Source organism: Manis javanica, chromosome 4 (assembly GCF_040802235.1).
Source record: "Manis javanica isolate MJ-LG chromosome 4, MJ_LKY, whole genome shotgun sequence".
In the NCBI taxonomy this organism is placed as follows: domain Eukaryota; kingdom Metazoa; phylum Chordata; class Mammalia; order Pholidota; family Manidae; genus Manis; species Manis javanica.
In genome coordinates, this window is record NC_133159.1 from 163,554,221 (window position 1) to 163,830,395 (window position 276,175).

At 38.9% G+C, this 276,175-nt stretch overlaps 3 protein-coding genes, 4 long non-coding RNA genes and 1 other non-coding gene across 17 annotated transcripts; 2 read left to right on the forward strand and 6 right to left on the reverse strand.

Moving 5' to 3' along the window:
* Positions 1 to 4,528: 4,528 nt before the first annotated feature.
* Positions 4,529 to 11,347, reverse strand: LOC108400204 (uncharacterized). The gene is given in 9 exon segments (XM_073236267.1): positions 4,529 to 7,179; positions 7,182 to 7,232; positions 7,235 to 7,603; positions 7,606 to 7,709; positions 7,711 to 7,977; positions 7,979 to 8,369; positions 8,372 to 8,437; positions 9,087 to 9,200; positions 11,059 to 11,347. Coding segments are annotated over 9 exon segments (1,794 nt in total). The 3' UTR covers positions 4,529 to 7,036.
* A 26,580-nt stretch (positions 11,348 to 37,927) lies between these two features.
* On the reverse strand, positions 37,928 to 45,737 carry LOC140849301 (uncharacterized). The gene is made up of 2 exons (XR_012131044.1): positions 45,635 to 45,737; positions 37,928 to 41,601 (listed from the first exon to the last, which is right to left on the reverse strand). It is a non-coding gene; the product is annotated as an uncharacterized lncRNA (long non-coding RNA).
* A 25,744-nt stretch (positions 45,738 to 71,481) lies between these two features.
* Positions 71,482 to 78,044, reverse strand: LOC140849302 (uncharacterized). The gene is made up of 3 exons (XR_012131045.1): positions 77,959 to 78,044; positions 73,070 to 73,163; positions 71,482 to 71,525 (listed from the first exon to the last, which is right to left on the reverse strand). It is a non-coding gene; the product is annotated as an uncharacterized lncRNA (long non-coding RNA).
* Positions 78,045 to 78,048: 4 nt separating this feature from the next.
* LOC140849278 (serine/threonine-protein kinase TAO1-like) lies at positions 78,049 to 213,736 on the reverse strand. Of its 7 annotated transcripts, XM_073236276.1 has the most exons (9): positions 181,400 to 182,232; positions 178,175 to 178,293; positions 112,079 to 112,158; positions 88,359 to 88,541; positions 86,755 to 86,826; positions 84,088 to 84,189; positions 82,775 to 82,820; positions 82,125 to 82,221; positions 78,049 to 80,610 (listed from the first exon to the last, which is right to left on the reverse strand). In XM_073236276.1, exons 4-9 carry the CDS (start codon positions 88,488 to 88,490, stop codon positions 80,493 to 80,495), a joined length of 567 nt encoding a protein of 188 aa, XP_073092377.1. In that variant the 5' UTR covers positions 88,491 to 88,541; positions 112,079 to 112,158; positions 178,175 to 178,293; positions 181,400 to 182,232; the 3' UTR covers positions 78,049 to 80,492. The 7 variants fall into 7 exon arrangements, with proteins under 7 accessions (XP_073092377.1, XP_073092380.1, XP_073092379.1 ...); XM_073236279.1 differs by lacking the exons at positions 112,079 to 112,158; positions 178,175 to 178,293; positions 181,400 to 182,232 and adding exons at positions 182,815 to 182,928; positions 213,567 to 213,736; XM_073236278.1 differs by lacking the exon at positions 112,079 to 112,158 and having other exon boundaries at positions 181,400 to 182,231.
* On the forward strand, positions 104,271 to 130,429 carry LOC140849308 (uncharacterized). The gene is made up of 3 exons (XR_012131052.1): positions 104,271 to 107,104; positions 112,092 to 112,176; positions 129,306 to 130,429. It is a non-coding gene; the product is annotated as an uncharacterized lncRNA (long non-coding RNA).
* LOC140849260 (transcription intermediary factor 1-alpha-like) lies at positions 138,516 to 141,611 on the reverse strand. Its single transcript, XM_073236250.1, is given in 8 exon segments — positions 138,516 to 138,655; positions 138,658 to 138,872; positions 138,874 to 139,086; positions 139,088 to 140,121; positions 140,224 to 140,747; positions 140,750 to 140,839; positions 140,842 to 141,575; positions 141,577 to 141,611. Coding segments are annotated over 8 exon segments (2,985 nt in total).
* An 8,586-nt stretch (positions 213,737 to 222,322) lies between the features above and the next one.
* On the reverse strand, positions 222,323 to 261,966 carry LOC140849288 (uncharacterized). 4 transcript variants are annotated; one of them, XR_012131017.1, is made up of 5 exons: positions 261,810 to 261,966; positions 239,018 to 248,114; positions 235,257 to 235,370; positions 226,448 to 232,256; positions 222,326 to 226,299 (listed from the first exon to the last, which is right to left on the reverse strand). It is a non-coding gene; the product is annotated as an uncharacterized lncRNA (long non-coding RNA). The 4 variants fall into 4 exon arrangements; XR_012131016.1 differs by having other exon boundaries at positions 222,323 to 226,299; positions 226,448 to 235,370; positions 261,810 to 261,947; XR_012131018.1 differs by lacking the exons at positions 222,326 to 226,299; positions 226,448 to 232,256; positions 235,257 to 235,370 and adding an exon at positions 235,407 to 235,595 and having other exon boundaries at positions 238,119 to 248,114; positions 261,810 to 261,965.
* LOC118969884 (U11 spliceosomal RNA) lies at positions 246,997 to 247,130 on the forward strand. Its single transcript, XR_005057713.2, has one exon. It is a non-coding gene; the product is annotated as a U11 spliceosomal RNA (small nuclear RNA).
* Positions 261,967 to 276,175: the final 14,209 nt, after the last annotated feature.

Below are 276,175 nucleotides of genomic sequence, written 5' to 3' on the forward strand. Positions count from 1 at the left end.
CTCCGCATACAAATATCGTACCTTAAAACAAACAAAAAAGCCCATGTGCTCTTTTCACTACATTGCTTAACTGCTTGTCATCTCTTTTGACATAATTTGGCATGCCAGGCCTCAACTGTGTCTCTTGAAGTGCCATTCTCAAGGCAGGAAGAAGCCTTGCCCTCCTTTCTTCAACTATCCGTTCTCTAAAATCCACATTAATCATCATCTCTTTCTTTTCAAGTTTTCATAACTCCACCTCTTTGTCATACCAGTCACCAATTCTTAATTAGCAATTTACATATAACTTTTTCAAGAGATTCAACTTCTTAAGGGAACGACTGTCTTATTCATAGGTGGATTCTCAGCACTTAGTATATGGTAAGCATTTTTCAATGTATTAAATGCAACCTTTCCTTTCTTCATTTTATCCCTTTTTGTTGTTGTTTTGATACCAAACTGAGCAATTTCTTTTTCACTCTTTTTATTTGTTGCACATTAGAAACACATACACTGAAACCCTCAAAACTTTCTTCCTATTGTGTTGTCCAAAAAGACTTTTAAGACCAGTTATTTGTTCTAGATCCCCCTCAGTACTTATGTAATCTTTTGCAAATTCTAGTTGCAAGTGGAGACAATTACATTAATTTTGAACTTTCATTTTCTTTCTCCCCTTCAGTTCTACTTGTAAAGCCATAATTAGCATATACATCAAAGCAATTCAATGTAATAATATGTAACAACTGTCCACTTTGTAACAGGCATTATGCTTAGAGTTGGGAGTAAAGCAGTGAACAGAGCAGACAGTACCTCTCATTTGAGAGTTAGTTTAATGGAGAAAACAGCAGCAATCAGGTCAAGATGACATTGTCCAAAAAAGAGCAAGTACACATTGCTCTGGAGGGTAAGGGCAGATAAACTAACCGTGGGGTCAAGGACGGCCACCCAGAGGAAATTATCCTTACACTGAGGTTTGAGAATTCATAGGAGTAACCAGGTGTATAACCTCTGACATGGCAGTGACCACACCTGACATATTTTTTCCCTTTCCCAAGTGTTTGTGTCTGTGGATGTTTGTTTCCTTTACCAAAACTCTAAAGCCTGCAGCCAACAATACAAGTTTTTTATTGAATTGTTGATGACAGTAGGATAGGAAAGATGAGGATTCTAATCATCTAAGCAGTCTAACCTGATAAGCCTCCTTCCAGCTTTTCCCTCAACATAAGTTGTAGAAACATTTGCCAAACCTGAATTTACTTTAGTCATTTGGTGTGCCCTTCATTTTCTGACTCAGATGACAGTAGGTATTGCACTAGCTAGACAGCCCTTCCTCTTAGCACTTCCCAGGCTTTGGGCCTCTCTGCATTTCCCCAGCTCCTTAGAACAGCTTCCAGCACCACCTACTGCAATTGTGCCCAAGGCCGCACAAGGAAAAGCCCAAATAGTTCTTAAAATCAATGATTCAACCCAAGTGACTCTCAGCGGATCCTAACCCAAGACAGGGGGAAGGAAGGCTTAAAAAAACAGGAAAAAAAATAACCAAACAAGCTACCTTAAAAGAGATTTTCATCATTTAAATGTATGGGCCTCAAATCACCTTTTTTCCCCTAGCCCCTCTGAAAGGAAAGGTGTTTAACAAAATTATTTCACTGAGGTAATTTAAATTGATAACTATCTTAGGAAAGTGATTAAGCAATATGCCTTTAAAAACATTTTTGCCCTTTCACTCAATATATCACTTCCCTGAACTCACTCTAAGGAAATAATTTGAGATATCCAATAAGACTTGTGTACCAACAAAAATCAAAAAAGCAAAACCAAACAATCAGAAGCACAATATCAAAACATAAGCATAACAACCAAAAACACATTGATCACAGTAATGTTATTTTAAATAGCAAAAAATTAGAAACAATATAAACATCCAACATCAGAACAATTAAATGATTATCATACACCATTCAGTGTATTATTATGAAGATATTAAAAACCTCCTAATTTAAAACAGATGAATGGACAAATGATGTAAGATTGGGAAAAATCAAAACACAATACTATATATTTATGCCATACGATCCAATTTTTAAAAAATATTCAGATAAATCCTTAGAAAAGAGGTTATAGGGGAGGATCTGCAAACTTTCTGGTGAGTGAGCTGTGGAAAAAATAGTCACAGTTCATTTTTATTTTAGTCTTCATACTTTTATGTATTTCCTACTTTATACTTCTCTATATTTCACAGTTATCAAGCATTACTTGAATGATCGGAAAGTAAGCTATTTGCAAAGGAAAATCTTTCGCCTGTGTTTGTCAGTATAATTAACTGATATTTTCTTTAATCTGCCCGTTTGTCCATATGACCCAGCGTGGCTCAAAATTAATCATGATCCTTTTTCAACCAAAGCTCCCACTTCATCCCTCACTGTGTCAAATCCTAGAAGATCTAATGATTTGACCAGTCAAGCAATATTGTATCAGCAACCTAGCTATCTTAGCACCAACAAGCTACCTGTTTCTCAGTGGCTATGTGCCCATGGAGTCATGATTGCCAGGCATCCTGTTTCCATCTATATCTTTGTAAACAAGCATTTGGACCAGCCTTAGCCCTGACTTGATTCCTACTTCATTGGGCAGGGAAGGAGGGAGGACAAAGGAAGGGAACAAAATAAAAGGTAGAAGAAGAAAGCCTAAGTTTAGGTTAGAATATGGATGGACAAGGCAGAAGAGGTTAGGGCCAGACAGAGTTATGAGAACAAAAATGAAATAAAATACATAGGGGAGTGAAAGGAAGGGTAATTTTTGATCAGAAAAGGCAACTATTTGCCATATTATAATAACAATGTGCTACATTATTAGCCTACACACTCCTGGTCATACCTCTTCATGTTAATGGAATAAACGATAACAAAAGGATTGCACCATTTTAGTGGCCACAGAGGACACCCAGGTCTCTGAGGCAAAGATCCATGGTTGTCTAGAGCCTTCAAAGATGATGCAAAGATCCATGGTTGTCTAGAGCCACTGTGTGATGGTGATAATAGCTAACATTGAGTGATTACTAGGTACCAACAATACTAAGCACACGGCACACATTATCTCACAACAAACCCATCAGCTAAATGTAATTAATATCTTTATTTTAGAAACCTAGAAATAATTGACCAAGAAATAACCAAACATTTCTGTACCTAGAGTGTATCCTTAGCAAAATTATGAGCAAATAAGGGTGGACAGGTAAGAAAAATAGTATTTCCTTAATGCCTATGATATGATGGGTACCTCACCTCACTCACCACTTACCAAATCTTACAAAGTACAGAGTCCAAAAACAGTGACTGAAACATGAATTCGAACACAGGTTTTGAACCTGTCCTAGATAGTCTGGATCAAAAGCCCAGGGTCTTGCCTCCATCCATAAGACTGAACAACTGGGACATTGTAGGAGTCCTCTAGGGTTAGTGTGAGGATAGACCTAGCATCCTAGGGCAGTGACTTCCACTTCCAACCAGCCCAGCCTCTGTGGACTGGACAAGTAATGGCGTTAAAGAGTCCTGCGGGGACACTGAGGCTATGTAGCCTAATCCAGTAGGCTTCATCCATTGGTGAATACCCCTCAACCAAAACCAATAAACACTTCACACACCAGGCTTTGTGTTGGGATTACAAAAATGGAATCCATTCTCTGCACTCAAGGAAATGACTATCTACTAGGAATGCACATCCTGTAAGGACATACTCTTGGACGTTAGTGTAAATCATGTAAAGCATATTTCACCCATTCAATAACTATTGAGCACCACTGTGTGCAAAGTATTGTGTCAAACCTCACCAAGCTTGCATTTTCAGAAAGCAAACCTAACCACTTTAATCCTTGGTGAATTCTAGCTCCTTGGATTATCAAACTATTAAAATTTGAAGATGGAAGGTTAGCATGTTAGTATAGTTCAAGAACTGGCAAGGAGGAAGTAGTCATCTGAAAAGCTGCACATTTCCCTACTACCAGTCCATCCTTTCCTTAGCCCTTCTTACTGTCACTGGACCTCTGCTAAACACAGATTAGGCATCACGTAAACTGTTGTTGAATGAATGGATGACTGTATTGTTTGAAAGGAGTTATATAAACCCAAATACAGAATAAAGAAGAAAAGATAATTTTCCCATGGCCATGATTTCAGAAAGTGAGAGACTGGCGAAGATCGTGGAGTAATGTATTAGGGGCAGAAGTCACAGACCACACTCCCTACCTCTCACCATTAATGAGGGAACTTCTACAGCACTGAGAAGAATGTCCATTTGGTAGATCCAACTTGGATGACTTGCAATGATGGGAGTACCTTTACCTCAGATACTATTATACATTTGTTTGTATGTCTTCCGGCAAGCTATACAGCAGCTAGGGAGTGAGTTCCCTGCTATATTGTGAGTATATGCATCGACATGGATTTCCCTACTCCACTGTAGGAAAAAAACATATAAGCCCCTTCTTTGAGTAGTAAAAAATGAACATAGGAGTCTTTCCTTTAGTTAAAAAGAAACTGAAACAAATCACTTGTAAGTAAGAATGCTTTATTTATTCAGTTGCTGAATCCTTTGTGACGGCAAGAGAAATAGAGAATACAAAAATACTTCTTGGGGAGCTAAACAAGGAATGTATTTGCTGATCAATGAAATAGAGGCAAAGGCATCAAATATGGTTAAATTTCACTATGTTATGCTCTCCACCATAAACAACAAATGTCTTTTGTTTTCCTAGTTTTCAATCCCAAGAGACAATGAATCTTGACAAATTGTTTTACTAATGAAGCCCATCTTAACACACCTAAAATTTGAATGTCTATATTCCCATACACATCAATGTCTATGAAATAGGTTTTATGTAATTGTGGGCAATAGTGTAGTTGATGATGACAGGACATAAACTACCTGTTGTTAAGCTTTTCAGTTACAAATTAACTTAAACTAAACTTGCTATTTTGCTCTTACCTGACTTAAAACTGAGTCTTTTGTTTCATGAACAATAAAAATTTTCAACACTCTGAATCAAATAAAAGTGTTTTAACAATCTGCCAATGTGACACACAACACAGTCTTGTGCTTTTACATAACTTATTCCTCAGTGTTACTGAGGTTGGTCATAAAAAATCTGCAATAGAACAAGTTGCGGCTGTATTGCTACTTAGAAAATACGTGGAGGACGTTTTTCAATTTGTTTCAATTAATAAGGATCAATGACAACTTATGTAGACCCTTTTACGTTTTAAGCACTGTGCTAGCTGCTTTGCAAACATCTATCTAATCCTTACAGAAGCCCTGCGAGGTCCTCATTATCTCTGCTTTACAGATGAGAAAACAGGGACAGAGTAGTTACTTGCCACACTTAATGTGGCTCATATTGGGCACCCCCCCACCCCAACAGCAATTACTGCCTTGAAATTGAATATCAGCCCCAACAGCAAACACCCAAATTTAATTTTCAAGCATCAAACTCTTAGTTCTGAACACTTGTCCTCAGGTATTATAGGTTAAGACAATTTGGGCAATGCTACATAATATACAAAGGTAAAAAGATGCTTAGGTGAGGGTCACATAAAAGCCAGTGATGCCCAATAAAGTTCTCCCAGTGTTTGAAAGCAGAAAATCACCCCAAATACTACTTAAATACCTTTATCGGTTAGCTTTTGCATTACTTTAAAATTTTGTAACAGTAAAAAAAGACACGATTACCTCGCCAATATCAGGCACACTACAATCATGAAAGAAGAAATAATCCCATGCAGTTCAGTTACTGGCCAGATCTCAGCCTTTGCAGCAGCTCCGCATTCCTAATTTGTAACTACATGTTCTGCATATGATACACTTAGAATTGTAAAATGAAAAAAAATCCTCAACAACTCAGGAGTCTTGACCTTCCTACACATCTACCTTTTGCACTGGCAGAAAAAAATAGAGGCTGGGAGTATAGGAAATATCTTAACATTTTACAAACATATTGGACAGACGGGCAGGGAGAACAGGTCTGAGTTATCAGATCTATACACCACATGAAAGAGACAAAAGAAAACTGCAGAGACTAGAACTAAGGAATCTCAGTTTCCAATGCCAAACTGTCCCTGCACACTGGCTCAGACTCAGTGGGTGGATTATTAGAAAAATAACCCAGTTTCTGATCTGACAAGAAAACATGTAATAGAAAAACTGAGGGGAATGGACAATTTATCAACAATTTAAAAACAAAATTTACGAATCCTACCTCCTAATCTGGCTTTGGCCAAGACAATGAACGGTGTATCACTAGATAACCAAGATGGGTTGAACATAAAACATACAATCATTAGAATAGCCAATCTCTAGACCCAGTGCCTTCAAAACTCTAGCCTATTTCTACACTATATTGCAATTCCTCTTAGAAACCAGAAACACCATAGCACATTTCATACAGTCTTATAGGAAATTTTTATGAATCTGCCAAGAACGATGACCTTGGAAGAAAAACTTTTTTGTGATATCCAATAAAGCAGCCACTAGTCATATGTGACTAGTATAAATAAGGAAGTGGATTTTAAGTTTCTTTTGATCTTAATGTAAATTTAAATTTAAATAACTATCATTGGACAATGCAGTTCTAGATATTAATTTTCAGCAAATAAAAATGCATTTTTAAAAAAAGACTCATTTCTTTAAGACACAACAAAACAGCCAGGAAATCACATTATTTGTTCAAAAAGAATCTTTCTCTGAGTAAATCCCTGAGTAGTAATTATTTATTGCCACCAAATCAGGCATGAGGAAATAAGGGAATTCAATGGCAATCTCAGCTTCAACCTCTCAGGTGTCTGCATTCCCAGGATTTCTCATGTATTCCTTTGAAGCTATTCCTATCTTTCTTAAAAATAAAAAAATAAAATCTTCTCCATCTGTGGCAGTACTCTCCCTGGGCAGATCCAATGACCTGGTGATCTGGGCCTTCCCATCCTCTAAACTTCATAGCACCATGATCAGAGAACACCTTAATTGTCATGGTTCAATAAAAAAAAGGGAAAGAAAACAGGCTTTGGCACTAAGAAGAAGAAAAATCAGGAACTGAAAAAGAAGAAATGAGGGCCATTCCCCCTAAACAGTTTTTCCAAGTCCATTTATGAGGAAAATCTTCAACTTCAGGAGACTCAAAAAGCTTTTCTATATGAATTTTCCGATGCTGGGATAGGCACTTCTGTTGAAACATTTCTCACAGTCAGTACATTTTTAAGGTTTTCTCCTAGGTGGGTCCTCTGGTGCCTGATAAGGTTAAAGCTTTGACTGAAGCATTCACCACAATCAGGACATTTATAAGGTTTCTCTCCTGTGTGAGTCCTTTGATGAATCACCAACGTGGAACTCTGACTAAAAGTTTTCCAACACTCAGAACATCTGTAAGGTTTGTCTCCTGTATGTGTTCTCTGATGTCTAATGAGATGGGAGCTGAGGCCAAAGCTCTTTCCACATTCCCAACATTTATATGGCTTCTCTCCTGGTTGGATTCTGCATTCTCCTATCATACTGCCATTTTGACTCAAATTTTCTTCAAATTCAGAACTTTCATAGAGTTTCACTCCTATATGCATTTTCTGGTGTGTAATAAGGCTTAACTTCAACTGAATTTCTTTCCGCATTCTGTACATTGATAGGGTTTTTCTCCTATATGTATTCTCTCATGCTTTATTAGAGTAGAATTACAACCAAAGCTTTTTCCACTCAAGACATTTGTAGGGCTTCTCACCTGTGTGTGTCCGCTGGTGGCAAATCAGGCTGGAACTCTGACTAAAACTTTTCCCACAGTTGGGGCACTTATAAGGCTTTTCTCCAGTGTGAATCCTCTGATGTTCTATTAGGACATAACTATGGCTGAAGCATTTCCCACAAACAGGACATTCATATGGTTTTTCACCTGTATGTGACCTATGATGCTGAATGAGGTGAGAGCTGCTACTGAAACTCTTCCCACAGTCAGGACACTTACAGTTTCTCTCCTGTGTGAGTTCTTTCATGAATAATAAGATGTGAGGTATTGCTGAAGCTTTTCCCACATTCTCCACACCGGTAGGGCTTTTCTCCTGTGTGTGTTCTCAGATGCTGAATCAGGTGAGAGCTGTTACTAAAGCATTTCCCACACTCAGAGCATTTATAAGGTTTTTCTGAGTGGGTCCTCTGGTGTGTACACAAATGAGAACTATTATTGAAACTTTTCCAACATTTGGAACATTTGTAGGGTTTGTCTCTGAAAGAGGAGATCTGCTGGACAGAGGCAATGCAGTGTTCTGGATCCCATCCCCAGTGACTGGGTTTCTCCTCCTCTTTTCCTGTTGAATTTCCTTGATTCTGTGGGTTGCCATTGTTCTCATAGGAATCATCACCTCTTTAAGTTGATCTCCTTTACAGTTATTGTGTTGAATGGTTTCCAAATTATCCTTCCTTTCATTTCCTGCAAGAATAAACAAATATTCTAACATATTCCCTAATCTCTGCCAGGGGAAGGAAATTCTAAGTTGCAACAGAGGAGAGGAAATAACAAAGTAGAGCTTCATAAATTATTTTATGTTCATTATTTTAAAGCTAGTTTTTACTTCTTTTACTCTGTGTTCATCAGAAGCAGGTGAATTTTTTATACTTAGTAACAATACTAATGAAGTTTTGTATGATTGTCAGCAATTGCCAAGGGGGATACCAATCTAAAAATAGTTTCCTTAAACTTTATTAGAAGACTGAAAAGAAAAAAAGGGATCTGAACTAGGGGAGAAACTGAATAAGCTACATTCTGAGATGAAAAAAGACAATACCTTAGTTAAAATCTGAGCAAATATAGGAATAACAATCATGCCCATTATTCATTAAGAAATAAATAAATTTGTACATGGTATCTCATTAATCCTGAAAAATATGTGAGACAGATATTAACATTCACTTAAACATGAAAAAAGTGAGGTTGTAAGAGTTACTCTAGCTTGTAAGTGACATAGCAGGGACTCAGATTAAAGTTTCTCTCATTCTAATGTCCTAGTCTTTCTATGTACTCTGTAGCACATCTTAAGATGAATCTCCAAAGGATTCATATCATCTTCTTGACCCCTCACCTGTAAAAGGGCTTTTCAAATTCTCCCTTTCCATGAAGCCATTAGAATCTGAGACCAATAGCTTTTGTTCTTTCTCCATCACAGTGATCACAGCCAGGTTAGGGATCACAAATCCTGTGGAGGGAAAGAGGTTAGGTTTGCAAGCATTTGTTAAAATTTATTCTTCCTTCCTTCCTTCCCAACCATTGTAACATAACAATTGTAGGCACACAATGGTTTGTGAACCATCCTCAAAATAAGAAACACAGTCTTTAGAAGTCCTTTTAGAAAATCTTATCTCAGATGCCAAGTGTTTAGAATTAAGGGTTAATCCAATTTACCTTTTCTAAGGAAATAACAATAAAAAATTCAATCTTCACATTAAAGTCTGAGGATCAAGCTTCAAAACTAGAATGCTAATATTCACTGTCCACTCAGAGATCAAAAATATTTATAATTGACGAAACAAATCTGTTTTGTGGATAAAGCACCAAGAAGACTTTAAAGAATCAATATGCCGCTATGAGCAGCAGCTACAGAGAAAGCACACTGTATAGAAAGAATAACTTCATCCTTGATGGAGAACAAAAACTTTGTCAATTTCAAAACTTAAGATTTATATAACAAGAAATTAGGACAAAAGAGGGCTGGAATAATCACAGCCAATAACCCCTAAATACAAAAGGGAGGCTAATGAAGGATCTTTTCCTTGTCTCTGACTCTCTTTAAGTTCATAATCACAATGTGTCTTTCAGCCTAAACTTTAGCTTTTGTAGGTAACTACAATCCCTGACCTACTTTAAGAGACGGAAAAATGTGATCTATTACTGAAAGGCAATATCATTGGCCTTGACATCCATTTCAGGATATAGAGACTAATATAATACAGGAAAAATGAGAGTCTAAAAGGATATATAAAGGCACACATATGGAAAACAAACAAACAAAGGTATATTTATCATTTTCACCCTACTACTGCTTCTCATTTGCCAGGCACCGAACTAAATATGTGTATTTCTCATTTAATTCTCACAACAGCCCTCAGAGGTATATGAACAATAACCAGCATTAGGTGAGCAAAAAAGGCATTAGGAACCTTCCCACGGGCAAACGGCCACAAAGTGGGAGAGTAGTACTCAGTCCCAGGCCTGTTTGGACATCGTCTTTCACACTTTGATCTATTACAGTCAACTTAGAGCAGGAAACAGAGCGGGGAATAAACCCAAACTGCAAATGATCCTTAAGGAGGACCCTTACTTTGGAATATATTGACTGGATTTCTAAAAAAACAGATTTACATTCCAAGACGTTAGGTCAAAGGGAGCTAGCATTCCCTAAGCACCGTCAGCAATTAGGGATTTGTTATCGGAAAAGGTGAAACTAGTCTAAATCACAAATATCCCCAGGGTTTGAGTAGGATAAAAAAAAAAAGAACTATACATATTAATTTTTCAAAGTGTTCGAATGGAATAGTGTTCCGCCGCCCGAGTTACACGTTTCCATGGAAGTCTTTACAAAGGAAGCCGCCGCCATCATTTTCCCCTAAGAAACCATTAATTTTGGTAGTAGATGAACCCCCAGGAACAGTGGCTCAGCAAAGCGGTAGCCTACTCAAGGCCATTAACAGTATTAAAAGGCTGTCATTCCACAGAGAAGGGCTGCTTTCAGTGTCTTCAAGCAGAGTGAATAGGATGGGGCCATGCTTGGGATGAGAATGTCTTCCAAAGATGCGCTGCCTGAAACTTAGCTTTAAGAACCATTGACAGGAAGCACAACTGGGGTACACTGCGGGGTAAGTTCCAAGAGACCAGATCCAGCCGACAAGATCCTTTAGGGACCCCGCAGGCGCGGCGGCCTCGCGACGGGTGAGTCTGGGCCCGCGCCCCTCGCAGCAGGGGGTCCCCCTCCGGGCGGACACCGCAGCCTGGGCGCTGCGGCTTCCACTCCTCCTGCCCGCAGCCCTCGACCCGCTTCCCCCCGAGATGGAACTCACTGTTCTGGGCGCTACCCAAAAGGCGCCCTGCACCCCCAGCACGCCCAGCGCTCCGGGAGGAAGGAGCCTCGGCTCCCTCTGACCCCACCACCCGAGGGTCCCACACTCCCAAACCCGGCGCACGGAGATGGGAAATTTCCCCACCTCCCCGGCTTGGCCCGAGCCTCTCTAGGAAACGGTGCAGGCTCGCTCTCGTTGATCTTAACCCGCAGGGTCCTGGACCTGAAGGAGCGCGCTGGTGGATCGCCGTGCCTTGCGCCCTCTGATGTTGGCGCGCGGTGATTCTCATTCCTCACCCAGAGTCCTTACAGTAGGGGCCCGACTGGAGCTTGTACTTTCCCTTGCCATCAGAGCATCATCGGATTTATCATCACCGTCAGAATAAAAATGAATTATTTCCTAAGCGCCTGTTGTTTCTGTTCCCACCGCTGTGAACCGAGATACACACACACACACACACACACACACACACACACACACACCTGTCTGTGAAACAGGCATCCTTCCATATATAAAGCAATTAGTTCACAAGACACCCTTATTAGTAACACCCGGAGAAGCAAACTCTCCTCTTTCATTACAGAGAAAATAGAAGCCAATCCCTTCATCTCCCCCACATCAAATATGCAAATCTTAAGACTGCTGCCCCGCCACCCTCTTTCTTCCCTTCTGTTCAAAAGAGGATTGGTCCTTCCTATTTAAAACAAGCCCTTCTCTGGTATTCACTTTCCTTCCCACCTTCTTGGAATTCCTACACTATCAACTAACTGCACAATTCTCTCACGCCCATCTCAAAATAGTCCTTCAGCTTTTCTTTTTTTTTAAATCTCACAAGGTTTCCATTTTATCTCTTCCCACCTGCCTTTTAATCCATGTCTCCTGCAGCAAAAACAATAAATCACCAGGATCACCAATGACCTCTGTGTAGTTAGTGCAGTTGGTATTTTTCAGTTCCCTAGTCCTTTTCCAGGAGTTTTGACACTGCTGAGAACTCCTTTCTTCTAGAAACACTCTTTTGAAGTGACACCACACTCTTCATTCCCCTCTGATATCTCTAGTCAGTCCTGTTAGTTTCTTACAAGCTTGATCTTCGCTAAATACTGAGGCTCCTCAAGGCCATTCTAGACCCTCTCTATCCTGGAATGTTCTCTAGGAACCTCTTTCATTCCCACATTTTACAATATCAGCTACACAGACAACTTGCAAGTGTTTATCTCCAGCCCAGGCTACCTATCCAAGTTCTTCACCATATAACCAATGGTCTACTTGACATCTCATATCAAAGGTCTCAACAACACCTCAAAAACAAAATGTCAAAATTCAAAATCTACTCTTACTTCTCCCAAATATACATTAAACACAAAATAAAATAAACCTGTTTCTCTTCCAATATTCTCTCTCAACCATCCATCGTTACACAAAAGTCCCTCCTTTTTCCTTACCTCCTGCATACAATCCATAGCTAAGCTTCATCTATCGTGTACTCGTACACAATTCTCAAATCCAGGCCCTTCTCCCAACCACCAGGGCCATCCTGAATTCAAGCAACTATCACCCCTCATCTGCAGGATTTCTGTAGCATCCTAACAATCCTACAGCTGTCCATCTTTGCCCCTTCTCATCCAGTCTCCTCAATGAATCCAAAGTGTTCTTTTCAAAAGATAATGTGATTCTGCCAGCTCCCTTTACCAAGTTAAAGCCCATTCATCCTTCAGACTTCAGCTCAGACATCACTTCTTCATGTATGTCTCCTCTCCTTGAACCTGCATAACCTTGTGTAACTGCCTCAAACAACAGAGTGTGGAGGAAGGGAAGAAATAGAACTTACTCTTCTGCCTGCTCTTAGAACCAGCCACCGGGCTGCAAGGAAGCCCAGGCACTCGCAGAAGCCATGTGAGGCGCTCTGGCTTGCGTGAGAAAGGCTTCAGAGGACTTCAGACCCCAACCATCATCAGACTGCAACCACGTGGAGTCCAGAGTGAGAACCACCTAGAAGAGTCAGTCTACCCCCAGAACTATGAGAGAAAATGCTAAAATGATTATTTTATGTTCCAAGCTACTAGGTTTTGGAATGAATTTGTTATACAACCACAGACATATTTAGTACATTGATGTGTGGTGCTGCCTTAACAAAAACCTAAAGAAAGTGTGGTATTGCCTATGGGAACAGGAGGCAGGCAGGAAAGAGAAATTCCTCGAGTAGTGTTAGTGGAAGACTAAGGACCTTAAGGAGCTTGTGAGTGACACCATTCTGTAAAGGTGTAGAAAGTGATCATTTCATGCTTGTAAGCTATACCAACTACTCAACTCTGCCGTAATTGCACAAAAGCAGCCATCTGCAAAACTAGCAAATAGGGGCTGGCTTGTTGCAATAATACTCTATTCACAAAAAATTGGGCAGCAAGCCCACCAGAAGTATTTTGCTGACCCTTGTTCTAGCTAAAGAGGTTTCAAGATAGAATAATAAAAGTGCCACATTGCTTCTTCTCACTGCCTAAGATTAAATGCAAGAGAAGAGAGACAAGCTAAAACAACAACCCTTGAATATATGAGCTAGAACCTGCTCCTTTGAAAACAAATTTTTTTCTCTCATCCCAGCCTCTCCAGATAGAAAACAATGTTAAAATTAAGAAATGGGAAAAGATAAAATATCAGGCACTTCTAGGAAATTTTGGTTTAAATAAGGGTCAGCAAATTACCAAAGTCCTTTTACAGGTCCTAAGGATGTGTCTTGATGAATTTCTATGTTAAACAATAGGCAACTAAAAACTCCAAAGGATCTTGTCCCATAACAACCGCACAAAGAGGCCAAGGCAGAGAAGGGTTATAACATGAAGATGTGTAGGCGTCACTTCTATCTAATAGAGTGTCAAGATTTCTGAAAGTATTGTATCAGCTGGGACTGAGAGAGACAGACACTACAACATGATAAGACGTCTTTGGAGTCCCCAGATTTTATTGGCAGGAAACAGGTGTTGAAAGCTACTCAGTCACAAACATGGGTCACTGTTGAAGAAAACCAGAATGTGTCATCTCAAGATATGCCTCTGGAACAGAAAAATTATTTTAACCTGAAAGTAATTACGAAGCAACAAATGAAGGAAAGCTCTCTCTACCCTCCTGCTTCCCTGCTTAAAAGCAGGATATAATTTCTCCTTAACTGGAGATGATTCTAGACTATTCCTATCAATACGACAGGAACCTGCAAACAAATATCACTATATGAGTTTCTTTCCATATATTTATTTTCTATGGTTTGCTGCCTTTGGAAACCTAAAACTGCTTTATTTTGTCTTCACATTTCTCTACAGATTTATTGTTTGTCAAAGATGCAATATAAACCAGACTTCTAAGACACCTCTTTGAGTTACTCTTTCCCTGAGTCTCTTGCATATAAAACTGAGTTATACATGTTAATAATCTTGCTTGTTTTTCTTTTGTCAGTCTGCTGTTTGTTACAGAGGCCCCAGCTGAGAACTTCAAAAGGCAGAAGGCAAAGAATTTTTTTCCTTTCCTACACTAGCAAAAGGCTACCTAAATTTCCAGACCTTTCTGTTCAGCCTTGTTTTGAGCCACCATGCTCTTCCCACTGGATGCCAAGCTGTTTCGCTTCTCTGAACACAGCTTGTTCTTTCCTATGCCTGTGCCTTTAGTTTCTCCTACAGTGTCATAGCTTCAGGCACCCCTACCCTTCTCCCTCTCCCCTACCTTCCCTCTGTCTGTATAGAACTCACCCACTCCTCATTTCAGCTTAAGTATTATTATCTCCCTGGTTTAGTCTCCCATGACTCTCCCAGGAAGACTTAGGCTGTTTTCCTTCCCAACTTGCACCACGCTCATCATACTGTATTCTACACCCCCATAGGCCCTGACCGATTAAGAAATGGATACGGGTATTAGATAAGGTTCAAAATCACCAGCTTGTCGCAGGCAAAGCTGGAGTGGAGAGCTGGTTTTGTGTCCAGGGCTTCCTATGCCTTCTCATGCATTAGACAGGCTTTGCTCTCCTGGTTGCAGAGCAGAAAAAATTTGCCCCAGAAATTCTAATGGCCACATTCACAAGAAGCAGAGAGCAGCTGAGAAATGTTCTATGGACAAGAAGACCTTACAGAGCCCAAGGGGGGCTGAACTACACACATGCGTTCAGCATTGTCTACCCCATCTCACCTACCAAATAAGTTGCTTTTCTTCACCCCATAAATGAGTATGGGGTAAGGACTGAGGCAGAGGGGTGAAGGATAGAAAGTGCCTTCCACCAGTTACATAAAAATAGAAGTCCTTATTTTATGGGGTTTCAGGAACATGAGGAGCAGGAAAGAACGGCTTTCCTTTACATCTAAAAGCTTCCTGAGGATGGCATTCAATAAACATCTTCGACTGGACTAGAAAATGAAGCCATGAGTGAACTTGTTCACCATATTGTCTTCTATTATAGTGGCTATGTAGACATGTAATCCAGGTTAGCAGGAGAGCTCTCTGAACGCAGGAACCTCATCTTATTCGTACAGTCCAAGTACATAGAACATAGCAGCAAACAATGTGTAAGTCCTGGGAGAGGAAATCCCAGAGCAAAATACCTCTGAAACTGAAATAGCTCAAAGGGAGAAATAAAGTTTAAAATCCGTTTATTGCCTTCAAACTGCAGTCTGGGGCCATCTCTCTTTCTTGCTCAGGCAGAAGCAAAACCAGCCGTCCCCCTCACCTCTGAGGTTCAGATAAGCCCTCCAGTTGCCCAGGTAATTACCCATGGATATGGAGATGAACAACTCTCCTCCCCCAGGAATGCCTATTGATATGCAGATGCACTAAAGCCAGGTCACATCTTCTGGAAATATTACAGTTTTACTTACACAGTGAATATTGCATAGTTAAATAAACTCCTAGGATAAAAGATCTAGTATGCTTTGGGGACATATTCAATTGTGCAGCTTGGAAAATTTACCAAATACTATTATTTTTCCTTTTATTTCCTTGTCTCCTTTGTTCTTTAACTCACTTATTCAACAAACATTTAGTGTCACCTGCTATTGACTTCCTGAACAGGTCAACCTGAGCAGGAGTTTGGATGGTGTGGGTAAAATTGCAGTATTTCCAGAATCTCTTGCCTGGCCTTAGTGCATCTCCATATCAATAGCGTTTCCAAGGGGTGGAGAGAAGTAGTCCATCTCCATATCAATGGTAACTACAAGGGTCAGCAGAGAGCATCTCTGGACCAGAGAGATTGGGTGGGCCCCCAGGCCCCCCAGGCCCCCTCTCTGGCAGCCAGTTGGGAGAGACAGGGGAAAGCAGAAGTGGACGACTGCTTGTAAGCAATAAATGCGTTTCTCCCACTTTATTTCTCCTTTTGACTGATTTTGGTTTCAAGGGTATTTTGCCCCGGAATTTTCCCCCTGAGTTACAGATAGATTGGCCTGGCCCCTGGCTAGCTGGTACAGGGTACTGATAGACTGAGCTTCTGCCTTTCTCCAGCCATGACTGCTTCCAGACATCAGTGCCAATGAGAGAAACAGCAGAAACTGTCTGCATGTGGGATCCTCCGCGAGTGTTTTTAGCTTCACATTACAGAAGACCTGACATACGGTGCTTTAAACCATAAGGACTTACTATTGACTTAAGAAATGTCTAAGGCAAGCAGTCCTGGGACGGTGGACTGAGCAGCCCAGGAATTCTGGGTCTCAGAGATAGTGGGTCTCTGAACCGACCTACCCCAACAATAGTACTTGCTATGGACTGAATTGTGTGCACCCCTGCTCCCCCCTACTCCCCTTCCTGTTCATATGTTAAAGTCCTATCTCCAATGTGATGGAATTTGGAGGTGAGGCCCTTGGAAAATAATGAGGTTTAGAGGAAGTCATGAAGGTGTGGCTCCATGATGGGATTAGTGGCCTTAATAGGAAGAGCCACGGAGGACTTGGCTTGCTTGCTCACTCCCTCTCTTTCTCTCCCATGTGGTGACTCAGGTCAGAAGGCGGCTGTCTGCAAGCCAGGAAGAGAGCTTCTCACCAGAAGCCAGCAGTGCTGTCACCCTCATTTCAGACATGCAGACTCCAGCCAGAACTGTGAGAAAATTAATTTCTGTTGTTTAAGCCACCCACAAGTCCATAGTATTTTGATATGGTATTTTGCTACTCAAGTTTACTAATAGAGTTCTGGTCTGACGACATGATCAGAACACCTTGCACTTGGTTGTCAGTTGTCAGGTTTTATCCTTTGCAGGGATGCTTGTGTTTTGCAACAAAGGTGATTAAAGTGGCAGGCATTTCTCCAAGCCTCAGGAATGTGGGCACAGTGATGCCCATCTCCCAGAACTCTGAGGATTATTTTGATCACTTTGAGTGGTGGGCTTTCTGGTGCTTTCAGCAGATCTCTGGCTCCTTTTCTTCATCATCCCCCTGCCAATTCTCCCTGCATTATTTGGCCTGGGACTACACACAAAGAATTGTTACTAAAACAATCGCTGCTCCAAATTCCTGTTTGACTGACTCGGCACCTCCAGGGTGGAGTCAGAGAAGAGACTTGGCTTAGGGAGGGCATATAGGCTGGCTCAGGGCAGCAAAGATATCAGAAACCCAAGAACCATAGATGCCCCAGTGCAAAGGATCACCTGTATCAAAATTGATACCAAGGAGATTGCACCATCTTTTTTGAAGGTGGCCAGGGGAAGCAGGCGTAGAGGTCGGAGGGAAAATAAATGTCCAGGATCATTTGATTCTGGGACTACAGCAAATCAAAGAGATCAGCAAAGCAGAATCTAGATTGTGCCCATCTCATACCAGCTTGGATGGCTCTGTTTTTGTCATATTAGATGCTCAAGATTCTAAACTGTGTCACAGGTGGCTCCAGAGACAGCCGTTTGGTGAGACTGCTGCAAAAGGTACATTATGCTTCTCAGCAACCCAACCTTCTATAAACTCAAACACTCTTTAGGCAAACATAGAGTGATATTTGTACCAATTAGACTGAACAAGTATGAACCTGGATGTAACGGGATTATGAGCACTGATACTCTCAATGTGAACCATTTGGAATTAACTATCGGAGGAGGGAAACAGCCAGGTACCACTCTCCAGAATCTTAAGGGTCACGCCTCCTCCTTGGCCACATATTTTCTTTAAGATTAGTTGTCTTCATATCTGCTCATCTTGGCCCCCACCCTATGTAAACCAATCTTCCTCCAGAAGACTAAAGATCAAGATTGGGCAGGCCTCATTCCTGACTATGGAGAAGTCCAGTTCTCAGGGCCAGTTCTAGCTCTTGCAGCCACAGAGCTGTAGAAACCTACAAAACTGGACTCAAATTATGCAGGAACCTGTAACACAAGACACCATCTGGAAATTTGAGTCCATGTTACAAAGCATGGCCCAAGGGCTCGATTCCTTTCTAAATACACCAAATGCTGGGAAGCAGAGTAGTTACCGGTCAAAACTGTGAAAACAGCAAAATTTCTCCAAGACAATTTCACCTGCTTTCTCTTACCAACCCCCTACCTCCAACTCTGCCCCTGCCCTCTAGTTTCAAATTGATCTACCATTAGTGGGCACCTACCAATTGTTCCCTCATTCAGCGCCTGCATTTTATCCTTTGTCTCTTAACCCATCCCTGTAGATAGTGGTATTCTCAAGGGCCAGGTTGAACTGCATCTGTGGAATCATAGGCCCGGAGTTGGAAGCAGGAAAGTAGGTGAAGAAGAATAGTATCTGGTGAGGCCTTCCTGGGCCCAGACACTGTCAAATATATTCACCTCATCCCCACAAACCCCTATATGATACAGGGCTTAGTATTCTAATCTCACATTTTGAGGACACAAAGAATTTGAGGATAATTACAAAGCCTCTAGGAGGTAGAGGGATTGAAGGCCCTCAATAAAATCTTTTCATGCCCTGTAGCTCTCTTTTGAATTCATGAACCCATTCCTTCTCCTGTATTTCCTACTGCAGTGGATGCCAGCCCAGGGGACAAGTTACCCAAGTCACACCCTGGACACCATCTTTGACTATTCCCTTACCCCGTAACCAACCAGTCACCAAATTTTGACCCACCTCCTAAATAAGTCTCGAATATGTCCATTACTCCTCACTCCCACTGTCACGCTCCTAGGTTAGTCCACGAGCATTTCTCATTTAGGTGGATCTCTGTCTCCAGGTTGGCTCAAGAGGTACGTGTCTGCGTGAAGATGAAGAGCTGCAGAAATATACTGATATTTTAATTGCCTTTGAACAATATTCAATTAAATTATAGCATATATGGAATATTCATATGACTGTGCTTGGTAGTAACATGGACTAGTATTAATAAGGAAATTACATGCAAAATACTTCCTGGTTAATAACGTGTTCCATATCATAATGGCAGCTTGGCTGGAGAGTCATACTTTACTTCTATCCAGAACACACCTTTAGTTCCCCCAGACTCCTCTTCCCCAAGACTCTAAATTTCTCATTCAATATTTTTTAGTTTAGATCTCAGCACAAAATGTTATTGATTTTTATGATATTCAGTTGTCAAAAAAGGTATTCAATCTAGGTAGGCAATTGTATAAATAATATTTTTAAGTCTGTCGGCCTGAGTTTCACAGTATATTGCTTTAGGGCAAGCAAACTCTGAAAGAGAGATGATATTATCAGCTTTACCTAATGGGACAAGTAATGCATTGGATTTCCACTGAAGTCAGTAAAGGAAGCACTTTTCTCAGAGAATCATCACACCTGTCATCAGAAAATAATGGCCAAAATTGGCAGGCAGGCAGGGGTTTGTAACTATTTAAAGTAGATGTGGAAATTAATGAATCTGTAGAACAGCCTTAGCAAATGAACAAAGATATCAAGGAACAGGAATGCTAAATGCCCTGCAAAATACAGGGCAGCAATTCTGCAGACTAAAAAATTGTCCTGCCCCAAATGCAAACAGCGTTTCTGGAGAAACACCGATCTGGTCCCGACTCTTCATCTTACAGATGACCCCATTAGACTTGCCTTTCAGGGAAGGTGCCACATATTCAACTTTGTTCTGCCAGGAACCATCACAGCGTCTGGCACTCAAAAGAAGCTTAGTAATTGTGAGGTGTGATATCTTTAAAACAATTCATGTGCTTAGGCATTTTACCTTTTGTCTCAGTTCACAAGAGCCAGTCATCTCCTTGGGGGGATATCAAGACTCCTTACTGAAGGACTGCAAAGTGACAGACTAGGCTGATATTTAGCTTTTGTCATTCAAAAACAAGGTTTTGCTACAACAATGCTGACATTCTTCGCCAGGCTCTTGTCCTGAGAAACAATTATTTCAATTTATTTTCTTAGCATATCGATGGCCTAGTTTGGTGTTTAGAGTTCTTGCTATGGGAGTTCCAGAAAGATGAAGCCCTCTGTCTGAAAGTGAAGAGTTTTAGATTTAAAAAGTGACCCTAGGGGCAGAGGGGAGGTACTATTACCCCCTCATCTCTTCTCTGCCCACCTAGTCTCATATGATTACCTGACATTCCATTTTATATGTCTTTGTTGTTTTTTTATTGTTTTCTTCTTTGACCAGATTGTCAACTCCATGAAGTTCTTTATCTATTTAATTACTGCTGTGTTTCAGTCTCTACAACAGTACCCGGCAGCTCAATAAATATGTATTGAATCAATGAATGAGTTTTCTTTTTTCTTCATTCTCTTCCACGTCAGAAGGAGAGCAAGAAGTAATTTAATTAGAGAGGCTATCTTTAAAGCTTGTGAGCTCATTCACTGGATTTCCCCTGCTTGCAGAGGAAATCCCAAAAACTGGTTCCTTAGAATCACATCCTGAAAGGTCTAAGGACAGGCTCATCTCTGACTTATTCCTCGTTGTTCTGCACTCCAAGTTTACTTCCTCTGCAAAGTTTGTAGGGTGGCAAATGACATCTCTCAAGACACTGAGCCACTAATTCTTCAGAAAATGCCCAGATAAAATAGAGCCAATGCTCTGGGTCCTTGCCTGTTTCTGGCAAACAAATCTACGAATTTTTGCCATGGATGCTGACCCCTTCTCAGTAGTGGAACCTAATGGGTACTAGATCTTTGCAGACCTGCCCAGAGAAGCACATCACATCATTACAGGAAGTCAGAACTCCTTTCCTATATGGTGAAAAGGTGAACACAGGATTTGGCATTAGAAGACAATTCTATTAGGAAATTTGTGCAGTCAGATCCCTGAGTTTTACCGACCAATGTTCAGACTTTTCTTAGCCACAGAAGAATAAAGGTCCTAGAAAACTTCAGGCTCAGTGACCAAGAATGTACATCTTCACAAAGCATTTGGACCATCAAGTTCTTTGATAGTATGCAAAAATATCAGCCATGTTGTTCTGGGATGAATTCCATGGTGACCCTTTATTAGGGTGGGAATGGGAAGGAGACAGAATTTGCAAAAGGTGGGAAACCTTACAGTATGAGATCTGCACAATGTCAGGTGTAGACAAGTCATTTGTTCCCGATGGTAGTCTGTATTCTAAAATGGATTCTTCTCAACTGCATAACAGAAAAACCTCCAAGTAAGTTATTGGATAATAGAACGAAATTATGGGCTCCCGATCTATAGTGTCATCCTAAAAAGATCTTTCATCTAAATTTAGTGGTCCAAAGCTGATCAAGTGCTTTCACACCAATATGCCACTTATTTCTCACCACAAATCTGTGAAGACATCAGCCGGAAACGTGTCCATTTTGCAGACAGGAAAGCTGAGGATCCAAGAGGGGAAAGGAGTTGCCTAAGCCCCTGGAGCCAGTGGTGGAACCGGGTTTAGTGCCCTGCTCCTCCAGCCCCCACTCTCAGTGTGTCTGCACCACCCCCGGATGCAGCATCCCAGAGAGGATCATAAATGGACTGACCACATGATTTATCACCCAAACCACAACACTTTGGAGAGTGGGAAATGCTCTGTGGATAATTATCTTGAGACAATAACTGGACCCCAGGACTGATGAATAATCACCTTAATCACAGGGCAGAAGCCTGGGGGACAGGCGAGTCTGCACCCTGCTCTGCTCATCTCTTTTCTTTGGCAACAGACATAAATCTTCAGCTCTCCTTTTGAAAGTGAGTGACTTTTCAGTCTTGAGCCATGCAGTTCAATAAACAGACTTGATTGAGTCAAGTAATGAGGAGCCAGTTCTCTTTTGTTTGGTGCCACTGTGTCTGATCAGTTTGGAGACCAAAGCTTGGGAAATATGGTCAGTACTTGGGACATGCAATCAAGAATAAAGGAAGGAAAGATAAAGCCATGTGGCTTCCGTAGGACAGAGAGTAATGGGCTGATGAGAATAGTCAGAAATGACAACCTGGGCAATTTAAGGTCTGACAGCTGTGCATTAAGCAGCTTGTCAGTGTCGTGTGCTTCTGCTGGGGAAGGCAGATTCTATCATGTGGGGAAGGCCACGAGGCTTCCTAGAGTTAGTATAGCTTGTCCCATCTGCCTGGCTAGATCATTTGTTTCCTGGTCACCATTACTACCTCAGTGGTCACTGCAATATCTTGTTATAGCAAGAACCTGCTCTGGATATAATTTCCCATGCAAAAGGGCATGAGAACAATAATTAGTAATTTTATTTCTAATAATCGCATATTACCTTCACAGAATGTTTTTTATAAGTTTTAATGTTTTACCACTGTTACAAGTTTATGCATGTAAAGTGCTTAAAACAATGCCTAGCATGTATTAAGTTCTATGTAAGTATTTTCTATTATTTTTATTTCATTTGATTCTTACAAACACCCTACAAAATAGTTTGAATAGGTGAGACAAGGAGAAAACTGCGCATGACTGACTAAGTTAGTTTTCCTTCATTACTCAGTCTGTCTGTTTCAGCAACATGACCCTGGTCAGAATTCTTTTGGTTCTGCTAAGAGCAATATCTTCAGTCCCATGATCCCATAATTTCATCATTTAAATCCAGACTCCTTCCTGGTCCATGTCACAAGGTAACATATTCCAGGAACACTTGGATATTTGGAACCTTGAAGCAAGTTCTCCTGCCCCCAAAAGCTCCTGGGCATCCTGAGGCTCCAGTGCCCCTGGGTGATTGGGTATACGCTGTGCCCTGTCTAACGCCTTCTCCATCACCAGGTGGTAAAGCAACATCTAGTCACAGGGGCCACGTTTTGAGCAAAGGCATCAGTCAGAATACATTTTTGCTGCATTTCCAAAAATGCTCAATGAGCTAGACAAGAGTTGTCCTCTCTCAGTCACATAGCAGGACAAGGGCATTGTCAGTCTCTATCAGCTTCCAGCGCTGAAGGTGAAGTGAAAACAGTACACAGGCAAGTTGTAGTTGTTTCTAGGGTATATATGGAGAGTTTGCCAAAACCATGTCTTTAGAGTAAAAGAAGAATCAAAGGGGAAGGTCACTGTGGGTTTGCCCACTGAGAAAGGTCAGATCTGAGTAGGGCTAAGCAACATGGTAGCCAGCCCAGGGTCAAAGCCTTTTGAGAACTAGATGTGGAAACCAGAGTAGTGAGTCTTGTGTTTGATTCTGATGAATTTACAAGGCTGGTGACATCTTCTCATGGAGTTTTTCTGGAAAGGCCCAGTCCTTGGGCCTGGAGGTAAACCTTTATTGGTGTATAAGCTAGTGTTCTGCAGAGAAGAACAAACATATATATAAGTTCTTATGAGGAATTTGCTCATGCAGTTACAGAGACTGACAAGCCCCGAGATCTGCAGAGTGATTTTGCAGGCTGGGGATCCAGAAAAGCTGATGGTTTAGTTTTCAGTCTGAGTTCAAATACCTGAAACCTAGGAAAAGCCAATGTTTCTGTTTGAGTCCAAGACAGAAACAGCACTGATGTCCTAGTTCAAGATTGTCAAACAGGAAAATCCTCTCTTACTCAGGTGGCGGTCAGACTTTTTGTTCTAAGTAGACCTTCAACTGATTGTTTGAGGCTCACACACATTACACAGTCTGCTTTATTCAATCTACTGATGTAAATGTTAATTTCATCCCCAAAGACCCTCAGAGAAACACCCAGAATAAGGTTTGCCCAAACATTTGGGCTCTCCATTGCACAGTCAAGTTGGCACATAGAATTAATCATCACGGTTGATATCAAAGGTGCAGCAGAAATTACAGTCATTTGGAAACAGCTATAAGCAGAAGTGGATGATCTTGATACACACACCCAGGGAGATGTGCAGCTAGCCAAGGCCCCTGCAGAGTGCTAGAACTCAGGGAAGGTATAAAGGAAATGAAGAACCACACATCAGCCCACCAGGGAGAAGTGGTACTGCCAGAGAATATTGCTAGTATCCTTGGGCTGAGAGCTCTTCCTAAACTGGACTGTTTAGAATGCACATCTTAAAAATGCACCGTGTTTACTGATAAAATGATGAGAAAATTGAGAAAAGGAATTGTAATCAGAATTCTATTAATATGGTGTCTGGAAGCTGCTTCTGGTGAGGTTTCTCCCTGAGTACTAGGTGAAACCTCAACCTGGACAGGGGGGTTTTGGAGGGAAAGGAGGTTAGGGGTGTTGGGTGGGGAGGGCTCTTGACTCTGAACAAGAAAGAATTCTCAAAGAGGTCGAAGGAGTGTAGGTAAGGAAAGAACTCATTAAAGTGAGAGTAATAGTGAATGCAGCCGCCCTGCAGGCAACAGAGATCAAGGAAGAGCAGAGGGAGGAAAGGGATACTCACTGAACTCCTGCTCGGCATAAGGAAATTCCCTTGCTAACTCGTGAAGCCAGACTCTCCTGGCGTCCAGTGTCTACTTGAATCTGCACAGTGTGGGAACAAAGGCCCTACCACCCCAGGTTTTGGGGGAGCCACAGAGCATTGGATGGACTGAGATTATGTTCTAAGAGCTTCCAAAAGTCAAAGATTTTCAGGCAGGCTACTCAAGAGCATGATCATACAGCTGCAGTCCTGTCCCGGTCACCCAGGTGATGGTAACTTGTAAGCCCAAATCAGAAATCTCAGTAGCCTTTCCTTTCTTGTCTGGAGTAGAACAGAGACAGAATGAAGACATGTACTTCAGTCTGGAAAATAGAATGAAATAGCCAAGTAACAAAAACACTTACTACTGGAAGAGCATGAAGACAAGACACAGTAAGTTGAGCAGTGAGATGTCTTTATTTAAGGCAAAAAGTACACACTTGAAGAAAGGAGAGTGTGGGCAACCTGAGAGAGGAGGCAGACTTAAAGGCTTAGGATTCTGTCTTTTAAGGCTTTCAAGACGGGGGCAAAGGGAGGTGGGGGGAGGTGGTGCAGGCTTGACATGTGGTCTCATGATGTCTATCTCTGGTGAGTATCCTCATCTATAGTCTATCTTCTCGATATTCTGTAAGATAAACTTAACACAGGGAATTTCTTAATCCTGTTCTTCTCCAAGGTAGTGGTTACCCTCAAGCAATGGGGACACATCATTTAGGACTACTTGCCCTGCCTTAAGATAGGGTCGGTTATTGGCTGATTACCATAAAATATGTTAGGAATCTCACCTCCTAACTCCCACGTTAAAAAAAAAAAAAAGGATCTTAGCCTTAACATACAGTTCCTCCTGTTCTTACTATACTATTTCTATCTCAACATTTTTAGGAAAGTTAATCATGATGCTTGTGCCACTTCCCTGCCCTACCTCAAATAATTATAGCAAGTAATACTTCCTCATTGTTTCTCCCCATTTTTATTCTTTTCAATATTGGTTTTTACATAGTTGTAGTCAAACTATATATAGAATATTGTGTTATATGTCAAATACACAATATACTTGACCAAAGCAAGCCTGCCCCACAGGGGACATGTGGCAACATGTGGGGATGGTTTCAGTTACCAAAACCAAGCAGGAGGGTGTGCTGGCCCACTGGTGAAGGTCAAGGAGGCTGTGAAATATCCTGCAGTGTGTAGGACAAACCCCTGGCCCCCATGGAAGCATTACCTGATCCAAAATGTCAGTGATGGCAGCAGTTGAAAAACTCTGTTATACTTTTTGCAACTTATTTTACTTCACATATAGAGTTCAATATTACTGCAGGGTCTTTGAACTAATTTAGTCTATGTGCTAGCTTGTTGGCACATTGTGGGTACTGAGGGAAACTTAATAATGGATGCATCATAGTCCATTGAGTTAATGTGAAGAAATTTCCACAAGTATTCCCCTATTGTGGGACATTACGGTTAAGAGATTTTGCTCCTAAAAATAACACTGCAATGTACATTATGAAAGTATCTTAATTTGAATTACTTCCTTTGGATTAACTCCCAGGTGTGAGATAGTCTGCTGCAGAAAAGACTCTAAATGTTTTGTGAGTAATATCACATGTTTTAGGTTCTTCAGAGCAGGAATTTGCTTTATTTAATGTTTGAATCACTAAAACATAACACGATGCCTTGCATATGCTGTTTCTCAATAAGTGTTAATTAAATAGAAATTTTTATCATGCAAAGGAAGTACTCCTCAAGATTCAGTTTACTAAGACCTTAAAAACTAGGATGGTCCTGTTTTTCTCCTCTGATCCATGAAATATACTTCATTAATATTAACCAGTTTTCTAATCATCCTTCTTGATAATTCATGTTATTCTTATTATATATTGACTGATTGGAGCTGTTATTATTTCATCTAACTCTTGCTCTCCAAAGAGATTGGTTTATAATTTTGTGTGTGTGTACTAACTTTTCTTAGGCATATAAAAAGGGAGGGGTATGGTGGCAAAATGTCCACATAGTTGGAGTGGGGAATTCGCAGAAGAAAGTATAGGAGAAAATCATATGGAGAGGTAAATGTATGGGGAGAGAAAAAGCAATAATCATAGCCTCAACACCTGGCTCCTTTTTCAGGATCTATAAAGTAACAGCAGTATTCACAATAGCCAAAAGGTGGAAACAACACAGAGGTCCAGCAACAAATAAATGGATAAACAAATGAGGGTATGAGCATACAGTGGGATATTATTCAGCCATAAAAAGGAATTTAGTACTGATACATCCTATACAATATGGATGAATCTTGGAAGCATGCTAGGTGAAAGAAGCCAGATACAACAGGTCACATATTATATGAAACATTCAAAATACATAAGCCATAGACAGAAAATATTTTGATGGTTACCAGAAGGAGAGATGGGGGAGCAACTGCTTAAAACACACAGGGTTTTCTTCTGAAATATTATACATGTTTTGTAACTAGATACGGGCAGTCTTGCAAAACATCATGAATATACTAAATACTACTGAATTGTTTACTTTAAATGATTAATCATACATTATGTGAATTTTGTCTCTAACAATCCAGTTTGTACATTTTTTTCATTATAGTCAGTGTTTTTGTGTCCTACCAAGAAATATTTGCTGACCCCAAGGTCATGACAATATTCTGTGTTTTATTCTGCTGTATGACTCTGGATTTTAGGTTTAGGTCAAGTGACTTTTCAAATTAATTTCTATATATAGCATGATTAAGTATTTATTTACTTTGAATACAGAGAACCAGTTGTTACAGCAGAATTTGTTAAAAACTTTCCTTTCTGGGAACCCTCCTACACTGCTGGTGGGAATGTAAATTAGTTCAATCATTGTGGAAAGCAGTATGGAGGTTCCTCAAAATGCTCAAAACAGACCTACCATTTGACCCAGGAATTCCACTCCTAGGAATTTACCCTAAGAACACAGCAATCAAGTTTGAGAAAGACAGATGCACCCCTATGTTTATCGCAGCACTAGTTACAATAGCCAAAAATTGGAAGCAACCTAAATGTCCATCGGTAGATGAATGGATAAAGAAGATGTGGTACATATACACAATGGAATAGTACTCAGCCATAAGAAGAGGGAAAATCCTACCGTGTGCAGCAACATGGATGGAGCTGGAGAGTATTATGCTCAGTGAAATAAGCCAAGTGGAGAAAGAGAAATACCAAATGATTTCATTCATCTGAGGAGTATAAGAACAAAGGAAAAACTGAAGGAACAAAGCAGCAGCAGAATTACAGAATCCAAAAATGGACTAACAGGTACCAAAGGGAAAGGAACTGGGGAGGATGGGTGGGCAGGGAGGGATAAGGGGGGGGAGAGAAGAAAGGGGGTATTAAGATTAGCATGCATGTGGGGAGGGAGAAAGGGGAGGGAGGGCTGTACAACAGAGAGAGGACAAGTAGTGATTCTACAACATTTTGCTATGCTGATGGACATTTACCAACTTTTTATGCCCCTTCAAAATATTGGCTATTCTAGGTCCTTTACATTCCCATTTAAATTTTAGAACCATCTAGCTTGTCTGCTTTTTCAGATGAAATTTTATTAGAAGCTGTTGACTGGGATCTCCTACATGAATTACCTACTTAGTTGATAGTAGACTGGTCTAAGATGGTTTTGAAAGAAAAAGGTTTTGCTTTGTTTCATTCTTTCCTCTCCATTGTTGTAGGTTACAAGGCAAATGCCAGAACATGAGCAGGAAACTCAGCTCAGAGAACAAATGTCTGGATACTAGAGGGTGCCACATACAAATATGAAATGTCAAAGGAGCCTGGTTCAAACCCAAATCCCCAAAACACATTACAAAGGGTCAAGTGAAAATGAAATGAACTCATCAACCTTCCTGAAATATATTCCAAAAAGATCATAAACATGACCATGGAGGTACAGAAAAACATTCAAGAACTCAGGAAATAAATCAGCACAGAGATCCATTCATTACAGAGTACAAAGGGGGTATTTAAAAGTGGATTAGATATGGTGGGGGAGAGGATAAATGAAAAAGAAAGTGGAGAAGAGGAAACAAAGAAGCTGAGGCACAGAAAAAAGGATCTTTAGGAATGAAAGAATATTGAGAGAACTGTGTGACCAATCCAAATGGAACAATATTCATATTAGAGGGGTACCAGAAGAAGAGAGAGAAAAAGGATGGAGGAGGAAAAAAGGCAGAGAGAAAAAAATAACAACCTTAAGATTGTGTTTGTAATAGCATACTAACTGAGTTTAGACTCTTAGATAGTAAGGAAGTTACCCTTGAACCTTTGGTAACCATGAATCTAAAGCCTGCAATGGCAATAAGTACATACTTATCGATAATCACCCTAAATGTAAATGGTTTGAATATACTAATCCAAGGACATCGAGTCACTGAATGGATAACAAAACAAGACCTGTCTATATGCTGCCTACAAGAGACTCACTTCAAGCCCAAAGACATACACAGACTGAAAGTAAAGGGGTGGAAAACGATATTTCATGCATCTAATAGGGAGAAAAAAGCAGGAATTGCAGTACTTGTATCAGACAAAGTAGACTTCAAAACAAAGAGTCACAAGAAACAAAGAAGGACATTACATAATGATAAAGGGATCAGTCCAACAAGAGGATATAACCATTATAAATATCTACGTACCCAACACAGGAGCACCTACATATGTGAAACAAATACTAACAGAATTAAAAGAGGAAATAGAATGCAATGCATTCATTTTAGGAGACTTCAACACACCACTCACTCCAAAGTACAGATCAACCAGACAGAAAATAAGTAAGGAGACAGAGGTACTGAACAACACATTAGAACAGATGGACCTAATAGACATCTATGGAACTCTACACCCAAAAGCCACAGGATACACATTCTTCTCAGGTGCACAGGGAACGTTTTCAAGAATAGACCATATACTAGGCCACAAAAAAGAGCCTCAGTAAATTCAAAAATATTGAAATTGAACCAGCTTCTCAGACCACCATAGTATGAAACTAGAAATAAATTACTCAAAGAAAATGAAAAAGCCTACAAACCCATGGAGGCTTAACAACATGCTCCTAAATAATCAATGGATCAAAGACCAAATAAAAACAGATCAAGCAATATATGGAGACAAATGACAACACTAACTCAACACTGCAAAATCTGTGGGATGCAGTGAAGGCCGTGCTAAGAGGGAAGTATATTGCGATACGGGCCTGCCTCAGGAAAGAAGAAAAATCCAATATGAACAGTCTAAACTCACAATTAACAAAACTAGAGAAAGTAGAACAAATGATGCCCAAAGTCAGTAGAAGGAGGGACATAATAAAGATTAGAGCAGGCCTAAATAATTTGATGAATGGAATCATGACATTATGTAATGTCTCTCTACTCCTTGTAATTTTCCTAGCTCTGAAGCTCTGAATATTTCATGTAGTATTAATACAGCCTTCAGCTGTCTTTTGTTTGATATTTTACATTTCCCTTAATGGAGGTCAGATTCTCTTAGCTTTCCTTCATCTAAGTCTTTCTCTCTCTCTGCTTTTTGCATTCATTCTACAAGACTTTTGCTTAGATAAAGGATTCTCTTCTGGGTTGGCAGTTCTTTCCTTTCCTCACCTTAATCATTTGACATTCTGTGGCCTCCACTGTATTTTATGAGAAATCTGTGATCATTCAAATTTTAGTTTATCTTTGCTTTTTAGCATTATGACATGTCTAGGCCTTATCAGGCCTAACTGTTTGTTACTGATTTTAATTTTAGGCCTTATCAGGCCTAAACTCTTTTGAATTTGCTCTGTTTGGGGCTTGCTGAGCATCTTGAATCTCTAAATTTATGTTTTTGTCAAATCTGGGCTCTTTCCTGCTTTGAGTAAGAATTATTTTCTCTAAAAAAATAAAATTCTCTCTCTTTTCCTTTATATAACACCTATAATGTGAAGTTTAGACAGTTTGATACTGTCCCACAAGTTTCTAAGGATGTATTCATTTTTTCCAGTGTTTTTTCCTGTCTTTCTTCAGTGTAGATAATTTCTGCTGCTCTGTTATCTTCAAGTTTACAGACCCTTCTATCATCTCTGTTCAGCAGTTGAGCCCATGCAATTTCTTTTGTAATTTCTGGTAATTATATTTTTCAGTTCTAAATTTCTCGATGTGGATCTTCTTTTATAGTTCTTATTTTTCTGCTAAGAACTTCAGTCTTTCCAATTATTTTGAGAGTGTTAACCATTACTGCATTTACTATGGTTATAATAGCTGCTTTAAAGTCTTATGTGACAATTCCAACATTAGGCTTCTCAAAATAGGCATCTGTCCTTTCTTTCCCTTGATAATTTGTCACATTCTCCAGTGGTGTGTGTGTGTGTTGTTTGTTTTAGCATGTGCAGTAGATTTTGGATTTTATTCTGGTCATTTTGAATATGATATTGTCATTTCTGAGTCATGTTTGCATCTTCTGGAGGTTGATTTGTTTGTTTTAGCAGACAGCAACCAGTGTAGATGACACGTTCTGTCTCACTTTCTGTGGGTGGCGGTTCTAATACCAGTTCTACTTTCAAAACTTTCCCTGTGCTCTTTACATTTGGCCTGTGCTATGTCTCTCAGTGATAGTCTAGGACTTAGGCAATAGTATATATCGTACATTAGTTCTCTTTCTCATAGCCTTTGCTATACTTTCTGAGTCTATTTTATACAAACACAAGTTACTTGTATTACTTTATACCCAGGATAGGCATGTCTTTTCCAGTTGTTTCCTCTCCATGATTTCCCCCATTCTCTTCAGATTCCAGTGGCCTTTTCCCAGTTACTTTGGTCAGAAAGACACAGACGCCCTTAGACTTCTGCATTGTACAGTTCCCCGTAACTGGGGCTGTCCTTGCATACAGTGCAGAAAGGAGAGAAAAGGAAAAAAAACATAATGGCAATTCTCCTCATACTGTTTGGGCAACAGAGGCCCTGTTTCTAGCTTTTCTGGCCGGAGAGAAAGGTTTTTCTCACAGGGTTTTTCTGTTCCTCTGGCACTGCAAGTCTAGGGCGAAGAGGAAAAAGAGTAGGAAAAAACCCCAGCATATTTCCTCACCATCTCCAGGTCACAGGGTCCCCTTGGGGATAGAAGAAGGGGACTCCTTTTAAGGGTTTTCTTGTCATCAGCACTATCAAAATAGTTACTCAGGCAACTCTTAGGTCAAATCCAGGAGATAGAGGAAAACGGAATCAGAAAACTCATGACTACACCCATTATGCTTCAGGTTTTGACTTCTCCCAATTATCTCTATTACCTGTTTATGGAATGTTGAAATCCTTTGGCCATTTATATATTGGCAGATTAGGTACTTTCTGAGTGATTTGAATGATATGTATATATTTAAGGAACATTAACCCTTAATCTGGATGTTTCTGTTCTTGTGTTTGATTCAAATTTTTTGACATAGTAATTTTTAAAATGTGTTAGTCTTTTGTGGATTAAAAAATTTGCTAATAGCCATTTGGGTAGTCTTCCTAATTAGAGTATGTGTTGTGGTTTTTAAAATATTCTGTTTTATTTTTCTCAAATTTAGAACAAAATTTCTTAAAATTATGAGCGATTGCTACAAAAATTTAGGTAATACAGATGTCTAGGCTAACAGGCAATGCTCTTCACAGCCCTACTTACTTTAAGAGAGAAATATTAGCATTTCATACAGATCCTTCCATACGTTGTTCAGAAGTTTGCACTATATATATATATATATACACATATATAATTGAGGTATGACTTACATGCAGTAAATGCATGTACAGTTGGTTTTGAAAAGTGTACATTCGTATAATTCACTATCCCAATAATATGTAGAACATTCTATCATCCTGTGAAGTTCCTGTGGTTCCTTTTGTTCTCACATCCCCTTTTCTGCCCCCTACTAGTCCCAGACAACCGTAGATCTATTACTTTAGACAAATTTTGCCTGTTAGAGAATTCAGGGAAATTGTATAGTGTGTGCTATTTTGTTTCTGGATTTGGCTGAACATAATGCTTTCCATAGTCACCTGTGTTGCTGCCACGTATCAGTACTCTACTCCTTGTTATTATGATGCATAGTATTTCACTGTGTGAATATACCATAATTCTATAATACATTAATTTATTGATAGATATTTGTATTATTTGCAGTTTTTGGCCATTATGAATAAAGCTGCTGTGTGCTAGTTCCTGTGTGCCAGTGTTATAATTTCTTTTGAGTAAATGATAACTAGTTAAGGACTTACTCTATCCTAGTAAATGTTTATTTAACTTGATAAGCATCTGTTAAAGAGTTTTCCAAAATAGTTGCACCATTTTACACTCCCATCAGCAATGTAATGAGTTTCAGTTCCCCACCTGGCACATTTATCATTTTTTTGTCTATTTTATTTTTATTATTTTTTGGTATCATTAATATACACTTACAATGAACAACATTGCAGTTGCCATACTGCCTTCCCCGTGGCCCCCACCCACCACATTATGTGTGGTAATCATAATGCTTCTTTTTCCCCTTATCCCTCCCTTCCCACCCATCCTCCCCAGTCCCTTTCCCTTTGGTAACTGTTAGTCCATTCTTGGTAACTTGTGATCTGAAGACTACCATTAGGCCAAATGGTTTCTCTTCCCTTGTATGAGTGAGATTTTGTAAATCTGAATATAAATGAGGGAAAAATTAGTCCATGTGACTATAAAGAGGGCTACCAGAATCCAGTAGAAATTATAAATGCACAATAAAGGAAGAGTTGTCAGCTTCAATTTCTTTTTCTAGACAGTGTTCAATAAAATTAGTTTTTCACAAAGAAGCATTTCCAATGCAGACCTATTGTAATGATTTCATAAAAGTTCAGACAACATAACCAGAGACACAGCAAAATACACTTCAGTCAGAGTCCTTGTGCACTAGAGGCAAGTCTGCTACATGTACAGCACACTCTTCATCCTTTTAAGGAATCTGAGCATGGGAAACTTCCAGTTCTTACCAACTTAGAGGGCCTTTTCAAAGGCAATGCTACAAACTGGTGGGAGCCCAATCACGTTAGATGAGGCAAAACAGAATAGCGAATTTGTTTTTCTTTAATAAAGATCTGTATTTTGGTAAGCAGCTCCAAGATGGCAGCCCAAGATGTGACTTTTCCCCTTAGAGGAAGAAGTTTATCTAAAAAACAGAAACCTCCTTATATCACTAATAGCGATTCATACTTATATACTTAAACATATTATTTCCTGAATTGAATACACACTAGACACTTTACATTGGGAGAATGGGACAAAAATATGCAGGACCATATAAAATTCGTCGGAAAGGGCTGCTGTGTTGGGCCAAATCTGTGCTTATATAGTAGTGGCTCAGAAGGGGCAGAAGGTGCGGGAAGAACTATTAGCAAGCAGGAAGAGGCAGCTGGAGAGAGAAAGCCCCCTGCCAACCCCATATCCCTCCCCCAGTGGCCATGGCCTGTAGACTTTAGTTTAGGAGAACCTTAGATGCCATAACCGCAACTCCTTTCTTGGCTATTTTGGTCCTTAGCAAAATTAATAGTTATTAGTATTAATGGAGTACAGAAAGTACAAGGATCAACGGCATCACTAAGAAAAATGTAGAGATAGCGCACATGAAGATTATGTGATTGGCTATCATCTTTGCAGAGGAATCACCACCAGTGTTTTTCAATCTCCATGGTTCGTTTCTCTCCGCATCACTTATTTTTTACTGTATCACGACACAGACCCATGGAAACACTAACTGGCTCCATCCCCAGTACTTTTTACTGCATTGCATCTTATGGATCCACATTTTACCCAGTTTTCTTCCCACCCACACAAGTGCTAAGAGGGTATTAAAAAAGAAAAGATAGCATCTAATGACCATCTTTTCATAAATATCAACCCAGAGTACTCACTCTTAAGAAACACATGCATTCTTGCCTTAACTGAGGACTGAAATAACCAAGTAACAGAACCTTAAGTGCCCTGATGGAAATGTACAGTATGAGATACATCCACCTATCTATACACACATATGGGCACTCATGTGTATATACAATATATACATACAAATGATAATAGCTATACCAAAAATGTGCATACTTAACAGCTTTTTAAAAAGCCAGTAGATCATGGTATAATACAATTCATCTCCACTAGTGAATGGCACAAATGGAGAAATGCAAAAGAGGTGTTTCAAGTACAATAAAGTCATATTTCACAGGTGAAAATGAAGAGTATTATTCCAGTGTCCAACACAATGTACTCTATGAAAGTTTAAAATGCCAGATACTTAGTACTTAAAGCAGAAAGTTACTAAAGTCTGCCTTATGGTCTGAAAAAGACACTCATAACAGAGGTTTTGGTTTTTGAAAAGGGGGTGAGGAAACAGGCGGGAGTGGGAAGGAGTGTCAAGGACAGTTTCTTAGTTTGCTGAGTGGTGTTTATCTGATGTCTAGGCAGCTGAACATCATGATGGTTATGCTAAAAAGTTCAATTTACTGGTAAATCCTTGGCTTAGAGTACTAAGCGTATTATACCTGTGGGTGTGGCTTTAAATGCAGGACTAGTCATCTCCAGGTATAGAGATCACTGAAAAGAATGGCAGTTCTGAATAAAAATAATATAAATACATTTTCCAGCTAACCTTATATATCAGTGAAAATACCTGTAGATACTGTAATTTGGGGATACAGCTGATTTTAATAAACAGAAAAAAATATGTATGAAAGGAAGGGAACCCAATTAAGAATTATCTCAAGGTATGAGGTTTTACATTTTCAAAATGTTAACTTAAAAGAAGGGAGAGACAGTGAACACAGGAAACTTTTTACTGCCAAGTTCTGGATACCAGATATAGCATTTACAAATTTCTGATATGCTGGACAAATTTCCCATATTTATTATTTTCTTAAACACATACATATTAAGTGAACACCAGCACTGGGGAGGAGGTAGTATTAGTTTAATCGAAGGTTGACATTTGTACACTGATTGAGAAAGTGCCTGCTTCTTTCTTTAGGATCTTTCAAAATCCTTCAGATTTTCCTGCTTTTACTCTTTGATGATTCCTACCATGATTGAGATTCCTCAGAAGTTAATCTTACAAACACACACAAACCAATCTGAATGATTAATCTGAATTAATTTGAATCTTTTTGCAAACTATATATATTTTATTCATTTTATTTTTTTTTCAAACCATATATATTTTAATTCAAATTAACTTAATGGAATAATTCAGGTATAGTGATGTAAAACTGGCTCGGGTCCTGTGGCAAAAACGAAGCCCTACTGGACAGACATTTGGAGTCAGTGTTCAATCACGATTTTACAAGTACATGTAGTCTGCATGAACTCAGTAATTCAGTTTGACTAATTTAAGTCCATTTCGATTTTAGAGTTTTATATGCAAAACTGATCTGCTTCAGTAAAGGAGCCAGATCTAGTAAGAATTTTTTAAAAGGTATCAAATTCCATTATATTTTTGGACATTTTATAAATTCTAAAGGTTGGTCCTATCACTTTCCTCTAAACATGTAGATATCTCAATTTGTCTGAGATACTGTACAATATTTGAATGCAGAAGAGCTATTGAAATAATTAAGTCCCTTTCAGTAGAATCAAGTACATGTTATGTCCACCTAAAAACTGGTGATCTCAACCGTGGCCAGGAGGACGACGGACCAGAGCGCTACATGAAACACTGCCTATGACTGTGTGTGAATTCTACTGCGATCTTGGTTTTAAAAATATTTACACTGAAATATTAATTTTTCTCCCAGTTCCCATTAAATGAATGCTAGAAAGTCCTAAAGGGGTGGATTCAGGCAGACTGGGCTGACGTACCTGGAGAAGACTTAAATTGGTTGAGAAAACCAAGATTTCAATGGTGATTGGTCTGGTCTAGGCGGAGAGCATCACTGAGAGGCCGTGGAGAATGCTACCTTGGAGCCCTCTGTGAAAAGCAGGAGTCTGTCAGCAGCAGGGCTCCTGGTTCTTCAAGACAACTGGGGAGAGGGCAGGACAGCAACCTAAAGGAACTTGGAGCGCTCACGGGGAAGGACATTTTTTCCCTTCAAGTCATATTCATGGCTCCCCACCCACCTGCAGCTCAGTCTCCACACTGGCGGTGGGACCCCAAGTCACATCTGACTGTCAGCATCAGGTGGATCCTTCATTACAAAACAAAACAAAATAAAACAAAACACACCCCTCTCTGGAAAAAAGAAGTTAGCTTTCGTCAAGAGATTTCCTGACCACCATAACTCACTGTAGTGTTTTTTTTTTTATTTGCCAAACTTGCTGGTTCCTTTTCAGTAGTACGTTAGCACCGAGGCTTTAGACTTCTGCAAGTGGTATTTTCTGTCGTGTGATGTTAACATGATGCCAAGCAATCACTAAGTCTCAAGAAACTAGAAGTTTGTAAAGTATTGCAGCAACAAAAACAGCAATCAACAACAGAAAAAAAAAAAAAAAAAAAAAAAGGAAGAGGACCTGCACATGCAGCAAAACCTACAGTGGTGCTGAGGGTTAGTCAGCCCTGGTAAAGTCACAGGCTCAGTGACTCCTGGCTCACTCGGCAACTAAGCACTTAAATAACGGGCTATTCTACTTGTAAACAGGAAACCCCATAAACCAAAAGGGGGTAATCGAATTATGTCTAAGTAGTGTGATGAGAATTCCAAGAGATGGTGGTCTGTAAATACGGCATCATTCAAATACCTCTGGCCTTTGATTTGTATTGGTTACATGTCTTTGTTTTTGTATAAACAAAGTAAAAGTACTGTTTGGGGTCTTGGAAGTTAACAGAGCTTAGCTCAGCTAGGATGACGTATCACAGCATAAGCAACAAAATATCAGGATATACATAGGCTTCATCTCCTCACTCTGCTACTGAACATACCCCTCATATGAGCTTTCAGGGGCCCCTCTCACCCTTTTTGTCTTCCCCTTTGGAGGCTTACAAGTTTGACAATGTAATTTCCACAAAACTTGGGATCTCCTGAAGCACCTCCATCTCACCATACCACAAAGAAGGCACAATTGAATAGACCAAAAAAAAAAAAAAAAAAATCCCTGACAAGCTTGCAGCATTCAGAAAAAGAATTAGGTTGTCTTCTACTCTCTGAAAGAGTCAATGCAACCCTTTAGTGTTCATGGATTTCCACTTTTTTCCTACTCCAAATGAGGCCAATTTAATAAATAAAAGTCAGACAAAATACATTTATTTAATAACCAAAATACATTGGTGAGGGGATACAGGTGTGTTTCCATAATAACTTGTTTTAGCATATGCTGGCTGCTGTGAGCGGCTCATAAGAACCTGGGGTATACAGAGAAAGGCTTTAGATCTTTGCACAAATTTCTTAGGATAGACTTGTCCAAAAGTGATGAGTCAAGCCACGTTGCTGAATTGTTTTTGCAGTTTTCAGAAAATACCCCCTATCTAACCAGTTTCTTTTTACCACGTGCACTGTATGTGTGTGTGTGTGCATATTTAATAAACACACATACACACCAATTCCCCTTTACATAAAATTTCCCCAAAAGTTAAAAACAAAACAAAGCACAAAACCTGACAGCTAAATACTATGACATCCCAATTAGTAAACACAAAACAGAACGCTTTACAAAAATGAATAAAATATACCATCTGTACTCAGCTTCCACATGGTAGCACCCAAGCGAGGAGGCTGCTTGTGATGATGTCTACAGGGAGTTTCCTTTGCTGGACTGTTCCAGCAGAATGGCCATTCTCAATTATTTTGATTTGGTTGTTGATCCATTGATTATTTAGGAGCATGTTGTTAAGCCTCCATGGGTTTGTGACCTTTTTTGCTTTCTTTGTGCAATTTATTCCTAGTTTTATGCCTTTGTGGTCTGAGAAGTTGGTTGGTAGAATTTCAATCTTTTTGAATTTACTGAGGCTCTTTTTGTGGCCTAGTATGTGGTCTATTTTGGAGAGTGCTCCATGTGCACTTGAGAAGAATGTGTATCCTGTTGCTTTTGGGTGTAGAGTTCCATAGATGTCTATTAGGTCCATCTGTTCTAGTGTGTTGTTCAGTGCCTCTGTGTCCTTACTTGTTTTCTGTCTGGTGGATCTGTCCTTTCGAGTGGTGTGTTGAAGTCTCCTAAAATGAATGCACTGCATTCTATTTCCTCCTTTAATTCTGTTAGTATTTGTTTCACATATGTTGGTGCTCCTGTGTTGGGTGCATAGATGTTTATAATGGTGATATTCTCTTGTTGGACTGAGCCCTTTATCATTATATAATGTCCTTCTTTATCTCTTGTGACTTTCTTTGTTTTGAAGTCTATTTTGTCTGATACTAGTACTGCAACACCTTCTTGTTTGCATGAAATATCTTTCTCCATCCCTTGACTTTTAGTCTGTGCATGTCTTTGGGTTTGAGGTGAGTCTCTTGTAAGCAGCATACAGATGGGTCTTGCTTTTTTATCCATTCTATTACTCTGTGTCTTTTGATTGGTGCATTCAGTCCATTTACACTTACAGTGATTATTGAAAGATATCTACTTATTGCCATTGCAGGATTTAGGTTTTGGTTACCAAAGGTTCAAGGTTAGCTTCTTTACTATCTTACTGTCTAACTTCACTCACTTATTAAGCTATCATAAACACAGTCTGATGATTCTTCATTTCTCTCCCTTCTTATTCCTCCTCCTCCATTCTTTGTATGTTAGGTGTTTTTCTGTGTGTGTGTGTGTGTGTGTGTGTGTGTGTGTATGTGTGTGTGCTCTTTTGTGTTTCCTTTGACTGCTTTTGTGGGTAGTTGATTTTGTTTTTTGCCTTTAGTTAGTAATTGATTGGTCCGCTTTCTTTGCTGTGATTTTATTTTCTCTGGTGACATCTGTTTAGCCTTTCCCTCAATTTTTGCTTTTCTGGGAATTGCTTAATCCCTCCTTCATATTTAAATGATAATCGTGCTGGGTATAGTATCCTTCATTCAAGGCCCTTCTCTTTCATTGCATTAAATATATCATGCCATTCTCTTCTGGCCTGTAAGGTTTCTGTTGAGAAGTCTGATGATAACCTGAAGGGTTTTCCTTTGTAGGTGACTTTTTTTCTCTCTCTGGCTGCCTTTAGTACTCTGCCCTTGTCCTTCATCTCTGCCATTTTAATTATTATGTGTCTTGGTCTTGTCCTCCTTGGGTCCCTTGTGTTGGGAGTTCTGTGTGCTTCCATGGTGTGAGAGGCTATTTCCTCCCCCAGTTTGGGGAAGTTTTCAGCAATTATTTCTTCAAAGACACTTTTTATCCCTTTTTCTCTCTCTTCTTCTGGTACCCCTATAATGTGGATATTGTTCCATTCTGATTGGTCACATAGTTCTCTCAATATTCTTTCACTCCTGGAGATCCTTTTATCTCTCTCCCTGCGTCAGCTTCTCTGCGTTCCTGTTCATTGATTTCTATTCCATTAATGGCCTCTTGCATCTCGTCCATTCCGCTTTTAAATCCTTCCGGAGATTGTTTTATTTCTGTGTTCTCCCTCCTTAGCTCTTGCATATTTCTCTGCAAGTCCATCAGCATGGTTATGACCTTTATTTTGAATTCTTTTTCAGGAAGATTGGTTAAATCTATCTCCTCAGATTCCCTCTCAGGGGAGGATGTCTGGGTTAGTCTGGTCTGTATCAAATTCTTCTGCCTTTTCATGGTGATAGAGGTAGTCGTAGGCACTTGGCATGTGTGTCAGCTGGGAGATCAAAGTCCCTTTCCACTTGCTCCTGACCTTTCTTTCCTGGGAGAACGGTGACCCCTAGTGGCTTTTACTGGGCAGCTGCGTGCAGATGGGGTCTCTGATTCTTGCCCCGCTACTGTGGAGTAAGCTCCATGCGGTTGCTGTGGGCGTGGCCACTTTTAGGCTGCTGCTCTGCTCTGTTGGGGCCGCGCCAGAGGGGGAGTGGGCGGGAGGCTGTTTATCACTGTGGGGGGCCGCCAAGCTATGTTGTCGCCCATGGGGTTGGGGCACCTGGAGTTCCTGGGGATTCCCAGCTGCTGGGCTATATGCCGGGATGCCTCCATCCAGCTGTGAGGCCCCTGTCCCTTTAAGACCTTCAAAAAGCACATGCTTTTCTTTTGTCCCAGGTGCGCTGGCCGTGGGGACCCGCTCGCAGGTTTTACTGTTCAGTTTCCCTAGTATCCAGCACACCACGCACTGTGTGTCCATGCTCTGGTGCGGATGGCTAGGGCTGGGTATTTAGCATTCCTGGGCTCCCTCTGGTCCTGCTAGGCCATGGCTTGTATCTTATCCCCTTCGTGAGGCACTGGGTTCTCGCAGATGTAGATGTAGCCTGGCTATTGTACTGTATCTTCTGGTCTCTGTTTTAGGAATGGTCGTATTTCTTGTATTTTCAAAAATATATATGTTTTTGGGAGGAGACTTCTGCTGTCCTACTCACACCGCCATCTTGGCTCCTCCTCACCATTCTCAATTATTAGGTCACGTGTAAGACATGTGTGACCCACTGGATATTTGTCAAGTGACACTGGTGCTTCTGTTCATGCCCTGTTCCGTCCATCCCCCGGCAGCTGTCTGCCTCAGAACCCGAAGGCTATTGCGAACTCACATACTGCTACCTCGGGGTACCCCATGCATTGGCTCAGAAGGGTGACCTGCATCGCTGGGGACCCACCTTGTATTGGATGGCCCCAGGCTTGTGGTAGGCCACCTATGGGATGCGCCCTATGAGGAGGTCCAGGGGGGGTTTGGCTGAATGCCTCAGGGGCAAGGTTAGAGAGGTCGTTTCCAAAACCTAGTCCCTCGCTTTCAGATTTGAAAGCTTTCATCTCTTTTGCTCGACGCTCTAGCAGGCTTCGTATTCTTTCACTGCACTCATTCTGAAATGTCAATATCTCTTCTTCCATCTGTTGTGGGTTGGTGGGGGGAAGCAAAAAGAAAGCTCATTTATTTTAAAAAATATATAAACTACAGAAGCAATAATTATTCTGGTTTAAAGTGAATCATAAAAATGTCCACTCTGGCTATTTTAAAGGATGTATATTTAAAAATCAAAGAGATGTACTGTAGGAATCATATATAACTTATATTGCTAAAATGTGTAAAATTAAGTTCTTAAAAGCAAAGGTAATAATCTCTATTGAAATAATAAATCAAGGCAATTATCATGAATGGCTACCAAAACCATTAGGTAAAAAGATTGAAGAATAGAAAATGTGTAAGGAGAATGTAGCCTTATTAGATACACCATAAGGTCACTCTAATGTAATAAATATGGTATTGGTGTAGGAACCAGTAATTAGTAAAACAGAAACAGAATGAAGTTTGTAAGTTTTTAATGCAGGACAAAAGCACTAATTAAATTAATGGGAAAAACAACACAGGCACAAGTGGCTAACCACCTGGAAGAAAATAAAAATAGAATCTCATCTGATACCATATTCCAGAAAGATCAGAGCCATTAAGTGAAAAACAAACAGAAACCATAAAAGTTTCATTAGAAAGTTAGGAGACTCTATGTACTTAGAAATCAGTGGTTGGGTAGCCGTCAGAATCAGTTTTGGACAACTCAAAGGTTTACAAATATATATAGCTGACTAGAAAATAGTTTTAGTGTGAAAAAATACACAATAGTCAATGACAATGGGAAGAAGTTGATGGAGAGAAATTGTTGATGAATGAGAATATCTGAGCCCACTTCATCAAATATGACTTCAAAGTGGGGACAACTAGACATTATATAGCTTTTGATGTGATGCAAAAGGAAGTGTAACACAGTAACCCTTATGAACAATTCCTCGCAAAAATTTTTAAAAGGAAAAAAATTAATGTAAATATAATCATGCCCCTAGATCTAATGACCAGTTTACAGGACAATGCAAAGTAAAGAGGAATGCATTAAATGACACCCATGAGGTTGGAATCAGCCAGAATTCAAATGCAAGAATTCCTACAAAGCAAATGACCCAGTCCACAGTAATAAAAAAAAGGGCACAGGAGACTAAAAGGCTTAAAAGACAATGAAATGCAACGTCTACACCATGTTTGGGCCCCAATCTAAATAAACCAAGAGAGACCTTTTTTTTAGATAGAAAAGGGAAATTTAAGTATGGAACTGAGTATTAAGGTAATCTTAAACATTTATTATAATTTTGTTAGTTAACACAACTGGAATTATGACTATGTTGAAGTAAAAGAGTCCTTATTTCCTTATCTGTGTTTGCAGTGAAATGATTCTATGCTGGCATTTGCTTTAAAATATTTCAGATACTCTGCCCCCTATCCTGCTCCCCTAAAAGGCTGCATGCTGTGAGTTAGGGAAACAGATGAAATATAAGCAAGATACTGATAGCCTGTTGAAGTTGCGTAATGAGTATTTGGGGACTTCATTGTACTAGTTCTTAATAATTTCACTAATACTTTTTGTTTGAAAATTCTCCATGATACAAAGTTTTTAAAAAATAGGAAATAAAGAGTATTTGTAAAGAAGTATTAAATTAGGTGTTTAAGATATTTGAGGACTTAAGCCAATAGTCCATTGTTCTCTACACAGAAATCTAGCTCAACAAATGTGCTTAATTTTTATGTATCTTTTTTTTATACTAAGTTATCATTGATATACAATCTTATGAAGGTTTCACATGAGCAACATTTTGGTTACAACATTTACCCATATTATCAAGTCCCCTCTTATGTATCTTTTTTAAAGTGCCCTTTTAAAAACACACAATTTAGCATGGAAACACCTGGAGGAACCTGGAGGACAATTCTTGTTTCATTTGGACGCTGAAAGCAATCTTCAAACAGAATTATTACACATCTAGAAACAACTAACATTCTCTCTGCTTCCACCTCTATTTTTCAGATGACTGTTTCTTATCTGTACAACCAGTAGGCACAAAGTACAGAAAATACAGATGTTACAATGTTTTCAAATCATACCATGGGTATATCACTGCCTTGGTAGTTGCCAACTGACTGACCCCAAAGTACTTATATAGTCATGCACTTCACTTGAAATATAAACATGAGCCCTAAAAATCAAGCAGCAACTCAAAGCACTGTAGATTTATTCCACTGTTTCTTTTATTATTTTTAATACTAAATCTTATGCATGTCTATTATCAAATACAAACCACCACAACCAATCTACCCATATTAAAAGAGCCATTATAAGTATTAGTTCAACTCACTTTAAGTGTGATTTGTCTTTATTTTATTCAACACCTCATAAGCATTTTTCCACATTAATACTATTTTTATAGGCATTATTTAAATGGTTGAGTAAGATTTTTATTAAGGTGGCTTGGTCATAAGCACTTAATTATTTTAGATGGTTAGGTGTTTTAAAACCATTATAACTATGCTATAATTAACATATTTATGCATATTGTTTTTTCCTGTATTCAGGATTTCTTTTCTCTAAATTCTCTAAATTCTTTGCTTAACATTTTCAAAGATCATTGATATACTTCCAAATTGCTTTCCAAAATGCATTAACAATGTATGAGAGTGCCACTGCACTTCTGGCAATGGTATCAGCCCTATGCCAACATTTTACCTGGTTTCGTAGAACATAAAGGCCTTAGTTCATATATTGAAATGACTACACCTAAGATACTAATTAGCACTCTTTAACTCGGAGCCACTAGGTGGAGCTAAAAATACAAATAAAACAATACCAATAATTCTCTCATGACACTGTTACTGAAATACTATAGGTTTCTCTTTGAGGTGATAATTTTGAAGCATAAGAGATGGAAACTTTAGATTTCAATTTTAAATATGCAAGTTGAAATCAGGCAGATTTATGAATTCTGTACATGGGACAACTACATTTTTCTAAAAATTTGTATGTGTTTTCTGTCTTCCCCACCTTGAATGAGAAACACAATTGAGATAATTTTTAGAGGCAAGTACCTCTTAAAGGAGCCAGTAATGAAGACAGCTGTGGCCAGAGAAATAGCAACACCTTCTTTTTGGTGGGAGTTATTTAAGAACATTTATTTTTAATAGAAATGAGGTATTCTATTTTTATCACAAGAACTGTAGAAAGTAGAGGAAAATCTATGCGCCAATTAATGGTCCAGAAGCAATGACAATTTTTAAACAGACAACAACCATTAGGGCATGTGTTAACTTACAATGGACCTAAGACATGGCAGCTGCTGGGAACTTATGGCTCAGGAATTCTGGAACAGAGCATTCAATCCTGGATACAAGTGGTATTCTACTACTTCTCAAAACAAATGCCTTTTCCTCTCTTTCTTTCTCAAAAGCTTATACCCTTTGTTCTTTCTTCAACACACACACACACATACAGCCTCAGTACCTTAAAGGACACAAGTGAATTTATGGGATTCTACTTCTAATATATATGACAAAGAATAAGTAAAATAAATAAAGCTACATCTAGAAATATTTTCAGCCTGACACTTCATCTGTGTAAAACTGGTCTTACCTTCTCTTTTCTAGTAATGCATCAATCTGTACAGTTTCAGACCAGGAATGAATGAAGTATATTCCTGATCCCTTTTCCTTGTCTCTCTCAAGCAATTACTAAAGTTTTTTCCTTCACTATCCAAGTTTCTCTCCAATTTCTTTAGGTACAACTAGGTACACAAAAGAAGGGAGGAAGACGGAGCCAGAGCTATCCTTTTACAATTCAACTGTCTTCACATAACTCCACATCATTCCTCTAGTAATTCCTACTTAAGTATATATTATATTCCTTTAATACATCACACTCATTAATTTTAAGGTTCATTACTGAATCAGTAATTTTAAAGAAAAAGAAAACACTACCAAAACTAGAATTAAGGAAATATGGTATTGTGAAAAATAATCTAATGCCACCTCTGTCATCACAAAAATATATCTTATGAAATGATTTTGATGAAAGCAAATCCTGGCACAATTACTTTTTTCTATTACGCATACCTGTTGTTTCAAGAGTGCCTTGCGGAGGGAGACCCTCCGTTTCAGCTCCCGAAGCTCTTGAGCGTGTTGTGCCTCAGCCTGCATTTTGATCTTGCTCTGAAGTTCAGTCCAACAGCTCCAGTTCCTGCTGCAGCTGCGTTTTTCAAAGCCTGGCACTCTGCCTCCTGCGCTTCATCCAAATGCGGCTGAAAGAGAAAGAAAACATACATCTCCTCCTGTGAGGCTACCTTCTCATGACCTATGGAAAGAGGAGGACGTGTAAGTTAAGGGCAGACTACTCTTCTATAGGGCACAACTGTTCTCTTTTACATCTTGGGGTAAAACATCTCTGGAAAAGGAAAACACAGCAACCAATTGACGGCATTATAAGAATAAAGCTATCATAAGCTATTTGGATGATGCCTAAATAATCATTATTTTTTAAAGGAAAACGGAATCTGACTGATATAAGACTGGGAATGTCTTCTCTCCAATGGAAATAACTACAGAACAGGGACAAGCATGCCACAGCTTATGGGCCAAAGCTGAACAGCTACCTGATTTTTTGTTTTTGTTTTTTCAATAGTCCACTAATTAGGAATGGTTTTTTACATTCTGAATTGGTCACATTTTAAACGGCTATGTAAATACCCACATAATAACCTCAGTTTTTCCCTCCTAAAATATTTACTATCTGGCCCATTAAGAAAAAGTCTGTAAACTGACATAGCAACTATTTTGTGCCTGCACTCAAATGTGACCATCTGGATTCCTGGTAAAGTGCTACTTTTTGAACCCTGCTTAACAAAGCTGCTTCTCCAATCTTGATGCACTGTTGGTATACCTACTAAACCTCTGCAAGGCACCAGCAGAGAGCCTATGTGGAACCTCATGACCAAGTGTATCAAAGAGAATTACATATGCATCCTGCATATTTCCAAGCAATGCTGAGAACAAGAAGAATATAGACCACCTTCACTATTTCCCAAGGTACAGCAGCATTTTCATCTCCAACTTAATATTTCAATTGTTGGGATTTTATTCGGGTGGTGGAAGGAAAGGGGCACTAAATTTGTTTTGCCTAAGTAAAATAAACTTACAGCTCGAGTGGAGAGCATTTCATTAATGTGGTCATACTGCTCAGTTAAGATGGCTAAGTTTTGGATCTGCTTCTCCTTAGGCTTTACTCTTTAGCACCACAAGCAAAAACCTGGAAGTCAGCTAACTAATCTTTCAAAGGTCAAAGAAAAGTTATGAGGCAAGAGAAGGGACAACCCTTCTTGTGGAAATGATAACAGACATGAACTACATAAACATTTTTGAGATAAAATAATTTGAGTTCAGAAACAGAATAACTCTGGCTTTAAATCACAGGTTAATTATTCTATGAACTCAAGTTTCAACAAAATGTAGTAAGATGAGATATATTTGATAAGGTATAGCCATCAAGCCTACAAGTAACAACACTCATTTGCTACACAAAGGCAGAACCTATAGTTGAAATTATTTACCTCAATATATATACTGCCAGATATTGAATGGTTGACTAAGTGTGCAAATGCATGTATGACCAAACACTCTTGTCAAGGAACTAGTTCCCACTCTTTGCTCCCATACTACAAAATCAAATATATATCTTTGTCAGCATTTTACACCAATTGAGGTACTAAGTCATAGTCATGTACCTTTATTCTGTGAAGGGTCAAGAAATGTCTAGCTAGAAAGACAAACTCTTGGTTTAGTTACACTTAGCACTGCCCTTAAATACTGCCCTTGGTTAATAAAATTCCTCCAAGTTAGCCAGAAATGGAACAGTGAAATTTAGAATTCTCTTCTGACTTTGTGTAACCACCTCCATTCTTTAAAAAACTTTTAAGTATTCAAATATATTGCCAAGAAAACTATAGACACTCCATATCACTAGCTAATGACAAAAAGGAATGCCCTGGAAAATTTTTTCAAGAAGATTAATACTTATACCAAGAATAAACTATATTCCTCAATGTTTCCCCCAAGTGAAAGCAGGATTAACATGTTCCAGTTGTTTCTTAATCACTTAATACTGACAAAACGTCACCTAATGGCAGATGAAGAAATGGCAGATAAACAATAGGTGTTTACCCAAGTCATTCCTCAGAAATGGTGCCCCAATGTCTACAAATACTGTCAGCTCACCTAAGTGTGCAAACTGAAGTCCTCCTATCCCCCTTAAAGTCTTGGAGAAAGTTGGAATAGTTGCAACTATTGAAGTTGAACTACTACATAGTAAATACAAATTTATCTTAAAAAGTTGCAACTATTACTTATGTAAATGAAATGACATGATGTTAAAATAGTCTGTTTTCTCCAAGAAGGGACTAGGGTTACCAAAAAGGACGGGATTGGGGAGTATGGGTGGGGAGGGAGGGAGAAGGGGATTAAGGGGCACTATTATTAGCACTCACAATGTAGTGGGGTCATGGGGCACGCAGCACAGCGCGGAGAAGACAGTACTAACTCTATAGTGTCTTACTACGCTGATGGACAGTGACTGCAGTGGGTTGGGGGGGGGACTTCATAGTATGAGTGAATGTTGAAACCACAACGTTGCTCATGTGAAACCTTCTTAAGATTGTTTATCAATGATACCTTAATTTAAAAAAAAGAGTCTATTTTGTTCAAATTGGGCAAGTAGATACATATATACAACTAAGAGGAACATGGTGATTTTCTTTCCCACTGAAGTAACAGAACAATTTCTTTTACGGAAAATCTTGAGCTTATGTATCATGAGAAGGACGTTTTCTATCTGAAGTCTGCCTATGACTGTGAGACATTATTTTTCCCCTTGATTTTTTAACAGTATCTGAAAATCAGACTAGTGTCTCCAAGCTTTCAAACGGAGAAGGGGGCCACAACAGGGAACCAAAAGGAAGGGTTAAACAGCAAACAACTAACCTATTCCAAGCCCCAGAGAAATGAAGTCCTATCAGATTCATGGTCTGACCAAAGAAAACTAAACAAGCTTTCAGTTCGGTTTACTTCTGGGTGCTGCTCACTTTAAAACTGTAATTCATTTTATAGACATGCTTTAAATATCTTTTGGTGAGAACCTCTACTATGTAACCACTACAAAGACAAAATAAATGTGGAAAATCATTATGAATTCTGATTGTGATAAGCATTAACTAATGATGGTTATGAGGGTAGTCAACGTACGAGCCACTCTGTAAATGATGTTCATTAGCTGTTTTGAAGATACAGCAAAGTATAAAATTTTACTTAGATTCACAAGAAAGGATAAATATTAGCTTTGCTTCTGTGTTTTGTTCAGGACAACTTGTATGAATGGAGTTGAATAGGAATCAGAGACACCACTAGGTAAGGTTTAGCTTCTGGTTTGGACACAGATTACTTCTGTGAGTGAATTTCACTTGACTTCAGGAGAGTTATTCAGGTAAGTGTTACCTGATAGTTTTATAGTTAAATTGTCAGAGATCGAAAAAGAGGGTAAAGGAGATACCGTGGAACCGGGCTTCATTGGATGTAAACACAAGTTTACAATGTGCAGACATGTACAGATTAACTGAGGTACTACTGTGGGTGACAACATATATAGGGGGTCATTTTGGTTTTTTGTTTATTAAGATTCATGTGATTATACTTCACGTATTTATTACAAGTTATAAAATTAGAAAATTCCTTGGAATTGTTAACTCTGGTTGATTTTGGTAGAGGGGGCTGGACCAGGTGGCCTAAAGAACAAGGAGAGGGAAACCTTTAAGTTTATAATACATACACTTTGGCATCTTTTGAATTTTGTATCATATAAATAAATTTCTCTATCAAAGCAAATACAAAATTTAAAGTCCTTTGATATGATATATCACCAACACTTGTCTTTCCTTATTTGTCTACAAGAGAGCATGTAGTACCTTCCTTCACTCTGATGTACTAATTAAAAAAATACACTCCAACTACACATGCCCTGGTCTTACCTATGTTACCAAACACAGAAAGAATGGGAGTAACAGTGTGATAATTCCACTATTCCTCTAAAGATGAGTATTGACAATGAAGGGAGAGGGGGTAAAAAGGCGTTTTTCATTCACTGGTTTCTGTACTAATTAAGAACTTACCGCCTCTTTTGGATACAAATCACATTCAGAGGAAATAAGATTCCAAAACTATAAAACTTGGAACAACAGAGAGAAGCCAGCAGGTTAGGATGTTGATATGTAGATTGCAGTATCAACACTGGACATTTGGGTACACTTAAAATGAGAATTTCGAATCTTATTTATGACACTTTCTACAGTTAAAAAGTTCTGGCCATTTTTTTTGGTACTCTGCTGAGAAATACACAAGCTGAAGTCTGCAGCTATAGACCCTCTACACCAATACTAACCAAACATGCTTAAAATGAAAAGAAAAAAGCTTATTCAATTTCTTTATGACAGACATCTGGCTTAGACTTTTACTGTTTACATGTGCCTTTTATGTGTTCTCCTTTGCCAAGAAGCTTAGGCTAAAGGTACCTTCAGACTCTTAGGCTGCTGTCGAGCCTGCATGACGTGCTTCCGCCTTAGTTCTCGCTCTCTCCGCTTATTACGCTCCAGCTGGTCAGTGAGCTCGGCTTGATGCTGCAGTCTCATCAACTCACAGCGCATCTTCTGCACTGTGTTGAGGTGGCGGAACTCCAGTTCTTGCGTGGATTTATGCTGTCGCAGTAACATTGCATGCTCTAAGTCCTTTTGAGCCTGCCTTTTATTTAATTCCTAATCCATAAAAAAAGACAAAGGCATAATTTGATGATGTACAATGCCAGGGAAAAAAAAATCCTAAGAAACAGAATAACCAGGATATAGATGTAATTCTCTGATTCAGTAATGGCTGCACAGTAAATATTAGAGTTTTATTACTGGAACTGTAGAAAATGGGCAATTAGTAGCACAATTGCCTTATCTGTTCATTTACTATTTATACTACTTTTAGCAATAAGCTTAAGACATATCACATCTGTCCCAAGAGACTTAATGTCCTTTCTACTCTCTTTCCGTCATTTATGTTTCCTAATTTTGTATCTGAACAGGATTTCTAAGTCATCCTTTGACTTTCTTCAGAGTATACATTCAATTCTACTACATGCAGTGTACCCAGTATAGTGCAGGGGTTAGGAACACAAGACTCTAGGGCTAGGCTGCCTGCTTTCGAAATCCTGGCTCTGCTACTGACAAGCAGTGAGTCCTTGGGTTAATTACTTAAACTCTCTGTGCTTCCATTTCATTACTTCTCAAATGGAGACCATAACACAGCTGTTTCATAAAATTAACGTGAGGGTGAAATGAGTTCATACGTGGAAAGCTGTCAGAATACCTGCCTCATGATCAATAAATGTTACTACAATTTTTTTCAGTTTAAAAGATCAAATGTACAACACACACACATACACTCACACACTCTCTCTCTTTTACTATGTAGAAGGAAGTCAGACGTGCCCCCTTTGCCTCCGCTGCCCCTTCTCCAGGGGCCAACATTTGGTGCATATGTTTCCCCAACCTTCCCCACGCTTATCGTGACACAACCATTACACAAAAACATACAGTTTTAAAATTGAATAACAATATATATTATAGGCATATAATATGCTTGCTTTACCTAAAAATATAATGGACAAATACAGATTTTTAAAGAAATTTTTATTGGAAGCTTCTGCTTTCTGATGCCATAGTTTTTCTACTTTTTGCTTTATGACAAATTTTCAATAAACATCTACACATGATACACCATATAATTATGTTACTATTTCTTTAGGATAGAATTCTAGAAGCGGATTCGATGGGTAGAAGATACATGCAAATTAAATTGTTAAAGCTGCTGAATTATGCTCCAAAATGGCAGTATCAATTTATATTCTTACCAACATTGACCACTTTCCATGCCACTACTAGGACTCATCAATTTTTTAGACCGATCTTATCTAATTGATGCAATTGTCTTAACTTGAATTTCTTTATTAGTGAATTTGAATAATTATGTTATACTTGAAGTTTATTTTAGGCCACTCTTGAAAATAAATTGATCTATGCTCATAGGTATACCTGATAATGAGTACCGTTGTTTTCATTGGCATAAGTTTCTACATATTCCCAATGAATAATTTAATGTTTATAAAATTATGTTAAATGGTAGTATATACCTCATGGCACCCATTTTGGATGAAAAGGCATAAGTTATCCAATTAATTTTCTCATATTAAAAATTAACAGTTCTTTCATTCGTGGATTTAATATTCATTAAATATTTACTTAATACATATTTATTGAATACCTATTATGGGCCAGCCACTAGCTACAAGGCCTGGATATACCTAGCCACTGGATATAAAAGCCCTGAACAGAACCTGGGACTTGATCTAATTTCCATTCTACTTGGGGAGAGAGAGATCCCCATAAAAAGTGTGTGCACGTATGTGTGTATGTGTGTGTGTGGTGTGTGTGTGTGAGAGAGAGAGAGAGGAGTGCAAGAATATTTAAAGAAGGGAGGAGGATTTGGAGATCAGAATTGAGGAGATATGAAGTGAGGGAGAAGGTGAATCGTGTGGGTTGGGTTTCCAGGGAAGAAGGACTTAGGCAAAGGCAAGCAGAGGTGCTCTAAGGCCCTGAGGGTGGGATGTGACTGACATATTTTCAGGAAGATTCTGATTTCACACCATTTAAACATACCTCCTTGAGAAGGTCCTGCTCCAAGTTATGGCTCCCAAGTAGCAACTTTCTTTTTAAGCGACGGCATTGCAGCTCTAGGTACCGTTTCTGATGTTGAAGAAGATTGGTCTTCTCCTCTTCTTGGAAATGCTGTATGTTCTGTTTCTGGCTTGAAAGCCATTCCTGTTTTTCTTTTCTTGGGGTGCTCTTGTTTTCATTCAGCTCCTGGCAAGATAAAAAACAACTGAGTTCAAAATACATAAAAATTAACTACATGAATATACTATTTGGTAGCTGGTAATCTTCAGTAAAAATACTTAATTTGTGCCCTCTCTCATGGGCAGGCAGGGCAATGACCTTAAAGGAGGTAGGTAGTATTTTTCTGTTTCTGGAGTTATCCATGAAGTAGGACAGAAAAGAGAAAAAATACACTAGAAAACATGCATATTTTTAGCTTTGCACAGCTATATTTAGGATGGCTCGTAGCTTTGAAAGCACGCAATGATTGGTGAATGGAGTAAAACATCTTTGTTTGAAATCCTCCCAAAAGGGGGAAGAAGACAGTGCTTTCAAGTAAAAATCACACATGAATTAAAATTAAGGTTAAAATATAGTTATGTCTCACTTCTTGGCTTTCAACAATTGAAATACTAAGTTTTTGGCAAAGTTAAGGATGGGCTCAGTATAAAAGACCAGAAATTAAATGGAAAATCAACAAAACCACAGGAAAATAGAGACCGTTTTAGAATAGATTTAGTCTTCAGCACTGTAACCACTGAACAAGGCAAGACCAATGTTTTTCTACAGCATTTTAAACATCATCTCACAAACTACCTAAAAAATTTATTTATACTGGATAGGATGAGAATACTGACAATACATTCAATGATGCAAACCCAAGGATGCTAATCAATACTAGTATATTTCAACCTACAATGCATCAACCTTGCAGAGAATATAAATCAGCCATCTTTCCTAGGTCTAAGATGATTTTTTAGAGACTGTTAACCTTATGGTTCTTCATCTGTTGTTCAAGAAAGAAACCGATGATTCATTACTTTCATTGATAAGATATTCAAACACATAAAAATAAAAAGCACATAAGCTTGTAGTTCTCAACTTAAGGATGTCAATGAGAAGACAGGGATAATACAGGCATATACAGAAAGAATCACTTGCCTATGTTTTTCAAAATCTTTGGCCAAGGAAATTTCCCACCCACTAAGACTATAGTAGGTCCCTTCCTCTATACTGATAATAATCATTCTAAATGAACACACACACACACACACACACACACACACACACACACACACACACACACACGCAGACACAAAACTACCTTCTAAAAGAAAACGAGCTTATTAGTTAGACTATGAATTATATGCTTAAAGGATTATCTAAACCAACACATTCATTTATAAAACTAAAACCTGATTTCACTAGGAAACAACTATAGAACTGCATTTTGTTGGATATTTATTTACAGTTGGGAATCCTGTTTACCATCTTTTCAAATCCCATGTTCTGGTATTGAGTTTAGCTTTTAGATTACAGTAATGGGAATACATAGCAGGTTACACTCTTTAAAGTTGGAAAAATTTTATCAATGAACCTCACTCGGCAGGGTATATATAGCAAGGCTTTGTGCCACCAATATCCTTAATAAGACTTATATATCTAATTATAGGTCAAATTCCTATACACAAGAAAGCACTGTACCAAAGAGATTATGGTTATTTTATCAAGATTAATTTATCTGCATGCAAATAATTAATTACATGGACTAAAAATTTCAGTCCATCAGTCTGTAAAAGAGGGTGTAAACTGGGGAAGTCTCGGTGGGTGGGGAATTTCCTTGGCAAAAGATTTTGAAAAACATAGCCAAATGATTCTTTGTGTATACGCCTGTATTATCTCTGTCTTCTCATTGACATCCTTCAGTTGAGAACTGCAAGTTTATGTGCTTTTTATATTTATGTGTTTGAGTATCTTATCCACAAAAGTAATAAAGAATTGGTTTGTTTCTTGAATAACAGGTGAAGAACCGTAAGGTCAATAGTCTCTGAAAAATCATCTTATACCTATGAAAGATGGATGATTTATATTCTCTGCAATATAATAAAGATACTATAGTTGACACAAATCATTTTCCTGTCCTGACCACTATCCTGAATAATAATCCCCTTTCAGAAATTGCCTTAGGACAACATGGCTTTCCTCACAGTTAGACTAGATCTGCGATAAAAATAAGTTCAAGAAAGCAGCACATAAAGGGCAAACACACATGAAATCCTGTAGCCATAAAGACATAATTAGCATGCTTTCCTAGTAAAGAAAATGGGATGAGAAGAAATGTCTCTTATCCTTATTCTGTGTTAAAATCAGAATAAGAACAAATTATTGTAATCTGAGCCCAAAGTAAGAAGGTATGACTTACTTTTAAAGGAAGAGATGTATGGCTCTTTTTCATAGCTAAAATATTTTTATTTCTAGTGACTCAGTTTCTTAAGTGCTTAGGAAAGCTACTATAAATAAAAGCTTTATAAAATAATTCACATTTTAAAGAGATCACTCTTTGTAGATCCCACTCAACTGAGGATCTCAGCCATTGAAAAGTAATAGGTTATAATCAATGTCCTCACTTAAACTGGTATATTGTTAGTGGCCACAAACAAAAGAAAATTTTATCTTAATGGTTCTACGAGTAGATCAATATTGGATATAATCAGTAAGCAGGCAAGTGGCTTGAAAATTTTTATAAAGTAAATACCTCCTTAAGTTGTTCCTTTCGAAGTTTGTATTCTCTCTTCTGGGACTTCAAAAGGCTATTCAGTTCTTTCTTCTGCTCAGCCTGAATACGTTGTTGAAATTTGTTCTCCTCACTGGACATCAGTTCAGCCTATAGGAAAATTTTTAAATGGATCAAATTAGCTAAGCAGATAAGCTTCAAAGCAGCAGTTTAATACACATTAGCAAAGATATTTCCTCCCACCTAAGAATATAAAATCAGTATAATCATTACCAAAACAAGAATATCCAATAAATTATTAACAAATATTACTCAGCATCCTTATGATTTGAATTTCAGAGAACCACTAAAATGGAACTCATCTTTAAAATGCTGATCTTTTACAGGGTCAGTGTTTTCACCGTTCCCCCCCATTTAACTAGAGTATGCTGCCCGACCCCCCTCACTAATAAAACAAAACAAATGTAATTAAGTTATGACCTTTTATCTAGCTTGACTTGTGTATTAACTACTAAAAGCATACTGCTGACTGGCAGCCTTACCAACAACATGAACAGATATTCACACATATTCTGTATGTTGTATAAATTATATACTGTATTCTTACAATAAAGAAAGCTAGAAAAAAGAAAATGATCTTTTAAACTGTCTCCCAAAACATTTTCCAAGACCTTTATTGAAAAAAATATGTGTATAAATGGGCCTGTGCAGTTCAAACCTGTTATTCAAGGGTGAACTATACATATTCATTGTAGAACATTTAGGAAATACAGAAAAACACAAAGAAGAAAAATCTTGCATGATTTTACCACACAGAGATAACCAATATAAACATTTTGGTGCATACCCTTCCTAATTTTTTCTAGGCATGTATAGATATTGATATAAATATATAAAACAAATCTAAGATCATATTGTACATCCTGTTTCATGAATTCCTTTCCTAAAAATGTTAGTATCTACCTGTTTACAAAGTATTCAAGAAAGTACAACATCAAACAGGATTCTAAATATTTCTATATTCTTTTGCCAAATTATTTCAAAATCAAATATTCATTTACACCAGAAATTATTTTGCTAAATTCTCTATTACTGTGAGACGGTGATTCTTCTTTTTTTGCAGACATATTTGAAGATATGGTGTAAATTTATTGAGAAGTTTACATTTTACTTGACAACTGTGATTATCAAAATAAATTGAAACTAAAGGGACACCAAGGAAATTAGAAACCAGTTTTCACAAAAGACTCCTAAAAAAATGCACCTTTATCATACAGTAGAATGATACTTATTTGTAGTAAACAAATGGGCTAAATGTGAATCTGAAACCCTCTTAATTTCTCTTAATTTAACATTCTCTGTATATTACAGTACTCTTCAATTCTTCTGATATAAAAATGCTACTATAAATTTAAGGTTTCCAAAAAGTACATAGAGAATGATAAATTTTTTTTAGAACCTGAATCACCTACTAACTGATTTATCAAACTCCTCAGATAGCCAAAGTACCCAAGGCCTAGAACAGAATACTTAACGACTTTTTTTTTCATTAAGGTATCTTTGATATACACTTATGATGGTTTCACATGAAAAATAATGTGGTTACTACATTCATCCACATATATCATCGAGTTCCCCCCATACACCATTGCAGTCACTGCCCATCGGTGTTGTAAGATGCCACAGTCACTACATGTCTTTTCTGTGCTACACTGTCTTCCCCATGATCCCCCCAACACCATGTGTACTGATCGTAATAGCCCTCAATGCCCTTCCATCTCCCTCCCCAACTGCCCTCCGGCACCCCTTCCCTTTGGTAACTGCTAGTTCCTTCTTGGAGTCTGTGAGTCTGCTGCTTTGTTCCTTCAGTTTTGCTTCGTTGTTATACTCCACAAATAAGGGAAATCATTTGGTACTTGTCTTTCTCTCCCTAACTTATTTCACTGAGCATAATACCGTCTAGCTACATCCATGTTGCTGCAAATGGTAGGATTTGTTCCTTTCTTATGGCTAAAAAGTATTCCATTGTGCATATGTACCACTTCTTCTTTATCCATCCAACTACTGATGGACACTTAGGTTGCTTCCATATCTTGCCTATTGTAAATAGTGCTGTGATAAACATAAGGGTGCATGTGTCTTCTTCAATCTGACAACTTTTTTCTCTGGGTAAATTCCTAGGAGTGGAATTCACGGGCCAAATGGAATCTCTATTTTTAGTTTTTTGAGGAACCTCCATATTGCTATCCACAATGGTTGAACTAGTTTACATTCCCACCAGCAGTGTAGGAGGGATCCCCTTCCTCTGCATTCTAGCCACCATTGTTGTTCCTAGTCTTTTCGATGTTGGCCATGCTAAATGGTATGAGGTGATATCTCATTGTGCTTTTAATTTGCATTTCCCTGGTAATTAGTGATATGGAGCATCTTTTCAAGTGCCTCTTGGCCATGTGAATTTCTTCTTTGGAGAAGCATCTGTTCATATCCTGTGACCATTTTTTAATTGGGTTATTTGCTTTTTGGGTGTTGAGGTATGTGAACGCTTTACATATTTTGGATGTTAATCACTTGTCGGATATGTTGTTTACAAATATATTCTCCCATACTGTAGGATGCCTTTTTGTTCTGCTGATGGTGTCCTTTGCTGTACAGAAGCTTGATGTAGTCCCATTTGTTCATTTTTGCTTTTGTTTCCCTTGCCCAAGGAGATGCGTCCAGGAAAAAGTTGCTCATGTTTATATTCAAGAGATTTTGCATATGTTGTCTTCTAAGAGTTTTATGGTTTCATGACTTACATTCAGGTCTTTGATCCATTTAGAATTTACTTATGTGTATGGGTTTAGACAATAATCCAGTTTCATTCTCTTGCATGTAGCTGTCCAGTTTTGCCAACACCAGTTGTTGAAGACACTGTCATTTCCCCATTGTATGTCCATGGCTCCATTATGGTATATTAATTAACCACATTTGCTTGGGTTTATATCTGGGATCCCTAGCCTGTTCCATTGGTCTTTGGGTCTATTCTTGTGCCAGTACCAAATTGACTTTGCAGTAGAGGTTGAAGTTGGGGAGCATAATCCGCCCCCAGCTTTATTCTTCCTTCTCATGATTGCTTTGGCTATTTGGGGTCTTCCGTGGTTCCATATGAATTTTAGAACTATTTGATCTAGTTCACTGAAAAATGCTATTGGCATTTTGATAGGGATTGCACTGAATCGGTAGATTGCTTCAAGCAGGGTGGCCATTTTGACAATATTAATTCTTCCTATCCATGAGCAAAGGGATGTTATTTCCATTTATCGCTATCTTCTTTTTATTGAATGTCTTGTAGTTTTCAGGGTATAGGTCTTTCACTTACTTCATTAGGTTTATCCCTAGGTATTTTATTCTTTTTGATGCAATTGTGAATGGAATTGTTTTCCTGATTTCTCTTTCTGCTAGTTCATCATTAGTGTATAGGAATGCAAGAGATTTCTGTGTATTAATTTTGTATCCTGCCACTTTGCTGAATTCAGTTCTAAGTACTAGTAGTTTAGGGGTGGATTCTTTAAGGTTTCTTATGTATAATATCATGTCATCCGCAAACAGTGACAGTTTAACTGCTTCTTTACCAATCTGGATGCCTCTTATTTCTTTGTGTTGTCTGATTGCTGTGGCGAGGACCACCAGTACTATGTTGAATAAAAGTGGAAAGAGTGGGAATCCTTCTCTTGTTCCCGACTTAGAGGAATAGCTTTCAGCTTCTCACTGTTCAGTATGATGTTGGCTTTGGGTTTGTCATATGAGGCCTTTACTATGTTGAGGTACTTGCCCTCTATACTCATTTTCTGGAGATTTTTTACCATGAATGGATGTTGAACTTTGTCGATTGCTTTTTCAGCTTCTATGGAGATGATCATGTGCTTTTTCTCCTTATTTTAGTTAATGTGGTGGATGATGCTGATGGATTTTCAACTGTTGTACCATCCTTGCATCTCTGGAATAAATCGTACTTGATCATGATAGACTATCTGTTTGATATATTTTTCACTATGATTTTGTTGAGTGTTTTTGTGTCTATGTTCACCAGGGATATTGGTCTATAATTTTCTTTTTTTGTGGTGTATTTGCCTAATTTTGGAATTAGAGTGATGCTGGCCTCATAGAATGAGGGTGGAAGTATTCCCTCCTTGTCTACTTTTTGGAAAGCTTTAAGGAGGATGGGCATTAGATTTTCACTAAATGTCTGATAAAATTCAGCAGTGAAGGCATCTGCTCCAAGAGTTTTATTTTTAGGTAGATTTTTATTACCAATTCAGTTTTGCTGCAGGTAATTGATCTGTTCAGATTTTCTGTTCCTTTCTCGGTCTGCCAAGGAAGGTTGTACTTTTCTTGAAAGTTGTTCATTCCTTCTGGGTTATCAAGTTTCTACGCATACAATTTTTCACCATATTCTCTAATAATTCTTTGTATTTCTGTAGTGCCCATAGTGATTTTTCCTTTCTCATTTCTAGACACTCTTTTTTTCTTGATAAGTCTGGCTAGGGGTTTTTCTATTCTGCTTATTTTCTCAAGGAACCAGCTCCTGCTTTCATTGATTCTATTGTTTTATTCTTCTCAATTTCATTTAAGCCTGCTCTAATCTTTATTATGTCCCTCTTCTACTGACTTTGGGCCTCATTTGTTCTGCTTCTTCTAGTTTTGTTAATTGTGAGTTTAGACTGTTCATATCGGGTTTTTCTTCTTTCCTGAGGCAGGCCTCTATTGCAATATACTTCCCTCTTAGCGCAGCCCTAGCTGCATCCCACAGATTTTGCATTGCTTGATCTGTTTATATTTGGTCATTGATTCATTGATTATTTAGGAGCATGTTGTTAAGCCTCCATGGGTTTGTGGGTCTTTTCATTTTCTTTGAGTAATTTATTTCTAGTTTCATACCTTTGTGGTCTGAGAAGCTGGTTGGTTCAATTTCAATATTTTTGTATTTACTGACATTCTTTTTTGTAGTCTAGTATATAATCGATTCTTGAAAATGTTCCATGTGCACCTGAGAAGAATGTGTATCCTGTGGCTTTTGGGTGGAGCATTCTGTAGATATGTTAGGTCCATCTGTTCTAATGTGTTGTTCAGTGCCTCTGTTTCCTTACTTATTTTTGGTCTGGTTGATCTGTACTTTGGAGTGAGTGGTGTGTTGAATTCTCCTAAAATGAATGCATTGCATTCTATTTCCTCTTTTAATACTGTTAGTATCTGTTTCAGATATGTAGGTATTCCTGTGTTGGGTGCATAGATACTTATAATGGTTATATCCTCTTGTTGGACTGATCCCTTTATCATTATGTAATGTCCTTCTTTGTCTCTTGTGGCTTTCTTTGTTTTGAAGTCTACTTTGTCTGATACAAGTACTTTAACTCCTGCTTTTTTCTCCCTATTGTTTTCATGAAATATCTTTTTCCATCCCTTCACTTTTAGTCTGTGTATGTCTTTGGGGTTGAGGTGAGTCTCTTTTAGGTGGCATATAGATGGGACTTGCTTTTTTATCCCTCATATTGACTCTGTGTCTTCTGATTGGTGCATTCACTCCATTTACATTTTGGGTGATTATCAAATAGGTATGTACTTATTGCCATTTCAGGCTTTAGACTCGTGGTTACCAACGGTTCAAGGAAAACTTCCTTACTATCTAAGAGTCTAGGCTCACTTAGTGTGCTATTACAAATACAATCTAAAGGTTCTTTTTTTTTCTCCTCCTTTTTCTTCCTCCTCCATTGTTTATATATTAAGTATCATATTCTGTACTCTTTGTCTATCCCTTAACCTACTTTGGGATAGTTGATTTAATTTTGCATTTGCTTAGTAATTAATTGTTCTGCTTTCTTTAATGTGGTTTTATTACCTCTGGTGACAGCTATTTAGCCTTAGGAACACTTCCATCTATAGCAGTCCATCCAAGATACACTGCAGAGACAGTTTGTGGGGGGTAAATACTCTCAGCTTTTGCTTATCTGGAAATTGTTTGATACCCTCCTTCAATGTTAAATGATAATCTTGCCAGATAGAGTATTCTTGCTTCTGCTTCATTGCATTACATATATCATGCCACTCCCTTCTGACCTGTAAGGTTTCTGCTGAGAAGTCTGATGACAGCCTGATGGGTTTTCCTCTGTATGTGATCCTTTCTCTCTCTCTGGCTTCTTTTAATACTCTGTCCTTACCCTTGATCTTTGCCATTTTAATTATTATATGTTTTGGTGTTGTCTATCTTGTCTCCCTTGTGTTGAGAGATCTGTGCCCCTCCATGGCCTGAGAGACTATCTCCTTCCCCAGATTGGGGAAGTTTTCAGCAATTACCTCCTCAAAGACACTTTCCCTTTTCCTCTCTCTTCTTCTTCTGATACCCCTATAACACGAATATTGTTCTGGTTGGATTGGTCACACAGTTCTCTCAATATTCTTTCATTCCTAGAGATCTTTTTTTCTGTGCCTCAGCTTCTTTGCATTCCTCTTCTTCAATTTTTTTCATTTACCATCTCCTCGACCATATCTAATCTGCTTTTAAATCCCCACATTGTATTCCATAATGAATGTATCTCTATTCTGGATTTGTTCCTGCATTCTTGAGTATTTTTCTGTACCTGCATGGATGTGTTTATGATTTTTTAAATCTCTTTTAGGAAGATTGATGAGTTCATTGTCACTTGACCTCTTTTCTGGTGTTTTGGGGATTTTGGTTTCAACCAGGTTCCTTTGACATTTCATCTTTGTATGTGGCACCATCTAGGACCCTGAAGGTGTACTCCCTGCAATTACTTAGCCCATGGAGCCATGTCAGGGGTCTCAGAGGAGCGGCGCTGGTGACTGGGGGTTGGGAAGAGCTGTTTCCTGCTTCCCAGATACTGTACGTCTCTACACAGCCAGACTAGTCAACCAAACACACAGGTGTAACCCTCTATGCTTTGCATTTGTAACTGCTGTAGGCAGGACCTCCCTCTGGCTGGACTGATGCCAGGGCAGGGGCAGATGGTTTGTAAGCCAGTGCCAGCCTGCCAGAAGGTGCAGCAGGCTGCATATCATGGAGGAAGGCCTCGGAGCTGTATAGCCACCCAGGGGGATGGAGTGCCTGAAGTTCCTGAAAAGTTCCCAACCTGCTGGGCAGAGTGCACCTGAACAGTTTTGTCTACCTGTCCTTTTTCCTGAACAGCAAGCCCTGTGCAATATTTGCCCATTTAGTAGCCCTCTCACTGTTAGGAAGTCTCTCATACTGCCTGCCTTTCTTTTCTCCCAGAGCAGCTGGATGTGAATCCCTGTTTTCCACAACAGCTGGAATCTCAGTCTGTCCAAGTATTCTTCCTGTCTTAGCTTTCCAACCCCACTGATCTCCAGAGGACCATGTAATATAAGTTCTTGCTCCCACAGCAGATCTCCAGGGCTGGGTGTTCAGCAGTCCTAGGCCTCCACCCTGTCTCCACTCCATTTCTCTTCCTTCTGCCAGTGAGCTGGGGTGGGAGAAGAGCATGGGCCCCCCAGATCATGGCTTTGGTATGTTACGTTTTTTGAGGTCTGTTCTTTTCTCCAGGTGTAAGAAGTCTGGTGCTGCCTTCTTTCCTGTTGATCTTTTAGGGTTAGTTGTATTAACAATATTTTCATATTATATGTGGTTTTGGGAGGAGGCCTCTGTCTCACCTCTCACGTCGTCATCTTTAATCTGATCTACCTGACTTTAATCGCTGTTACATGATAAAACTATCAAGTTATCAGGACATAATTCCGTACCTACTGGTTCCCGACCCAGCACTTGATATTTAACCTATTATGTACATATTTTTCCCTTTCCCCATTTGATTTGCTTGGTTCTGGGGAACAGATACCCTAACATCAAAATGCCATCTTGGTTAATTTTGAAATAGCCACAAGTTAGAATAAATACATTAGTAATACCGGTCAACTACCTCTTTTTCCACAGCAGCCTGATGTTTCTTGATCAGTTTCTTCATTTTTGCAGCAAAGTTGTTACGCTGCATTTCAAGATCTTTCTCTAACCTGAGATGATGCTTATCCATCTCAGCCTTCAGCTTATCTTTCAGAGACATCAGCTGTTTCTGATGCTCAAGTTTTCTGAGCTCATGTTCTTCCATTTCCCTTGTAACCTACAACAATGGAGAGGAAAGAATGAAATAAAGCAAAACCTTTTTCTTTCAAAACCATCTTAGACCAGTCTACTATCAACTAAGTAGGTAATTCATGTAGGAGATCCCAGTCAACAGCTTCTAATAAAATTTCATCTGAAAAAGCAGACAAGCTAGCTGGTTCTAAAATTTAAATGGGAATGTAAAGCACCTAGAATAGCCAAAATTTTGAGGGGATATGAAAGTTGGTAGATTTAAATTCAGTAATCAAAACAGTGCAGTATTGGTATGAGGACAGGCTGAAGAGAGCAAAGGAACACACTGAAATCTGGAAACAGACCCACATATATTCAGTCAATTGATTTACTACCAAAAAGTCAAGTTAATTCAAAGAGGAAAGGAAAGTGTTTTTAACAAATCCTGCTGTAACACCTGGTTCTCTGTATTCTAAATAAATAAATGCTTAATCATGCTATACACAGAAATTAACTTGACAAGAGTCACTTGACATAAACCTAAAATCCAGAATCAGAGAGCAGGAGAAAACACAGAATATTATCATGACCTTGGGGTCAGCAAATGTTTCTTGGGTAGGACACAAAAAACACTGATTATAATGAAAAAAATGTACAAACTGGATTCTCAAACAGAGGCAAAATTCAGATAATGTAAGATTAACCATTTAAAGTGAACAATTCAGTAGCATTTAGTATATTCATGATGTTCTGCAACCACTGCCCCATTGTAAAGAAAAAAATGTACAAACTGGATTCTCAGAGACAAAATTTATATAATGTAGGATTAATCATTTAAAGTAAACAATTCAATAGTATTTAGTATATTCATGATGTTCTGCAAGACTGCCCGTATCTAGTTACAAAACATATATAATACTTCAGAAGAAAACCCTGTATGTTTTAAGCAGTTGCTCCCCCATCTCCCCTTCTGGTAACCACCAATCTATTTTCTGTCTATGGATTTATCTATTTTGGATGTTTCATATAATATGTGACCTGCTGTATCTGGCTTCTTTCACCTAGCATGTTTCCAAGGTTCATCCATATTGTACAGGATGCAACAGTACTTCGTTTCTTTTTATAGTGAATAATATTCCACTGTATGTCCATACCCTCATTTGTTTATACATTTATTTGTTGCTGGACCTGTGTGTTGTTTCCACCTTTTGGATATTGTGAATACTGCTCTTGTGAACATTTGTGTATATGCATTTGTTTAAGTACCTGCTTTCAATTGTTTTGGGTATATATCTAGGAGTAGAATTGCTGAATCATGGGGAAATGCTATGTTAAACTTTTTGAGAAATCATCAACTGTTTACCACAGCAGCTGACATTTTACATTCTTACCAGCAATATATAGCAGGAGTTCCAATTTCTCCACGTGCTCTCTAGTTGTTATTTTCCATCTTTGTTTTTGTTTTTCTCTCTTAATAGCTAACCACCTAACAAAACAGCAGCAGACTCACACAGTCCAAGAAGGGACTAGCAGTTACCAAAGGGAAAGGGGTGGGAAGGGTGGGTGGGAAGGCAGGGAGAAAAGGATTAAGGGCCTTTATGATTAGTACACATAGTGTAGAGGGGGGAGATGGGGAAGGCAGTAATAGCACAGAGAAGACAAGCAGTGATTCTATAGCATCTTATTACGTTGATGGAGAGTGACTTCAATGGGGTGTTAGGTGGGAACTCAATAATATGGGTGAATGTAGTAACCAGTGTTGCTCATGTGAAACCTTCATATGATTGTATATCAATGATACCTTAACAACAACAACAAAATAGCTGGCCATCCTAGTGGCTGTAAGGTGGTACTCATTATAGTTTTAATTTGCGTTTCTCTAATGACTAATTATATTGAGTATATTTTCATGTGCTGTTGGCCATTTGTATACATTCTTTGGATAAATGTCTTTTCAAGTCTTTAACACATTTTTAAAAATTGAGGTATAGTTTATATATTAATTTGAATAGTTTTTTGGTGGAGTCTTTAGGGCTTTTTTTATGTAGCATCGGGTCATCTCCAAACAATGACTGTTTCACTTCTTCCTCACCAGAGTGGGTGCCTTTTATATTTGTCTTGCCTGATAATGTAGCTAGGACTTCCAATACTCTGTTGAATAAAAGTGTTGTGAGTAGGCATCCTTGTCTTATTCCTGATTTTAGAGGAAAAGTTCTTAGCTTTTTCATGGCCTTCACTCATTTTTAATGGGTTGTTTGAATTGGATTTTAAAACTAAAAATTTTAATTTATCACAGATGGAGAAAAAATATTTGCAGGACATATCAGAGAAAAAATACCTGTATGTTTCTTATGAAAGTCAAACATACATATGCCCTATGACTCAGCCATTTTATCCTATGTATTTGTCACAGAAATTAAAACATCATGTTCAAAGACATGTACATGTTTGTAGCATCTTACTATGCTGATGGACAGTGACTGTTCTGGGGTATGTGGTGGGGACTTGGTAATAGGGGGAGTCTAGTAACTGTAGTGTTGCTCATGTGATTGTACATTAATGACACCAAGATCATAAAATAAATAAATAAATAAAAGTATTTATTTCATCTTCCACTTGCCCCTCAGAAACCTCTAATCTACTTTCTGTGAATTCGCCTATTTTAGATATTTCGTATAAGTGGAACTCTAATAATATTTTTCCTTTTGTGTCTGGCTTATATCACTTAGCATTTTTTCAAGGTTCGCTCACATTGTAGCATATATCCGAACGCCGTTCCTTTTCACAGCTGAGTAATATTCCACTGTAGATGTGTATATATATATATATATATATATATATATACACACACACACCACACACACTATGGTTTGTTTATCCATTCATGTGTTAATGAACACTTGGGTTGTTTCCATCTTTTAGCTATTGTGCCTAGTAACTTTTGGTAATACTGAAAGCAGTGAAGTTAAAAAGGAAGCATTCCTATCAATTGTGAAAACGAGTTACCTGACCTTCCAATGTTTTCAAGAAAATTTAAAATCTTACACATGAAAGTGTAGCAAACATCCACATTTCCTAAACTGAGAAGTTGTAATTTCTACAATTACACCCAGTTTTATTTAAAAAATGTAAACATTATGGAAAACACAAAAATCACTTTCCATTATCACCCACCTTAAACCTTTCTCCACGTCCCAAAGGCAACCATTATCATTAATATCATGTTGAATAGTTACTATTTTTAAATACCTTCGTTTTCATCTAAGTAACTTCAATTAATACATTATATGGTATTTATTGATTTAATTATTCTAAGATTTAAAAAATATTCTTTTTGCATTCTCAAAACACGTTTCCTAAATGCAGACATTAAACTGGGAATTAAAAAGCCTTTTGCCATTTTAAAATAAGTTGCCTAAAATTATGTTCCAAACTTCTGATACATCAAAGGAAAAAAAACCCCAAACTCTTAAACAAACCAGACTAGGAAAATTAGTTACCAAAGTTGAATTTTTTTTCACTGAAATCCAAATACTTACAGATTCCGGATGGATGGCAGAATTATTAGACATGACTGTGTGGATTCCCTCCGTCACGTGTAGCTCACTCTTGTAGCTTTGACTCCTGGTCTTGTTGGACACACGGGGAACAGACTGATGATTTCCAATATTCACTGCTCCTGTCTGTCCAACACCGTGATCTTGGTCCTGAGGGAAAAGAGTATTAGATTCAAATATCTTTATCTCCTGAATTCTTGATTATTAGCATCTAGCACACCGCTTGGCACACACAGTCTTCAGAATGTTAGTGGTCTATTTTGAGAAATTCCTTGTATTTGCCAAGACCAGAAAGTTTATCAGTTGTTAGTTGACAGATTAAAAAAATGACCGACAGTAAATACCAAAAAGCCCAACCAAGTGAAAAAGTTAATCAATTCAGAGTTATTTCCAAAGGGTAGTCTTTTCTCTAAAATTTTTGACATTATTTTGAAATCCATTTCTACTACACATCTCATGGGGTATACACAGAGATGCTGCTCATTTCTCAGTGATTCCAATGGTGAAACCAAACCCCAACCTTTTTTTTTTAATCCTATAAACATCCCTTTTAGTTATTTTTTATTGAAGCCTTTTATATTTCTTTTCTTCTCAGAATATAGTCTTTAGCCTAAACTTCTTCCACTGAGTAATTTAATATTAATTCCTACCTATTTTTATGTAAAATTAAAAATTGTATATATATTTAATCATAATTAGAAGACTGTTCTTCCCAAGAAACCCGGCAAACTTTGGTATCTGGGCACCAATATTACAGTCTTACCATACCGAAACTCTGTCAGATATGCCAGAATAATAAATACAGGACCCATAGTATATGGAGGATCTTTTCTTACATCCACAGCCTTAAACTGGGCACCAATATTACAGTCTTACCATACCGAAACTCTGTCAGATATGCAGAATAATAAATACAGGACCCATAGTATATGGAGGATCTTTTTTTTACATCCACTGCCTTAAAAAGTTGCTGTTTATTCTAATGTTTAATGACATTAGAATTTTATTAATTTCACTTTACTAAAGTAATTCATATACCTAAAATAGCCCCAACTTTCTAGTGACTAGTGTTAGAACTAAAAAAACAATATCAAAAATACCAAAACTGTATGTAAGAAAGTCTTCTATTTTATAGTTCATTAATTATGTAGTGTTTATTAAAAAGAAAAGTAACTACTACTGTTTTAAGAATGCAGGGATCTTTCTCAATAGAAAGCAATAAAAAAGAATCAAAGCTTTGGCATTGAGACATGAGCAAAGAAGAAAACAGAAAATACTTAGACTAAAAAAAGATAGCTCCACAAATCATAAGCTTTATATTTTCCTTTGAGGAAGTTTTGTAACATTTCTACTGCAAACTTGGAAACATGGTAACATGGAAACAACTTGGTCTCAAGAGTAATATATGAATCTGAACCCATATGCTTCTACAGTAAGTTAGTTAACCACTCTGAGCCTTACTTTACTCACCTATAAAATGAGTATTTTAGAACCATGTAGAGGAATGAATTCCTATACACAACTGAAAAGAATGAAGTGTTCTCAGTAACAGAATAAGAATCCTTGGTAATTTTTTTCCCCCCAGGATAAATTTAACTAAGTCCACATGGTTTATTTCATTCATTCATTCATTCATTCCATTTATTTATAAAAATGCAAGAAATTTCCAATTTAATAAACATGTATCAACCATTACACAAAAGGCACTGGGGGAGAGGTTTATACAATAAACAAGATAAGGGAAGAATGGTTGGTAATTCTAATGACTTCTCTGTGAGCACCGTCAACTTCCAAAACGCGGTAATTTCAAATACTTCACAAAGCGTGTCCCCATGCCATCAGACAATCAGGCAAAAAAGTGTTCAGTAGACCAGAATTTTGAGAGGGACTAGATTAAAATAAAAGTTGAACAGGTTTCTCTAATAAAAGACTTCACACAGGCTTTACTATGCTGATGTCCACTACCGAGAGTTTGGTTTAAAGAATGCAAAACCTTTTTCTCCACCTGGGACCTCAGAGAATCACTGTGAAGACACAATCTGGAAACCACTGATATAAAAGATTCTTGGCAAGAAAAGTTCCATAAGGAAAGAAGCCAATAAAGAGACCCCAATACTTGAGCCGTTTCTAAGTTATTACCTTTCCTTCCTGTGCTTCTACTGCCGGCCCTTTATGTGCCTCCTGGGAAAGGACCTTCTTGTTTCGATTGTGCAGATTGTCCAGCACTCTTTTTTTTTTCTTCCCTTTGCCCTTTGAAGGAGATCTATTAACACCGTTGTAGGGTTGCTCCCGAAGCACAAAGGGGGTCCTGGTTAAGAGTAGAAGGCAAAAGTCAGGTTGAGACCTATATATTTTTTTCATTCAGAACAATATGAATCCCTTCTTGGACCCTAGAGTTACTATCCTAAATAATTATAGATAATGCATGTAATCTATGGTTTATCTAATTCTGCTATGCTTTTTACTTCTTAGATTTATAAATTTTAATTTACTTGTATACACTCTGTGCCTACATAACTTCCCCTGTACTTTTTATGAAAACTTTGAACATATGACACCTTTGTTGGCCAAATGAAAATGCAGAGTTGAAGATAATCAGAGTCCTAAGTAAACATTAAGAATTAAGTCCAATTAGAGCTCTAAGTAAATGCTTACAAATTCTTAGAACTGGTTTCATAGAGGAGACACTATCAGTTCTGAATTACATTAGATTTCAACAGGAATGTGTTTACTGATGGTGAATTACATAACATACTACTTGGGTATTATGGGCTCCTTTATGTTGCTTAAATGAAACTTCATAAAACACTAGCAGTTGATTAAAAGACGTTATGTATTAGTGATTTTTACCATTAATATTTAATAAAGCTTAACATTATCAAATACAGAAAAGTAGAAAGAACAATTCTACTATAAGATTATCATCATTACATTTGGTATTTTTTGGATATTTATGTCTTCTCAGAAATTTTCCAAGTATAGATTTTGTTTTTGTAGTGAGCACACAGATTGCAGAAAGATGACTTGTGCGCTGGAGTTCATGAGATGATCTTGAATTCTTTTAAGACTTTTACCCCCCTTTATTAGCTCAGATTTATTTCTTCTCTGAAGAATTGTAACTATATATTATTCTCTTTTTATTGCTGTAAGTATTATGTTATTTCAACTCATAATGCCTACAGACTATTTCCTCAAAATGTTCATGCCAAAATTACATAACCATTATTTTAATTCTGATAATTATTTTCAATTTTTCATTCTGAGATAAATAGCTTCATACAGTAAGGTCACTTTTTTCCATTTTATTCTTTTTCCTTATGACAGACTGCAACAGAAATGTGGTTAGGCCAAAGGGAAGGATGCACTTGACAGATTCTTCCTATCACTTTCAATAATGGCAATATACAAAATGGACCAGGTAAATGAATACATATGCAGGTTTGGCATCAACCCAAGGTCAAGTATGCATTCCTGGTGGGCTGGGTTATTACCAAAAGAGCTTCTTTTGCCTTCATTAGGCAAATGTAAGAAGCCAGGACACATTCTTCCTTTTCCTGAGCCTTAGCTTGGTATGTACCATCTATTTATAATATTCGGTCATTTTTATCTGAAAATAATATATCTTGTAATTCTAGAGTTATTTAATAGTTTTTCTACAAATGGATCCTGCTTATTTTTCACTTACATAATTCATAGCTATACTAAACCTTTTGTTGCTATTGTGAATACCTAGTTTTTGGGCTTGAATTTGAGACTGTAAGTGTGCTTAGGGCCTAGAATTCCCTAAGTGTTACTGAAACTTTATACTGCTCTTCTACATACTGTAGTTGCAAATAACCCTACCTAATTATGTACATGATCCTTGCAATATCCTTGTGTACTGAACTGCGTGTTGGTGAAAATAAAACTGAACTTCTTTGAGATTCTAAAACGTGCATGCTGAAAGTATAATTTTCTAGTGAAAAATCCACAAAATTCCTTAGGGTCACAAAAAGATAGTCATCTGCTACTCACGAATGCCTTATCTAGATGTTTTAAGAACTATATTAAATTGAACAATACTTATTATTGCTATTCATAAAATGTGAACCTCTAAATGAAAACATTTTTGAGGAACAGAAAGCATATACTAAGAATTTATTTAACATTAGGGTAACCAAACCTATTGAAAAATGAATAGAATTCACATTACTTTTAAAATACTTTCATTGCTAAGTTAGAAAAACATATTTCTCAAAAGGAAACAAAAATGTGATATTCATTTTTAACAGTTCTTTTGAAATATCTTTTCTCGACACAGTATTTTTATAAATGTATTACACATGCATTTCTCTTCCTTTCGATATGACTTTATATAGGACAGAAGGGTATATAAAGTATGGTAGATACAAAAATTAAATCCAAAGTTAAACTATGCCTTTGCCACCTCTGAAATGACATTGTTCCATATGAGTTAAAATTTGTAGCTGTAACTCATGAATATATTCTTGCACATATAAAAATTAAGTCATTTAGTACTACTATATTGAATATTTAACTATATATTCTATTCAGACATGGTAAAAGCAGTTAATTTTGAAAAACAAAATGAAAAAAACTTAGCAACTAAGAAAATTTCCAAGAAAGAATGGTATTATGAAATTAGTATTTTAGCAAAACCCAGTACAGCGTACTTAATACTGATTCGGAATCAAAGAAGAATAAAAACACATTCTTTCAAATAATTTCTTAGGTGTACAAAACAGAGTATAACTGACCTTTAAAAGTTTCTTTGATGTAGGGCGATCTTTAGGGTTTTTTCTGGAGGCAAGACTCTACAAAGTTGCGAAAAGAACTGGACCTATTGTAAAGGAAAGTATTAAGTGAACATATTGCTATTTCCTTTAAAAACACATCCACAAATCAAGGCATGTCCCTATGGGTGGGAGGGAGAATAGAAATCATAAAAAAAAGCAGACCACAATACACTATATATTTCATCATGTAAGTCTATAAAAAGCTATGCAAAGCAACTAATGAATCTTTCCCATTTTTCCAAAGATAGATGTGCACACATTATTTTAAAATCCTGCTCTCACATACTTAAATATCACAACTCATTCTACGTTGTGGTAAATTAGGGAAGTCAATCATTTCCTTCCCTTTTTGCATTCAAATCTAAGATAATATTCTTCTTAGTATTTTTTTTTCTTTTCTCTAGCCACATCTCTTTCTTGCTTGACCCTTGGATCATCTTCCATATAGCATGTTTCAGAATATCATGTTATTTGTTTTGGAAAGAACATTTTTTATACCTAAGTATTTAGTGTCCTTGAGCAAATGGACAAAAGTTCCAGAAAACAGTAAAAATTTTTTAAAAATTAGAATTCTGTAACCTACTATTATATAGTGTTACTGATGAGAGTTCAGTAAGGCAGTAAGTAAAAAATGTTCCACCAATGTTTGTCATCAATATTCAAATAAGATTTAATTCTTTTATACAAGAATTCTTTTTTGAATCCCTAAAGTATCAACCAGTGTAAAGACAGCCTGTGTTTAGTGTATTTATTATTCAGATGTACCATCATAAACTGTGCCAAGATTTCTTCGAAACATCTCTACAGAAGCAGCAAAGACCTGTGAACTTGCCTTAATAATGTAATGATAAAAAATAAATTATTGCTAATTTATGCATCTTGTGAATTTTAAAGTATTTGTTAAGTACAGTAGATAGTCTTCTCGAATTTTTCAAATGCTAGATACACCTGAAGACTTTCCCATTAAAATTTTCTATCACTGATAAAAATCCTTTCCTAAAATTGTCCATCTGTTCTCAATAAAACTTCTTTACATGAATAACAGTATTATCAAAGAAGCACTAGGAGATGCAACATCAAAGCACATTCTGAATAATAAATAATAACAATTAGAATCATCCAAAAATTATGAATTATCTGGTAATTCTGATAAATTATCAAATCATTTTTACCTATGTTTTATACCATATCAATTATAAACCATTCCCCAATTAGATATCTATACAGGTTGTGGCAATCTATATATTGCAGTTTTAAAATATGAATGTTTAAATCATGCTATTTATTATATAATCAGGGTTCTATGTGTCGCTAAGGTACAAAAAGTATATTACTTTTTATACAAAAGCCATACTTTTTGCTCCCATGTAGCATCACCTATCTTTTATTTCTGAACTGAGTTATATATATGCTATGAAAAGTAGAGATAATAAAGGATAAACATGATGCAAGGATAAAATAAAGCTATTTTAATATTTCTTCAGGTTATATACACTTCACCTCATTGAAATGAAATCATTTTGATAACATTATGAAAAAGTATTTAAATTTTACCATGTTGAACAATATCTCTCTCAGCCATACTCACCATTCATTAGACTGCAGTGTAGGGGGGTTATTTCTGGTAATGAGATATAAGGCACGCCTTGCATTCATATGATATAAAGGAGGGTCTCTTTCCGCTATAAAAGAAAGAAAACTTCCTGTTAAATATGTGCCTGTTATATAGGAGCATGGATGCACTGTTAGTTTTTTTTTTTTAAATAAACCCCAACTTAGGAAAAAAGTTGCAAGTAGAGTTCAGAGAACTTAGTTAAGTGAGTCAATAGAGAGGAAATTGCAGCCCTGATGCACATCTCTAAATAGTGTATTTTTCCAATAAACAAGAACATTCTAAGAGAACCTAATACAGTCATTAAATCAGACCATTAATATGAATGAATACATGACTATTATCTAATCTTCAAGCTCCATTGTAGTTTCTATCAAATGTCCCAATAATGTCCTTTGTAGCAAAAATGACCTTCAATCATCTTCTTCCCTTAAAGAAAATGTCCATTTTTTCTAAGTTTTAAACTTACATAAAATTGTTCATAAAATATCTCTAAAATCCTTCTAATATGTGTAAAATCTGGAGTCATGTCCCCTGTCATTCCTGATATTGGTTGTTTGTGTCTTCTTTCTGTTTGATCTAGCCAGAGGTTTATTAATTTCATTAATTTCCCCAAAGAACTAATTTGTGACCTCATTGATTTTCTCTATTGTTTTCATTTTCTATTTAATTGATTTCTGGTTTGATCTTTTCTGGGTGTCTTTGTTCTGTTTTACTGTGATTGAATTTGCCCTTCTTTTTCTAGTCTTAAGGTGACAGTTGAAGTCATGACCTTGACAATTCACAAGTATAACAATTTTGACTCTCGAATATCCCTCAGTTTGGCTTTGTGCTGTTATTAAATTTAGTTTACACCATCTCTGGGCAGGAATATCACAGAAGCAAGTGTCACGCTTTTCTCAGTGTATTCTATGATGATCCTATAGAACAGGCCCGTGGTTTCAGATCGTCTTGTCATTGATGGCGTTCACTTTGATCACTAAAGGCCATTCCACAAGGTTTCATGGTGAAGTTTCACTTTTTTCCTTTGCAATTATTAAGTACTTGTGAAAAGGTACTTGAGTCTATATAAATATTCTGTTTTGCATAAAGATCATTTTATTCTCTTATTGTATAGATTTAGATTCTTCATTTAATAATTTATGACTTGCTACTATCATTTATTTTGATGTTGAAATGGTTTCATTTTTGAGCAGTTGAGAATCTTCTGAAGCCGATGTCTGCCTTTCCGGCATGGCTCCAGCATTCCCTGCTCAGCTCCTTGCTCTCTGGCCCACTAAGATGTTCCAGGATCATCTTATGCTTTCCCTACTGCAGACACGGCTCCAAGGAGCCGTGGCAGGCAGTGTGCTCACTGCTACTGCCCGTGTCACTTCTCTTAGATCCTGTCAGTGGATAAAGGAAGGGAACACACACGTCCCTCATATATTTGTATTCATACTTGCACATTAAATATCTTTAGTTGTTTATTGAAAACAACTGAGTTCACTACAATATCTCAAATCCAATGCTATGGTACTATTTATTCGAGCCTTCTCTTCCCGTTGTTTGTAGCACCCTTCTCTGACAGTAGGAAACCTCACTCTCATTATCCTTAATATATTTGATGAATCGCCCCTGTACATAGCCAGTCTCCCATCTAGGCCACACCCTTTCCCCTTTTCCCATCAAGTTTTCAAACACCATTCCAAGCCTGTCTACAGTGTGAATGTCCACTTCATCCACTCAGGTTCTGACACCCCATCCAAACTGGATCACTTTAGGCAGTGACGCCCCCCTCATCAGCCCTCAGGAGGGAAGCCCCCTTCCTTTCAATCAGGCACTGCCACTGTGTCAGGTGACCCACCCCCAAATATGGACGTGCTCCTTGGCCTCTGACACCCCATGCTGGGCTACTTCCAGGTCTGAATGCTTTGGTTACCCCACCAGGACTCTGAATCCCCAAACTTGACTGCCGCCCTCCCTGCACAGGTTCTGCTTCCACATACAAGGCATTCTGTCTGTGGGAACTCCCTCCTCTCCTCACAGGACTCTGACACACCATGCCGGGCTACCATGGCTCAGCAGGTGACATGGAAACCTACTTTATACTGTCCTCCCAACAGCTTTAAGAATGAGTAGTTTGATCCAGGAAGGAGAAGGGATTACTGAAGAAATTCTTAATGAATAAAATAACTTGTTTCTACTGTGATTTATTAAAGTATTCAAAAATTCTAAGTGGTGTACCATCAATATATCAAACCAGAGTATGATTTTTGATCTGTCATTTACTATAAAGCTGAACATCTCTATTTAGTCAAAGAACACTGAACTTAGCTAAAAACCATAGAGATTTACTAAATCTAGAATGCGGTAGCCTTCAGTGGATTCAAGGGATATTTTCCATTTCAAATACTTTTTTAATTGAAGTATCATTGATATTCAATCTTATATTGGTTTCAAGTATACAACACAGTGGTTCTACAGTCACCCATATTAAATCCTCACCCCCGCTACTGCAGTTACTGTCAACATAGCAAAATGTTACAGAAGCAGTGCTTATAGTTTCCATGCTATTCTACTATCCTGGTGACCAGCTTATGACTGAAAATTTTTGTGCCCTTTTACTGCCCTCACCCTCAACTACTCACCCCAATCCCTCCCCCACAGTAACCACCAGTCACGACTCAGTGTCTATAAGTCTACTGCGATGGTGTTCCTTTTGTTTTGTGTTTAGATTCCACAAATAAGTGAAATCATATGGTGTTTTGTCTCTGCCTGGCTTATTTCACTTAGCATAATACCCTCTAGGTTGATCCATGTTGTTGCAAATGGCAGGATTTCTTTTCTTCTTATGGCTGAATAATATTCCATTGTGTATATGTACCACCTCTTCTTTATCCACTTATCTACTGATGGACAGTTAGGCTGTTTCTATAACTTGGCTACTGTAATGCAACAATAAACAGAGCGGTGCATCCATCTTTTTGAATCAGGGATTTTGTTTTCTTCAGGTAAATTTCTAGAATTGGAATTACTGGGTCATATGGCATTTCTATTTTTAGTTTTTTTAGTAACCTACGCACTGCTTTCCACAGCGGCTGGTCCAATTTACATTCCCAACAAGAGGGTAGAAAGGTTCCCCTTTCTCCACATCCTTGCCAACACTTGTTTTTTCTTTTCTCTTGGACAGAGGCCATTCTAACCGGTCTGAGGTGATATACTATTGTCGTCTTAAGTTGCATTTCCCTGATGATTAGTGATGTGGAGCATCTTTTCATTGTTGGCCATCTGTATTTCAGCTTTGGGAAAATGTCTGTTCTGGTCTCTGCCCATTTTTTAGTCGGGTTTTTTTTTTTTTTTTTTTTTGGTGTTTAGTAGTATGAGTTCTTTATATATTTTGGATGTTAACCCTTAATAGGAAAAATCATTTACAAGTATACTCTCCCACACTGTAGGTTACATTTTTGTTCTGTTGATGGTATCCTTTGCTGTACAGGAGCATTTTGGTTTCGTATATACGCCCACGTGGTCATTTGTTATTTTGTTTCCATTTCCTGAGCAGTTGTGTACAGGAAAAAACTGCTCACACTTATGTTTGAGAGATCTTTGCCTATGTTTTCGTCTAAGAGTTTTATGGTTACACGTCTAACATCTAGATCTTTGATCTACTTTGAGTTTACTTTTGTGTGTAGAGAGTCATAGACAGTAATCTAGCTTCTCTCTCTTGCATGTAGCCATCCAGTTTTGCCAACACCAGCTGTTGAAGTCTGTCCTTTCACCATTGTATACTTATGGCCTAAGAATGCAGCACCCCAGTTTGAAAAAGACAGATGCACCCCTATGTTTATCACTGCACTATTTACAATAGCCAAGATATGGAAGCAACCTAAATGTCCATCAGTAGATGAATGGATAAAGAAGATGTGGTACCTATACACAATGGAATATTACTGAGCCATAAGGAAAAAACAGATCCTACCATTTGCAACAACATGGATGGAGCTAGAAGGTATTATGCTCAGTGAAATCAGCCAGGTGGAGAAAGACAAGGACCAAATGATTTCACTCACATGTGGAGTATAAGAACAAAGGAAAACTGAAGGAACAAAATAGCAGCAGAATCACAGAACCCAAGAATGGACTAACAGTTACCAAAGGGAAAGGGACTGGGGAGGATGGGTGGGAAGGGAGGGATAATGGCGGGGAAAAAGAAAGAGGGCATTACTATTAGCATGTATAGTGCGAGGGGGGCACGGGGAGGGCTGTGCAACACAGAGCAGACAAGTAGTGATTTTACAGCATCTTAGTATGGTGATGGACAGTGACTGTGAAGGGGTATGTGGGGGGGACTTGGTGAAGGGGGAAGCCTAGTAAACATAATGTTCTTCATGTAATTGTAGATTAATGATACCAAAAAAAAATCAAACTGTACAATAAGCTATGCAGCCTGATAATCTAATCCTCATACCTAACACAAAGTATTAAGTAACCTAAGTAGCGGTAAGTAATTCATGAATGCTTTAGAGACCCTTCATAGATGGTAAATTTATAACCACAGACATATTCTAGGTGTTTAACAAATACTCATTAAATGTTACACACAGATACCTCAAAATTAATACCACAGTAGAAACTATTTTAGACCTAATTTAATACAGCAAATGTAATATGCCTAAATTTACATATATATATATATATATATATATATATATATATATATATATATATATACACAAAATGCCAAATAACCAAAGTGACAACCTTGATAGATATATTGCTCCCCTTAAACACTGACATAAAAATAAAAATCTGTAATTTGGTACAGAAATTGAGATAAAACATTGATCAAAACTTACTACGCAGTAATAAAGAGCAATGCTTACCTAGTTCAATGCATGTTATTCCAAGAGACCATATATCGACTTTGTTATCATATTGTTGTTCATTCCTGCCTAAAATTATTTCTGGGGGCCATCCTAAAACATAAAATGTTACTTAAAGTTAAAAGAGAAATGAAAAGTATACTGTTCTATAAAAACGTAATGACCATCCACATGGAGAATCCCTGTGTGAATTCCAGATGATATATCTGGACATAAGAATTCTTATAACGGGAAATGCATTACAGGTTGTGAGGTAAATATTTACCATTGCGCACACAGTGTTAGACTTATTCTCACCATTTGTCATGATCAGGTACCAGCATCCTGGAGGAAAAACTCCCCAGAGCAGGGTTGTATTCTGCATCAATTCAAGTTTGCAGATTGTAATATTGTATAGCCTTTATGCCAGCAGTTCTCAAACATTTTGGTTTCAGCATCTTACTATAAAAGTCTAAATTTTGCTCGAAAGAGGGCATTTTATCACTGGCACTTGTTTTCTTGAAGTAAACAAACTCACTACATTTAGCTGAGAAAATATCTACCACAATAAGCAACCATGAATAAGCCATTTGTCGGTCTTTTTCGCAAATAAGAGTAGTGTTCTGTGATAAAAGTGGCTAGGACAGCCACTCATAACTAAATAAACCATACAATTATTAACTTTGGAGGCGTCTTGGTTATAAAATGAAACGTTAAGTCGCATCTTCAGGTAGACTCTAATGTTCTCACTGGTGCTTCACCTTATCCTTCCTTTGTACTTGTTAAGCACAGACAAACATTTAGAACAGTTTCTGACTGCTTAATAACATTGTCACCAGGCGTATGTGTGTTCCTGTGTGTAAAAGTATGTAAATACATAGTGCTGTGTTCCTAATATACCATATACAAATTAATACATCTGTAACTTTCAATTGCCGATAACAGAGGGCTTCTAATGTGTTAAGATGTTGAAGTAAGCTTGGGGAGTCACTAAGTTCAACAAAGTTAAAAAAGTAGTTTTGTTTTTAATGCACAACTTTCTAGCTCCTTTCTAGTATCTAATATTGATCACTGATTTGTAAAGAGGGGGACCATTAGTAAGCATTATTTGTCCAAAGAACCCTTTTTTTATACAGGGGAAGAGGATTCTATCTAAACTAGGGTTCTACATAAGAAATTTTTGGTCATACAGAACAGTAGTCTTCAAACTTTTTATTTTCTTACTTCCAATGAATTTATTTTAAAAATGTATCCGCTTATACATTTTTGAGTTGGTATCTAAATTTTATAAACTTAATAGTTGCAAAGGATATAATGCACACATATGTATATACATTATTTTGTATATGTGCTTTACAGATATTTACAACTTGGAGCTGAGGACTTCACTCATTCAATTCATTAAAAACACTGCTGTATAATAACCTAATTAGCAAACCCAGTCTGCATGGTCATATCAGCCATTCAAATCAGAATTATTTTCTGTCAGGAAATGCCAAACTTCATTTTTCATTGTAAATAACATGTTAGTGTGTCCTCACGACAATTGTCCCAGTTATAAATGAGATCATTTTTGATTCCCTAGAAAAGAAGATGGGAGGAAGGATAATTGGGGAAAAGAAAGAGCAAGGAGCCAAAGGAACTGAGGAGAGATGACTGTGAAGGCAGAAGGCCCTGTGTCAAAACTTGGTGTCCTAGCTCTTCAATATTTCTGATGCTATATATTCTAGATGTTACGTGTTCTCAAGTTGTCCCTCTGGTGACGGTTTGAGGCTTTTAATTCTCAGAGCAATGCATCACTCTACTATTCAGGATGGGTGAGAAGCCTTTCTTTAACAAACTGGGAGTTGGGAGATTTGAAACGTAGGTGGAAAAGAAGATGCAGTAGACCTGAGACACTTCTCAGCATGTACAGAGAGAGGACATCTATGGAAGTTGAAGATGTGGAAAATTATTCCCTTCAGACTTGCTGCCATTAATATGGAATTATTTATGAATAAAATTAGATGATGTCTAGAAGTTGCTTCAAGTAACTGGAGGTGGGAGGGAGGGCAAGAAGATCAAGTACACAGGGCAGCCAGGCCCTGGGGTAGTGCTGTTAGGCTGAGCTGACCGCTGTGTGAGCCTTCGTTATATTTTTGTCTCTTTCCCTGTATACTAGAAATTCTCCACAATGAAAAATGAAAACAAAAAGTTCCTGATCAGCTACCAGTCTTCAGGGACTCTTATTCAGAAGATACTGACACACAGTAAGTACAAATCTAAAGAAAATTTCCACTTAGCATTTCTATCTTCTCCCTTCTTAAACAATTAAATTTTTTCACTCCTACCCCCAATACATGATGTAGATGATAACAGGAAAGAACCGTAGGGGGGACAAATGATACAATAGGAGGTACAAGGGCAGCGCCTCAAATCTGTATCTGAAACTACAGTGCTTAGAGGAATATCTAAAGCAGCCCTGTATTTCCAAGAGAAACATAAAGCACCTGATAAAAGGACAAGCACACACTGCCTATTTCAATTATGAGGATCAATACCAGATAGGACTACGCTTACCAATGCGGCGTCCCCACAAAAGACTTGGCAGAAGAGGCCATGGAAGCAAATCCAAAGTCAGCAAGTTTCGCCTGGCCTCCTGGTGTCAGAAGGATATTTCCTCCTTTGACGTCTCTGGGTTTAAGGAACACAGAAAATTATTTGTCTTTCCTTTGTAAGATTCTACTGAAAATGATAAAGATCATATAAAAATGTATAAAAGAGGGAAGGAGAAATCAGAATCATTAAGGCCTTGGGTAATCTCTCAGTTGGGATAACGAGAGCTAAGATCCCAACTAAGAAATGAGATACACAGAATTCCTCTAAGTATATAGTAACAAGTTTCTAAAAGAGAAGATAAAATACCAGTAGAAACAGAAGAAAAAAATTAGCTAATTAATAGTACATACTTGATATTTGAGTGCCTGTTTATTGGTACAAGTAATGGTTTAAAAAATTTAGCTGAACATTCTTATATGATTGTAAGATTTCTGAGTATACCCTTAACAATAAAATGGAGTAAGAAGAACCTGATGCCCCAAATTTGTTTTTTTTTAATTACTCATATCATTCCAAATTTTAGCATAGTTCTCCTACCTAAATATGAAATGAAAACTGAAAACACATGGGTAAGGTAATATCAATGATCCCAAATTTACTTTTAAGCTCTTTTCTAAATCAGCAACGTACATGTGAAATAAGAAAATTATAATGGGATTGCATGCCCAATGGGCACCATAACATTCAAAAAGAAAGAACTTTCTAAGCACTTGTCAATTCATACTATATAGAATTATAATGGATGTAATATTAAGTTAATCTATTTTCTTCCATTTGTTTTTATAAAAATGAAAGGTTCTTTGAAGTTGAGAAGACCTTAGGTTCTGCTTCCAACTCTTTCATTCTCTTATTTACTATGCATGTGGATTTTTCTCTTGGACCTTACTATCCTCATCTAAAAAACTGATACCCATTAATTTGCAATGACTCTACTATATAAGTTTACTTTGTATTGTCTGGTTCACATAGATAATTTAAAAAATGCTAGCTTCCATCTAAAAACAGGCAAAACCAATACCAATGCTAAAAATGTACTTTATGATGGTTTAATCTTTAAATTACTATCCATTATCAAGGATTATCTCAAAAGCATAGAATGCTAGTAGCTTTCACTTGTCCCTGTCATGGAATCAATGGAACAAATCCGGCATTAGGAGTCACCAGGAGGACAAAAGATCTAGGTTAGTTCTAGTCTAATCTATCTTGCTTCATCAGCTTTGAGAAGTGAGTCACAAATTGGGGCATCAGTTTCTGCATCTGTAAAATGAAACAAGTAAGAATACATAATCCCTATCGTCTTTCCCACTTCACAAATTCAACTTTTCTATAATTAAATTTCTATCACAAATCTCTAAAGTGCACATACTTTGGAAAGCCCAGCAGCATGTGTAGAAAAAGATAAAAATTATTCTCAACCAAGAGATCAAATAAATTAGTATATTCATTTTAAGACACGGATAACCTAAAAAAATATGAGTTTGTAAAACTCCAGAATACTTTTATTTAGCTAAAACCAACAAAGCTTTCAGGATTAATAAATTCTAGGTCTGATTTGCTTATTAATGTATGGTAATTTTTAAGGTACTTACCTATGGATCATGGCACGGGAATGTAAGTAGGCTAATCCCTGAAGAGCACCATGTATAATTGCTGCTATTTCCATTTCTTGTAATGGCTTTTGGTAAACTTGAAATAAGATTTTATTTGAAAATAATTATTCTATAGAACATTTCTATTTTAAAATATATATACACATATCTAATATATGGGCCAGTTTAAAAAAAGTAACATTTAGCAAGAAGGAATTTTTTGCTTTCCAAGATAGTAAAACAAAGCAATTGAACTTAGTAAGTGCACAGTTGTGCCTATTTATTAGAGTTCACAGCCAATTTTCCTCTAAGTTAACATTTAACAATTATTTCATGATTATAAAAACAATGAAAGAGCTTTCCCTTTTTATATTCCTACATATCTTCATTCTGAACAGAAGGAACAAATTAAGTTTAATGATAAAGAATGCAGAAAAATGCCTGTTAAATCACAATGAAAGAAAACTCATCTGTTATGCTAAAACGTAGTATTTAATGAGGACAGTGCATACCACGCTGAGAATCTAGAAAACACAACGGTTTTACTCTTACGGGAAAGTTTTAACATTATTTTAAAAATCTCTCAGTGAATGAATTCTCATTTTATTATACTAATACTTTTCTTTTCTTAATAAATAAAGGAGGCTTACCTTTCAGCAAACCTGAAGCAGATCCTAAACAATATTCCATTACAAGCTACAGGGGGAAAAAATGATAAAAAACATTAAAATACACTATTAAAATAAAAAGATTCTATATGAGATAAAATAAATTCACCAAGGAGATCGAGAAGATAGTTTGAAGTGAAAAAAACTCTAGTTATCAATTACCTTTAAATATAAGTATACATTTTGGAACTTGTTAAATGCATACATGAAGTTTAGCCAATGCTACATTAATATTTTATAATGCCGACCTATAACTGCTTGTAGAAGATGTGTGTTTCATGTAATTACTAACTAAAGCTATAAAGGAATATACATATTCCATTCATATTAACCTATAGTAGCAATACTGGTATTGTTAGGAAGCAGAAAGTCGTCCTCTGGTTCTATATATACCAAGTTTGGGTTACCGTTTAAATCTTTCCTATAAAGCAAACACAGAGCACCTCGTATGTGCCAGGTATGTTATATATATTAACTAATTTAATCCTCATAACCACCTCTGGAAGGAGACCCTATTATCATCCTTGTTTGACAGATGGAGAAACTTGGAAGACAGAGAGGCAGCCTGCGCTCTCTGCCACTGTTTGTGCTTCAACCACAGCCTCAAATTTAGGAGTACCATCACCACCAAATTAAAGCAAACATTGCAAATCTAAATAAATCTAAGTTCTGTATACTAAAATGATAATCAGCTGTAGCTTATTAAAAATAAAAGGTCATTCCTGTTTAAAGAAAAGTTAGCCTTTCTCTGAAAAGACATAATTACTGTGCCTATACTGTTGTAAGATTACTACCTTATCTTAGTTTCAACAATGGGGCAAAATTAATTTCCATTTTTCTGCAATAAAATGTCCCAATTTTCTACCCTTAGTATTATTCAGCCAAAGAATCACAATCAGTTCAGATTTCACCAGGATTCACCACCAATATTCCAACCAAGGTACTTGTGGTTAAATAGCTTACAATACATTTATGTCAAAAATATATGCTGATTTTCATCCTTTGATAGGATTGTTCTCACACAAATGTTTGATAAAGCATTTGAAGAATGATACCGCTAACACACATCAGAACATTCTCCCGTGCACGTAACGGTCAGCTGAATCTCTAGTCAATTGGCAAAGTTCTATTCTCTCTCACTGCCTGAGAGTTTCAGGTAAAGCTGCTCCTTTCTCAGTGTGAACTGACATTTCAAGGTGTTTGCGCATGGCTTTACACAACTATTTTGAGACATTTTTAAATTAATCATAAACCAAACCTACTAAAATTACAGCAAGGGGAGAGCAGATACCTACCCATGCTCGGTGCTCACGTAAATAGCAGCCTTTGTATTCCACGATGTTGGGATGTTTCAATGTTCGGAGAAACCTGACTTCCTTAATAATACCCTGCCATCTCTGTGGGGAGAAAAAAAAGAATAAAGGAAAGAATTAGGAACAGTTGCCTTTCCTTAGAAAACTATATAAGTACAAAAGTAATTATTAGATTAAAAAGTTAACAAGAACATAAAACTTTGCTTCATTTGTAATATTTAAATGTCAAACTAATATATTTTAAAGAAATTACATTCATATAGTTTACAACTCAATAACATAAAATTCATTCCAGGTAGTACATATTTTCATTTTCATAAAATTTATTATCAATGAGTCTTATAAAAATTTTACAACCACACACCAAGTCTGTTGAAAGCTATATACTACATATAGTGGTTTTTCTTCAAAATTTCAACCTCCCCCTTCTTTTTTGCAGCTTTATTGTTGTATAATTTACATACCTTAAAGTTCAGCTGTTGTGTTTTTGGCTTATATTGTCTACCAAATGTTGTTTTTTCTGCTGTTTAAACTCAAATCAATTAATTACCTAAATTCCTAAATGCTCATATTCTAAAATGCTAGTGAACACTTAGGTTATAACAGAGGGAAGTTCACAGAAAAACCAAGCAGCATGGAAACATTTTCCTACAGGATTTCACGAAGAGCCTTCCCACTGACGCCTACTAGTAAATAACAGATAAACCTTCAGCAATAAAAGCTACTCTATGACAACTTCAGAAACTTAGGCCATGTCCTAAATACAGTTACTTGTCAGAAGCAATCAGGGAACTCTGAAAACACAGGTACTTGGGTCCATACCCAGAGACTCTGGAGGCTTAGGAGATGGGGGATGGGAACGTGGAATCTGTTTTTCGTTCTTGTTTCAGTTTTTCCAGGCTTTACCGCTGACTTGTATCATATTTCTAAAGGTAGGGGAACTAGAATACAGAACTTTAAAAAATGTTTTGCACTAGAATTTAAGATCCTATATCTCCTATGTTATTTCATAAGCCCTCAAGAAAATATACCAAGATATTCACTGTGTAAAATGTGTAGGCTGTAAGATGCTAACTTCAGAAAGTGTCATATGGGCTTTACATTTCAAAATTGAGTGCTCTGGGAGGCAAACTCTCAAAACAAAACCAAGCTAAAACCTGTATTCTTCAATGAAAAAAAAACTTCCAGGAAGGATACACTATTAGATGAGAGAAGATGATGCCCTAGGTGAAACTTTTTGTTCTAGGCATGACTAATTAAACAGACTCCAACACAAGTCTGCTATGAAAGCTGGTTTTAAAGTTATACGTAGAATGGCAAATAAAATTAAACTTGTAAAAAATGGAGGTGTTTTAGGGGTTTTAGAAATTATTAAGAGTTTTTTTAGGTATCGACATAATGAAACAGTGATCAACCACAACAGTGTTATCATACCCATAAGTATGATTATCACAAAAACAGTATTTACAAAACAGAGATTACAGAAATGTAGAAAGCCAAAACCTTTAAAAATTAAAGACTGATCTAGCAATTCTACCTCTGGGCATATACCTATGTGCATAGCAGCATTATTCACAACAACCAAGGGGTAGAAGCAACTTAGTGTCCATTAACAGATGGTAGATGGACAAACTGTGGTGTTTTTACACACACACACACAGGAATATTATTCAGCTTTTAAAAAGAAAGGTAATTCTGACACACTACAACATAGATGAACTTTCAGGACACTATATTAAGTGAAACAAGCCAGTCACAAAAGGGCAAATAGTGAATAATTTCAATTACATGAGATACCTAAAGTAGTCAAATTGATAGAGACAGAAAGAGGAGAGGTGATCTCCAAGGGCTGCGGGGAGGAGGGAATGAGGTGTTACTGTTTGATGGGTGTAGAATATCACTTTTGCAAAATGAAAGAATTCTGGAGATGAATGGTGGCGATGGTTGCACAGCAATGTGACTGTCCTTAACACTACTGAACCTACACTTAAAGTGGTTAAGATGGTAAATTTGTTTTGTGTACTTTATCACAATTAAAAATAAATAAAATTTTTAAAGAATTAAAGAAAGACAAAGAGAACAGACTTAGAAAGTAATTTTATAAACTTATGCAATTAAGGAAGAACTAATCAGAATACTGATGAACTAAAGTACATGCAATACAGTATCAGTAATTTTATTTTTCAGATTATTACCCACTGCCTTATTTTTCAGACTAGATACACTGCTGCCAATGATTATTTGCAACAGCCGTTAAATAATTTCTCAACCATTAAAAATTTATATCCAGTATACTTACTATTAAATGTACCTTATTCTAGTTTACTTTCTCAGACATGATAATCCCTCTATTATAGAATAATCTGCTAAACAACAATTTAAAAAATTAAACTCATGTCAGCAGCACATATCTAAAAAAATTAAGAGTAAGGGACGCAGTTGGGAGGTTTCTGGGATGTCATGAATGTTGTTTATGGCTCTAGGTACAGGTTAAATGGGCACACGGAGTCTGTGGAAGAAAATTCACTGAGATAAACCTTAGTATTTGTATATTTTTCAAGATTTTTTGAAAAAATTCCCACCTATCCCCAATTAAAAATGGTATGGCTTTCTTTAACATGCCAATACGAACATATATATTTCACCTACCTCCATAGCCTTCTTTCCACTGAAAGGTATTCTCTTGATAGCCACCGCGTCATTGGTGTGCACATCTCGTGCCTAAAAAAGACAGAAGATCACTGTAAAACCTAACATTTATAAACTACCATGTCCAAAAAGATACCAAAACTGCTTTTAAAGAACATTAAAAACATAAGTAGTAAAAAGCATATCAAATTATCAAGGAACTGGTACTTTAGAAATAAAAATAATGCATGTTTATCTTTGAATGAGCTAGTTGAGAGGAAAAATATAGAAATTTGAACAGAACTATAAACAAACAAACAAATGACTAGTACAAGTCTATGCTAGGCCTGTAAATGTCAAAATTTCAATGAAATGGATAATTCTCTAGGAAAGAACTACTAACATTGATCTAGAGAAGAAAATCTGAGTAAAACAGTGGTGGAAGATTGAAAAGAATACTAATCATCTTTAAATTAGTTGTGAGGGGAGCAGTTTCACCAGGGGAACTTCCCAGGATAAAAGGGGAGGGAAAGGAAAGCTGTCCCACTAATCGTATGGAGGCGGTCTGACCCAGCAACTAAACCCTCACAAGCAGCACAAAATAGAAAGTCAGGGACCAATCTGACTTACAAATGTAGACAAGGGAACTCTAAATAAAAATTTAAAACCAAATATTACAGGGCATTAAAAGAATATTTCATTTGGATAAAATTTATTACCACAGAAATGCAAAATTTTGATACAGGAAAACATTTCATAATTTGCCATATTTTTTACAAATCAAAGGGGAAAAATATATACTTATACATATAAATGCTGAAAATGCAGAAAGAGCCCAACTCCAAATGTATTTAATGCCGGGAAGACCAAACTTAGAAAACCCACATGGGAAAGGTAATTCCTCAACATGATAAATCATGCCTATTGTAAACAACTATTAACTAGAATTAAGACAAGACAGCTAAAATGCTATCACCATTACTATATTTACCACTGCTGTGGAATTTTCATAAAAAAATAAAAGCATAACAGAAACATGAAAGTTAACTCTTTAGAAAGTAAGAGCCAAATTGTCATTATGTGTTTAAAAAAAAAAGATGCTATATAAAGAAGGCACAAGAGGATAGCTGCAAACATTTCAAATGAGTTCAGTAAGAAGGATTAATCATCTCTAGACATCTGTGGAAGAATTCACTGTATTTAAGATAGCCATTAAAATGAAAAAACTAAATCTGTAACACTACCAAAATATTAAACATCTATACAAACTTGTTGCTGAGAAAAAAAAGCAATCTTAATAGGAAGAAATAATGAATGAATAATCATAAAATGTGTGTATGGGACTTCAAGTAAGTCAGTGTTTTGCAATATTTGATTCAATAACAATGTAAGTCATAAAACTGCTCAAGTAGTGGAAACAACATGGAAATTAAAGCCGAATATCTTTCCCATTTTTTCAATAATCTAAGAAGCTCAATAAATAAAATGATCTCTTTTTATGTACCTAATGCAAGTGACTCTAAAATAGACTACTGCATATGTCTTTTTGTACTCCTGATTTTTACTCTGCCAGGACTGGATATTAAATAAATGCTGGTCACTGACATTAAGCCTTTAACACTTACAAAAAACACTGCTCCAAAGCCTCCCTGGGAAACTTTTTTGAAATCTGTGAAGCACTTCTCTGGATCTTCTTTGGAGAAGAGCTCTGCAATCTCAGGGTCCTTCAGGCTCTGTGCTTGGATAGTTGACGACATCCTGCTGGGCAGTCAGCAGTCGGATTCTAATTTTATGCTGCTCTCCCAATCCTTGGGAAATCGGTATGAAGGAAGCCACGGTGGCATAAGCAATTGTAGAGAAATGAGAAAAGAAAAAAGGAAAAGCAAAAGTTGCTAAGAATAATTAGTATATCATTTTCTGACTACATATATAAAATTATCTTAGACGTGGAATTTCACTGAAAAAGTGTTGCCTACTAGCACAGGAGTCTTTAACCCAGCTCATCATCACAATCACCCATGCTGGTTTAAAAAAAAGATTCCCACTATACATAGTATGTAAGTACATACTATAGATACACTTCTAAAAATTACATAAATCTATATGTACTGGAAGGCTTTCTGTATCAGTACTTAGAGATTTATCTAACTCTGATGCAATAAGCTCATCAGCAAAAGAGATAATATAGAAGGAAGACCATTAAAAACGTGCCCAACAACTCAAAATGTACCCATAATATGTTTCTAACAACAGGAAGATTCCCATCTATTAAGGACCTTCAAATGCAAGAAAATAGATAATAGATTTAATTCAGTAAGATTTCTTTTCCTTTCAGATACCACATGGTAGTGTTTAATAAACTCAACAGACATTCCTAAGAAAAATGCAATGGAAGAAAATAATGAATTTAACATAGATAACTGTTTCCTCCATAACCTAATTCATATTAAAATATGGCCTTATCAAATCTGCTTCATTATGTAAGTAGACACACTACAGAATTCCCTGGTGATTCTGGTATCAGTTCCTTTATATCAGATTACCAAATTTCAAAAATGGCAGCTATAAATGACAGGCTTCAGAACCTGGTTCTGGAATGACACTGCCTAGATAGGAATCCTGACAACAATTATTTGCCAACTATGAACTTGGGTAGCCTCATTTCCCAAATCTATAAAATGAAAGAAATAACCTACCTCCCAGAGTAGCTGTGAGGGTTAAATGAGGCAATAAATTTTAAGTGCAGACCAGCACTCAGGAGCAGTAGCCAGTACACTAAATGTTAGTTATCATGAACTCCCTAAATTTACCAATTAAAATTAAAAATTCCAAAAATTGATTTCATTAAACTGATAAGGGAAAATAAAGCTCTAGCGAGTGTTTTCTATGCCCAAAGCATATTTTTTAAATTTTTGAATGTTTTTAATTTTATTAATTTCAAAAAATGTGTAAACCACAGAGAATTTTTTGAGCCTGTCTCATTTTTAGTGAAGTCAACTGAACCAATTATAATGCTCGTTATTAAATTTCTAACAACATAAAACACATTTACATATCTTTTGCACTTCCCTAAATTAATACTACATTGCAGCAAAAATTCAAATTACTAGTTTGTATTCCTTTTCTAACATTTTTGAGGCTACATCATATTCTTCACATCTACCAATCACTCTGATCTGGAAGATAGTTCCCTGGAACAATGCTTCAATAACAATTCTTCCAAGAACATGTGACGACAGGAAAGTCATTTAGCTTATCACTCCTAAAATGAGATCGAACTAAATTCTATATAAACTGTCCCTATTCAATTTATACACCTGTGTAAAACAAACAGCCTACTATGTACCTAAGACCTTATTTAAGAACTTTCAATCATCAAATTACAGTACCTTTATTACAAGCATGACTTTATATAAAATTTTGAAAAAATTTTGCAAAGAAAGAAAAAAAACATTGTAAAAAATGAATACATCCATAGAAACTTCTGGAACAGTATGCGATTGCCTATATTTCAGATTAAGGTGTTATACAAAGGAAAATAAAATTTTACTTTTTTAGAAAAAGAAATCTTACTAAAAGCAGAAGAGATCCCAGATTTCACAAAAACATAAATTTAGAGAAACAAGATGCTCATTCTAAAGAACAGAATGGAAATCAATGAAACTAGACAACAAAATCTGTAAAATCAAAAGCTAGTTCTTTGCAGGGAAAAAAATGTCAATAAAACTGAAAGAACTCTGCCAAGCTAACCAAAGGAAACAAGAGGAAATTACCCAAAAGAGGGCATATTACTATATTCCTAAAGACATTGAAAGGATAAGCAAATAGCATAAACAGCTCTAAGCTTGTAAACTTGACAAAATAGCGGAAATAGACAAATTAGTTGGTAGTGGTGCTTATAAAATACCAAAACTCAGTCAAGAAGAAATAGAGAGCTGCCTCTCCCACCCAGACAGAGCAAATTCAAAGAGTTTAGGCCCAATAAGGCGTAAACTCAAAATCAGTAACAAACACTTACGTCTGATAAGGCCTAAACATGTCATAATGCCAAAAAACAAAGATAAGCTCAAACTTGAATGATCACAGATTTCTCATAAAATACAATGGAGGCGACAGAATGTTCAATAGTATCTTTAAAGTGAGGAAAGAAAAGAACTGCCAACCCAGAAGAGAATCCTTATCTAAGCAAAAGTTTTTTGGAATGAATTCAAAAATAATAGAGGGGGGGGGGGAGAGAGAAAGAGGGAGAGAGACAGAGAGATTTAGATGATGGAAAGCTAAGAGAATCTGACCTCCAGTAAGGGAAAAGTAAAACATTAAACAAAAGAAACCTCAAGGCTATATTACTACAACACAAAATACTCAGAGCATCAGAGCTAGGAATATTACAAGGAGTAAAAAGGGGCATTACATAATGTTATGATTTCATTCATCAAATTCTAAATGTATACTCACCTGATAAAAGAGCTCAAATTACACAAAGCAAAAATTGATACAACTGAAAAGAGAAAAGTCTGTAACTGGAACGCCACCACCATAGACCAACACTACCAACCAACAGGTCCTGATGACACTCCAGTATGTAGCCTGGCCACAGAATGTACAGTCTCCTCAAGTGGGCATTATGACATACACTGTGAGATCACATACTGGGTCATAAAACTAATCTTAACAAGTGAAAAAATTTCACTTAATACAAAATGTTTTCTGTTAAGAGGGTAATAAACTTAAAATCAGTAAGAAAACAGTTAAAAGAAAAACAGGACCTCAAGCGTGGAAATTAAATACACCTTGAGATAACCCATGGGTTAATAAAGACATTTCAAGGGCAAAGAGAAAACAATATGAATTGTGTGAAAATAGAAATACAACATGAAATTTACAGGATTCTTACACAGAAATTAAGGCACTAAATCACAGTAGAAAAAAAACTCCAAAGAATAATCTAAACTCCCATCTTAAAAATCTAGAAAGAGAAAAGCAAATAAAACCAAAGCTAAATATAGAAGGAAATACTAAAGAACAGAATGGGAATCAATGAAACTAGACAACAAAATCTGTAAAATCAAAAGCTAGTTCTTTGCAGGGAAAAAAATGTCAATAAAACTGAAAGAACTCTGCCAAGCTAACCAAAGGAAACAAGAGCAAATTACCCAAAAGAGGGCATATCACTATATTCCTAAAGACATTGAAAGGATAAGCAAATAGCATAAACAGCTCTAAGCTCGTAAACTTGACAAAATAGCGGAAATAGACAAATTAGTTGGTGGTGGTGCTTATAAAATACCAAAACTCAGTCAAGAAGAAATAGAGAGCTGCCTCTCCCACCCAGACAGAGCAAATTCAAAGAGTTTAGGCCTAATAAGTACAAAATTTAAAATCAATAACAAACACTTACGTCTGATAAGGCCTAAACATGTCATAATGCCAAAAAACAAAGATAAGCTCAAACTTGAATGATCACAGATTTCTCATAAAATACAATGGAGGTGACAGAATGTTCAATAGTATCTTTAAAGTGAGGAAAGAAAAGAACTGCCAACCCAGAAGAGAATCCTTATCTAAGCAAAAGTTTTGTGGAATGAATTCAAAAATAATAGAGGGGGGGAGGAAGAGAGAGAGAGAGAGAGAGAGAGAGACTTAGATGATGGAAAGCTAAGAGAATCTGAACTCCATTAAGGGAAATGTAAAACATTAAACAAAAGAAAGCTCAAGGCTATATTACTACCACACAAAATATTCAGAGCTTCAGAGCTAGGAAAATTACAAGGAGTAAAAAGGGGCATTACATAATGTTATGATTTCATTCATCAAATTCTAAATGTATACTCACCTGATAAAAGAGCTTCAAATTACACAAAGCAAAAATTGATACAACTGAAAAGAGAAAAGTCTGTAACTGGAACGCCACCACCATAGACCAACACTACCAACCAACAGGTCCTGATGATATTCCAGTATGTAGCCTGGCCACAGAATGTACAGTCTCCTCAAGTGGGCATTATGACATACACTGTGAGATCACATACTGGGTCATAAAACTAATCTTAACAAGTGAAAAAATTTCACTTCATACAAAATGTTTTCTGATAAGAGGGTAATAAACTTAAAATCAGTAACAAAACAGTTAAAAGAAAAACAGGACCTCAAGTGTGGAAATTAAATACACCTTGAGATAACCCATGGGTCAATAAAGACATTTCAAGGGCAAAGAGAAAACAATATGAATTGTGTGAAAATAGAAATACAACATGAAATTTACAGGATTCTTACACAGAAATTAAGGCACTAAATCACAGTAGAAAGAAAACTCCAAAGAATAATCTAAGCTCCCATCTTAAAAATCTAGAAAGAGAAAAGCAAATAAAACCAAAGCTAAATATAGAAGGAAATACTAAAGAACAGAATGGAAATCAATGAAACTAGACAACAAAATCTGTAAAATCAAAAGCTAGTTCTTTGCAGGGAAAAAAATGTCAATAAAACTGAAAGAACTCTGCCAAGCTAACCAAAGGAAACAAGAGCAAATTACCCAAAAGAGGGCATATCACTATATTCCTAAAGACATTGAAAGGATAAGCAAATAGCATAAACAGCTCTAAGCTCGTAAACTTGACAAAATAGCGGAAATAGACAAATTAGTTGGTGGTGGTGCTTATAAAATACCAAAACTCGGTCAAGAGGAAATATAGAGCTGCCTCTCCCACCCAGATGACAAACTGTGGCGGCTCAGGCTCAGACCTCAAGGAGGCACCGGCTTCCACTGCCTCAGCCCCTACAGCACGGCCATCAGCGCACTGCTGCCAAAAAGAACAAGGCACAGTGACAGTACGGGTGTCTGGGGCTGGAGGCGCAGCAGGGGGCATGGGAAGCAGGGTGGCGCAGGCTGGAGAGCTGGCTGAGCTGAGCGGGGAAGCTGTCACTAGGCGGTGCGGCATCCTCAGAGGGGGCCGTGTCTAACGGGGTTTACCCGCTGCTCAACACTGCCAATGGAGCAGTGAGGCCGACAGTGTTCAGCACACCTCCAGTGGACTTCCTGATTGCAGCTGGAGGATGCCACATCTCTATTCCCAGATGTCATGACTGGATACTGCCTGAACCATGCTGGCTTTGAGGCCTTGAACACACATGGAATTCAGCTCATCTCCCTAGCTGCACATAAATTCATCTCAGATATTGCCCACAATGCTCTGCAGTACCACAAAATGAAGGGAGTACACTTAACCATGGAGGAGTTGACCCCTGCCCTCAGTGAGTACAACATCAGTGTAAAGAAGCCACACTACTGACAGGATTGGTTTGAAGATGGCGGCATGAGAGGTGAGACAGAGGCCTCCTCCCAAAACCACATAGAGCATGAAAATATAATTAACACAACTAATCCTGAAAGAGCAAAAGGAAAGAAGGGTCTCTAGGAATGAAAGAATATTGGGAGAACTGTGTGACCAATCCAAACGAACAATATTCATATTAGAGGGGTACCAGAAGAAGAAGAGAAAGAAAAAGGCAAAGTGTCTTTGAGGAGGTAATTGCTGAAAACTTCCCCAATCTGGGGAAGGAGATAGTCTTTCAGGCCGTGGAGGTGCACAGATCTCTGAACACCAGGGACCCAAGGAAGACCACACCAAAACGTGTACTAATTAAAATGGCAAAGATCAAGGATAAGGACAGATTATTAAAAGCTGCCAGAGAGAGTAAACAGATCACACACAAAGGAAAACTCATCAGGCCATCAGCAGCCTTCCCAGCAGAAACCTTACAGGCCAGAAGGGAGTGGCATGATACATTTAATGCAATGAAGCAGAAGGGCCTCGAACCAAGAATATTCTACCTGGCAAGGTTATCATTTAAATTTGAAGGAGGGATTAAACAATTTCCAGATAAGCAAAAGCTGAGAGAATTTACCTCCCACAAACCATCTCTACAGTGTATTCTGGAGGGACTCCTATAGATGGAAGGGTTCTAAGGTGAAATAGCTGTCACCAGAGGTAATAAAAATGTACAGAATGCGATACCCAATATATAAAGAATGGAGGAGGAAGAAAAGGAGAGAGAGAAAAAAAGAACCTTTAGCTTGTGTGTGTAATAGCATACTAAGTGAGTTAAATTAGACTCTTAGATAGTAAGGATGTTACCCTTGAACATTTGGTCACCACGAATCTAAAGCCTGCAATAGCAATAAGTACATACCTATCCATAATCACCCTAAATGTAAATGGTCTGAATGCACCTGCACAAACATGACTCACAAATGACATGATCATATTCAAAATGGCCAGAATAAAATCCAAAATTTACTGCACATGCTAAAACAAACAACACACACATACACACGCCACTGGAGAATGTGACAAATTCTCAAGGAAAAGAAGGGACAGATGCCTATTTTGAGATGCCTCATGTTGTAATTATCACATAAAGACTTTAAAGCAACTATTATAACCATATTAAATGTGGTAATGCTTAATACTCTTATAAACTGGAAACACTAAACTTCTAGCAGAAAAATAAAAACTATAAAAAAAGTCCACATTGAGAAATTCAGAACTGAAAAATATAATTACCAAAAATGACAAAAGACATTGCATGGGCTCAACCACTGAACAGAGATGATAGAAGGGTGTGTAAACTTGAAGATAACAGAGCAGCAGAAATGATCTACACTGAAGAAAAGACAGGAAAAAACATTGGAAAAAATGAATACATCCTTAGAACCTTGTGGGACAGTATCAAAGTGTCTAAATTTCATATTATAAGGTGTTCTATGAAAGCAAAGAAAAAATCTTATTTTTTAGGTAAAATAATTCTTACTAAGAGCAGAAACTTTGACAAAAACGTAAATTTAGAGATTCAAGATGCTCAGCAAGCAGCAAACAGAGCAAATTCAAAGAGTTTAGGCCCAATAAGGCGTAAACTCAAAATCAGTAACAAACAGGTAGGCCTGATAAGCCTAAACATGTCATAATGCTAAAAAGCAAAGATAAACTAAAACTTGAATGATCAGAGAATTCTCATAAAGTACAATGGAGGCCAGAGAATGTTCAATAGTATCTTTAAAGTGAGGAAAGAAAAGAACTGCCAACCCAGAAGAGAATCCTTATCTAAGCAAAAGTTTTGTGGAATGAATTCAAAAATAATAGAGAGCGGGGGGAGAGAGAGAGAGAGAGACAGACAGAGAGATAGAAAGACTTAGATGATGGAAAGCTAAGAGAATCTGACCTCCATTAAGGGAAATGTAAAACATTAAACAAAAGAAAGCTCAAGGCTATATTACTACCACACAAAATATTCAGAGCTTCAGAGCTAGGAAAATTACAAGGAGTAAAAAGGGGCATTACATAATGTTATGATTTCATTCATCAAATTCTAAATGTATACTCACCTGATAAAAGAGCTTCAAATTACACAAAGCAAAAATTGATACAACTGAAAAGAGAAAAGTCTGTAACTGGAACGCCACCACCATAGACCAACACTACCAACCACCAGGTCCTGATGACATTCCAGTATGTAGCCTGGCCACAGAATGTACAGTCTCCTCAAGTGGGCATTATGACATACACTGTGAGATCACATACTGGGTCATAAAACTAATCTTAACAAGTGAAAAAATTTCACTTCATACAAAATGTTTTCTGATAAGAGGGTAATAAACTTAAAATCAGTAACAAAACAGTTAAAAGAAAAACAGGACCTCAAGTGTGGAAATTAAATACACCTTGAGATAACCCATGGGTCAATAAAGACATTTCAAGGGCAAAGAGAAAACAATATGAATTGTGTGAAAATAGAAATACAACATGAAATTTACAGGATTCTTACACAGAAATTAAGGCACTAAATCACAGTAGAAAGAAAACTCCAAAGAATAATCTAAGCTCCCATCTTAAAAATCTAGAAAGAGAAAAGCAAATAAAACCAAAGCTAAATATAGAAGGAAATACTAAAGAACAGAATGGAAATCAATGAAACTAGACAACAAAATCTGTAAAATCAAAAGCTAGTTCTTTGCAGGGAAAAAAATGTCAATAAAACTGAAAGAACTCTGCCAAGCTAACCAAAGGAAACAAGAGCAAATTACCCAAAAGAGGGCATATCACTATATTCCTAAAGACATTGAAAGGATAAGCAAATAGCATAAACAGCTCTAAGCTCGTAAACTTGACAAAATAGCGGAAATAGACAAATTAGTTGGTGGTGGTGCTTATAAAATACCAAAACTCGGTCAAGAGGAAATATAGAGCTGCCTCTCCCACCCAGATGACAAACTGTGGCGGCTCAGGCTCAGACCTCAAGGAGGCACCGGCTTCCACTGCCTCAGCCCCTACAGCACGGCCATCAGCGCACTGCTGCCAAAAAGAACAAGGCACAGTGACAGTACGGGTGTCTGGGGCTGGAGGCGCAGCAGGGGGCATGGGAAGCAGGGTGGCGCAGGCTGGAGAGCTGGCTGAGCTGAGCGGGGAAGCTGTCACTAGGCGGTGCGGCATCCTCAGAGGGGGCCGTGTCTAACGGGGTTTACCCGCTGCTCAACACTGCCAATGGAGCAGTGAGGCCGACAGTGTTCAGCACACCTCCAGTGGACTTCCTGATTGCAGCTGGAGGATGCCACATCTCTATTCCCAGATGTCATGACTGGATACTGCCTGAACCATGCTGGCTTTGAGGCCTTGAACACACATGGAATTCAGCTCATCTCCCTAGCTGCACATAAATTCATCTCAGATATTGCCCACAATGCTCTGCAGTACCACAAAATGAAGGGAGTACACTTAACCATGGAGGAGTTGACCCCTGCCCTCAGTGAGTACAACATCAGTGTAAAGAAGCCACACTACTGACAGGATTGGTTTGAAGATGGCGGCATGAGAGGTGAGACAGAGGCCTCCTCCCAAAACCACATAGAGCATGAAAATATAATTAACACAACTAATCCTGAAAGAGCAAAAGGAAAGAAGGGTCTCTAGGAATGAAAGAATATTGGGAGAACTGTGTGACCAATCCAAACGAACAATATTCATATTAGAGGGGTACCAGAAGAAGAAGAGAAAGAAAAAGGCAAAGTGTCTTTGAGGAGGTAATTGCTGAAAACTTCCCCAATCTGGGGAAGGAGATAGTCTTTCAGGCCGTGGAGGTGCACAGATCTCTGAACACCAGGGACCCAAGGAAGACCACACCAAAACGTGTACTAATTAAAATGGCAAAGATCAAGGATAAGGACAGATTATTAAAAGCTGCCAGAGAGAGTAAACAGATCACACACAAAGGAAAACTCATCAGGCCATCAGCAGCCTTCCCAGCAGAAACCTTACAGGCCAGAAGGGAGTGGCATGATACATTTAATGCAATGAAGCAGAAGGGCCTCGAACCAAGAATATTCTACCTGGCAAGGTTATCATTTAAATTTGAAGGAGGGATTAAACAATTTCCAGATAAGCAAAAGCTGAGAGAATTTACCTCCCACAAACCATCTCTACAGTGTATTCTGGAGGGACTCCTATAGATGGAAGGGTTCTAAGGTGAAATAGCTGTCACCAGAGGTAATAAAAATGTACAGAATGCGATACCCAATATATAAAGAATGGAGGAGGAAGAAAAGGAGAGAGAGAAAAAAAGAACCTTTAGCTTGTGTGTGTAATAGCATACTAAGTGAGTTAAATTAGACTCTTAGATAGTAAGGATGTTACCCTTGAACATTTGGTCACCACGAATCTAAAGCCTGCAATAGCAATAAGTACATACCTATCCATAATCACCCTAAATGTAAATGGTCTGAATGCACCTGCACAAACATGACTCACAAATGACATGATCATATTCAAAATGGCCAGAATAAAATCCAAAATTTACTGCACATGCTAAAACAAACAACACACACATACACACGCCACTGGAGAATGTGACAAATTCTCAAGGAAAAGAAGGGACAGATGCCTATTTTGAGATGCCTCATGTTGTAATTATCACATAAAGACTTTAAAGCAACTATTATAACCATATTAAATGTGGTAATGCTTAATACTCTTATAAACTGGAAACACTAAACTTCTAGCAGAAAAATAAAAACTATAAAAAAAGTCCACATTGAGAAATTCAGAACTGAAAAATATAATTACCAAAAATGACAAAAGACATTGCATGGGCTCAACCACTGAACAGAGATGATAGAAGGGTGTGTAAACTTGAAGATAACAGAGCAGCAGAAATGATCTACACTGAAGAAAAGACAGGAAAAAACATTGGAAAAAATGAATACATCCTTAGAACCTTGTGGGACAGTATCAAAGTGTCTAAATTTCATATTATAAGGTGTTCTATGAAAGCAAAGAAAAAATCTTATTTTTTAGGTAAAATAATTCTTACTAAGAGCAGAAACTTTGACAAAAACGTAAATTTAGAGATTCAAGATGCTCAGCAAGCAGCAAACAGAGCAAATTCAAAGAGTTTAGGCCCAATAAGGCGTAAACTCAAAATCAGTAACAAACAGGTAGGCCTGATAAGCCTAAACATGTCATAATGCTAAAAAGCAAAGATAAACTAAAACTTGAATGATCAGAGAATTCTCATAAAGTACAATGGAGGCCAGAGAATGTTCAATAGTATCTTTAAAGTGAGGAAAGAAAAGAACTGCCAACCCAGAAGAGAATCCTTATCTAAGCAAAAGTTTTGTGGAATGAATTCAAAAATAATAGAGAGCGGGGGGAGAGAGAGAGAGAGAGACAGACAGAGAGATAGAAAGACTTAGATGATGGAAAGCTAAGAGAATCTGACCTCCATTAAGGGAAATGTAAAACATTAAACAAAAGAAAGCTCAAGGCTATATTACTACCACACAAAATATTCAGAGCTTCAGAGCTAGGAAAATTACAAGGAGTAAAAAGGGGCATTACATAATGTTATGATTTCATTCATCAAATTCTAAATGTATACTCACCTGATAAAAGAGCTTCAAATTACACAAAGCAAAAATTGATACAACTGAAAAGAGAAAAGTCTGTAACTGGAACGCCACCACCATAGACCAACACTACCAACCACCAGGTCCTGATGACATTCCAGTATGTAGCCTGGCCACAGAATGTACAGTCTCCTCAAGTGGGCATTATGACATACACTGTGAGATCACATACTGGGTCATAAAACTAATCTTAACAAGTGAAAAAATTTCACTTCATACAAAATGTTTTCTGATAAGAGGGTAATAAACTTAAAATCAGTAACAAAACAGTTAAAAGAAAAACAGGACCTCAAGTGTGGAAATTAAATACACCTTGAGATAACCCATGGGTCAATAAAGACATTTCAAGGGCAAAGAGAAAACAATATGAATTGTGTGAAAATAGAAATACAACATGAAATTTACAGGATTCTTACACAGAAATTAAGGCACTAAATCACAGTAGAAAGAAAACTCCAAAGAATAATCTAAGCTCCCATCTTAAAAATCTAGAAAGAGAAAAGCAAATAAAACCAAAGCTAAATATAGAAGGAAATACTAAAGAACAGAATGGAAATCAATGAAACTAGACAACAAAATCTGTAAAATCAAAAGCTAGTTCTTTGCAGGGAAAAAAATGTCAATAAAACTGAAAGAACTCTGCCAAGCTAACCAAAGGAAACAAGAGCAAATTACCCAAAAGAGGGCATATCACTATATTCCTAAAGACATTGAAAGGATAAGCAAATAGCATAAACAGCTCTAAGCTCGTAAACTTGACAAAATAGCGGAAATAGACAAATTAGTTGGTGGTGGTGCTTATAAAATACCAAAACTCGGTCAAGAGGAAATATAGAGCTGCCTCTCCCACCCAGATGACAAACTGTGGCGGCTCAGGCTCAGACCTCAAGGAGGCACCGGCTTCCACTGCCTCAGCCCCTACAGCACGGCCATCAGCGCACTGCTGCCAAAAAGAACAAGGCACAGTGACAGTACGGGTGTCTGGGGCTGGAGGCGCAGCAGGGGGCATGGGAAGCAGGGTGGCGCAGGCTGGAGAGCTGGCTGAGCTGAGCGGGGAAGCTGTCACTAGGCGGTGCGGCATCCTCAGAGGGGGCCGTGTCTAACGGGGTTTACCCGCTGCTCAACACTGCCAATGGAGCAGTGAGGCCGACAGTGTTCAGCACACCTCCAGTGGACTTCCTGATTGCAGCTGGAGGATGCCACATCTCTATTCCCAGATGTCATGACTGGATACTGCCTGAACCATGCTGGCTTTGAGGCCTTGAACACACATGGAATTCAGCTCATCTCCCTAGCTGCACATAAATTCATCTCAGATATTGCCCACAATGCTCTGCAGTACCACAAAATGAAGGGAGTACACTTAACCATGGAGGAGTTGACCCCTGCCCTCAGTGAGTACAACATCAGTGTAAAGAAGCCACACTACTGACAGGATTGGTTTGAAGATGGCGGCATGAGAGGTGAGACAGAGGCCTCCTCCCAAAACCACATAGAGCATGAAAATATAATTAACACAACTAATCCTGAAAGAGCAAAAGGAAAGAAGGGTCTCTAGGAATGAAAGAATATTGGGAGAACTGTGTGACCAATCCAAACGAACAATATTCATATTAGAGGGGTACCAGAAGAAGAAGAGAAAGAAAAAGGCAAAGTGTCTTTGAGGAGGTAATTGCTGAAAACTTCCCCAATCTGGGGAAGGAGATAGTCTTTCAGGCCGTGGAGGTGCACAGATCTCTGAACACCAGGGACCCAAGGAAGACCACACCAAAACGTGTACTAATTAAAATGGCAAAGATCAAGGATAAGGACAGATTATTAAAAGCTGCCAGAGAGAGTAAACAGATCACACACAAAGGAAAACTCATCAGGCCATCAGCAGCCTTCCCAGCAGAAACCTTACAGGCCAGAAGGGAGTGGCATGATACATTTAATGCAATGAAGCAGAAGGGCCTCGAACCAAGAATATTCTACCTGGCAAGGTTATCATTTAAATTTGAAGGAGGGATTAAACAATTTCCAGATAAGCAAAAGCTGAGAGAATTTACCTCCCACAAACCATCTCTACAGTGTATTCTGGAGGGACTCCTATAGATGGAAGGGTTCTAAGGTGAAATAGCTGTCACCAGAGGTAATAAAAATGTACAGAATGCGATACCCAATATATAAAGAATGGAGGAGGAAGAAAAGGAGAGAGAGAAAAAAAGAACCTTTAGCTTGTGTGTGTAATAGCATACTAAGTGAGTTAAATTAGACTCTTAGATAGTAAGGATGTTACCCTTGAACATTTGGTCACCACGAATCTAAAGCCTGCAATAGCAATAAGTACATACCTATCCATAATCACCCTAAATGTAAATGGTCTGAATGCACCTGCACAAACATGACTCACAAATGACATGATCATATTCAAAATGGCCAGAATAAAATCCAAAATTTACTGCACATGCTAAAACAAACAACACACACATACACACGCCACTGGAGAATGTGACAAATTCTCAAGGAAAAGAAGGGACAGATGCCTATTTTGAGATGCCTCATGTTGTAATTATCACATAAAGACTTTAAAGCAACTATTATAACCATATTAAATGTGGTAATGCTTAATACTCTTATAAACTGGAAACACTAAATTTCTAGCAGAAAAATAAAAACTATAAAAAAAGTCCACATTGAGAAATTCAGAACTGAAAAATATAATTACCAAAAATGACAAAAGACATTGCATGGGCTCAACCACTGAACAGAGATGATAGAAGGGTGTGTAAACTTGAAGATAACAGAGCAGCAGAAATGATCTACACTGAAGAAAAGACAGGAAAAAACATTGGAAAAAATGAATACATCCTTAGAACCTTGTGGGACAGTATCAAAGTGTCTAAATTTCATATTATAAGGTGTTCTATGAAAGCAAAGAAAAAATCTTATTTTTTAGGTAAAATAATTCTTACTAAGAGCAGAAACTTTGACAAAAACGTAAATTTAGAGATTCAAGATGCTCAGCAAGCAGCAAACAGAGCAAATTCAAAGAGTTTAGGCCCAATAAGGCGTAAACTCAAAATCAGTAACAAACAGGTAGGCCTGATAAGCCTAAACATGTCATAATGCTAAAAAGCAAAGATAAACTAAAACTTGAATGATCAGAGAATTCTCATAAAGTACAATGGAGGCCAGAGAATGTTCAATAGTATCTTTAAAGTGAGGAAAGAAAAGAACTGCCAACCCAGAAGAGAATCCTTATCTAACCAAAGTTTTGTGGAATGAATTCAAAAATAATAGAGAGCGGGGGGAGAGAGAGAGAGAGAGACAGAGAGAGAGATAGAGAGACTTAGATGATGGAAAGCGAAGAGAATCTGACCTCCATTAAGGGAAATGTAAAACATTATACAAAAGAAAGCTCAAGGCTATATTACTACCACACAAAATATTCAGAGCTTCAGAGTTAGGAAAATTACATGGAGTAAAAAGGGGCATTACATAATGTTATGATTTCATTCATCAAATTCTAAATGTATACTCACCTGATAAAAGAGCTTCAAATTACACAAAGCAAAAATTGATACAACTGAAAAGAGAAAAGTCTGTAACTGGAACGCCACCACCATAGACCAACACTACCAACCACCAGGTCCTGATGACATTCCAGTATGTAGCCTGGCCACAGAATGTACAGTCTCCTCAAGTGGGCATTATGACATACACTGTGAGATCACATACTGGGTCATAAAACTAATCTTAACAAGTGAAAAAATTTCACTTCATACAAAATGTTTTCTGATAAGAGGGTAATAAACTTAAAATCAGTAACAAAACAGTTAAAAGAAAAACAGGACCTCAAGTGTGGAAATTAAATACACCTTGAGATAACCCATGGGTCAATAAAGACATTTCAAGGGCAAAGAGAAAACAATATGAATTGTGTGAAAATAGAAATACAACATGAAATTTACAGGATTCTTACACAGAAATTAAGGCACTAAATCACAGTAGAAAGAAAACTCCAAAGAATAATCTAAGCTCCCATCTTAAAAATCTAGAAAGAGAAAAGCAAATAAAACCAAAGCTAAATATAGAAGGAAATACTAAAGAACAGAATGGAAATCAATGAAACTAGACAACAAAATCTGTAAAATCAAAAGCTAGTTCTTTGCAGGGAAAAAAATGTCAATAAAACTGAAAGAACTCTGCCAAGCTAACCAAAGGAAACAAGAGCAAATTACCCAAAAGAGGGCATATCACTATATTCCTAAAGACATTGAAAGGATAAGCAAATAGCATAAACAGCTCTAAGCTCGTAAACTTGACAAAATAGCTGAAATAGACAAATTAGTTGGTAGTGGTGCTTATAAAATACCAAAGCTCGGTCAAGAAGAAATATAGAGCTGCCTCTCCCACCCAGATGACAAACTGTGGCGGCTCAGGCTCAGACCTCAAGGAGGCACCGGCTTCCACTGCCTCAGCCCCTACAGCACGGCCATCAGCGCAGTGCTGCCAAAAAGAACAAGGCACAGTGACAGTACGGGTGTCTGGGGCTGGAGGCGCAGCAGGGGGCATGGGACGCAGGGTGGCGCAGGCTGGAGAGCTGGCTGAGCTGAGCGGGGAAGCTGTCACTAGGCGGTGCGGCATCCTCAGAGGGGGCCGTGTCTAACGGGGTTTACCCGCTGCTCAACACTGCCAATGGAGCAGTGAGGCCGATGGTGTTCAGCACACCCCTAGTGGACTTCCTGATTGCAGCTGGAGGATGCCACATCTCTATTCCCAGATGTCATGACTGGATACTGCCTGAACCATGCTGGCTTTGAGGCCTTGAACACACATGGAATTCAGCTCATCTCCCTAGCTGCCCATAAATTCATCTCAGATATTGCCCACAATGCTCTGCGGCACCACAAAATGAAGGGAGTACACTTAACCATGGAGGAGTTGACCCCTGCCCTCAGTGAGTACAACATCAGTGTAAAGAAGCCACACTACTGACAGGATTGGTTTGAAGATGGCGGCATGAGAGGTGAGACAGAGGCCTCCTCCCAAAACCACATAGAGCATGAAAATATAATTAACACAGCTAATCCTGTGTGACCAATCCAAACGGAACAATATTTGTATTAGAGTTGGGGAAGTAATTAAAATGGCAAAGATCAAGGGTAAGGACAGAGTATTAAAAGAAGCCAGAGAGAAACACCTGCTTGGGGATAAAGCTCAGTGAAGAGGAAACACGTATTTACCAGGTGAAGGAGGCCTCGAGTTCAATCAAATGCGTTCTCCTCTGGATTTACTCAGCATGGCAATTACAAAATGTCACAGAATCTTGGTATTAATTAAATACGTTTTTTCCCTTTTTACATGTGTTTGACAAAGAGTATCAAGATTTGTTTTGACCCATTGAAAACTACTTCTTTATGGTGGCACAATGTCATCATGTTAATGAAAAAAACAATCTCCAAACTACATTCAGTATGGAAGGAGTTTTAAAAAGTCAGAGCCTGAGCGCCCACATCTTGTAAGGCTTGGTAATACTATCAGCAACACAGTCAGCAAGGCCCCCCAGAGGCAGCTCAGCAGCCCCGCTGGCAAAGTGCTCAGAGCCAGTCAGGGCTGCGCTACCCGGACTTCAAGGATAACGAATCTATAGACGCTCTGCCATCTGTTTTCCACTTTCAGGGTCGTGTGAGAAGTTATCCTAACAGGAAACAACCCCAAAAGCCCCTTGCCGACTGGAAGGAGTCAGTAAAATGGGGTGTATGTATGTAGGAGAAGCATAGAGAGGGGGAGGGAGGAGGAGGAGGAGGAGGAGGGAAGGAAGGGAAAACAAGCGGGAGGGACAGGGAGAAAGAAGGCAGAAAGTTAGGAAGGAGCTAAGGATGTGGGGAGCCTTCACCGGCACAGAGCCCAGGAGGAGCGCCAGACTCGCACACCCCAGAGCCAAGTGTTCGTCTCTAAACTGCCACCTCCTCCACTCCCCACCCTGTTTGAAACCTTCCCCACATGCAAAGGAAGACACATGACTTCAAATCGGGACCAGCTTAGGACGGAGCTCTTCTGAATGTGTACAATAGATCTGAGTCATTTGTTCGTTTTGTAAACATGAAGAAATCACACTTTTAAAACTTCCTCCTTCATGACTTCACAGTACTTGATAATATGCTTAGCATGGAACATTTACCCTTTTCCTTATCCATACCCAAAGATGTCAAGAGGTACAGATTTTTTTCACTCATTGAGACAGGTGACAATTAAGAGAGAGCTCAGTAGGGCGGCAGAAGCGGGAGGGACAGTGGCCGTGGTGTCTAAAGCCTAGGCCGGGCCACACAGCACTGAGGAGCAGCCCAGGAGAGCATTTCACCAAGGCCGCTGCCTTCCTCTAGGAAACCATCCCACTCAGCTCCCCAACCCCCAAGTGCCCACTCAGTCAATCAGTGGTAATGACCTGTTTATGCCACTGTCATCCCCCCCCGATCTGTAAACAACTGAAGAACAGGGACCATTTTTGTTCATCTCTGTGTCCCATGCATGGCACATGGTAGGGGCTCAGTTTCAGTAGCTGGAATCCAAACTTGTGGCGTCTTTGGTGGGTTAAAAATTGCTCCCTCGCTTTTCTGTGGAAAAGGAGTTCTGCATAAGACCTAGAGAAGAGTTCTGGGAGCCATGGATTCAGGAGGGTGGGTCACCTCTAGACCTAGGTACCACTTGGCTCTATCATAAATTGGGGGATACATGCTAAATTTCCTGTTTCTTCCCATTTATTTCATTAGGATAATTAAGATGAGATAAAATGAGGAAAAACTTAATGTATGTATCAAAGTAGTAACAAAAACATCATGAGTATGGATAACCTGGCGGGTGGGGTGGGGGGACAGTTTCTGAAAAGGCAAAGCAGGATGACTGGTTGATCTTGTTTTCATCTGCAAAGCCTACGGGTGTCCAAGCGTTAGCACTCGTGTTAAGTCCACACGCTTCATTCATGGGCGCCAGATGACAGCCCGGAGGCAAGGGCAAGAAGAGACTGGAAGGCAGGGACAAAACAAAGTAAGCATAAGGAAGGCGTGGAGAAAAGAGGGTCTCAGAACTTATTTTACAGACTCGATAGGAACATAAAAAGGTCTCAAATCTCTGCCTTTATGAGCTTGTGATGAGGATGATGCGGTTGGGTCACAGCTACTTCCCTTTTCTTAATTTTGCTCCATTTCCCCTACTCTAGACCTGGTGGTAAACAGCGAGATGCCACGGGACAATCAACACACGACGCCCAACGCTGCAGGACATGGCCAGCCTCCGCCTCCCCAGTGTCTCTGACTACAGCTCTCCTCCGTGGCTAGAAATTCCCTTAAGACGCAAGAGAAGCACGGTGAGGGAACCGGATGGGGGAGGCCTCCCTCTCTGAGGCCCTCAGCTGCGAGCCCTGTGAAGGAGAAGGTAGGATATTCATATCGAAATTTCACAACAGTCTAGAGAGCGAATAAAGGAGGCAGGCCAAAAATACATGAAGGGTGACTATCAAGGAGGTAGGGAAATTATGTAGGGGAGGTAATGAGCACACTAATTATAATAGTCCTAATTAGGGGAAAGGGAGCAAAATAAAGAAAAGGGAAGTTTCAGTGTTCAGGAAAAACTCTGCTGGGCCCATTAAAGGAGCGATGAGCTCCTCAGCCTCTTCACACAGACCGAAGGCCATTCAACTTGACCAAGTTGCTTCAGAATGAGCTAAAATTATTTAAAGGGAATTTTATTTTTGTTACCCAAACTAGACTAGGTTACTTGATGACACACAGAAACCTCTTGTATCTAATTTTATCATTCTGTTCTCAATTCTAAGTTAAACAGTACAGTAGCTCATGATAAAAAGCCTGTGACTATTTCATTCCAAAAATATGATTTGACATGTAGGGAGATCAAAACTGGCAAAGCGAGAACAAGGAAAAAGAATGAAATATAGTCAAATATGCTTCAATTCACAACAGATTTACAGATGAGAGCTAGCAAAAAGGAATATTAAAAGTAGGACTTGTTTCTCTTATTTTTCAGAACTAATTCAATTTCCTTATTTTTCAGTTAATACATAGATGGCAATTAAACTTGATCCTTGTCAGTAAACAGTAAGGAACATTAGCTTTCAAGTTTTAACCTAATTTCATAATGACAGTCTAGAACAACTCTCACACCAGTTGAATAACTGACTGTGGTTAACCTTCATGTTGTACTAAGAGACTGCAGTATTAGAGTTTATGGTTTCTTTCCTAGCATCAGGAGTAAAACTTTAAGAAAATGTATTTTTTCTTCCTCATTAGCCCAAGGTATGATTCGTGCCACTTTCATTTGGTGAATGTTTGCTGACCACCACTATTTCTGAGGCACAGAGGATATAGAGGCTGGGGACTGAAACATACAAGTAAACCGGTGACTACAGCCTAGCATGCGGGGCACCAGTGTAGACATGAGCTTAGGAGGCTGTGGGAGCTCACAGGAAGGCTCTAAACAGGAAGGCAGGAGGGATGCTGACACTGGGAGGAATCTTGAAGGAAAAGGAGGTGAGATGAACAAAGGCCAAGAGTGAGTGAGAGAAAGCAGGCTTGCACCCATCATCCTCAGCGGGCGTTCAAGAGCAGCAACTCCAACACGTACAGATACAGTTACATACACTGTAATAAGTTAAGTAATAAACACCTTTTAAAGTGGTTTTCTGATGTTACTTGGTATTTTAATCCATATAATTATTTAAAGGTCTCCTGAAATGTAAGCTATATACAGGTGCTTGACTGCTTCCTCTTCCACCCACCCACCTACCACCATTAACTGAGGGTTTATCATGCCTGGTGGGCCCTGCATATACCAAGGTCAGAAAGACATAGCCCCTGATCTCAAGGACTAACTGTCTAGTGTTGGAACAGAAAGTACCATTAAAATACAGTGTGGTAAGTAATATGAGTTTCAGCAGTGGGCTCCAGAGGAGAAAGATGATTCTAAGCAGGGTAGGAGGGCTGCTGCTGGGCCCCTGGGTGGGAGTGATCAAGATGCCTTTAGAGACAATGACTAAGGCTACTTGCCATCTCTGTATTAGTTCTGAGTGTGTGGCTCAGGAATGCCAGGGGAGGATGGAACACAGCTAGACCTGAATGACACCAGATATTGCTAAGTGATGACCCTTCCATAGCAGCTAAAGTGACAGGGCACTTAAAGAAATTTATCCTCTCTGCATGTGAATTACAAACATACAACATTTTTTGACAAGATTTCTTAGGGTAAATCATATCTTGTGAGGAGGTACTCGGAGCTCTCCCCAGCTTGTCTGCTCATGCTTGCTCTTTATGTCAGTAGTAAATTCAGGGCTAGAGCTATAAATAAGTTTTCAGAGAATGCTTTAAAAACAACCTTTGGTCTGATTTCAGATCCTAAGATGTCTTAAAGCACCCCGATGGCCTGATTCAGTCTTTATCAAAAAACCTTTTCCATAAACATGCAATTTCATCATACATATTACTCCTGTAATAAATTTCATTTAAAATCCTACTTCTGACAACAGGCACTATATTTTGAAAGGATAGACAGCCTGCAGGCAGATTTTAAAGCAGAGTTTACAACACTCAGGATTTTATAATGCAGGTTTTCATCTTGTACAAGATTAACTATATACTTGCTAACTTGATTTTTCTTTTCTTTTCTGTATTGCTTCTGAGGTTCTGATGAAATGTTTGCTGCCACTGCTAATGAAATTCAGAAAAGGACCATTGGTTTTTTTACTTTGCTTGGGAATTTTGATGCAATAGATGTTTTCACACTGCTGTCAGAACAAATAAGATTTGTTATTTCTAAGTGTAGAAAGAACATAGCTTTTCAAAAGAAAAGTGAAAAGAGAATTCAAGCAAAAGGGACTTAGGGAAATCTGGCAGGAAGAAAGTTTTGTGTTCTGTTGATCTGAGTGCATGAGAAAAATGTTTTTAAGAGCTTTTATATCAAAGGCAATTTTTTTCAACCACCATCTAGAAGAGAAAAACACAGTGCCTTGAAGTCAACTGTTTGTTAATTATAAGAAAATAGTGCTTTGGTGGAAAGTGCACCAGAATGACTGAAAGTTCCCAGCTCTGCAAGCAAACAGCTGTGTGACCTGGGAGCGGTGCCACTTAACACTATTGTTCTTGACCTTGCCCTTCCTCCAATCTGAGAAAGGGCTGAGAATAGGAAGGAGGTAGACTCTGTAGTTTCAAAAACCATTCAGTTTTAAATCCTCTATCCTTGCAGTCATTGTCAAAATTATGCCCAGAGAGGAATCAGGGTACAAACAAACAAAGATTTTCCTGAATATTTAGGTAGTTGCCTCCAATGACTTCATTTGATCGTAAGGGAAACCCGCTGCCTTCAAGAGTCAATCTATTTGCAAACCAAACTTGCACAACATCCTAATTTGTTACAGAAATAAGTGGCCATTAGTAACTTAGGCCACTCGGCTAGAATCTCTCATGCTCTGCAGTGGATTAGAACCTTAGCTCTACATCTGCAGGTCACTGTCTTAGCCACAGACTGGAACTTTCTAAACCAAGTCCAACAAAGGAGCTGTGAGTAAAGGGAATATTCTTTCTTTGGGGAGTTTTATTTTTTAACAAAGTGAGAGTACCAAAAAACAAATTTTTACTCTCTGAAGTTTTATTTTAGTCATTTTTAAGCCAATAATATTCCAATACTGTGTTGTGGTTCAATGTTGTGAGCGGAAACTGAGAGACAGGCAATTCAACCTTGGATTCCTCTATGGTCCACATGTTAATTATGCTGTGTCATGAGGGCCATGTTCCATCCCTGAGCTGTTATGCTGACAGCCCTCCTTGACCATCAAACCATACTTTTCATCTGTGCATCTCTTTATGTATTGTAATACATAATTACATTTAATTGTCATATTATCCTAACCTTACTGATATTCACAGAGGTTAAGTGCTTTTAAGTTGATCACAGTTACTACACAAGCAGAATGAGTGTAAACCCAGTTCTCTTTATTCTAAATTCAGTGCTTTCCTAATGAAATGCCAGAGGACCAGTGGTTAATAATTACTGTGCATTTACTATGTGTCAAACATGGGCTAAGAGTTACATGTCAGGTTATCTTATTCTATCATGATAATAATTCTATGCTGTAGATATTATTACTAACCCCACTTACAGATGTGGAAAGTGAGACCACAGAGAGGTTACATAACATGCCCAAGGTCAGAGAATTATCAAGAAGCACAATCAAGATTCAAAGGCAGGTGGTTTGCTTTACCAACTTGTCTTTCAACAATTAGGCCAGAGTGCCTTCCTACGATAGCATAGCCACCCTCATCAGTTTCCGCCCATAATTTAAGTGAAAATATCTGCAAGAGTCCAGGCCTGCCCAAAATAGCTGGACACTAGAGCTCCGAGTCATGTGTGACACAGGTCGCTGTGTCAGTTCATCCTGTTTTTGCACAGCTGACGATTACTCACAGTGCCCAGGCACAGTGCGCTACATACAGATGATGCACAGTAACTGTGCTGAATGGAACCCAGTGAAAATTACCAGGTCATCATCAACAACGACTGACCTCCTGACTTTTGCAGGCTTGTATCTGTTTTAAAATTAAGAGACAAACACCTGAGATCACATGTAAGTTCTGACTCACAAATCAAGGGAATAAGTAGAACAGAGGTTAAGTGTGTGACCACCAACTATATGTAGCCTGCAGACAGGTTTTGTTTAGCAACACATTGCTTTTAAATTTTCAATCAATAGCTAATATTTAAAATTTAAGCTATTTCATTAAAAAAAACAAATTTCCAGTTTCTATAGAAAAGTTGGAAGCTATAAGACACTAGACAAGGGCATCTGTTCTCTAGAGCATCAATTTCAATGGGAGGGGTTTTTATCCACTTACTTTCTTCCTTGTCCCCAATACGATCTGAGTTTGCAAGCTATGAGCTATAGAGAATGTGCAAGAAGACTTCTAAGTCCATCTGAGTCTTCTATAATTCTTGAATCACTGTTTCAAAACACGCGATAGCCTTGCAGCATACATGGCACATGGAAATTTTAGTCACTTAGCCCCTGAGCTTTCATTTTTGCCTCAGATAGCAAAATAAACAGACAGCTCACACTTAACTTGGTTTAGCCGTCTCTAAAATGAGAATGTCTCCAGTATTAAAGCACCACCACAAAAATGACAAACCAGCTTCGTGTCCTTTCACTGGCTCCAGGTCAAATGACCTACACAGTTTTTTGCCGTGCTCTGCACAGTTGGGGCAAATAGCAAATGGTATCTCACTGATGTGTTTTAAGGGTGAAATGCTATCATTAGCAAAAACTCTGAATGTTTTTTAAAGTCATCTTCATCTACTTATAACTGTCAGAGTTGTTGGCAAGAAGTTGACTTTGCATTCACTGACCTCTTTGGGGTAGGTGGGCAGAGCTCCTGAACAAGTCCGTGGTCTCTGCAGCTATGCTACTATTCAGGAAGACTGGAGGTCTGTACAGCAGCAGCCAGGTAGGTAAACATGAAGGTGAGAAAGTCTTAAATTACTAAACATGTTTATTCAATCCAAATATAGTCACAGACAAACTACAACAGTATAAAACGAGATTTCCCTTACCAAATTTTAGATTTTAGATGTAATAAAAATCTTTTCTCCATTAGTCAGTTAATTGCTATTGAATCCTGTGTCTTAAATAAAAACATCTAGAGACATTTAAAGGCTTTCTCCTGTCTGGGTCCCAAACAAAAATGTAATGAAACATACTAGGGGTCAAAAGCATTGCTGCAAGTATATTCAGTATCAGTTTATATTATAATCAGCTATATTATAATCAGACTTCAAATAATAGAGACTTTCTTTTTTTAAATGAGGTTAATAGGATCATTCTGAACAGGACTATTTGTGTTACTATCATGTACGATGATAGGGAATATGCAGTGTCTTCATTGTTAAAAAAAATTCCTGCTTGTTAGAAAGTCTGCAGTCAACTTAGCTTTATTGCATGAAATAAGCAGTTTGCACACACAACAATAAAACTGTTTAAGAGAAGAACGTAATAGGCTTAGCAGATGTTGCAATCACAGAACATTCTAGATAAACGGTTTTAAAAGACATTTCCTCAGTTTAGAAACTCTTTGGAAAATCAAATTTAGTTGCTGAATTTATGCACACTCTCTCTGAGGTAGTATTTGGGCCTGTTTTTCTCTAGTAGAAATACAAGACTAAGTTTACAATGAACCAACTTCCAGCAACGGTAGCTCACATTACCCAAGTTCCTGCTTGTGTTACTAACAAAGACATCTTGGTGGTTTCTTCCAAAAATCATCTTTACCATTTGTTTGCTGAAAGCTTTTGGAGAGTTAAACTGTCACTTTCTTAGTTATGAGTGCTTCAACGTTTATTCAACAACCACTAAATGAGGACATAGAGATGGTTCCTGCCTGCAAGAAACTTATGCTTTACCAGGAACACCAAATACGACAAATAAAATACATGCTTGTTGTTATACAGTTTAAGCCATTTCTTGCTAATCTGTAGGGAGTGTAAAAGACTGTGCTGGGTTTATTACGTTCATCCTCTGCTAATAAACAATGCAACGTTCAAAAGGACAAGTTTTTTAAGGCTGATGAATGAAGAAAAGGATTTTAGCTCAAACGAAAGAAAAAAGTGTTACAATTTTAAAATGTGGCTTAATGCAAACTATCTACAGGCAAGCATGGAAATCAGCCAACATTTTAAAGGTACATGCTTCTTTCCTAACAACAAGGTTGGATGATGTGTTTGATTATTTTCATAAATTATAAGTTATTATTTATATGTCTTAGTGTCTCAACTATTAGCTTCGAAAAAGAAAAATATCAAGCCATCTTTCCATCTTAATGCATCCGTTCTCCTTATGACCACTACATGCACTTTACCTAAACATTCATGCTGTATCTGAAACAAGTTTAGGCAGACTTTACTTACTCCAGTCTACCAGTTTGATTCTAATTATTACTCTTACCTAACAAAATGCTTGTTATCATAACATACTCCACTCTAGTTTATTTGTGAGGGAAGTCTTAGAATGGTCATTACCGTTCTTAAATAACAAGACCATTTCTCACATGGAAGTTATTCTTCTGACAGTGGCATAGAATATGTTAATGTTCACACTGCCATAATCAACCACTTGCAATATATATGCAGAAGGGGGCAACCCCTGATATGTCTCAGTGTTCCATCTGTGCTGCCTCAGGCTCAGCCGTGTTTCAGCTCCCAGGCGCAGTGACCCACAGCTATCAAAATATTTACCCCTAAAATAGCTTTGTAATAAGAGTGGAATGTCCTTTTTCATGATTTCCTTTGAGAAATACATATGTATTTAACTGGCAATTCTAAACTTTTGGAGATGATAAATCACGTAAATCTACTTATTAAAAAAAAATCCCTTCATGGTGGTTATGGGTGATGTATTATAATACCTACACAAATACACAATATGTTTAACATGCTTTACATTTTCACCTTTGATGATGGCCCTATCCTCCAGCTATGCCTCAATTGCAGTCCCATCCTGGTTCTCACTGTGAGCTGAACCGTCCCTGATAGATGGTTAGTAAGCCGACAACATTAGGTATGAACCTTCCTCTTCGGTCATCAAAGGCATACCAACACTATACATAGCTAGTGAAAGGTGAAGGGTGACAGAGGATTTTGACCAGATATAAAAAGCAAACATCAGTAGTGGAACTGCAATTTACATTACAGAATGAAAAATGAAACAACACCCAAAATAAGCAAAGGGGAAACATCCCTCCTGATTGAAGCAAAAGCATACCCAAATCTACCCAGGTTACAAATAGCCAATCCTCACTGCTGAGGAAAATACCTCTACCATCTGTATACATGGTCACTGCATAATCAGTACCTAAAAAACAATGGGCTGGTCACTTTGGGTTACCCTGAATGTGAAGGGCAAGGGGAAAGGTCAGTTCCAGCAAGGCTCACACACACACTGCACTTGCCTTTGTTCCTGACTGTTCCCAGGGCCCAGCCGGGGCACCCCCTTTGCTTCACCTGGTCTAGCATTCTGCCTTCAGGGCTTCTTTGCCATCCCCAACTTCCAATCCTTGGAAGAAACCAGACAGGGTGGCAAGGAAACCTGACAGTAGGCCAGGACAGGGCATTCAAGAGCCTCTAACTGGTACCACCCGAGGGCCCCAAAGATTTCTCAGTATCTCACGGGAATGTGGCACTTGTTCTACATAAATAGGAAGAATTCTCTTAACTTTTTTCTTTTTAACAACACAATAGAAGTAAAATAACAAAATATCCATGCTTACTTCTCTCCAAAACAACGGAGACCACCATCATATAATACAATCAATGAAAATCCAGCAAATATTTGTTGGGCTATATGCACGGCATTGCAAACCCAGACAATTTAAGAGGTCAAATATGTTTAATTTTTGGAGTCCCTCACCCTAACATCGTATCAAACATACTAAAAGCTATACTCATAACCCACACGAAAAATAAGTTTATGGCCAAAACATTTTTGAAAGAATTATTCTATTTTTGTTTTTTAAACTATTTGGCTATGGGTTACTCATTTATGTTTGCTATAATTTCGCAGTAATCACTCCCAAGTTTAACATTTAATGAAGATAACATAGTTAGTTTTATATTTGTTTGCTTAAACACTTATTTTTGATCCTATACTTTTTTTTTTTTTGAGAGGGCATCTCTCATATTTATTGATCAAATGGTTGTTAACAACAATAAAATTCTGTATAGGGAGTCAATGCTCAATGCACAATCATTAATCCATCTCAAGCCTAATTCTTGTCTGTCTCCGATCCTATACTTCTTTGTGTGTTTCAGCCAATCATTTTTCTTTCAAGATCTCCAACATTTTTGAGGTTTCTGAAAAGTATGATATCATTTGGTCATTGTGCCCCTACTGCCTAATGAATACCCCGGTGGCCTTGACTGTGATACCAAGAGAGAGGCAACTTGAAGGGGAGATGCCTTCCTCAGGAACTGGCAGGAAAGATATTGAGCATCAAGAGCAGGAAACCGAGGTGAGGCAGAGGATGGCTGACAGATCTCACGTGACAGAGGTACAGGTTCGGCCAAACAGCAAACAGGATATCCAACCATTCAGCAATCACTCTGTGTATGCCCATCAAGAGACACAGATGAAAAAAGCACTTTCCTCCCCTCAAGGAATTCATAACCTAGTAGGGGCAACAGGACTTTAATGTAGAATGCAGGGGCACAGTGTGAAACCTGATGTAACAAAGACCTCAAGCACCACAGAAATACAGAGGAGGGAGCTTTCACCAGGGCCACCAAATTGCACAACTGCAGGGGTGTCATTCACACTGTCATCTATGTGAATGGTATTCCCCATAGTTTGTGCAGGGTGGTGGTCATGGCTGAAGGGATAATAAAAGGTTTTCCAGAAGAGATGGAATTTGGGCAAGTCTGTGAAAGACCAGATGCTCCTCCAATTATAAGCAGTGTAACCTCCACGAGTGTCCATTTATTCATCTCTAATAGGGATAATAATACCGACTTCATTGAATTATTACGAGAGAACAAAAAGATGTATACAGTATACTATCCATACCAACTCCATCCCTCCTTCCATTTTCCCTCCTTTCTGTACTTGAGCTTCTACCACATCTGGCACTCTACCAGGCACTTTATTTTTTATTTATTTATTTTTTAAAATTCATTTTATTATCATTAATCTTCAATTACATGAAGAACATTATGGTTACTAGACTTCCCCCTTTACCAGGTCCCCCCATACAAACCCCATTACAGTCACTGTCCATCAGCGTAGTAAGATGCTGTAGACTCGCTATTTTCTTCTCTGAGTTGCACATCCCTCCCTATGCCCCCCATCACAGTATACATGCTAATCGTAAGGCCCCCCTTTTTTTTTCTTGCCCTTATCCCTCCCTTCCCTCCCCTCCTGCCCAGTCCCTTTCCCTTTGGCAGCCATTAGTTCCCTCTTGGGTTCTGTGAGTCTGCTGCTGTTTTGTTCCTTCAGTTTTTCTTTGTTCTTATACTCCACATATGAGTGAAATCATTTGGTACTTGTCTTTCTCCACCTGGCTTATTTCACTGAGCGTAGTACCCTCTAGCTCCATCCATGTTGTCTACCAGGCACTTTATATATGAGGGACGATACACACAGTTTGTCTTCATGAAATGTACAGTAAAATGACGCTACTCTATTACTAATTATTCTACAGAGAGTGGTAGGAGGAAGGTGGGTCAACTAAAAGCATAAGCAAACAATTAAGTCATCCACTTTTTCAGGAGAAAGAAAGAGGGTTTCAGGGTGTTAATAACTCTGCTGGTGGTAGGACTGAGAGAGAAGCAAGAGACAACTGCTCAGCAACAGCAAGTTAGGGGGTACAGCAGAGTGGCAAATAAGTGTTATCTACTATCTTAATTCTCATCAACTGATTACCTGGAAGGCTGTGAATGAACTCATGACTGTCCGTATTCACGATGGGCACTGCAGAGGCTTGGGGTGCGATGTGAGTGGTAAACCAGGCATTCTTTGTCTAAATGATATTATGTTGCCTGTCTTTGTAAAAAGCCATGTCTGGAAGATCTGTGTCATTTCTTCAGCAGAGATCTAGAGCACTAGAGCAGGCAGGAGACCCAGGAGGGAGGGGGGTAGACTGCTGGTCAACTGCTGGCACAGTACCAGGCCAAGAGATCAAAGGAATACAGGTTTGTGGTGCCTGCTGTAATGAATTGGTTTGGTATGGAATTCATACTGGGCTGAGTCACCAAAATGGAGCCAATGGATTGGAAAAGTGAAAGAGACCGAGTTTTGGAGGCAGAGAGTCTTGTGTTCAAATTCCAGCTCTTCCAATTACTAACTTCTTATGGCACTTCATCTTTCTGAACCTTAGATTCTCTTGATAAAACATGTGGATGTTAATACTTACCCCATAGGGTTACGGGAATGGTTAAAACACACTGTGCAGCACCTAAAATACACTGGAAGTTCAACAAATAATACTTCTGTTTTCTGAAGGGACTGGAGAGCCATACATAGAAAATTCTATAAGGAGTGAAACTCTACTGATGGAGTTCATAGCTCACTGGGGAAAGGTAATTTTTAACCAAAAGTTTTAATGTAAGATGACAAGTGGAGGCAAGAATTAGGTACAAACGACATGGGATCAGAAAACGGGATGGGAGAGAAATCAAGGGAAGTTTCACAAAAGTTGCTTCAAAGGACATCAATTTTTTTCCAAATGGAGTGAAAGAAAGACATTATTCTATGAAGAAGTAAGAGTAGGTAGAAGAGATGAGAGGTGTGAAGTGTTTTAGGGGCTTTTCAGCTGAGATGTCAAACTCATACAAGACAAAAAGCAAGAAAGAAGATGGGAAAAAGGAATGAGTCATGTGCTGAAGCCAGTGAGCATAACTTATTGTTTGTTGTATTATTATTATCATTATTTTTTATTTTGGTATCATTAATCTACAATTACATGAAGAACATTATGTTTACTAGGCTTCCCCCTTCACCAAGTCCCCCCCACATACCCCTTCACAGTCACTGTCCATCAGCATAGCAAGATGCTGTAAAATCACTACTTGTCTGCTCTGTGTTGCACAGCCCTCCCCGTGCCCCCCTCGCACTATACATGCTAATCGTAATGCCCTCTTTCTTTTTCCCCACCCTTATCCCTCCCTTCCCACCCATCCTCCCCAGTCCCTTTCCCTTTGGTAACTGTTAGTCCATTCTTGGGTTCTGTGATTCTGCTGCTATTTTGTTCCTTCAGTTTTCATTTGTTCTTATACTCCACTTATGAGTGCAATCATTTGGTCCTTGTCTTTCTCTGCCTGGCTTATGTCACTGAGCATAATACCCTCTACCTCCATCCATGTTGTTGCGAATGGTAGGATCTGTTTTTTCCTTATGGCTGAGTAACATTCCATTGTGTATATGTACCACATCTTTATCCATTCATCTACTGAGGGACATTTAGGTTGCTTCCATATCTTGGCTATTGTAAACAGTGCAGCAATAAACATAGGGGTGCATCTGTCTTTTTCAAACTGGAGTGCTGCATTCTTAGGGTAAATTCCTAGAACTGGAATTCCTGGGTCAAACTGTATTATTATTTTTATTATCTTCAGATTGGCCCAAAATTTCAAGACCAATCAAGAACAAATAGATTAATACACTAGAATTCTAACCTTAGTGAAACTAAAGATGCATTTATCCTGCATAGAAAACAACCTAATTGGCAAATAAATAGCGTAGAATTGGAAATGTCATGGCCCATATGAAAAACACCTGCCCAACTGAAAACTGGTATGTGACATCCAGTTAAATGAGAGAAGAGCTTGACAACTCAGAAAGCAACTAGTTTTTGAAAGCTAGTATTGTCTTTTAAAAATTCAGTGACAGAAAAATAAAATCACTAAACTGACAGGAATTACAATGAAATTAATACAAGGAAATGTCATTTAATTTTAAAGGGTCCTATTTTGCTCATTTACTTTGGGACTCCTTATTTTAAATAAGTTAAAACTTTTTTTGTTTTATTTTATTATTTTGCTGTTTTAAAATCCTGAGTGCTTGAAGCTTTCATTTGTGTTTGGGATCTCCAATCCACCACACAGTATGTGTTGCACTTCACCTGTACAAAGGGGGTGGGTGGGGAGCAGGTACAGAGCAGATAGGCCTTAACACAGTCTGAGAGGTCCTTATCTCAGGAGCACTGGAAGGCCTCTGAGAATGAAATCATCAATGAGGTGAATCATCGGCAACACATTCCACCTTGCAAAAGGAGACGCACCTGAACTCAGCGTGAATTGTGCTGAAGAGGGCAGAAGAGGTACCTAGCGGGACTGCTTTACAAAACCGAGGCACCCACTAACTCCGGGTTTCTCATCAGGAGCAGCAGATTATCAAGGAATGATCACATTCCTAAAACTCTCACACTGACCATCCAGCGACCCCATGTCCCACGTACAGAAACAAAGTCACGGGAAAGATACCAGCTGACCCAACCTGCCATCTGAGCCAGGAATGGGGTCAGAATTTAAAAACCAGTTTCCAACTTCACCATTCATTTCTTAGCTCACCCTACTAAACTGAAAGATACAGTTCAGAGGATCATCTGATAAATCATGATCATACTGTGGTATAAATAAAGAATTAAATAAAAACCAATTGTAACCTCAAATGTGCCCATAAATTGTAAGTTGGATAGGTAGTTTTGAATAACACTTTCCAATTCTTTTGAATTAAAATAAAATTTAAGATGTTGTAGGAAGGCAGTTCAAACAAAAGCTAATTTTGTTTAATGAACTAACCAGGAAGGCATTGTGAAAGTACTGTGCAACTAAATGCTTAGCTAATTACTGTGAGATCAAATAACTGTTACCATAGTTACTGGACACTGTTTTCCATAATAACTTTTATCACTTCAATAAATCTTTGTGATGCAAGAAATATAAAAAGTTTACTGTAACATGACTATAATGTTTTGGAAGGCACACACTGATGACTGACCTACTGAAATTACCTTCCCATATTTGTCAGTGAACAAGGGGTGATACTGTATCTAGTTGACTCAATATCAGAATGTTTCACTGGCTTCTTTTATAGACTGTAATTCCTCAAAAGTTGAATCTACCTGGTCCTGTCATTCAATGGAAAAAATCAGAGTGCACCCTCAGTGTTATATCTTCTCTTTGAATGAGAATAAAAATAACAGCAACTATTTATGAAGCAATAATTGTCGGGTTCCACACTAGGAAGCTGACATACATCATCATCTAATCCCTCCCACACTGTTATAGCCCAATGTCATTTCAGTTCCCTCTTGGGAGTGATTTCAAATCAGGTCTCTACAGCTCCAAAGTCAGTTCTCTTTCCATTATACCACAGAGCCTTATAACACAAAAGAGACAATTTCACTAACCGCTTTCTTGCTGCTAGTTTACAGAGTTAAAAGTTATACCAAACTGCCACTGAAGTCTCCCTGACATAATGACTGACTGCTCTGCTGGCGGAAATGATATCATCGCTCCACTGGAAAATGGGCATTCATTCCCTGGATATACTGGAGTGGAGACTTGGTTATACTGCTAGGGTTATATTACTATTCCTGGCTCCACCTGCTCCCCATCCACATATGCAGGGCTTAGTCATTTGGGCACTTTCACTCATATCCTGCTTGCCCTTTTCGAGACCTAAATGCAGAGATTTTTGAGTAAGTGAAATGGTGAAATGGTCTAATAAGTTAAGACTAACAATAAACTTGTAGTATGAGTGTGATAAGAAAAAGGAAACTGCATATTCCAAATCCGGTTCTGTCAGTGTGAGGCTGGATAGCCTTGGGCAAGTCACTGATGATCTCTCTGGGTTTTCCCATCTGAATAATGGGGCAATAATCTCCACCTACTAACTCACAGGGATATTAGGTAGATAAGTTATTTAATGTCGTTGAGTTCTTTGAAGATACAAAGTACTAAGCATTACAATCATTATCAAGGTGAAATGAAAACCATACATATGATTACAGTTATTAAAAAGAATAAAAGGGCGGAGCCAGGATGGCGGAGTGAGTACAGCAGTGGAAATCTCCTCCCCAAAACACATAGATCTATGAAAATATAACAAAGAAAACTACTCCTAAAATAGAGACCAGAGGACACAGGACAACATCCAGACCACATACACACCTGCAAGAACCCAGCGCCTTGCGAAGGGGGACGGGAAGGCCACAAACCAAAAAGAAGGGAAGCTCTTCCAGCAGTCACTCGTACCAGCTCTGCAAACTATCTCTATCACCATGAAAAGGCAAAACTACAGGCAGACAAAGATCACAGAGACAACACCTGAGAAGGAGACAGACCTAACCAGTCCTCCTGAAAAAGAATTCAAAATAAAAATCATGAACATGCTGACAGAGATGCAGAGAAAAATGCAAGAGCAATGGGATGAGATGCAGAGAAAAATGCAAGAGCAAAGGGATGAAGTCTGGAGGGAGATCACAGATGTCAGGAAGGAGATCACAGAAGTGAAACAATCCCTGGAAGGATTTATAAGCAGAATGGATAAGATGCAAGAGGCCATTGAAGGAATAGAAGCCAGAGAACAGGAACATATAGAAGCTGACATAGAGAGAGATAAAAGGATCTCCAAGAATGAAACAACACTAAGAGAACTATGTGACCAATCCAAAAGGAATAATATTCGTATGATAGGGGTACCAGAAGAAGAAGAAAGAGGAAAAGGGATAGAAAGTCTCTTTGAAGAAATAATTGCTGAAAACTTCCCCAAACTGGGGGAGGAAATAATTGAACAGACCATGGAATTACACAGAACCCCCAACAGAAAGGATCCAAGGAGGACAACACCAAGACACATAGTAATTAAAATGGCAAGGATCAAGGACAAGGAAAGAGTTTTAAAGGCAGCTAGAGAGAAAAAGGTCACCTATAAAGGAAAACCCATCAGGCTAACATCAGACTTCTCGACAGAAACCCTACAGGCCAGAAGAGAATGGCATGATATACTTAATGCAATGAAACAGAAGGGCCTTGAACCAAGGATACTGTATCCAGCATGACTATCATTTAAATATGATGGCGGGATTAAACAATTCCCAGACAAGCAAAAGCTGAGGGAATTTGCTTCCCACAAACCACCTCTACAGGGCATCCTACAGGGACTGCTCTAGATGGGAGAACCCCTAAAAAGAGCACAGAACAAAACACACAACATATGAAGAATGGAGGAGGAGGAATAAGAAGGGAGAGAAGAAAAGAATCTCCAGACAGTGTATATAACAGCTCAATAAGCGAGCTAAGTTAGGCAGTAAGATACTAAAGAAGCTAAACTTGAACCTTTGGTAACCACGAATCTAAAGCCTGCAATGCAATAAGTACATATCTCTCAATAGTCACTCTAAATGTAAATGGACTTAATGCACCAATCAAAAGACACAGAGCAATAGAATGGATATAAAAGCAAGACCCATCTATATGCTGCTTCCAAGAAACTCACCTTAAACCCAAAGATAAGCATAGACTAAAAGTCAAGGGATGGAAAAATATATTTCAGGCAAACAACAGTGAGAAGAAAGCAGGGGTTGCAGTACTAATATCAGACAAAATAGACTTCAAAACAAAGAAAGTAACAAGAGATAAAGAAGGATGCTACATAGTGATAAAGGGCTCAGTCCAACAAGAGAATATAACCATTCTAAATATATATGCACCCAATACAGGAGCACCAGCATATGTGAAGCAAATACTAACAAAACTAAAGAGGGAAATAGACTGCAATGCATTCATTTTAGGATACATCAACACACCACTCACCCCGAAGGATAGATCCACCAGGCAGAAAATAAGTAAGGACACACAGGCACTGAACAACACACTAGAACAGATGGACCTAATAGACATCTATAGAACTCTACATCCAAAAGCAACAGGATATACATTCTTCTCAAGTGCACATGGAACATTCTCCAGAATAGACCACATACTAGCTCACAAAAAGAGCCTCAATAAACTCCAAAATATTGAAATTCTACCAACCAATTTTTCAGACCACAAAGGTATAAAAGTAGAAATAAATTCTACAAAGAAAACAAAAAGGCTCACAAACACATGGAGGCTTAACAACATGCTACTAATAATAATCAATGGATCAATGAACAAATCAAAATAGAGATCAAGGAATATATAGAAACAAATGACAACAACAACACTAAGCCCCAACTTCAGTGGGATGCAGCGAAAGCAGTCTTAAGAGGAAAGTATATAGCGATCCAGGCACACTTGAAGAAGGAAGAACAATCCCAAATGAATAGTCTAACATCACAATTATCAAAACTGGAAAAAGAAAAACAAATGAGGCCTAAACTCAGCAGAAGGGGGGACATAATAAAGATCAGAGAAGAAATAAACAAAATTGAGAAGAATAAACAATAACAAAAATCAACGAAACCAAGAGCTGGTTCTTCGAGAAAATAAACAAAATAGATAAGCCTCTAGCCCAACTTATTAAGAGAAAAATAGAATCAACCCAAATCAACATAATCAGAAATGAGAATGGAAAAATCACGACAGACACCACAGAAATACAAAGAATTATTAAAGACTACTATGAAAACCTACATGCCAACAAGCTGGAAAACCTAGTAGAAATGGACAACTTCCTAGAAAAATAAAACCTCCCAAGACTGACCAAGGAAGAAACACAAAAGTTAAACAAACCAATTACAAGCAAAGAAATTGAAACAGTAATCAAAAAACTACCCAAGAACAAAACCCCGGGGCCGGACGGATTTACCTCGGAATTTTATCAGACACACAGAGAAGACATAATACCCATTCTCCTTAAAGTGTTCCAAAAAATAGAAGAAGAGGGAATACTCTCAAACTCATTCTATGAAGCCAACATCACCCTAATACCAAAACCAGGCAAAGACCCCACCAAAAAAGAAAATTAGAGAGCAATATCCCTGATGAATGTAGATGCAAAAATACTCAATAAAATATTAGCAAACAGAATTCTACAGTATATCAAAAGGATCATACACCATGACCAAGTGGGGTTCATCCCAGGGATGCAAGGATGGTACAACATTCGAAAATCCATCAACATCATCCACCACATCAACAAAAAGAAAGACAAAAACCACATGATCATCTCCATAGATGCTGAAAAAGCATTTGACAAAATTCAACATCCATTCATGATAAAAACTCTCTGCAAAATGGGAATAGAGGGCAAGTACCTCAACATAATAAAGGCCATATATGATAAACCCACAGCCAGCATTATACTGAACAGCGAGAAGCTGAAAGCATTTCCTCTGAGATCGGGAACCAGACAGGGATGCCCACTCTCCCCACTGTTATTTAACATAGTACTGGAGGTCCTAGCCATGGCAATCAGACAAAACAAAGAAATACAAGGAATCCAGATTGGTAAAGAAGAAGTTAAACTGTCACTATTTGCAGATGATATGATACTGTACATAAAACACCCTAAAGACTCCACTCCAAAACTACTAGAACTGATATCGGAATACAGCAAATTTGCAGGATACAAAATTAACACACAGAAATCTGTAGCTTTCCTATACACTAACAATGAACCAATAGAAAGAGAAATCAGGAAAACAATTCCATTCACCATTGCATCAAAAAGAATAAAATACCTAGGAATAAACCTAACCAAAGAAGTGAAAGACTTATACTCTGATAACTACAAGTCACTCTTAAGAGAAATTAAAGGGGACACTAGTAAATGGAAACTCATCCCATGCTCATGGCTAGGAAGAATTAATATCGTCAAAATGGCCATCCTGCCCAAAGCAATATACAGATTTGATGCAATCCCTCTCAAATTACCAGCAAAATTCTTCAATAAATTGGAACAAATAATTCAAAAATTCATATGAAAACACCAAAGACCCCGAATAGCCAAAGCAATCCTGAAAAAGAGGAATAAAGCAGGGGGGATCTCACTCCCCAACTTCAAGCTCTACTACAAAGCCATAGTAATCAAGACAATTTGGTACTGGCACAAGAACAGAGCCACAGACCAGTGGAACAGATTAGAGACTCCAGAAATTAACCCAAACATATATGGTCAATTAATATTTGATAAAGGAGCCATGGACATACAATGGCAAAATGACAGTCTCTTCAACAGATGGTGCTGGCAAAACTGGACAGCTACATGTAGGAGAATGAAACTGGACCATTGTCTAACCCCATATACAAAGGTAAACTCAAAATGGATCAAAGACCTGAATGTAAGTCATGAAACCATTAAACTCTTGGAAAAAAACATAGGCAAAAACCTCTTAGACATAAACATGAGTGACCTCTTCTTGAACATATCTCCCGGGGCAAGGAAAACAACAGCAAAAATGAGCAAGTGGGACTACATTAAGCTGAAAAGCTTCTGTACAGCGAAAGACACCATCAACAGAACAAAAAGGAACCCTACAGTATGGGAGAATATATTTGAAAATGACAGATCCGATAAAGGCTTGACATCCAGAATATATAAAGAGCTCACACGCCTCAACAAACAAAAAACAAATAACCCAATTAAAAAATGGGCAGAGGAACTGAACAGACAGTTCTCTAAAAAAGAAATACAGATGGCCAACAGACACATGAAAAGATGCTCCACATCGCTAATTATCAGAGAAATGCAAATTAAAACTACAATGTGGTATCACCTCACACCAGTAAGGATGGCTGCCATCCAAAAGACAAACAACAACAAATGTTGGCAAGGCTGTGGAGAAAGGGGAACCCTCCTACACTGCTGGTGGGAATGTAAATTAGTTCAACCATTGTGGAAAGCAGTATGGAGGTTCATCAAAATGCTCAAAACAGATCTACCATTTGACCCAGGAATTCCACTCCTAGGAATTTACCCTAAGAACGCAGCAATCAAGTTTGAGAAAGACAGATGCACCCCTATGTTTATCGCAGCACTATTTACAATAGCCAAGAATTGGAAGCAACCTAAATGTCCATCGGTAGAGGAATGGATAAAGAAGATGTGGTACATATACACAATGGAATACTACTCAGCCATAAGAAGTGGAAAAATCCAACCATTTGCAGCAACATGGATGGAGCTGGAGAGTATTATGCTCAGTGAAATAAGCCAAGCGGAGAAAGAGAAATACCAAATGATTTCACTCATCTGAGGAGTATAAGAACAAAGGAAAAACTGAAGGAACAAAACAGCAGCGGAATTACAGAACCCAAAAATGGACTAACAGGTACCAAAGGGAAAGGAACTGGGGAGGATGGGTGGGCAGGGAGGGATAAGGGGGGGAAGAAGAAGGGGGGTATTAAGATTAGCATTCATGGGGGGGGAGGGATAAAGGGGAGGGTGGGCTGTACAACAAAGAGAGGACAAGTAGTGATTCTACAACATTTTGCTACGCTGATGGACAGTAACCGTAATGTGGTTGTTAGGGGGGACCTGATATAGGGGAGAGCATAGTAAACATAGTATTCTTCATGTAAGTGTAGACTAAAAATTAAAAAAAAAAAAGAAAGAAAGAAAGAAAGAAAAGGGGGATTACTCCTTGACAGGATAAAACTATTGGTAAATCAAAGATCAACACATGCTTTAAATATCCTTAATGTTGATCACTTAAAGGGTGTCAGATGATCAGCTATGGAGGTACTCTTTTCTGATAATATTCCTTTCTCTTAATAAAAAAAAAAAAAGCAGTTCCTGTGTGCTGACCTCCAATGAGTTCTGCACAGTGGTATAGAGGGCATGTCAAAGTGTGGGCAAAGGGTCTGTTTGTTTCTATGCAGAAGATCAAGGCCTAGCTTGGCTACCCAGAAAATGAACTAAGATACGATATGAGGAGGAGCTTCCGGCATCAGCACTCTCTGGAGGACTCGTGCCGGGGGATGATCATCAAAAAGCCTCCACAGGGATCTGAGCAATGCTGCGGTTGTGGCTGCATCCACCCCACCGTCTCCTGGACTTGCCATTGGAATAAGGAGGAAGATGTCTAGGCTGGCATGTGCATACAGTGAGACAACGAATTTGACCGGATCTGTACTGTTGGAACTCAACCAGGAGTTGGGAGGGGTGCAAGGTGTAGCACTCCAAAATCTTATGACTATAGACTATCTATGGTTAAAAGAACATATGGGATGTGAACAGATACCAGAAATGGGCTGCTTTAATTTGTCTGATTTCTCTCAGACTGTTCAAGTACATTTGGACAATATCCATCATATCATAAACAAATTTTCACAAATGCCTAGGGTGCCTAAATGGTTTTCTTGGCTTCACTGGAGATGGATGGTAATTATAGATTTGCTTTGTTTATGTCACCGTATTCCTATTATGTTAATATGTGAGCGCAAATTAGTTGGTAGTTTAAAACCTATACATGCTTAAGTTACTCTACAAGAAGATATGTCAAAAAAATAATCAATCCTCCCATGTTTTCCTCCATATGCTACCTCTATAGCTTTTCTTCTTCCTTCCTAATTACAACCCTTAAATAGAATTCGTGCCTCATATCGAATTTACCGAGTATCATAATTCCTCCAGGTGGTAAAGAAACCTCGAGACAAGTGCTGGGCATAGAAGCCACAGGGCATAAATCTGCCAAGTAAAAAGCTAACCTTTTCAAACAATATGGCTTCTCTCTCACTTACCAACTTTACATTTCCCTGTATGGCCCCGGAAGATGGCTGGTTAGCCAGAGACGGGTAAGATTCCTCAAGGGAGGAACAACCTAAGACAGGCACAGTCGCATGGGGGCCATCAGGTGAGAATTTGGGGATCAACAGAGGTGAGGCTCAGAACCTCACCCCCCCTGCTTTGAGAGAAATCTTCTGCATCCGTGGATGTCTTGCTGCCCTTGTCTAGCCTGGATTAATACTTAGTCCATAGGCACACACCTGATCATCTGATCATCTACATTTGCCCTCTTACAGCACTAAACTATGTTTTCTACCTTTATCTTGCATCTACCTACCACTTCAGCATTTTATTAAAAATAAAAATAATAATAATAATAGAGGGAGAAATGTGGGATCAACATATAAATCAAGTACAAAAATCAAATGAATATTCATATTTGACCTGATTGTTTATGGGTCATAATGCGTGATCAAAACCGAAAGTTTCTGTGATGAATGCCCTTGTACTGTTCACCATGTAAGAATTTATTCACTATGTAAGAATTCGTTCACCATGTAAGAACTTGTTCGTTATGCTTCAGAAGATTGGAGACTGACGAGAATTAGGCTTGAGATGGATTAATGATTGTACATTGAGCATTGACCCCCCTATACTGAATTTTATTGTTGTTAACAACCATTTGATCAATAAATATGAGAGATGCCCTCTAAAAAAAAAAAAAAAGTATGACAGAAAACCACTATCAAAAGGGTGTCCTACTGTAGTGAAAGCAAGCATACATCCTCCAAAATCCTGAGGTAGGAACCTTAAGGCTCCCAGCAATGAAACTGGATTCATATCTATTCAGCACTGTTCCAAAGGTCTCAGTTTCAAGAGGTCAAAAGCCATTTCATCGTTGGCCTCAAAAATGAACTGGCAGGAGTCATGTCAAAGACTGAATCAGCCTTGGATGACTCAGCAGCTATAATCTTGCTCAGTTGAGAGATAACCAAAGGCTGACACCTCTGTCTTTTGTCCCGCCATTACCTGGGCATAGAAGCCGCAAACTTGTCCTTGACTCTCCTCTTAGTTCCTCCTGTTCCTTCCATTCAGTTGGTGCCTGCTGCCTCCCAAATAGCTCTGTATTCAGCACCCCCTCTCCCAGCCCATGTAGAAAGGACCTTCAGTAAGACCTTCCCCACTTACCACAATTTCTAGAATAGTCATATAACTGTCTTCCTGCCTCCAACTTTCCCTCCCCCTTAAATCTGTTATCCTACCCAGAATGTAACCAAATGCTTATCATGACTTGCTTCTGCTTAGAATAATTCAATGGACACCATTGCTTTCAGGATAAAATTAGGATTCTTTAGCAAGTAATGTAAGGATTTACATAAACTGTAAATACTGTCTCCAATTTCATTTGTCACCTCTCCCTTTATCATATTCTAGTCACACTCTCTCTTATAATTTCCTGTGCTCACTGCTACTACGTCTTCTACACTGCATTGAGACTGTCACTACTTGTGAAGATACTAGTCTTGAAGAATCCTATGGGCAGTGACTGGTCTTCTTCAGCCTGGAGTAAGTATGTATGTACTCAATCAATGTTAAATGAATGCCTGAATGAATGAACAAAGGCTTCCAGAGGACATGTTAGCCAGTTATGCTCAATGCTCTCAGCTGGGTGAAGGGCTCTTGAGCAATTCACTAATTAATTTGATTGATGTTTTAACTATGAGGAGGATGATAACTGATGCAGGATATCTTGTTACTAAGACTTGAGTGAACTAAGTTATCCTTTGTAATACAGACCTAAATGATTTAACTGTGCCTCTAAGATTTTAGATTCAGTCAGATCCCATGAACTATTGCCAAGAAGCAAACACTCAAAGTATAAAACAAGAGTGTTAATGATTTTTAAGAAAGCTGTGATCTTGGGATGTTCACATCAGAATCCCTGCTGTAAAAAACCTCTCTTTATCAAAGTCATGACAGCGACAGGAAATAAATCAATCAAGCAGTGAGTGGCATACAGAGGAGTATCATTCTAAAGTGGTAAGGTTTTCTTGGCTCCACAGATAAGAGAAAAAGTGAAGGACAAACAGCATTTTACTCCCTTGCTCTGGAATGCTACTGGACACATAAAGCCAGATCGGCCATATATGAATCAGCTTCTCCCACTTAAAGTCAAAGAGACAAATCTCATTTTGGGGAATGAGTGAAGACAGTCATATACAAGATTGTATTTTATGGAAATAAAAAAAAGAATTATGAAACATAAAGTACATTAAACATAAGACATGCTCTCTTCCCCAATTTCTGCGAATTGTAGAAGTCTTTGAAATTGATAAAACCTGAGAGATTTAAATATCTATTAGTCAATTAGTCATCCAGGAAAAATATCTATCAAGTTAACTTCATTTAAAGTTCACCCACTGGTCACCCAATAGAATCACCTCTTATTTTACTGTCCCTTTTTTTTAATTAAGGTATCATTGATATACACTCTTATGAAGGTTTCACATGAGCAAGATTGTAGTTACTATATCAGTAAATATAAGATACCCTTATTATCAAGTCCCCCCCATACATTGAAGTCACTGTCCATCACCATAGTAAGATGCCACAGAGTCACTACTTGTCTTCTCTGTGCTACGCTGTCTTCCCTGTGACCCCACACACACCATGTGTACCAATCATAATACCCCCTCAATTCCCTTCTCCCTCTCTCCTCACCCACCTTCCCTCACCCCTCCTCTTCAGTAACCTTTAGTCCCTTCTTGGGTTCTGTGAGTCTGCTGCTGTTTTGTTCCTTCACTTTTGCTTCGTTGTCACACTCCACAAATGAGGGAAATCATTTGGTGCTTGTCTTTCTCCACCTGGCTTATTCACTGAGCATAATACCCTCTACCTCCATCCATGTAGTTGCAAATGGTAGGATTTGTTTTCTTCTTACAGCTGAAAAATATTCCAGTGTGTATATGTGCCTCATCTTCTATATCCATTCATCTACTGATGGACAGTTAGGTTGCTTCATGTCTTGGTTATTGTAAACAGTGCTGTGATAAACATAGGGGTGCATCTGTCTTTTTGAATCTCAGATCTTGTTCTCTTTGGGTAAACTCCTAGGAGTGGAATTCCTGGGTCAAATGGTATTTCTATTTTTAGTTTTTTAAGGAACCTCCATATTGCTTTCCACAATGACTGAACTAGTTTACATTCCCACCAACAGTGTAGGAGGGTTCCCCTTTCTCTGTATTCTCGCCACTATTTGTTGTTCCTTGTTTTTTGGTTGTTGGCCATCCTAACTGGTGTGAGGTGATATCTCATTGTGGTTTTAATTTGCATTTCTCTGACAATCAGCGATGTGGAGCATTGTAGGCCACCTGAATTTCTTTTCTGGAGCAGTGTCTGTTCGTGTCTTCCGCCCATTTTTTAATCAAGTTATTTGCTTTTTGGGTGTTGAGGCATGTCGGGTATGTCATTTACAAATATATTCTCCCCCACTAGCTTCCTACTTGTTGACACTCTTCCTCCTCCTGGATCTCAATTTTTACTATCTAAGCTCAAGTCTACTTCTGTGACCATTCATTAGTCTGTATCTGCAGGCCCTGACACTGCTGGCCATATCATTTTTCCTGAAATTAGTTCCGCCTGTGGCTTTTATATTCCTATGGGATCTTACATCTCCTCCACCCCAGACTATTCTTCCCTTGATGGTTCTTCCTCTTTCTAGACAATGGACCTGTGTCCAACTCAGACATTTGTGTTATTCCTGCTCAGGCTTCAACATTACATCTGGATATAGAACTTTGAGACTATTCATTTTTGGCTTTGATCTTTCTCCCAGGTCCAAGTTTGCATCCCCCACCACCTAAGGGATATTTTAGTTGCTCATCACACAATTTCTTCAAAGAAAACATGTTTGCAACCGCATATAATATCTTTTCCTTCCCTCTCCAAACAGTTTCCTTAGTGTTTTTCTACAATCGATTGACTGTTCTCTAGGGCACTCCTGATGAAACCCTTTTGCCTCTTCCTCCTTCTAACAACCAGTATAAGCCTCAGTGACTAGTGCCAAATTCCTCTACCACATATCTTACAGCCGTCCTTTCCTTGTATTTCTAATTTAGCAAATCAAAAACACTGCCAAAATACTTAATAGTTTTAACACAAAAATCAGTACTCTCCCTTCTCTTTCCTTTAGAATGCCACCAGCTTAAATTTTTTGTATATATACATTTTTGGTTTTAGTATGAACTTTTAAAAAATCTTAGTTTGATCAGGCCTTTCTCCAATCAAAAGTCTTCCAGAGTTTGATATCACCTATAAGACAACATATCATTTCTTAGCCTTACATTCGACTCCCTCGGCAGTTTGGTTTTGACCTTCTGGTCTCATTTCACACCATCTCCCATAAAAATACTGTATAAATAAAAGCCCCTGATCATGTCTCACCAAACTAAGGCAATAAAGAGAATATATGCTCAGGAATGGGACCTTTCTCTGTTTTTCTGTCTGGTCCTCAAACCAAATGTTCAAAGCCTTTATTTATAACCCAAGTTTTATCCTATGATATTCCCAGGGACACAGGAAGTCCTGACATCTCTTCTCCTCCTTTTTTTTTTTTTCTGAGAGGGCATCTCTCATATTTATTGATCATATGGTTGTTAACAACATAAAATTCTGTATAGAGGACTCAATGCACAATCATTAATCAACCCCAAGCCTAATTCTCAACAGTCTCCAATCTTCTGAAGCATAACGAACAAGTTCTTACATGGTGAACAAGTTCTTACATAGTGAATAAGTTCTTACATGGTGAACAGTGCAAGGGCAGTCATATCACAGAAACTTTCGGTTTTGATCACGCATCATGAACTATAAACAATCAAGTCAGATATGATTATTCATTTGATTTTTATACTTGATTTATATGTGAATCCCACATTTCTCCCTTATTATTATTATTTATTTTTTTAATAAAATGCTGAAGTGGTAGGTAGATGCAAGATAAAGGTAGAAAACATAATTTAGTGCTGTAAGAGGGCAAATGTAGATGATCAGGTCTGTGCCTATAGACTAAGTATTAATCCAGGCTAGACAAGGCAACAAAACATCCACGGATGCAGAAGATTTCTCTCAAAACAGGGGGGGTGAGGTTCTAAGCCTCACCTCTGTGGATCCCCAATTTCTCACCTGTTGGCCCCCCTGCGACTGTGCCTGTCTTAGGTTGTTCCTCCCTTGAGGAATCTTACCCGTCTCTGGCTAACCAGTCATCTTCCGGGGCCATACAGGGAAATGTAAAGTTGGTAAGTGAGAGAGAAGCAATATTCTTTGAAAAGGTTAGCTTTTTACTTCTTTGCGGATTTATGCCCTGTGGCTTCTATGCCCAGCATTTGTCTTGCGGTATCTTTACCACTTGGAAGAATTATGATACTTGGTAATTTCTATATGAGGCATGAATTCTACTTAAGGGTTGTAATTAGGAAGGAAGAAGAAAAGCTATAGAAGTAGCAGATGGAAGAAAACATGGGAAGATTGATTATTTCTTTGACACATCTTCTTGTAGAGCAACATAAGCATGTATAGTCTTTAAACTACTAATTAAATTGCGGACACACATTAACATAATAGGAATACAGCTACATAACCAAAGCAGACCTACTCTCCTCCTCCTTAACAGACACTGCAGTGTAAATAATTCCAGGGTTGTTTCCTTGGTGTCAACTCTCTTTACCTCTACTAAGACTTAATTGCAAAGAAAAACAAAAGCCTACTACTGCTCCTTTATTGTACCTTCTATTTCTAATCTCAAACTCCCAGCACTTTCTTGTTTTGTGTATCCCCAACAGGTATAGTAGACATGAAATTCTACAGGTTGCCTGTAAATTATATAGAAGTAAGGCCAAGTATAAGGAAAATGATCAGTTGGGAGAGTTTTGTCCTTCTCAGCTACATAGCCAGACTAACTGATTAGAAAAACATCTGAGAAAGAAGACAGTTTACACTTTCATACAGTCTTACGCACCCTCGTCCCATAAAAGGTGAACACGGACAGGGATGTTTGTCCTTCTTACCATGCATTATTTTCATTACTCAAGAAACTTCACTGAAGGGTAAAGTCTGTAGGAATTTTGACTTTACAAGACATGCTACAGAATTCTGAGTGCTATTCTAATCAGCATCTCAATCTACAACTTAATGGTGTTTAAAAAATAGACCTTCTTTCCCCCAGTTCATGCAGAGTTAGTGATAATCATATGTTCTTAATTTGAGTTGCAGAATTTAGTTCTAAGCAAGACAACAATTTTGTAGTGTGCCCGTGAGATAAGATTCATCCAGAAATACTTAGAAATCAAATAACTGAAACAATAGAGGTTGCATCATGCACATTTACAGAAAGAAAAATACATGAAAAAGTCACCAGGGAGTACTAAAGATACCCTCAAATAATGAGGCTTAAAAGCCTAAGAAAATTTAAGGAGTAACAACAGAAGACCAATAGATGTTCAGAGACAAAGATAATTAGGCATTTTAAGTGGCTGTGTGGTATAACAGAAAGAGAATGTGATGTGGAGTCAGAAAGCCTTGGTTCAAATGTGGGCTCTGCCACTCACAAGCCACAGGCCCTGGGGCACTTCATCTCTAAGACGGTGAGACTTGGAGGGCTGAGACCAGCATGAGGCCAGTGAGGCACAGGTCTCAGGGGAACTTTGAAGAGGAGGCAAAGAAACTCACTAATCAAGATAAGTAATATTTGAATGCAGCTCTCAAAATTGAAATTAATGCCAAAAATAGCCATTTAGAACAAAATAAAATTTTTTATCATGACAGGATCCAATTCTGCACTTACTTGCACGACTTACACAGCTTGCCTCATCTTAATCCTGGCCCTGTCAGATCCTGCATGAATTTAAATCTTTAAAATATTGCATGAAATGTTATTTATTTTAATTGTGTTGTTTTTTTGGCACTCCCTTTAATTTTGTGCCTGGGGTGAGTGCCTCATGTGCCTCACCCTAGTCCCAGGGCTGCTCCTGATCTGACATTTCTCATTTGTGCAAACAGTAACATTGGAAACCAAAAAACACCATTTTCATGGGGTTGCTGTGAAGATCAAATGAGATACTTGCATATGTTAAGGTAAGGACTTTTTTTTTAGTATTATTATTATTTTAGGAAGAGTTGGAATAATCAATGAGGCTGAAAGATGGCATAACACAACTCCCAGAAAGCAGCTCTGGCCAGTTGTCCTACTTCTCTCTCCTATTCCGTGCCAGCTCTCTCTGGGCCCTTTAGTCTCCTACATGGTTCCGAAATGCCTTCAAGAACAGCCTGCTCTGTCCTGGGCCCCAAGCTGCACAGACAAGTGTTACCGAGTACAATGGATAAGGATGGGACCCAGCAGAGGACATACACAAGGCATCTTCCTGGCACATTAATTCTATCCATCTTTTTGAGAGGAACACACATGGAATAGAAAACCTAAAATAAACAGAAAAGCTAAGATTCAAAAAGAAACTTCAGTGACATTTCACATTTGTAGCAGGCCAAACTGGGCTATGCCTCAGACTTACTGGGAATGAGTTCCTCTCGTTTTTAGGGCTTACTCCAGGGAAAGATAGGGAAAGACTGAAGTCCTGGTCTTGGGGCATCCATCCCAGCCCTGGTTAGCTTGTCCATATGTTCATTTGACAAACATCCAGCCCACTGATTATGTGCCAGACACTGGAAATCTGGAGACAAAGTATAGCCCCTGTCTTCAAGAAGCTATCTATCTGGGCTATCAGAGTATCAGAAGAACTGTACATATGGTAGATGGAGGCTTTCATTCATTCAAAACATTCTCATTGGGTGACACTTGTTAGGCACTGTTCTAGGCACTGGGCAGAGAGCAGTGAATAAAACACAAACATTTCTCTGTACTGTAGAGCTCATATTTGAGAGGGATTCTTGGGTTAGTCCAAGACTAGTCTAGGAAAGCTCAGACTTCCTATCTCATTCCAGCGCATCAGCATGGTAGACCTAAAAAACCTAGTAGGAAATCAAACATGAAGCTACAAGTTTTCAATTTCTTCATAAGACGATCTGTTCCATGATCCAGTAGGGATAAATAGGCCCTCCAATATCTGAGAGAGAGGGCTCCTAGAATCATGATAGGGCCAAATGGACATCTCTGTACAGATCCTTGGGAAACTGCAACTAAGGTAATCATTTATTTTGGGCTACTCTGAATTTTCAAATACAAGTCTACGCTTCTTGAAGACCAATATCATCTCATCACTTATGTCTCTCTCTGCCCTCTTAGCCTGGGCACTTAATCAATACTTGATTTAATGCAGGATATGAACTGAATAATATTTTCTAAATAAGTTGTGTCAGCTGTAGATATCCTTCCCCTAGCCACCACATAATGAAGTCTGTGCCCGTGGATCAGAAGTAGGGTAGTTGCACATATGGAAGAAATGGTTAAGGCTGATGATCATATACATACAGTTCTAGTTCAAGAGCACAATGAAAATGTACTCATCCTCAACCTTTTCACAGAGGCAATAAAATGGTCAAAACACTGCCACAGTCATAAGATTATTAGTTGTCTTTATATAATGTCTAATACTTTTCAAAGCTCTTTCAAAATCACAATTTCATTTGATTCTTACATCAAAGCTATGAAGTAAATAGGGTGAGCAATACCATTTCAGGGATGAGAAAACAGATACCAAACAGGTCTCACCTACAGTCACATAGCTAACCAGTGAGTTTAGGAGAACAGCTGGACTCCCATCGTAATGCTCATTCCGTAACACCAGACTATGGAGATAGAAGCATTGGTTTCCCAAGTTTCAAAATGCCTGGCACACAGTAAGCTCGGACTGTCTTATTTATCTCTGTTACCCCAGCATCTAGAACAACACTTAAATGAATGAATGAACAATGAATGGATGAATGGTAATGAATGGAGGCATGAAGTAGTGGCAACGCTGAAAGAAGGCTTGACTCACACTGTAGCTTTACAGGCAGCAGCTTTCATAAAATGACATGAAACTGATTTCACAAATGCTTTTCAAAGGCTTCTAAATTGCTCTTTTTACTTCCTTACCTGATTAGCTTTAAACCAAAGGAGATGTTTTTCCCTGACCTATTTTCAAAGCTAATCTTTAAATCCCTAGGTTACAAAATCCTAAGGATGAAATATTTGTTCTGTGAAATAGTATAATGGTTCAGGCAAGAAAAACTTTAAGAGTGTAAGTATACTGATTAAATTCCCAGGATTCAAGATACTGAAAGTTATATTAAAATGCCTTAAGTGAGATGAGTCTCTATTGAAGATAGTTGAGCTGCCAGTATTTCAAAAGTTACTCAAATCATAAACCCAATTACATGAGAAGAGTAACAGCAGAGCGCAGAAGCCAAACTGAAAAAGTAAAAATCAGATGCTTCCTTTAACAATAAAGGCTTTATGATACTGGATCGTGATTGAATTTGAATACTTAAGTGCAGTTTTCTGATTGAAAACAAGAAGTTTAGCATTTCCAATCTTCTGAACTTCACCACTTTTCCGTTCCCGCCATAAATGAATGAAGCTGGGGTTCAGCTTGCATAAACTTGCTCTGCACAACATCCAGCACAATAGTCATTGTCAATAAATGTTAAACAACACATTTGGATAATTCCACAGGTAATTCTACAAATTTGGATAATTCCATGTCCTGCAAGTAAGGACATGATTCTGTGATGACTACTGAGTACGTTGATTGACTCACCAAACAGTGATTTTTCTCCCCTTCTTCACTGAAGTGTACACATCAGGCTTTCTCTGCTAGAGCTATCCAACTCTTTTCTCTGCAGGCTTCACTCAACACATTGTGCCTCTTTGTATACATGGAATAAGATCATTTCTCTACAGAGAACAGAGCCATGTTTGTCTTAAAATCTGTGCTATAGGATACTGGGGATTTAAAGAATTAACCCACGATAAAATTGGAAGAAAAATAAAAATAAAAATAAGAATAGGAAGGGACTCCCCTAGATCTAAATCCTCATTTTAGAGCAAACTCAAGCCCAGAGAGGAAGAATGAATGATCCCTGGTTCAACATCCAACTGGGGGAGTCAGCAAGACTACAATCCAGATGGGTGGGGGTGCACAAAAGTGCAGTCACATGTGTATATAAAATATATATTTAGCCCCAATAAATCAAAGTAACCTGTCCCGAACTGCAATCATCCTTTTGCTACATACAGTGCTATTTCGGTGGAGTACTGCCACTCAGATGACTTCATCTCTAATTTTCTCCTTTTGGTTCTATTTTAAAGAACACATTTTCACATTGAACTATAACACCAGTAACTTAGCCTAAGGAATCAGACTCTCCCGATAATCAGACATTATCAGACACTACCTCCACTACCTCCACCACAGTCTGACTCATCACAGAGCTATCTCCTCCCATATTCCTTGATTTGAAAGCTAAACCCAAGAGTAGTGTAGTTAGGATGCATTCCAGCTCTGGCTTTGATGCTCCTTTGGGCCCATAGAAAAGTCAAAGAATCTTCCTAAAACATTTTTTTTCTTTGTAATGATGTTAAATTACTCACAAAATGTTTATTAAAAACAAAACAAAAGTCTAAAAACCAGCACATGCCAATGGTGCTGCTTATTTAAGCAACTGGCGTTCCTCTATGCTTTTGAGGCGTTTCTTCCGGGGCTGTACAAAGTCATCATCTGTATCATCACTAAATTTATTATCTTCTGATTCATTCCTGAATTCTAGTTTAGGAAACCTTTTTTCTGGTAAAGGTTCTTGAGGAGTTCTTCAAAATAGTTTTCAAGTTTTATGCCAGCGTTGGCTACTTCTGAATCAGGCTCATTGAATTCAGCACAATTTTGAAAGATCAATCTAAAGTCAGCTACAAAATCTTCAGGGTTTGTGTACATAGAAAAATCTTCTTGTAGTCTTTTCTTGATGGTTGACAAGTCCATTGGATTTTTAATTATTTTGTAATAATCAGGCAGTTAGAGGAACTGGATCTTGAAAAGCCAGGCTCATTTCATGGCAGTAAAGAAATAAAAGTAGGCGCTCACACTTCCTTATATCTATTGGTGTTAATTTAACAAGGACTTCTGGTTTCTTTTTTTCTGAGTTGTGACTGGGAGCATCACAATCATATTCAACTTCTGGTTTAGATAAGTCTCGGCAGAAAGTGCAGATTCATTCTCCACTTGGTGGGTGCATGACAAGAAAGATGGAATACTTTGGGACACTTATCACAGCACAGGAGCTCCCCTCCATTCTGACAAACTGCACAACAGTCCTCATTGGGGTCGTCTTCTTTCTTTGTCTCTCCAACATGAAGCGGTGACTTCTGGGAGGCATCCAGCCACTCAGACTTTGCATATGAGGAATTTTCCTGGTGACGTCCAGGTTGATCTCCTGTGCTATCAGGAGCATCTGATCTTAGCACAGACTCCTCAGAAGCAGAGCTCTGACTGCTATTTAATAGCAGGGAGGTAAGTATGCTTCTTGGATAATTGGTATTTTGAGGCCTAGATTCTTCATCTGATTCTTGTTTCACTACAACAACAGGAAAATCATAATTTTCAGGTGGTCCACTGTTTTCTTGTTTTATTTGGATTGGCTCCAACATGACCACTGGGACTTTGTGTGTAGAATCGGCTCCCGTTGGTTTGCTGGAAGAGCCAGAGCTTCCTCTGCTCCCCACACTGGAGGCACTAGGTGAACGTATTGGTGGGTGTACACTAGTCATAGTAACAGGTCCTGCAAGGCCTGGAGATGGTACTGATGAATTTGGTGACTGGACGGTTCTGTTTGAGGGTGGTCTTGGCTGGCCATGATCTATACTAGGATCTTTCTTCACAATATTGTCCAGCATAATAGTACTTGAACAGTCAATATCTGGAAGAGAAGGAAGATTGTAAGAACCTCCCACTGGTGAGCTCAAATCAATCATAGGTGAACCAAAACCTTTGCCATCGTGTCCTACTGCACTAGTAATAGTGGGACTGGAAGGAGTAGAGGATATGCTGCTGGCAGTTGACGGGGCAGCCTGTCCACTGCTGATCTGCCACTGTTTTATGGCTTGTTGAGCCAAGAAAGCCATCTGCAGAGGGTTGGGCTTTATTGCTTGTCGTGGCACATTCTGGTTTGGTGGATATCTCAGCTGTTGAGGATGAGGAGGAAGAACTGGTCCATTAGGTTTGGGGCTGTGATTTTGAAAATTTATCAGATGTGGAGGGGTTTGCTGATGAGAGATGGAAGGTTGCTGGATGGGCCCCTGCACTCTAGGGTTTGGTAAACCCACAGGTGCTGGCCTCCGTTGCACCTGTTGCCTCTGAGCCATTACCTGTTGCTGCATATGCTGGAGTCGTAACTGAGCTAGGCTGATCTGTGTTGGAAACTTGGATAACTGCTTTGAAGATAAACCACCTGGTGGCTGTGAATTCTGTTCCACGACAGGGTTCTGCTTAGGCATTTGTAGCTGACTCTCTTTATCTTCGATTACTAAAGAACCTAAATTGATAATATTTTGAGCCCAGAAACTAGGATCACAGTGAAACTGGATGGTATTGTTGGTCACTGGGGAAGCATCACACCTTGCTCAAAGGAGGTGCCGTAGTCGGTATGTAATCAGTCGCTTGCTGTACAGTAATGCTGTACTACTGCCGCTGGAAACGGCCTATTTGGAAAAATGCATTACATGTTCCAGCTGTTTAGAGAGCCCAGCCACTTCCTGTTGCTGTTGCATGAGTTTCATGCGATGGTCCTTTGCAAGGCTCTCAAGCTGATGCAACAGAGCTTTTCCTTTTTTATTTATTTCTACCATCAATGTAAATATAGCAACTTTAATATCCTGTTTCACCTGCTTTGATTTTGATTTACTTCAATTATCCTGTTTTGCATCTGATTTCCTGTGAATTTTATGTATTTTTTTTTTTCCATCAGTTTTGTGATTAGGGTATGATCACTTTCTGATTCTGAAAAGCTTCTTCTATAAATTGGTATCTATGCTCTTTATGTTCTAATAACTGGCAGTCTCCACATGTCAGTTTGTCACATGTTTCACAGTAAAGCTTCAGCTGCTCCTTATGAAAAGGACAGAACACTGGTCGCTGACTAGTCATACCAACTGCCTCTGGAGATACTTCCTCTTTCTGTCTCACGGTGTGATCTTTTGTGAACTTCACCCTTTGGTGAGCTCGGATGCATGTCTTGCAGAGCCATTCAACACACTCGACACAAAACCCATTAGTTTCTGCATTGTCCTCACAGCTTGTACACACCTGATTAGACTTTTCAACTGTACTGCTGGGAACCTCAGTAGTGTCTTTCACAAAAAAATTATCTATGATGTGTCTCTCTGCACAGTCTTGGCTGCAAACTGGACATCGAATGACTCCAACTTGGGTGGCGAACGGCGAGGAGCCGCTGACCAGCGAGCCGGTGGCGGGGACGGGCGGCGGGGTCTCGGCCGAGCCCAGCATGGGCGCCGGCAGCAGGAGGTAGCGCCGGGGCGCGGGCAGGCAACGCTGGCAGAAGGAGTGCAGACAGGGCAGCAGCTTGGGCGCTCGGCTCTGGATGTTCTGGTGGCACACGGCGCAAGGGTCCAACAGGTTGAGCCGGGCCGCCTCGCCTCCGCGCTCCGAGTCCGGGCCCTGCCGACTCTCGGCCTCGTTCTCCCCGCTCGGCGCTGTCGGGGGCCGCCGTCGCCGCCTTCTCCACAGCCACCTCCATTGTCCTGTCCCGGTCCCCGTGTGCCGCCGCCTGCCGCCGCCCCCGCCCCCGACGACCTCCTCCTCCTCCTCCTCCCAGGCAGCTCGGGTGACCCGAGGGAGGAGGGGGGAGGCAGCGCCGGGCCGAGGAAGCCTTCTCAGGCCCCGGCGATCCGCCTCCCGGGTGGCGCGGCCGGAAGAACGGTGTCTGTCAGCGGCGACCGGCTGCGCCTCGTGAGCTTCGCCAACCGCCGTGGCGCTCGTCAAATCCACACAGCCCGAATCCACTAACCTCCCAGCCTTCCTCTGGGGGTACCCGGCCGGCTGAGGCCCCGCCCCCACCCTCCCTCTCCCAACAACTAAAACATTTTTAAAAGAAATACTGATTGAGCAACTTGCAGAGCAAATATTCTGTATCTGCTGCTGAACTAGACACTTTACATATGGTATGACAATTCATTTTCTAAAAGTGACAGGTACTCTGGGAAGTTTATGATCTTACCAGATCCTATTAACAACCAGAAGGATGGTATAATTATTTTTCCTATTTCACAAAGAAGGAAACCAAGGCTTAATTAGTTCTTACATTATCTTTCCTATTTTACAGTATAGGATCCTGAGGTTAAAGAAGCCTTACCGAACATATACACAATGGAATACTATTCAGCCATAAGAAACAAATCCTACCATTTGCAACAACATGGATGGAGCTAGAGGGTATTATGCTCAGTGAAATAAGCCAGGCGGAGAAAGACAAGTACCAAATGATTTCCCTCATTTGTGGAGTAAAACAACGAAGCAAAACTGAAGGAAGGAAATAGAAGCAGACTCACAGACTCCAAGAAGGGGCTAGTGGTTACCAAAGGGGAGGAGTGAGGGAGGGCAGGTGGGGAGGGAGGGAGAATGGGATTGAGAGGTACCATGATTAGTGCAGATGGTGTGTTTGGGGTCACCAGGAGAACAGTGTAGCACAGAGAAGGCAGGTAGTGACTCTGTGGCATCTTACTACACTGACGGATGGGGCCTGTAATGGGGTATGGGGGTGGGACTAGATAATAAGGGTGAATGCAGTAACCACATTGTTTTTCCTGTGAAACCTTCACAAGATTGTATATCAATGATACCTTAATTAATCAATCAATCAATCAATTAATTAAAGAAGCCTTACGGAGGATCTGCTTAACACAACCAGCTGACTGGCTAGGAGTGGCAGGGCCAGGATTTAAACCAATATCTAGATAACTCCAAAGTCTGCCACAGTGGACACCGTGAGGTGCCTTACAGATGGTTCCTCAAGAATGGAACAGCTGGGAGTGCTGCAGGCACAAAGTCTGCTGCTCTCAGCACCTCTGGGGTCTGCTTTAGTTAAAGAAAGCTGCCTTGTCCAAGATCATGTTCCTTCCTGGGGTGCCTGGAATCCAATGGCTGGTCAATGAGGTATAAATGGCCCTCATGTCATTATATAAAGCAAAACAAGTAATTCCCCAATTTTACACAGAATGCCCTATCTCCTTACCTTAAACAAAACTTTGTTCTTCCTGGAGGCCCTGCTTCCTTCTGTCTGGAGGTTACCTGTTTTTCCCACTTTCTAGGCCAACAGGGCCAGGAAAAAAGAGAGATGAGTGGGGTGAGTGGCGGTATTCCCTTGGATAAAATCATATAATCATGCTGATAGTCACTAGCACAAAACTAGTTTTCAACACCAACTGGGCTTTCAGGCTCACCTATTCTTCCTTTTGTCTATTACAAGCCAGCCCTTATTTCCATTTCTCAGATTTTTCTAAAACTCACCACTCTCTTCAATACAGCTGTTAGTCCCTGCTTTGCTTTCTTCTTTCAGTGCACAAATTTATCTCTTTTTTCACAGAAAAGAATGTCCATCAACTATGATCTTCAACTTCCTGCCCTAATACTATAAAATTATGTACATCTACACCTACCCTTGTTGCATTCCTCCAGTCTCAAAGGACTGCCCTTGACCCTACGCCCTGCTCTCTCTAACTGGCAGCTACTGCATGAATCTTACCTTCTTATTCTTCTCTCTTCAACCTCTTTCATTTTACTGGCTGCTCTGGTTAGTAAAGCATTTACTTATTTTCTATCCCCCAAAACCAACAGCACCGCCACCACCACCAAACCGTCTCATCCTTGTGTTCTTCTCCAGCTATTCTCCACTTCCTTGGCCGTATCAACTCTGTCTACTTTCTTACTTTTCATTCATTTACTTATTGATACCTGGCTTTGCCCGGCCTGCCTAAAGTCATCGCTGACTTCTCATCTAGCCCTATCTTACTTAACTGGTTGTTTGCATCTGATACCAAAGATTAGCCCCTACTTGAAACTACTATTTTGTTTGTGGGACAACATCTTGGTTCTCCTGGAACTTCTTGGATCATTCTTCTCCATTTCTTTTATGGGCTCACTCTTCTTTGAGCACCTTTTAAATAGCAGGGTACTCCCAGGGTTCATCCTCAGTCCTCTTATCTTTATTACTGAGCATTCTTGTCCTAGGAAGCTTACCCATTAGTAATTTCAACTATTCTCTTTGTGACAATGACTGCCAAATCTTTATTTGCAGCTTAAATCTCCCATAAGTTTGACTTGCATACCCTTCCTTATATTCTCCTTAGTTCGTTTCTACTGGTATTGGTGTCTACCTACCTAACTTAGAAACCTAACAGTCTTCCTTCACTTTGCCCTTTCTCCCCACAATCAGTAACTAAGTATTGCCCTTTTTAACTTCTAAATGCTTTTTAACCCCCTAAATATTTCTTGAACCTATTTTCTCTAGCCCCTCCCCATCATCACAGTGCTAATTTAGGCCCTTATTGTCCTTGCCTGAACTACTGCAATGGCCACCTAACTGGTCTTCCTGGTTCAAGCTTTAATATCTTCAAGTCCACTTTCCCACAGTCAACTGAAGGGTCTGTCTAAAACTCATATACGATTGGATTGCTCCATCCAATGCTACCTATAATAACAAAAACACCAAATGACCTGTATGCAACATACCTTTACTTGGCATGATTCAAACTTTGCCAGTCTCTCTGGCTACATCAATCACTACTCCCTATCTCCAGCTTTATGCTCAGCAACACCTAAGGACTCATAATTTCTCATGCACATCATGCTACTTCCTTACTTTACTTCAGGTCACACTGCTGTCCCTTCTGCCCAGAACATCCCCATTCTTTCTCCCCCTACCTGGCTAACCCTCTCTCATTCAAGACTCAGTTCACTTGTCATATTGAGGATGTCTTCCTTGATGCCAAAAGGATTAGGTGTCTCGCCTGTGTTCCTGTGATACCAGTACATATCGCTGCCATCATAATTCTACATTGCTTCAAAATGGTTTGTTTATGTGTCTATCTCCTTGTTTTGGCAACAAAACTTGGTAGCTTAAAACAAGAGTCACTTATTTTGCTCAGGAACCATCAATTTGGGCAGGGTTCAGTGAGAATGGCTAGTCTCTGCTCCATGCGGTATCAGCCAGGGCAGCTCTCCCAGAGCTGGAGGATCTGCTTCCAAGATGGCTCATCCCAAGGGCTAACAAGCGGGTGCTGGCTATTAGTTACTTTCCACCTGGGCCTTTCCACAGGGCAATTTAGGCTTCTTCACAGCATGGTGGCTGGGTTTCAAGAGTGAGTGATCCAAGAAACAGGAAATGGATCCTGTTAGTTTCTTAAATTGGGTACAATTTCTGAATAGAAAATGAATAGATCTCTGCCACACTCTATTGTCAGACAGGCACAAAGCCCAGGTTCAAGGGGAGAGGGCATAGCCCCATCTTTTGATGGGGGGAGTGTCAAAGAATTTAGGGGGGCATGTTTTAAAACTACCACACTCCTTTACTGGACTATGGGCTCTTTTAGGACTCACAGACATGGCATGTGTCTGCTGAATGAATGGATTCATTCCTGGACCAATTTGCCTACATGAAACTTCACAGTCTTAATCAGTCAATTGCACCACGGAGGTTCATTCTAAACAACTCAGCCACATCAATTAGTAAGAGGATTAAGGCTCAAAGGAAATTAGGCTTAAAGTCTCATAGCATTTTAGAAATGGGAGGGATTTATGAGCTAATCAAATTTTTTAGTCCATTTTACAAACAACAACAAAACAAAGCAAAAAAAAAACTGAGGTACATAGAAAAAAGAAACTATATGGGTCAGCTATATAAAATAGCAATGATTTAGATTTTGCTGAATATGGAAAACACATGCTATTCACTTGCTCAGTTTCTTCTAGCAAGTCAGAGCTAATTAAACTTAAGAATCTGATTGAGGAGAGCTGTTAATTTTCTCTTTTAAAGGAAGACACTATTTACTTTTGCAAATTCGGTCCCATTACAGCTATTATTGTAATTCAATTATTTGATGACACCCTATATGTCTTGGTTAAAATGTTTTGTGGCACCGACATGCATCTAGCCATTAAATAGAATATGAAGAAATGCATAAGACCTTAGTTATTAGACATCTTTAAACATGTCCGATTGAAACACATGTGAGCAATAGAAGTATCCGTGTTTGAATTATTAAATATGACTATTAAAGTCAAAAGAAATGAAATAATTTGACACCAGTAAGGATCAGGATACAAGCCTAATTCTAAAAGGTGAAATTTTGACTAAAAATAAATAAATAAATAAATTAGTTAACTGGATTCAGAGAGATATCTAGGTATAGCTTTAGAAGTGCACATTTAGACAGACCTAAAAATATTTAATCTCTTCTAAGGCTTTCTGAGGAGCCTCTAAAACACTAGGTAATCTTACGTAAGTTATGACTGTGACTACCAAAAAAAGAAAAAAAATCACTGGGAATTGCCAATTAACTGAACAAGCAGTAGCATTTTACCAAGAAAGTAAAATCATTTTTTCCAAAGAAACGAACCTTTTTCTCGGAATTCTTCCGTGTGGCAGAACATTCAGGAAATTGCATTTCCTAAATGTAATTATCTTATAAATTAGACTGCTTACATGACTTCATTTCAAGCAATCTGGTTCTAAGAAGGACACAATTCTAATTTAGCAATTCCATAATAAAGATAAGTTATATAGGATGTTGGCTTTACAAGACAAACTATGAGGTATATTAATATCATTATCTGCACTCCCTACCCACTGTTTATGCAGGTACTACTTTTCACCCAGTATAACATCTGAGAAGCTGCAAAGTCCCCTGGACCTTATCAGTGACAAAGGGAAAGTAAAAAACAAAAACAAAAAAAACCCCATTCCCCAAAACCCCTCATGTAACCTATCTGAGACACCCGAAACACCCATCCACAAAGACAGCATCTTTTTTGTTTTAAAAGACTGTTAGACTGCATCTTCTATGTTAAACTATTAAAACAATGGCAGATTTGTAGAAGAAAATTTTGCTTAAAACTTTGATCAACTTAGGCACTGAGTATTCGTGCTTTTGGAATTTTTTGCCTTCTAACCTAATTGGCATGGGAAAGGGAACTCAGCATGGGCCGTGCTTTGCTTTTAGTCACAAAGGGCGAAAAACCAGCCTTGCAAATGTATGTTGATGAAACGAGTGACATTCAAAGTCCACTCACTTGTTTTGGAGTAAACAGGGAAATATTTTACTCAAAATTTCTTCAAAGTGATTTTCTGGAAGTTATTTTGGCAACTGAGTGAGACTTGAGTTCCAAACACTCCACACAAAAATCTGGCAAAGACTGGATGTAGGTGAGAAAAGGATTCCTCACAAGCTCCCAGTGATTTTTCAGTCCTGAGTTGGGAAGCTACTGCCCAAATTTATTCTTTAGACAGACTGAGTTAAATTTCTCCCCTTGCTGAATTCACCTTCAGGAACCTGCTTTTTGAGAACTTCAGTAAGTCAGAAAATTTTAAGACATGTTTGGTACAGCATAATGGTTAGGAAAGCAGACTCTGGCAGCAGACTGGGTCTGAATCCTGGCTCTGCCAATTATCAGCTGGGTGCTCTACAGCAAGCTCCTGAGACCTCTCTGCACCTCTGTATCCTTACGTGTAAAATATGTAAACACTATCTGTACCTATTTCTGATGATCTTGAGTACTACATGAGGTAATACACATAACAAAAAGCATCAGAAAAGTATCTAACATGCAGGAAGCTCTTTAAAAGTGTGAGTCTCATTAGTACAACAGCTGGACTTTAGCTGCAAAAACATAGTCTATCAGGTAATGATGTTTGATTTTACCCCTTGAAATTTCAGTTCTTTGTATATAAACCGTAAAAGGGCATCTTTCAGAAATGTTATGCTTTGCTGAATGTTTGCAAGTTTGAAGCAGTTGCCTTTGTCCTTATTGATTGTCTCGGTAACGATACAACATAATCCTTCAGTTCGGAAATCTTTCCAAACACTTTTCCTTCTGACATGATTGAAAAGGTCCAACAGAATATAGAATAATATAAATAGTCACTGTTTATTTCTTCCTGTAGTTTGGTTTCAATTTTTAACATTAAACTCTTCAATTCATCTGGAATGTATTTTAATGTGAAGTATAAATTTTGGATTTAAATAGTGTTATTAAAATGTTAGCCAATGGTTCCAAAAATTTTTCTTGAATGAGCCAACTTCTCCACTAACTTGAAAATCTAATACATGCCAAAATCTTATACGTGCTTATTACAATAGTTGCCTATTTACTTATTACTGTTCTCCCACGGGAACTTAAGTTTCACAAAGAAAGAGACTCAGTTACTTTGGTTCACCACTGGTCACCAGAGTTCTGCTACTGGGCTTTTAGGAATGAATGGCTGAAAAAGGCTTTCCTCTCCCAATCTCTGAATGTGATTACTGTTATTACTGATTTTCTAAAGATAAACAGATGCAACATTATTGAAACTAATCTGAACTGATCATATCTATGATTCTTTCAATATGCTGCTATATTTCCTTTGCTAATATTTGACTTAAGATTTTGTATAGGTAGCTTTAAGTGAAGGTGTTCTTAATTTTTATGAACAAAACAAAGTAGAATTTGGTCATAGCCATCCTAGGTTCATAAAATAACCTGAGAAATTTTCCATATTTTACCATGCTTTCAAATAAATTAGATAGCACAGGAAATACCTGTTCCTTTAGGCTTTGACAGAATATGATAAATATATCTAGAATTTGCACTTCTGAGGAGGAAGGAATCTTTCTTTCAATCCGACTTTTGTCAATCTCATTCATAGTTTTTGCTGTATTAAGTCAATTTTGGTTATTTTAAATAATCTGTTTTTGCTTATTCATTTTGTAGATTGAATTTACTGTCATAGGGTTAAAATTCCTTTTTTATTTTTAAAACAGTATTAAAAATTTTGCAATTTAAAATAAATTCTCTGCGCATCTATGGTCATACGTTTCTTCTTTTTTTAAAAAATATTTGCTTCTGGGTCATGTTATGATTGGATTTAAAAAATCAACTTAAATCCTTGTCTTCTAACAGAATAGGGGAGTCACTGTGGTAATGAATATGTTCAGTTTTAATGTTAAACTATATTCTTTTTATTTTATGCTTCCAAAATGTTTTCGCCTTTCCCCTTCTCCCTGAGCCATACTGATTAAGAAGATCCTTCCCCCCAGCTTTTAGCCAATTTATTAGGAAGCTACTCGTTTTATTTCTATTCTAGTTCTGCTTATTTTTAACCTTCCCTTACCCTGCCTTTCTTTCTTGAAGCCAATAATAAAACAGCATTTTTTGAGTCTCCTTGCAACCTTCCCTCTTCCATCTGCCAAATTACTGAAATACTTTAGAATCCCAGATCCCTGTTATTATTGGTCCATTATATTATTCTTTTTATGAAGAATGATTATCAGTAGTATTACGGTTTACTCCTATACTGTTATTCACAGTTAATTCCATACCACTTGAAAATACTCTAATTTCTTCCCCCTATTGAGTTCTTTATTCTAATTATTTGTTTGTCTCTACTATATCTTTGCATAATTTTTTTCAGAGCAAGCACATCATGAGTGGGATATTCTGCAGGTTTTCAGTAACAAAGATGATCTTTTTGTTCTCCTTTCAAGAAAAGATGCCTCAGCTGGCTGTGCAATTTGAGTGACAACCCTTTTGAAGGTGATGCTTTCACCCTTTCATCCTTTCGACCTTTCCCTCTTCCCAAGGTGATGCTCCTTTGCTTTTCCTATACAGTGCTACTAGGTAACTGGATACAAATGTATTGTCCTTCTTTTGTGGATAACATCTGCTCTTTTACTCCTGCACTACCTCCACATATCTGGATGCTGATAGTTGATTCATTTTTAAGTATAACAATTTTGTTAGAATACATTTAACAGTGAATTTTCATCCTCATTATTTTTATTTAATAAAAGCTTTATTGAGATATAATTCACACAACATAAAATTTCTTCATTAGTATTTGCTGGCACCCAAGCCCTTTGATGTGATGATTCATGACTCCCTTTAGCTAAGGTGGGGGTGAACATGCGATGTTTAATATGTAAGCTCAGGTTATCGTCTTGAACCTGAAGCCTATCCAATGTATCCCGAAGCTGCCTGCTGTTGCCCTACTGCTCCTCCTCCCTGCTGTTCTACTGGCTGCATCCTGGAACTTACTTTACCTTTCTTTATACTCTCCTCGCTTTCTTACCAGGTTTCTCGACTTTCTCCATGGTTTTACCAGGACCAAGCCCCAGCCTTCCTCTCCTCTCATTCTCTATACTCTTCCTGGTAAGATTTCATCCACTTCCTGGCTCCAAATGTCATCTATATGTGAGGGTCTCAAGCCCCTCCCCAAATATTGCTTATACATAAACATTCTCTCATTACTAACATCTCTTATTAGACACAGTGATTCTCAATTACAGGGATATCCTGAAATCTCAGAAGGCGCATTTATAGCTTGAAGAAGCACTTCTGTTGAGGAACACGTGCCTGTCCCATCATCCAATGAGCTGACCATTCCAGAAGCCTGGGAGTCATCACCGTTAGACCCGAGGATGGTATCTCTCCAGTTCACCACCTTATCTAACAGAGAGTCTAACATATAGCAGCCCAACAAATACCTGTCATAGGGATGAATTCAGTCACTAAATTCTGTGGTTTCTAGTTCACATCCTTTCAACTCATCCTCTTTTCATCCACACTATCGATCCATGAATAGTTACTAAGAGTGCATGAACACCATGAAATTGTACCCAACATTTGATGTGTATATAAAAATTTTTAGGGTAATTTGCAGATTTCCTAAGGAGTCAATAATCCTAACAGTTTAAGAAATATTACTGTAGGGGCTTATTTGGTTAGAAAGGAGTATTTTGAAGCGTATTGCAAACTAACAAAAACAAATTGTAGATACATACACACAGCACATAGACACATACACACAGATACAAACATGGACTGACTTGATGACATCAAGCCTATGGTAAACGTTTTGTTGAAAAGGGACAAGAATCAGAAGAGCTAGAGGGCTGCAGGAATAATGAAGAAAAACAGAGGATGCCAGAAAAAGAACTGAGAAAGGCAGAACAGAGAGAGAAAAGGAACTTCTGTCCACTCTGCTGTTTTATATATGGCCCTTAGGCAGCCGGTGTGCGAAAGGTTGGCTGCAGTATGGAGGACGTCAGTGTCTGAAGATACCTGTGTAATTCTGAAAATTGCACACTTCAGCTTGCCACATGCTGCCCAACTTCAGGACAGTCTGGTCCACCAGTCCAGCTGTCTTTTCAATTCTGTCCAGTGAATCCCTTTCTAGACTCTGATCTTCAACAGAAGGAAAGAGAGAAAGAAAATAGAAGGCAGTGGCCTGGGCCCATGAGAAGAGGAAAGGGAAAGGAGGTCAAACACTCCCTACTTCTCAGGTGACCACCTGTCTCTAGCTCACTCTCCTCCTTTGTCTTTATTCACTGAACAGCTTATGTATGTGCCTGTGTGCAAAAATCGTTGACAATATAGGATGCACTTCAGTAAACAAGAACATCTTTATAAGTTCTGAAAAATACACGTGGTTTTCAGAGTTCCAGGTGTTTTTAATAAATGTTGGCTAGTTCATCCTCTCTCCATCAATTAAACACTTAATAAAGGAAGGGAATATGATCTTTTTGGGGGGGTAACTTCTCATATCAGCACGTAACATATTATACTGCCCGGTTTGCTTTAGCAAATGCTAACTTTTCTGTCATAAGATGTTGTTACTAATCTACTAAAGTAGGAAAAGTACATCAGAAATGGTGATAGGCTGGATTATTTTTGTTTTAAAGGCACCCAGCCTAACTTCCATTATTGCACAGTCCAAGGATAGCTACTGATCTTACATCTAAGACGTCTCTGGCTGTGAAATAAACGTTACTTACGTGGAAATGAAAACCGGACGCTTTCATCATTAGCATCATCTTTCATCCAAAGAAAATGAAAGCCTGAGGATGGTTTTCATTTGGTCAAAAGGCCTGGACAATTAACTGACTGGTTAATCTGCATCTAAATCCTCAGGAATAGTCCATAGCTACCTGTTTAGCGATTCAGCTTCACATGATTTAACATCAACACACAAGAACAGCTCTGCTGTGATGTACAGGGATAGGAGCCTCATGAATTTATCAGACATACTAATAATCCAACAGTGTCTACTTTTGCTGCAAAACTCTAATTGTGTAAAGGGACAAAACTGTGATTGTTAAAACAATATTTTTTTTAAAAAAATGTCTTTTCAAGATTCTATATTTACCTATACTATCTGAAATTTTCATGAAGCCCTAATCTACTAATAACAAATATGGTATTTTAAATCATAGTGACAACTGAAGATTCCTCTGGGTAAATGCCTGATAAATTTATGGTGAAATTTAGTGACCAGTTATTCTGGCTGGAAGTTAGGGTGCAAGGGGAGGAATAGGAGAGAAATGGGAAAAACTACTGCTCAGCAAGTCCCACCTAATAGTGTAATATTTGGAGCAATATCCACTTAAAAACAAATTCCAGGATTCACTTAAGAGTTTTAATGGTTTTTGCCCTGTTTATTTAGTCTCATACCCTTTTGGCAAGAAATTGCTGTTAAAGATTTATTGAGATCTGGTTTAAGTCCATTCTTTTTCACAGATAAGCTGAACAGGTCACTGAGAACTTGGGCTTCACTTTTTTCCACAGCAGGGTGTGGGATCTGAAACCCCTTCAAATGTTACTGGGATCCTTTTGAGGGAAAGAGAGGAAGATGAGAATGGAAGAAAAATATTCTACAACCTCGTTCATTGCCTGCTCTACTTGCATCCTTATCTTTAACCTTGGCGAACTCAATTGTGTCCTCCATCTTCTTTAGGTTTTCACTGCTGCAAGGGATCCAGGTTAGGAAGTGATGCCAGGATCAGTGCTGACAATGAGATGAGAGCCACAAGTGAAGCCAAAAGAGGCTGTGAAGCCAGAACTAGAAATGAGCTGTTGGAGATCATATCATGTGGCATCTACAATATATATTCCATTCATCCATTCCGGTATGAAGTGTGCAAAAACCAAACAAATACACATCCAGAAAAAAAGGGCCTGCTGGCACCGAGGTAATATTATTTGGCACTCTCTAGCTGAAATGTGCACATTGTTAAGATGTCCTTACTATAGTCCTTCTGGGAAGAATTATTTTGGTGAAGTGTGGAATGGAAAGCAAACATGGAACACGACAACACAGATGGGCATCACCTCGGAAACCCACCAGTCCACTCTCAACAGATGCCCTCAAGGTGGTATTTTACCTTGAGGAGCCTCGCAGACTGATACCTGATTGCACTGACTGGACACAGGAATGCAGACTCATGCTAGCAAAACTCCCAAGACACTAATGTATAAAAAAATTAGGTGACTTTATTATTTACAGTAAACAACAGAAGAATCAGACATACTTAAGGTCTGTGTCAGCCTGACAGTGAATGATCTCTTTGGGAAGGCAAGTTACCAGAGGGAAGCATGGTGAGTAAGTGGAATTAACGATGCAGGATTCTACTGCAAAAGGGCATGAAGCTCTGCAGCTCCTTATAACACAATGATTGACCTTCCAGGGAGGCTGGATGCTTGCCTCAACCTGGCAGGTGCTATTGGTCAGACAGTATTGTGTCAGGTATCATAACAATTACACTGATAGCTTTTCATTTCCCCCATAGTGGAGACAGAGAAAATGGTCTTCTGATGAAGATTTTATATGTTTGTGTGTTATTAAGATGTTGATACCCTCAATAAGGTTACAGTCAGATTTTTACTGCCCAAGAAGTCTTTAGGATTCTTAAGATCGTATTATCTTCAATCTATTAGGTATTCATTTCTTAGTTTAATTTTCAGAGAGTATTTCCATTGTCCTGCTTTCTGGATCAATAGGGGCACCACATGGTGGACCCCACATTTGCCTACAGGTTCCACAAAGCGTCAGTTAAATTCAAATCAACCTGTATTCACTGTGCCAACTTTATGCCCACTGCTGTACCAGGTACAAACTAATATGCAAAGTATAGTAAGAGCCTCTAAGAAAATGTTATATTTATCGGATGCCTACTGCCCTTTGCTCTTCATAAGGTACATTCATTCATTCCTATTTTGCTATATGTACAGACCCTCTACTAACAACCAGGATTTATTAGATCCAAGAAATACAAAGAAAAACATGACACTGCCATGTTGCTGCTGAGAGCTTACAGCCTGGCAAAGGAATAAGAAATGTTTTTAAAAAAAAGGTTCTATGCCAAGTGGTATAAAGCATAACAGGGGGAGTGCTTTTATATCTTTGGGCAGAGACAGAGGCTGTATCTTTTTTAAAGTCTGATTTAAAAAAGAAACTGAATAATAATGATGATTATTAAATCATTTAATGACAGTGGTACAACATACAAACGATAAGTTCCTTCCTTGTTACTTACTTCCCACCCCTGTTCCTACATTATTATCAAGGTGTAAAATGTATATATTACAAATCCCATTCATGTAATACACACATGTACACATCCATTTACTTAATACATATACATATGGATCACACTATATTTTCTTCTACATTTAATTCTTTGTTATAAATTATAACATGAATATAGCAAAAGTGCACAAAATAAATACGCTGAGTTGAGAAAATAAATTGCCCTGGACACTTACCAGGTCAATAAATAGAAAATCTGAGTACCCCAGAAACTCCCTGCATCTACCGGCCCAGATCCCCAAAATATCATTATGTTGAATTTGATGTTAATCATTTCCTATCTTTGAGTCTGTAGAACCTGTCCACCTATGAGGCAGGTAAAGTTCAAATTTCAAATGTTCTTAAAGCAAAAACAGCTTCAAATCTCTAAGCTTCTCTGAACTCTCATTTTTCCTTAGAATTCCTTAGATTTTTCAGCCCTTTGCTGCTCTGAGCAAGTTTTCCTATACATATTCAACATTCTCCATTATTTTCACCATGAGGATTATTCAAATAACCTACCTGGCCAGATTTTCAGTAACAGAAATTTTCAGTAACAATTTCTTCCTTGTGTTATGGTATTATGTGTAAATATAAATCCTTAACAACTAGATCCTAACTCCCTGGCGTTTATGAGAAGCAAACGTCTCTAACTTCTTACAGCATAAATTGTGAAATATGCAACAAATGCACTAAAAGTAAAGAGGAAAGGAATGGAAATGAGACTCAATATGTAATTCCTCCTGCCCTTGAAGAGTTTCCATTTTCTTTTTTTGAAGGAAGATGTATATGCATAAAACAATTTGAAATGAAACAATTTTAAGGCAATAAAGATGTATGTTTAAATGAAATCATTTATATTCACTGACATGGAGAGATTTCTAAGATATATTGTCAGGTGAAAAAAAGAAAGTTGTAGGATGGTGTGTCAAAAAATATAGTCTGGGGGGGGGGGGGGGGGCGGACCCAGGATGGCGGCGTGAGTAGAGCAGTGGAAATCTCCTCCCAAAAACACATAGAGCTATGAAAATATAACAAAGAAAACTATTCCTAAAATAGAGACCAGAGGACACAGGACAACATCCAGACCACATCCACACCTGCAAGAACCCAGCGCCTCGCGAAAGGGGGTAAGATTCAAGCCCCAGCCCGATGGGACCCAAGCGCCCCTCCCCCCGGCTCCCAGCGGGTGGAAAGAAACCGGAGCGGGTTTTTTTTTTGGCGAGTGCTTTTTGGAAGCCATAAAGGGACAGGGACCCCGTTGCTAGGGAGGCAGGGCGGCGGGACCGGTGAGCGGGTGCCTGGGACCGGCGCCTGAGGACAAAGATTATCGCGTATTTTTCCCTACGGGACCAGTGGGCGGGTGCCTGAGACCGGCGCCTGAGGACGGAGGAAATCGCGCATTTTTCCCCTTTTTTTTTCTCTTTTTGGCGAGTGCTTTTTGGAAGCCTTAAAGGGACAGGGACCCCGTTGCTAGGGAGGCAGGGCGGCGGGACCAGTGAGCAGGTGCCTGGGACGGGCGCCTGAGGACAAAGATTATCGCGCGTTTTTCCCTACGGGACCTGTGAGCAGGTGCCTGAGAACAGCACCTGAGGACGGAGGAAATCGTGCGTTTTTCCCCTTTTATTTTCTCTTTTTGGCGAGTGCATTTTGGAAGCCTTAAAGGGACAGGGACCCCGTTGCTAGGGAGGCAGGGCGGCAGGACCGGTGAGCAGGTGCCTGAGACCTGCGCCTGAGGACGGAGGAAATCGTGCGTTTTCCCGTTTTTTTTTTTTCTATTCTCTTTTTGACGAGTGATTTTTGGAAGCCTTAAAGGGACAGGGACCCTGGTGCTAGGGAGGCAGAGCAGCAGGACCAGTGAGCGGGTGCCTGGGACTGGCGCCTGAAGACAAAGAATATCGCGCGTTTTTCCCTGCGGGACCGGTGGGCGGGTGCTTTTTGGAAGCCGTGAAGGGACAGGGACCCTGGTGCTAGGGAGGCAGGGCAGCAGGACCAGTTAGCCGGTGCCTGGGACCGGCGACTGAGGGAAAAAAAAAAAAAATCGCGTGTTTTTTCCTTTTTTTTTCTGTTCCCTCTCTCATTGTTGCTGTTGTTGTTTTGGTTTGGAGAGTGCTTTTTGGAAGTCTTAAAGGGGCAGGACAGGACACTTAGACCAGAGGCAGGGAATCTGGGGATCTCTGGTCACTCTAACCCCCTGGGCAACAGGGAGCACAGAGGCCCCTTACGGAGATAAATAGCCTCCCGGCCGCTCCCCCTCCAATGGGGCTCCGCCACTTTGGAGGAGCAGCCCCAGCCAGGCGACGCCCACAGCAACAGCGGAGATAAACTCCATAGCAAACGGGCAGGTAGCAGAAGCCCTGTCTGAGCACAGCTGACAAGCATAAGCCACTAGAGGTCGCTATTCTCCCAGGAGAGGAAGGCCACAAACAAACAAGAAGGGAAGTTCTTCCAGCGACCACTTGTACCAGCTCTGCAAACTGTCTCTATCACCATGAAAAGGCAAAACTACAGGCAGACAAAGATCACAGAGACAACACCTGAGAAGGACACAGACCTAACCAGTCCTCCTGAAAAAGAATTCAAAACAAAAATCATGAACATGCTGACAGAGATGCAGAGAAAAATGCAAGAGCAATGGGATGAGATGCAGAGAAAAATGCAAGAGCAATGGGATGAGATGCAGAGAAAAATGCAAGAGCAATGGGATGAAGTCCGGAGGGAGATCACAGATGTCAGGAAGGAGATCACAGAAGTGAAACAATCCCTCGAAGGATTTATAAGCAGAATGGATAAGATGCAAGAGGCCATTGAAGGAATAGAAGCCAGAGAACAGGAACATATAGAAGCTGACATAGAGATAAAAGGATCTCCAGGAATGAAACAACACTAAGAGAACTATGTCGCCAAGCCAAAAGGAATAATATTCGTATTATAGGGGTACCAGAAGAAGAAGAAAGAGGAAAAGGGATAGAAAGTCTCTTTGAAGAAATAATTGCTGAAAACTTCCCCAAACTGTGGGAGGAAATAATCGAACAGACCATGGAATTACACAGAACCACCAACAGAAAGGATCCAAGGAGGACAACACCAAGATACATAGTAATTAAAATGGCAAGGATCAAGGACAAGGAAAGAGTTTTAAAGGCAGCTAGAGAGAAAAAGGTCACCTATAAAGGAAAACCCATCAGGCTAACATCAGACTTTTCGACAGAAACCCTACAGGCCAGAAGAGAATGGCACGATATACTTAATGCAATGAAACAGAAGGGCCTTGAACCAAGGATACTGTATCCAGCATGACTATCATTTAAATATGATGGTGGGATTAAACAATTCCCAGACAAGCAAAAGCTGAGGGATTTTGCTTCCCACAAACCACCTCTACAGGGCATCCTACAGGGACTGCTCTAGATGGGAGCACTCCTAAAAAGAGCACAGAACAAAACACACAACATATGAAGAAGGGAGGAGGAGGAATAAGAAGGGAGAGAAGAAAAGAATCTCCAGACAGTGTATATAACAGCTCAATAAGCGAGTTAAGTTAGGCAGTAAGATACTAAAGAAGCTAACCTTGAACCTTTGGTAACCACGAATCTAAAGCCAGCAACGGCAATAAGTACATATCTCTCAATAGCCACCCGAAATGTAAATGGACTTAATGCACCAATCAAAAGACACAGAGTAATAGAATGGATAAAAAAGCAAGACCCATCTATATGCTGCTTACAAGAAACTCACCTTAAACCCAAAGACAAGCATAGACTAAAAGTCAAGGGATGGAAAAACATATTTCAGGCAAACAACAGTGAGAAGAAAGCAGGGGTTGCAGTACTAATATCAGACAAAATAGACTTCAAAACAAAGAAAGTAACAAGAGATAAAGAAGGATACTACATAATGATAAAGGGTTCAGTCCAACACGAGGATATAACCATTCTAAATATATATGCACCCAATACAGGAACACCAGCATATGTGAAGCAAATACTAACAAAACTAAAGAGGGAAATAGACTGCAATGCATTCATTGTAGGAGACTTCAACACAGAACTCACCCCAAAGGATAGATTCACCGGGCAGAAAATAAGTAAGGACACACAGGCACTGAACAACACACAGGAACAGATGGACCTAATAGACATCTATAGAACTCTACATCCAAAAGCAACAGGATATACATTCTTCTCAAGTGCACATGGAACATTCTCCAGAATAGACCACATACTAGCTCACAAAAAGAGCCTCAGTAAATTCCAAAATATTGAAATTCTACCAACCAATTTTTCAGACCACAAAGGTATAAAAGTAGAAATAAATTCTACAGAGAAAACAAAAAGGCACACAAACACATGGAGGCTTAACAACATGCTACTAAATAATCAATGGATCAATGAACAAATCAAAATAGAGATCAAGGAATATATAGAAACAAATGACAACAACAACACTAAGCCCCAACTTTTCTGTGGGATGCAGCGAAAGCAGTCTTAAGAGGAAAGTATATAGAAATCCAGGCACACTTGAAGAAGGAAGAACAATCCCAAATGAATAGTCTAACATCACAATTATCAAAACTGGAAAAAGAAGAACAAATGAGGCCTAAAGTCAGCAGAAGGAGGGACATAATAAAGATCAGAGAAGAAATAAACAAAATTGAGAAGAATAAAACAATAGCAAAAATCAACAAAACCAAGAGCTGGTTCTTTGAGAAAATAAACAAAATAGATAAGCCTCTAGCCAAACTTATTAAGAGAAAAAGAGAATCAAAACAAATCAACAGAATCAGCAATGAGAATGGAAAAATCACGACAGACACCACAGAAATACAAAGAATTATTAAAGACTACTATGAAAACCTATATGCCAACAAGCTGGAAAACCTAGAAGAAATGGACAACTTCCTAGAAAAATACAACCTCCCAAGACTGACCAAGGAAGAAACACAAAAGTTAAACAAACCAATTACGAGCAAAGAAATTGAAATGGTAATCAAAAAACTACCCAAGAACAAAACCCCAGGGCCAGACGGATTTACCTCGGAATTTTATCAGACACACAGAGAAGACATAATACCCATTCTCCTTAAAGTGTTCCAAAAAATAGAAGAAGAGGGAATACTCCCAAACTCATTCTATGAAGCCAACATCACCCTAGTACCAAAACCAGGCAAAGACCCCACCAAAAAAGAAAATTACAGACCAATATCCCTGATGAATGTAAATGCAAAAATACTCAATAAAATATCAGCAAACAGAATTCAACAGTATATCAAAAGGATCATACACCATGACCAAGTGGGGTTCATCCCAGGGATGCAAGGATGGTACAACATTCGAAAATCCATCAACATCATCCACCACATCAACAAAAAGAAAGACAAAAACCACATGATCATCTCCATAGATGCTGAAAAAGCATTTGACAAAATTCAACATCCATTCATGATAAAAACTCTCAGCAAAATGGAAATAGAGGGCAAGTACCTCAACATAATAAAGGCCATATATGATAAACCCACAGCCAGCATTACACTGAAAGCATTTCCTCTGAGATCGGGAACCAGACAGGGATGCCCACTCTCCCCACTGTTATTTAACATAGTACTGGAGGTCCTAGCCACGGCAATCAGACAAAACAAAGAAATACAAGGAATCCAGATTGGTAAAGAAGAAGTTAAACTATCACTATTTGCAGATGATATGATACTGTACATAAAAAACCCTAAAGACTCCACTCCAAAACTACTAGAACTGATATCGGAATACAGCAAAGTTGCAGGATACAAAATTAACACACAGAAATCTGTAGCTTTCCTATACACTAACAATGAATCAATAGAAAGAGAAATCAGGAAAACAATTCCATTCACCATTGCATCAAAAAGAATAAAATACCTAGGAATAAACCTAACCAAAGAAGTGAAAGACTTATACTCTGAAAACTACAAGTCACTCTTAAGAGAAATTAAAGGGGACACTAATAAATGGAAACTCATCCCATGCTCATGGCTAGGAAGAATTAATATCGTCAAAATGCACATCCTGCCCAAAGCAATATACAGATTTGACGCAATCCCTATCAAATTACCAGCAACATTCTTCAATGAATTGGAACAAATAATTCAAAAATTCATATGGAAACACCAAATACCCCGAATAGCTCAAAACAGACCTACCATTTGACCCAGGAATTCCACTTCTAGGAATTTACCCTAAGAACACAGCAATCAAGTTTGAGAAAGACAGATGCACCCCTATGTTTATCGCAGCACTATTTACAATAGCCAAGAATTGGAAGCAACCTAAATGTCCATCGGTAGATGAATGGATAAAGAAGATGTGGTACATATACACAATGGAATACTACTCAGCCTTAAGAAGTGGAAAAATCCAACCATTTGCAGCAACATGGATGGAGCTGGAGAGTATTATGCTCAGTGAAATAAGCCAAGCGGAGAAAGAGAAATACCAAATGATTTCACTCATCTGAGGAGTATAAGAACAAAGGAAAAACTGAAGGAACAAAACAGCAGCAGAATTACAGAACCCAAAAATGGACTAACAGGTACCAAAGGGAAAGGAACTGGGGAGGATGGGTGGGCAGGGAGGGATAAGGGGGGGGAAGAAGAAGAGGGGTATTAAGATTAGCATGCATGGGGGGGGAGAAAGGGAAGGTGGGCTGCACAACACAGGACAAGCAGGGATTCTACAACATTTTGCTAAGCTGATGGACAGTAACCATAACGTGGTTGTTAGGGGGGAACTGATATAGGGGAGAGCATAGTAAACATAGTACTCTTCATGTAAGTGTAGATTAAAGATTAAAAAATAAAAGAAAGAAAGAAAGAAAGAAAAGGGGGATTTCTCCTTGATAGGATAAAACTATTGGTAATCAAAGATCAACGCATGCTTTAAATATCCTTAATGTTGATCACTTAAAGGGTGGCAGATGATCAGCTATGGAGGTACTCTTTTCTGATAATATTCCTTTCTCTTAATGAAAAAAAAAAAAGGCAGTCCCTGTGTGTTGACCTCCAATGAGTTCTGCACAGTGGTATAGAGGACATGTCAAAGTGTGGGCAAAGGGTCTGCTTGTTTCTATGCAGAAGATCAAGGCCTAGCTTGGATACCCAGAAAATGAACTAAGATACGATATGAGGAGGAGCTTCTGGCATCAGCACTCTCTGGAGGACTTGTGCAGGGAGATGATCATCAAAAAGCCTCCACAGGGATCCAGACGATGCTACGGTTGTGGCTGCATCCAGCCCACCGTCTCCTGGACTTGCCATAGGAATGAGGAGGGAGGTGTCTAGGCTGGCATGTGCATACAGTGAGACAACGAATTTGACCGGATCTGTACTGTTGGAACTCAACCAGGAGTTGGGAAGGGTGCAAGTTGTAGCACTCCAAAATCTTCTGACTATAGACTATCTACGGTTAAAAGAACATATGGGATGTGAACAGATCCCAGAAATGGGCTGCTTTAATTTGTCTGATTTCTCTCAGACTGTTCAAGTACAGTAGGACAACATCCATCATATCATAGACAAATTTTCACAAATGCCTAGGATGCCTAAATGGTTTTCTTGGCTTCACTGGAGATGGATGGTAATTATAGATTTGCTTTGTTTATGTCACCATATTCCTATTATGTTAATATATGTGTGCAAATTAGTTAGTAGTTTAAAACCTATACATACTTAAGGTACTCTACAAGAAGATATGTCAAAGAAATAATCAATCCTCCCATGTTTTCTTCCATATGCTACCTCTATAGCTTTTCTTCTTCCTTCCTAATTGCAACCCTTAAATAGAATTCGTGCCTCATATCGGATTTACCAAGTATCATAATTCCTCCAGGTGGTAAAGATACCTCGAGACAAGTGCTGGGCATAGAAGCCACAGGGCATAAATCTGCAAAGAAGTAAAAAGCTAACCTTTGCAAACAATATGGCTTCTCTCTCACTTACCAACTTTACATTTCCCTGTATGGCCCCGGAAGATGACTGGTTAGCCAGAGACGGGTAAGATTCCTCAAGGGAGGAACAACCTAAGAGAGGCACAGTCGCAGGGGGGCCATCAGGTGAGAATTTGGGGATCAACAGAGGTGAGGCTCAGAACCTCACCCCCCCTGCTTTGAGAGAAATCTTCTGCATCCGTGGATGTCTTGCTGCCCTTGTCTAGCCTGTATTAATACTTAGTCCATAGGCACACACCTGATCATCTGATCATCTACATTTGCCCTCTTACAGCACTAAACTATGTTTTCTACCTTTATCTTGCATCTACCTACCACTTCAGCATTTTATTAAAAGTAAAAAAAATAATAATAATAAAGGGAGAAATGTGGGATCAACATATAAATCAAGTATAAAAATCAAACGAATATTCATATTTGACCTGATTGTTTATAGTTCATAATGCGTGATCAAAACCGAAAGTTTCTGTGATGAATGCCCTTGTACTGTTCACCATGTAAGAATTTATTCACTATGTAAGAATTCGTTCACCATGTAAGAACTTGTTCGTTATGCTTCAGAAGATTGGAGACTGACGAGAATTAGGCTTGAGATGGGTTAATGATTGTACATTGAGCATTGACCCCCCTATACTGAATTTTATTGTTGTTAACAACCATTTGATCAATAAATATGAGAGATGCCCTCTCAAAAAAAAAAATATAGTCTATCTCCCAGGTGTGTCAGTGTGTGTGTGTGTGTGTGTACATGCCCATGCATATTCTTGTTTACGCACAGAAATGTGATTATAAAGATATAACAGTAGTTACTCCTATGGGCTAAGACTGGGAAGCCAGGAACTATCTTTTCACTTTCAAATATCCTGTATAATACTTTTACACAGAGCATATTGTTTTTATTGTTGAAGGAAATTTTAAAATTACATTCAAGGGCAAACATCTCTGACAAAGGAATCAAAAAGAATAAATAGACAGGAAGACAAAAACTACTGGGGAAGGCTCCTTCAAAAAGGTAGGATCTGAAATGGGCCCAGTAGGACTGGTAGAGTTTGAATTGGAGAAGGGGGTGGAGGGAAAGGTGGTGAGGGGGACAAGAGCTGTGTTTTGAGCACACATTAGGGAGAAATGAGAATGGTGTCTGAAGGGGACCATAAGCAAGTTGACCTGGCTGAAGCTAACTCCAGTTTACAGTGAAAGAAATGATTGCGTGGACATAACAAAGCTACAGCATAAAATGTGGGATGTCATCCCAAAATATAAGCGTTTATAACTGGTTTGATGGGACACAGAAGTCATTAGAGGTTACTTTGCAAGGTGGTAGTGTGAGATCATCTTAACCTTATGAAGTAGTCTATGCAGAATGAGATCAAACGTGGAAAATTCCTGGTAATTTGTTAAGTGTTAGGTCAGTAATCTTAGGTTTTATTTAGTAAATTATCATATTAAAAGTTACATGTTAAGGAGATTATCTTGGTATTCTTGTACAGAATGTACTCCAGGGGACAGAAAGACTTAGATCAAGGAGATTCCTTAGCAATATAATACACTTGCAAGAGCTTGCCCCATCTTCACAATCTGAAAAGTGCAAATCACTATCCCACCTCTCAGGATAGTTGTAAGGAATAAATGTACAGGAAATGGGACGGTTGAAATTTATTAGCTTATTTCTTCTCAACTGCTATTATAGCCCAGATGTATGTTGATACAGCTGATGTGCTGGACATGGGAATGGGAAAGGTAAATCCAAGAGATTTTTCTAAAAAAATATAAGGATCTATTTATTGGATGTAGGGGATGACAGAGGAAAAGATGAAGATTTCTAGGTTTTCAGCAGAAGAGACTGACAGGCTGGTCGCTGACAGAAACCTTCCTGGGTCTGAGATCCACATTTTTGGAGTCATGACACTCTTACCATGTGAGTATCACCTCTTCTATCTCTGTTACTCCTGACCTGTGACTCCCACAACTTGGGATCAGCAACCTCCTTGTATTAGTACAAACATGGCTTGAGATATTTTAAAATAAAAGTACACTTATATTGATCTTAAAAAAAGTTTCAAGGACGCATTAAAAATCTTAAAACAGCTAAGACATACAAAGTTCCTGACTATTCAGTTATTGCAGTAGGCTAAAAAAATCCATATATTGACTTTAAGGAAGAAAAAAATCTACATAAAACCTGATGGAATTAAATGTCCTTAGGGTTTCAAATTAACTCCTAAATCACAAAATTATGAAAATCAAAAAGATCACTACAAATTAGTAACATAAGTGATTCGAATTAACTGTGCTTTTAAAACTCTTTTCTTCCAGGACGGTTCTGACTTCTGGCTTACATGCTACAACACTGGGCTGTAGAACAGAATTTATCATAGCTTTACAGTATTCCCAAAATCTGGGCTGGTGCTCTTTGTTGTCCACTTGAAGGTCAAAAGTTTGAGGACTATTACATGATAGAAAACAAAAATTCAAAAAGCTCAAAGTGATTTATCGTGCTTTAAACTCTTCAGTGTTCTGTAAGGTCCCATCTTTGTAGAAGATGACAGAGTTGGCAACTGTGTAGCTAAGCCTCCAGAACTAGCTACAACTCTGGAATGGGGTCGTTTTGCAGTGCAGTTGGTCACCACCATGCGAACATCTTGGGATACAAAAGAGCTTGTTTACCTGCTAGTTCCTGTCAGAAAATAACTCATTCACACAACAGTACAACAGTACTTTTGCTTAAACTACCAATCTACATTTCTTGGTATTTATGATTGTATTTTAAAAGAAAGTTAAGAACATTTCTGCATATTTGAAAAGGTAGAAAGGAGGGGAAAGGGGGGAGGAGGAGGAGGAGGAAGACATACATCTTTGTTTCATGGTAATATGGGAAGGGGAGGCAGGGGAAGATGTAAATGAAACAATTGGCTGTGAGCTGCTGTTTGTGAAGGTGGGCATGAGACCACAGAAATCCATCTTCCACTGCACCTATGCAGGGTTCACAGTGAGCCACTTTGGCATGTGGATTATTTCAAGCTGAAGACAACCAAGGCCCAAAAGACTCAGAAAGAGCTTTTTACTCCCCCTTACTTAGCTCTAAGAATTCAGAAAGAGGGCCTGGTCCAGGAAGAACTGCTATCATCAGAGATAACTACAAAGAGCAAGTGAGATGGATGCGGTAAGCTGTGGGGAGCTGGCAGGGCCTATTCCTCTTGGGACGGTGTCCCCTTGTCTCTCTACCTGGCACGACAAACGTGTTTATCAAACAATTGCTCTTCCCATCTACCTGTGAACTGTATTCCTTGCCTCTGAAGCCCTAGACTCCTAGCGCCTTGTCCTTAGCTCAGGACAGCATATAAGCCTCGATTGCCTGCCTGTATTTGGGTCTCTCATGTCTTGTGGGGCTCCTGTACATACAAAATTAGATTTTGTTTTTCTCCTGTTAATCTGTCCTACGTCAATTTAACTAATAGATCAACCAAAAGAACCTAGAAGAAAGGAAAAAATTTCCCCTCCCTGTATCTACTTTATTATGTTGAAGTGTTACAAATAAAGTTTTAAAAAGGCACGGGCCTTTTTTTTCTCAAGATTGTCTCCTAACTCTTTACCTAAAAAGATACATCACAGTACTGTTAATAGAATTATAATAAATACGTGATCTTTAGAACACTGAGTTAAGATTTCAAGAGCTCCTGAGGCTCACTAGCCTAACAATAACAAAATTTATGCCAGAAAATTATCCTTATTTTGTACATAATGCTTACATAAAGCACTTTCTTATCCACTATCACAACTGATTTTCATAATAATACTATGAGATCTGGTGGGTAACATTCTAATTTATGAAAAATAAATATGAGACTCAAAGAAATAAGTGGTTTTCATTTCTTTCATCCATTCATTCCATAAACATTTACTAAACACCTAGCATGTATTAGTCAGATTTGCCCTGGGTATTAGGAATTAAGAGAGAAAGCAAATGTGATTCCTTCTTTTAAGAGATGTGTAGTCCAGTAGAGGGGACAGATGTATAAACTGATAACTGTGTGATGATGTGGTTCATGCTACAATGAAGTATTTTTCAAAGATGCTTTCTGCCATACCTGCAGTAAGAAATATACATTACAACCCTGTGCGTATAAATGTAAGTTTTATGAAACAATTCTTCCTGTGTATGACACATATGGTATTTTCTAATCTACACTATTTGCTATCTTTTCTCTTTTAATAAAATGCTGGTCACAACATTTTACAATGGAGTGGGCTGTTACCTACAGTGTGCAAAAGTACTATGATGAGTATGATAAGAGTTCTGTGGCAACACAAATGGAAACAAAAACTCTGCTCCAGGAATGAGAAAAGGCTTTAAAGAGGCTGGTCTCTGAACACTTATTAATATTAAAGTGGCATAGCTAGAACAAAGGTCTTGGGATGCTTTCATCACTTTGCTCTTGCAGTAACTGTGCTGTTTTACACGAGCTAAACACAAAGCAGCAAGTCTGTGAACTTGCTGATAAGCTATGGAAACAAATTGTTTTCTTGAAGGGATGACAGCAATCATTCATTCACATTTACTACATCCTCATTATTGGCCCAGCACTTCCTGTACATTGGCTCACCCTGCTACTACCTGTAAAACAACCATATAACCATCCTGCAGCTACAAGGTTTATTCTATGACTAATAGTCTTAAATATTCTCTCAAAAACTCTCTAGAACTAAAAGAGACCAGGATAATATGTGTTAAATGTAAGATCAGACACTGTAACTTTTAACAATCACCAATCTCTGTTGTGGTTTTTGTTCAATGCCTTAATCCTCAGAGTCTCAAAAATCTGCTGTCCAACCAGGGCAGGCGTGCCTGCGATGTACAGCAGAGCTCAGTGAAGGGAAGAGCGGGCAGAAGCTCAAGGCTCCATGAGTACTTGTATCTCATGCTGCTGCCCTCTGCTGTCTAAGACAGAAAGGGGCAAGATCAAGGGAGACCCACAGACTTGATTTTACTTTGCCATTTCTTCCAATAGGAAAGTTTCCATTTTCAGATACTTGTTTTGAGAATATATTTTGCCCAACTGCACCAAACATTCTTTTTTCGTGAACTTGACCTAGCCTGCTAAGTTCTTTGTGCTTTTTATCTGTTAAGCAAGAAAAAAGAAAGGTGCTTTTCCACAACAGCATGTGATGAGCTTACAATAGCACTATTATTCTTTGGGTATTCAAAATATATTCATCAAGAATAATGAGAGTGACACCGAATAGGAAACAGACAAAAAGAAAAAAGTTAAGTGGACTTCCTGTGATTTGGAGGAACTACAGCTGTTTCTCATCCCTAACTTCCCCAAGGGAAGCATGCTTTGAATATCAATGATAAAATATTTTGTTGGCTGAAGGTTGAAAACAGTATTTTTAATTAAAATTAAACCAATTTGAACCAACCCCAAAACACCAACCAGCATTTGTGCCTGATTCATAAAATCGTAGGGCCTTCAATTGTAAATCGAAAGTATTCTGGGCTAAGCTTTATAGGTATTAACCCAGTAATGGAGGATTGGGCAGAACAAAATGAGACTTACACTTTTGAGAAAGTTACTGAAAAGCAAGGGTCATTTATAAGGGTATTCTGATCTTTACATGAATTCCTTTGTTTGGGAGACATGTTTAGGTTTGATACCTTTGAATATTCTAAAGAAGTCTCTGAACTACAATCTACAAGGTCTTCAAAAAGATTTTCATGTGTTACATTATATAGAAGATCTATTTTAAAAGAAGTTACTTTTTAATTCAGACCACAATGATAACATTTTCAAAAATCTGTAAATATTTAGTTGAGAATCAAATGATAAAATGCTAAAACAACCAATGAACAATCTACAAGGTCTTTAAAAAGATCTTGTTTTAGACTACATAGATCTATTTTAAAAGAAGCCACTTTTTAATTCAGACCACAATGATAACATTCTCAAAAATCTGTAAATATTTAGTTGAGAACCAAATGATAAAATGCTAAAACAACCAAGTGAAATATGTAGCTAACAATAATAAGACTCTTAACTTTTTTTTTGTTAAGGTTATCATTGATATACACTCTTATGAAGGTTTCACAAGAAAAACAATGTGGTTATTACATTCACCCTTATTACTGAGTACCCCACCACCACACCCCATTAGAGTCACTGTCCATCAGTGTAGTAAGATGCCACAGAGTTCCTACTTGTCTTCTCTGAGTTACACTGTCTTCCCAGTCATGACACCCCATAATCCCCTTCTCCCTCTCTCCCCACCTGCCCTTCCCCACCCCTTCCCTTTGGTAACCACTAGTTCCTTCTTGGAGTCTGTGAGCCTGCTGCTATTTTGTTCCTTCAGTTTTGCTTCATTGCTATACTCCACAAATGAGGGAAATCATCTGGTATTTGTCTTTCCCTGCCTGACTTACTTCACTGGGCATAATACCCTCTAGCTCCATCCACGTTGTTGCAAATGGTAGGATTTGTTTCTTTCTTATGGCTGAATAGTATTCCATTGTGTACATGTACCACCTCTTCTTTATCCATTCATCTACTGATGGACACTTAGGTTGCTTTCATATCTTGGTTATTGTAAATAGTGCTGCGATAAACATAGGGGTGCATATGTCTTTGACTCTTTATTTTTTAATCCATCATTATTCTTATACAGACAGAAAGACTAGGAAAAAATATATATAGTGAACTCCCTTTTGAGGATAAAGCTGAATTTCACCTAGAACATACGCTTGACACCATTTAAATTCCTAAAATCTTTAATACTTACTTCCAACTTTGTATGAAGCACTGTCAAAAGACTGTACTATTTTAGGCATCTTGAACACAGTAGGTCCAAAACCAAGACTCTCATTTGCTTCTGCCCTTTCCTCCTGCCAACCTCCCAAACACCCATTCTTCTTAATTAATTGCAGTGATCTCTAAAATGGCTATGCACAAGAAAACCCACTGTAAGGGGGGGTTAAAATATTAAAACTTTATACTGGAAAACATGCTCAAACATATTTAACTTTGAAGCTATTTAACTGGTAAGGGTCTGTGACTTTTTTGAAAAGTTGAGTCACTAATCTAGTCTCCTCTTTAGACCACTTAGAATCTAACTGCTTAGATTCTCTCTCCGGGTCTCTTCCACTTCTGTTTTCATTTCCATTTCCCCTGCCACTGCAGTGGTCCACGACGCTCCATGTCTCGCCTGGATTTCTGTGGTAGTTTTCTGTCTTGTCTCATTACTTGCAGTATGTTTTTCCAACTCATCCTTTGCTCCGCCACTAGAAATACCTTCACTAGCCAGTCATATCACTCATACCTACTAGCATCTTAACACAGTTTTCAGGGCTTTCTATACTCTTATTCCAACCTAGGAAGTAGTCAGGAAAAAGCATAAACTTCAGGCCTTGGATCGATTTTTGCTTCTGCCCCTTATAAGCTTTGTAACTTTGGGGGGAATCACTTAGGTTTTCTCAGCTTTTATTTCCATCTTTGAGGGGTGGTATTAACAGCTCACAAAGCTGTCATGTAAATCAAATGAGATTATACATGAGAAGGAACTTAGCACAAAGCCAGGCACACACTAACTGATCATCAATTGACCCTTTCTCGCTCTAGGTTCATCCACTACTACTGCCTTCTGCCTCGCTTCCACTACTCCTGCTCCCATAATCCTGGCACATTACACACCCCTCTCTGGGACATTTGCTTTTCTCAAATAAGACAGGGACTCTCAGGCCCCTGTGGCTCTGATGATATTATACTGTCTGCCTCATATGCCCTTTATTGCCTTCTCCGAGTGAAATTCTACCCATGCATCAAAGCCTGGCTCAAATGTCAACAACTCCCAGGAAGTCTTCCCTTTCTTCCATGGATCAGAATTAACCACTTTTCCTTTGTGTTCTCCCTTTACACTGCTTGCAGCTTTACTTTAGTGTTTATTTCTTTGTGCCATAATATTATTATTTAAATATAAAATTACATTTATATACATGTTGCCTGCATCAATTACAAGCTTCTCAAAGGCAGAAATCATACTTTTCTTTTTATTCTAACCAATTAACACCTTTTACTGGAAGGGATTTAAAAAATGTTGGCTAATTGAATAAATATATATATATATATATGAAAAACATATTCAAAAGGAGTTAACTTTTTTTTTTTTTTTTTTTAGAGGGCATCTCTCATATTTATTGATCAAATGGTTGTTAACAACAATAAAATTCAGTATAGGGGGGTCAATGCTCAATGTACAATCATTAATCCATCTCAAGCCTAATTCTCGTCAGTCTCCAATCTTCTGAAGCATAACGAACAAGTTCTTACATGGTGAACGAATTCTTACATAGTGAATAAATTCTTACATGGTGAACAGTACAAGGGCATTCATCACAGAAACTTTCGGTTTTGATCACGCATTATGACCTATAAACAATCAGGTCAAATATGAATATTCGTTTGATTTTTGTACTGGATTTATATGTTGATCCCACATTTCTCCTATTATTATTATTATTTTTATTTTTAATAAAATGCTGAAGTGGTAGGTAGATGCAAGATAAAGGTAGAAAACATAGTTTAGTGCTGTAAGAGGGCAAATGTAGATGATCAGATGATCAGGTGTGTGCCTATGGACTAAGTATTAATACAGGCTAGACAAGGGCAGCAAGACATCCACGGATGCAGAAGATTTCTCTCAAAGCAGGGGGGGTGAGGTTCTGAGCCTCACCTCTGTTGATCCCCAAATTCTCACCTGATGGCCCCCCTGCGACTGTGCCTCTCTTAGGTTGTTCCTCCCTTGAGGAATCTTACCCGTCTCTGGCTAACCAGTTATCTTCCGGGGCCATACAGGGAAATGTAAAGTTGGTAAGTGAGAGAGAAGCCATATTGTTTGCAAAGGTTAGCTTTTTACTTCTTTGCAGATTTATGCCCTGTGGCTTCTATGCCCAGCACTTGTCTCGAGGTATCTTTACCACCTGGAGGAATTATGATACTCGGTAAATTCGATATGAGGCACGAATTCTATTTAAGGGTTGCAATTAGGAAGGAAGAAGAAAAGCTATAGATGTAGCATATGAAGGAAACATGGGAGGATTGATTATTTCTTTGACATATCTTCTTGTATAGTACCTTAAGTATGTATAGGTTTTAAACTACTAACTAATTTGCACACACATATTAACATAATAGGAATACGGTGACATAAACAAAGCAAATCTATAATTACCATCCATCTCCAGTGAAGCCAAGAAAACCATTTAGGCATCCTAGGCATTTGTGAAAATTTATCTATGATATGATGGATATTGTCCAACTGTACTTGAACCATCAGACAAATTAAAGCAGCCCATTTCTGGGATCTGTTCACATCCCATATGTTCTTTTAACAGTAGATAGTCTATAGTCATGAGATTTTGGAGTGCTACAACTTGCACCCCTCCCAACTCCTGGTTGAGTTCCAACAGTACAGATTCAGTCAAATTCATTGTCTCACTGTATGCACATGCCAGCCTAGACACCTCCCTCCTCATTCCTATGGCAAGTCCAGGAGACGGTGGGCTGGATGCAGCCACAACCGTAGCATCGTCTGGATCCCTGTGGAGGCTTTTTGATGATCATCCCCCGGCACAAGTCCTCCAGAGAGTGCTGATGCCAGAAGCTCCTCCTCATATCGTATCTTAGTTCATTTTCTGGGTATCCAAGCTAGGCCTTGATCTTCTGCATAGAAACAAGCAGACCCTTTGCCCACACTTTGACATGCCCTCTATACCACTGTGCAGAACTCATTGGAGGTCAACACACAGGGATTGCCTTTTTTTTTTTTTTTTAATTAAGAGAAAGGAATATTATCAGAAAAGAGTACCTCCATAGCTGATCATCTGACACCCTTTAAGTGATCAACATTAAGGATATTTAAAGCATGCGTTGATCTTTGATTTACCAATAGTTTTATCCTGTCGAGGAGTAATCCCCCTTTTCTTTCTTTCTTTCTTTTTTTTTTTTTTTAATTTTTAATCAACACTTACATGAAGAATACTATGTTTACTATGCTCTCCCCTATATCAGGTCCCCCCTAACAACCACATTACGGTTACTGTCCATCAGCTTAGCAAAATGTTGTAGAGTCACTACTTGTCCTCTCTGTGTTGTGCAGCCCACCCTCCCCTTTCTCCCTCCCCCCCATGCATGCTAATCTTAATACCCCCCTTCTTTTTCCCCCCTATCCCTCCCTGCCCACCCATCCTCCCCAGTTCCTTTCCCTTTGGTACCTGTTAGTCCATTTTTGGGTTCTGTAATTCTGCTGCTGTTTTGTTCCTTCAGTTTTTCCTTTGTTCCTATACTCCTCAGATGAGTGAAATCATTTGGTATTTCTCTTTCTCCGCTTGGCTTATTTCACTGAGCATAATACTCTCCAGCTCCATCCATGTTGCTGCAAATGGTTGGATTTTTCCACTTCTTATGGCTGAGTAGTATTCCATTGTGTATATGTACCACATCTTCTTTATCCATTCATCTACCGATGGACATTTAGGTTGCTTCCAATTCTTGGCTATTGTAAATAGTGCTGCGATAAACATAGGGGTGCATCTGTCTTTCTCAAACTTGATTGCTGCATTCTTAGGGTAAATTCCTAGGAGTGGAATTCCTGGGTCAAATGGTAGGTCTGTTTTGAGCATTTTGATGAACCTCCATACTGCTTTCCACAATGGTTGAACTAATTTACATTCCCACCAGCAGTGTAGGAGGGTTCCCCCAAAAGGAGTTAACTTTTATCAGAACAAAATACCAAGCACTTGTTCTGACTTTTCAAGTAGGTTTTAGAAAACTTCTCCCTGAAAAACACACCATTTTTTAATCTTTATAATACATTTATTAAAAATAATGAAGGCATGACCTAAAATGGTACATCTTCTGAAACTTCACACTCAGTGTATATAGCAAGGTATTACTTTCAAACTACCAAACTGATTTTAAAAATTGGTATCAACTGTTATCCACTGATGGGCTACCAGTGAGTGAATACTAATAGTGGGGTGATGATTCAAAGAGGAATAATCATGGTACACACATTAAAATGAATATTAGGCATTATTTTAAAATTATGTTTTCAAATACTTCATCAGCTCACACTATATGAGTGAAATAATCAGGACATAAAGCTGATTCCAATTTTGCAAGTATATAATTTAGAGAAAAAAAGACTAAGGAAATATAGAAGATGTTAAAATGTGGTTATTTTGGAGTGGGGAGATTATAGGTGATTTTAATTTTTTGTCCCTTGTATTATCTGAATGTGCTACATACACAATTATATAGTTAGCAAAGTAATTTCTGAAAGATTAAATATAAAGAAATTCTCATTAAACTTTAGTCAGATTTGCGAATAAGTAAAATTAAGTTTTATTAGCCCAGTAAAAGACTCTGATATTTAATATTAATTGCAACATATTCATGCAGACATCATTAAAAACCAAGTGTTAATGCTGTAGTTTAGCAAGTATTGATAAAAGTTGCCCTTAATTTAAACAGAAAGCAGAGTAAGTACCCATTTGACTAGTTATTTGGTAGGCAGAGAAGTCCTAGCTCCGGAGGGGGAAAGACTCAGCTGACATCCAGCCTGGCTGCTGCTTGGCTGTGTGACTTGCTCTCTCTGAGCCACAGCTACCCTATCCACAGACCAGGAAAATCCTCATTTTCTCTCGTTACTTGCAGAACTGATGCAGACATGGTTTATGGAATCTCGACCACAACGTCTAGGACGTGGCAGGACCTGGGTCTCGGGTCTCATGGACCTGGAGGCTGTCCCCTCAGTTGGAAGACGGACAAGGATGAGTGCAGGGGTTCATTCTGCCTAAAAGGGAACACGGGAGGTCTGCCTAAGCTTGTTGGGTAGTAAAGGCTGATTGTAAAACTGACTCCGAGTCACCACAGGTATCGCCGACTGCACCAGCCACAGCCGTGAATGTGGCACGCAGTGGTAGACCCCTCTGGAGAGCGGGATGACGGGCCATTAAAGGAAGCTGATGGGGGGTGAGAAGTTGGGAAGAACAAAACTGATGGGAGAGAGGGAGGAGAGAACAAGTTTCAAAGGGTAGTGCCACCAACAGGGCAGAGAAAAAATGAAGCCAAGGGAGAGACCAGAAATAACCAGACTGTCAAACAGGGATGAGTAAGGGGAGAGGCAAAGAGGCTCTTCCTTGCCTGTGACTTCCTCTCGAAATTTTCTCCGCCTCTTGTACTTATTCCCGTATGTCTCCCTCTTTTCAATTCCCACCACTTCATTTCTAAAACTACATTTTCATTCGCAAGAGTCACTCCCACGTGCTGTCTGACAAGTGGTATTCCTCCCACCAGGAGTCAGGAAGTGAAAACCCAGGGAAACACCAACCCAGAGTGGCTCCCCCAACCCCCAAGGCCCTCCAGCATCCAGGATGAGATCTAGAGCTGATCCTGGTTCCAGACAGGAGGGGTCCAGTGCAGAGGGAGCAGCTGCTCACCTCTCCACTTTCTCTTCCTGGCCATTGATGTCCTCATTTGCACTCTCTTCAATTACAAAGGATGCACTTGTCTTCAATTACAGGCGACCCACGCAAATGTCCCATGATTAGAATTTACCACCTGATAATTGGATGGTCACCTTCCCTTTCTGGCAAATTTATAAAATGTTATTTTAAAACGTCAGTATTGGACATGTTTAAAAGAAAGTTCACACAAAAACAAGGCCATGAGAATATGTGGTCAAAAGCCATGGTGCCCTCAGGGTGGGAATGCATTTATTTCCATAGTGCACCAGTTTGTCTCCCAGTCTGTCAGTTTAACGTGCCAAGAAAATGCTCAAGTAAAATGTTTCATTCTGGTTTTCTTCAAGAAAGCTGTATACTTTAAAATAAATAAATAAATAAAGGTTATACTGAATCAAGAGTATCAATGACAGTTAAATGTTACCCATGTGGGTGCTCAGGGAGGGTGACTTCAAAGACACAGTGATGCAGTTTGATAAAAGTGTAACAACCCATGAAAAGTTCATCTTTCGGGAAATCTCTACTTGAAAAATAAGATGACACTAATATTGTCCCTGGAAATGCATTCATTCTCTAGTAAAAGCGTGTCATCCACACCTCATCAAAGAGATGCTAATGTCTACAATTGCCAAAAGCTGGGCTGCCTGAAGTGAAAGCTGCAATGTTCTCGCAAACGACTTTGTTCAGTAAATAAGTACAATGTTAAGAGACATTTTCTTGTAAGATACACCAAGAAATAAAAAGGGAGTACCCTACCAAATGAAAACAAATGCACCCCAAAACACAATATGAAACAAGTGGTGGGGGACCTCCCTGGAGAAGCTGATTTGCTCATTGCACCTTTGGACCCACCCTGCTTCTCAGGGAGGGGGTCCTGACGAACCACAGGACATGGGAACAGGCTGACTGATGCTTTGCATTTCTTCCACTTTGCTTGCGGTTCTCAGGAACTTGGACAAAGCCAAGAAAGAAACAAGAGCTGCCAGGCTCTGAATAACTCTTTAGAAGTGGCGCCTCTAAAAAAGAATCACCGGGTTTGAGGTGAATGGGATTGAGAGGACAGAAAGAAAAGGACAGAAGCGCTGTCAGAGAACTTCAGAGCCACAGACAGAAACAGCTCTGCCTTCCTCAGAGGGAAGCTTTACTTTTTGCTGAGCTGTCCCCAGGCACTGCCCCACGGGGCCTCCCCGCGTGGCAGAACCCGGCGCTGGTATAAGAGCTGATTTTAGTCTCTGAGGTAACGTGGAAGGACATTACGTTCTCAGGCGTGGCTCACTGTAGGGATTAGCACATATGGCCTAAGAAAGATATGCTGGATATGTGGTAAATCATTCTCAGGAGCCCATCATGAAGCCCACTTTGTTTTAACAGCACATATTTTAGCTAAAGTACTACAAAACAATCACTAATTAGAAAAAAAAAAAAAGAAAATCCCACTAAGGAGATCACATTTTCACCGACTTCCCATTTTCTCCTAAGAGTTTTTCCTTTTTCCTCAATAAAGCCAACCAACAAGAGGCAGTTTACATAATCATTAAGAGCATGAACTCTGCAGTCACATTTCCTCGGTTTTGAGCCAGAAATATGAAATTGGGTAATTTGTTCAACCTGCATAAGCCTCAATATCCCCCTCTGTAAAATGGGCATGATACCACCACTGACCTCATAGCACCCTGAATAGAGCTGGCACACAGTAAGTGCTCAGAGAAGGTCAGTATTTGTTAATGGTTATAAAAAGAAAAAAAGTTACTACTGCAAAGTCATGACATCCTTGTGCCTAGACTGAAAAAATAAGGCATATGATTAATGTGTTTAATTATCTGTATGTCTGCCTCTCAGAGTTAAGAATGTATTTCTTGAAGGCTTATTCATTTTTGTCTCAAATGTCTCAGTTTCTGGCATATAAGAGCTCAGTAAATGTTTCAGTACAGAAGCGAAAGGAAAGGAACAAAACTTTGCAGACCAAATAATGTGAGCAATTGTTAATATTGTCATATAAATAAATTCAGATTTAATGAGCTTTTACTGAGTGCCTACTTTATGCTAGGCCCCACATGAAGACTTCACATTATCTTAATAGATTTCTACAGACAAGACACATCTGTGCAACTGTAAAAATAAGAGACTGGCTACTGAGCTGGACTGAGACTCAGACTATAACCAGCTTACAACCAGAAAAGGGTTCGTTAATTAAATCTGAGTTAATTTTCAAGCTATACAAATAACATATTTATATGCTTCCAAAATGTAGAAGCAGAGGGTCCATGGACCACAACATGGGGGGATGCTATAGGACTACACTGTCTCCTCTAGATCTAGGGCAGGGTGATGGTACCCAGCTGGGATACAAAAAGCACCTTGGGGATAGTTCTACCACCCAAAGGGCCCACGTCAGAAAAAAGCCCTGTTTTAAAGGATCTCTTTAACCACAGAATAAAGAACTACATATTACATCCAAGACTCGGCAGCAACTCAATTTCCAAATGTTAGTTTTTTCATGAAATCATCATATATCCCAGGAAAAAGTCATACTGATCTCAGCTCTTTTACTTTTTACTTTTTTGGGAAGAATGTTAAGCCAGTGTAAAATGAGTAAGTGGATTTCAGTCTTCTGAAAGGGCTTTTGGGTATGGTTGAGAAAGCTAACTTTGAAAACTTAGCAACACAGGATACATTATGAGTAAGTTCCTTACTTTTATTTTTAGTAATGATGCTAATTCACCAGATCCTTCTGAAAGAGTCCTTTTATTAATTTCAATGAAGTCAAGTTGAGAACAAGTTGTAATATGAAACACACTTTATGCAACTATGTTGAAATTCTCTGCCAGAGTTACATATTCCCATGTAAGAACTTTATGGTAAAACAATTTCAAAACAATATCAAGCATCAGGTTGGGTTCATTTTGGTTTTAGGTTGCCACAGGAAAACTCTTTCTATACAAATCATTGAAATCCTAAGGCAAAATGATAGTGCTTTTAGTAGGAAAAAAAATCATGTTCCCTACAGTTTATAATAAAAGAGCTGAAACTGAGCCCCAACTGAAATTATACTGTTAGGCAACTCCAAAAACTAAACATAAAAACATGCTAAAATGCAACACAGAAGGAAAACCATTCTCATATGCACAGTTTTAGATGCTTAGCCATTCCTGACCCCAGCCCAGATGAGATCGACTGATCCTTCACAGGGTTTCCTCCCATCAGCCAACAAACTCACGCGCTTCTCGGCCACACGGTTCCTCAGGAAAACGCGAGCAATACATTTAAAGGCCAGAAGAAATCCCGTGGGTGGGTTTGGTCTGCTTTTCAAAACCAATGAACTTCTCATTAAATAACCTTTAATAACAAGAGAGAAGTTTACAAGACATACACCCAACTTAACTACAAGGCAGGCTATGTTGCATATCTCACCGTATTTTTTTTTTTTTAAAAGAGAAGCTTTCTGAATGGCACAATCCATTTTGCCAGGTAATGTCAGAAAATTAATGAGTCCTACTTGGAAGTACTACCAGGCTCATTTTTAGAATGATTTTCAGGAAGTATGATGTTTCGATCACAAAAGCCCAAGCATCTAAAACCTCCATGACACTTCATTAATTCTTTATAAAAAAATCTTTCATAACATTCTTTATAAAATAAAGTCTTGCAACCACAGGAGAATTCTGAGAATCCAGCTTTTCCAGAAAGCTTAAGAGAAATACTTGCGTTTCACCATTCTCAAAATCATTTGAGTTTGAAACAAAATAAACATATTATTCTATTTAATATCGTTGCACAAGCAAATTCAAAAGAATGAAATGTGTTCAAAGTTACTAGAAAAAATGTAGCAATACAGGCTGCCAACTTGTTCAATGTCAAGCTCTAGGCAGTGTAGCCACACTAGCAGTAAATGACTGACTCAGAGTGAGTCACGCTTAAGCCATTTTTGCTTTTAAAGTACTGCCAGGCACTGTGTTAATATTCAACCCAGAGTAAATTTAGCCCAACAAGAAAACAAGTGTTTCCATGGTTGCTTCTTCACAGTGTTTATGGTATATATGCAGCCATTAGGCACAGAAATCCAGTCAGATAAATTAAGTAGAAATGCTCATCTTTCATTTCTATCAAGGCTTTCAGACACTGGGAATGTTAAATGCAACCCAGGCTATTCTTCCATCTCCTTTCGTCTACCCACCCCTCCAGACCTCAAAAGGCAAATATGTAGAGTATACTATTAGTTTTGAAGTCTGTACCATTAAAGTGCCTTTGGCAGATTGCTGTTTGCAGATTTTATTTGGCCCTATGTTAAGGGTCACAACCACTTATATTTCTCTGTGCAGCTACAGGGCTGAAATGCTTAAAAAGTATCTAGCAAGAACAGTAGAAAATGTGGACTGCAGATACCAAATGAAGTCATTATACAGTATCATGCATAGTGAATGGTCAGAGTCTGCTAATGTGGTAATGTGAACACTCAGAAAGTGTTAAAAAAATACTGGTTGGGAGAGATGAATGGCTAGCATCTGATTGATCTGAAAATATCTCAATTTCTTTCAAAATATGCTATTTCTGTTCCAATGCACATGGAGCTCTTAGACTTGGATAGCGCAGTGAATGAGAAACAGTTGCTAGGATTCTTTCCTAGTGAATCCACCTGCCTGTTTGCAATATAGAATCTCAGCACTAACTATATAGAACCTACACTATGGTCAAATAAGGGGGTTTGGCATTTTGCTCAGGAAAAAATCTTAAAGCTAGCTATCTCAGCTCTGGGTTTTAAAGTAGGATGTATGCCCCTTAGTATATAAACTCTCAGAATTGCTATTCAAAATTAGCTTTGATCTAAAAATGAAAAATAATTCGATTTCACTAATAATATATACTGGCATTAAGCAGGACATGCATAAATATGAATACAGCAAATATCAGAGGCCTATGCTCTTTCTCAGGGGGCAGAACAGTCTAAAATGTGTGGAGACCACTGTTGTACCAAATAAAGTCTCCTGGAGTTTAAGAGCCTTTTCTTCTCTTCGTGTTCTATCCTAGTACAATGTTTTTTACATTTAAATGGTCATTGGCACAAACGAAGTATAGTGGAAAAGTCTAGATCAGCAAGCAACTGGAGAAGACAGAGAAATGGTAATCTGAGTGAGGCAGGTCTGGAAAACAGCCACACGAAGGAGCTCACTGCAGCTCAGTGCAGCTGTAATGATACACTGGGAACACAAAGTCACACAGACCAGCCTCATCCAAGAGCCCATCTCTGAACAAAAACACTGACCTGTTCTCTTAACAAGACACCTCTACCTCTAGGACTCCGTGAACATTAAAATAATGGTTTAAAAGCTCTTTTCAATGAACTGGAAAAGCCTCACACAAGTGTAGTTAGATAACAGACATCTTTAAAAACACATGGCTCTTGGAGAACAACTGTGAAAGGGGTTCCCTGGTGGTGCAAAAGATGGAGACTCCTAAAATAGTCTCTGACTTGCTTGCATGGAATCTTTCAGTCCTATGGGAAGCTCTAACACAGGGCTTGGCCTAGAGCAGGTGCTTAATGAATCTCTGAGGAATAAACGGATAGAATACAAAACTCTTTACTCATAAAACACCTTATTTGAAGCCCACACATTCTAAAGCTCTGTGTTTGTTATGTGTATGTTTACTGCACTGGTAATTTTCCGACTCTGAAAGCCTAAGGGACTATATACACACTTCATCAGAATGTTTTGCTTTCTGACTCCTTCGATCACTGACTTCACTAACTCTACTTACAGTTCAGACAACCTATTATTTACCTGAAAGTTCAACATTATAGGATTATAAACAGTAGTTAAATCTCCACATAGGCAAAGACAGGGAGGGATGAATAGTTGAAGCATGAGATTTTAGGGTAGTAAAACTATTCTATATATTATATGGTGAATACACAACATTACACATTTGTCAAAAACTTATAGGCCGTTTGATCTAGTAATTCCACTTCTGGGTATAAAAATTAAAACTAGGGACTCAAACGGGTATTTGTATACCAGTTTCATTAGCATCACTACCGCCATGAGGTGGAAACAACCCAAGTGTCTATTGACAGATAAATCGATAAACAAAATGTGGTATGCGGACACACACACACACACACACACACACACACACACACACACACACTGGAATACTGGAATATCATTCAGTCTTTAAAAAGGAATGAAATTCTGATATGTGCTATAACACAAATGAACTTTGAAGACATTACGCTAAGTGACATAAGCCAGACACAAAAGGATGATTTTGGACCTGGTCGGCTCCCTCCCTCCCCGGGCGGCCCCTCCGGCGGAGCGCGCCTACTCCAGGCCCCCGGCCGGGACACGCGCTGACCGCCGAGCAACTCGCACTGCCGCCCCCTGGTCCGGTTTCCCCGTGCCCTCAGGCGGAGGCAGGGGTCCCGCCGCGCCCCGCAGCCACGTACCTTCCAGCCCGCAGAGCGGTCGCTGTCGTCTTCACCCCTGAAGTGGGGCCCGTTCTGGAACCTCCAGCGCAGATCCGCGGAAGCGGGAGCCGTTTCTCAGCCGAGGTCTCTGAAGTCCGGCCGGCCGGGCCAGCGGCTCCAAGTCCGGGCCGACCGCCGCCGTCCGTCCGTCGCGGGAGAGACGAGAAGGGGCGAGTGCGGCGCCGGGAGCCCAGCGGGTGCGAGGCGGCGATCCAAGGCTGGGGGGCGAGGTCGGGAGGAAGGCGCAGCACAGCACAGTTCTTCGCGGGCCCAGAACTTCGCGGGCCCAGAACTTCGCGGGCCCATCATCTGGTCTCCGCCGGCCCGCTGCGCAGACGTTAAGGCGGGCCGAAGCACGGAAGGCGTGCGCCGGCTGGTGTCCCTGCGGCGCTCACGATGCTACTGACCGTTGAATAACGGCGGCGGCGGCGGCGGCGGCGACTGCAGCTACTACACCGCCCCCGGGGTTACGCACTCTGCGCCCAATGGCTGCCCGTCCACGACAGACGGCCCTCAGGGCCAATGAGCGCGAGGCGCCACGACGCAGGCCCGCCCCCGACCGATGGCAAAAGTTAGAAGATAGAAAATAGAAGAAAAAAATGAAATCACGGTGAAAGTAAATGAAATAAACACTAAATAAAAAGGACAGGAGTCAAAATCAGAAATAGAATTTAAAGAGAAGTGAAGTGACACCACTTAAATACAAAGGATTGAAGAGATAAGTATGAAAAATTACATGGCAATAAATTTGACACCCTAGAAGAAATGGATAAGTTCCTAGAATCATACCATGTTAAAAACCTGTTCTGGGGGAAATAGAAATCTGACCAGACTAACAACTAGTAACCAATTGAATCAGTAATCAAAAACTCCACACAATCAAAAGTCCAAGATGTTTTCATTGGAGAATTCCACCCAAACATTGAAATAAGAGTTAATACCTATCCTTCTCAAACTATTCCCAAAAACTGAAGAGGAAGGAACGCTTACAAAATCATTTCTATGAGGACAAAATCACACTGTTACCAAAACAAGATTAGGACACTACCAAAAATAAAAAATAAAAAAAAGACAACTACCCACCAATATTCCTGTAAAGCATAGTTGTAAAAATCCTCAACAAAATATTAGCAAACTGCATTCAAAAATACATTAAAGGATCATTCACCAAACCAAATGGGATTTATTCTAGGGATGCACGAATGGCTCACTACCAGCAAATTAATACATATAAACACCGTATTAACCAAAGGAAGGATCAAAACTATACAAACATCTCAATACATGCTGAAAGAGGATCTGACAAAATTCGTATCCACTCATGATAAAACATTTCATCAAAGTTGGTATAGAAAGAACCTATATCAACATAAAAAAGGCCTTATCTGACTTACCCACTGCTAATATCATAGTCCATGGGGAAAAGCTGACAGCATTTTGTCTCAAATCAGGAACAACTGAAGGATGTCCAGTATCACCACTTTTATTCACCATAGTACTGGAAAGTCCTAGCCACAGAAAATGACAAGAAAAAGAAATAAAAGGCATCCAGATTGTTAAGAAGTAAAATTGTCAGCCTTTGCAGATTGACATGATACTCTATTTAAAAAAAACTCTAAAACTCCAAAAAAATTAACAGAATTAATAAATAAGCTCAGTAACATTGCAAGATGTAAAGTCATTATACAGAAAAATGTTGCATTTCTATGTACAAAAAGATAAACTACCCTACCCAAAACAGAAATTAACAAACCAATCCCATTTACAAATGTATCCAAAAGAATGAAGTTCTTAGACACAAATCTAAAGAAGGAAAATGAAAAAAAAAAAAAAGGATGATTTTGTATAATTCCACATTTATGAGGTACCTCAGTCAGATACATAGAGACTGAAAGTAGAACAGTGGTTTCCAGAGTCAAGGGGTAGGAGAGCAGTTATTGTTAATGGATATTGAGCTTCAGTACAAGATAAGGAAAAAGTGCTAGAGACAAACAGTGGTGAAGGCTGCACAACAATGTGAATATACTTAATGCCACTGAACTGTATGCCAAAAAATAGCTGAAATGGTAAATTTCATGTTATATTTATACTTACCACAAAAGAGCCCCACAGAGCAAGACAGCACAAAGAATGAACTCTAATATAAGTGATGGATTCTAGTTAATAGTACAGTATTAATATTATTGGTTTAACAACTGTAACAATGTACCACTAAAATGTAAGATGCTAAAAATGGGAATGGGTAGAGGGGGAAAACTTATCAGAAATCTCTGTACTATCTGCTCAATTGTTCTCTAAACCTAAAATTCTTCTAAACTATAGTCTACTCATTAAAAAGAAAAACCTAAGCAAAGGAGGTTGCTCTGTAAAGAAGCAGACATTTTTCTTTCATGTAATGCTGTGTACTCACTTCTCAGTGACCCATTTCCTTATCTGGGGACCCTGGGACCCCCCATCAGAACCCTGAGCCCCACACACTCAGCCTGGCTCCAGCCTCTTTTCCTGCTGATTCTGACCTTGTTCCTTAATGTTCATGTAATGTCCTAATGTGAGGGACCCAGATGCAGGTTCTCTTGCTCCCATGGGCCCTGGATGCTCTTACTATGCCCCAGTCTGTCTGCCTTGCTGTGACCTATGACTTGTCTTGAACTCATTATTTGTGTATTTTCTGGCTGGAAGTGACTGACCCTACTACTGACTGTTGGTACTCTAAACTTCGATACAGTTCCCTAATTCTGTCCACCAACCTTCTATTTATTTTTGCTGTAAGGCCCAGACCAGCCCGGTAGTAATTAACTATGAACAGTGCTTTGTGGGAATGATATTGATACAAAATGGTTAGGTTCAAGAACATTTCTTAACACTGAAAATAGAGAGAGTTCTTTATTCAATTGTAAAATGCCTCTTTATAAAGCTCTTAGGGGGTACAAACTATACTCTACCTTCTCATTTCCTGCCTTAATTCTATGTTCACAGGGTATCCTACACGTAAACGGAGAACTGCAAACTTGAATGCCTACCAGGAAAAGCAGTGAAAGTGTACCAGATAGAAGACAAAGGAAGTAATGGTCAAGAATGGTGTCTGACCGAGAAGTACAGCTCTGATCTAAACCATTTAAAAACAACAAATCCCAACACTGTGTGAGCCAAACAAAACTCACCTTTCAAGCTAATGTGTTGATTTTGCAACATTAGAAAAAGAGAGAGAGAAGGTGGGAAAGCACGAGCACCTTAGGTAGACTCTGATATTCATGACACAAAATCTGGGCTAAATCACTCCATAAAAATGCTTATTTATTAAAATAACCAGAGAGAAGCTCAGGCCTGTGAAGGAGATGGGCATTCAAATCACGTTGTCAGGACACCTAACCCTTGCCAAGTGAGAATGTGATTAATAACATGACTTGCTTCATGTGTAATGTTGAGATGTTGGTAACCTACGAAGGCTGAAAGGACCTTCTTCTATGGCCTGATTCATTTTGCTTCCGCGGTGTCCTCAAAGGGAAAACTAGGTAGGGAGCAGAGAATAAAATCTTAAAATGAAAAAAAAAAAAGCCCCACAAATGTTCAAGATTCTTTTTTTCGTAAAGAGGCATACTCTTTTACACCAAATATTTAAGCTCTTTTCTTTCCCATTCTCATCATATAAAAGGGAATAGAACTATGACCGGTTGTTATCATTTACTGCTAAATGTAACTTTTAGATCAGAAAGTATTATTATGCATTGATCCTAAGATTATTTTTTAACAGATTAGAGAATGTCCTTCACAGTAAGCCTATGCCATGAGATACATGGAACAAAGCTTCTGCTTGCCTACCCTGAGCATTTGAATTAGCAGATGAATTAGAAAAAAGGCACATGTTCCTCCAGGCACACCAGGTACATACTTTGTGGATTAGAGCACAGGCCAGCACGTAGTCATCCCATGCCTCCTCGGCCAGGTGCTCAGGTGTAGTGCATAAGAAACTGTACAGCTGTATAGAGCAGAGACATCCTATCCCACAGTTCTGCTATCTTAATAAAGGGATTACTTAGATTCTGTGAGTCAGTACTTTCTAGCCCACCATCTCTTTATCTGACCAACCATCCCAAATTTATAACCCATGTAAAAATAATTCATGCCCTGGCAATGACTTTCAGTGATTTGATAATGAACCACTTTCTTGGATCCTCCCTCCCCTCAAACTTCAGCCTGGCTAACAACATGGTTACCTTCTCTGCATTTCTCACCTTGCTGTCTGTGGAGAGGTGACAAAATAGCCTGGTTATGAACTAGGTGTCCCTTCACAGTGGCCTGGCTCTCATGGCCTCAGCTCTGTGTGTGGCACCCCGTTAGCTCAACCAAGTCCCTGAACTTCTTCATTCTCCAAGAAGAGCAACTTTTAAGAGATTCTTCCCACCTAACTCACCCAGCTCTGCAGTGTAGACCCAGAAAGGCTCTATCAAGGGCTAGTGGGCAACCAGTCATAAATCTAATTGGTATCTTCAAGAGTTAGCATCTCTGGCAAGGGAAAAGTCAGTAGTAAATGGGGTGGCTTTGAGCACTATCAATGTTTCCTATATATGGGTACATATAACAGATACTGACAATGTAAAGTAAAATATTTAACACAACGGCAGTGACCATTATAAAATGTTTAGAAAGCAAAAGCCCTCTCTGCTACAAAATTACATATATAGATTCTGCACATATAAGATAATCAATCCATAAACAGTCACAGAGCACTATGGACGTCTAAGTAATCATGGAGGGAAACAATGCAAAGATGCATAATGGAATGATGATATTTTCTTTTCTTTCCCCACGCTTTACACGTCTTGAGAAGCCTTGCAGAGTCTAGCCTTTCTCTAGACTCCCCTCCTCTTTGCTGTTTTTCTTTAATTGAAGTGCTGTTGATAAACAATCTTATGCTGGTTTCAAATGTATAACACAGTAGTTCAACAGCTAAACATATGATTAAATCCTCACCCCCTCTAGTACAGTTACTATCTGTCAATGAAGAAAGGTGTTACAGAATCATTGACTATATACTTCACGCTGTACTACTGTCCTCATGACTAACTTATACTGTGATTGTGAATAATTGTGCCCCTTTATCTCCCTCACCCTCCTCGCCCACCTGTCCCAACTCCTCCCCCTTAGTAACCACTAGTTATTTCTCAGTGTCTATGAGTCTACTGGAATGAGTACATTTCCCACACCAAAACTCTGGATACATGGCCAGTGGGATAGAACATCAGAAACTAAAACTCTCCTAAAAGTTAAGGAATACAAAGTCAATGAAAATATCAGATTATCCTAAATTGCAAAGAGATGATAATATAAGGGAGATAAGTGGAAATATTCTGAAGGATAATGAACAATATGACACAGAGTAAGAGCACTTTATCTGGGACATGTAGGTGGCAAAGACCAAAATGTTCAATAACACCTGAGTTGGCCATTATGTAGGAAATGGTCTCACTCATACATTGTTGGTAGGAATTTCAATTAATATAATCTTTATGAAAGGCAGTTTGCCCTTCATAGTATAATTTAAAATTTCACATATGTTTTGACTCAGCAATTTCACCAGCATTTACCTTACAGATATAGACTACTTAGGTGGAATTTTGTAGACATAAGAATAGTTATTGCAGCAATGTCGGTACCAAACAATTATCCCCAACATCAGGAGACTGGTTAAAAATTATGAGTTACTATATGGCCATTAAAAAGAATGAAGAAGCCCTATATGCACTGACATTGCAGAATACCCAAAATATATTAAGTGAAACAAGCAAATTAGAACAGTATGCCTAATATGCTACCATCCTCTCTCTCTCTCTCTCACACACACACACACAGAGTGATATTTCTACCAGAATACATAAGAAATTGGCAACAACTGCCTCCATGGAGGCAAAGACCCTACTTTTCACTACATAGTCATTTTACTTTGTGAATTTTATCAAAAAGATAAAAACTATAAAGAGGGGCAGGGAATACATATATACAAGAAGTGCTATAGAGAGGAAGGGGCTATCTTGAGCAGGATTGGTTAACAAAGATCTCCCACAGAAGGCACTCTGAATGAAATCTGCCTGGGAGAGACAGTATGGAAGGCTGGGGAGGTGTCCTGGAGGCCAACCGGGTGAGGAAGAAAGGAACAAGCCATTTTTGTCTACAAAGAGTAAGTGGATCAGAAAGGGACTAATGTTATGCCGATACTGAACGCTACTCCCTTTTCCACGTTCTTATATGGCACTTGTCTATTAGTAGGTCATATGCATGAATCTAGAATGCAATCCATTCACTTACTGAATATCTATTATGAGCCAGGAACTATGCTAGATGTTGAGGACAGAAAACGGTGAGACTCAGTCCTTGTCCACAACAGGTTCTCTATCTGAGGAAAATGCAAAGCTAGGAGAGAAGAGGAATTCCATAGAGAAAAACCTGAGCAGCATATAGCCCAGGGCAATTATCTCTCTGTTCTGCATGGTGCAGGGATAATGAAGGTGCTGATAAAAACAACAGCTAACACTTATATAACATTTAATATGTGCCAAGTCACTATTCTAAGTCACTTTCATATATTAATTCATTTAATCTTCACAACAACCCTATGAAGTAGGTATACTATTATTACGCCACCTTAAATGGAGTATGTAATGTACTGCAAGGTTTTTAAGAGCATACCATTGCTACACTGCTATTAAGGGGCTGAACCCAAATTTGAACTCAAAAAGTGTGGCTCTAGAACTAAGCAGTGAACTACTACTAGGGACCCTGAGAGAACAAGTGCCAATCTCGGAATAATAATGCTACCTTACACTTATTTGTATAGGACTTTGCAGTTTATAAGATACTTTCACGTGCTATTTTCAATTTAGAAAAGCCCCATGATATGTTCTCTTTGAAATGAACACACATTCCAGCTATTGAAATGGATAAAATTATAAAAACTACTATAAACTCTCAAAATGCCCATCACTAAAAATAACTGTAGTAGAAAAGTTCCTCAAGGAGTTCTACAGAAATTCATCATCTGGTAACATTCAAGTTAAGACAGTATTAGTTGAGCATCACTGCTTTCAAAGGAAAGGCACTGATAAACTAGACAATGGATTCAGGTTCTTTAAATGCCACTTAAACAGTGAAATACTGCCTTTGACTTACTAAATTAAAAACCATAATTCTTACATTCTATTACTCAATATATAGTTATTTGAGCACTTTGGCAACTGGTATAGGTTTAGATATTGTACTATTCAATTAGCATTAAGTGAAATGCACTTTAATCAATACCTCTCAAAATAGTTTAAATTGTTTAATTAGGACTAACTACACCAGAACATCTGAAAGACAAATTTACCTGTCAAATTTAGGAAAGGAATTTCCCCAGTTTCTTTTTACCAGCTTAGTTCTTAAATAGATCCAGACATACTTGTAGAAAGTACCAGCTGACATTACTCCATGGGGGTTTCCTTACTATAATTAATTTTGGATTTCCTTGTCAAGAGGGAGACATAATCTTTGCTTCTATTTTTTAATCAATACATGACTGAGCAGAGTACTACCCAGTGAAAATGAAATGGGTACTGCCCTTATAGAGTGAAATAAATATTCTCTACTCAGTTTTCCAACCAAAGAGCACAAATACTGCTGAAGGAAAACAAAGCCTTGGCACCGCTGGAGGGAAAAAAATTTGCCAGCTGTCTTCCCAGCATAATGCTTTCTACAGTCATGTACAGGATTATCTCATGCTCTTTAATATCTGCCACTTTAAACGACTCTCTTTAATTAAATAATTATCTTCTTGGGACAACACAACTCAATCCTAAACTGAGTAGGATTCTACCTCCCCACTTACTCAAATTCTACCTGATCTTCAAAGTCTTGTTCAAAACTCATTTTCTCTATGAAGCCATCACCCCCTGATTTCCAAGATCTCTCCCTTCTCAGGTGTTAATTATGTGAATCACACATCCTGATTCATTTGCTCACTATCTTTTTCTAATTCAATAGCACTCTGCTTGTATTTCTCTCACGGCACTTATCTTTCTTGGAACTGCAGTGATTTTAAATGTTTCTCTTGTCCACTAAGAGGACTAAGTCATACCCATCTGGGTATTATCTTTGATTAAAGCCCAGTGCTTGACACATTAACAATAAATATTTGTTGTCTTGAATAAATGTTGTCCATCCTATAAGAATACAAAAGAAAAAAAAAGCCACGTTTCTTTTTTCTGTATTCCTAGATACCTAGCCCAGTGCCAGGCATCAATAAGCCACTTGAAGATATTCAACGAATACTATATAAGTAAACCAGTTGTAGTTTAGTTTTACTTAAATCTGAATAAACATGTCCCTGATCAAACAAATGACTCAAAAAATTGAGGTCATTTCAAATACCTCTTGCTTTTGTGGGTTAGTAACACACACACACACACACACACACACACACACACACACACACACACACACACACACACACACACACAGAAAGCCAGTACTGTTTCAGTAGTTAAAAACTGGTATTTGAGTATTCAAAATGAACAAACAAATAAGAGCTGGTTGGTAGCTGAAAACCTGGCCACAATACTTGCTATCACCTCTCAGCGAGAGGCAGTCTATTCTCCCACCCTTTGAAGTTGGACTGCCTTGTGATTGCTTTGACCAATAGTCTGACAAAAGTTACACTGTCCAGTTTCCTAGCCGAGGTCTCAGGAGATCTGCCTCCACTCTTGAGGCTCTTATCTCCCTCCTGCCATAATGGGAACAAATCTGAACTATTCTGCTCGGGAATGAGACCACCTGGGGTGCGGACAAGCTGTCCCAACTGAGGGTGTCCTAGATGGAGAGGCTGCAAGCCGATCAGGGAGCCTAACTGGCCCAGCAGAAGGACCACCCAGCTAAATTCAGTCCCAACGGCCAATCCATGGGAGCACAAGCCCAATAACAGTTATTTTGAGGTCACTAAGTTTTGGTGTGGTTTGTTACACAACAAAAGCTAAGTCATCACCATTTAATTGTAAAACTGAACACTTACATGGTGCCACGATGCTAATTTCTATTCCACGGAAGTTTTAGACAGCCAATGTAGATCATTCCTACATGTTTAATATTTATTTTTAAATAATCATTAAAATCTAATTATGACTAAATAAAAACTCTAATTATGATTAAAGCAAAATTTCTAAATAGAGTATTTGCAATCTTTTTTGCTGATTTTTTTAAAAACCTATTATTTAATAAATTAGTACACCCTCATCACTGTCCCCTAATGCACCACGACATTTTTTTTCTTTACACCATGTGTATCTTGCTTACAAAATTGGATGGGGGAAGTCAGGTGTCCACCTCGTAGTCTTCATTGCTTTAAATACCTATAACTGGGGAGGGGCAAAATAAGCAGTGAAACTCTAAATCAATACTACCAACAAGGAGTAGAAATGCAAAAAATTAAAAAACAAAAAGCTATTTCCATTTCCCCATCGCATTAGATTATGGAATTCAGTTAACAAATTTTGAGACATGAAAAAAATGAATAGCTTTCAGAATCAGACTGAGAGATTTGTGCATCCCTGGTAATAGGCAATTCAACTAAAATAGGAAAATTATGCGAAGAAGAAAAAACTCTTTCTCCCTTTAATGTTTTTGACCCTTAAGCCCCCTTTGCTCCTCCTTCCAGCCCCTGGCATCCCGTGCTGGCTCCTCCTTTTCTTCCTCTCCTTGACTCTCGGACTCTCCCCTTGCGTGGGTCATCTATCCCCATGACTCCAACCATCTTCTGGAAGCATGTGGAAAGCCTTTATCTCCCTCTCATTAGCCAGAGTTTTATACCAAAGCCTTTCTCATTTCCAACCATCTGGTAAAGATCTATGCCAAAATCCAGCACCCTAAATATAATATAATTTAATTAAAGTTATCCTCCCACGTCACTTAAAGACCAGATCCTCCATGAGACATCTTGCCTCTTTTAATGGCACCACCTCTTTCTTATCTACTCAAACTAGGAACTTGAGTGCCATCTTCAATTTCTTATTTGGCTATCATCTATTGTTATTATTATTTTAAATAAGTTGACAAATCCTACAGTACCTCTTGTATTAATTCTCTCTTCCCTATTTCCCAACATGATTCAGGATGTCATCAGTACTTGACTGGACCACTGTAACAAAACCTCTTCCCTTCTCAATTTATCGCTATAAATACCATATCTGGATCTGTCTTGTTAAGGTTCAAGTCTAAACAGATGGTTCACCTAATGACAAAACTTAATGTACCCCATGACTTACTAATTAAACTATCCTATTCAAAGCAACAAAAAAACTCTGTAACTCAGGCCCCAACTTACCCTTCTAATCTTATCTCCCATGTACTTATGATGTGACTGGATCGCCTGCTGGTCCTTGGGTCCTACGCCTTTTCCTACTTCTGTTCATGGCGCTTACCAGTACTTCCTTACCCCGGTAATGGGGATCACAATACATATACAGTATTTACATTGCCTTAACATTTAACAATATATGATAAAGCATTTTCTAAACATTTTATTGTTTTGATAAATGATTTTCACAAATCTCTTGATTATTTTCAAATTTTCCTACTGAATATCACTGAGAAATATCTTTGTAGGTAAAGCATACTCATTTTGTACTATTTTAGTAAAAACTGATTCCTAAAAGTACAATTACCAGGAAATCATTCTTAAACATCTTGGTACACCTTCTGCACGTGATTTTCAGTTGACTATAGCTATCTTAAATCATCATTGTATTATCAAAGCTTAAGGTTGATCCTCATATACAGCTGGTGTATTCTATTAACTACCATGTTGGTATCTATAACCTATAATTCTCAACATGCGTCTCCCAACCCTCTGTTCCTTTGGGGCTTCCTCTTCTCCTCCAACCATGACCTCCAATCTCCAGCCCATGCAATTACCAGAATTCAACTGCAGGCCAATGGCCATCAGAGCAAAAACAAAGAACAGTTTCACAGGTTCTCAAAGCTTGGAATTCTGAAAACATAAATAATATACTTTCTATTTTTAGAGGTGGGGTCACGGGGGAACTTGTTATTCAAGTCAAAGGTCAGTCAAGATGAGAAAGTTAGTATTTCAGTATGTCTGTGCCAGCATGTACCACCCACCAAAAGCAGCACATGCATGCAGAATATTTTATTTTAAAGGGTGGTATTAATACATGTTCAAAATCACATGATAAATTGGATACTTCTGTATTGGCTTCCATTTTGTACACCTATTTAAACAATTAACATATTTCAAAGCTACCATAAACTTCTGCTTCAAATTCCTCTTCTTGCCAAACAATCTTACCTGCTAATCTTCCTAATCTGCAGTTAAATTAGGAAGACTTTAAACCACTTTCCACATTACAAACTTCTTTAAAGGTCCCACATTCTAGATGTGTACTTACTCTACCTTGGGAAAGACTTCTTGAAATCAGTGATATCTGTGATAAGGCAGAAAGATGAACTTGCCTATAACCAAGTAAAGAGAGAGGGAGTAAACAGAATATTCCACAACGAGACCAGCTAGTGTAAAACCTGCAGGTGAAAGCGAACATAATACTCTCTGGGAATTGCAAATGTGTGGATCAAAGAGCTAGAAAGGAGAGTAGTGAGAAAGTAAAAGAAGAAACCTGGTGCCAGGAGGGCCTTAATTCCAGGAGGAACAGGGGGCCATGTGGCAGACGACCATGACCAGATTAATACCTTAGAATGGTCAATCACTGCGGCAGAAACTGGCAGGCAGCAAGTCAGGGGCAGGGAACAGGGAGGAGGCTGAAATGGAGCAGCCTCAGCAGTGGGAGCACATGGAAACTAAGAGGGGATTGGCAGAGGTTTTTTGGAATGGGCCCAGATAGCACATCTTGTTCAGTGGCTGAAAATTCCTATTCATCACTTTGTAGGAATAATTTTTTGCTTTGGATAAATTTAAGATAAAAATCACTGTGGTCTGAAGCAGAAAGAAAATATTACCTAAATAAGCTGGTACTATATTTTCTTGACTCCACGATGCCATCAAATCTAAGAAGCATTGTCAACCTAATACACTGTGTATGGGGGGGATATCTGATGCTACCACCTAACAGGAGAGACGGGGGTCACGAAGGCCGATGGTCGGGAGAAAGAATTCAAAGTTCTTGGGTATAACATGTATGCTTCCTGCTTTACGCAACTGAAATGAAGTCAAAGAATAGTGCCCCCCCTTGCTAAGGAGGAAGGAAGTACTTTCCAGTGGTAAGCACCCAATGGTCAAACTGGGAAAGGAGAGTAGTCAGTAAGTCTGGGAACACCTCTAGCCAACCGGCAGTCACACTTCATCCTGAGAGCAAGGCTGCTGCCCAGGTCTGCAAAAGGAGCCTTGGTGAAAAGGGATGCACCTCCTTATCCGACCTATTACCTCACTCCCAGGACTACTGGGTGTCGAAACAGCTGCCATGGAATATTTTTCCCAGGGGAAAAAAAGTTCCATGAACTAAGTTTTAATCCCATTTTGTAGTCTTTCATTCATCCCCCAAATACATGTGAAGCACTGGTCCCATGCTGTTCTAGGCACCACAGACAGACAGTATCTATCAAGGCAGACAAGGGCCTGCTCTCACTGAACTGACTGACTTTCTAACCCAGTTGCAAGTTGCAAAATGAAGACTAAGGAATCCCACAGTAAAGGAAATTGACTCATTTATCTAACTCTGAAACCTTTACTATTTTATCTAAAAAAATTAACTACCTTTATTTTACTCCATTAAAACTCCACTCAGCACCTTTTATTTATGCCTCCTCCCCCCAGGCCAACCCCCACTCTCATTTCTTCTTCAAATTTTGCATGTCAAGTTCTAGGACCCTGCAATCTCAAGAGACCAGTATCCTTTTTCTCTCATTCCCAACACATTAATTACCTGCCTCTGTTCATTGTGCCTAGCACAATGCTCTGCTTATAGGAGGTGTGTGTTCACTAACAATATATAATTTGAAATACATTATCAGGTGATTAAAAGAAAAGGTAACTAAATAGGTAGGTGCAAACAGCAGAGCTGATTCTCCCCAGTTAAATATAATGCACATCTGTAAGAGAATCCCTAATATATTAAAGGCCATACAGCATATAGTGACAGCTGCAGCTCCATTGTATCTGCTCATTATAAGTACATTTCACAAGACACAGGATGGCTCATTATGAGAATAGTGTGGTTCTTGACTCTGCTTCCCTATCAAGAAAAGTTTGCCAAAACCAATATTGTGTTGAAAAGTGATTCGTTCCTATCAACATAAATTTTTTCACACTCTTTTCAATGACAGAACATCCTTAACTACTTGACAGTCTAGCAATACTTTCTACTTCCTTCATTAAAATCTTGTGATCCTTTAGCAAAATGACTATAACACTCTGAGCTTGCTTCCTTCCACTTGAGAATTTATGCCAACCATTAGTAACTCTAAAAATACAACTATTACTTTGGTGAGCTAGAATCTGAATTGATACTTTCTCATTCCAAACTCCAAGCTCTTTCCATGGGTTGGACAGTCTCTACCCCCTGAATACTGTTATCAATATATCTAAATAATTAAATAAGTAAACATAAGAAGTTATCTAGAAAACAATTTCATGACTAATATATACTTTTTAACACATACAAGGCAAATAACTCTGAAGGAAAGTACTTGAATACAACAAATACACAAATATGATTATTAAGGCTATCATTTATGCTTATAGGTGGATACCTTTATTTTAGACTTAGTAAGAGATGCACTCACTTCCATCTATATAAGATAAAGTAGAAGCTAACTAGGTACCATGAACACAGGAACTTGCCTATTCTGTTCACTGTTGTATTCCCAGCACAGTCAATAAACACTTGCTGAATGAATGAACGTTAAGTATAAGATGGAATATAAAAATGAAGCTCTCAGATACAGAATAATAAAGTTAGTTTATACTCAATTCCAGGAGATAAAATACAATCTAATTCATCAAATAATTACTGAGTAACTTACATATGCCCACAACTATGCTATGTACACACAGATCTTCACTTTTAGGTAATAAGCTGCAAGGGATCTGGAATTGCAAACCAGATTTGCATTCTCTAGAGTGCCTAGCTAAATAACCTTTAGCAGATTATTTTCAACCCTTGTACCTAAGCATTACCTGGAGAACTTAAAAAAAAAAGGCAGAGCTTTACGCAATTGAGCCCCACCAGACCCAGTGAAACCTGAATCTCTGGGGATAGGGACCAAATTCTGATTTTAAGGTTCATATCTGATACTGATACCCAGTGATGGGTGAATGGTTCTCAGATTCTGGTGCACAGGAGAATCACTTGGAGGGGCTGATAAAACTCTCAACCCCCACTCCCAGAGTTTTGGCTTCAGCAGGTCCTGGTGCCTAAGAAGCTTCCAGGTGCTGTGCTGCTGCTGGTGTGGGCCGCTGCTGACCAGATACACTAATCGGAAAACATGAACACTATATGATAATTTTAAATATAAAAAAGGAACTTCATGCTCAACATCATTGGTCATTAGAAAAATGTAAATTAAATCCACAGTAAGATATTACTAAGTACTTACTAAAACGGCTAAGATTTAAAACAAAACCAAAATAACCCAAGTGCTGGCGAGCGTGCATGGCAAGCACAATGCTCATACATTGCTGATGGGGATGAAGAATGGTACACCACAACGGAGAACAGCCTGTCAGTTCTTCTAAATTCAAATATACTTAGCTTATTAGCCAGCAATCCCATACCTGGATACTTACCCAAGAGAAATAAAATGTTATAAAATGTTATATTCACATAAAAATGTGTACATGAATGTTTATAATAGCTTTATCCCCAAGCTGGAAACAAATGGAATATCCTTCAAAAGGTGACTTATGATAAATAAACTATGGAACATCCATACGAGGGAATACTACTCAGAAATACAATGCAACAAATGGCTGGTAACAGCAATGCTATGGATGAATCTCAAATGCATTCTACTCAGTGAAAGAAGCCACTTAAAAAGCTAGATACTGTATGATTCCATGTATGCCACACTGTGGAGAAGTTAAAGCTGCACGGAGAAAAAGACAAAACAGTGGTTGCCAGGTACTGGAAACAGAGGAAGGTATCCACTGCAAGGGGCACCCATTATATACATCTAACAATTATAAAACTTAGATCATTCCAACCTCAGGAATTAAAGATTTGACAAGATAATTATTTTCTTAAGTATGATGTGCACTGTCCGCAGAATATTTAGGATTTGGTCTTCCTATTCTAGGTTCAGGCTGCTTTCTGAGCATGGATGGCATCATACTCTCTCAAAATAAGCTACCACGAGAGAAACACCCATAGTTCAGTTTGTGTTTAAACTTGCTGCTGATTCATTTCTTCCTTGATAACTGAACCTTTCTTTCCTAATTACTTTAATTATAGCCATCTCTCATTCTAAAGCTTCCCTTTTCCTTGGGAACACATTTGTTATCCTTGTGACCTCCTGTGAGACTCTGGGTAGGTATGTCACCTCCAGGATCCAGTCTGCTAAAAACAGAAGCTGCACTTTCCATGCATCCTTCTCCTGCACGTGGATGTTGCAAGGATTAAGAGAAATGAGGTATGCGTGTGGGATTATTGCCGTTATGCTTGAAATAAATTTCATGGAATTTGTTCTAAACTTTAGTGCAATAAATATTCTACTCTTCTTTGCCATAACATAGCAACAGTTCACACTGGAAATGGCATTCTTAGGTACTATTTACTGAATGCACTGCCAAGACCATGGTATCTGGTAAAGGAAGACCATTTCTGAATCTCACTCTATAACTTTCTTTGTGACCTTGAGCAAACCACTTACCTTTTTTGAGCCTCATTTCAACTAATGTTTCTCTAGGAACTACTGTGACATCAATAGGAAGCACACCTAAATAAACTACTATGTCTGATATCATTCCTACTCCCTGATCTCTAAATGGAAATGATTCAGATTCCAAAAAGCAAAGAGATTCTCTCTCAGCTAGATGAAGCAGATTCCCCAAATAACAGAGGACATCAATGCAGATCTAGGATCTGGGAGACCCAGAAAAATTATTTACTCTCAGGAGTCCTATGACAAACTAATTTTTCAAGAGATGAATAAAATGCTTGAACTGAGAGAAAAGAAAGCCACATGGTAGTCATTCCTAGAGTTGGTGCTTTACTATACAGAAGAAAGAATACGAGCTTTGGTGTCACCCAAACTTAAGTTTGAATTTTAGAATTCACGATTTTAGGGAAATTATATTACCTCTCTTTGCATATTTCCTAGTCCATAAAATGGGTATAGTTATCCTGTAGGGTTGTATGCCCATAGTTTTAATTCAACAAACATTTATTAAGTATCATATATAGTAGGTACTATACAAAACCTGGCTATTACTTTTATTATTACTATTTTCAAAAGAACCAGGGCAAACTTTAGAGGAAGGCAGAACAGATGGGGTCTCTACTGCTTAATATAAAAGGCATGCAGAAAAGCTAAGTTCTCACGCATAAACTCCTTGATCACTTAATGCCTTGAAACTCCACTATGATAAGATCAATCTAATTTGAATTAATCTTTGTTTTCTTTTCTTCTTCACTTATTAATTACTTACTTGGTACTCCAACTTTACCTTAAAATGTGAGAATTCCTGGAAAGTAACAACTTTATGAAACAGAAGAAAGAAGACAGCTCTCCCTAATGCTCCTGCTCTATCCCTGGTATCTCCTTTCCTTTAGTTCCACTGTTTATTAGCTTTGTGACCTTGGGAATGTCACCTAACTTCTCTGAACCTACTTCATCACTAAGATGGGAATGGTACCATTTAGCTTCACTGATGAGTAAACATGTATGGGAAGAGAAACTCCAAGGTGGGGAAAACACAAAGAAAGCAGCTGGGTATTAAGAAACACAAAAATATTTTAAAAATCTGCATAAGGCAGAAATCTCACTAAGTGAGCATGAGACCCCAGGCCAGGGATATAATCCAGCCTGAAAAAGTCAATCTCAATCTCTCCTGTGCAATTTACGATTTTTAGCATTTACCAACAATTCACGGTCATCCAGCAAGTGAACGGTGATGGGTTTACCAACATCATCAGGAAAGAAATGAAGTTCAACTGAGGGTCACAGGGATGATAAAACTGTCCACAGGAGAGCCAGCAAACTAAAGTTTTTATAAAGTTGCTTAAATGTTCCTAGCAGTCACACTTAGAGTGAGCCACATTCACTTAATTCCTGGGCATAATGATACTAGGGCATTAAAAACTGTATCTTACTATGTACACTACACATTTGCACCAAAAAGTAAAAGGTTATATACACAAAATCATGTATGTTGACTTTTTTGAGCAATGCAGGGATTTTTCAAAGATAACTGTTTTTCAAAGACAAATTGATTTTTCAAAGATAAATTGTTAACTTTTGTTGATTTCAGATCCTAATCCTAATTTTCTTTCCCCCTTATTCTCTTCTTTACTGATAATATATTATTGAAGGGAAAGGAGTTCTATCATCAGACTGCCTTAACTAGGTTCTAACCCTCTTTTTCTAGTTGAGTAATTCTGCTCTATAAATATTAACTGAGTCCTCATTATGTGTGGAATGAAAGGAACACAGAGATGAAGAAGAAATTATTCCAGCCTTAAAGGGTCTTGGGCTTTAGTTAATTGCAGGCCAAGGAACACTGTTTGGATAGACAGTTACCTTATGACAAAGAGATTTATGTGTTGAGGAGTATCAGGATTAAGTCAGTTTCGTCATCACTTTGCCCCGTTTAAATGCACTCAAAATATTTTTAGGCATAGCCAAACATTTTCCCTCTTGGCACCACTTGTGTTTCTTTCTCATTTCTTTCCTTGCAGGTTTCAAAACTCACACATGCCCTTCCAGCCTTCAAAGGAGCTAATCTTCCCTACGGCCCCCTGTTTACCTTCATGTGGGCCAGGAGCTCGCAGACCTGTCCTGTCTCCATAAAATCTCCATCTCTTTGCAACAGCACCCACTAAGCTTCTACTATATATTCTTAAATGACATTTCATGCACATTCTGGCCTTAGTTTGGAGTATCTTGAAAACAAAGCCACCATTTTCTCTGACGACATCGTAATTTTCTGTCAGTTGGCCAAATTAATGCTGATGTCCTTCTTCTGAGTGCCAACCAAGTCACCAAAAATGGTATTATGAGACGGGGAAGCCACAGGTCACAAATAGCTTTGTTCACAGTGTTTTAAAAAAACCTAGTAATGGAAATATAATCACCTAGATCTCTGCATTTTCCAAAAGAACCTGAAAGCCTGACAAAAGAACCACACCCACTCACAGTCACAACAGACAGGCAAGGGGGCAGGTGTCTCCCTACTTAGGGCATAAGCTCACAAGTGTATGGTGGTTTCCCTCAAGATCCTCCTTCCAATCAAGGGCCTGTGCTTTACATACTGTGCGTGTAGACTTCACGCTGGAGTTTAAGGAACACAGCAGTAAGCAAAACATAAAAGCCCCTAACTTCCTGGAACTACACGATGGTTTGAGCAGATGCTGAAGGAAAGGGAAAAGCAGCCCACTAGGAGTAGTGACATGAGGGTATTCTAACGTTGCTGAGGACCTCACTATTTAACGGCATCCTGAGTGAATCTTTTGTCATGTGAATGGCCACGCCCTATTTTACCAGTTTTGAGATCTAGATTGGGTATGCTTACAATGAAGGTACAAAGTTAATCTGTAAGTCCATTTAATAATTATGATTACAGTAGTAAATTCCTATGTCTGTCACTGAAAATAATTTTGAAGTTTCACTCATGGATTCCATTATCACCATATCTTATATGCTGCATATCTCATATATGACCTAAATAGACTGTCTAAATCTGTGCTGAACATCTTCAGATTAAGAAATCTGCATTAGGGGGCAGAGCCAAGATGGCAGCATGAGTAGAGCAGTGGAAATCTCCTCCCAAAAACACATAGATCTATGAAAATATAACAAAGAAAACTCTTCCTAAAATAGAGACCAGAAGACATAGGACAACATCCATACCACATCAACACCTGCAAGAACCCAGCGCCTGTGAAGGGGGTAAGATACAAGCCCCGGCACAGCGGGACCCGAGTGCCCCTCCCCCTGGCTCCCAGCGGGTGGATAGAAATCGGAGCAGTATTTTTTTTTGGCGAGTGCTTTTTGGAAGCCTTAAAGGGACAGGGACCCCGGTGCTAGGGAGGCAGGGTGGTGGTTCCGGTGGGCGGGTGCCTGAGACCGGTGCCTGAGGACAAAGAAAATCATGTGTTTTTTCCTTTTTTTTTTTTTTCTTTTTCCTCTTTCGTTGTTGCTGTTGTTGTTTTGGTTTGGAGAGTGCTTTTTGGAAGTCTTAAAGGGGCAGGACAGGTCACTTAGACCAGAGGCAGGGAATCTGGGGATCTCTGGTCACTCTAACCCCCTGGGCAACAGGGAGCACAGAGGCCCCTTACGGAGATAAATAGCCTCCCAGCCGCTCCCCCTCCAACGGGGCTCCACCACTTTGGAGGAGCAGCCCCAGCCAAGCGACGCGCAGAGCAACAGCGGAGATAAACTCCATAGCAAACGGGCAGGTAGCAGAAGCCCTGTCTGCGCACAGCTGACAAGCATAAGCACTAGAGGTCGCTATTCTCCCAGGAGAGGAAGGCCACAAACCAACAAGAAGGGAAGTTCTTCCAGCGGTCACTTGTACCACCTCTGCAAACTGTCTCTATCACCATGAAAAGGCAAAACTACAGGCAGAGAAAGATCACAGAGACAACACCTAAGAAGGACACAGACCTAACCAGTCCTTCTGAAAAAGAATTCAAAATAAAAATCATGAACATGCTGACAGAGATGCACAGAAAAATGGAAGAGCAATGGGATGAGATGCAGAGAAAAATGCAAGAGCAGTGGGATGAAGTCCGGAGGGAGATCACAGAAGTGAAACAATCCCTGGAAGGATTTATAAGCAGAATGGATAAGATGCAAGAGGCCATTGAAGGAATAGAAACCAGACAACAGGAACGTATAGAAGCTGACATAGAGAGAGATAAAAGGATCTCCAGGAATGAAACAACACTAAGAGAACTATGTGACCAATCCAAAAGGAATAATATTCGTATGATAAGGGTACCAGAAGAAGAAGAAAGAGGAAAAGGGATAGAAAGTCTCTTTGAAGAAATAATTGCTGAAAACTTCCCCAAACTGGGGGAGGAAATAATCAAACAGACCACGGAATTACACAGAACCCCCAACAGAAAGGATCTAAGGAGGACAACACCAAGACACATAATAATTAAAATGGCAAGGATCAAGGACAAGGAAAGAGTTTTAAAGGCAGCTAGAGAGAAAAAGGTCACCTATAAAGGAAAACCCATCAGGCTAACATCAGACTTCTCGACAGAAACCCTACAGGCCAGAAGAGAATGGCATGATATATTTAATGCAATGAAACAGAAGGGCCTTGAACCAAGGATACTGAATCCAGCACGACTATCATTTAAATATGATTGCGGGATTAAACAATTCCCAGACAAGCAAAAGCTGAGGGAATTTGCTTCCCACAAACCACCTATACAGGGCATCCTACAGGGACTGCTCTAGATGGGAGAACCCCTAAAAAGAGCACAGAACAAAACACACAACATATGAAGAATGGAGGAGGAGGAATAAGAAGGGAGAGAAGAAAAGAATCTCCAGACAGTGTATATAACAGCTCAATAAGTGAGCTAAGATAGGCAGTAAGATACTAAAGAAGCTAAACTTGAACATTTGGTAACCACGAATCTAAAGCCTGAAATGGCAATGAGTACATATCTCTCAATAGTCACCCTAAATGTAAAAGGACTTAATGCACCAATCAAAAGACACAGAGTAATAGAATGGATAAAAAAGCAAGAGCCATCTATGCTGCTTACAAGAAACTCACCTTAAACCCAAAGACAAGCACAGACTAAAAGTCAAGGGATGGAAAAACATATTTCAGGCAAACAACAGTGAGAAGAAAGCAGGGGTTGCAGTACTAATATCAGACAAAATAGACTTCAAAACAAAGAAAGTAACAAGAGACAAAGAAGGACACTACATAATGATAAAGGGCTCAGTCCAACAAGAGGATATAACCATTCTAAATATATATGCACCCAATACAGGAGCACCAGCATATGTGAAACAAATACTAACAGAACTAAAGAGGGAAAAAGACTGCAATGCATTCATTTTAGGAGACTTCAACACACCACTCACCCCAAAGGATAGATCCACTGGGCAGAAAATAAGTAAGGACACACAGGCACTGAACAACACACTAGAACAGATGGACCTAATAGACATCTATAGAACTCTACATCCAAAGCAACAGGATATACATTCTTCTCAAGTGCACATGGAACATTCTCCAGAATAGACCACATACTAGCTCACAAAAAGAGCCTCAGTAAATTCCAAAATATTGAAGTTCTACCAACCAATTTTTCAGACCACAAAGGTGTAAAAGTAGAAATAAATTCTACAAAGAAAACAAAAAGTCTCACAAACACATGGAGGCTTAACAACATGCTACTAAATAATCAATGGATCAATGAACAAATCAAAATAGAGATCAAGGAATATATAGAAACAAATGACAACAACAACACAAAGCCCCAACTTCTGTGGGATGCAGCGAAAGCAGTCTTAAGAGGAAAGTATATAGCAATCCAGGCACACTTGAAGAAGGAAAAACAATCCCAAATGAATAGTCTGACATCACAATTATCAAAACTGGAAAAAGAAGAACAAATGAGGCCTAAACTCAGCAGAAGGAGGGACATAAAAAAGATCAGAGAAGAAATAAACAAAATTGAGAAGAATAAAACAATAGCAAAAATCAATGAAACTAAGAGTTGCTTCTTTGAGAAAATAAACAAAATAGATAAGCCTCTAGCCAAACTTATTAAGAGAAAAAGAGAATCAACACAAATCAACAGAATCAGAAATGAGAATAGAAAAATCATGACAGACTCCACAGAAATACAAAGAATTATTAAAGACTACTATGAAAACCTATATGCCAACAAGCTGGAAAACCTAGAAGAAATGGACAACTTCCTAGAAAAATAAAACCTCCCAAGACTGACCAAGGAAGAAACACAAAAGTTAAACAAGCCAATTACGAGCAAAGAAATTGAAATGGTAATCAAAAAACTACCCAAGAACAAAACCCCGGGGCCGGACGGATTTACCTCGGAATTTTATCAGACACACAGAGAAGACATAATACCCATTCTCCTTAAAGTGTTCCAAAAAATAGAAGAAGAGGGAATACTCCCAAACTCATTCTATGAAGCCAACATCACCCTAGTACCAAAACCAGGCAAAGACCCCACCAAAAAAGAAAATTACAGACCAATATCCCTGATGAATGTAGATGCAAAAATACTCAATAAAATATTAGCAAACAGAATTCAACAGTATATCAAAAGGATCATACACCATGACCAAGTGGGATTCATCCCAGGGATGCAAGGATGGTACAACATTCGAAAATCCATCAACATCATCCACCACATCAACAAAAAGAAAGACAAAAACCACATGATCATCTCCATAGATGCTGAAAAAGCATTTGACAAAATTCAACATCCATTCATGATAAAAACTCTCAGCAAAATGGAAATAGAGGGCAAGTACCTCAACATAATAAAGGCCATATATGATAAACCCACAGCCAGCATTATACTGAACAGCGAGAAGCTGAAAGCATTTCCTCTGAGATCGGGAACCAGACAGGGATGCCCACTCTCCCCACTGTTATTTAACATAGTACTGGAGGTCCTAGCCATGGCAATCAGACAAAACAAAGAAATACAAGGAATCCAGATTGGTAAAGAAGAAGTTAAACTGTCACTATTTGCAGATGATATGAGACTGTACATAAAAAACCCTAAAGACTCCACTCCAATACTACTAGAACTGATATTGGAATACAGCAAAGTTGCAGGATACAAAATTAACACAGAAATCTGTAGCTTTCCTATACACTAACAATGAACCAATAGAAAGAGAAATCAGGAAAACAATTCCATTCACCATTGCATCAAAAAGAATAAAATACCTAAGAATAAACCTAACCAAAGAAGTGAAAGACTTATACTGTGAAAACTACAAGTCACTCTTAAGAGAAATTAACGGGGACACTAATGAATGGAAACTCATCCCATGCTCATGGCTAGGAAGAATTAATATCGTCAAAATGTCCATCCTGCCCAAAGCAATATACAGATTTGATGCAATCCCTCTCAAATTACCAGCAACATTCTTCAATGAATTGGAACAAATAATTCAAAAATTCATATGGAAACACCAAAGACCCCGAATAGCCAAAGCAATCCTGAAAAAGAAGAATAAAGTAGGGGGGATCTCACTCTCCAACTTCAGGCTCTACTACAAAGCCATAGTAATCAAGACAATTTGGTACTGGCACAAGAACAGAGCCACAGACCAGTGGAACAGATTAGAGACTCAGGACATTAACCCAAACATATATGGTCAATTAATATTTGATAAAGGAGCCATGGACATACAATAGCAAAATGACAGTCTCTTCAACAGATGGTGCTGGCAAAACTGGACAGCTACATGTAGGAGAATGAAACTGGACCATTGTCTAACCCCATATACAAAGGTAAACTCAAAATGGATCAAAGACCTGAATGTAAGTCATGAAACCATTAAACTCTTGGAAAAAAACATAGGCAAAAACCTCTTAGACATAAACATGAGTGACCTCTTCTTGAACATATCTCCCCGGGCAAGGAAAACAACAGCAAAAATGAGCAAGTGGGACTACATTAAGCTGAAAAGCTTCTGTACAGCGAAAGACACCATCAGTAGAACAAAAAGGAACCCTACAGTATGGGAGAATATATTTGAAAATGACAGATCTGATAAAGGCTTGACGTCCAGAATATATAAAGAGCTCACACGCCTCAACAAACAAAAAACAAATAACCCAATTAAAAAATGGGCAGAGGAACTGAACAGACAGTTCTCTAAAAAAGAAATACAGATGGCCAACAGACACATGAGAAGATGCTCCACATCGCTAATTATCAGAGAAATGCAAATTAAAACTACAATGCGGTATCACCTCACACCAGTAAGGATGGCTGCCATCCAAAAGACAAACAACAACAAATGTTGGCGAGGCTGTGGAGAAAGGGGAACCCTCCTACACTGCTGGTGGGAATGTAAATTAGTTCAACCATTGTGGAAAGCAGTATGGAGGTTCATCAAAACGCTCAAAATAGACGTACCATTTGACCCAGGAATTCCACTCCTAGGAATTTACCCTAAGAACATAGCAATCAAGTTCGAGAAAGACAGATGCACCCCTATGTTTATCGCAGCACTATTTACAATAGCGAAGAATTGGAAGCAACCTAAATGTCCATCGGTAGATGAATGGATAAAGAAGATGTGGTACATATACACAATGGAATACTACTCAGCCATAAGAAGTGGAAAAATCCAACCATTTGCAGCAACATGGATGGAGCTGGAGAGTATTATGCTCAGTGAAATAAGCCAAGCGGAGAAAGAGAAATACCAAATGATTTCACTCATCTGAGGAGTATAAGAACAAAGGAAAAACTGAAGGAACAAAACAGCAGCGGAATTACAGAACCCAAAAATGGACTAACAGGTACCAAAGGGAAAGGAACTGGGGAGGATGGGTGGGCAGGGAGGGATAAGGGGGGGAAAGAAGAAAGGGGGTATTAAGATTACCATTCATGGGGGGGGAGGGAGAAAGGGGAGGGTGGGCTGTACAACACAGAGAGGACAAGTAGTGATTCTACAACATTTTGCTAAGCTGATGGGCAGTAACCGTAATGTGGTTTTTAGGGGGGACCTGATATAGGGGAGAGCATAGTAACATAGTATTCTCCATGTAAGTGTAGATTAAAGATTAAAAAAAGAAAGAAAGAAAGAAGAAAAGGGGGATTACTCCTTGATGGGATAAAACTATTGGTAAATCAAAGATCAACACATGCTTTAAATATCGTTAATGTTGATCACTTAAAGGGTGTCAGATGATCAGCTATGGAGGTACTCTTTTCTGATAATATTCCTTTCTCTTAATAAAAAAAAAAAAAAAGCAGTTCCTGTGTGCTGACCTCCAATGAGTTCTACACAGTGGTATAGAGGGCATGTCAAAGTGTGGGCAAAGGGTCTGCTTGTTTCTATACAGAAGATCAAGGCCTAGCTTGGATACCCAGAAAATGAACTAAGATACGATATGAGGAGGAGCTTCCGGCATCAGCACTCTCTGGAGGACTCGTGCCGGGGGATGATCATCAAAAAGCCTCCACAGGGATCTGGGCAATGCTGTGGTTGTGGCTGCATCCAGCCCACCGTCTCCTGGACTTGCCATTGGAATGAGGAGGGAGATGTCTAGGCTGGCATGTGCATACAGAGAGACAACGAATTTGACCGGATCTGTACTGTTGGAACTCAACCAGGAGTTGGGAGGGGTGCAAGTTGTAGCACTGCAAAATCTTATGACTATAGACTATCTACGGTTAAAAGAACATATGGGATGTGAACAGATCCCAGAAATGGGTTGCTTTAATTAGTCTGATTTCTCTCAGACTGTTCAAGTACAGTTGGACAATATCCATCATATCATAGACAAATTTTCACAAATACCTAGGGTGCCTAAATGGTTTTCTTGGCTTCACTGGAGATGGATGGTAATTATAGATTTGCTTTGTTTATGTCACCGTATTCCTATTATGTTAATATATGAGCGCAAGTTAGTTAGTAGTTTAAAACCTATACATGCTTAACGTACTCTACAAGAAGATATGTCAAAGAAATAATCAATCCTCCCATGTTTTCTTCCATATGCTACCTCTATAGCTTTTCTTCTTCCTTCCTGATTACAACCCTTAAATAGAATTCGTGCCTCATATCAAATTTACCGAGTATCATAATTCCTCCAGTTGGTAAAGATACCTCCAGACAAGTGCTGGGCATAGAAGCCACAGGGCATAAATCTGCAAAGAAGTAAAAAGCTAACCTTTGCAAACAATATGGCTTCTCTCTCACTTACCAACTTTATATTTCCCTGTATGGCCCCGGAAGATGACTGGTTAGCCAGAGACGGGTAAGATTCCTCAAGGGAGGAACAACCTAAGAGAGGCACAGTCGCAGGGGGGCCATCAGGTGAGAAATTGGGGCTCAACAGTGGTGAGGCTCAGAACCTCAACCCCCTGTTTTGAGAGAAATCTTCTGCATCCGTGGATGTTTTGTTGCCCTTGTCTAGCTTGGATTAATACTTAGTCCATAGGCACACACCTGATCATCTACATTTGCCCTCTTACAGCACTAAACTATGTTTTCTACCTTTATCTTGCATCTACCTACCACTTCAGCATTTTATTAAAAATAAAAATAATAATAATAATAAAGGGGGAAATGTGGGATCCACATATAAATCAAGTATAAAAATCAAACAAACATTCATATTTGACCTGATTGTTTATAGTTCATAATGCGTGATCAAAACCAAAAGTTTCTGTGATGAATGCCCTTGTACTGTTCACCATGTAAGAATTTATTCACTATGTAAGAATTCGTTCACCATGTCAGAACTTGTTCGTTATGCTTCTGAAAATTGGAGACTGACGAGAATTGGCCTTGAGATGGATTAATGATTGTGCATTGAGCATTGACCCCCCTATACAGAATTTTATTGTTGTTAACAACCATTTGATCAATAAATATGAGAGATGCCCTCTCAAAAAAAAATCTGCATTAATAATCAGAAATGCTCTCATTTATTTTTGCATTTAAAAGTACCAACAAAACTATACTTCATATCAGATTATTTTAATACTTAGATTCACACAGTCAATTGTTTTTGACCACAAAGCGACGACCGTGTATTCTGAAGACTTCTAAATATCAAATTATTGCCTAATGCCCCCAATTTTTGCCTTGCTGACCTACAGTAAAACTTCTGATGCCCACTAGATATGTAATAGGTACATGAATAAAGCACACCAGAAAACTGCTTGATGACTTGAGAAAGTATCTACACAGAAGTACCCCTACATTCTAATTAAGTTCTCCTTATGTTAAAATTGCAGGAAACCATGAGTTATAATAGTGGAGACAGTTTGAGTAAAAGAGGTTAGGAAGAGAGAAAATTACCTAAGCATATTGTTTAAAGAAATTAAAATAATTTCATCTAAAGAAGTCTGGTTATATACAACTTAAACCAAATCATATAATTGGTTTCACAACTTGGGTTAGTAAGAACATGATTGCCAGAATTCTTTTCCCTGAAATTACTTCCTAACTCAGTTATCACTGCCACCAATTCTAAGAATTATCTTCATTCAATTTTGATTTGTATAACTCCAAAAATAAGAACTAAGAAAAACAGTGGCATGCATATAGAGACCAGACTACATATTAAGTGACTCAAACTCAGATCTGGTGGTTAAGCTCACATACTGTCCACTATACTGCACAGGTTCTTTCTCAATAATAATTAAATCTAAAGTAAGCTTTTAGAGTTTGCAAAGATCCACTATCTCACTTACTTTTGGTTAATCCTAGAAAGTTGGGGCACGCAATATATCTCTAATATACAGGATACTGGGTCCCAGGTATGGTATTTATAGAAAAACCTAAAGTTAAAACAAAAACAAAAAATGGCTCTTGTTTTTTATTATGATTTAGACCAGATATTAGCAAACGGTCCAAAGAAATTGGATAGAGTGCCTGGTAATATCCACAAGGCATATAAAACTACTAACGGAAATTAATGTGCACAACTAAATTATGTTACTTTTAGAGTAACCGTATCTTTAAAAAGAGTAGTAGAGTATCTGTTATGCTTGTATTTTGGGGATGGTAGATACCAGATATCTGTACTGCCCCTTCTCTTCCCTACTATAATGCTCCAAGCACACTCTTTTCTGCTAGGCCTGAACCCAGTCTCAGAATCTTTTTGAACATACAGCTCCACACAGTCTCAACCAATTGACTGGAAATATTAGCCACACATATAAGTCCTGCATTCCTATTTTGACTCTCTTCATTTAGGTCCACATTATGTAACATTTGCTTCTGGCATTTTTTTTTCTTTGCTTCTGATTCTATATTTGTCATCAATGTTTCTCATATTATTACGTGTTTGTATGTATCATCTTCTCCCAAGTACAGGGACTCTGCCTTTTATTCATCTCAGAGCACCAACTGCAGTGATTAATACACAGTAGGCACTCAAAGTGTTCTGAATGTATCTGAGATAAATATATGATATTTATGGAAAAATCTAAAGTTAAAAAAAAAACAACTCCCCTTGTTTCTGATTATGGCTTGGACCAAAGGTCAATAAACTTTTCCTGTAAAAAGCCAGAGAATAATTATTATAAGCTTTCAGGCCAGCTGGTCTCTGATGCACCAACTCGACTCTGACATTATAGTGAGAGCAACCATAGACAAAATATAAACAAATGAGCTGAGTCTATATTCCAAGAAAACTTTATTTATGGACACTGAAATCTGAATTCTATATAATTTTCACATCTCACAAAATATTTTTCTTCTCTTGACTTTTTCCTCAACAATTTAAAATTGTAAAAATCCCTTCATAGCCTGTGAGCCACAGAAAAGCATGAGGCAGGATGTGGACTTGGCCCACAGACCCAGATCTGTCACTCTCAAAGTGTGAACTTTGGGTGGCCTGCAAGATCCTGTCAGCAAGTCCAGCTACCTATATGTAGGCCAGATTTTCTTTGTATGCCTCAAACAAAACAATGGACCACACGGACTGAGTAGAGAAGCAAATAAGAGGATCTGGCTGTCTTCTGTGAAGCCAGAAATTGAAGAGATTTGTAAAACTGTAAAACAATGTCACTCTCCTCACTAATCTTTCTTTGTTTGGAAAATACAATTACATTTCTTTATGTTAACCTGTTATGGGTTTCTTATTGATTTTTTAAATGGATTAATATTTTTTAAATGCTTCAGTTTTGATTTTTAATTATAATAAATGTCAATAGCTTATAACCCATGCAAACAAAAGGTCTCTAAGAGACCCCAGTAGATTTTGAGAATATAAAGGGATCTTGAGATCAGACAGTTTGAGAACCCGCTGCAGATGAAGCTGGGCTGACTTACTCCTGCTGCACAAAGTGTTCTCGGGCCATATGCAGGGTACTTCCTCAGCCTGACCCACCAGGCAGACCACCTGATTTCAATCTCTACCTTGACTTCAACTCACCTAAGAGCTTCCTGGCATTCTTTGATTAGATCCTGATTTGGTAAAACTTAATCCCATGCAATTTATGTTCTTGTATAATAAATTTGGTGAGAACATTATGATTATTTTCATCAAAGAACCTTTCAGATACATGGAGACCATAAAAATGCTTCAGCCTCTACTTTGCCAAAATAGGCAACTTGAAGCAAGTATCTCTCCCTGGCTTGTATTTTCTAATCTTTAAAAAAAAATTATTATTATAATTCTTTGCCATCAGAACATATCTCAAAACAGATTCACTTTATAAATTAAAGTGCTTCTGACATGGCTCCATGAAAATTGTGGGAGCTAATCGGGCATCCTAACGTAAACACTGTATCCAAAGGATTAAAATCCACTAGACATGGTACAAATTTAGTGCTAATAATAATGCACTAAAAATTACATTTTGCAAGTAAATTATACATATCTTAGCATTTTAAAAGTATTAATATTTTGCTTGTTCTGTCATTTGAGATTTAACCTTTGCTAAAGAATATTTTAGGAGAAATAAAAGGGAAAGTTATCTTGATTCCAGTGTTTCTCATACAGGGAACCTTACATAAGGGAGCATTTCTTTCAATATAAATCGATTTTGTCATAAGGTTTAACTGTCTATCCAAATGATACTGCTGGCCTGGGGGATCTCTGCTCCATTTTAGGGAGAATTAAGGCAACAATAATCACGATTCCAACCTTTATCACCTTACTGAATAATATATTCTTACTTAGAAAGTGTTTCTCATGAGTATACAATTGTAAAAATCTTCATAGTTTTCTTTTTTGGAATATTAACTTTGTAAACAATAACAAAGAAGGAAAAGATTTATATTTTGGGGCATTTATCCTTTAATCTGTCTTATAAAATGTCTAAAAAACCAAGAACTATGATCAGATGCTAAATCTACATAATAATTTGTGATTACTGGCTCCAAGTAGAAAAACAAAGTACATCTGGCTCTTCTGACCAACACCAAAACTGAAATTCACTAGCATCATTAGATCAGAAAGACACTAGCAAATCATTATTTCCTATTGGGGAGGTGATTACCTGTTTGGGGGAACAGTGCCTATTATAATAGAAGGATTTTGGTAGCTGTGATTTTCAGTGAAGAACAGAAAACAGACAAGATGTGGGGGAAAATGCTTACTGTTTAAATCTACAGTAAAAGCAAAAGTCTCACTATGATTGCAAAACATTCCAAATTGTGAAACTTAAGTTACTTGTAAAATAGACAAAAGTAAAGCTGCTTCCTCAGTCATTTTTGGAGATCTCAGCATCAATTTAAAGAAAATGCTTATATTTAAAAGAAAGCCTATTACAAAATATGAATCCTTACATAACTACAAATAAGGACATGAAGTAAATTTATATACCATATCATACAACATTCTTATTCCATGTGTTTGCACATGAAGGAGATGTGAAATTAAAGTTTAAAAAAAGTTATTTCCTTTACTATTGAATTCTTTAAGGAATAAAACAGTACAAGAAATAACCACAATTGATATTAATTGCAAGAACAATCAAATTATATAAAATTGTTATGTGGATTATATGAAAAAAGAAAAGGATGGATGGATTTCCTTGTGTGGAAAAGATACATTTCTGTATGTACTGTAAAATACTGCCTATGAAAATGTTTTTACATAATAAATAATTTTTCCCACTCTCATTTTTAAATAAAAATTATGTGCATTTAAAACCCTGGTTATAAGAGGTGAGGTTCAGAACCTCACCCCCTCTGCTTTGAGAGAAATCTTCTGCATCCGTGGATGTCCTGCTGCCCTTGTCTAGCCTGGATTAATACTTAGTCCATAGGCACACACCTGATCATCTGATCATCTACATTTGCCCTCTTACAGCACTAAACTATGTTTTCTACCTTTATCTTGCATCTACCTACCACTTCAGCATTTTATTAAAAATAAAAATAATAATAATAATAGGAGAAATGTGGGATCAACATATAAATCAAGTACAAAAATCAAACGAATATTCATATTTGACCTGATTGTTTATAGGTCATAATGCATGATCAAAACCGAAAGTTTCTGTGATGACTGCCCTTGTACTGTTCACCATGTAAGAATTTATTCACTATGTAAGAATTCGTTCACCATGTAAGAACTTGTTTGTTATGCTTCAGAAGATTGGAGACTGACGAGAATTAGGCTTGAGATGGATTAATGATTGTACATTGAGCGTTGACCCCCCTATACTGAATTTTATTGTTGTTAACAACCATTTGATCAATAAATATGAGAGATGCCCTCTCAAAAAAAAAAAAAAAAAAAAACCTGGTTATAATAAAGTTTGTTGGGAAGGCAACAGATTTAAAAATCACATGGAATTTAAAAATCACATGGAATCACAAAGACAGAAGGGATCAAGAGGGTTTAGGGCCATATTTGAGAAGGAAAATATAGTCTGAGAAAACATGCTACTCCAAAGCAGCAAAACTATAATCAAAATGTGGTTGTTTGAAAGCATGGCACAGTAGTTTAACATCTGGAAAACACTGCTGCTATTTCAATTAGGTAGTTCCCAACTCCCCTCCCCAGTGGTGGGGCAATGCATTGTAATTTTCTCTAGCTACTGGGGTATTTTCTTAGCACTTTGTGGAAACTGTTGGCTTTCAGAAACACACAGGCTGATTTGAAACAAAAGTTAGACAAAATACAGAATTGTAACAACAATAAAAAGCAATTTAGAAAGAGGATCAAAGCCAAGCAGATAAGCAAACATTTTTAAATCAGCTGAGATTTTTTTTCAGATCAGTTCCCTAATTTCAAAGAGCCAAACCAAAGCAAAGCATGCTGACTTACACTGATTCTTCAGTTCTTTCAGCTGTTGTTTAAATTGTACAAATTTTTCATTGTTTTGGAAGTCTGCATCTGAATTCTTATTCTGTAAAGCCAAAAATTTCTTCTCCACTAATAATTTTAGATCTGGTATTTTTTCTGGACGTTCTTCTTGTACCTGAGGAAGATAATAAAAATAACTAAGTGTTAACGATAACATAGTTTTGTAACATTACTTTTATCTCAATTCATTCAAATGAAAATACTATGAGGTAGAAAACACAAACTCGCCACAGTGAACCAGAGAGGTCGGGACTAGTTGCAGAACAAACTGTTGGGAAAGAGTGGAGGGAATCATTCACCCCATCTACTCATCAATTTCTTAAGCCACTCTTCAAGGCCCTCCTAATTTGCTGTCTCCTGGCAACTACGGGGGAACAATCTCACACCAGCACAATTCCATGTCCTCTAACCTGAGCACTGCGGCTTCTGCTCTTTAGCCAGCAGTCTCTGTCCCCATCTGTCTCTCAACATGCCCCTCTTCTCTGGCAGGTGAGAGTGGTTCTTATTTCACAAGAGGTTGACTTGAATCTTGAGCTTTACCATCTGCTGCCACAAGAAGGAACAAGTGCCCCCTATTACATTCAAAATTAAACTCTCAGCCCATATTCCTTTTCTTCCTGTCAATATTTTATTATAAAAGGAAACATGTAGAAGAGTTGAAAGAACTGTATTTTGCCATTCATCTAGCTCCTCGATGCCACAATAACGTTTTGCTGTTTTATCACGTATCTATCCAACTTTCGGTTTTGCTGTCCACCCTCAACCAGGTTTTCAAGTTCATTCTTAATTTCATCTTCTTCATTTTCAGAACTCTTTTCCTCTCTAGAGGCTCTTACCCCTAAAATGTTTAATTTTGCCCTTTACTTCCATATTTAAAATCAGCCTCTTATAATCCCCTCAGTTATTTTCTCCTTACAGTCCAGCTCCTTTGAAAAAAAAACCATCTGTATCCACTACTGCTACTTGCTTATCCTCAAACTTTTGCCACTAGTGACGCTGCTGGCCTCACTACTACACTGTAACTGCTCTTCTGCAGGACTTCATAACCGGCCCACTGAATCACTGGCCTTTTCCTGGTGCTCCTGCCATCAAAAATTCACCAACCTCTCCCTCAGGCCCCAGCAGGCCTCAGCCACGCTCCTACCATAGCACCAGTAATATTAACTGGATTTATTTTTATATTCTATGTCTCTTTCCTCAAATAAATTCTAAAGTCTTTCAAAGGTGTCTGATTTATCAGTGTTGCCAGCACCTGACACATTAGAAGTAGTACTTAATATATTTCAAATGAATCAATCTTATTAGATTCCAAATATACATACCACTAAAACTCATGACTTACTGTTGTTATCATTAGTAGAGTACACAGCACAATTTCTGAGCTGGAAGATAACTTAGAGATCATGTGATCTTGAGCTCCACACTCCTCATTTTCATAAATGAATAAAATGATATACAAAGAAGTTAAATGACTTGTCTACAGTAATCCAGTTAATTAGAGGCAATGCTAAGACTACAAGGTAGATAAAGAAAATTCTTGGTTTTGGTTCTAGTCGGCAGGATATATTTCTGATCTCTGAATCTGAGTAGCAATGCATGTGAAGTCAAAAGATTATGTGCAGTTTATCTGCTTTGATTATCCTTTGTCATGGAGAAAAGAATTACATAATCTTCTTTTGCCTAGTTGTTAGGCATTTTAATTAGCTAAATGGAAAATAAAAATTAAGCATGAAACCAAAATACTCAAATTTATATTTATGGTACAATGTGTATATTGATGGTAATCAACCAGTGCTGAATCCACCATCAAAGAAAGTTGTGAAAAATACGGAGAGGCTTTAATGATAAGTCTTATATGTAATTTAAAATTTTAAATAAGTCCTGTAAGGCTAAAGAACCAATAAAGCTCAGTTGGGAAAAGAGAAGGTAGAAAGGCAATTTAATAATGCCTTTCCTCTAATAAAATGAGGAAATGAGCTCAAGAGTAAGAGCTATTATACGTGGTGACTAGAGCAAGAGCTATTATACGTGGTGACTAGAGCAACAGCTATTATACGTGGTGACTAGCTATCCTCTCCCTCTACAATGGCCAGAACAAGACGAAACAAGTTCAAGATTGTAGCATGAATAGTTCAGAATAGATACAGAAAATAAATTATGAGTTTTTACAAGAGAATTTCAGTCTTTCTGAATTTATAAAATAAAATTAACTTGCAGCCACCTGAGATGTTAATGGTAATGTCACAGGCAGGCATACAGATAAACCTTCTCAAGGTCTTTAATGAGTCTGAAATTATTTAATATGGGGTGATCAGGAGAGGTCTCATCTGAGCACATGATCAGTAAATGCAAAAGCTCTTTTCCTACAAGGTCTCTAATCCACTCTACATACATAATTTTCCTGGCTCAACTACAACTAATACTGGGAAGTTAAGGTGAGGGGTGGAGAGAACAGGTATTTTGCAGTTGACAACATGGCAACCTGAAGTATCACTAGGAAAACCTGAATAGACCAAATTTAGTGGTTCATAGTACTTTCTCCCCTGACAGCCAGACCTCAGAGGAACAGCTGTAAAGCACAGAAACTCACTGTAGTAAGTAGCTCCTCTGGAAATCTGAAGCTGCAGTGAGCATAGCTATCCACTGCAAAGAGAACTTAATGTACTCTAGCTACCAAAACAAAAGTCTGGAAGACATTAAACCCACTATGTTTAAATCTATGCAATAAATGGGGATTAATTATATTTTAATGATTTTTTGCTTCATATCTTCAACAGAAATAATTTTAAAAGGGAAAGGAAAAAGTCATTTTTTAGGTAGTGGATCGTAAGTGTTATCTAGTCTGAAAAAAGTAAGGATGGCCCTCTTTTCCTAGATCAAATTTAAAAATCCCTTAAAGAAATTCAAAGTGGGAAGAAGGAATTTAGCAGATGCCAATCCATCCCTTTCCTAAGGATAAAGTTCCTAAATACAGGACTTAAAATCTCAGTGAATTAAAATTTAAAGACACTGTATTAATTCGTTATGCCTGTCGTAACAAAGTGCCACAGACTAGGTGGCTTTAATGACAGAAATTATTTCCTCACACATCTGGAGACTAGAAATCTGAAACCAAGGTGTCATCAGGGCTGGTTTCTTCTGAGGCCTCAAACTTTGGCCTGTAGATGGCTGGCTCCCCCTGTGTCATCCACCACAGGGTCTTTCTTCTGAATGTGCCTATGTCCTAATTCCCTCTTCTTACAAGGACAACAATCATATTGGATTAGGGCCCATCCCAATGATTTCATTTTTACCTTAAACACCTCTTTAAAGGCCCTGTATCTCTAAATACAGTCACACTGAGGTACTGGGGATTAGGACTTCACATACGAATTTTGGGGAATCCAATTTGGCACATACACATAGATTTTTAAAACAAAATTTTAAAAACAGCTTATAGATTATTAGTCTTTACAGCATTTTAATTTTAAAATGATAGAAACTACTGAGAAGTTGACTTAGCAGATATCCTACTTACATAACGGGAATTTAATATTGCTTTTAAGAGAAAAAGTCAGGCCCAGGGGAGAGGAAGCTGCGACACAGCTCCAGATGACTGTGGCCATGCGAAAGCGCCAGCACAGGTTTTTAAAGAAAAGTAAGAAATCTAGATGTTTGTCAGATACTTTCTCAGAGTGTGTAGTCCAAACAATACATCCTGAAGGTCATGAGTTTGAAACCTCTATTTAATGTAAAGGGAATATTTTGGACATAAAAATAAAAGTACTCTTGGGCGGCCGTGCCGTGGTGGCGGCGGCGACGGTGGAAGCCCCGCGCTGAAGAGGCGCCGTGGCCGACCCGGCGGCCTGGAGGCCGCGAGAGGCGGAGGCCGCGCCCCCCTCCCGCGCCGCGGGATCGGAGGGGAGGAGGCGGACGCCGGAGAGCCCCGCCCGGTGGCCGGGAAGGTGGGGGAGGCTCCGCGCACCGCCCGCCCGCCTCCGCCGCCGCCGCCGCCGCCGCCTCGGGGGTCCCGCCGCGAGCTCGGCGGCCCCGGCCGGGGAGGGAGGGCGGCGTGCGCGCCCCGAGCCGCCCGAGATGGCGGGAGGCACTGCGGCACCTTCGCTGCGGCGGCGGCCGGCAGCGGCGAGATCGTGCAGCTGAACGTCGGCGGGACCAGATTTGGTACAAGGCAGACTCTCATGTGGATTCCAGATTCGGTTTTTTCCAGCTTGTTGAGTGGAAGAATTTCAACACTTCGAGACGAAACTGGTGCAGTATTTATTGATCGAGATCCAGCAGCATTTGCACCCATTTTAAATTTTCTTCGGACAAAAGAACTGGATTTACGTCGTGAGTCTTTTGTCGCTGGAGTTTTTGTGAAGCTTACAACGCATAAAGTTACTGTTTAAGATGGAAAACATCCCTTTCTCAAAGTCAAGATGGGATTTTTATGTAACCTCTATTCAAGTCTACACAGGCGTGTTCTATTATCAGGTCACAACTAAGCAGGTATCTTTCTGACTGTGAGCATGATATCAAAACACATTTTCAAATTTGTGAAAAGTTCTGTAAATTGGAGGGAAATCATGTGCAAACAAATTATCTATAAAGGCTTTCTGATTTCTTTTAAAACAAATTCATGTCATTCGGCAACATTTCATTTGAATACAGATAGCAAATTCAATCTCCAAGCCTAATGTGTGCAATAATGAAGTGTTTTCAAGACTCAGAATTAGTTTGACTGTAAAACTGGATGAAATTTTTTAACACCTCAAGAAAAATTCCTTTAAAAATATTATCAGTTAATAAGATACACACCAAGATTTTAAGTTAAATTATTAGATGGATTATTCACTTAGTGAACAATAGTAGGACACTTAGAGGTAGTAGTCTTTTGTTCACCAAGCATCACTGAAAGTTCTTTTTTTTGTCTCATATATTCTTAATCACTAGCGATAGAGACATGGAAAAGACAGTTTTAGTTACCTGTGATTCAGTGATAAAGTAGAAGTGCCTGCAGAAAGCGGAAGAAGGGAGCATAAGGGTCCAGGGGACATGGGGCAGTGCAGTGGGGAAATGGCGTGTAGTGAGGATGTATTTACTGCTCATTCTGTAACAGACAGCTAGCTAAGGCCTGAGGAAATGCAGTAGTTACCTGAGAAACGGAAATTAACCTAGTTCAGTACTTTCATACAAGCCTCAGTAAACTATTAGTAATATTTGAATGTATCATACAAAATGCTTGGTAAGAATATGTTTTTAATATCACATTGTAAATATAATTTTAAAATAAAATAATTTATGCATATTAAAAATAAATAAATAAATAAAAGTACTCTTGTAATCCACAATATCTGGGGGGTATTGTGCATATCCCATACTTTTACTTTAGGGATGAAATATGGTCCTTTCACGCAGAACAGGGAATAATGGGAGAGGATGGTTGTGTGTGTGTGTGTGTGTGTGTGTGTGTGTGTGTGTGTGTGTGTAAGAGAGAAAAAGTAAGGGATTTCACTTTAACATGCGTATTCAAATTGCTTGTTTAAAACTTGGCTCCATACTTGAGATTAAAAATGAGGCTCTGCTACTAACTGAATGACCTTGGGAAAGGTACTAAATGCATCTCACCTTAGCTTCCTCATTTATAAATACAAAATTATAACAGTATTTACCTCACAGTGTTGCTGAAAGGAATAGATGGAATGAAGCAATAAACCACTGAGCTGTCTGCCAGAGCATTCGGTAGTGAGTAGCTGCTGCTGTTGTGATTGTCCTTGTTACCATATATATATATATATTCAGGGTGGCTGGACACACAGGTCTGCAGCTCAGCAGCTGACATGGGGACACACAAGTGGAGGCGTCAGTGCATGGATTTTAAATGGAAACTACAAAAGTCTACCAAGGAGACTGAATAGGAAAAAAAAAGAACCAAGGACCGAACTCTGGAGAACACCCCATTTATGGGGCAGCTAGAAGACTCTAAAAAAAAGGTACAGGAGTTAAAGAAGATAAACAAAAGAAAGAGCCCCCAAATCTAGGAAGAAATTTCAAGATCTATCAAGTGCTGCTGAGAGGTCAAGCTACAAGGCCTGCGATGTGCCCACTGAACTTGGTGACTGGGTCATGGGGACTTTAGCAAGAGGAGAGGTAAACACAAAGTATTGACTCCAAACTATCCAGACCTCTGTTTAATGAATTGTTGTAAAAAGATGGTGGGGTGGTAAGCAGAAACATACAAATCTTCAAATTCCTATAGGTTCTCCAACCAACTGCTCAGTTTCGGCTCCAAAACACCTGTGAATGTTTAGCTACATTGAACTGGAACTCAGCACTCCTCTGACTGCAGTATTTCTCGTGTTAGCAAGGGGAAGGCAATCAGTGAGCTCAGTCAGGCCTCTGGTGGCTCTGTCCCTACGAACAGACGCTGCTTGTTTTGGGAAAAAAGACAACAGTAGAAACAAAAGGCAGAACTTGATTCTTATCCATACTGAAACTACGTAATATTTTCAACATGCTTTAACAAAATTCTAAATATTTATATGATGATAATATACCTCATTTCTTTCAAACAGTACTGTATACATATGCAATTACTCAAAGTGTGCCATTTTACTGCCACAGGGCAAAGTCAAGATCTCCTACTCCAATTATCATTACTGCCTTGTAGCTATCATTTCACTGGGAGGGGAGATCACAGGAGCTAAAGGTATTAATGGGCTGAGTAACACAAACTTTTGAATCATGGGAGAATCTGGTAAAACATTAGTCATTCTTTTAACTTAACCAAGACTCAGAAGGATGTATTCTCTCCAAACAGCCATGGTTGGATGTTTGACTCCCCAAAAAACATACCTGGTGATTTACATTTTGGAAATCACACAGCATTTTAAAGTTCATTACAAGTACATAGTAGTGACAAGCAATTTGCTCTGCGTTCTGCTCTGCACACTAAGTATCCCAAGTTCTAATTCATAGTCAGCTTGAGCTAAGGCTGTAAGACTTGCTTTCATGCTGGGAATCCACAGGGAATTGCTTCAATTGGTCCTAGAACATTCATTCAACAAATATTTACCGAGTCCCATTTGGGTACCTGGCATTATGATACTATTCCAAGCATTAAGACATTTACAGACGTTGGCCCACACTTATGACACATCACCAACACAACTGGTCATGCACAGAGTAAATTTATGTACACTAACACTGTCTCCAGCTTTATACAGCAAAAAAGCTTGGTAAAAGTTTTTATTGAAAGGCATGTCCAGGCTAAGAATCATTATGCTTTCACTGGGTATAACCTAATTGCATGTACATATGGTATATTTTCTACAGAGTTTATACTATACTGCCTTAGACCTGTTTAAAAAAATAAATCCCACACGCTAATGATGACCATGGGTTATACCCTTCATCTCATGCCAACTTCTGTTGTCAATTGCACAATCTGCACTGAACTCTGTTGGACCCAATTATTTGTACCTGAGTGAGTTTCTAGTGCCATTATTTAGTTTGACTTCTGACAAAACACTTAAGAGAGACACTTCCTTGTGGAGCATTATGACACATCAAATGGACTTCACAGTTTGCCAAGGTGTTGTAATGCACCATTACTGAGCACCAGCCAACCAGACATGGAAACATCTTTCCTCGTTCAAGGCTTTCATAAGAATTTTGAAAGTAAACTTAAAACATCTGAGAGAGTGCTATTGGTCTAGTTCCAATGGATCAGTCCTATTAGAATAGACAGTTGTCTAACAGATGGCACTGGAATGAGGCAATCTGCCATCTATGTGCATCTGTTACTAAATATTTATGCTGTTGAAAATCACTCCAATAATTTCTCATGGCTTCATTCCCACTACAGGATTATGACCAACAGGAATCACTTATTTATACAGCATAGCACATTAACATTCCCATACTGGAGGACAGAACCAAACTGCTAATTTTGCCTCTCTAGGGTTTTGTTTTATTGTTTTAGCCTTTTTTTTTTTTTTGCTTTGTTTTGTTTTGGTAGAATTCATAGAAAAATGCACTATTTACTTTTTCATTAATTTGTCCACTTGATAAATACTTACCAAATGCCTACCACGTGCAGGAACTGTGCTGGGCATTGGAGATGCAATAGTAAACAGACTAACTTGCCCCTGTTGTTCTCATGGGGACTGGGATCTCATTGGGAGGAAACAAGTATTATTCAGTCAAACAAATACACTATCACCAGCCATGATACATGTTGTGAAGGAAAAGTATTGATGCTAAGAGAGCATGTAACAACATAAATACTGAGGACATGATTTCATAGGTAATCTTTTTAAGCACTGCTCAATTTCAACACAGATCATACTGAGGGAGTGTGATGAGGATTATTGTTGTTATTGACAAACACTTCACACTTGCACAGTACCGTTCATCCGAGTGAGTCACAACTTCATACACACAAGTATCACAATCCCAATTTTATAGATGTGAGGAATGGGCAGTGCACAGTAGTTAAGCATCTTGCCCATGGTCATACTGAGTGAGTGGCTGATAGTTTCAACTCATTCAAACTCCCTTTCAATTTAATTTTGTTTTGCAAGTGCCTCCTAGTTAACAACTCAAAATGAAATTTATACCCCATCTTAAGTTTACGAAAACATACTTGATTTCAAGCATATATCCTCAACCTTTAATGGTCATTTGTTAGTTCTTATATGAAAAGACATTTATTCTTTTTTTTTTTTGAGAGGGCATCTCTCATATTTATTGATCATATGATTGTTAACAACAATAAAATTCTGTATAGAGGACTCAATGCACAATCATTAATCAACCCCAAGCCTAATTCTCAACAGTCTCCAATCTTCTGAAGCATAACGAACAAGTTCTTACATGGTGAACAAGTTCTTACACAGTGAATAAGTTCTTACATGGTGAACAGTGCAAGGGCAGTCATCACAGAAACTTTCGGTTTTGATCACGCATCATGAACTATAAACAATCAGGTCAAATATGAATATTCGTTTGATTTTTATACTTGATTTATATGTAAATCCCACATTTCTCTCCTATTATTATTATTAATATTTTTTTAATAAAATGCTGAAGTGGTAGGTAGATGCAAGATAAAGGTAGAAAACATAGTTTAGTGCTGTAAGAGGGCAAATGTAGATGATCAGGTCTGTGCCTATAGACTAAGTATTAATCCAAGCTAGACAAGGGCAGCAAAACATCCACGGATGCAGAAGATTTCTCTCAAAACAGGGGGGGTGAGGTTCTAAGCCTCACCTCTGTTGATCCCCAATTTCTCACCTGTTGGCCCCCCTGCAACTGTGCCTGTCTTAGGTTGTTCCTCTCTTGAGGAATCTTACCCGTCTCTGGCTAACCAGTCATCTTCCGGGGCCATACAGGGAAATGTAAAGTTGGTAAGTGAGAGAGAAGCAATATTCTTTGAAAAGGTTAGCTTTTTACTTCTTTGCAGATTTATGCCCTGTGGCTTCTATGCCCAGCATTTGCCATGAGGTATCTTTACCACTTGGAAGAATTATGATACTCAGTAATTTCGATATGAGGCACAAATTCTACTTAAGGGTTGTAATTAGGAAGGAAGAAGAAAAGCTTTAGAAGTAGCAGACGGAAGAAAACATGGGAAGATTGATTATTTCTTTGACACATCTTCTTGTAGTGTAACATAGCATGTATAGGTTTTAAACTACTAATTAAATTGCATGCACACATTAACATAATAGGAATACAGCTACATAACCAAAGCAGACCTACAATTACCAGCCATATCCAGTGAAACCAAGAAAACCAGTTAGGCACCCTAGGCATTTGTGAAAACTTATCAATTATATGATGGATATTGTCTCACTGAATTTGAATAGTTTGAGAAAAATCAGACAAATTAAAACAACACATTCCTGGGAACTGTTCACATCCCATATGTTCTTTTAACAGTAGATAGTCTATAGTCGCAAGATTTTGGAGCACTGCAACTTGCACTTCTCCTAATTCTTGGTTGAGTTCCGACAGTATAGATCCAGTCAAATTTGTTGTTTCACTGTATGCACAGGCCAGCTTAGATATCTCCTTCGTCATTCCAATGGCAAGTCCAGGAACTGGTAGGATGAATGTAGCTACAACTGCAACAGTGCCAGGATCTTTGTTGAAGTTTTTTGATGATCATCTTCTGGAATGACTCTTCCAGAGAATGTTGATGTTGGAAGTTCTTCTTCATATCGTATCTTAATTCGTTTTCTGGGTAGCCAAATTAGGCTTTGATCCTCTGTATAAACACAAACAAACCCTTTGCCCACCCTTTGATATGACCTTTATACCATTGTGAAGAACTTATTGGAGATCACCACACAGGAACTGCTTTTTTTTTTTTAAGAGAAAGGAATATTATCAGAAAAATGTACTTCCATAGCTGATCATCTGACACCCTTTAAATGATCAAAATTAAGGATATTTAAAGCATGCATTAATCGGTGATTTGCAGGTGGTTTTATCCTATCAGGGAGTAATCCCCCTTTTCTTTCTTTTTTTTTTTTTTTGTTATCATTAATCTACGATTACATGAAGAATATTATGTTTACTAGGCTCTCCCCTATACCAGGTCCCCCCCACAACCCCTTTACAGTCACTGTCCATCAGCATAGCAAAATGTTGTAGAATCACTATGTTGTTCAATTTTTATTCCTCACCAAAACAAGCAATAAGATAGCAATATCCATAACTTCAAGCATGTAGAATACATAAAGAGAGTGTAAGATATTTCCTTCTAAATAATTATCATAACCCACTACGACCCTATATAGTTTCAGGTTTTAGAAACATTATAAAATTATGACCTGCTATTACTTGGTCTTGTATCAAGCCTATACAGAGAGCACAACTTTGCTTCAGAAAAGGACAATAAGCATGTTTTATCCCCTTATGAAAGACAAGGGAGTTTCCTGACAAGCATTAGAATCACTAAATCCAAGTTGCTCTACAGTCTAGGGTAAGGTTAGGACTGAAAAGTGGGATAAAACTCAAAGTGTCATCTTTCCTGTTTAGCAGGGTGGGGGTAATGGCAAGAGGGCTCAAGATGAAAGAATGCTGTGAACTATAGAATGTGGGTGAGAGAGGGCTTGTCTTTTTTTAAAACTGAGTGACTCAGTTTTGTTTTTGTTTTTGAGAGGGCATCTCTCATATTTATTGATCAAATGGTTGTTAACAATAAAATTCTGTATAGGGGGGTCAATGCTCAATGTACAGTCATTAATCCATCTCAAGCCTAGTTCTCTTCAGTCTCCAATCTTCTGAAGCATAACATACAAGTTCTTACATGGTGAACGAATTCTTACATAGTGAATAAGTTCTTACATGGTGAACAGTACAAAGGCATTCATCACAGAAACTTTCGGTTTTGATCACGCATTATAAACTATAAACAATCAGGTCAAATATGAATATTCGTTTGATTTTTATACTTGATTTATATGTGGATCCCACATTTCTCCCTTTATTATTTTTATTTTTAATAAACTGCTGAAGTGGTAGGTAGACACAAGATAAAGGTAGAAAACATAGTTTAGTGTTGTAAGAGAGCAATTGTAGATGATCAGGTGTGTGCCTGTAGACAATGTGCTAATCCGAGCTAGACAAGAGCAATAAAACATCCATGGATGCAGAAACTTTCTCTCAACACGGGGGGGGGGGGGTGAGGTTCTAAGCTTCACCACTGTTGTTCCCCAATTTCTCACCTGATAGCCCCCCTGCGACTGTGTGTCTTAGGTTGTTCCTCCCTTGAGGAATCTTACCCGTCTCTGGCTAACCAGTCATCTTCCGGGGCCATACAGGGAAATGTAAAGTTGGTAAGTGAGAGAGAAGCAATATTCTTTGAAAAGGTTAGCTTTTTACTTCTTTGCAGATTTATGCCCTGTGGCTTCTATGCCCAGCACTTGTCTCAAGGTATCTTTACCACCTGGAGGAATTATGATACTCGGTAAATTCGATATGAGGCACGAATTCTATTTAAGGGTTGTAATTAGGAAGGAAGAAGAAAAGCTATAGAGGTAGCATATGGAAGAAAACATGGGAGGATTGATTATTTCTTTAACATATCTTCTTGTAGAGTACCTTAAGCATGTATAGGTTTTAAACTACTAACCTGCACACACATATTAACATAATAGGAATACGGTGACATAAACAAAGCAAATCTATAATTACCAGCCATCTCCAGTGAAGCCAAGAAAACCATTTAGGCACCCTAGGCATTTGTGAAAATTTGTCTATGATATGATGGATATTGTCCAACTGTACTTGAACAGTCTGAGAGAAGTCAGACAAATTAAAGCAGCCCATTTCTGGGATCTGTTCACATCCTGTATGTTCTTTTAACCGTAGATAGTCTATAGTCGTAAGATTTTGGAGCGCTACAACTTGCACCCCTCCCAACTCCTGATTGAGTTCCAACAGTACAGATCCGGTCAAATTCGTTGTCCCACTGTATGCACATGCCAGCCTAGACATCTCCCTCCTCATTCCAATGGCAAGTCCAGGAAATGGGGTGGACGCAGCCACAACCGCAGCATCGCACGGATCCCTGTGGAGGCTTTTTGATGATCATCCCCTGGCATGAGTCCTCCAGAGAGTGCTGATGCCGGAAGCTCCTCCTCATATCGTAGTGACTCAGTTTTTTAAAGGGAAAAAAGTTGGATTCTTTATGTAAAAATACCTTGAACAGGAAACAAAAGCAAAAATGAACAAGTGGGACTATATCAAACTAAAAGGCTTCTGTACAGCAAAGGACACCATCAGAACAAAAAGGCATCCTACAGTATGGGAGAATACATTAATAAATTACATATCTGAAATTTCTTTACCTGCAAGATAAATTTGAGAATTGTGGAAGTCTAATGAATGTTCTTTTTGGTTTATTTATTTATTTTTTTAAGTTTTCCAATATTGCTCTTTGGCTCTTGGAAGGAAATGAATGTGTCTTCCACTGTCATTTTCTGGCTGATGACTTTGAAAAGTTATCGTTCAAGGTTGGGTTGAAAGTTCTCACCCGTATATATGTGGAAAGAAAACAAACAGCTGCACACATCATGATCATGAGTTACATATGTCTGTACAGTGCTGTGACACCAAGAAGTAGGGTTAAAATAGGAGCCAACTTAATTAACTGTAATCCCAATACCAAGTGCATAGGTTCCAATTTTTTAAATTAATGCATCAAAAATCTGGATACAAAGTCCATGTTAGAAATAGTCAAATTCTGGGAAAAAAGCAGACAGTTAGCAGGAGTCCATTAGGAACTTGGGCTAAAGATGTGCAAACTAGAATTAACATTTTGAAATGTGTACATTGGGGCAAAATTAATGGCACAAAGAGGCAGATCCTCAACGAAAAGGAGATTGTTTAGGGACCTTGTATTTTCAGTGACACCTGGTACTGCTGTCTCCTCAGCATAAATGAATCTTAGGCTGCTCAACTAGTTTGTTGCCTTTCAGCTTAATAGTATGTGAGATTATCCACCAGTGTGTATCATTCATTCACATGTTTGACGATGAGCTATTTTAATGCCCACTTTTTAAAAAATGAAATTTGAATGGCCTTGCCTATATTTGGGAAACCACCTGGAAAACCAAAAATAATAAATAACATAAAGAAGAAGAAAAAAGTTTGCTTATCAAGCCCAGCTTTGACAATCTAGCTTTGTCCCTTTGGGTATAACAGCCAATTCATTAGAATATGAGGACCCATTATTGAACTGACACTGAAAAATTCCAAGTCAGAGTTGTGGTAAAGGAGATTTTTACATCAAATAGGAGGTCATCTGCAAGTGTAAGATTCTTTGAGTCTCTTTGAGGGGTTACTATTCCAAACCACCCTAAAAATCATGTTTTGATGAAATCTCTATAGAAGGTGCACCTTGCCAAGAAAATCCAGTTAGTATATATATCCCACTTGAAACTGACATGATTTTTAAAAATTATTTTTAATTTGTGAAACAGTGCAGGTTCACAATCTTTAGCTGCAGTTGTGAAATCCAAAGAGCATGAAAAAAATACATGCACACCAAGTAACTCCTTTGGCAGCAAAATCTGAGCTAATATGAAATCATTTGGAGTTAAACCCGATCAGAGCAGATATGAAGCTAGAGATAGCATTATTTACCTCACTTGTGAATATTCATAAATTTTATTGCAGAAATATGTGTGGATTATGGAACACCAACTGAGACCCTACCTATCATATCACATATGATCTAAGCATCCTATTACTTTCTTGTATTTGAATAATGCCATATTCTGAAACAAATCTAGCCCCAGTGATTTTGGGAAAGGGATTATAGACCTTTACATAGAACTATAGACATATAAGAATCCATCTTATAAGTTTGCTATATTATAACAGGCTTTTTGAAAATATAACTTTGAATCGTAAGGGTATAAATTAAACCACAGCTATATCTAAAACTACGTAAAGTCAAGGTATAGTGAATTCTGTTTCGTTGGGCTTTCAAGTTTCTAATATGTGCATTTGTTTGACCCTTTATTTCCCACTGTGAACCTGACTCAGTGCTGCTCGATCTTCTGCTGATTCAAATATGGATGATATTTGTAAGCTGCTCCGAAGTACAGGTTATTCCAGCCAACCAGGAGCCAAGAGACCACCCAACTATCCTGAGAGTTATTTCCAGAGAGTGCCTATCAATGACGCCTTCATCAGTATGGTCATTGGCCGACTAAGATCTGACGACGTTTACAGTCAGGTGGAGATTAAAGCTGTTAAGATCTTAATGATCCAAAAGACTGCTTTCCCTTTCCTCTTCAATTACTCCTTCCCTTCTTTCTTCCTTTAAAGAGTAAAAGCAACTAAAAACTATCTAAAACCTTTTGAACTGTGCTATGGGATAATAGAGGAAACAGGGATGTTAATTTGGGCAGAATTGGAGATTCAGGGAGGAGATGGGATTTGAGTTATATTTGAAAGATGCTGCATTCTTTTAGTCATTCATTCAAGAAATGGTTACTGAGTGTGCATTAGATGCCTGTCTGTGTGCTCGGTGCTGGGGATCCATCGCTGATGAAGGCAAGCCATACCCGTAATGAGCTTGTAATAAAGATAGAAGACAGAGAGCTAAAGGGATTACAGTAAAGCAAGACGAGTGTTATCTAAGGGGAAGCACGGGGTGCCATGAAGTATATAACAGGGCCGGCAAGATTGCGACAGGTGACAAAGGGGACATTTAGGGCAGTCCGAGCAAAGGAGGCAGCACAAGCAGGGCTGTAAAGATCCTGCAGCATTTGTAAGTCATCTCCCTTTCCTCTCCAGTATATGTATCATTCACTTACTTAAAAGGATGAGAAAATTATCATTTGACTATTTTTCTGAAATGAACATAATTTTATGTATTTTATATACTTTCTTACTAGAAGAGAATAAAGAACTGTACCTGTGATAATTTATATTGTATACTTGTGATAATTTATGATAGACTGTTATTAATCACAGTGAGTACGTGCTCTGTGCAATTGTTTAGGTAGCCTGTTTTTCGTATGAATAAGTTAAGTGTAAAAAAGAGACCTTTTTTTCCCTTTTTTTTAAGACAACTTAAAGTCAGGAGCTACCTGCAAATCCCAGGTCTCCATAATACTTGTGGACATTTATTCAGAACCCAGTATAAACCAGAATCATTGGAGTCAAAGATTCCTAACGCAGGAGGTTATGGAGCCTGGGGACACATCAGTATTTAGAAGACAGGCAGACGAGCAGCCAGCAGAGCACAGCGAGGAGAGGACCCGTTGCCCAGAGGATTGAAGTGGGAGTGTGACAAGGAGGCCACCGAACTGAGTGACGGTGAGGGTGTGAGTGACCCCAGGAAATCCCAGGAGTGATGGTGGAGGCCAAGCTTCAGGAAGTGGGCAAATGGCAGCAGAGAGATGAGTCTGTGAGTTCCGAGAGATTGGCTGTGATGGGAAAGACAGAGACATGTGCTAGTGAGAGACATGGGGTTCAAACTTTTTCCTTTTTCTTAAGGAAGACTTTGAATTTGGAAGAAAGATGACATTATGTGGTTGGAGAGGAGAGGGAAGGCCCTGGTTACACTGCATCCCTTATAATACCACAGTCTGAGAATTGCATCTGGTGCCCAGGACCCTCAAAGGAGGTGGCTTGTGAGAGACTGATAGGCCCCAGGACTGGGTCATTTATTTGGCACCTGTATACATTTAGATGTTGTAACAGCTCCCTCCTCCGGGTGATCCAGGTCTCGGCGTATCCTTTGCCTGAGCATCGCAGCACGGCCATGCTGTATGTGATTCTCTACTTTGAACCTTCCATCCTTCACACCCATCAAGCAAAAGTGAGGGAGATAGTGGATAAATACTTTCCAGATAATTGGGCAAGTATTACTATTGATCTGTCTTTTCTCTACAATGAGGTTGTTGCAGAACTGACTTTGTATTCTTTTGGCCTTTAACTCAGAGGTCAAAATGTTGTAAATAAGGAGACAAAATTACTGGCAAAATTACTTTAAGTGTGTTGAGAATTTTATAAATCATAACATGAAGAAGAAAAAAATCTGAGTAAAATTTCCTGACCAACCTACTGGTTTTTCTCTTAAATGGATACTTTGAAGGTCAAACTATGCATTAAAATATATCTTGCCTTAGCTACTGAGATTATAACTGTTATGTAAGCATTTCTTTGTTCTTTTCTATTTTATGAATCTAAACCATCAGAGTTTATCTAATTTGTCATTTTATGAATAAGAATTTCACTTTTATAATGTTTTATCCCTATGTTAATGTTGATGGGGCTGCTGAAGTGTAAATACTGCAGGAATATGCTGTAACTTTTTAAATGTTTCACTTAAAAGCAGTAATTCTTAAAGGAATAGAACTGACTTAACACACTTAATTTATATGAAATATTCTCTTTGCGCATAGAACTTTAACAAAGTACAGTGAATCAGATCATTTTGTAATTCAGGTAGCAGATTTTCCTTCACTTCTTCCCAGCCATTGAATCACAGATTACCTATGATAAGGGACCTGGATGAGGAGCTTTCCTGGGGAGGACACAGCCTACACAGAGGAGGTGATGCTTTCTATCCAACTAAGAGTGCGTCACACTCATGGGCTAGCAGTTGAACAACCTAGGGGAAAACTCTGGTAGTCTAACTTCATTTGCGTAAGCATAATTAAAGAAGTTTTGACCACAATGTTATAATCAGAAACGGAAGCGCCTTTAATATTAAGAAAGGTCAAAATCCTGTTACATAATGTTTACAAGATGTACTACTTTAAAAAAAACACCCTGGCACATGGAAATAAAGGAGTTAAAAAAAAGATATGTCAGGCAAGTGGCATCCAATAAAAAGCTAGTGAGAAATAATAATATCACACCACAGAGAATTTTAAAGAAAACACATTAATAGGGACAAAGAAGGATCATATGTGTGTGTCATATTAAAAAGAATAATCCACACTCAGTAACATACTCAAAATATATAAAGTGTGAAAACTCAGAATAATGTGGAAAATTTGATTTTTTTCCTTAATGATAGGAAATTTTAATGTACTTCTTTTCTATATATAATCCTGCTCCCCCCAAAATACATAATGGATGTTCCATGTGTATTTGAAAAGTTGAATATGCATTGGATCACGAAGGAAGTCAAAAATTCAACAAAGTTAAAAAAACCAGTGTTAGACTAGGGACTATATTCTCCTGCCATAGTGCATTTGAATTAGAAACCAAAATTAAAAAGATATTTTTAATGTTTGGAAATACATATACTCCCAAATAACTTACATTAAAGAGGAAATCACAATGTAAATGAAAAAATACTAAGACTTGCACCGTATCAGAATGCTACACAGTGAAGCTTATAGGAAATGACTATAACTTGAAGGTGAATACAGAAACTTAAATTCACTTACTTGAAAAAAATTAAAATTAAATGGGTTAGATATTAAGCTTAAGAAGTTAGAAAAGGCAGAGTAAAAGGAAGTTGATAATATACGAGCAGAAAATTTATTGAACTAGACAAAAAGGAAATGAGATCAATACAGCAAAAGCTATTTTGAAAAATGTAATAAAATAGATATTTATTTGGTAAAACTGACTACAGAGAGAGAGCAAGAGAGAAATTTCAATATATTAAGTTGGAAAAAGAAGACCTAGGACAAAGAATTTTTAAAAGTATAAGAAAACCTATGAACAACTTTATGCCAGTACATTTGAAAACTCTGCGAAATGGACAAGCTTTTTAAAATTATAACTACCAAATATGAGTCAGGAAGAAAAACAAAACATGACTAGTCCAGTAACTATGAAAGAAATGGACTTGGTGATCAAATCTCAGTGCCTAATCCACTCCCACCAAAAAGAAAGAATCACCAGGCCACAGGAATTCACAGGTAAGTCTTGGCAGAGCTTCACTGGCTCCCCAGCTTTAGACACACTGAAGTGGGTAGGTACAGAACTGCAAAAATAATGCTGTTTCCTCCAGTCAAGGGATTTTTACAACTTGAACTCGGGACCCCTTGAAATCTCTACCTTCAAGGGGTCAGTGAGGTCAAAACTGTCTTCATAATAAATTAAGACATTCTTTGCCATTTTGCTCTCATTTCTTCCCCAGCATACAGGGCAATTCCAGAGGCCACGTGACAAGTGAACCTGCAGTAGAAACAGAATGTAAATCCAGCTGTCTTCAGTTAAGCCAGACATTACAGAGACTTGAAAAAATATCAGAACAATGCCAGTCTTTTCACAAATATTTTTGGGAAAACTTGAGGTTTTTTTCCTTTGTTGTTAAAAAAATATGTATGTTAGCATGTAAAACAAAAATTTATGTTGTTTTTTTTTTCCTGAGGGCTTTTTTTAAGTTATTAATTGAACATTTAATGGTGCTGTAGGGCCAATTATTATCCTTTTATAGGTGGGGAAACTGAGGTGTGAAGACATTTAGTTACTTGCCCAGGGCTACACCACAGGCAGTGCTGGGCTGGACCCCAGCAGGCTCTTTACCCGCCAGGGGATTTCTAACGACCCGCAGAGCCTACATCCAATGGTGGAGCCAGACTGAAGTCCCTGATTCGTTTCTCCTCCCTTCTTTCCAGCGGTCCCTCGCGCGGGCTGTCCTGAGAGCACCACCCCCACCCCACCCCCTGCTCCTGGAGTCTCTGCCCCATATCCTCCCCTTTCTCAGTCCCCTCTCTCCTTCTGTGGAAGCATATCCTCAAATAACATTCTCAGGAAGGTAGATCAGAGGAAATGCGAGTCCTTGTGTGGCAGAAGCAGCCACAGCATCCCCTGTCCCAGCACCCTGGCTGGCCCTCGGCAACAGGACTTCCCCTTATTCACATCAAGAGACAGGGTCCCTTTCTTCCCCCGGACGCTGTGGTAGCGTCGGGATTCACTCGGGTCGGAGGGCTCTTAATGACACGTCGTGAACAGCGGACTGAACAATGCTGGTGTGCGGCCTTGACCTCTGTTTCTGCTCTGAGAACCGCTTCTGTGCCGGGAGGTGCGGACTTGCTCTAGGGAGGCCCGCGTCATCCTGGCTGGCCACCAGCAGCCTGGAGGTGGGGTGAAAAGCCCAACAAGACCTGCGGTAAACAGCCCCCGGGGCCAGCCAAGGCACAAAGCCTCAGGCCAGGTCAAGGGTGTCTCGGTCACTACGTTTTGGGGTGGTTGTCAGGTGGGAGTAGGCAGGGAGACAGCTCACAGGCCCGGAACCTTCTTACGCTTGCTGGATGGCAGGCTGGGGGGTGCTCGGCGGGCGTTTCCCCCTTGGGAGTCCGCTGGGGGCCGTGCGGTCCGCAGCTGCCCTGAGCAGGCCACGAGCCACGGCTGGTCTTGTTAATGTCGGCACGCGTGTTTTACATTTCTGAGGTATTGCTCGTTCGGGAGCCCCCGGTTCTTTTTTCAGAGCACGCAGTTCTGTTTTAGGGGCAAAGTGGCTTTGCAGGGAGGGGGCTTTGGGGTCCTGCATTTTCTCTTTTTTCTTTGTGGGTTTTTTTTTCTTTTCAGTCGTGGGACCTCCTAGCAGGCACTGTCTTCGGGGTCTGGTCTGCTCTCCTTTCCGCTCCTGTATGCGAGGGAGGTCGGAGGTCAGGAGGAACCCCCAACACGCTCTGTCCCCGTTAACTTCCAGAGCTGTCCGAACATCCGAACCTCAGGCCCCTGCAAGGAAGTCCTCTTGCCTCTGAGCAGACCGGTCCTGCTGTCGCTCTGCCATCTGGAGGGACAGCTGGGGGAGCCCCCGTGTCACCTGCCGTCCTGCCCTTGTGCCCCCCTCTCTGTGATGCTGGATCGGGGCGGCCATGCCAGGCCATCCCTGATCGGCCTGTTTTCTGGCCCTCGCTTCATCCCCACCCAGCCGTCCTGCCAAGTCAGTCCTGACCTCCGCCAGGAGTTGGTCAGTCCCTTGTCTTCAGACTGTTATTTCTCCTGTCCTCTTTGCCACATGAGGCAGATATGCTGCAGGGGCTGCAGGTGGACGGCTCACCAAGAGGCCATGGTGTGACGGGCCACAAGCTGGGCTGGCTGGACACGTGGGGCCCCTGCCTGTGGAGGCCCGTCTGGCCTAGGGCCGGGCGGCACCTGGCAGCCTGTCACTACAGCTCTGGCTGGAAATGAACCAGGAGGGGCTGCATCCGGAGCCCAGCGCAGGCATCAGCTGCAGAGCCAGCTCGGGGTCCACTCGGCCATTGGAGGGAGGCACCCCCGGCCTCTACCCTGTCGCCCCTTTCTGGAGTCTCATGGTTCTCAGCACGTGCACAGCTCAGAGCATCCCTCTAGGGCTGACCTGGGGCGGCAGCCAAGGAAGGCTCCCCGGAGGACCCTGAGGCAGGGAGGCCCCAGGAGGCCGGTAGGGGAGCGGCAGGGTGTGGGGGCTGAGTCCTGCGCCCCATGCCTCCCAGCCTGCCAGGGGCCAGCAGAGGCCCAGAGATGTTTGATGAGGAGAGAGAAGAGGTCCATGTTTAGTGTTATTTTAAATTAATAATTTTTTCTTAATTTCTCAGTTTTAATGTGTAATATGATAAATATTATTCACTATAACCCCCATTTAAAGAAAAATTCTTTGGGGTCCTCAGTAACTTTTTAAGGGCTGAGATTAAAATATTTGAGCTCTAGTCAACGTCTCTGCTTTTTTTCCAACCTTGATTTAGCATTTTTCCATGAATTAGTAGCAACAATTCATTCTTGCTCCAAAGTGTTCCTAAGGAAGAACTCTCACCTATTATGTATTTTGAAACCCTTAGTTCTTCAGGGATGGAGTTTAAACTGGAAGGAGGGGGCAATGTCTTCTCTAATTTTGCCTTGAAGTGAGTAGGTATTTAACAAATACTGAATGAGTGTCTCCTCTTTCAGGTAATTAGTATTTACATGGGGATCACAGTGAATCTAGCAGATGCTTGGGAACCTTACAAAGCTGCAAAAACTGCTTTAAACAATACTCTAGACCTTTCAAATGTCAGAGAACAGGTAGGTCTGGCTAATCGAGAAGGATTCTGTAAAAACTGTAAGCCTGCTTTCTGGGGTAGGAAATGAGTTAAGTACATTTCCCAAGGAATTTGGGTGATGTCCACATAGACATTTCAGTGCAATGATTAATGAAAGGTGAATTTTTCACATCCAAATAAGATAGGTGATTACAGGTTTTTAACTTACGTGAGTATTTGTAAATGAGAGACTTGGGTTCTAAGGAGGAGTCAGCATCCTAAGATGAATCAGTAGGTCATATGGCTCCAGTTGGCTTCACTTATTCTTGTTAAACACCTTCTCCTATGGATAGAAGTGCTTTCACAATGAGCTGGAATTTTAGTCTTTTCATTAGTAGGACAAATGTTGAGGATGGTAACCGAAGGTGTACAACATGCCCTACCATGCCCTGTCATTGTAATTTCAGTTCATTTCTGATGTGCAAAATAAGCAGCAAGACTCAAGACATTGATCTCTAAATGGCTGCATTCTGTCCCTTTGATTAGCGCACAAGGCAGAAGAAAATACCTGAGTAAACAGAGGAATAAAAAATAAAGCCTTTTAATAGGGAAATACCCTTGACATTTCTAAACAGTTGCCTTCCTCAGCCTGGCTGCCTGAGTTTTTCAGTTTCTAGTGGGGATGGAGCAATATTGACTCAACTTCAGCATGTTTTATTCAAATAACTTGAATTCCATAAATAATTCACAAAAGACAGTATCACCGTTGGCATATCTCCTAGAAATATATTAGAGAAAGTGTCACTTCCTATGCTTACTGGCATCATAGCATTAATTTTTCATTACTTAAATTACTTTCTAAAACTGCAATTGCTTATTGGCAACATTTTAAGAGGTTCTCAAAGTCTTCTGATGAAACACCTTATAATAGTTTTAAACTAAACTGACTAGGTTAAGGCTGTTTTAACATTTAACTCTTGCTTCAGGTAAAGCAGACAACCAAATTTTTAAAAGGCTGGTTTGAAAATTCAGTTTTGCCCTCCCGCAGTGTACTTTGTCAAGCTTTCCTATGCCTGCAGAAGTCTCATCTCCTGAGGTTTCTGCTCTGCTCTGCTCTCTCATCGGCAATAACAGGGAGAAAGGCAATCGAGCTGCTCCCTTTATGTCTCTTTTCTGTCCAAGTTAAGAATAGAAAGGGTCCTAGGAACCGCTTGATTCTCTTCTCCAGTTTACATTTGAAGAAACCAACATGCAAAGGTTAAATCTGAATTCACACCAATAGTTAATGTAAGCACAGCCAGAATTCGGATTTAGAGTTCTCTTAATTCTAAGTCCAGTGCTCTTTCAAAAGTGTCCAATAAACCACTCGCCTTTGAGCCTTATCCACTGTAGCCTGTATGTTACTCATCTCATGTAGAAATGTTATCTGTCAAGGGATCAATTTGAATGTGATTCACTTTCAAGATAAATAATTTTCTTTTTTCATGTAATTCAAGTTTTTTTTTAATTTTCAAAGGCAAGCAGATATGCAACTATCAGTGAAAGAGTACATGCTCAAGTGCAACAATTTCTGAAAGGTTATTTGAGGGAGGAGATGGTTCTGGACAATATCCCAAGGCTTCTGAACTGCCTGAGAGACTGAAATGTTGCCATCCAGTGGCTAATGCTGCATACAGCTGACTCAGGTAATGGAAGAAAGGGGTGGCCACTTATAGCACCCTATAGAAAGGCCTTCAGAATTAAGATCTCCTGCATGATGCAAAGCTGGTTAGCCCTTGGTTGAGAATCAAGTTGCTTTTCTAAGTTGTTTGTGTGTCTACTTGGAAAAGTCAACAGCCCACCTGAACAGCCCCCTATCACATACTGTTAGGTGCTAGGGAACATGAAGAAATTTACCTCCACATTCAAGGAACTTGTCACTGGTCACATTGGGGAGATTGGACGTATATGTATGAAAAAGTATAGCTGCAGATCTGCAAAAGGCAGAATAATGCATTCCCACCCCCTCTCTCAAGCATGCCCATGGCCTAATCTCTTCAACATGGGGCATGGTAGCAAAGGGGGAGTAAGGTTGCAGGTGCAACTAATGTTGCTGGTCAGCTGACTTTGAAGTAAGGAGATTATCCTGGATTTTCTTAGTGGGTCTAGTATATTCATATAAGAATCCTTAAACTGAGAAGGAAGCAGAAGAGTCAAAACTAGAGAAACCCATCATGGAAGAGACTCAGCAGGCCACTGCTGGCTGTAAAGATGGGACAGTCCACGAGCCAAGGAGCACGGGCAACCTCTAGATGCTGAAGAAGACAAGAGAACAGATTTTCCCCTAGATGCCCCCAAAGGAACCCAGCCCTGCTGACTCCCTGATTTTCTTTAGCCCAGTGAGACCAGTGGCAGACTTCTCATCTCTGGAACTGCAAGAGAATAAATTTGTGTCATTTTAAGCCACTGAGTTTGTGGTAATTTGTTGCAGCCACCATGGAAAACTAGTCAAAGGGCCAAGCCAGGAAACAAAAGCCAGATGTGTGAAACAGACGGTTGATGGGATCTGAGTCCAGAGCAGGAGAGACAGTGGAGGGGCGGAGGTGACTGGGGCAGGCTCCACGCAGGAGGCAGGAGCTGACCGCCCCTTGCTAGGACTTTGAAGTAAAAAGAATTCTAGACTGGAGAAACAATAGAAAAAAGGTGTGATTTTGGAAGTACAAAAAACATGGGCCCATTGAGCTAGACAAGAGTGCTTAATTACAGAAAGTTGGATCTTAGTGTTTTCTGGGTCATGGTCCTCTTTGAGGCCCCATGGGCCATCAAGTCTAGTTGTTTCACAGATTACATGAGATGCCTCCACAGGGTCTGAGAGACCATGACTTTAAAGCCCCTGGTTTAATAGAAAAATAAGTGGGTTAAGCTAACCGGAGTTTGTTCAGAGCTGATGCAGTTCCTTATATGTAGTAAGTGCTTGATCAACATAACTCAGGGATTCGTTCATCCAGAGCTGTGTGCCCCTTCCCCTAAGACCCCTAAGAATCGTGTTGTTCAGCATCCCTGGAGAGCCTCTGCTTTACTTTTTTCATCAACGGTTTTCTTGAGAACCTACCCTGAGAAGGGTACTGCTTTCAACACTTCCTTGTTCTCTCAGGTAAAGCTGTGTCTCTAAAAAACTGTTCACACCAGACTATTCTGCAGCCTGCCCTGTAACACAGTAGCCCCATCTCAAGACTCTCAGGCAAGGTGTTCTTCAGTCCCCCTCGCTGCCACGTGTCCGCTTCATGGGGGTGGGGCAGGGAGGACAGGGGTTGGATTTCTTCATCCCTCACAGCTGAAAATGAAATTTCTCCTCAGCCTTCTCTCTTCATGCTAGAAATCTCCGTCTTCTAAACTCTTCCTCATAAGCGATGCTTCAAGTTTTGTTTTGTTTTTCTGCCTTTTGCATGTTGGCCTAGAGCTTGCTCCAAATTAGTTTACTCAGAGCATGAATACCATGGCTAAAGTTCTAATCATCTAATGGACCTGTTTTTAGTTGAGTTTATTTTTTACATAAACTCCAGTTCTAATTTGAGGATTTTACTACGTTGACTCAGTTTGTAATCTTCTTTACCAAGAGTCTTACTTTCTCAGGCATATAAACAACTCAAGCCCTTGATTTATCCTATCATAAAACTAACTGCTGTTTTACAGTGAGTCAGCCTCATCTTCATCTTCCTATGTCTGTGCCTGACAGTCGAGCCTGCATTCGGGGAGCCAGTGTTCTCCTGGATTGCACCCCTCCAGGGGCAACCTCAGTCTGCCAGAGTTCTCTGCTTTTATCTTCAGCCACATCTGTTTTCCGTGTTTGTCCCTGACCACTGTCTGACCTGACTGCGCAAGGTCATAACTTACCAGAAACAAACGGTTTACCTATCTGGTTGTGAGTCATATGTGGGAAAAGTAACTGCTTATTTAGCTTTTCTGGTGTTGTGATCATGGTGTGCAGGAAGAAAGGCATATTTCTCATACTCCCTCTGGTTGACCTGCTACAGGCATTTCACACAGGCTCTGGATGCTTCCGCAGTGCCTTGTAGCTGCTGAGGAAGCACACTCGGAGTCAACATCATCTAGGCAAGGCCGGCCTGCTGCAGTCTGACCCCAAGGTCGCCAGGATTCCCGCCGTTCTCTGGGTGTGAATTCTAGAGGGTCAGATCTTCTAGGGGAGATCAGGCGTGACAATTGGAACCAAGCCTGGCTTCTACCACGGAATTAATTGTCAATGTGTAGAGCTGTCCCCTGTCCAAAAATGAAAGCCAATTAATACCAGAATGTTTCTTGAATTACAAGTAGTATATAGACAGGTGGAAGTCCTTACAAGGTTGCCTTTTGCTTTTTAGTTAGGCAAATGTGAAGCTGAAAAAAATTGTCTATGTAAATAAATACCTTCCCTGATAAGTCCTGGAAAACACATGGTAAGTCGCCACTGCAGTTTCCCTTGAAAACTGAGCCCCTCTCCAGGTTGTCATGGTCTCCTTCTGATGGAGAAACTTAGAAATCAATATATTAAATGGCCTTCTGCAGGCTTCCCCGTAACTGAAGCACCAGAAACGCCCCTGACATACACTCATACAGCATCGTCATTCTGGACATGCCCGACACCCTGAGGTACCAGACGGAGGGCCGGGAAAGCAAGGACGTGCATGTGTGGTACTAGAACAGCTGCCAGGGACCTTGGACCTTATCAGCTGTGACCTTTTTGACAGTATTTATGGTCTTAAATTTTTGATTTTGACTATTTGTACTTTGACTTCTAAATATTTTTGCCTTATCCTATTTTCTCACTCTTTCTTAGAGAAGTAATTGTGCCCATAAGCCAATTGCAGCAAATAATGGCAGTTTTTTATTCTCTCTACTTTTTCTTTTTTAACATGTTGTTTATTTTGTTTGAAATAGTTTAGCTTGGCGGCAGCTGGCAGGCTGAACAGGGAATCAGGACATCAGTGATACGGTCACTCACTGCTGTTTTGGAAGCTTGGTCTAGTCTCCCTGGGCCTCGGTAGTGGACAGTCCAGAAAACTGAGTGCCGGCCATACCCTCTGGCCTTTACAAGGAACAGAAGAGTCCCAGGTCTGGTTGGCAGTGCCACATGTTCGTGTGGGTATCCCTTTCTTCTGCTGTGTCTGGGCACCCCAAGACCACTCCAGCTTCAGTAATTTGCTAGGAGGACTCAGCATATACTAGTACTCATGGCTATAATTTATTACAGCAAAAGGATAGAAAGCAAAACCAGCCAAGGGGAGAGGTGCAAAGTCTGGAGGAAACCAGGCAGAACCTTCCAAGAGGCCGCACATGGGACACGTTTACTTACCCCAGCAGTGGGTTGTGACAGCATGAGTGAGATGTTGCCAACCAGGGAAGCTTGTTAGCAGCTCAGTACCCAGGGCAATTATTGGGAGCTGGTGTGTAAGCCTGGAACCTACCCAAATTTCAGTCTCCCCAAAAGGAAAGCAATGGTTGATCATAAGCCACATTGTACAAACAGAAAAGCCATTATCAGACCATTTTTATCGGCTCTCGAAATGGCAGAACTTCAAAAAATCCAAGTTCCCACATGTCAGCCAAGGGCTGCTCTTTTTTCAACTGTATATCACAGGCGACATTTCATGTCAGATCCAGTTGTCATATTTAGTAGTTTAGTTGTACTTAACTCTGTAGCATACATGTCCTATAATTTATCGTGCCGTTACCAATACACATTCTGCTTATTACTTCATAAATGCTTAAAATAAATGAAAATGAAGGAAAGTATTTAAGAACTCACACTTCATCAATATTTTCTACACATTTAATAAATTGGAAACTCTTCTCTTCCTATGTCTAGCCTGTAACCCAAACAATAAACATCTTCGTCAAATCAAGGACCAGATTCTCAGACTCTAGGTACAATCCCAAGATCCTCTTTTAGTTGCTGTTGGATACTGCACAATTTGAGTTTATACTTAAGGAGGTAAAAATATTGAATGAATAATCAATTCTTAGGTTTGTTCAATGCTTAAGAAGATAAGGATTCGGTAGCTTCGTCTCTGATTCATGCCACAGATTCCAGCTGTCTAAGATAGTTCTTACAGAAAAAGGACAGGTTACACATTTAATGAGCATTTCATACCTACTGTCCTTGGGGATACAGTGATGGAAAAGTGCACAAGATTGTGGAGTACAGGCTAGTGAGGAATATGGGCATTAATCAGAGAATCACGCTGATGAAAAATAAATATAAACTGAGATACACACGCTCAAGGAAAGGAACCTCATTCTGCGAGTACCAGAAATAAGGGGTGTTGTACTAGCCTTGACGACTTCCCTAGGAGAAGCGAGAGCTTCCGAAGGGACCTGGAGAAGCAGCCTGCGAGGGTTAGCAAAGAGAAAGGCTGGGAGCATGATGAACATTCTGGAGAGAGGACGAACATGTCCAAGTCCTGGGTGGGAAGCAGCATGACCAGTTCAAGGACCTAAAAGACCAGCTGGCTGGAGGGAAGAGAATAAGAAATAAAGGTATGAAATGAGAGTTGGGGAAGAGTGAGCCCCCTGCCTGCCCTTGCAGGATTCCAGTCTTCACCTGAAAGGCCAAGAGAACCTATTAGAAAGGTTGTAAGTAGGATGGGTAGTTTGCATTTAAACAAGGTCAACTTAAGGACTTTAAAGATTTTGAATTCACTGGAGGAAGTTCTGAGGTTATTCTTATCCCGCAAGAAGCCTCTTTGGATATAAGACTGGTAAATACCCAGGAATGCCAGCACCAGCAACCTTGGGGGTTTGGGTCAGGTGGGCCCAGGAACTAGCCCCAAATATTAATGCCCATTTAGGACCAATACTCACCTTGACTCAGCCTGGTTAGTGGTATACAACATGTTTCTTTATCTTCTAAGTATGTGAGGACACTGTTTTCCCTATTTAGTAGCCCAGGAAAAGTAGATACTGATTCTTAACATAATGTTAATGGATGTGCTGAGTGTTTTCAGTGACTTGTTTAAGTGTAATTTTATAAGATCAGAGAAGTGCTATCCCTTTTTTAAAATTTTTATTTATTTTTTTATTAAGGTATGATTGATATACACTCTTTTGAAGGTTTCACATAGAAAAACAATGTGGTTACTGCATTTACCCATATTATCAAGTCCCCACCCATACCCCAATGCAGTCACTGTCCATCAGTGCAACAAGATGCCACAGATTCACTATGTGAGAAGTGCTATCCCTTTTTATCTTTTTAATAATGTTAATGTTTCCCCTGTGAATAGCAAAGTATTATTGAATACCTACTCTGTTCCCAACTAGGTGCTAGGAATCTAAAAGTGAACAAGGTATATCCGTACCCCCAAGGAGCTCTCAGTATAGTCAGGAAGAGTGACAGATTAAGCCAAGATAAAAAACCAGTAAAGATCCAAGAGCTGGAACCAGGCATCTTATTAGCTGGTCAAAGTAAAACTGGCCTTTCAGAGGCAGGTGAATTGCCCCCAAGGAAGAAATGTGCTCCAGTTAGCGTCCTGACCTAAGTTAATGCTAGTGACCCAAGAGTTGTTGAGATCAGGACAGATCTGGGTCATCTGCCTGAACAAGCCTGCTTTCCAATCATAAATCTTTACCTGGAATCTATTGGAATAGAATGGGCAGCTCCCTTCTGTCTTTTCAGGTAGCAGAAAAATAAAAGCCTACAGATCAATCCAAGTTGTTGTCAGAGATCTTTGAGGAGAGAAAGATCTGGTCGAAAGAAAAGAAAACCAACTACGCAATACAAATCGATCAAAACGAGGATACATTTGAATTTCTGACATTACAGCTTGGTCCTTTAACTTGTATTTTCATTTGTCCCCCCGACCCCAACCCTTTTTCTAGAATCCCTTTCTGATTCTCCTATAAACACACCAATTGGTTCCATGTTTTTTCTCATCTTTATATGAAGATGCAGCTCCTAATTTAAGGACCATCCCCTATCCCAAATCCCATCTTACAAGATAAGAAATCTGAGTTCACTCTGAGGGAGTATTTGAAGAGCTGAAGCCATTTGGTCCATAAAGAAGATCTCGGGGTGAAGTTTTTGCTGCTTTGTCCAATGGCATTGATTGATCCCAGGCACTCAGATAGAGCAGACTGTATAAATAGTGCTCACTGTTCCCATCTTATGACTTATCATTTCATTGATTAAGCATCCTGCCTGGTTACTAAATTCCTCTTCACTGGCCTTGCAGAATCCCCCCAATTCTGATCCTTTCATTGGCAGATGGAGTCTGCTGCCCCGTTGCTCATCTTTTCAATATTCATTGTGAGGCTGAGGAGCAAAGGATTTAAGAGGAAAATGAGCACTTACGTATACTTACCTCTTAGGAGCTCAGTGAAATAAACCTCCATACCTTTGTACATACCTTAGATATGTTTTTAAATTTTGTTTCCAGAAAAACAAAAACCAACTAACCCTGAGTTATACCATTTCCTCCTCTGTTCGACTCTGTAAGTTTAAATTTTATGAATGAGTGAATTAATAATCAGAATTATTGGATAATCAAAGCAAGGAAGAATTTTTTTAGGTGACTTAATTCATTCTCCAGTTGTCAGACAAGATAATACTCAAGTCTTCCCTGACTAATTAAATTAGAATCATAGAAATTGTTACCTAGAAAAGACCTTAGAGCAATGGTCATCAAGTTTAATTTCACATTGGAAATGCTGCTTCCTGGGCCTACACAAGACCTGAACCAGAATCCTGCTGGGTGGAGCATGGGATTCTGAAAATGTTAAGGCTGTCCAGGTGATGGACAGCCTTAAAGCTCTCAGAGATGCTCTAGCCTTGCCCCTCAGTTCATTTGAAGTAGTAAGGCTTAAGAGATGGCCTCGGGGTAATGTTCAGGCATATATTTTTGTAAGTTGGGTTTCACACAGGCTTTCTCAGGAAACTGCCCAATCTGGATTTCTTCTTAAGTAAATCTCTTCTGTCTCTTCAACAGATGTTCAAGCAAATGCTCTCAGAAAAGCAAGCCAAATGGGAGCATTACAAGAAGGAGGGCTCAGAGCGGATGATGGAGCTTGCTGATGTCTTTTCAGGAGTGAAACCCCTAACCAGGGTGGAGAAAAATGGTAATTGCTAAAGAGGCATATCTGTGTTCGGAATGTATACACAGACTGTTGGAAACTGGCAAAGTAGAAAGTCATTATGTTGGTAACATCTTTGTATTGATTTTAACATTGCAAATGAAGGTGGGAAGTTTAGTTTGGGCTGCCTCTAGCTTTGTGCTCCTTTGAGTGGTCTGTGTCACGCCCCTATAGTTTTCTATAGTTTTCTTGTCCTCAATATATGTTAGGCTAAATCAGGGTTTCTAATTCTGTGGTTTTTAGATGCCTTATAGAGTCATAATGCACCCTCCCCCACACTTACCAAAGTATGCAAAACTCATGTGTCAGCTCATGTGCACTTGAGGGAAGGGGAAAACCTCTTAACTCTCACCATCTCAGAAGAATATACTTCATCCAACAATAATCGCTAGGTGATAAAGGTTCTTTTTCATCTACGTGCCTGCCATCTACTGGCATAAGAGGGGACATGCAGACTGGATTTGAAACTAAACGTAACTCATTTACTTTTATTTTAATCCTGCTGCTTTTAGGAAATTTTATCTACATGAAAATTGTTGTATCACTTAAATTTTTCACATAGGTAGAAACCTTTCAAAAATGCCCCTGAAAGATCATTTTGATTTTTAAGATAATAAATCGAACTATTTTTTTTAATGCTCTAATAATAGTTAAAGCTGTCAAATTCATTTCCAATAGTTAATTATGCTGTGAAACTGCTTAATAATATAGCTTTTTATTTTTAGAAAATTACTATTTATAATCAATATGAGCTTGCTTGCATATGTCAGTAAGAACTAAGTGTGTAAAGGATTAATTAAATTCAAAGCCACAGCTATGGGAATTATGGGATTCAGTAGTCTTTCCTTGTCTCTGTATTAATAGAAAATCTTCAAGCTTGGTTCAGAGAGATCTCAAAACAAATACTGTCTTTAAATTACGATGATTCTACTGCTGCAGGCAGAAAAACTGTGCAACTGATAGAAGCTTTGGAGGAGGTAAGGAAAGTCTTTTAAAATGACAGTTCTTGAATCAGAAATCATACTTTCTGACCAACCCAGCAATCTGCTTCTGGAAATATATCTAAGGGACTATTTCGTCAGAAGCAGAAAAGTACAAAAAAAGCAAAATATGCCCACTGTGCTACTATATACAGTGTCCTAAAATTGGGGAAATAATTAAATGACTAGCATGAAGAGAATGGTAGTGAAAAGTTACATTTCAACTGGTGGAAACATGTAATCTTGGAAAATTAATTATGAAAACAACATAGAAACATTGGCGAAATTGTGGTAAAGTAGTAAAAGCAAAAATAAAATTGCACTGCATGTCTCATTTTTAGGTTGGTAAAGACTGTAGACCCAGGGCAAAACTGTAAAGGAATCCACAAGAGTGAAGATAGTTGTATAATGATCATATTCCTAAAGTTTTAATTGTATGCTTAGCTAAATTTAAAATAGAAAATAAACCAAAGTATCAGAACAATAACCATGAGGTCTGTTATTTAAAACATCATTCAATACTTATCTGGAACCCTGTCCAGTTGATGTACATATATTTTTAGAAATATAATAAATATTGTTTTCATTTGATGGACTTTCTTAGCAGACGTTTTCTTATTTTTATGAGGTTTTTACAATCATCACTTGTTAATGGCAGCACAATATAGTACTCCGTTGTTAGCATTTCAGCTTCCCAAGCCATTCCAAACAATCCCCACTTGTACTATTTGGGTTGTTTTTTGGACATTCTAGTCTATAGTACAACTACAAATAACTTTGTAAATCTCAGATGCTTTTATCTTTTCCATTATTTATTTTGGTAATAGCCCAGACCCTTTGAATCATATATATTAAAATTTATATATGAATAAAATATATATAGCATTATATACATTAAAATTTCAGTGGAATGTTTTGATTTAAATACATCAAAAACTTAAAAATGTGCAAGTGCCAACACCCCACTTGTGAGTTGACTTCGTTTTTTAGCAGTCCTGCAAATCTTCAGAATGAAGAGGCTTCTCCAGTATACTTTTATTGATACTAAACTGGAAAGTGGAAATAGTCACTTATTATGTCATATATGTACAGGAAAATAAGCAGTGGGACATTTCCTAATTCTAGAACTTTGTGTCGCCTTTTCTGACCTGGCTTATACAGTTCTGAAATTATAATTTGAAATTAAAAATTTGCCAAAAAATTCTTAGTAAGTAGTGTGCTTTATTTTAGGTGTTTTGAAGGAAAAATAAACACCACAGAGGCCACTCAGAAGTTTTAATTAAATGTATTTATGTAACACAGGTTCAAGAATTTCACCAGTTGGAATCAAATCTGCAAGTATGTCAGTTCCTTGCTGATCCTCGCAAGTTTCCCCACCAAATGATTTGAACCATTAACATTAAAGAGGAGGTCCTCATCACAATGCAGATTGTTGGGGACCTTTCTTTTGCTTGGCAATTAATTGACAGGTAACGTGGACAGCCTAGCATTTGCCATTGATGAGGGCCACGATGAGCATCTCCTTACCATTTATCTCTTTACAGTTTCACATCTATCACGCAAGAGAGTGTAAGGGTAAACCCATCCATGGTTACTAAACTCAGAGCTGCATTCCCAAAGGTAAGCAGAGAGCAGTGAAAACAGTCTCAGACACCAGGGGAGAGTTGGTCTTCGTTATTACTTCATTAATTCAGCCCAAGAATTTTATCCTTTCAGAAAGTTAGATAATTTGAGTATTTTTATAGACTGAAAAGTTGGCAATTTTTCCATGAGAGCACACTTTCAATAGATGCCATAAATATTTAACGTTTGAATTCATAAGTTGCAGTGTCTAACATAAATTATTTTTAAACTAAATAATTTTTTAAAATTTTACCAGTATATAAAAAGGGCTTCTGTCGTGAGTGGCACACGTGGGGCAGCTTGTATGCTCTTCGTGCGGAATCGACATCAAGAGATTTCGGAAGCATAATTTTTTGGTACTTGGGCAGCTAGTGATCGTTGGTCCTGGAGCCCCCGAAAAAAAAAAAAAAAAAATTTTACCACTATACTAAAAATGTGAGTCCCAGAGTCCTTTTTCTCTAGACATGAATTGAGTCCTTTTATTTATTCATTTAAAACATTCTTGTTGAGGCTCTGCTCCAAAGTAGGATCTCCTCTGAGGTCAAGGAGTAGTGGTGAACAACACAAGCATGGCCCTTGCTCACGAGGTAATTGCAGTTTGTGATAGGTGAACAAATAATTTACTCAGCGACTTCTGATGGAATTACCATGAATATCAGTTCTGAGGTACACTTTCTTTCATGTTTAATTGGGGTTACGCTTTATAATTGATGGAATATCCTAGTTGAATTGTCAACATGTTTTTTCTTTGTGAATAATGCATAAAGTAATGAATGGCACTTCTTATTTGCCATGATGTCTTAGATTGTACTCAGTACAGTAGTCTCATCAACCAAGACGTCTGATTTTTCCAGAGACGAATAGCTGTCTACCGTAGCACCGAGAGACGAGCAGCTGTCTACCATAGCACAGAGGCTGTCAAACTTGAGGGGTGTCAGAGTCACCTGGAAGTCTTGTTAGAGCCGATTGCTGGGCCTCTCCGTCAGTCTCTGATTAAGTCAGTCTAGGGTGGGGCGTGAGAACTGGCATCTCTACATCTCTAACAAGTTCCCAGGTGATGCTGATGGTGCTAGTCCAGGGACCACAACTTGAGAAGCACTGTCATCCAGATGACATTTTTTTTTAATTATATTGTTGTGAGAAACCATTAATTGGCATTGATAAGTTCAGTGATCTTTGGTCTGAGTAAAGCCCAGAGGCATTGTTGTACGTTACTATTCCTGGAAAGAAAGAGATTTCTAGGACTTTTTGAGAAACGTGTATATGTGATTTTTCTTCCAGCTTGCCTCTGCCCTTGATCTTCCCCTTCTTCGTATTAATCAAGCAAATAGCCCTGACCTCCTCAGTGTGTCGCAGTATTATTCTGGAGAACTGGTGACCTATGTGAGAAAGGTAAGAAACGTATCAAGATGATGTTTATTTTTTGCACATGTGTTTTTATTTTCAAAGAACTTTTACACCTGCTTTATAAATGCTAGTGGTAGTAACCCCATTTTATAGGTGTAGAAACTGAGAAACAGATTACAGTGGTTTCTTCAAAGTCACAGAGCTAGTTGGTAAAAGACGCAGATCTAGATCCAATATGTCCTAGTCACAAGTTAAGTTTTCAGGGGAATTTTGGTCCTGGTTTCAGTTACATATGGTGTAGCATGGAAGCAAATAGGCCTGGATTCAAAATTTACCTGGGTCACATACTAACCTTTGTGACCTTTGGCCATTGTACTTAACATCTCTGAACCTCAGTCTCCTAAAAATGTGTCATCTGAAAAAGATACATTTTTTTGCAGCATTTCTATGAGGATTAGCTTTATATCCTGTGAGCAAATAATGTTTGAAGGCATGTAGCCCTGGACCTGATAGCAGTTATGAAAAAAGATCTTTGAAGTCCCTCAGCATCCCTTGCAATAGACCAATGGCTGTTTGCACACACTGGTACCTTTCCTCCTGTCATCCTAACATTTTTTAGCAAAGAAAAATAAATGTTCAGATCACGGGAAGATGACAGCGTGAGTAGTTCAGAGGAAATCTCCCCAAAACATATATATTTATGAAAATACAATAAATACAACTATTCCTAAAAGAGACACCAGTGGATGCAGTAAAACAGCCAGGACACATCTACATCTGCGAGAACTCAACATCACACGAAGGGGGTAAGATACAAGCCACGGCCAGGCAGGACCCAAATGCTCCCCCTCCCCAAAACCCAGTGGGAAGGAAGGAGTCGGAATGGGGAGGGAGTGAAAGCCCAGTACTGCTAAACAACCAGCTCTAGAAATCCGCACCTCGAACGCAGACACAAGGTTCACGGGGTGCTGGATATTAGAGAAACGGAAAAGCAAAACCTGTGGGCAGTTGCCCGCAACTGGTGCCCCTGAGACAAAAGAAAAGCAAGTGCTTTCTGCAAGTCTTAAAGAGACAGGGACCCCATAGATGGATGAAGTTGTCCTGGCACACTTAGCCAGCAGCTGGGAATCCTGGGGAAACTTAGGTGCCCTAAATCCTGGGGAGGCAGTGCAGCTCTGAAGCCCCTCATGGCACTAAGCAACCTGCCAGTCATTCCTCCAACTGGTGTGAACTCCGACACACCGGCCCAGTAGCGGGAGAGTGGCAGTGCGTGCCAGGGATGGCGGTGCCAGAAGGGACTGGGAGCAGATCCATGTGCCAACGGCGCAGGAGGGGACCAGGAAAGGCTTGTGCGAGCCCGCAGCAGTGCAACCGAACAGCCCAGGCGTGGCTTGCACACACCAGCAGCAGTGGAGCCAGAGGAGCCCGGTAGAGAACCGCGCGCACCTGCAGCAGAGCCAGAGGGAGCAGGCGCACTCCCAGCAGCTGACCAGAATCCCAGCCCAAGGCACAGCTGCCCAGGGCAGACCCAAAGGCCACTGCTGGCACAGAGCTGCCTGGCAGGGGCGCTGCTAGCACGGAGGAGCACACCTGGCGTGCCTGCCACTCCTCGCAGGGCTCCGTGCTGCTCTGACAGAGACCTTGCCCACAGCAGCTTAGGGGACTCACCCGGTGGCTGCTCCAGGAGTGCAGGTAACCATCAAAGGCAGTGGGGAAGGGCAAGGGAACCAGCAAGCAGGAAAGGACTTTCTTCTCCCAGCTGATACACCCGCAAGCTGCCTACAGCCACTGCTATCACCATGAAAAGGCAAATAGATTTAGTCCAGTCCAAGATAGTTCAAACAACACCTGAGAAAGGATCTGCAGAGGCAGACCTAACGAGTCTCCCTGAAAAAGAATTCAAAATAAAGTCATAAACATGCTGACAGAGCTGCAGAGAAATATGCAAGAGCTAAGGGATGAAGTCCACAGGGAGATTACAAACGTCCAGAGGGAGATTACAGAAGTGAAACAAACTCTGGAAGGATTTATAAGCAGAATAGATTAGATGCAAGAGGCCATAGATGGAATAGAAACCAGAGAACAGGAACGCATAGAAGCTGATGCAGAGAGAGATAAAAGGATCTCCAGGAATGAAACAATATTAAGAGAACTGTGTGACCAATCCAAAAGGAACAATATCTGCATTATAGGGGTACCAGAGGAAGAAGAGAGAGAAAAAGGGATAGAAAGTGTCTTTGAAGAAATAATTGCTGAGAACTTCCCCATACTGGGGGAAGAAATAGTTGCTCAGACTATGGAGGCACACAGAACTCCTGAGACACGGGACCCAAAGAGGACAACAGCAAGACACATAATAATTAAAATGGCAAAGATCAAGGACAAGGACAGAGTATTAAAGGCAGCCAGAGAGAGAAAAAAGGTCACCTACAAAGGAAAACACATGAGGCTATCATCAGGCTTCTCAACAGAAACCTTACAGGCTGGAAGAGAATGGCATGATATATTTAATGCAATGAAACAGAAGGGCCTTGAACCAAGGATACTGTATCCAGCATGATTATCATTTAAATATGAAGGAGGGATTAAACAATTCCCAGACAAGCAAAAGTTGAGGGAATTTGCCTCCCACAAACCACCTCTACAGGGTATTTTAGAGGGACTGCTCTAGATGGGAGCACTTCTAAGACTAAATAGATGTCACCAGAGAAAATAAAAACACAGCAAAGAAAGCAGACCAACCAAATACTAACTAAAGGCAAAAAATAAAATCAACTACCCACAAAAGCAGTTAAAGGAAGCACAAAAGAGCACAGAATAAAACAACCAACATATAAAGAACGGAGGAGGAGGAATACGAAGGAAGAAAAATAAAGAATGACCAGACAGTGTTTAAATTAGCTCAATAAGTGAGTTAAGTTAGAAGATACTAAAGAGGCTAACCTTGAACCTTTGGCAACCACAAATCTAAAGCCTGCAATGGCAATAAGTACATATCTTTCAATAATCACCCTAAATGTAAATGGACTGAATGCACCAATCAAAAGACACAGAATAATAGAATGGATAAAAAAGCAAGACCCATCTCTATGCTGCTTACAAGAGACTCACCTCAAACTCAAAGACTATAGGAACAAAGAAAGACAGAAGGAACAAAACAGCAGCAGAATCATAGAACCTAAGAATGGACTAACAGTTACCAAAGGGAAAGGGACTGGGGAGAAAGGGAGGGAAGGGAGGGATAAGGGTGGGGAAAAAGAAAGGGGACATTATGATTAGCATGTATAATGTTGGGGGGGGTGGCATGGGGAGGGCTGTGCAACACAGAAGACAAGTGATGATTCTACAGCATCTTACTACACTGATGGACAGTACTGTAATGGGGTTTGTGGGGGGGGTTTGGTGAAGGGGGGACCCTAGTAAACATAATATTCTTCATGTAACTGTAGATTAATAACAACAAAATTAATTAATTCATTAATTTAAAAAATAAAATAAAATAAAATAAAAAAGGTAGGGAGTCAGTAGTTGAGAATTCTTCTGGGACCACAGTAATGCATATTATTTAACAACTGGCTGATAAAAATATAGCTGTATCCAAACATGTGACAAAAATTTTGCACCAGTCCACAGATAAACAAGTGTGATCTACAATCTGTTACACAAACGGAAATAAAACTAAAAGATGACTGTTAATTATATATAAACACATACAAAGTGAGAGTATAACTATCCATAACACAACCTCCATACTTGAATTATCCCTCAACTGGCTTTAAAGTATATCACAGAAACTGGTAGTTCAAACTAGATTATCTGCAGCACAGCAGAAAGCTGAGTCCCCAAGTCTGGCCATTCTTGTCAGACTCTACTAAGCCTTTCCTTCCTATATATTTGTCTTTACTCAACCATTAATTCAAGTATCTCACCAATTTCTAGGTGCCAGACCCTGATTCAGCAAGAAAAATGAAAAAAACAGAAGATAGTCTGCATTCAAGGAGTTCTAAATCCATGAGATGAGATAAATTATAAGAAGGAAGTATACAGTAAGAGAGGTAAAAACAGCAGGGTGGTTAAAGTCTGAGACTAGTCTGAAATACCTGAAAGCTACTTCTCTGACTTGCTAGCTATGTGAACTGAGTAAGTTTTTCACCTGTAAAATGAGGATAATAGAACCTACCTAATAGGAGTTTTTATGAGATAATACCCAACAGAGAAATAAGCACTGTGTATTATTTACTGCTATTACTAGTAAGAGTGCTATTACTGAAATATGACCAAAGTGCTATGGGAAAATGAAGCAGTTAACTGCCTAGGGAAGATTATCAGAGATGTTATCAAACTGAGGCTTGAAGAATTAGTAGGAATCCAGACAGGTAAGAGCATATGCAAAAACAGTAATAAAATAGCCTAGCATGTCCAGAAAACAATACGAACAACTACAGAGAAACAGGACAAAGAGAAAAGAGAAAGGATAAAAATAAAGAATGACCAGACAGTCTTTAAAATAGCTCAATGAGTGAGTTACAATGGCATCAGATGCTTAAGAGTCTTACAAGCCTAGTGAATTTACACAAGACAATCAGGAACCACAAGAAAAGGCACACCTTAGGAAAGATCAAGGTTCAAATCTAAGTTTACTGTGAAATGGATCAAAGACCTGAAGGTAAATCATGAAACCATAAAACTCTTAGAAGAAAGCACAGGCAAAAATCTCTTAAATGTAAACATGAGCAACTTTCTTCTGAACACATCTGCTGGGCAAGGGAAACAAAAGCAAAAATGAACAAATGGGACAACGCCAAACTAAAAGGCTTTCTGTACAGCAAAGTATACCATCAGTAGAACAAAAAGGCATCCTACAGTATGGGAGAATATATTCATAAACAAACATATCTGACAAGGGGTTAACATCCAAAATATATAAAGAACTCACAAGCTTCAACAACCAAAAAGCAAATAACCCGATTAAAAAATGGGCCGAGAATATGAACCGACACTTCTCCAAAGAAGAAATTCAGATGGCCAATAGGCACATGTAAGATTCTCCTCATCGCTAATTATCAGAAAAATGCAAATTAAAACCACAATGAGATACCACTTCACACCAGTTAGGATGGCCAACATCAAAAAGACAAGGAACAACAAATGCTGGCGAGGATGTGGAGAAAGGGGAACCCTCCTACACTGTTGGTGGGAATGTGAACTAGTTCAACGATTGTAGAAAGCAATATGGAGGTTTCTCAAAAAAACTAAAAACAGAAATACCATTTGACCCAGGAATCCCACTCCTAGGAATTTACCCAAAGGAAACAAAATCTCAGATTCAAAAAAACCTATGCACCCCTATGTTTACTGCAGCACTATTCACAATAGTCAAGACATAGAAGAAACCTAAATGTCCATCAGTAGATGAATGGATAAAGAAGATGTGGTACATATACACAATGGAATATTATTCAGCCATAAGAAAACAAATCCTACCATTTCAAACAACATGGATGGAGCTAGACAGTATTAGTTAGGCTCAGTGAAATAAGTCACACGGAGAAAGACAAGTACCAAATGATTTCCCTCATTTGTGGAGTATAACAATGAAGCAAAACTGGAGGAACAAAACAGCAGCAGACTCACCGACTTCCCAAGAAGAGACTAATGGTTACCAAAGGGGAAGGGTGGGGGAGAGTGGGTGGGGAGGGAGGGAGAAAGGGATTGAGAGGTATTATGATTGGTACACATGGTGTGTTGGGGGGTCACAGGGAAGACAGTGTAGCACAGAGAAGACAAGTAGTGACTCTGTGGCATCTTACTACGTTGATGGACAGTGACTTCAATGCGGTATGGAGAGGACTTGATAATATGGGTGAATATAGTAACCAAAATGTTCTCATGTGAAATCTTCATAAGAGTGTATATCAGTGATACCTTAATAATAAAAAAATCTAAGTTTACTGTGTAGCCTCAATTTCTCTGAGTCTCAGTTTTCTCATCTGTAAAATGAGGGATACCATTATCTGGTTTGGATGGTGACTGGGATTATTTAAATATCTCCAAAATGCCCTGGTGTAGGGCCTGGCATGTAACACTTAAACAGCAGCTGATAGTATCATCACTATATGTCATAGTAGTCAACTTTTGATGCTGGAATAGTCAAGGATAAGTTCATAGGACCCTAGTTTGACAATGTCTACTAGACGTGCCATTCTCCTGTCCCATCTACTCTTTTACTGAAACAAATGAACAAAACAGACTGATTTTATATTCTCTTCTTATAGTTTATGATGCATTCTAACAGATGGACGCTCAAAAATATATTTGGGAAACAGAATGAATTGTCTGGTATACCTGTTCTTAGTGAAACGGCCAGCACGAAGTCATAAACAGCCAATTAAGTTTATTAATACTGAGATGTTTCCAGAAGCATACCAACAATTTCCTACCAGTTACTTAGCTGGTAGAAAATGCAATGCTTTCCCTACTGTACACAATACCAACACTCCCCTCTGCAAAAAAAAGCCCACTTCAAAAGAAATCAGAAGATAAAAGTTCAAAAACTCAGCTTAGTAACTGGGCCTCAGTTACTTCATCTATAAAATAGAGTTACTACCTATTCTATTTACCTCGCTGAGTTACTAGAAGCATTAGATAAGAATGTATATAACGGCACTTTAATAAGTACACAACTATACAGTATTATCATTCTGACATCCAGTTAGATGATTTTACAACATCCTGGAGTCTCAGTTCCTAACTTCCTTCCCTATAATGATCCTGTCCTCCATTCTCCCTTAGCCTTTTAACTCTCATGGTCAATACCAACCATCTCAATCCTTCGATAATCTCTATTTCAAACACTGTGCTCTGCAACCACAACCTTCTACCTTTCCAGTTCATTTCTTCTAGCACCTCCAAAATTCTTAAAACCCCATCAGAACCTACAATCCACTGATCTAATTTTTCACTCCATTCCCCTACCCCTCCACCCCAAAGTCCTCACCAAGTTTAAAATTACATAGTCCATTATTACAATCACTCCCTTGTCCCCACTCACATTAACTCTGGTTAGTGGAGACTGGGTATCACAGTTTTAACAGTATGTATAGCACATTTAATACAACTGTATCCAAATTAATCTTCCTGTAAGAAAAACTGCATTGATATTTACCCCATTTAAATACCTTAAACAGTTAGTACATTCCTACTTAGAACATTAAAATAAAACTTATCTTTGTAGCCCTAGATTTCACTTTTTCCCTATGCCCAATGGCTTGTATAATCATTGTCCTGAAAAAATCAAGAGCTTCAGTTGGAGCTATTTTCTCCAAATGAGTATCTCCCATTCCTTTCCTTTGCAAGGATGCAATCCCATCTTTCAAGATCCAGCTTAAAAGCTGATTTCTTCTTAAAGGCACGTCCAATCATCCCACTTTGAGGGTTTTCTCCTTTCCTTACAATTTTGCATTTACTAACTATATGATCCATCTGATAATTATGCTGGTGAGGAACAAATTATTGTTACTTTTATTCTCTAGAACAAAAGCTCCTTGAAAAACACTACTTCTTAACCAACTCCCACCACCAACGTACTCAATATATATGTCTTAGTACAACCACTATTCCAATATTGTTTTATTTAACAATCCTTCCAAAAATTAGTTTGTTTTCTAGAAAATATTCTGAAGGTATATATACCCCTTGGCATCTCTTGTGCAGATAGTACCTTAAAGTAGTATGAAACCAATTAAATTTTCAACTACTTCTGCCCTTTCTTTTAGGGTAACTGGCAAATTTTACTCATAGCAACAAGAGAAATTACTGATTCTACAGCATACAATCCACAAGCATCAGCATTATTTTCTTCAATAGTCAACACCCACATTAACAAGTTAATTTCTTGTTTTATCAATACTGCCTCAAAAAGGATGAAAAGTTCTCTCTACTCCCTCAACTCTGAAAAAACTGTTAACATGAACAGTTAAGATATGAGTACTGACTTTTCCAACAATCATTACTTAAAACCAGTCACAAAACATGACCAATGACTGATTTTTTTCCTTTTTTTATTAAGGTATCATTGATATACAATCTCATAAAGGTTTCACACGAGCAAAACTGAGGCTATTACGTTCACCCATATTATCAAGTCCCCCCTACACACCCCACTGAAGTCACTGTCCAGCAGCATAGTAAGAAGCTACAGAGCCAATGACTGTTTTTCTATTACAACTTTACACATGGAGAGCTGTTTTATATTTCAATTTTATAAACTACAGAGATAAGTTGAAATTCCTTTTTGAAATCAATGTAATTGCCAAAAGAGTGGCAAGAACAACAAATAATTGGAACTTCATGAGATGAGACCAATTGTAATACACCTCTGGTTGCTTGCGTGACACCCATAAGATTTATCTTACCTCAACAACGTCAGTAAAAAGAATAACTAAGGCAAGTAACAGGAAATGCCTGTTTTGATCCTAACTTTAATTTCTTACTATCTATAGTCCTTACTAAAACATTATGTGCTCTTAACCTATGTACAGTGCCAAAGCAACTTCAACTTTTTCTTCATCCATTCCTAAATTAGGTGTAAAATGCTAAATGTATTTGTTAAATCCCAAAGAAATAAGCCTGACAGTACAGTATATTCTGTCTTTCACCATGGGCATATTTAAGTTTTTGCACTAATACAATATGCATTAAGTACATTTGGTTAGAATTCCACAGTTAAATGGTCAATTCACTTCTTATAACTGAAAGATCACTGCAACATCTTCTGGTATTCACTGCAATATCTAATCAATGCCTTCTTTCAGTATTTATGGTGGTCTTTTGTAATTCCTTTGGTAATTACCATGAGTCAGCTTTCACTTAATACTAAATGGGAATGCTAATATGAAGAAAGAATTAATATCACACACACAAGCAAAAGAACCAAGTTGTTTCAGGGAATAAATTTTAACAGAATTGAAGAACTCAAGCTGGAATCCATTTTCATTAATAAAATAGTAGAAACTTACTGGTTTACAAGAAAAAAATGAAACTTCTACATGGGTTTCAAATTCAAGATCTCATGAACCTGTTCTTTTCAGAAAATGGTAATACTGACCACATCAAGACAACAGTCTTTTTTTCATTTTGCCATGTACCCAAATAAATGAACATGTATCTCAGCTATGAAGCAGCACAATCAGGACAGCTAATTATATATGTGCTTTAATAAATTTTTAAGTCACAAATTTTAGTTTAGATTATGTAACTTATCATAAAGACCTGAGAAAATGATAATCCCTCTGCAGTACTCTAATGAGAATTATGTGACACACTCAGAATGAAAGGAAAGAATATAACAGGGACACCTATTTTGCTCTAATGCTGCAGCACTAGAACAGCCCTGTAATAATCAGCCTTACAGTATATTTGGATCTGTTTCTTCTTGGTCCCCACGCCCACTTTGAAAACAGTGCATCATCACATGAAGTCCCATGATCACAGTCTTGCCAACCCCATTCTCCCTTCAATACAACGTATACATTTTTCTCCTGTGACATTATTCCTTGACATGTTCCAAGTTTTTAAGAGCCTTTTGCCTTAGATACATACCCTGTACCCTTTAGATCACCACTAGGTAGCCCTCCCTTATACTGACCTTATTTGGTCACTCTTGATCCCCAGAACATGTAGTAACCAACAATTTTATATTTGCTAATGATCATGTCAATTCATCATCATTTTGAAACCTATACATCATTATTTTGAAACCTTGTTCCAATCCCTTCCACCTATCATAATATGCATGGGAAAGGGAAGAGCAATGATTTTGCCTTGTTTCAGCAATCCAAGCAAAGGTGACACTGACTTTCATAGCTAGTAGCATCTCAGGCAGATAATGGGAGAGAGACCCAGTTAACAGAGATTAGAACACCTGCTAATGTGTCTTCTCTGGCATGTCTGCAATAGAATGCCAACTCTATTACAGTACCACACAGAAAATTTACTAACATGCTTCTGTGACCTGAATATTTTTAAACTGTAAACTTCCTCACTTAAGATCTTAAGATTTATCACATCCTGGTCACATACATGAAACACAGAGAGAAATCCTACAAACATACTACATAAAAGTAATACATGACTTGCTTATTGCTATTTACCATTATGAATACTTACACAGATTTTAAAAGTTCTTGGGTACTTTTTATATTTTTATTATGACCTTTACAGTAATATTTGTTTCTCCCATTACTTCACCATTCCTTGATCTATCATCACAGCTCCTTTTTATCAGAACTCTAATGAAGACATTCAGAACAAGAAAGAATGGAAGACAAAGTACTTTAAGTCACCAGTTCTCTGCAGTTACAGAAGCTGAAGAACATTTCCTCACTAGCATTCAGCTACATCACCATTAACAGCTGCACAGCCAATAATGCTAAACAGTGTATCTTAACACTTTAGAGCTGTACATCACTGTACAAATAAAACTTTCTTTAGTGAACATATAATTCAAAGTGCTAAATAATCTCTATCTTAAGTTATCCTATGTATTTTCCAGTTTTTGTGTGTAACATTTCAATCTATCAACAAACATGCCTTAATCTGGTAAATGTAGGCAGAAATCATGTCTCATTCAGAAATTCAGGTCAGATTCTTGAAGCAGTTAAAACTCTTAAGACATTTAAAAAAAATAAATACTTCGGCCTATTTCACAAAGCTTTCCAAAGATCAAATATCACTTTCAAAGGCTACACAGAAGAATGTCTTAGCTGAAACAGTTAACAATATATGCTCTTTGACACAGTGTAACTAATGATGGTCAGAAACCTCCCCAGAAGCCCTTGGAAGATGAACCCAAAACAAATCTGAACAGAACAGAGTAAAAACTGTTAACTGTCACACCTCTCTAAAAACTCATTAATTCTTTGTGACCTATAAGTTTATCCTCCATATTTGATAACTGAACTACAGTTATATAAAAACATAATTGCAAGCAGAGATAATGGTCAGGAGCACAGCTTCAAGAGTCAAAGTACTAGAGTCTGAATCCAGGCTCTGCCAGTTAGAAACTGTGTGTACTTGGCCAAGTTATTTAAAACTCTGTGCCTCAGCTGACTCCTTCGAAAATGGGAGTAACAGTACCTACTCAAGGGGTAATTGTGAAGATTATGAGATAATACACATAAAGCCTGCAGAACAGTACCTGTTTATTATTATAATGAAGTCATTAAAAAATTTTTAATGTACACTCCTGATAATGATCACTCTTTCTATTCGGAAGTGTTTCGAGTGGCATAATACAGTTAAACTCCTCACTGTATTATACAAAACACATCTGAAAGCTTAGGTGTTCACCAATCTAACAGTGTACCCAATTCTGACTCAGTTCAAGAGACAGTATTAAAACTCCAAAATTTGAACTTAATGGTAAATTGGCAAAGAATAAAATTCTATAATTCTAAATTATCTTGCCAAATAAAAGGCAAAGAAAATGATAGTCATCTAGAACTTACCAGAGAAGATTGCCCCCCCAAAATTCCAGTGCTATAAGAAGATCTGTTTTAAAACAACAGGATTTATGCACTGTGTTTGGAAACCTACTTAGGGTTTGTTTTCAAGTGTACTCAGTGACTTCACCTCATTTGTCACTTAAAACCTTAAAAAGAGGCCACATTTAATTTTTAATGACCTGACCTTAAAAAATGTTTTAGATACACTACACACAGAAGCATCCTATTACTTCTCTCCAAAAACTTTAAATCAAAGGACTCTGATAAAAATCAATTTGTATTTTCCCTTTATTAAAACATCCAGAAAAAACTACTACTCGAGTATTTTTAAATGAATGTTTTTTAGAACTATTAGTACAATAATTTAGAAAAGCTTTAAACATACTGTCTGAAAGTCTGTCATTCCCAATATCCTATTGACACACAGTATTAGGACAACTGAATTTAAAAAGCCAACATTTTCCTGGCTGGCCCAATGCAGCAGGAGTTGGTTATTACAACACATATGCATTATCTTCAAAGGAATACCCAGCAACTTGAAGCAAGTTTTACATAAACCCAACTAAAGCATTGATTGGAAAAGTCATCTTATTTGAAAAGGTAGACTTACTCAATTTTTTCAAGTAACAGCATTTATACTCTGTTACCCAGTTTTCAAAATCTTTCAAGACCCTGCAAATCCTGTTTAAGCCTGCTAAAATTCCATGGGTGACAGCCATTTTCCCTCAAAACTTAATTGTCCAGATTACCTATTTTCAATTTTATTAGGTCACCTTGAAATTCTCTCTTCCATAAAGCACTTAAGGGTTTTAGTTATAAACATGTCTCTAAAAATTAACCAATAAAGCCCACACATTTTGCAGCCTACTCATGTTTTAAAATGCTCGCTAAAAAAACCACCTTTATCGGGGACCAAATACCTAAAATGAACTGCTTCAAAATTCCCTGGACCTGCATTATACCCTTTATACACCTTGAGATCCTGTATTATGCTGCAGCTATACAGCAGACGCACGATCACAAGGTTTTCAACAGCCTCCAGATCCCTTACTGCTGCAAAACTTCTGATAAACCTTCCATGCAGTAGACCATTAACAGTGCTGGTTTAACTGCTTTACCTGTTTATTTACCAACCCAATCATCTCAGGGAATTCAAACTGCCTTCTGAAACTTATCTAGAGTATTCCTGTGTTCTTTTGAGGAAGATCTGCACCTGGAAAAAACTTTTGAGTTTTAGTGTTCATTCTCTGGTCCAAATTCCTGTTTCCAGGATACGCGGTAGTAATGCAGTGGTTTCTTTGAGACTCTAAGATTGTATTTTACCCTAGCAATAGCCAACCTCTACTAAATCCCTTTTAGGTGGCCGAGATTGCTGCGGATTATAATGCTCAACAGGAAGGTTTTTTAAACATCCGAAAGACGAGTTATTCGAATTCAGGCCTTAATTTTTTCCTAAATAATACTTGTCATCACAAGGACATGTTTCCATACATTTGCAACTTAAGAAAGTAAAAAATCAAGCTTTTGGCACTATTTATCACAGCTTAAAAAGTCCATCACCATCACGCTTTTTCTTTCGAAGTAGGATTTCAGACAAAGCTTCCATCAACCATAGTCCTGTAACATGCTTTCCAAGCCAACTGACGGCCTGCTAACAGCAACATTTACACCCGGGGAAATCTTTACAGTTGACTAATCAAGAAGGCGTCTGATAACCAAAGCACCCTTTCTCGAGGAAATGTAAGAAGCAACAACTAAAGGGATTTATTACAGTGAGGAAAGAAGGACTCTCCAAGCAGGGCCATGGAGCAAAATTCAGGGGTTCGGAAGCCCTGGTCTCAGCAACACTGGCCCCAAGGCCTCCCCACCCAGCCCGCTATCCCCCCGGGAGCCAGCCCTGCACCTCCATAGGCCCGGCAGACCAGAGGGGAGCACCTCCCCCACCCCACGCAGCGGCCAGGCTCGAGTTCCGAAACCTGAAGCCCAAACAGGCCAAAGCCGCAAACGCGGCAGCGTGAGTTTAAAAGGTATGAAAACACAGGGTGAGAGGAGATGCGGCCTCGCCTCAAGCTGGGAGGCCCCCTGAGGAATCCGAGGCGGGAGAAGAGCGAGCCGGTTGATAAGCCGGAACAGTCTGGAAGAAAAGAGAGCTGGGAGCGGGGGATGAGGAGGTTCCTGCTCGGCCAGCGCCTTCTCCGGGTCCTCGGCGACGCCCCTGTTTACCTGAAAGTCTCGGTCCTCGTTGAAGCGGGAGAAGCGATCCGCCATTTTGCCTCCCTCACTCCTCTCAGGACGACGCTCTCCGGCTAGCTCCTTCCCTCCCGCGACACCCGCCCCCTCGCTCCCCTCCTCTGTTCCCCGCCTCCTCCCACGCCCACCCGGTGCGCACAGGCCGGGAAAGGAGGATGCGCGTCCAGAACGGAGCCCAGCGGACGCAGGCGCCTTTCGGCCCTGGAGGCGGGACATTCCTCCACGCCCCGCCCTCCTCTCTCAGCCTAGTGCGACCCCCGGCGGCCGCGCGTGCGCGTTAGTGCTGGACAGCTGCGAGCGCTTCCGGAGAGAAAGGTGACGCGGGGCGCAGTGCGTGTGTGTATGGATGTGTTCCACCTGCTCTCTTCCCGGAATGCATTATCTTTTTTTGCCCTCTTGCGTCCCTCTGTATCCGAAACCCATCCTTTGTTTTATTCACCAAATGGCAGCATTATGTAGTGGCCAAAAGCGAGGATTTTGAAGCCAGACTGCTCAGTTTCGAATCCCGGTTTGCTTTGAACGTTAAACCGTGAACGAAACGGGAAAAGGCCTTTCTCTCAAAGGGTTTACATTCCACTGTGGTAAATCAGATGAATAATAAACCAATTGAGTAATTTTTAATATTAATGAGTGCTACAAAAAAATAAAACGGTGCAGTGATGAGAGGGACTTCTGAAATGACCTTTGACCTGAGGAACAGAAGCGGCCTGCAACCTTGGAGCAGGGGAAACATTAGACGCAAAGGCCCAATGACTGCTAAGAACTTGGCATTCTCAAGCGATCATTTTAGAAAAGTATTTCTCAAGAGACCAAAGTTTCAAATCAATTCAAGTTCTCTGGGCTTCGGTTTCCATTTTATAAAATAAGGAAATTGAGTTTGGTAATCTACTGCCCCTATCACTGACTTTGTATGGGTTATGAATCAGGTTTTTCCACCTTATGACGTTCCTGAAGGACCCCACCCAGCCCACCAATTCCCTTAGCCAAAACACATAAAACACACAGGAGTAGCAGAACTTCCCTACTTTTGAAAGAGTAGTTGACAGAAATCACACAATGAAAAAATGACCCTTACTGCACCCTGAGAGTCAAACGGAATGTAATTTTTTGGAGGAAGGGTGTGTATCTCCTATTCCTATGTTACCTTCTGCAGTCCAAGGAGAATACAGTTCTAAGCAGTGAAACGAGCTCCCTAACTAGGGAGAGGCAAAACACACAAGGTAAACATTGTAAAGAGACCTGAGGATACATGTGGCAGATTGAATCACATGGATACCCATGACACATTTACCTCTTTTCCCTCTCCCAATCCCACTAAAATGACAGTAAAAGAATCAGAAGGACATAAACTTACATGGACAAAGAGACCTGAAGAAGGGACAACAGATGTCAACAAAATTTTGGAAGCTAAAGAGCATAGATAAATGGAAATGCACTAGTAGAATGGAGAAAGCAAAGTCCTGGAGTGAGGAAGCCAGGAAACATGTTGAATTAATGCAGAGGAGTATCAGAAAGACTCAGGAATTGGAATCACCAGGTTTCCCTGAAGGTGAGGGTGTGGATGGAGCCAGAAACAGGAATAGTTACAAGGCAGTTTAGAGAGAAGTAACTCTTAAATCCCTTTCCCACCCAAGTAGCAAACTGGAGAATTCTCTTGGATATGCTGGAGAGACTTTGACATATCTGGCTCAGCTAAAGAAGGAGATAACAGGCTGAAAATGGCAAGGTTTGGTAAAAGCCAACATTCTGGTCAGAGAATTGTTCTCCCAGCAAAAGACTACAGGATCTCTCTCTAGGAAACTGATCCCTCTCTGGTTTAATGGGAAAAATCCTACACGTCCAAAAACAGGAATAGAGAGTGAGGCCTCCCCAACATAAAGGTCATGTTCCTGTCCAGATATTCCACAGAGAAGTCCATCATTCAGGAAACCCCATCCACAGAGTTTCCACTCAGCTCTTATGCATAGTCGGATAGAAGGAAACCTGTAACAAAGACAGACATCCCCACCCAAAAAACAAAAACGGAAAGGAATTCAGAGGAACTAGAGATAACAAAAGTAGCAAAAGAAACCGTAAGACAATTACAATCAACATCTATGGAGATAGAAGATCACCTCAGGGAACAAGGGACCACATTAGGGAGCAAAGAATGCCGAAAAAGAAAATTCAAAATTAAGAAATAACTTTTGGAAATTAAACAAATAAAATTAAAAAGAAATTAAACAGAAATAAAAAATTCAATTGAAGAGTTAGAAAATAAAGTCACAGAAATCTCCTAGAAAACAGAGTATAAAGACACCCTGGTCTCCTTAATTATTGCAGTAACTTCTAAGTGTTCTGCTTCCACCCTGACCCCTTACAGTCTTCAAAGAAGCTATGGTGATCCTGTTAAAAGGTCAGTCAGATCTCATCAGTTCTCTGCTCCAACCCTCCAGGGGCTTTCCCTGTCATTCATAGTAAAGTCCACCTACTACTGAGACAGGGACCATGGGCTTAGACTGAGTAGGGTGAGGGCCTCTGGAAAAAGCAAGGCAAGATATTTACAGTCAAAGCAATGTAACAATGTAAAGTCCCTATCGAAACTCTGTGTTCAGCATTATGCAAAGGCAAGGTCACACTAATTCTCTAGGGTAAAGATACCAGACTAGGAATATAGACATATTCATTGAGATCAGCTAAAGGTCAAAAGGCCAGGAGCAACTTGGCCTGGAAAGTTTGAGTGTTCCACAAGGGTATCTCAGCATAACCCATGACTTCACTGTAAACAGCCCTAGCAAACAGACAATAACTCAGCCCACCTTGAGGGTAGGGCAGGTGGTACAAGTCCACACCCTAAGCCCTCAGTTCCCAAAAGTCCTCAACTGCCTATAAATCCCCTAGACAACGCACCACCCTGGGTTCTCTTGTCCCCTCCTGGTGTGAGCCAGGAGCTCTTTCCTCTCACTTTATTTCTAAATAAAAGCTTCTGCCCTAGCTCTACTACCTTGGGTGTTTGCTAAGTTCATTCTTCGACTCAGCAAACAAGAACCCTGGCATCACTACCACCTCACCTCTCAGATCTCCTTTTCTCTCTGCACCCTGCTTCGCTACTCTCTGGACACACCACCTGGCTATACCTTAATCCCTAAGTCTGTTCCCACTTCAGTCTGCCCTACTTGGGAGATAATGTATATGCTGTTCTTTCTGCCTATCATTCTTTCCCAGATATCCATCCACGTGGCTCACCATCCACCACTCATACTCTGGTCTTTATTCTCAGTAAGATTTTCCCTAATAATGCTATTTAAAATCACAGAGCCCCATATTCTGAACTCCCTAGCTCCCTTCCCTAATTTTATTTTTCTCCATAGTACTTATCACTTTCTAATGTGTAATGTTTGCTCCTTGAGAGCAGGGATTTTTCTCAGTTTTGTTCCCCTCCGTATCCTAGTGCCAAGAATAATGAATGGCATATAGAAGGCACATGAAACATTCTCCAGAATAGACCACATACTAAGCCACAAAAAGAGCCTCAGTAAATTCCAAAAGATTGAAATCCTACCAACCAACTTTTCAGACCACAAAGGTATAAAACTACAAATAAATTGTACAAAGAAAGCAAAAAGGCTTACAAACACATGGAGGCTTAACAACATGCTCCTAAATAATCAATGGATCAATGACCAAATTAAAATGGAGATCCAGCAATATATGGAAACAAATGACAACAACAACACAAAGCCCCAACTTCTGTGGGACACAGCAAAAGCAGTCCTAAGAGGCAAGTATATAGCAATCCAGGCATATTTAAAGAAGGAAGAACAATCACAAATGAATAGTCTAATGTCACAATTATCAAAATTGGAAAAAGAAGAACAAATGAATGAGGCCTAAGGTCAGCAGAAGGAGGGACATAATAAAGATCAGAGAAGAAATAAATAAAATTGAGAACAATAAAACAATAGAAAAAAATCAATGAAACCAGGAGCTGGTTCTTCAAGAAAATCAACAAAATAGATAAGCCTCTAGCCAGACTTATTAAGAGAAAAAGAGAGTCAACACACATCAACAGAATCAGAAAACAAGAAAGGAAAAATCACGACGGACCCCACAGAAATACAAAGAATTATTAGAGACTACTATGAAAACGTATATGCTAACAAGCTGGAAAACCCAGGAGAAATGGACAACTTCCTAGAAAAATACAACCTTCCAAGACTGACCCAGAAAGAAACAGAAAATCTAAACAGGCCAATTACCAGAAACAAAATTGAATCAGTAATCAAAAAACTACCCATGAACAAAACCCCCGGGCCAGATGGATTTACCTCGGAATTTTATCAGACATACAGAGAAGACATAACACCCATTCTCCTTAAAGTTTTCCAAAAAATAGAAGAGGAGGGAATACTTCCAAACTCATTCTATGAAGCCAACATCACCCTAATACCAAAACCAGGCAAAGACCCCACCAAAAAAGAAAACTACAGACCAATATCCCTGATGAATGTAGATGCAAAAATACTCAACAAAATATTAACAAACCGAATTCAAACTACATCAAGAGGATCATACACCATGACCAAGTGGGATTCATCCCAGGGATGCAAGGATGGTACAACATTCGAAAATCCATCAACATCATCCACCACATCAACAAAAAGGACAAAAACCACATGATGATCTCCATAGATGCTGAAAAAGCATTCAACAAAATCAACATCCATTCATGATAAAAACTCTCAACAAAATGGGCATAGAGGGCAAGTACCTCAACATAATAAAGGCCATATATGATAAACCCACAGACAACATCATACTGAACAGCAAGAGGCTGAAAGCTTTTCCTCTGAGATTGGGAACAAGACAGGGATACCCTCTCTCTCCATTGTTATTCAATGTGGTAGTGGAGGTCTTAGCCACGGCAATCAGACAAAACAAAGAAATACAAGGAATCCAGATTGGTGAAGAAGAAGTCAAACTGTCACTATTTGCAGATGACATGATATTGTACATAAAAAACCCTAAAGACTCCACTGCAAAACTACTAGAACTAATATCGGAATTCAGCAAAGTTGAAGGATACAAAATTAACACACAGAAATCTGTAGCTTTCCTATACACTAACAATTAACTAATAGAAAGAGAAATCAGGAAAACAATTCCATTCACAATAGCATCAAAAATAAAATACCTAGGAATAAACCTAACCAAGGAAGTGAAAGACCTATACCCTGAAAACTACAAAACACTCTTAAGAGAAATTAAAGAGGTCACTAACAGATGGAAACTCATCCCATGCTCCTGGCTAGGAAGAATTAATATCGTCAAAATGTCCATCCTGCTCAAAGCAATATACAGATTTGATGCAATCCTTATCAAATTACTAACAGCATTCTTCAATGAACTGGAACAAATAGTTCAAAAATTCATATGGAATCATTAAAGACCCCAAATAGCCAAAGCAATCCTGAGAAGGAAGAATAAAGTGCGGGGGGGGGGGGGATCTCACTCCCCAACTTCAAGCTCTACTACAAAGCCACAGTAATCAAGACAATTTGGTACTGGCACAAGAACAGAGCCACAGATCAGTAGAACAGAATAGACTCCAGACATTAACCCAAACATATATGGCCAGTTAATATATGATAAAGGAGCCATGGACATACAATGGGGAAATGACAGCCTCTTCAACAGATGGTGCTGGCAAAACTGGACAGCTACATGTAAGAATGAAACTGGACCATTGTCTAACCCCATACACAAAAGTAAAATCCAAATGGATCAAAGACCTGAATGTAAGTCATGAAACCATAAAACTCCTAGAAAAAAACATAGGCAAAAATCTCATGGACATAAACATGAGTGACTTCTTCATGAACATATCTCCCCGGGCAAGGGAAACAAAAGAAAAAATGAACAAGTGGGACTATATCAAGCTAAAAAGCTTCTGTACAGCAAAGGACACCATCAATAGAACAAAAAGGTATCCTACAGTATGGGAGAATATATTCATAAATCCGATAAAGGATTGACATCCAAATATATAAAGAGCTGACACACCTCAACAAACAAAAAGCAAATAATCCAATTAAAAAATGGGCAGAGGAGCTGAATAGACAGTTCTCTAAAGAAGAAATCTAGATGGCCAACAGGCACAAAAAAAGATGCTCCACACCACTAGTCATCAGAGAAATTGCAAATTAAAACCACAATAAGATATCACCTCACACCAGTAAGGATCACCATCATCAAAAAGACAAATAACAACAAATGTTGGCGAGGTTGTGGAGAAAGGGGAACCCTCCTACATGGCTGGTGGGAATGTAAATTAGTTCAGCCAGCCATTGTGGAAAGCAGTATGGAGGTTCCTTAGAATGCTCAAAATAGAAATACCATTTGACCCAGGAATTCCACTTCTAGGAATTTACCCTAAGAATGCAGCCCTCCAGTTTAAAAAAGACAGATGCACCCCTATGTTTATCGCTGCACTATTTACAATAGCCAAGATATGGAAGCAATCTAAATGTCTATCAGTAGATGAATGGATAAAGAAGACGTGGTACATATATACAATGGAATATTATTCAGCCATAAGAAAAAAAATAAATCCTACCATTCACAACAACATGGATGGAGCTAGAGGGTATTATGCTCAGTGAAATAAGCCAGGCAGAGAAAGACAAGTACCAAATGATTTCACTCACGTGTTGAGTATAAGAACAAAGGAAAACTAAAGGAACAAAACAGCAGCAGAATCACAGAACCCAAGAATGGACTAATAGTTAGCAAAGGGAAAGGGACTGGGGAGGATGGGAGGGAAGGGAGGGATAAGGGTGGGGAAAAAGAAAGAGGGCATTATGATTAGCATGTATAGTGCTTGGGGGGCACGGGGAGGGCTGTGCAACACAGAGAAGACAAGTAATGATTTTACATCATCTTACTATGCAGACGGACAGTGACTGTGAAGGGGTATGTGGGGGGGACTTGGAGAAGGGGGGAGCCTAGTAAACATAATGTTCTTCATGTAATTGTAAATTAATGATACCAAAAAAAAAGAAAAGAAAAAAGTAAAATAAATGTTCAACTGCTTTTCCTCTTTTCCCATTCACTAAAGGTTTTGCAGATCATTCCAGAAAGCATGTTTACTTCTCTTCTAAAGATCATAAAGCTTCAGACTCATGATATCATTGAAGTGCCGACCCGCCTGGACAAAGACAAGCTAAGGGACTATGCTCAGCTTGGCCCACGATACGAAGTGGCGTGTCTCTTTGACTTTTCTGCCTTTTGATACTTAAAACCCAAACCATGGAATGTCCCAGGTCTGTGTCACCTGCCGTGTCCCCAGGACCACCAGACCAGTTTGGATTTATTTTTTCCCACTCTCAGTGTCCAGTCACCACATTTTGAACCATTGTCAATTTCATGTCCTCTGACACAACTCCAAACTTTACATCAGAAATTTAAATTTCCATGCTTATTCTAACTCAAAAATATAGCATCTGTTTACCTTATCAATATCTCCTTGTGTTGCTTGAAAAAAAATAGAGGGCAGTAAAGGGGAGATGACCTCAGAGTCTTGATTAGCCTTTTCTACTCAAAAGGGACCATCCGTGTTACTACCTCCTGCCCTCATATCTACATAAGAAACTGAGGCTCAAAGAAGGGGAATTGATTGGCCAAAGTTTAAAAAAACATTTAATGTCTTCTGACTCAGTGTCCCAAAATGTCTAATAGTGATCTCTCAGTTATACCACAAAGCCTCATTTCTGCCTGGGGAAATATATGTAAATAAATACATTTATATTTACATTTATATAAATAAAGCTGCATACTCATTCCTGTTGTCTTTGCCCATTGCAGGACTATTAGCCAGTTATCTTAGCTTCCTCTGGAAATGATGGGTCTGTTGTCTGAAATACTTCATTAACCTCTTTTTTCTTTTTTAAAAGTTGCCAAACTTACTCATGCTATTTCCATTTTCACTGAAGGCATCTTAATGATGAAAACGACTTTGTTGGGCATCATCAAGGTAACAGCTTAGATGCTGGTCTAGGTGGTCTTGTAGTGAGGTCCTTACTTTGGGTTATGGTATTTATCCCTTGGGGAACAGGCAATGACCTTATCATCTTGTGTCCCTTGCTGTTTCATACTCAGCTTTTAATCATCATTTTGCTCATATATGGATGGAAGAAGGCAGTTTAAAATCCCTATTTTTCATTATACCCAATAGTTAGTTAAATCTAAGAAAGAGCCGTGTATTGAATTTTTGTAATAACAGAACAAAATGGTTTAGTCCCCTTAGGCAAGTATCAGGCTCACTCTCTCCCATCCTTCTGTGGTATCTTCAAATTGCATTCAGGCACAGAACAGTGAGCTAATCGCAGGCCATCGTGATCACTGATGCACCCAAGCTCCTCTCTGCTCTTACTGTTTCCTTCTTCCTCTTCAGGACACCCTCACCCATTCCCATCCCCCATACCACTCACTCTGTACGTTTGATTGCTTTCCCTAAATATGCAGCTATCCTTATTTTAAACATGGTGTTATGTGTGCATGTGTTTTTTATTTATTTAAATCATATTGTGCTCTAAGTCTCATTCTTTTTCCAACTTTTCTCACTTGTTAATGCTTTTGAAATGTATTTATGTTGCTATGAGTCAGGTAGTTGGTTACATCCTACTCCTGCATGGAATTCCACATTTCACTTAACCATTCCCTGTTCACAGACCCCTGTGTTGCCCATTTTCTACCTCTGCTCCCCGTTATCATAAACAGTGTCAAGATGAGCATCTTCAAACATGTCCCCATTGAAGACCTACAAGAATTTCTCTGAAATGTGCCTTCCTAGGAGTGGGGCACTGAATCTTAGGGCATATTTGTACTTAATTTGTCTCAAAACGGCCAGATTGCCTTCTGAAATGACTGTTTCCTGAGTGTCTACCTTTATTTTTGCCAGGACTCATTATTATCCACTTTGTAACTTTTGCTCTTCTAAGAGGTATAAAGCAATATATCATGGCTGTTTTAATTTGTAATCCTGTGACATCTAGTAATGTGCTCATTCACATAGTTCCTGGCACTTTTATTTATGTTTCCACTTACCTGGCATCAGTAGAATCTGCACATTGCTGATTTTTAAAAAAATTATCAGTCAAATTGCCAGATTAATATTTCTGTTAATAAAACCCAAGAAAATACAAGAAATGAACCTAAATAGAAACCGAACTTCAGTGTATGGTTTTTGTAAGTGTGCTGAAAAAAATACCGTTGTATTCCTGAAACAGTAATAGTCCATTAAACTATGCAGAGAGCACACATACAGATTACCACTTCTAACTAATCCATAAATAGATGGTAAATCCTAGAACCAGATTAAGCATTTTACATGCAAAGTGACCAGTATAGGAAGGATGTAATAAAACCTAATAATGAGCGATAATTCTCAAAAGAAAGACTGCTTTCCTTTGTGAGCCTTTAGCCACAATCTTTCAGATAAAAAAAGAGCAGAGGAACTATCATCTTGACCCCATTCAGCCCAAGTAGACTAACAACTCAGGGCTTTTTGTAAAGAATCCTGTGACTTCCACTAATGTTTAACCTCCAAGTATTAAGGCTCTATTTCAAGTACTTAAAACATTAAGTTTCCTTTAGTCAATATGACTCAATACCTATTAATGTTCATCATTAGAGGTAGCCAAAAAATGGGAATAATCTAAACATTTATCAGTAAGAGAATGGCTAAATATATCATGATGTATTCATACTATGGATCATTCTGCTGCCATTCCAAAAGAATTTGCCACTGGAATATTTTTAAAACTTAAAGGGAAAAAGAAAATTGCAAAATGTGTGTGTGTGTGTGTGTGTGTGTGTGTGTGTGTGTCATATTATGATCCCATTTAGATTTTTTAAAATTAGTATGTGTTTAAGGACAAATATTTACATACATAAATTAATAGAGAAAGGTCTGGGGGATCCACATGAAAACTTAGCTGTTATTAACTTCAGGGGAGGGAATACAGTTGTGAGGGAGGGGCTTTCTCATAGCTATGAATGCTCCATGGATAGGTGAACATCTAGGAAGGATTGGAAGGGCTATTAAGACCTTTAGATGTATGAAATTTAACTCTTTTCACTAAATATGCTCTTTTTTTTAATCAAAGTATTATTGATATACAATCTTAAGTTGGTTTCAAGTATACAACACAGTGGTTCAACAGTTGCTGACATTATTAAGCCCTTACGCCCACTAGTGCAGTTACTATCTGTTACATAGGAAGATGTTACAGGATCATTGACTATATTCTCCATGCTATACTACCATCCCTATGACCAACTTATATTATGATTGAGAATTTTTGTGCCCTGTTATACCCCTCACTCTCCCCACCCACTTTCACTCCAACCCCTCCCCCATGGTAACAACTAGCCACTTCTCAGTGTCTGTAAGTCTACTGCTGTGTTGTTCATTCTGTCTGCTTTGTTTTTATATTTCACAAATAAATGAAATCACATGGTATTTGTCTTTGCCTGGCTTTCACTACGTCTGTTCTTACAGGGAATGTTTCTTTGGAAACTTTGTGTTCTTTCTTTGATTTTGTTTTCATTGCTTATGCTTATCTATAATTAACCTTTTTGCTGTAAAATAGAGCAGAGATACTAAAAGCTACAGAAACACTTGTGTAGTTTAATGGATTATTATCATCACCACTCAAGAAATACAGTTTAGCCAGGTCTCAACCTAGTTCCTCCTCATGTGCCCCAACCTAATATCGCTCTCTTTGTTGATGGTTTTATTAGCCAAAATAATCTCTAGATACAGGAGGTTTAGACTTGCCCATTGAAAAAAAAATATGTTAAGTCTTTTTTAATTTTCAGGTTTCTCCTCCATTCCTGTCTCGCCAAGGCCTTTGACCTGTTGTTTCTCCAGAGTCTGCATTTTGCTAATCACTCAGTCATGATGTAGTTCAACGTGTTTCTCTGGCTTTTGTGTCTTCTGCAACTTTCATTGCAGCTGTTTCTCTTGAAGTTTAAATATAATCAAACACAGATGGAACCCATCAATTGTCTTTATGACTTTTGAAAATAATGGTTCTTTGCAAATTAAAAGTGAAAGAAACAAGTCTCAGGGATTCCAAAGGAGTGGGTTAAAACTATCTGATAGGATGCTGTCTTTGAGAGAGCAACAAAAGTTTTCTCATTACAGAGAAAAGAATCAGCAAAATAAGCTTACAGAGTTAGATAGCAGATCTGCTTTCCTGTCCTCTCTCCCTAATTACAATCATCATTCCGAGAATGCTGGAAGAACAGAGAATTGCTAAGTCTGCAGAGTGGTCCTGCCCAAAGCTTGTTGGCCCCTAAAGGTACAGATGCCCTGAGATGACATCCGGAGACAAGACACACACTGAAACCAGATGCAGGCCCTTCTTTGCAGTACCTCATCCTGGTGATAAGAAAAGTCAAAGTCACTTGTTAACTTTCAACAAAATGATTAAAATGTGAGGGCAATTTAAAACTCTCTATACCCACCGTCTTTGAAATATCACATTGTAAAATCATCATCACGGATTTTTCTGAGATAAACCAACTCCTAAAGAGGTGACAGCTTTATGCGTTCGGTCCAAGCTGCACAAGGTGAGAGGGGGGCCACAAAGGGAAAAGTCCCAATCATTCAGAAATGAAGTAAGAAGGGTTCCACCAGGGGTTCTGGAAACCTTCTCCCCTGGATCTCTTCAGAACTGAACTTTTCCTCCCTGCTACTTACTTCTTTCTGATTTGTACTCAGGTGGATCCAAAGCAGTTGCTAGAAGATGGAATAAGGAAGGAGCTAGTTAAATGTGTTGTTTTGCTCTTCATAGGGGCTTGATATTCAACCCTCGAGCCAAGGTACCAGATGACCAAAATAGGGCTGTCCTTTTTCTCTATTCTGCTTGCGAAAGGGACTAGAACACCATTCGAAACTCTTGTGAAGCAGACCTTTCCTCCTGTCTAATGTATATCTAATATATAATGTTTGGTACAAATGATGTGCTTTTTGATTCTATACTGTAATCCATTCATATTATAAGAAAATCCCTTTAAAACCAGCCTTTTGTAATTGCTGATCCCCAAGTTTAGGAATTGAACTGATGTTTATGATTCAGAGTTACTTCTTATCATTGTAAGAATTTGTTAACCCGAAAGCAGATAGGAGCATAAAGTCTTAACTTTTTATTTTGCTCAATCTTTTAGGGAATATGGTACTTTTTCTCAGGAGAAAAATAAATACGCCTGAAATTTATATCTACGGTACTTTTCACCTCAGTAAATTCAAGGTAAAATATTTTAAGTGTTTTAGGATTCAATATATTCATCAAGGGACATGAGAGAAATCATCAACATTCATTTTTTACATTCTTTTGTCTGAGGCTTCCTTGTGAAGTCTATTGTTTGCTTAATGCCTGACACAGGTTACCACCCACCCTAGATGAGGTAAGAAATGAGTATTTCCAAAGCTGTCTTTAACTGTCACTGTGATCTCTCAGTTGGGGTACCACTTAAAGTCTAATGTAGATATTAATGGTTGACAGTCTATTCTAATGTCATAGATTTGTTTCCCGTTTTGCACAGCCAAGTGAATTGATGCCCAAGCTGAAAGAGTTGGGAGCTACCATGGGTGGATTCCATCGTTCTTTTGAATACATACAGGACTATGTTAACATCTATGGTCTGAAAATCTGGCAGGAAGAAGTATCTCATATTATAAATTATAATGTGGAACAAGAGTGTAATAACTTCTTAAGAACAAAGGTATCTAAATCAGTTTTAAATTCTTGACGATATTTGTTATTTCTGACATTTAAAACACACTCCCCAAACCTCAGAAATGCCAACAGAAAAGCTTGTTTAAATGGCTATACAAATCAGTAAGCACTATTTAGTCATAATACTTTCAGAGTACCTTCAGGAGTTGTGAGAATTAGAGAAAAGTGTATATGACACCTGGCCTCTGGGAGTTTACGGTCCTAAGGAGGGAGCAGACATAATTAAATGGCTGCAGAACAAGCTGGCTGTTGTAATTGTTAGAACTCAAGTGATCAAGAATTCAGAAGACTTGGGAGTTCATTTGGGCCCCATCAGAGGATGTTCCTGAAAGCAGAATTGCTGATCATGTGGCGATTCTGTGCTCAACTTACTGATGAACCGCCCAACTGTTTTCCAGGGTCTACCGGCAGTGTCTGAGGATTCTGATTTCTACACATTCTTACCAATACCTAACCAATACTTCTTTTCTTTTAATTACAGCTATCCTAGTGGGTGTGAAGAGGTATCTCATTGTGGTTTTGATTTGCATTTCCCTAGTGACTGTTGATGTTGAGCATCTTTTCGTGTGCTTCTTGAGCATTTATGTATCTTTGGAGAAATGTCTCTCAAGTCTTTTGCCTATTTTTCAATTTGGTTGTTTGAGCAACAGATTCTCAAGTGTTACACTGGGAAGGTTGATTTTAATCAGTAGTAAATAAGGAGCCACTCTTTAAGTTTTTAATTAGGGACATGATTCAGGTGACATTTTTGAAAGTTTAAGTATCTTCCACCTTATGACATTTTGGGTTTTTATTACTACACTGACATATGGTAACATAAAACAAAATATGAAGAGTCTCTTCTCCTTTCCTCAGTCACTTCACTTTTTCACAAATATTTCTTTTTTTATAAATTTATGTACACCATTTCTGGGAAGCTATTAATGCATTTTTTTAAAGTTTTCTCTTTAAAACCAAGGAGCATTTATTGTCACTGTTCATGTAACATTATCATTATAAAACCATGTGGAAAAAAGATGAACTAGACTACCTTATCAAAGATGACTAAATATGGTTTGGTTTGGTTTGGTTTGTTTTTTTCTAGATTCAAGACTGGCAAAGTGTGTACCAGTCCACTCACATTCCGATATCAAAGTTTACACCTGTGGATGAGTCTGTCACATTTATTGGTTGGCTCTGCAGAGAAATCTTGCAGATCACAGACCCAAAGTAGGTGTATCTGAATTCCACTGGGCCTTGAAAACTGGGGGCAATAGAAGTCCCTAAACGTGTTGCATATGCTCAGACCACACGCTTGTTCCTGCCACCTGTCTAATGCGTTTACTAAACTCATTTTTTCAGGCTGCTGTTTTTTTCAGTGTGACTGTGGAGTCACCAGTCCAAAGAAATGTAAATTACAACCACTATAAGGCTGTTTGGCCCCCTTATTGTCTATGTACCTCTTGTTTTCCAACTAATGTTCTGCTCACCTGGGCAAGACTCTCCTTATTGTAATTGCTCACCTGTACCTGTGTAACTGTGGCACTCTCCCCCATTCCAGTCACTGGGTTTTGC

Bases quoted from the DNA above. Each gene is read 5' to 3' on its own strand.
- LOC140849278 (XM_073236279.1), bottom strand. From the start codon at position 88,490: ATGTCGTCAACTATCCAAGCACAGAGCCTGAAGGACCCTGAGATTGCA. The intron at 84,190-86,754 runs GTAGGTGAAATA...TTCTCCCCACAG, and splicing joins GTGGAAAGAAGGCTATGGAG to AGATGGCAGGGTATTATTAA. The intron at 82,821-84,087 runs GTAGGTATCTGC...TTCCCCCTGTAG, and splicing joins TACGTGAGCACCGAGCATGG to CTTGTAATGGAATATTGTTT.